The sequence below is a fragment of the Puma concolor genome, chromosome C2 (assembly GCF_028749965.1).
Source record: "Puma concolor isolate L17-30 chromosome C2, mPumCon1.1.hap2, whole genome shotgun sequence".
Classification (NCBI taxonomy): domain Eukaryota; kingdom Metazoa; phylum Chordata; class Mammalia; order Carnivora; family Felidae; genus Puma; species Puma concolor.
In genome coordinates, this window is record NC_141675.1 from 70,600,767 (window position 1) to 70,889,124 (window position 288,358).

At 36.9% G+C, this 288,358-nt stretch overlaps 1 protein-coding gene, 2 long non-coding RNA genes and 1 pseudogene across 3 annotated transcripts; 3 read left to right on the forward strand and 1 right to left on the reverse strand.

Moving 5' to 3' along the window:
• Window positions 1-20,305: 20,305 nt before the first annotated feature.
• LOC147577310 (uncharacterized) lies at window positions 20,306-159,708 on the forward strand. The gene is made up of 7 exons (XR_015255799.1): window positions 20,306-20,553; window positions 28,921-29,069; window positions 65,266-65,412; window positions 67,579-67,710; window positions 88,548-88,706; window positions 155,137-155,276; window positions 159,459-159,708. It is a non-coding gene; the product is annotated as an uncharacterized LOC147577310 (long non-coding RNA).
• On the forward strand, window positions 68,023-69,248 carry LOC112849940 (ras-GEF domain-containing family member 1A pseudogene; annotated as a pseudogene).
• A 28,883-nt stretch (window positions 159,709-188,591) lies between the features above and the next one.
• On the forward strand, window positions 188,592-227,605 carry LOC147577311 (uncharacterized). The gene is made up of 7 exons (XR_015240140.1): window positions 188,592-188,972; window positions 197,185-197,306; window positions 199,703-199,781; window positions 206,179-206,378; window positions 209,398-209,475; window positions 213,010-213,201; window positions 227,207-227,605. It is a non-coding gene; the product is annotated as an uncharacterized LOC147577311 (long non-coding RNA).
• A 6,232-nt stretch (window positions 227,606-233,837) lies between these two features.
• On the reverse strand, window positions 233,838-234,338 carry LOC147577312 (ferritin light chain-like). The gene has a single exon (XM_086676336.1). The coding sequence runs from the start codon at window positions 234,336-234,338 to the stop codon at window positions 233,838-233,840; it is 501 nt and encodes a 166-aa protein (XP_086532462.1).
• Between the last annotated feature and the right edge of the window lie 54,020 nt (window positions 234,339-288,358).

A 288,358-nucleotide genomic window follows, 5' to 3' on the forward strand; every position in this document is an offset into this window, starting at 1 on the left:
TATCAAAGCTGTTCTTAAGGCCGTGTTGGCTTTCTGTTGGTGGTGTCCAGCCTTGTCTACCAAACAGTGTGCCTATTACCTTCATTTATTCAGTCAGAACTAAGTAAAACTAAAATCACATAGGACATTTGTGATTTACAGGAGTAATAATTTGCAAAGGGTTTCAATATCAGTAATCAATAAGTTTGATATTATTGCCCCCATTTATTGATGAGAAATTAAACCTCAGTTTATGGTTTGTCACATAAATACAGATCAACAGAAATATGTAATTTCAGAGCTGAGTCTCTAGGCCTTGTCTTGGTTTTAAAGGTTGCCCATTCTACCACCTAGTGTGGTTCTCTTTTGGAGAGATTCAGGGTCATTAATCCTGTATAGGTTGAGGGAAAAATTGCTAACCAATCTTTAAATATTTCCTCTGATTATAAATGAGTGTATCAACAAATTACAAGTGGGGACACATCAGAAATGTAGCTAGAAGGGATCAAGGAAAGAATAGTCTCTAAAAATGGTACGTTTCAACAATTAAAAATAGAAATAGGTTAACATTAGCAGTTGTCAAAATTATGATGAGATCTCAGAGTCTGCACTGGCAACAACACCAGAGGCATTAAGAGAAGGCAGGGGCCATGTAAGGCCTTTTTTATCATCTTCAGATCCTGCATACCCTACTCTCCAGCTTGTTCCTTTCCAGTCACTCCTTGGCTAGATCTGGACCACCTAGCTATACCTCTTAGGTAAGTGGCTGTAAAAGTAGGACTTGAATTACTCTAGTATGGTAAATCAGAGCAATGTAGTAAGTACAGAATAGTGAGAGGAACTAGTGTGCAGAAAAAATTGCTATGGCTGAGAGGTAGGAGGATTCTCTGAGCTTCAGTTCCCTTATATCTCTAATATTCTATGACTGTTGCAGTAAAATGTTTCCTAGTGATTATAAAGGTACAATAGAAATCTATCCTTAGATTAAACTTAAGACCCAGCCACCCTGCTGAATATGTTCCACGTGTGACATCGGATCTAGGCTCTACCTCCCCATTCACTTAGCCAGGAATTAGGAGTGAAACAGCTCCTCCCATAAGATATGTTACTTACAAAAACCAAATATATAGAGTGAATGTTCTGCTCTTTTACATGTTCCTTCTCAAGGAAGAGCCTTGGAATGCAGTGTGGACTTGAGAGTCCAGAAAGGTATGGATAGAGCAACAGAAAGTTAACTGGGAAATGTTAGTAGAATAAACAATGAGCAAATGACAACAGCTTTGTTGAGTGGTTAAGATGTGGAATGTGTCTTATACACATCACTCCTAGTTTTCATAACAGCTCTGAAAGGAAGACAATATTATCTCCAAGTGACAGACATGGAGGCTGAGGTTCAGGCAGATTAAGAAATGTACTTAATGACCCTCAGTAATAATCAGGATGTTCTTTTTTCCATTAGAAGCAGACAAGGATGGGTAGAGGGGGTGTCTTGGCTAGAGAATGGTGCAGATGACATCTATGCCCCTCCTACCTTTCTGGCAGGCCTTAGTAGAAGCAAGGAAAAGATTTTGAAACCGAACATTTTGAAGGGGTTGAAAATCTTGTGGCTTTTGGGAATCCGTGGCCTCTTGGCATTTTGATCATGGAAGCTGCGAGGCTTCTGGGAGTGTGAGCTTCTTGAGCATCTTTCGGCAGAGTGATTTCTTGGGATCTAGGGAGACTTCTGACAAGGCAGTCCTACTTGGTACTTCAGACCAGAAAAGATCCAAAAGCACTGTAAGATGGAGCATCTGTTTGGGGCACTTTCTGTTCAAGGCAAAGAGAGAGAGGGTGCTGCTTCGTTCACCAGGTAGGAAATCTGGGACTCAGGACAGATGCTTGGTCTAGGAATACAGTGTTTGCTTTAGATGCATTTATTGAGTATTTGCTTTTTTATGCCTATAAAAACTGAGATGTGACATGGGTCACATGGAATGAGGAATCCCAGCAATAGCTGCATTTATTTGGAAGTGTATATTTAAAAAAGTAAAGATGTACAGAGGCTATTCAGTTACATAGATTCAGGCCATATTGATTCATGTGCATTCTCTATGGTATAACAGATATAATAAAGACATGTACACAGCCATCAGTTAAAATAATTTAATATTCATGTGGCATATGTCATATCATATATATTTTAAGACATGGAATATTTATTCAATTATGAAAATAATCTCAGGAGAATGAGAAGACATGCTACCGACTGGGAGAATATATTTTCAGTGGACCTATCTAATAAAGGTCTGTTATCCAAAATACAAGAATTCTTGAAACTCAAAAATAAGAAAATGAAAAAATTGACTAAAAACTGGGCAAAAGACGTAATAAGACATTTCACCAAAGGTATACAGGTGGCTAATAAGTACGTAAAAAGATATTCCACATCATAAGTCCTCAGGGAAATACAAATTAAAACAACAATGAGATACCACTACCACCTATTAGAATGACTCAAATCCAAACCACTGACAACACCAAACGTTAGTGAGGATGTGGAGCATCAGGACCTTTCTTCTTATTTTTTAATTTTTTTTTTGAGGTTTATTCATTTTTCAGAGACAGAGAGAGACAAACGTGAGTGGGGGAGGGCAGAGAGAGAGGGAGACACAGAACCTGAAACAGTCTCCAGGCTAGAGCTGACAGAACAGAATCCAATGCGGGGCTCAAACTCACAAACTGTGAGATCATGACCTGAGCTGAAGTTGGACACTTAACCGACTGAGCCACCCAGGCGCCTCAGGAACTTTCATTTATTGTTGGCATAAATGCAAAATGGTACAACTACTTTGGAAGACACTATGGAGGTTTCTTACAAAACTAAATGTACTATTACCACAGATCTAGCAATTATGCTCCTTTGTATTTAGCCAAATGAGCTGAAAACTGATGTTCACACAAAAAACCTACACATGTTTATAGTATCTTTATTTATAAATGCCAAGATGTCCTTCAGCAGGTGAATGGATAAATTGTGGTTCATTGAGATAATGGAATATTATTTAGTGCTAAAGAGATATGAGCTATCAAGGCATGAAAAGACTTGAAGGAATCTTTATGTATGTATGTATGTATGTATTTTATTTTTGAGAGAGACAGAGGGAGAGAGAGAGCAAGAGCGAGTGAGCTTGAGTGAGGCAGAGGGACAGAGAGAGGGAGACATGGTATCTGAAGTAGGCTCCAAGCTCTGAGCTCTCAGCACAGAGCCTGACATGGGGCTTGAACTCATGAACCACAAGATCATGACCTGAGCTGAAGCCAGCCACTAAACAGACTGAGCCACCCAAGTGCCCCAGACTTAGAAGAACCTTAAATATGTGTGACTAAGTGAGAGAAACCAATATCAAAAGAGTATATACTTTATGATTCCAATAATAGGATATTCTTTGAGAGGCAAAACTATGGAGTTAATAAAAAGATCAGTGGTTACCAGGGGTTAGTAGGGAAGGAGGGATGAATTGGTTGAGCACAGAGGATTTTTAGGGCAAAAAAACTATTCTGTCTGATACTATAATGATGGATACATTAATTCATTAGTTAATGGCTATTATATGTTAGTCCAAACTCCTCGAATGTACAACACCAAGAGTGAACCACATTGTAAACTATAGACTTGGGATGATAATATGGTGTAATATAGATTCATTGATTATTTTAAAATGTGCTACTCTGATGAAGAATATTGATAGTAGGGCAGACTGTGAGTATGTGGGGGCAGAGTGTATACGAGAACTCTGTGTACTTTCTGCTCAATTTTGCTACTACCTTAAAACTGCTCTAGGGGTGCCTGGGAGGCTCAGCTGGTTAAGTATCTGACTCTTGATTTTTGTTCAGGTTACAATCTCACAGTTGGTGGGATCAAGCCCTGTGTAGGGCTCTGCGCTGTCAGGGTAGAGCCTGCTTGAGATCCTCTCTCTCCCTCTCTCTCCCTCTCTCTCAAAATAAATACATAAACCTTAAAAAAAACTTCTAAAAATCATCTATTAAAAAATAATGTATGCACAAAAGAAGAAACAAAAACCATCTAGATTCTACCATCCAGCAGTTACCACTGCTCACTTTAGCATACATCGTTATATCATTTATTCAGTGATTATCAGGGAGAACCTAACATTTATCAGGTATCATTCCAGGCATTGTGGCTACAGCAATTATTCCAACAGACAAAAGTCTTTATCCAGTGGAGCTTCTATTCCGCCTGGGATGGAAGAAGACTCAGAAAATAAAGGAAGTGAATAAGTAAATGATATAGTATCTTAGATGTTAATAAATGCTTTGAAGGAATACAAGCGAGGAAAGGGGATGGTGAAGAGAAAGGAATAGGAGAGGTGTTCCTATTTTAAATAGAGCACTTCAGGAAGTGCCCATTTTTGACATTTGAGGAAAAACCTGAAGGAGGCGTGAAAATGAGTCATGTGGATATTTCAGGTAGGGCATTTGGGGCAGAAGGAACAGCAAATGATGGTTATGAGGTTTCAGAAACAAGAACAACACAGAGGCAAGTGTAGCTGCAGGAGAGTGAGTAAGGGAAAGCTTTGTGGAAGGTGGTCATAATGATAAGGGTTCGCCACATCAGGTAGGACCCTGCAGGCCATGGGGATAGTTGGGTTTTTGTGTCTTTGTTTTTGTTTCTTTTTGGAGTAGGAAGTCATAGGAGATAATTTTGTATAGAAGAGTTATGTGTTCTGACTTAGATTTTAATATGATCACTCTGGTTGCTCTTTAGAGAATAGATAGTGAGTGGAAAATGGTTAAAACAGGGAGTACAGGCAATATGGGAAGAAAGTTAAAACTGGTTATTTTAATAACCCAGATGAGCCACAGGGTTGGCTTGGATCAGGGTGATAGCAGTGGAGGTGCAAAGAAGTGGTCAGATGTTGGGCAGATTGTGAAAGTGGCCTGCCAGTGTTTGCCAGTGGATAGAATGTGGGATATGAAAACTAACGTGGAGACAGGAGGCCTTCAGGGTTTTGTGGGCATTTCTAAGTCTGGAGTTGGCATTAGTTAAGATGAGGTAGACTTTGAAAGAAGTAGATTTTATGGGGACCAAGACCGCAGGAGTCTGGTACTGGACACGTTCAGTTTGAGACTTTTCCCATGTCAGTGGAGATTTAGATGTATGTGTTTGGAGCATAGGAAGAGATGTGGACTGGGGTATTCGTTTGGTAGTTGTTTACTTAAACGTGGTGTTTAAAGCCAGGAGTGTGGTCGAGATCATATTGAACTGGTACAGAAGGAATGTTAATGTATTGAGTCCTTGATCCCTCCAACAGAGAGAAAAGGTGCGAGAGGAATTTCTTTATCTATATGTATTTTAATGTAATAATCTTCTCACATGGTGCTTTAGCTTGTTTTGTTTTACTTAGCAATTATATCATGAACATTTTCCCATTTTATGGAAATGGGACAATATGACCTTTTAAAAAACAAATTGGAAGTTTATTTTCCTAACAAAGAGTTGATACAATACCACTTTTAGTGGCTATCTTATGAATGTATTATAAGACATGCAACCAACCCCCTATTGTCTAGTTTATGAGTTGCTTATAAATATATAATATATATAATATATAACATATAAATATATAATATATATATAATATATAACATATTCAATGAATACTCCTATGTACATTTATAAAATATGTCTTCATTTCTGTAGGATAAATTTCTAGAGTGGAATTGTTGAATTGTTTGTTGAATTTTTTCAAATTTCTTTCTCCAGAAAAGCTGTAACAAGAAATTATTAGAAAAAAAATGTTATTTCTTTATACCTTCCCCAAACCATTTTATAACAAGCTCTATAATCTCTGCCAATCTGATAGGTGAGAATGGTGAAAAAACAGTTTTATTATATCACTTTGGTATTTTTTTATGATTAATAATGTAGTTGAGTATCTTTTCATGTTTATTAGCCACTTGTAGACAATGATTTCTTTTGCTTCTTAGCTATGGCCCAGTTGTTGTATGAAGAACAACCACAGACCACTTTCTGCCCTCCTCTCCCCTATCAGCGCAGCCCAGCTTGGGTCTGACTTTCATTGGTATAAATACCAGAATCAGATTCATTGTCTTTACTGGTGTATCTCCAGTGAATGTGGTTGGCTTTGGGTGGGCCTCTCTTCGGAAATTTGCTGTTTATTCAACCCACCATCTAAACTATGTGTAAAAGAGATGAATTCTCTGGTAATGTTCTGCCCCACATCTGAGTTCAGAAGTTCAAGAAGACAGGACCTTCAAGTTAGGCGCAGCCAACCATTAGTCTGCAGCAACATATTGCAATTCTTATACTTCTTTTTTTCCATTTAACAATTTGTTGTAATTGTCCTATAGTTAACAGCTGGAGTTCATTTCAGGAAAAGTTAATACCATAATTTTTACATACTGAAGAAACACACTGTATTTGGGTTTTGGAAAATAATTTCAACTTTTATTTTTTTTCCTAAATGTTTCAGGTTTGGGTAAAGCCAAAGGTATTCTGTGTCAAGCCTCTCCACCTTCATTTTCAAAGTCCTAAGTATTTAAAAAGAAATCCAATCTACTTTTTCTGATTCCTTTACCCTTAAGTCATCAAATGTACTTTATTAAGACATGCTTGATGTTCAAAAGAATTCAGGGCTTTTTATTTTTTACACAACCAGGAAATATCATTTTGTTGGCTGTAAGTAGAACTTGAACCTCAAGAGGATAAAATTCAACCTGAAAATTTCAAACACATGAGCAAAGAGAAGAGCTGTTTTGCGTATTTCCTTTCTTCTGGTTATTATTTTCATCTGATTTTTAATTTTTATTTAAAAAAATAAAGTTCTCTAGGAAACATATTGATCAACAAAGATCAACTCACAATTTTCTGATTAAATTCTAGTTTTCCAAGAGGCTTTTCAGAGAACTAAAGTAGTATTACATTTTTCCAAGCATTTTCAAGGGGACTGTTCGAAAACACTCACTGACATTTTCTTTTACTGCATAGTGACCATCTTCAAGTGATTCAGACTTTGTGACAGGTCTCCAGATAGGCATGATGAAGAAGCAAGTTTTCTTAAGTTGCATTGTTTCAAGTTATCAGCAAGCCTTTTATACAATTAGATTTCTTAAAAGTTTTAAATTTTAAATGTAATTCTTATTTGGCTACTTGACTATGGTATTACTATTCCTTAATAAACTTATGTTTGAAGAGTCAATTCTTAAGTGAGATATCTTCACTTATTTACCAAAAGAGGAGGAAGGGAAATTCTTAGCACCAAGAAAATCATACCACCAGAACAATATTAAAAAACAAAACCCAGAGCCAGGGAGTGGTACTACCTTTGTCATATATTCTGACCTAGATGACTTATGCATCAATTAATTTAGTTTTCCATCTTTACTTTTTGTTTTTGAAAATCTTATTTTATTGTGGTAAGGATACTTAATATGAGATCTACCCTTTTAACAATTTCTGAAGTGCATAGTATAGTATTGTTAAAATAAGTATAATGTTGTAGAACAGATGCTTATAACTTATTTATCTTACATAGTTGAAATTTTATGCCCATTGACTAGCAATTTCCCATTTCCCATTCTGCCCAGCCCCTGATAGCCACCATTCCAGTGTGTGTGTGTGTGTGTGTGTGTGTGTGTGTGTGTGTGTGTGTGTGATTTTATTTTCCATTCATCCACTGATGGAGATTCAGGGCTAAAGACTTATGTAGACAGTTCTCCAAAGAAGACATACAAATAGCCAGCAGGTATATGAACAGATGAACAATAGGCATATGATATTTAGTGTTACTAATCATCAGGGAAATGTAAATCAAAACCACAGTGAGATATTACCTCACACCTGTTAGGATGGCCATTGTCAAAAGAACACACGACAAGTGTTGGTGAGGATGTGGAGAAATTGGAACCCTTGTATACTGTTGGTGGGAATGTAAAATGGTGCAGCTGCTATGGAAAATAGTGTAAAGGTTCCTCAAAATACTAAAAATAGAACTACCATATGATCCAGCAATAATCCCACTCCTAGGTATTTACCCAAAAAAATGGAAATCAGGGTCTTGAGGAAATATTAGCACCCCAATGTTCATTACACCACTGTTTTTGTTTACTTAGCATAATAATAATAATAATAACTATACTGAAATGATAGTTTTAAAGTAATACTTAAACATTGGCTTTTGTTTACTTTTTCTGTTTTAAGATGGCAGACTAAGTACAATTGGTGATCTGCCTCTTCCTATTTTTAGAAAAATAGGAAAGATTTTTGTTAGTGGTTAAATATATACCATGTACTCAAATCAACTTTTGGTGTGTCACAAAATGGGAAATAACCCAGGAGAAGGGAGACATAATCTCTTTGCCAAACAAAGAGGAAGCAGAACAAAGATGTTCCATAGATGAGTTTATGGAGGGAACAGGTGGGAGGCAATCCACAGCAATGACAGTCTACCTCCAGGTGAAAGCAAGAAGTATAGGACTTTGGATGTTAATGATAGGGCATTACTCCTCATGACTGGTGAGAACTTGGAAGGGAAAGGAACCTTCATTCTAAAATACAAATCATAGAGGAATGGAGCCCAGGGGAATGGTTTCCCCCATAACCTGCACTAACACATATGGAAGACACATGTACATAAGCCTGAAGCAACTCCAACCTCTCCCTGTAGAAGATCTGGGTGAAAAGATGTAAAAGATAATTTAAAAGACAGGCAACTTCAAAATACAATCAGTTTATATATATCCGGAGAAATATAAAGGATTACATTTCAAATATAAAACAAGAACAAACCATTACGAAACAGAACTAGAAATCTTGGAAGTCAAAATTGTAATTCTACCATGCAGATATTCCTGCTGTTAATGCTTAAGCATGTATCATTCCCATCATTTTCTCTGCACATCTTTTTCAAAATTCTTATCATATTCAATATACTATTTCTACTTGCTTTTTCCCCCCAGAACAGTTTAGGAAAAAGCCTATTAAACATGCTACTAGATATCTTTTCCACTAATTAATATATTTTTATCCATTGATTTTCATACATAGTACTTTTTGAAACTTTTTATTATAGAGGCTTTCATTAATAAGTCCAAACTTAGGGCTTGCGCTTGGCTCTTTAACAACTTGGTGGCTTCTTCATTGTCTTCTTTTTCACATTAAGTTTGGCAAAGATGGGAGCACACACTTTCCCTTTAAATGCAGAGTGTTACTTTCATGCTTAATATTTATGACTCTTATAATTACTCTTATAAAAGATCCACTATTAGTAGAAACTTCAGCTCGTGGGTTAATAATCCTGCATTTTAATGAGCTCTAGGTAATCATGCTTTGAAGTCCAAGACTTCTTTTCAAAAATTGTAAATTGAAGTTCTTCTTTTTATAACCATGTAATTTTAATTTCATGTTGAAAAGCAATGAAAATTTGCACATTATAGCACAACTGTAATTTTAGAGGGAAAAATCAGTAATAGACTAGGTAATTTTAATTCAGGTCACTTCTATACAAGGGTAGTGAAAATAAACTGAGAAAAATTTTCTTCACAAGCTAGAGAATTAATCTATTACTCACCTTGAAAAAAGAGCATATAAATAGGAAGACTCATGGAACAAGCTGGTTTCTGCTTTATGAAAATGGTTTTGTCAAAGTCAAGTGTCACTAACATCAAATAGAAAATAAAGATTTTAATTGCTAGCTTTCCTCTAACCAGGTCATATAGCCACACTGACACTACTAGGACTGTAGGAATTTGAGTTGTAAAGTGGACTCATTCAGCTATCTTTCTCATGTTAAGCTAATTCCCTGCTGCCAGTTGACCTCCTCTGTGGCAAAGGTCTCTTCCACTTTCCTCCAAAACCTCACAATATTCTCCTGCATACTCAAGACTCAGTATCAGGCAGTTTCTAGGTGTGTAAAACTGTGATCACGGTCCCGGCAAATTTAACGTTTCAATATGGCCTATTATGAGGGTGAGGCAGTTGAGTGCCTCCATGTTTCCTTTCCCCAAGTGTTCAAGCACCTGGCTTTGGAATGGGTGAGGGAGCCTTGGGACAAACTCAACACACCTGGTATGGTTCTGTCTTAGATTGTTATCTCCTTCTACTAGAAATGACATTATAAACAACTTGAGGCAGGAACTCAGGCTTAGAGATTTTTTGTCTTTCTCTTAGCTTTGATCACAATGCCTTGCACATAATATGGTGGATAAGAGCAAGCTTGTGGGTACAAGTTCCATGGGTAAGTCTTGTGTCTCTTAAACTTGATTGTGTGATCTTAGGTAAATTAACTTCTGCAAGCCTCATTTTTTATCTCTGTAAAATTGGGATACGAATCCCCCCCATGTAATCATGATTGGACAAGTAATATAATCTACATAAAGATAGTGGCTTTAAAGACTTGGTTGTTATTATTAAGTAATAATGGTATTGACTTGGCTTCAAAATACTTGTTGATGTATTGGAAAATTATTCTTTCTTCAAAGGATTTCTGCTCCTTAAGGGTGAATGTGAGTCAGAAATAGCAGTTATCTTTTGTTTAGACACTGTTGTTAGCATACTTTCCATATGTAAGTATTGGGAAGATTACTTATCCCAAGAAATATTTGGGGAAGTCCATTTTTAACCATCCAGGCAACTGACAACATTCTCATCAATGCCTATAGTGCAGGATAGGATGAAAGATCAGGTTCACAGTAAACAGGCCTTTTCCTATATGAAGCAGCTGAAATCTTTAGACAGTTTGCTAAATAAACATTTTTTTGAGGTCAAATTCTAAAGGACACACATATTGTGTCACCTTCTACTGAAAATATATGCTTCGTTTCCTTGAGCAGCTTCACTATCGGTTCACACATTATTTACCTTTTGGTGGGGGGTAGAGATTTATGGAGAAATTAAAGCAAAATATTTCTACTTCAGGAGTACTAGATTTATAAATTGGCTTTTTGGTGAAAACTAACCTCTTGTCCCTAGTTGTTATGTTTATGATACTTAATATAGGGTGATTATAGCTTTGTGGCTTTCTTAAACATCAACAAACTAAACAAAACAAAAAATATATATAAAAAAACGAAGCTTACTGTATTCCTAAATCTCTCTGATGAGTTTGTGGTATGAATGAGACTGGATAAGGCTGTCACACATATATTGGAGATGGTAGCCCCTTGAATTAACACTCTCAAGAGGAGTGTTTTTAAGGTTTTAATTAATAATGAATAATTTACTAATGCAGGGTCTCCTATTTCTAATTGTTTCTATGTTAATTAAGTCCATTTAAAAAATAACTATTCTCATAGGATACAAGGGAAAGCACAAACATGAACGTTTATGCAAACTTTAATTAGACATATGGAAAAACACGTCAGCATTTTAAAAAGGGAAATGTACTTAAGGAACAATTTCTTAAAAGCTTACTCATGTTGACCCACTAAGCAATGTCAAGAGAAAGTCAAAACTCAAACCACTAGAAAATTGGGTCTGTGCCACTAGAAAATTGGTGCAATTCAAAGTGTCAAGCAAGCAGCTATGAGCAAAATCTGTGCTTCAAATGCAATTACACCACAATAATAATAATAATTACTTGTTTTTATTATAATGTAACCTGAATTTCTCCAGACCTCACCAGCCTATGGATATAAATGAGGTCACCTTATTAGTCATTATTCAAATTACTCTGGCTCATTGCCTTCACCTGTATAATAGAGTTCTCTGAAAAGTCTTCCTCACTTATTTCTGCAAGTCCCTAGATGTGCTCACCTACAAACTTGCCCTTGCTATATCCTGCTGCTACTTTGCTGTTAATGATTCTCCAAGGACTATAGTCTCTTTCACCATCCTTGTCTGCTGCTGTTCTCCTGGGCACTGTGGGTGACTCCACTTTTCTACCAAGTTGCATTGTAGAGGCATTGAGCCAGTGCTGTACTCAAGGTCTTTGCTATTCAATGACAAAGTGTAGGGAGAAGAATGGCTCTTTTCCCATTGGATCATTTTCTGTAAGTGTGGGATCCATGGTGGCCTTGACAGGGAACAGCTCTTCTGTGGGACTTTGCTGCTCCATGTGGAATACAGATAGGAGTCTGATGGGGGCAGGGCCAGGACATAAACCTAAGTAACAGATCTCTTCAACATTATGGATTTCTTCTAAGTGATGTTCTCATGCACGTTGGCCCTCAAATATATTGAACTTTAAACATACCCACTATACCATCTTGTCCAGCCATCGTCATAATCATCATAACAGATAACACACTGAGCATTTATGGGGTGTCAAGGACTGCTGTATAGCTCACCTACTTCTTACAACTTCATGAGTAGGGAATTATTATTATCCTCCCTTTTTCACATGAGAAAACTGAGGCCTAGAAAATGTAACACACCCAGGGTCATGGAGCTAGAAGCTGGTGGAACAGCAGATTAGGGAAATATGAATCTTAAATTTGACTCAAGATGGGGAGCACATTAGAATAATAATGGTAGCTACTATTATTATTTCCCCCTTATGTACCAAGTGCTTTACAGGTACTATCTTATTTAATCATCATGAACTCACGAAGAGGTATTAATCTTATGAAATTGTAGACATAATCGGATAACATAGAATAAGTCATTTTCCCAAAGTCCCCCACCTAGAAAATAGGAGATCTGTAATTTGAATTTATGTATGTCCAATTCTAAACATCTTTGCTATATGAAAAGTTCTTCCAGAAATTACTTTTACTGCCTTTATGTATGCTTAGGGATTGGATTTTATCTTCTTCAAATGTTTGAATTTCTGAGTTCAACTCTTAATGTAGCAATTCACTGCTCTGTATTCTTGAACAAGTTACTCAAGTGTTCCAAACTTCAGTTTCTTCATCTGTGAAATGGGGATGATTATAACAGAACCCACCTCCTAGGGACGTTGTGAAGATTCAATGAGATAATTCTTATAGAGATCATAGTTTCTGGTACATAGAAAGTGCTCAGTGTATCTTAGCTGATATTGGTATTATTAACAAAATAAGACACTGGGTAGAATGGTGCTAAAGCAGTCAAATTTTAAATATCACTTAGAAAGATCACAGCCATCCTGTGAATCTTGTAAGAAATTTCAGATCTTCAATACCAAACAAATAGTCATCTTTAAAGTTAGTTTCCATACAAAGAAAGCAATTCTATACTGCTGAACAATGGGAATCCTCTTCACAGGTTAGGATTGAGAAGGCAGGTTTGTGACCCTGCCTCCAGCAGAGAGAGGGCTCAATAAGAGTTGTAAATAGATGGTGATCCTTGTGGATGAGGAGGTCATGAGCTAAAAGAAAGACTTTGTAGATAATATTTTAGCTAAATGAGGAGAGGCAAGATATCTCTTGTGATCTCAGAAAGGGAATTTCAGCGACTCTAGTCTTTTTGATATTTGAGGAGCTTAGAGACATTCTTTACATTACTATGAAAACCAACCAGACCTGAATAGAGAAAAGTAAAGGTTAAATTCACCTTTTCCCTTTTCGCCTTCTCTTTTCAACTTCTTCAATCATCTCTGTAAATATGATTGGCAGGGACTTCAGTGTTCATGAAGCTATAAACACAGAAAGGGATGATTCTATAATATAAGCATGTGTATCAAAAAAAAGTGTGTATAATTATGTAGTTACAAGTGAATGTAAAACAAAATCTCTGACTAAAATATTATAATAAACTATAATCTAAAAAACCCTGCTAAGATAGTACTATTTCTTTTTTGTCTTTCCCTCCCTCCTTCTCTTCCTTCCTCTCTTCCTTCTTCCTTCTTTCTTTTTTTCTTTTTTGCCCAAATCATATTATCCTCTTTAAACTGACCTCACACAAGTTATTCAACTTTGTCTCTAGTATATCCACACAAAATCTTGCCTCTCTAGTCTGGCTCTCATCTGCTTCCCACCATATTCTGTTCCCTTTACCTGGGATATGATTCTGCTCCCTCTAACCTGTTCACAAACTCAAAGACCACCAATTCTTCAAAGCCCAGTTCAAGTCTCCATTTCTCTAAGAAACCTGCTTGACTACTTTAAATGTTGTGGTTAGTAGGAAAAATATAGTCTGCGAAGTAAAACTTTTCTTGGTTCAAATCTTGGCTTTGTCATTTACCAGCTGACCTCAATGAATCTCTCTGTCTCAGATTTCTTATTTTTGGAATGACAATGTTTCATATAATTTTGTCAGTATTAAACATAATACTAGTAACTATGTTTCTTAAAGACCTCTTATGGCTCTAAGTTCTTATCTCACCTTTAGTCACAACTATATAGTTTATTTTTTTTTTTAATTATTTTTTTTTACGTTTATTTATTTTTGAGACAGAGAGAGAGCATGAACAGGGGAGGGTCAGAGAGAGAGGGAGACACAGAATCTGAAACAGGCTCCAGGCTCTAAGCTGTCAGCACAGAGCCCGATGCGGGGCTTGAACTCACGGACTGCGAGATCATGACCTGAGCCGAAGTCGGATGCCCAACTGACTGAGCCACCCAGGTGCCCCAACAACTATATAGTTTAGATCCAGGCTTCCAGTTCTAGCAATAATAGACTAATATGTATCATACTTACCCTCCAATGATTATTACATTAAAAAAAACTATATGAAACAAATATTTTCATATACATGGACAACATATAGTGCAGAACTGTGATCACTGGCAGAAGAGGTACACATGTGGTAAGTTCCATATTTCCCCAGATTTTTCCATGGAGATACTTTCAAAATTACAGCCTCAGGTTATAGAGGCCAAAGAGAGAACATTGGTCTTATGAGATGTGGAAAACAGAGACCATAACATGGGGTTGCTGAGACAGAATTTGTGGAGCAGGGCTGTGAAGAAAAGGAATATTCTAGAGAAAGAGCTCCAGAATTCTGCACTGGGTGTTCTTTTGAGTCTTTGGCTGAATACTAAGATGTATACATGTAAGGCTTGACTCTATGAGGTCTTGGAAAGAATGGTTATTACTGTGTTTGAGATGAACAGTGTGATTCTAAAGATTTCCCTGTGTTAGGAGAACTTGGAGTCCGAGTAACCAGGTTGAAACTTGGGAAGTCACCTGAGATCCAGAAGGGCCTTGCCTTAGGAAGAGTAAGAACCACTCTAGACCCAACCTAATAAAGTATAAGTGTAGGTTTCAACACGATCAAGATAATCTACCAGTATATTAATTTGCTAGCAATACAAGACTTAGAAGTCTTTAAAGAAGACAGTAAAAATGCAGAATCTCAACAAGATTGCTAGACATGTGAAGAATTAGGAAAATATGACCCATAACCAAGAAAAAAAAAAAAACAATCTACCTACGCAATTCATAGTCAAATCCATGAAAACCAAACATAAGGAGAAAATCTTAGGTGAATATGGGAAATAAAAACAGATTATTTTTAGAGAGTAAAGGTAAAAATGAACATGAGCTTCTTATCTAAAAGGAAGCAAGTCAGAAGATGGGAGTACCCCTTCCTTCCTTTGTTAAGCATAGAAAGATGATGAAGCAACATCGCTAATGTATTGAAAGAATTCCATCCATCTAGAATACTACTTGGAATAAAACAGTTTTTGAAATTAAAGGTAAAAAAACCAAAAAAAACAAAACCCCAAAAAACCCTCACAGAATTTATCACAAGCAGGTCTTACAATAAAAAATATTAAAGTTTTTCAGACTGAAAGGTAAAGAATTCAGATCATACAAAAAAAGAGTACTTGAAGTGATAAATATCTAGAAAATAAAAATACATTAATTTTCATTTATTTAAATGACAATTACTATTTAAAACAGACAAGAAAACCAAAATATAAGGTAACATGGGTTGTATAACATCTGTAGGGATGAAATATATGACAACAGCTACTGCAAAGAATGGAAGGGAGTAAATGGAGGCTGTCATGTTGTAAGGCTCTCATAAAATATGTGAAGAGGTATTAAATTCAAGATAGATTAAGTTGAGGATGCACGCTGTAACCCATACAGAAACTATTAAAATCCTGATTAAATTAGAAGCGATAAATGGGGCTACATAATATTTAATGTGTCCAACAGAAGGCTGGAAAGAAAACTAAGTAATAAAGAAGTAGAAAACTCAAAAGGTAGAATACTAAGAAAATAAGTAGTAAGAAAAAAGACACAAAAGCATATTCATATTTATATTAAATGTAATTGGAGTAAACTATAACTAAATGGCAAAATTTGTCAGACTGGTTAAAAGAGCATGACTCAACTTTATGCAGTATAAAGACATAGATAGGTTAAGAGTGAAGTAACATAGCATGAAAAAACTATTAGAAACCTGGAGTGACTACATTGATATTAGACAAAATACATTTCAGGACAAAGAATATGACCAGAAATAAAGAGAGACACTTAAAAGATCAAATCACCAAGAAGGTATAATTAGACATAACAATCTTAAACCTTTATGCATCCAGTAACAGAACTTCAAAATATATGAGGCAAAAATGGACAGAATTAAATGGAAAATAGGGGTGCCTGGGTGGCTCAGTTGGTTAGGCGTCCGACTTCAGGTCATGATGTCACCGCTCATGAGTTTGAGCCCCGCACTGCGCTCTGTGCTGACAGCTCAGAGCCTGGAGCCTTCTTTAGATTCTGTGTCTCCCTCTCTCTCTGCCCCTCTCCCACTCACGCTCTGTCTCTTTCTCTCAAAAATAAATAAACGCTAAAAAAAATTAAAAGGAAAATAGATAAATCCACAATTTGACTTCAAAATTTTAATAGTCTTTTTTTTAGCAACTGTTAGAACAACTAAACAAAAATAATCAGTGATGATATAGAAGATTTAAATAATATTAATTGAATTAACACAACTGATATTTATAAGAAATTGCAACCAACTCCTGTAGAATACATATTATTTTCCAGAGAGCATAGAGCATTCACCAAGATAAAACATGTACTGAGTCATAAAGCAAGCCATAAATTTAAAAGTATCTTTTCTCACTACAGTGAAATTGAATTAGAAATCGATAGAAAAAACATTTCCAAGCATTTAGAAAGGAAGAAACATCTAAATGCCTCATGAAAGAAATCAAAATTAATATTTGAAATATTTTAAATTAAATTAGGATATAAGCACAATATATTAAAATTTGTGGGTACCACAAAAATAGTGCTTATTGGAAAATTTATAGCTTTAAATGCTTAGATTAGAAAATAGCAATGATTTATAATCAATGCTCTAAGCTTCTCCTTTGAGAAGCTAGAAAAAGAAGAGCAAATTAAATATAAAATAAGTAGAAGGAAGGAAATAATAAAGATAAGAGTAGAAATCAATGAAGCGGTAAACAACAAACAATAGGGAAAATCAATGAAACAAAACACTGATTCCTGGAAAAGATCAATAAAATTGATACACCACTAGCTAGACTGTTTAAAAGAAAAAAGAAAACACAAATTGCAAATGTCCATAATTAAATAGGGGACATGTCTCCCATCCTATTGACATTAAGAGAATAACAAATATTACAAATAATTTTTTATAATACTACAATTTAGATGACATGGAAAAATTACTATAAGATGTAAACTACCAACACCGGTATGAAAATAATTAGAAAATATGAATAGATCAGGGTGTCTGGGTGACTCAGTCAGTTAAGCCTCTGACTCTTGATTTTGGCTTAGGTCATGATCTTAGGGTTGTGAGATCAAGCCCAGGACCAGCTCTGTGCTGAACATGGAGCCTGCTTAAGATCCTGTCTCTCCCTCTCTCTCTGCCATTTCCCCACTTGCTCTCACTCTCTCTAAATAAATCTTAAAGAAAAAAAGAAAATCTGAATAGATCTATATATACCAAAGAGAATGAATCTGTATTTAATAACACCCCATGGCATGGAATCCACAGTGTAAGTTTTGGTCTGAGTCCAAAGATCTGAGAATCAGGAGCCCTGATATCCAATAGCAGGAAAAGACGGATGTCCCAGCTCAAGAAGAGAGAACAAATTCACTCTTTTTCCTTTTTGTTCTATTAAGGCCCTCAATGAATTGGATAATGCTTACCCACATTATTGAGTGTGATCTTTACATGGGCTATCAACTAAAATGCAAATTTGTCCCAGGAACTACCTCACAGACACCCCCAGAGTGTTTTACCAGCTATCTGGGTACCCTGTAGCCCAGTCGTGTTGATACATAAAATTAACCATCACACCCTATGAAAATATAAAAGCTACAACATATAAAGCCTCTAAAAGAAATCATAGGAGAAAACACTCATGACCTTAGAGTAGATACACATTTCTTAGATGGTTACGGAAAGCATTACCTATAGAAGAAAAAGCTGGTAAATTACACTTCATCAAAACTGAAAACTCTTCTCAAAAGGCATGTTTTTGAAAATTAATAGATAAACTACAGATGAGAAAATATTTGCAATCCTATAGCTATCAAAAGACATCTATGAAGAATTTCAACAGCTCAATTAATGGACAACAACAAAAACAAAGCCCAAAATGGGCAAAATGCATGAACCAACACTCCAAAAAAGAAATATGTACAAATGGCCTGTAAGCATGTGAACAAGTGTTCAACATAATTTTTTTTCAAGGAAGACTAAAATGAAAATATTGACAAATCAAATTTTGCCAAGGATAGGGAGTAAACAGAATTCTTAAACATTGCCCATAGAAGTTCACCACTCCTTGGCAGTTGCTTATAAAGTAAACATATACCTACATTGTAACTCAAGGATTTTCCTCTTAGGATTTTATTCAAGAGAAGTAAAATATACACACAAAAAGATTTTCATAGGATACTTATGACTTCTTCATTCATAATAGCTCATAATAAGAAATGACCCATATACCACCAACAGAATAACAGACAAATAAATTGTCATATATGCATACAGTGGAATATTATTCAACAGTGAAAAAGAACTGCTGATACAGGCAGAAACATGGATAAATTTCAAAGCCACAATATTGAGCAAAGAAACTGACACAAAAGAGTACATAGTATATGATTCTATTTATATGATTTTCTAGAACAGATTAATCTAATACAGAGTAAGAGAAATTAGAACAGTCTTTGCCTCTGAAGAGAGTAAGGATAGGAATTGATTGAGATATGGCAGGAGGGAACTTTCTGGGGTGATAGGTCTCCAACTTGTTAGGAATGTGGCATTTCTGCAGGTCTATGCATTTGTCAAATTTATCAAACTTTATACTCCATGTAAATTATATCTCAATAAAAAGTCCATTTTAATTTAAATAAATAGATATCACATTGTATTTTAGTATGTTTAAAAGTAAATATTGCCTTGCTTTTCGGTACATAATTTAAAAATCATATAGGTTAGCACCTACATGTTTTGTAGAAATACCAGGCACATATAAACTGTGCCTCTATGTTTTAACACAGCCAGGCTCATAGAATTGTAGTTGCAAAATGAATACTCATTGATTGATAAAGAATTTTTAAAAAATTGTATTTTGCATTATGGATAATTCTATTATATATGTGGATTAGTGAGAGAGGAGAGGTCAATAGCAGTTTTAAATAGCCTAACAATTGAGTCCTTTACACATTTGGAGAAATAAAAGTAGAGAAGGTAAGTGTAGGGTCATTTTATTAGGTGGCAAGCATAGTATTTTTGGAATAGGTGCATGTCTTACTCATGGTGGGGTTTTTCTGTGTCTAATATTGCCTGGCACATTGAAGTTTAGTGTATATTTGGGGAATTGAAATAACCAGCTTTCTATTGCAAACACTGTTTAACAAGACCAAAATTTATACTGCAATTATTTTTGCCAAATTTCTGGTTTTGTGTTCCAGAGTAAGTTATTTAAAAAATAAACTGACTCCCCAAAAGCAGACCCAGTTTTGAAGCAGGGAGATTTAAACTACACAGTGATAAGAAATAATCTTTTGGTAATTTTTTGGTTTCTCAACTCAAGGAGTGTGCTTCTACCTAATTCTTGTACATCATAAAGGAGTTAAGGGCAATTGGCCTGATGCTTTCCCCTTTCTTAGTTATTGAGTATGGTATGTGAAAAGGAAGAGGAAAAGACCTAATGCACAGATACATAAGTTCATGTTGAGTATGATTGGAAATGACATTGGTTAGCATAGTTTGAAGTTATTTCCAATTCTTTCTCTCCTTTATTGGGAAGTGAGCTATAAATAAGACAATATGCTCAGTGGTAGGGTCATAAAAAATGAGCAAAAGAAATTTCCGTGCTCTAAGAGATCACAGAGCAGTGGGGCGGAAGAGGGAAACAAGATGAATAACTGAACAGATGATTATTCATAGTCAAGTCTATTATTTTTTATAAGTTAATTTCTGTGTTAATAACTATTACCATATGTAAGGCATCTCTCTGCAACTTCACAGGTATTATATCCTTAGGGCAAATATTACTCTTAGAACAGTGGAAATGAAGACTTGGAGAGCACGTGTCAGACTTGGGGGGATGGAATCAAGACTCGGACCGATTCTGCATGACTTCCTAGCTTATGATCCTTCAACCAGAATCCATTACCCAAGATGGACTTCAGCCAAGCTTCTCAGCCTACAGCACTAATGTGTAACTTCATAAACCATGCCCAAGGTAAAAACAACAACAATAACAACAACAACCACCAAAAAAAAAAAAAAAAAAACCCAAAACAGAAAACCTTCAAAGGAGCTTGTAGCTCATTTTCCCTTCCTTGGTAATTTTTTATTTTACACTTTCTTAAACTCCAATACATAAATAATCACCAGACACACAGAGGGAAAAAGTCAGGTTCATTTTGTGCTAGCCATATGTTTCCATTTAGAATTTCCGTGTGAGGAGACGATGGTGGTTTAGAACAGCACACATGTGGTGATTTTGCGCATAATGTCACATGCCGAGTTCGTGTTCCGCTGGCGAGCCTCAGCTGCTCATGAAGCAGTGCTTGCTGCTCAGTGGAGGCATGCAAAGGCTTTCTTTATCCCACCTCCAACTCCATGACAATTAGAGTAGGGGGTTGGCTTAGGCACTAAGAGTCTTGGGTGCTATTCAGTGTTACAAACATGCTGGCTCTCTACTCTGTTCAGAGGCTGGGCTGAGTGGTTCTGGGCCCTTGGCTGTCCTGTAGCTTGCTTTCTGGTGCAGGGAGACCCTCTGATGACTCTGGGCATAGCTATGGCTGAGAAGTCAGAGTGCAGTGCTATTAAGAAAGTGACCTACAATAACTCCGAGGAACAGAGTTTGCAAGGAGGTGGGGAGTTGACTTCCTGGTAGAAAAATGAAGAGGCTGAACTTACTGATTCTGCTATCCAGGTTTCATTTACCTAGGCAATATTGTTTATTCCTCAACACAACAATGTGATGGATATGTATTTGATATATATAATATAATAGTAATATGTATTATAATATTAATACATATTCTATAATATATAGAATATTCATAATATTATATAATGTTTATATATATATGTGTGTGTGTATATATATATATACATATATATATATATATATATATATAGTTTATGTATTTATTTTGTGAGAGAGAATTAGAACACAGCAGGGGAGGGGCAGAAACAGGGAGAGAGAGAATCCCAAGCAGGCTCTCCACTGTCAGCACAGCGTCCTATGCAGGGCTTGAACCCGTGAACCATGAGATCATGACCTGAGCTGAAATCAAGAGTCAGACACTTAACTGACTGAGCCACCCAGAAGCCCCATATATATTTTTAATTTAAAAAATAATGCAAGGGTAATTAACAGTTAAAATCCTGTTGGAACATATACATCTCACCTCACACTGTCAGCTTCCATCCCCAAGAGAAACCAGAGTAAGTGGTTTATTCTATAGTGTTTTCTGTTAATTTTCCAATTAAATGTGTGTACACTTCTTTGTGAATGCATCGTTTATTTTTATACAAATGGGAACACACTAAATACCCTGTACTGGACCTGATAGTTTTTACTTAACATATCCCAAGATAATTTCCATGACAGTAGGTACATAGGGCTTTACCTCTTTTTGTTTTTATTTTTTATTTTAAAGAGAGAGCCTGTGAGCAGTGGAGAGAGGTAGAAGGAGAGAGAGAGAGAATCTCAAGCACGCTCCACACTCAGCATGGAGGCTTACACGGGGCTTGATCCAACGATCCTGGGATCATGACCTGAGCCAAAATCCAGAGTTGGTCACTCACAGAGTTACCCAGGCTCCCCCTTTTAAAATACAATATAGCTTTCAGTATATACGTTGGAGTTTTGAGAGGATCCAATAAATAGCACTCCCCTTCCCCTGTTCCTGAGGTTCTGAACAATTTGAGAAGGAAACAAATAGAGGCCACAGATAAAATTTTACTGCAGATAGAACCTGGGATTTATGTGACTAGTCAAGCAGGCTCGTTCATACCGAGCTTATGTATGTGGAACCCATTTATGTAGCTGAGCTCAGTTCCCAAAATGAAAAGGATAAAGCCAAGCCATGATCTACCATGCAGATAAGTTATGCTTCCTTCCCCAGGGGGTAGAATGACTCAAAGGCAGGAGGGAGGCCACAGGGATGCTTAAAAATTCCTTTTCCACAGAAACCAGAAGTGGAACCAGTGCTGTTCTCTGACAGTATGGACAAAGCATCCTTAATTTAGCTAGTCCCCTGCTGATGGATGTTTATGTTACTTCTGTCCCTGCTACTGGGCATGCATGTTTGTATTCTCTTTTAACACAAATGGAAAGAGGCTCCAGGAGGTTACATGTTCAAAGTGAGACCTAGTGAGAGGCAGAGCCAGAGATGTGACTCACATCTGACTTAAAGTCCAGGACTCTTCATTTTCCGCAGCCTGTAATTGTTCACCCGATTCCTAACATCTGTATGGAAAATTAGTAATAGTCTATGAGTCAATTTTAGGTAAATCCTCTTACTACTTCCTTACAATTCTCATGTGGGGAGGTTGAGGCAGGAAATATTCTCTCCATTTTATAGCAAAGTAAATGAAGTTTCAGAAAGGTTATTACATCTTTACCTAGCATCACTAATTAATGGCAAGGTTTAAGACTCAACCTCTGTTTTTCTCCTTCTCCTCTATCTCAGAGAGCCCCAGGCAGTGACCCATGGAGTGCAGACCAAGAGGAGGGGGCAGAGTTAACAGATATATTGATGGGCAAATACAGGATTTGCTCCAGGAATGCCAAAGTATCCTCTTTCAATGATATGCAGATTATGTCCTTCCTAGGCATGCCTGTGTGTGATCTGTGCATAGCAGTGGCTGGGAAATGTTTAAAATAGATTCTTATGTTCCACTTAGACCTACTAAGAGAATGGAATCAGGAACCCACATTTTAACATGATACCTGGGGTATTCTGATGAAACATAGACTATGAATTATGGATCAGAGAAACCCTGCTTTGGGGAATTTTCTAAAATTTAAAACTTTTGGGGATGCAGTGAATGACTCATAATCAGAAGAATTGCTTCTTGAGCCTATGTGTTATTGTGGAAAGAACATGGGCTTTGGAACTAGCTAAGGCTAAATTGATTTTTCATTCCACCATTCCATTGGGTGGGTCTACTGGAGAAAGTTATGAGCCCACTGAATCTGAGCCAGCTTATGTACAGTACAATCTGTTATGAAGATTAAATGAGATGATATATGCAAAACCCTGCCCTTTAGATCTTCCATAAATGTTACTTGCTCTCCATTTCTTCTAACATTTTTTTCAACAACCCTTCTCCTCTCCTCCACCTGTGACTTCTCTGAAGCGCATCTTCTTGGTCTCATTTATCTTCCCATTGCTATAGCTTAAAATCCCTGCTACAGAAAACAGCACAGATGCCCAATAGTGCAAGGCTTGCATTAATCAGGCTGCTACACTGATGGGCCTTATTGCTTGTTCTAGAAGATCCATGGAATGAAATGAGTAAAGCACAATTACCATGTCCCTTCTCAGAGGACATGTGCGCTGACTCATTAACAAAATGTTAAATTGAAAAGTTTGTGTTGAAATGGGATTTTGCTTATATTCCCTAAATGTCTTGAAATGACCTGGGACTGTTATAGGCAAACTTTGGAAGTAGGCCTTTTCAGTTTTCTTCTGATGCCTCTGTTTTCTTTGTTTTCAGTCTACTCTGTAGCTATCGACCCCAACTGAGCAGCTCTCCAGGGGGAGACCTTTCCTCCTTCTTGCCTTGGCTTCAACATGGTACCTCCTGTGTCTCCTAACCTCAGAATGCTTCTCTAAGAATAGGATGAGATTAAAAATAGCCCCCAAAGGGTTTTCATACTAGTAACAGCTGGGTATGCTAATTACACTCGTCTTTTGAAATGAAGCTTTTCAAGTCCTAGAATAAAATGAAAAGGAAAAGTAGAAATTTTTCATATCTTAGTAGTCTTAGGATGATATCAGGGGAGAGACTGAGGTTCAACTACTACCTGAGGGATTACATAACTTGGTGATGGAGGAGATGTCTTACAACTGTAGTCACCACTTTAACAGGCAGAAAAGCAAGCAACATGAATATAAACAGACAAACATTCTTTGGGAAACAAAGAAACAGTGGAAAGAAATACTTAAAATCACAAGTACTAGATATATGGTCCTAGAACTTACTGATGTGAAATTATACTTTCAATTTTGCCCACCTCAATGTCTAATTGACCCAAACTTTTATCTTACCCAAAAAATTCATTCACCATGATCATTTTAAAAGAACAACAGAGAAAGTACATTTATAAAAATTACTTTTTTCTAATAACAAAAGTAATATATATTTGTAATTGAATATTTAGAAAATATTTTATTATTTTTTTTTAATTGAAAATTTTTTAAATGTTTATTTCTAAGATAAAGAGAGGCAGAGCACCACTGGGGGAGGGGCAGAGAAAGAGACACAGAATCCAAAGCAGGCTCCAGGCTCTGAGCCTGGAGCACAGACCTGGACGTGGGGCTCAAAACCACAGTGAGATCATGACCTGAGCTGTAGTCAGAGGCTTAACTGACTGAGCCACCCAGGTGGCCCTGGAAACCGTTTTTAAAAGAGAAAGTAAAAAGCAGAGTCCCCAGAGATAATCACTGTACACTTTGATGCATATATATTCACTCTTTTTTCCAATCATCAAGTCAAAGTTTGGGGAGTGAAAAGGGGAATTTTAATGTATATATTTTTATTTTGCTTAAAAATATGGAATATACAGGTGCTTTTCAAGATTTTATGCATATAGGAATCACCTGAGGACTTTGTTTAAATGTAGATTCTGCTTCAGCAAGTCTGGGCTGGGGTCTGAGAATCTACATGTCCTCATGCAGTGTACGTGGCACAATGTGAAAAGTAGCAGGTGTGTACAGCATTCTGTGCATTACTGATTTCCTACCAACATATTTTTAGTCACTACAAATATTCCATTTACAATGTGTGTAACTCAACAATGTTATACCAGTGGCTGTTCCGTTTATTCGTTTATTTTTATCATATTATAGAAGGTACTATGATGAGTTAAAAAAATTTTTTTTTACATTTATTTATTTTTGAGAAACAGGGAGACAAAGCGTGAGTGGGGGAGGGGCAGAGAGCGAAGGAGGCACAGAATCCGAAGCAGGCTCCAGGCTCTGAGCAAGCGGTCAGCACAGAGCCTGATGCGGGCCCGAACCCACCAACAGAGCCTGATGCGGGGCCCGAACCCATCAACTGTGAGATCATGACCTGAGCCCAAGTCCGACGCTCAACCGACTGAGCCACCCAGGCGCCCCTATGATGAACTTTTACACGGAGAAAACTTAACACACACTCACTAAGATTTCTTTGAAATAATTTCCTTGAAACAAGAATCATCAAAATTACTCCAAATTTTAAGGCATTTAATACATATTGCCACTACCTGATGGGGGGAAACGCAGTTTTGAAAAGTAATGTTAACTAACTAGATGTATTATGCTGACCTGATTTTTTTTGTTTGTCTCTGTATCTTTTCCCTAGGGAGAAGGCGTTCCTGTCTCCATGGTAACCTCACTGCCTTCTCTTGTATCTTTCTCCGTATTCTGCTACTGGTGTTTGCTGCCAAGGGTGTCTGCTCCTCACTGGCCAGTGTGTTAGCCTCAATGCTGAGCACTCAAGAAATGATACCGCAAGTGGTGAAATGAAAGGATAAGTCTTTCAATATATAAATACTTGCTACAGCATTAGAGTAGGGGCAGTATCAACTTCTTTTCTAATACATGAGATACTGTGTCCGCTAATTAAAACCTGAACATGAAAAATTGTTTGCTGCTTCTTAGAGAAAATCACTCACAACAGGCTTTGGTGTTAAAATATTTCGTTTTATAAAGCAGCCCATGTTTGTGCCTAGCTGGTTATGGTTTCAGAACGATGTGCACCAAAACCTGCGGGCTGGGGGCGCCTGGGTGGCTCAGTCGGTTGAGCGTCAGACGCTTGATCTCAGCTCACGTCATGATCCCAGGGCCATGAGACTGAGCCCTGTGTTGGGCTCCACACTAAGAGTAGAGCCTGCTTAAGATTCTCTCTCTCTCTCTCCCCTTCTGTCCCTCTCCCCCAATGGAGCTCTCTCTCACTCTTTAAAATTAAAAAAAAAAGAAAAACCCAAAAAGCAAAAAGCAAAATTCATTCTAAAAAAACCCCCAAAGCCTACCGGCTGTCATTATCATACTGGGCCCTTTATTAACAGCATAATGTAGTAACACTTATATAATAGTTTGTTATGATACTGCTAATGATATAATAATGCTAATATGTTTTACAAGTCCCATGTGGATTGTGTTCTTATAATTATTCATAATGGATTTTTGCACTGTTTTTTATATTTGAAAATATTATATTAAATATTATTATCTTGATCATCAAGGATTTTTGACTCCCTTAAATTTCTCACCTGAAGTGGGAGCCTCACTTGCCTCATCATGGTTCTGGACCTAGAAGTTAACTGTAAATTCTTAAGATTTTTGAGCAGGCAAGTGAAATTTATAACTTGAATTTTACACATTTTCAAGTGATATCACTTAACCAGGTAATATTTGCTTGACTTATCATTTGTGTATTCAATTACTTTTCTCCTTGGTGTTCATATCTAATCAGGTACCTATTTAAATTGCTGTACCTGTGGGTCTCTCAGGAATTGGTGCTTGCTTTCTGCAGGCAACAAACCGGAATATTTTTGAGACAGAACTATTCACACGAATACCTACTTTCTCAATTGAAAGTTATTCCTTTTGTTCAATTCCTGGCTCGAAATAGTTTTTTGACTCCTGTTGTGTGACAGGAACTGTGATAGGCAAGTGCTATGTAGGAAAAAATGAGTAAAACATGATATGTGCTTTCAAGTTGGTCCCCTTTGATAGTGGAGGCAGTCAATACACTAAGATATAATTAAATCCAGGTTTTAAATGGGAGCAGAGAGGAAAGACAGGGACACTTGTAACGCAGGGACGGTGTGTTGGTCATGCGTAAATTGTCTCTTCCAGGAGTGGGTTTTATGCATCTGTTATATTCACAACACCCTCCCTCTCTCCCTCACTACCTCTTCTACCTCCTCCTATCTTTCCCTCAGTCTGTAGCCATTATCCTGGGAGGACTTAGATGCTTTGGCCAATGCTCATTTAATCTAAGTTAAGATTTACAAAACAAAACCTGGAGTGTATTTGTATGAGCAGGAAGTAATTCTATATTGAAGCCCATATGGTGTCACGTGTAGATTGAGAATCACCATGTCTGCTGAATTATGTTATCACTGACTTCGAAGTTATCATTGTGAAGCAGCAGCTATTGCCAGGAATAGTAAATCATATCTCATGCTTTATAAGAACTGGTATTATGGATTTTCCAAAGAACGTGTTTTTAATAGAAGGCACAAGTCGTCGCCCATACCATATACAGGCAAAGTATGGATTTATTTGTATTATTTACTTTTGGCCATTTTAATTTGATTTCAAAATATTTATTGAACGCTCACGACATGAAAATGAATAAGCCCAATCCCTATCTTAAATAGCTTGAAATTTATTGGGGAAAAAGCCGTGTCCACAAGTATCTGAAGTCTGAAGCCAAGTGTCCCGTGTGTTAGCATGGATACGAGTCATTTGGAGGCAGTGAGGGGAAGGAACAATTAAGTTCAGACTGGTAATGGGGAAGAAAAGAGGACTTACCAGAGGAAGGGGCATTTGACCTAGTTTTTGACAACTGTGCAGGTTTGGTTTTGTTTTGTTTTGGGAAGTAAATAAGCAAAGACATTTGATACCAGGAAAGTCATAAAAATAAATGCCAGTTTGGGGAATTGGGAAGTAATTAGGTGTTGTTGTTGATCAGTGCTTCTTAATCCTGGCCGCACATTGGAATCACATGGGGAGCTTTAAAAATACTGGTGCCTGAGTTTCACCCCCACAGATCCTTCGGTATGGCTTATACATTGGGAGTTTTACAAGGTCCCCAAATTATTCTAATGTGCGGCCAAGGTTGAGAACCTCTGCTGTAGAGAGTACTATACTTCATATGGTACTATGAAGCAGGAAAAAAAAAAAAAAAGGAAATGAAACCTATTTTTCTTGGGCTGAATTATCCTTGTATAATTATCCCTGAATTATCCCTGAAAAAAAATGAGATCCTCATTTGCGATTACAGAAACATGACCAGTGTCCAGGACTCACTGTGAGAAAGGACAGGGTTGGAGGTGAAGGGGAGGGAGTTAGAGTCAAGAAGCAAGGGAATATTTAAGAAAAGAGAAGTCGGTACTTCATTTTTCCTAATGGCTGTATTCAACCTGGATTCTGAAAGTATGGAAACTTGACCTAAAACTACTCCTTTTCCCCCTTTCTTCCCACCAACTATCAAATGTGTACGTGAGATAGGGTACACACATGGGAAAGCGAATCCACTGAAGGGGGGCAGGGTTCTTCCAGGGTAGATGGAGGGAGAGGACAGGCACTGACATCATCCCTCACCCCTTCGATCGCCCAAGCTCAAGGCTTCCTGTCATCTTCCTCCCCAGGCACGTCCTATCAAGTCTGCCTGACAATAGCTCCCACGTTCTGTCAGATGATGGCCTTCTTCAGGAAACCTCTCCATCCAAATGAAACCTCTCCATCCAAAAGTTGGGTGAATAAAAGTGCCTGTGAAAGGATCTTCTTCTCTTAACAGGTAAATACTTGCAAGCCAGTGTTTCCTACCTTTTTGATGATTCTAGCACAACATGCTTCCAATCCATGCTTTCATACCCTGTTCTCCCTATTTCCCTCCATCTTTACCAAGTATCATGCTCGACGATGATCTATGTAAGGGTCTGGATGGCCATCCTTGTTTTATTCTCACCAGCATCTAGCACAGAGATGGATATAGATTTGTTAAATGTTGATTGAGTAATTATCCTACATGCTTTCTAGCACATAGTTCCTATTTTCTTTGCCTGTCCGTATGCCTTTTTAACCTGTGACCCCTGGATAACTCTTTGACATCAAAACCCTGGGATTTTGTCTCAATAGATCTGTAGAATCTAATTAAAGGTCAATCCTTTTGAATGCTTAGTTTTCATTAATGTTCTATCTCTCCACATTCCATAATATCCTCCCACCTCATTCTGTTTCCTAAAAAAGAAAGACTTACTGTGTGTGTGTGTGTACATTTATATATAGTGTATATATATATATATATATGTATGTGTAAATGTGTGTACATATATATGTAGTAAATACATGAGCACTAATGAGTAAGCGGGCCCTTGCAGGAAATGTATCAACATCAACGAATTGATCCACCTCTGAAATATTCCACGATGAACCATCACTCATGGGAACCATCTTATTTCTACACATAGAGAAGTACTTTGCCAACCACAAGAAAATTATGCACTCACCATGATAAAGAATGAGTATGCATTTAGCTTCTTTTTTCTAATCTCACTATTTCTCTTCAGGCCCTACGCAATGTCTCCTTTCTTAATGAGATAATGTTCTAATTTCCCTGCTTCCTAACTTATCATGTCTTCCCTCCCCATCTCTTTAAAATATATAAGTGCCAGATAAATTTTTCTTAAATATGGTTGTGGTAATCATTTCCCTACTCAAAACTTCTCATTGGCTCTCTCTTTCTAACTCAAATATGTCCATCTGCCTTGGGTGTTCACAGGGACCTCACACCCTGGCCCAACTTTTCCTACCCAACTCTTCTCCTGCTCATTTCTGTTACATCATGCTCAGCCAAATGTGCCTATGTGGTTGCACTCTCCCTCTAGCACACCCTTTGCTCTCACCTTGGCTTTGTCTTTGCTACTTCCTCCTTATGAACTGTCTGTATTCCCACTAAGAACACTTACCCATCCTCCAGGTTCGAAATCTCTTTTGTGAAACATTCCCCAATTCCTACAAATGAACATAATTTCTGCATTTTTTCCAATCTCTTCATTCAACTGTCTTTGTATTTCCCCAGATCCCTCAGTCTGGTTTGCTTTATAAATATCTATAATCATCCAACACTGTCTTCCTGGCTGATTCCTCTAGCACCATGAACTGAACTCAGTAGATGTATCACAGGTATTTGAGAAACATTTTGTGAAAATGCAGTGAAGGATTAGGGATGAGAATAATGGTGTACATTTTCTTGCGTCCACAGTATCAAAAAGGAGGCCTGATGGGGAGGCATAACAATTAGCTACCTAATATTTAGAGAGCTTTAATCCCTATAATTTTTATCTCTAAACTTTTTATATCTTTCCCTTGTACTAGCCATCGCCTTCCCACACCCATATACATATTCACATAACCACATGGGTATAGGTGGGACTTCTGTTCAACATGAAAGATAAGCAGGACTAAATTCACTTTGATCATTCTGAGGTGGGCAAAAAAATCTAACATCATTTAGATGCAAATAGTCTTTAGTAACGGAGAAAAAATCATTAACATTTCTGCGTAGCAAACAAGTTATAATCTACTTAATATGCTACACAATTTTATGCAGAGGAAATAAAAAATATATATGATTATATATTTAAGAACAAAAAAAATGTGTTCCAGCTATACCTGGTGGAATATTAAACAAAAAGTAATCTGGGAATACTGAGAGAGAGAGAGAGAGAGCGCACTCCTGAACAGCTTCTGTTCTGTACACAGCAACACTATGAACATTTGAACATTTAGTGACATCTGGAGAAAAAAAGAGTAAGCCGGAAAAACAATCTGTCTTTTGTGACACATTTTTGAGTTGGATCCAAGGAGCAACTTTTAGGCACAAAATAGCAAATAACTGTTTTATGTTGGAGAGATTATTTTGTTCTTCCGTTTCCAGGCTGCTCCTCTGTAACTACACCCCCTGTAACTGCCTGTGTTTGATTCAGAAACACTCCATGGGTTGAGTGGCATGGCTCATCTGGAAGCTTCCCCTTGACAACCAACATTGCCATGGCCAGTTTTGCTACTTTTAATGATAGTCCTAGTAAACATTAGGTATTTTTGATGTGTAAATGTTAACTACTATCTTCTGTATTAATAATGAAAGAGCCAAGGGAGCTCCTTTATGTTATCCCGAGTAAGTCAAAGACTCTCCTTTCCAGCTTTTGGTTATCGATTTCATTGTGATAAAAACAGAGTACTGAATCACCATAAAAACTAAAAGTTCCTCATGCATACACCACCTTTTAGGCTGCCAAATGAGACCAGGAGAGAATGAAGCATTCTCCCTATACCACGACTGAATTTATAAAGTGATTTCACTTTTTAAATCACCAGTACATTAGCTGAAGACTTTTATACTATATTCCCTCTTCCTCACTGGCGTTCCTCTGATTGCCTTGATTCAAGCACTTGAACGGTGACAGTGACTACCACAGCCTCTGATGCATCCCTGCCTTCCCCCCTCGCCCTCCTCGATCCACCCTCCTCCACCCTGCTGCCGTGGATGCCTCTGAAAGTAATTTGAATCATATAATCTGTTGAAATCATTCTGAACTTTCTCCTTAGCTGGCCATATGAAGCCGGTGAAGATCTGACACTACTTAGCTCTTACCATTTTCCCTTTCGCTGCCCTTGCATCGGTGCATTGTTGTGCTCTGCCCTTAATCTGTGGTGCTCCCTTCAGAGTTTATGTCCTCTCCCAAATGTTCCTTTCTCCCCTTGCTCCAGGCTTTTCCCACTCAACCATCCAGTCTATCCATCACCTCTTCAGAGATGGCTCCTTGCCTCCCCCACAACATGTATCCATATCCTCTGTGGTTCCTCCCTCAGCTCTCACCCCACCACACTGTCATGGCACACTTCATGTCTCCCCAGCTAGACAGTGATCACTGAGAGGGCTATTTGCCGTACCTTTTTTAATCTTTCTATCAACATTCCCTCATACAGGACCATTTACTACGGAGGTGTTGATTATGTGTTTGTTGAAATAAGATCCATTCTAATTGCCTAAAAGTAACTCACATATTTTACACAACACCCCCCTCCCTGCCATTTCTCTTTTGAACTACCCCTTTTCTGCCAAATTAAAATAAATCAGTGTGTGTGTGTGTGTGTGTGTGTGTGTGTGTGTGTGTGTGTGTAAACAAAACCATCCAGGGAGAATATATTCAACATGTTTATATACAGGGTACAAGATCACAAACAACTCACTGTTTAGGTGATTTTTCTCATTTTCTCTTATATGACAGATATTGCTGAGATCCTTAGAAGAACCATTCTGATCAGTTAATTTCAGTTGTTACTTTCAATTAAATTGATCAGCACAGACCATGCTTCATGGAGGGGTGATCAGGAAAATTGGTGCTTGTGGGTCTCTGACGCAAAACAGACTAACCTCTTCAGTATGTGATCTGGAGGTACCTTAAAAATGTTTTGGAAACATTCTGTAGCTGAGTTTGCAGTCACAGTCCACAGACTGGTGAGGAAATCACATACTTGGAGACTGTGCTCCAAGAAGTATTATTGATGGTGATGAAAATGTACTCAGAGAGAGCAATAAATCAGGGGCTATTTGACCCATTTCATGAGCTGCACTCCATGTTAGGTTTCTACAGTAAATTCCTCAATGCGTTCACCATCTTTCCCTTTCTCCAGGATACATATGCACATGATACACACACACACACACACACACACACACACACACACACACACACACACTTCAGCAAGATTTTGGTCAGAAATAATCCATCCAGGTGATATGGATACAGTCAGAACAGAGATTTTATTTTTTTAACAAAAGTCCTACAATTTGCAGTCAGAACTGATGCAAATTGGGGAAAGAATTGTTGCTCTTTGATTGGGCAAGTCTACCACCAAATTAATAAGAAAAGCACTGTTGGTATTTTGAACACGGGGTATTATTATAATTAGAACAGTTGCCTCATTTGTAAAGGAAATAAAACTGTAATTCTTAGCAGTGAGTTATGGTTGACGGGTGAAGGAAGATACGTTTTCACATTCCATTATGAAAAAGATAACTAAGGACTCACATTTGTTATTATATATGTCCTCTCTCTTGGTAAGCTCTTCCCTTTAGGCACTAGGCTCCTTGAAGGCAGACATGAAAGTGTCTATAGCTACTGTACTGACACTGGTCAAAATTCTGTGCCCCATGCAAGTGGCTTTGTCTAGACTGGTACATTTGTTATCTTAAAAAAAAAGTGTGAAGCTGGCTCAAATATTGTTTTATTTGAAGCACAATCTCCTTTGGAGTGGATCTATTTCAGAAAGGTTTTACTGAAGTATTGAAAAGGATCCTTTAAGGCTGTCTGATCTTCCCTTGACATGGCAGAATTATGGGGAGCCTTTGATGAACTGAACACCTGGCTAAGTCAGGCAACTGGGGGAATAGAAAAGAATGAAGGGTCGGGTGGGGCACAGAGACTGGAGTATGTGAAGCAGCCAGAAGCTAAAGGTGCAGGTACCTCCTGTGTTCCAAGCACCAAGAGAGAGGAGCTGTCTCATGCTTTATTTCATTTCATTTAATCCTCCACCAGAAGCTTGCAATGGAAATTATTCTGTCCCTTTTATATTTGAAGAAACATTCCCCTGGAGATTGAGAGATTTGTTTGTGTAGGCCATGCATGACAGAAGCAGGATTCAAATCCACCTACTTTGAAGTCAGTGCTTTTCCTAACATCCCACAACATGTGGCATTACCCACAGTGACTTGAGAGTCACTGTGCTTGGGTTTCTCTCACTTAGTGTGTGGCAATGGACAAGTCACTTCACTTCTCAGGGTTTGGTTTCTCAGCCCTCAGCACAAGTAACAATGCTTATCTGTGTTCATCGTAGGGGTGTTGTAATGACCCCACAAAATAGCACATGTTAGAAATCATTTTGTAAATTACAAAGCACCAAATGTTATAAAGGGTTACAGCCCTTGACCCACACCTCTTTATTAAGAAAGAGTAAGGCAATTTGGGAGACACTGGTTTTGTGGTCTATGAACTTGCATTCACAATTACGTAAAGATCTCTGCTGCTAGGGTCGATTAATTATAGCTGCCATTTTGTAGTGCACGGCTTATCTTGCATACAATTAATTATTCCATAAATCAAATAAGCAAGATGTTGGCAAATGACATCTGCAGTCTTTGATCTGACAGAAAAATATATTATGCACCATAAATATCACAAGCCAACTTCTATTTTTCAGACATTTTGATGCTGGTACGCAGGAGCAGGTTGTTACTGTGAATGCTGCTGGTGATGGTTGAATGTGCCTAGATCTCTCAACAGCTCAGGGGACAGCTCTTTAAGTTCTGACCTCAGGTTAGCAGGCTCATTTAACAATTCAAGATGAAAGTGGGATAATTGAGACTTCATTGAAATAATTGCATCAGGACAGCTAACACCCTTTGTTCTGAGAACTCTGGTCTCTGAATACTACTTTACTTATCTTATGTGACCTTGATTCCTTCTTCATTTTTCTTTTATTTAAAACTTTTAAAAACAATTTCATTGAGGAGTAGTTGACATATAACATTAGTTTAAGACACACAACACAATGATTTGATATTTGTATATATTGCAAAATGATTACCACAGTAAGTTACTGACCATCACTACACATAGTTACAAATGTTTTCTTATGATGAAAATTTTTCAGATTTACTCTTTTAGCAACTTTCAAATATGTGACACAGTATAATTAACTATAGTCACCATGCTTTACATTACATCCCTAGGACTTATAACTGGAAGTTGGTGCCTTTTGATCTCCTTTCTCCTTCTGTTAAGAGTACCTGGAATAGTCCCTGGCACATAGTGGGTACTCAACAAATATCTATCTCAGACTCCAATCTTAGGCCATTTACCTTCTGTTTCCTTAGCACTACTGACTGGTTGCCTCTCCCCTTGCAATTTCACTTGACCCTCAGGGTCTTACACCACATACAGGCCCTGCTGTATCCATCTGGATTCAACCTTAGCCTAGGATCCTGGTTATCTCATAGGCTTCCAGTAGGCTCACACTCTAAGAAGTTACAGTTCTGTACATATTCCTGTATCTTCACTGCTCTCTACCCTCACCTGGGAGCACTCTAGCCAGGAAGAAGAATGACCCTTTCTGTAGCAGTTGGACTTGGTTGAGGTTGACAGAATACAATCTGGATGGTTTGGTTTAGTGTATTTTAATGACACTCACAAAATACCTTTTTCCATTTCCCAATAAGGTCAGAACTTCTTAATAGGTAAATTTATAGTTTTATCTGTTGTTGACCTAGAGATGCATAAATAGTTTTCATTTCTTTAATTTGGTAAATTATCCATGGATTGGTGAGTTATAAATGATCTCTTCCAGTCTTTTACCATTCTATTATCCTTTGGTTGTTTTCTTTTATGGTTTATTTATTTTGAGAGAAGAGTGGGGAGGGACAGAGAGAGAGAGAGAGAGAGGGAGAGATAGAGAGAGAGAATGAGAATCCAAAGCAGGTTCCAGGCTGTCAGCACAGAGCCCAACCTGGGGCTTCATCTCACGAACTGCAAGATCATGACCTAAGCCGAAATCAACAGTCAGACACTCAATTCATTGGGCCACTCAGGTGTTTCAGTTTTTTTCTCTTTACACATTAGCTTGTCACTTAAAATGGAAATTTAATTTATTTGAATCTTTCAATATTTCTCCAGAAACAGTAAACTTCTCTGTACAGCCAAGCATACCACCATGAAAAGGTCATACCATTACAATCTATCATGACATGTATACTGTATTTCATTGATTTCATTGGTTCTAACCTGCACATCTTTTTACCAGATAATATCTCTAAAATTGGCCGCATTTTACAACTGCAAGCCTCTTGTACCATTTCATGATCTAATGGACAGTATTTTTTTAGTTTTTTTTTTAACGTTTATTTATTTTTGAGAGAGAGAGAGAGGTGGGGGAGGGGCAAGAGAGAAGGAGACAGAATCTGAAGCAGGCGCCAGCCTCTGAGCTTTCAGCACAGAGCCCGATGCGGGGTCTGAACCCACAAACTGTGAGATCGTGGGCTGAGCTGAAGTTGGGCACAACCAACTGAGCCACCCAGGCGCCCCTATTTTTTCTTTTTTATAACTATATGAAATAATGGTATATCATGCAACCAGTGGTGCCTTAGAATTGATGGAAAGTAACTTAAAGCTAATCATAGCTACAACTTTTAATTCACAATTGTTAGACACTGTATAGTATCTGATTCAATCTCATTCCATCCACCTTTTGCTGTGCTTCTCTGCACTGCATAAGCTGAAATGTTTAAAAGTTTCCCAGGCTTCAATACAGCCAGAGTTTGGCCTGAGAATGGGGTTTGCTAAATAAATGAGCACACAAAACTTGGAAGATGAAAATAAGACAAAGGGTGTCTTCTTGATCCCTTTGAACGTGTATTTCTGGCAAACAGGGTCTTGAGGACAACATATTACCCTGCAAGAACATTCCAGTGGACTTCTCAGATGCATCCTGGTTTCCAGAGGCAGCTGTGAAGCAGCAGCAGAAGCTTCAGTGGGTTTCTGATTATAGTTTGTTGGTCTCTAAATCACTCTTCTGCAGTGTGCTCTCTGACTCAATAGCTATAGTGGTGGGATCAGAGATCCCCTGGTAGGTAAGTGTTGTGTTGTTCTGAAGGTAATTTCTGGAGGCCCAGCCTGTAATTTATTCTTCTATCCCCTCCAGTAATTTTATAAATACCCAATTCCCTGTATTGGATAACTTCCTGTTTAAAATACCTGGAGTAGTTTTTGTTTCCTTTATGAGGGTGACTAACAGTTATACCAGATTATTAAATACACTCTAAAACAAAGAAAGTTGTCAAAGACATTTTCTTTCGATCAATTATAGCTATTTTTTAGACCTGAGAAACAGGCGTCAGGGTTTGTCATCATGGTTGAAGTAAACAATGCAATGCAAATGATTTCCTTGAGAGAAATGACAGCACTTAGTATTTTTATAACCTCATTAAATGACTGTAGAAGAAGAACTATTGTTGCAATAACATCCTCAATTTCTTTATTGAAGGCAGAGGAGCGTAAGCAAACAAGTAGGTGGACACATAAATAAATCATTGTTAAATTATGAGCAAAGAACTACACAAAATACTTTCACATTTATCTCTTCATTTGTCACTTGAAGAAATAGAGTTTAAAGGAAAAAAACTCTGCTATATAGGATATCAACATAAACATCAGTCTGACCTTAAATAAGTCATTTCATTTTGTTCTGACTCAGGTCTTCTTCCTATAAAATATGGAGAATAAGACCAGTCACTTGCCTGGATTTCAAGGATATTGTCAAGAAGAAGAATATTAGATAATGTTTTTGCATCTATTTGGAAAAGCCCTTGTAAGTTTGGGGTGTTATTAAACATGGATTAGTTACCCTAAGTGTTATTCTCATTGCTAAGACTTCATAAAGACTCATCAAAATTTGAAATTAAAAATATATAGGAGATTGGTCTAATTAAATAGAGCACATCTCTTTTAAAATTGTAGTTTCAGTCTGCACTGTGAAAGAGCTCTGTCCATAGACGCAATAATGAAATATATCCCAAGGTTAAACCAGGACTGTTCTGAAAGCCATTAGGGATCAGTTCAAAGCTAAATATAATTCACTAATAAATGTTCCTCATTTCAAGTTCCCTCCTCAGAAATGATTAAAAGATACATCTTAGAAGCCAATAATTTTCAGGTTAACTGTCACTTTTTATCTGGGATTTGTTTTCCATTTTTAGTTTGTAGATCTGTGATTTTTAAGCCACATATTAATGTGCTCAGTGAAAACTTTCCTCTAGGATGTATCTATAAGGCTGAACAAAGAGAGGAAAACTAGCAACATGTCTTTTGCTTAAAATGTTTTCATTTCTATGAAATCTATTATAGAATCAAACCGGTGCCTCCTGCTAGTACCTCCTGTGCGATTTTTTCATTAGTTGAACCAGGGCTGAATGTCAAAGGAGTTGATTTAAATATAAGGAGAAAAATAATGTAAACTTGAGTGTTTTTTGTTTTTTTCTTTTTCCAAGGTGAAAACAAATGTATTCCTTTCAATCTGCAGTTATGCAAAAGACTTATATACTTGAGTTATTATATCCATTTTTAAGTAACAAGAATAGAAATTCCCAAAAGACTGCATTTCTATTGCTAATGCTTGCAAGGTAGTTTAATGTGATGGTTAGATGCACAAACTCTGGAGAGCTCAAATTCTGCCACACCAATTTATTAGTTGGGTGACTTTGGACAAATTACTTAACTTTTCTGTATTACTTAGTTTGGAAAAGGAGAAAATAATAGTATCTATTTTTAGGGTCTTGGTGTTAAATGAATTAATACCTTTAAGAAGGGTCTTAAAATATAACCTGCTTCATGCAGGTGCTCAAGAAGCTATGATCACTTCTGTAATGGTATCACTTCCTACAATTTACAATACTGTCATACTTCCTTGTTCATAGAGCCAATCCTATGATCCTTGATCATGTGAGAAATGATCAAGGCCAAACAGAAATTCTTTTTTCTTCTTTAAACTCAACAGGTTATATTAAATAACAGAAATCAAAACAATATGAAAGAATTACGAATCACTAAGCTTAAGGATTGAGCTTGTCCTTAATGTTTTTACAAATATACTCCTATGACTTGATATGTAATTAACATATATGAAAAGGCAGTCATAGAAATCTAGACATCTCTAACACTGCAATGAGACGGATTTGTAAACATTCAACCACCTGACTATATTCCTCAGCTTTTATGCAGTGGGTTGCTAAATTGAGCAGACGTGGATACAGCATTTTCCCCAAAAATTGTGTCCAAGAAAAAACGTATGTCCACCCCTTTTTAAAAAAATATTTTTAAAGTTTTATTTTTTGAGAGACAGAGAGAGACAGAGCATAAGCAGGGGAGGGAGAGAGAGAGGGAGACACAGAATCCAAAGCAGCCTCCAGGCTCTGAGCTGTCAGCACAGAGCCAGATGCAGAGCTCGAACCCACGAAGGCGAGATCATGACCTGAGGTGAAGTTATGTTCAACCAAGTGAGCCACCTAGGTGCCCCAGGTATGTCCATCTCTTAAGATGGCCCATAGGGGAAAAAGAATGGTAGAAGGGGTTCCACAGTCAAATAATTTAATTGAGGAAAGTTGCATAATGTTCTTTCTTACAAATTCACATTAGTGATGGTATATTAAGGTCTTAAAATAAAAAGACATATTTAATTATGTTTAACCATTTCTCCCAAATATTTGATCATAAGATTTTCACCCTTATTACTTTATTGAGAGTTATCAAAATATTGTTTTATTGGGTTTTCAAAATTCATGGACTATTTGCTTGCTAGATTAAGGCCCTTGTCTTGTTCCCTCCAAGGCTGATAATTCCTACTTCTGGCAATGAGATGTTTTATTTTTTGTTTCTTTTATTTTGTTTTTTATTGAGTGATTGACTAATATTTTAAACTGCTTTCTAATTTCCCTTAGGAAATTAGATACCAGGAAGAAAGAAACTAATCATAAGGTATTAGAGGAAGAAAGATGACAGGGAATGTCCATACTTGGGAATCAAACCCTTTCAAATACTTTCTCTTTAGGACAATCTTGCCTATGATTTGGGACTTGAAGCCTAAGTCCTTTGGGCTTTGTTTCTTCGTGTTTTTTCTTCAATTCTCTCTTCCTCACAGATGCTTTAGGATGAAATGAGGTGATAAATGTTAAATTCCTTTATTAGTAAAAAATTGATAAAAATATTTAGACTAGAGTTGCCATTCTTTTTGTTGGGATTTCAAGGACAGTGGTGAACAAGGCTGTGTCATTTGGGAAGTGACAGTAATTGCTTTATAGGGAAGTATTTCCCAGCATGGCTACAGTAGAATCAACCATTAAAGGGATGTTCAAATCATCCCAGGTGTGAATATAAAACCTTTCACTTTGCCTTTTTAAAATGAAAAATATTAATATGTTGCATTTCTCTAGATGGCTTTAGGTATGTGTAATGATTTTCTAAAATTAAATGTATCATCTCCTTTTCTCTTAGTTCTCATGGTTGAGTGGTTTGCTGCTCAGTGGTTCAATTTCATTTATATGGGAGTGGTGTTTCTCATATTCCTTTAGAGTATTTTTTTCTCCCTCCCATTCAGAGGCTGTCCATCTCATTATGGGGACTTCAACACCTGAGATGTCCAGAAAACCCTGGATATCGTGTCAGAAATATTAAATACAGGGCTTCTGTCTGTGGCTTGCCCAGGTTCATGTATTTTGATAGAATGTAATGAAAGAGCACAATGAATTTCAAAGTGCCATAGATATTTAAAGTTTTAAAAACCTTCAATATTATATTCTAGATCCTGCCTATATTAACTACTTCTGAGTAGAAATCAGACAGTTTGGAACATTCACTAAGTCTTTTGGCGTGCCATTTAGAGCCCAGTCTTAAACTATAGTACATATTCAAAATAGTATTCATGGTAGGCCTGATATAATCTATTCAGTATTTAAAACATATAGAAAGAAAAATGAAAATGGACTGCCCCATGGTTACACATTGGAAAAAGAAAGAGTTCTAGTTGCCAGGCATGTATCTTTGGTGAATATCCTCTATGTGCTGAGCTAGTCCAGGTATTGAGGACATAAAGAAGTATAAGACTTGTCCTTGTGTTTTGAAAAAGTAGGTCATTAACAAGCATAGAAGGGGAAAGGAGGAGAGAGCCCCAGATGTGGATAGAAGTAGAGAGGTGGAGGGGCGCCTGGGTGGCTCAGTCGGTTAAGCAGCCGACTTCAGCTCAGCTCATGATCTCACAATCCGTGCGTTCGAGCCCTGCATCGGGCTCTGTGCTGATGGCTCGGAGCCTGGAGCCTGCTTCGGATTCTGTGTCTCCCTCTCTCTCTCTCTGCCCCTCCCCTGCTCATGCTCTGTCTCTCTCTGTCTCAAAAATAAATAAATAAATAAATAAACAAAAACATTAAAAATGAAATTAAAAAAAAAGTAGAGAGGTGGAAATACCTATGCACCACTCAGACTACATGGAATAAGGTAGTAGGTTAGAGAGGAATGGGAACTAAGTCAGTGAGTATTGTTCTAGGAGATGATGAAGGGTTTTAAAAGCTCTTACATTAATATGACGGATACTTGTCTGTGACAGTGCTTTAGGTAAAATTTAAAGTATAAGTAGCCTAGCTATTAAAATTTGGTTGACAAGTAATTTAGCTGAATTTAGAGGATTCTGAAAAAAATTTCTTTTTAACAGTGGTCTAGCAAATTCAGAGTAAATCTTCCAGTGCTTTTCAAGAGAATTCGGATATTATTGGAAACAAATATTTCTGCACATTAAAATAAAGCCAGTTTTTTTTGCAACATCCTTTCTAAATTTATAAACTTATGAAATCTTCATATTGCAGAGGAGTTTGAGGGCAAACTTTGTTGTTTTTACGTACTCACCCAGAATGTACACATCCACAAAATTCCTTAAGTTTCTGACAGCAGAAAAGAAAATGAATAATTAAATGCAGAGAATCATAATTGGAACATATTCAAGAAGTGGAGAATCTGTTTAAAACCGACAACTCATCAGATGTAGTCTACTCAATGGTTATATTTTTGTGTAAGCCTGAAAGCCAAACAGGCATGTCTGAAATCCCATGGGTAAAACACTACGGTTTAAAAAATGTTTTTTGGTTTGGCAAAAGCTCCTTTCTGGATTGACTGCATCCCCCAATAGAAGAACTGACTCCTAAGGAAATTCAAAATACATCCATGAAAATGGAAAATTATAAGGTGCCAAGCATGAGGCAACTGACAGCGACAACACATGCCTCCAGAGACCTTACAGCCAGAGGGGAGGAAATTCCAGCCAATGCTTCTTTTTCTTTACAGCCATTTAAATTCCAGTCTTGACCAGCAAATGATCCAGGGCTTTGTGAAGTGGAGAGAACACCCCTCTCAATTAAAAAAAAAAAAAAAAAAAAAAAAAAGTGTTGACAGTAGAAAGATTCTTCTTTACAGGCAAACATAATTTTTAGGTGTTCCTTTCCACTGAATAAAAATTCCCAACTTTACTAATAAAAATGCTTTGATTTGTAGATGAATCCAGACATTTTCATGTTCTGTAGACCTGACATACACCTAACAGAAGCCTCATGGGGTCAGGAAGTGGTGTTATCTGCCCCTGGTGGCCAAATGCCGGAGGTGGAAAAGGAATTTCTCCCCTGCTCCTGCTTGTTTAGGTCTGAGGGAAAGGCAATGCTACAATTTGTGGTGGGCTTACTACAAGGCATTTAAGTCAGAGCCCATACGTTTAGGTTTTTTTTTTTTTTTCCCCCCTTAGGATTTATTTGTAATAAATGCCTTACACTCATTTTGTTGTTTATTTGGGGAGAGGCGATTTTTTCCCCCAAACCTCTTGAGCATCATAACAATAGTAAAAGATTCATGAGGTACTCATAAACATGGTTCAGAAGCAGAAATTTTTTAAGCACCTGCAACGTAACTTCAATTGACAATAGCAAGGGGCGGCGTTCCATCCCAGCATTTCTGCAGAAATAGGAGTCATGGGCAGGAGAGCTCTAATTAAGGAGGAGCAGTGCATTGGGATGAGATCCAAGTTTTATATTAAGAATAGCATTCTGTTTCATCCTAATTAGTGTAACGTCTTCATTCCACAAACATGTATCAAACATCTTCTGAAAATAAGGCTCTCCTTACCTTCACTAAGATCTCCCCACATAAAAGAAAAATCCCAATACTAGTTAGAGCAAAACTTATATTGAATTAACATATATCAAGAAAGGGTGAGAAAACAAAGCAGAACTCTTGGTTGGAATGGGCATAGGCTACAGCAAGTCCTTGAAGGCTCATATTGGAGGTTTCCCTATAGACTATTTTACTCCAGTGGCCTCACTTTAAAGACAAGAACGTGGAGCCCAGAGAAGTGAGGCCGCTTCTTGAAACTGATATGTTCTAGTGGCAGAATCAGGAACAGACTCATTTTGCTGGATGTCTACCCAATTATATATTTTTAGTAACAAGCAAAAATCCAGCTGCTTAATACATGTCTACCCAAGGCAAATCTTCAGATCTTACTGTGTGCAGGGAGGCGAAGGGGTCTGGGAAGCAGGGAAAGATGGCGGAGGCCTGATATTTCTGTACATGTTGAGCGCTGGGTGAGGAACTTCCGTTCTTGATCTCTTAAAACCCTTGTAACAGCTCTGTGAAGTCAGTTCTGTTGCCTCCATTCTTCAAATGATGAATGTGAGGCCCAGAGTAACTACAAAATTTACCCAGACACACACATTTTTGTGAGTCACGGACTTAGGATCTGAACTTCTTTCTGCCTCCAAATTCTTTGCTCTTTTCACTTTTCACTGGACCTTAATTATTGCCTGTTAGAGGATGTTGTGCATTTCTTCACAAATGAGTCCAATTTTTGCCAGCCACCTGGTTTTCATGACTGTCCAGATTGATTGTTTCTTTTAAATTTATGTTTCGCAACTGCGGGCTTTTTTCCTTTCCATTTATCTCTCTTCTCAGTCATGAGGTTGGAAAAAATGAGAACTATGCTGGCTTTGTTTGGACTGAGAACATTCCAAAATATTTGGCTGTGCCTCAAAACCCTGTTAAAATAATATTATTTATAACTTTCTGCTTGGTCAACTTTATTTTAGGTTTGGCTATTTCCCACAGGAGGCTGTTCTTTCTCCTTGAGGGTAGGTTTGCTGCTTGAAAGCCTTGGTCACACAACATTTTCCAAGTTCAGCTCGGATCCTTGCCTTCCTGATGAATGGAAACTTGTTAGACAATTGTCCCAACCACTCTGAAGCAGCTAATCACAGGATCTCACTGTCAGGAGCTGTGGGGTAGAGAACTGGTGGGGAGAATGCCATCTGTTTACACATGAGCCATCAACGCTAGTCACAAAGCATGGCCTGTCCAACCCCACGGTGGGTTCACATTTTAGAGCTGGACTTTGGTGTGGCATGCTGTTTCCCAGAATGCCTTCTGAGGAATATAGTTAATTTCTTCTACATTTCTCCTCAGTCTGGCTATTATTGTTAAGCAGATTCGTTTAGCTGCCTTAGCAGCTTGGGACCTTTCATTGACTTTGAGCAGATGATTTGATTTTCAGGCAGAGATGAGGGAAAAGGCAGCTAGCTGAATCATTACAATGGAACACCCACCACAAATAGCGGGGAGGCAGTCTTTTGACAGAGCGGATCTGAAAAGGGAGACCTGTCTTTTCCTCAATGTGTAATTGAAAGATGGCAAAGCGATGTGAATCACAGAGGCCAAGGATCTGTTATTTAGATATTTAAACAAATACGGTTTTTCTGAAAGACCATTCCCTTTCAGACAAAAACTATGGCCAATGAAGTGACGGTACCTTGCTCCCTGGAGCAGCTCACCTAAGGGAAACATAGGTAAAAGAGAGAGACTGAATAGTTAACCCCAAAATATGGTTGCATAACTGCTTAAATTCCACAACTTGCAGACTTGTGGCCTCATTTCAGTCTTTACAGACATTCCTATCCCTGCAGTTTCTAGTGGCCACCCTTTTATATTTCTCCATCTCCCTGGATCCCTGGTAGCTAAATACCTATTGATTTTCCCAGAACCCCAAGCTCTCTCCATAATAGGAAGATTTGGTGGACATCCTGTCAAATGCCAAGGAAAGCCTCTACCAGACTGAGCATTAGAACATGGTGTTTTAATAGAAATGTGAAATATCAATGCAATTATAAATCAATGAAAACCCAGAGGGAAAGAGAATCTCATTTGAGAGAAGATCTTTAATTTTTTTTCTCCCTCCTTTTTTTTTTTTTCTTGTAAAGAAAAATGCAATCAGGGAAACAAATGTATGAGGTAAAAAAAAAAAAAAAAAAATCAACAAAGTATTCCTAGCTATTGCTGGAGCTGAGAAAAAGAGAGCCGAGTCATCATTCAGTGTGAATGTGTGAAATGACATGTTTTGATATACTAGCTGGGGGGTCAAAATTACCTCCCCTCTTTCACTGATATATTTGGACGTTGGCCAAAATTGTTATTGTTTTAATTCTTTTGCTCGTGCTTTTCTCTTATGTCTCTTTTCAAATTCCATATTTTCTCCTACTTTTGCCTTCTGTATCCTAGATATTTGGGAACTGCAGGGTACCTTTTGAGGTCTGAAAAGCTCACGCTAGTTCGCTTAACATAAATGCCATAATTCATGATGCAGAACCACATGGAGAACTGTTGTAACAAGGTTGCAGTGCCTCCACTAAGGCACATTGCCAAGTTGAGGACTAAGTCAGAGAGCATCACTAATGGGGGTAATGTGGTAGGGCATAAAAAGTTGCACAGAGATCAGAGGCAGCAAGTACATTTATCACTTACCACAGCCTGGATCCATTCCTCATCCTGGTGGGGTCATTTCTTTTCTTTCTTTTTTTTTTTTTTTTTTAATTTTTTAACCTTTATTTATTGAGAGACAGAGAGACACAGAGTGTGAGCAGGGGAGGGGGCAGAGAGAGGGGGAGACACAGAATCTGAAGCACGCTCCAGGCTCTGTCAGCTGTCAGTACAGAGCCCAACACGGGGCTTGAATTCACAAACTGCGAGATCATGACCTGAGCTGATGTCGGCCACCTAACCAACTGAGCCACCCAGGTGCCCCATGGGGGGGTCATTTCTTAACGCTGGACATAGCTAATCTTTGCCGACCTTTTACAGAAATTCTGAACTTGCTTAGTGAACGTGCAGAAGCATGAGAGAAGGAAGGGCAGACGTTTGGGAGAAAAATGGACAATGGATTGAGACTTTTGAGTGAGAGAAAAATATGTTGGTTTTGACATCATTTTCCAAGAATCATAGTTTTTGAGATAAAATGTTCACAGCCAATTACCCAACATTATGATGCAAATTAGGAGATGGTTATCCAAGTGATGCAAAGATAGGAATGTATGAATATAAACAATCACATTGGTGGAGGTGGTAAGGGGACAGGGTCAGTGCCTCATCATCAGATGCTTTGTGCCAGTATGCTCATAGCTTTTCTTGATTCTTTTTCTGTGTCAGTATGTGTTTTACAATAATTGCTCAAGACCAATAGTGATAAAGTTTCACAATTTATTTATCTGATTTCATTTACTCTTGAAATTTCTCTTATGTATCCAACTACAACTTACTTTGGACTTCTAGAAAGTTCAAAGGAAAGGAGAGTCGATGTGCTGACCTGTCACTGACTCCCACAACCTCACCCCTACCACCATACCTGCCTCTGTACATCACTTGCTTTTGGTTAATTAGCTTCGTGGAAGATGGAAGATGGTAGGTTCAGTTCTGGAATCTTCCTTGGAAATTCAGCCTTCCTGAGAAAATAAAAAGATATTTCTCAAATCAGGAGTTTGGTAATGTGAAGAAGTAGTACTTTTATTCTTCTTTTGACTTTTGCTCAGTTAGGATTTTTATATATTATTTTCTTTTACTAGAATTGTACTATAAAAACTGTACTAAGTGATTGTAAGCTATGGACTGTGAAGGGAAAAAGAGAGCACTGGTTTGATGTAAGAGAGATCCTCAGGGATCTAAGAAATGGAATATTTATAAAAATTATAATGTGTACTCATCCCTAAAAACAGCATTAGTGAAAGAATTAAACATTTTTAATATCGTATACGGACTTGGTTTTAGAGATTTGTTCTAAACTGCCGATAGAAGCAGGATGTTCCTTCAGCATAACATGGATATAATCCTGAGCCAGGATGTTCCTACAACCTGAAGTGGACATAATCCTGAGTCTACACTAAAATTTGAAGTAAATAGAGCCATCCTTAGGGTGGAGGCAAATGGAACATAAGGATTGCTTTATATTTGTAATTTCAAATGGAAACATCACTTAATGAATACAAGCTTTGCCAAAGGACCACTTAATGATGTTTACTTGGCTTAAGAAAATAGTGTAAGAGACCCATTTGCCTTGGAAGGCTGGGAAGGAATTAAAATAGAGAAGCATTTGCCCTTCCAAAGGAGGTTTTCCACTTGTCTAGATCTGGAATTTTTAGAAGATGATGCTGTATTCTCTGAAGTGACTGAATCATGCAGATCAAAATTCCCCATGGAAAATACATTTAGACATGTCCTAAATTATTTATAAAGAGGCTCAATATCTTTATTACTAAAGAGAACATACAAGGGTCCTTACATAATCAATACAGATTGCAATAGTAAGGTGTCCACCAAAAAGTTAGAAATAGCATCACTTTCAATGAGTTAATCTGAAAAAATCTACACATAACATTTGATTTGCACTCTCTATGGCTAAACCAAGAGACACCTGCAAATGTAGGACTGGAAGGTCTTGATAGCTCCTAAAACTCCAATCAAGGAGACCCATTAGAGAAGCAGAACCAGAGTATGATTGTGATATTTTAACCAGTTTTATGATAAACTTTTATAGAAAGACAGTATTAAAAGAAGAGAGATGGTTAACCTGGAATAATTACAAAGAACTGTCAAGAAGTAATATTTGTCAGAATATCTTCAGTACTCCCAAGAGGGAAAGAATGTTCTTACTATTCCTGAAGATTTGGCAGGCAAATTCTAGAGCGTGGAGAAATGCATCTGGCCTTTGTAGTTTAATGATACACATCAAGAACATCTATCTGAAGCAAGTTACTGATCATAATTTAGCTTCCCCTGCATATGTCTTATAGGAGAAGAATGTCTGACTGATGTAAACTTTCTTGTTTCCTTGGTAGATCTTTTTCTCTGTAGATTGGTAATTGACTTGCTGGATTTTAATGAATTAATTAGTGAGAGTTGGTTCCCCTGAGTCAGAACATTTCTAAATACAATAACAACGGTGAATTTTAAAGTTAATGTGTTGGTGATCCCACCACACTCTCTGGTCTTCCCTAGGTGGCCTCCCTGATGTTTGTGTGATTTCATCTTGCCCTGTGCACTGAGTATTCTCAAACTCAGCAAAGTAGTTTCCAAGTGAAGAGAATAGAGATAGAGAAAGACTGGGGTAGCATAAAATACTGTTTGAGAAAAAAATCAAATGTGAAGGGGAAAGACACTGTGATATAAAAAAAAAAAAATGTTGGAGAAAATAAAAGAAGAAAAGGATTTTTATTACATACTTTATACTTTAATATTATATTTTTATAATTTCTAGGCTGCATATAATGAAAATTCATTGCAGTTGGAATATCAAAATAGAATACAATCAGAATATAAAAATAAAAAGATAAATGCTTGATTCCTTCCAGTTCTCTGTCATCCTAACCTTAAATTTACATGAACAATCACTTTGATTCAGATATGAACATTTAATCGGTATCTAGCATGCACAGGTACTGTGACAGATATTTTATGCACTGTATTTCATGGAATTTGACCAAAAAAAAAAAAATCTGGTTACTTCAGTCAAAACAGTATTTAGAAGGACTAGTTTCCTTTAATCTTGAGACTTTTATTTTTTTAATATTTATTTATTTGTGAGAAAGAGAGAAAGTGTGAGCAGGTAAGAGGCAAAGAGAGAGTCCCAAGCAGTCTCCACAGTGTCAGCACAGAGCCTGACATGGGGCTCGAACTCATGAACTGTGAGGTTACCACCTAAGCCAAAATCAAGAGTCGATGTTTAACCAACTGAGCCACCCAGGTGCCCCTGAGATTATCTTTTAATTGACTTCAAAAAGACTACTTTAGTTCCCCTTCCCTCCCAACCCCCACAAATGGAATATCAATTAATTACTTATTTTATTTTTAATTTTTTTTTGTAATGAAAAAAGTAAAAGGTTTCACTGGATTCTTCACTTTACAGGAGAGTGACTGGTTTAGGGCCTCAATGGACTTGGCCCTAAAGAGATTAAATACTTACCAAATAGCCCAAGACAATATCTCAAGAGCCTCAGGCAAGGAATAGTTTTTTTTCCCTAATAAAGAAGCAACATTTTTCCTTTACCCTTCCTTTGTGTCAAATATTTAAAATTTTTTTTTAACGTTTATTCATTTTTTGATAGAGACAGAGTGTGAGTAGAGGAGGAGACAGAGTGTGAGAAAGAGAGGGAGACACAGACTCGGAAGGAGGCTCCAGGCTCTGAACTGACAGCACAGAGCCCTACGCGGAGCTTGAACTCACGGACCCTGAGATCATGACATGAGCCGAAGTTGGAGGCTTAACCAACTGAGCCACCCAGGCGCCTCTCAAATATTTTTTTTTTTTTTTCTTCAACGTTTTTATTTTATTTTTGGGACAGAGAGAGACAGAGCATGAACGGGGGAGGGGTAGAGAGAGAGGGAGACACAGAATCGGAAACAGGCTCCAGGCTCCGTGCGATCAGCCCAGAGCCTGACGCGGGGCTCGAACTCATGGACCGCGAGATCGTGACCTGGCTGAAGTCGGACGCTTAACCGACTGCGCCACCCAGGCGCCCCTCAAATATTTTAAATTAATGTTTGTTTTTGTTTTTGTTTTGTTCTGTTTTTTTTTTTTTTATTATTAAAAAAAATTTTTTTTTCAACATTTATTTATTTTTGGGACAGAGAGAGACAGAGCATGAACGGGGGAGGGGCAGAGAGAGAGGGAGACACAGAATGGGAAGCAGGCTCCAGGCTCTGAGCCATCAGCCCAGAGCCCGACACGGGGCTCGAACTCACGGACCGCGAGATCGTGACCTGGCTGAAGTCGGACGCTTAACCGACTGCGCCACCCAGGCGCCCCATGTTCTGTTCTGTTTTAATATCTCTTGCAAGTTTTGTCAGTGCCTTCCTTCCCCCTGTTTAGCTAACTTGATTCCTCCATGGGTATTGTCTTTAGTTTCCTAGCAGAAAATCCCCCTGCCAGACCCAGTGCCTGGGGTCCGTCTCTGCCCTAGAGCTTTATGGTTCTTTTTGAACCATGCTGGTTTCTTTCTCCTAGTGCTACTACTTGTAGGTAGACATATCATATTTTAGGTACTGATTGCTTTCTTGGTGATTTTGTAAGTTTTATGTTTTCATTATTTTATATCACAGGATTCTTTTAGGCCAAATTATAGTTGTTGGGTAATGAGACCAATAATAAGATATTATTAATTTACTTTAACCAACCGTATTGTTTTAACAAATATAGCCTTAATTATGGCAATTTCAAAAAAACCACATAGCTTTTGAATTGAAGTTATTTTGCAAAAAAATAAGGCTACTTATTATGGGGGGAGAAGCAAGGAATGATTTCATTCTCACTTTGAAACATAGTCAAATTTAAATTGCATTGGTAAAATAGAAATAGTGTGGTTTGTGAGTCAGATATCTGGGTTCCAATTCTGGCTTTGCTCCTAAGTAATATTAAGGAGATCACTTGAACTCTGGTTCTTAATGTCCTCCTCTAAAAAGGAATTGAACTAAATGGGATTGAGCTAAATGATTTTGGGGGTATCTAGAAGTTCTAAGACTCTAAGTCACTGTGTAATATATCAAAGTCCTTTTAGACACATAAAATTATTCTGAAATTATAGTTTTATATTTCAGAGGCAACAATATGGGTCTAGTATCAAATAAATTGGTGTGGAGAAACATTACTATCTTGAACTCATGTACTGTAGGTCCAAATACATGCTAAAGTGAGCTTCAAATAATATCAATAAACCTGTCTGAGAAGACACACCTGTTCAATCTTCTGTTGAGAACAATGCTACCTAATAGAAATATAATGTAATACACACACACACATATATATATATATACATATATATATACGTATATATACGTATACGTATATATATATATATATATATATATATAACGTATATATATAACGTATACGTATATATATATATATATAAATTTTCTGGTAATCATATTAAAAAAGTAGAGAGTGAGATTAACTTTACTAATTATGTTATTTAGCCTATATATTCAAAATATTACTGCTTCAACATGTAATCTACATAAAATATTTTAATGAAATACTTTGTATTCTTTTTAAAAAATTGACTCTTAGAAGTCTGGGAATACTTAAATTTCTAGCACACCTCCATTTGAATTAACCACATTTCAAGTGTCAATAGCCATATGTGGCTAGCAGCTACCATATATTGGTCAGTACAACTTTCTAGACAAATTATTTTATTCTAATCATAACTTTAAAAAACATTTATTAAAAATGTATGAAAAAAATGTATGAAAACACCTCTCCACATCTTTGTATTTAACTAAATCTCAATTCGAGAAGATCGTGTTTGTCCAGGTTTTGACAATGTGGCCAGTTTCACACAGCACAAACGGCAGGGATGTCAATCATCTTTTAGAGAATGTAGGTTGTGCAACGAATCCCAATTATCCAGCCTCCATGACAGGGGCTGTGATGGCTTTGCCTGGAATTTCAAAAATGGACTCAACTTGAAAGTGACATATTTCATCGTGTTCATTGCAAAACTGATGCCTTATCAGAAAACCTATTTTTCTACTGCCTCTAGAATACTGACCACTGACTGCACACAGATTTATGCAGGCTTCATATATCCTGCAGACAGTTCTTTCTGCAAGCCTCAAAGCAGAGAAAGTTAATCCAGATTTATGCTTTATTGCAAATATTTTGCGTGATGTGGAATGAGAGCTTGAATAGAGATGTTACATAATAATTAGCTTTTTGAGCAAAAACATTTAAACACACTTCTTTCCTTTTTCTTCCTTTTTTTTTTTTTGTCTCATTTCTATCTGAAAATAGAAATGGGAGACAGTTTGTAAAGTTCTCAGTAGAGAAGGGTTATAATTAGGTTTGAATCAGATTCGAAGCTTCCATCCGTGAGGTCCCAGTCAATTAAACAGAGCTTGTCTCTGTGAAATATCTTTTAAGAGGAGGCATTTCAAAAGGAAACATGTTTTCCTCACCAACTTTCCAAATGTATCTGAGTCATAACTTAGATTCATATAAAGTTCTTTGTAGAGACCTTAGAGACCTTCTGAAGGAATTAGTCTTCACTTCATAGCCATGAACACTTACAAGGAAATGCAAATGTCATGCATCCAGGGAGTGAAAGACTTCAGGATTCCCACCCTTGAATCTTGATCTGGTGCTAATTTTAAGACCTCAAATTCCTCAGGTACTTAATCTCTGGTGAGGTTATAGTTTCAAGATGCTTAAACATCAAAAGAGTTAAGCAGACACAAACTTTTAGAGTTGTCAGACTTGTAGATTTCTTCTGGTCCACAAATTCCTAGCTTTGATGAACTGTCCTGGAATCGTCTCTAGTGCTGATCTTAAATATGGATTTCTGGATCCTTTCCTCATCCTCACCTTTGGATCTCTCAGAGTAGGTCTTGGGATTGTAGTTATCAAAGCCCTCAGGTGATCTCTACTAGGTCAGGTTGGAGAACCTCCATCGTTGCATCCTGCAACTGAGAAAATGGAAAATGAAAGATTTTCAAGTATTTGCCTTGTATCCCATGGCTAGCAGATATCACACCTAGGATTCAGAGCCCATTTGTGCTTTCCCCTAAATGAGCCAGTATCTCTAAATCATATTCCATACCATACACTGAACTGATAAAAGGAAGGGGGAAAATCGGGCTTATTTTATACATATTGCAACAGTGAGGATTTTTTTTAAAAATGGATTTACTTGAATTAAGCAGATTCCCTTTCCTCAATTATTTAATCAAGCTCTTCCTATCAAACTTTGTTATAGTGTTCTTCAGAGAAACTTACAAGCAAGTTCTCCTAAGCCCTTCTCTTGTTTTTAAGGTATATGAGGTTTAAGATAATGTAAGAAGATGCCCACATATTTTTTTGTGGCAGCTGGAATCATTTAGGTAGGTTTATGTAAATTTTATGCAAATTTAACACAGTTTATGCCCCTAAACTTATGGCGATCATAACTATTTTATTCACCAAAAGTTGGCCTTCAGCAAGATCCTACTGAAGACTGATGATCTATGCGGCCTCCTTCTGCCTGGCTTTCTGTGACATTTATCATCATCATCCTACTTGGATACCCAAAGACTTGCGGTATGAATATAAGGGCTGAATATAAGACCTGATTTTCTTCCAACCCAGGCCAAACTATCTATAGTAGGCATTTAGAGGCTATTCCTCGGAGCTGCCTTTCCAACTCCCCAGTACGACTCATCTTGATTCATTTATGCCACTGTTTAGATTACAATTTCACCGAGTAAAAAGACACACCCTAATATGTATGGAAAATATTACTAAATTGTATTAGATTTAAGAGTGACTGTTTGCCAGCAGCTAAATGTAGAAAGAATAAGTTCCTGACAATGCAACTGTAGAGAAAATTTTAAGGGGTGATGATTTCATTAATTTTCAGAGCTTTACAGCCAGCTGGCAGAGGTTTGTCTATACCATTGTGGCTGACTGCCTTTGAAATTACTTTCTTTTCTTAAATTAACCTGTGTTAAAATGATACAATAGCAATAATAGTGAAATAAAATTAGCCTCTTTATATAATCTTAAAGCATCTTAACTAATTTAAATAATAGTACCCTGAGTTTATAACTGCTGCAATGTACCCTATAAAAAGAGATTGGTATTAGGAACATTTATAGATCCTCATATTTTATCAATAGATAAATAACATTTAGAAAATTGAATCATATACATGAAGTACAAAGAAGCCTCTAGCCTAAAGAAAGAATTCCTCATTTAAATCCTATGTCCTGTATAGTATCCTGTATATCTCTGTATTAAATCCAATACCTACTTGTCTCACTTGTGGTGGAAAGAGCACCAAGCCTGGAGCCACCTAGTTCAGGTGATGGTTCTGTCATTTTATGTATGTGATCTTAGACCAGTAACAGAACTTCATTGGGCCTCAGTTTGCTTATGTACAAAATGGGGCTACTAACTTTAATGTTGCCTTCTTTACATGGTATTATAAAAATAAAATAATAAATGCCACTGACAAGGGAGGAAAAACTTGACTCCCCTGAATTCTAAGGAGTTTGTCTCATGTAGAGAAAAAAAAAGTCAGAGTAAGAGGTTATGCCGCAGTTTCTACACTTTTTATAGTGCCTGAAGAGGAAGGTCCTAGATTAGGACAATTGTGTCTGAGAGGTAGGAGAGAAGGGAGAACACAGGGGGAAAGGGGTGTCAGGGCATCATGAGCATAGCATTCCTCAAAAAAAAGGTGACAGAGAACATTCATGTGAAATGGATGGACGGATGAACAGAGGGATGATAGATGGACAGACAGACAGACAGGTGGACTGAGTAGGCAAGTCCCTGCACCACTTTTTTAAGACAACCATCAGTCAAGATCTACTTTGGGGTACCTGCTCAGTAAGTCATGAGGGTGGCCCAGAATTCTTTCAACGTTTATCATGTAAATTTTTTTTTTTTTTAATTTTTTTTCAACATTTTTTATTTATTTTTGGGACAGAGAGAGACAGAGCATGAATGGGGGAGGGGCAGAGAGAGAGGGAGACACAGAATCGGAAACAGGCTCCAGGCTCCGTGCCATCAGCCCAGGGCCTGACGCGGGGCTCGAACTCACGGACCGCAAGATCGTGACCTGGCTGAAGTCGGACGCTTAACCGACTGCGCCACCCAGGCGCCCCTATCATGTAAATTTTTATCATTATTAAGCTTTTGTACAAATGCCAAGTATTCCTGTTTCTTTTCTTAATGGCACTTTTTTAGCGTATATTTATTTTTGAGAAAGAGAGACAGAAAGAGATCACGAGAGGGGAGGGGCAGAGATAGAAGGAGACAGAGAATCCCAAGAAGGCTTTGTGCTGTCAGCACAGAGCCCCACACGGGCTCAACCTCACAGATGGTGAGATCATGACCTGAGCCAAAATCAAGAGTTGGAGGCTTAACTGACTGAGCCACCCAGGTGTCCCCAAGTATTTCTGTCTTTTAAATATGGTCACTGGTGGGCAACCTGGCCACTTCAGGAGGAGCCCCATTCCACTACTGGTAAGAGTGACCTTCTTTAACTTGCACTGAAATCTTTTCATTCTGGTGACTGTTACGTTGGATCCTGACTCTAGCTTCAGACTCACAGAATACTTTTTCTCCCCTTTTTTTTTTTAACGTTTATTTATTTTTGAGACAGGCAGAGACAGAGCATGAACGGGGGAGGGTCAGAGAGAGGGAGACACAGAATCTGAAACATACTCCAGGCTCTGAGCTGTCAGCACAGAGCCCCACGCAGAGCTTGAATTCACAAACCACAAGATCATGACCTGAGCCAAAGTTGGTTGCTTACCTGACTGAGCCACCCAGGCACCCTTCAAATTCTTTATCATAAGAGGAAATAGATCCTGGAGACATATAAGGCAAGGCAAGATCTCTTCAGTGTTTTGGTGTAATTCCAGATCATCTCATCTTGTTAGTGGAAGGCATCACGCGACTGGGGACTGCCTATTCACTGTAGAATTTTGTTTTATTGTATTCTGATGCCATTTATAGTAGCTTGCTTTTTATTTTCTGTTATAGACCTCTAATCTCATAGGATAATAATTGACTCTTTCAATTGCTCATTAGTTGAGTCTGGCCCTCTCCATATGAAGAAAAAAGATTTTTTTAAATCCCTATTCTCATAACACTTTCTGGAGGACATTTTTAATTTTCCAGACTAGCTGTTCACTAATCAGTAGCCCAAGAGTTTATGTGTTCTAAATGGTACCTTACTAATTTTGAAAAACTAGGATGGCTTGCAGAATTTCCAAAGTCAGGTCTCACAAAAAATCCAGCAAAGACACTAGTAAAAATGAGGTAACATTCTATGCCTAAATTTAGTGACAGACATTTAGCCAAGTTTATTTTTCACCAGATACTTAAGTTCACAGATTTTTCTAACAAAGAGTGGTTAAGATCTAAATTGCCATACGACCAGGAATTTAAAGGAAGAGATTAAATAAAGTGACCTTTCAGTCTAACCCCTATTATATCTATTTGAGCATCAAATTGGGCAAATCCTTTTTACAAAGTCCCCATTTCCCCCCCCCCCCCCTTTAGGGCACATATTAGTTTCAGCATATCCGCTAAGGTGCTAGACCAAAGGGAATTCCAGTCTTTTGATTCTTGGCCTAATTTTGTCCTTATATTGCTGGTATGGACATAGGGGTCCCTTGTACACATTGAACAGAACTTAATAAAGATTTAAACAAGGAAAAATAACAAGGAAACAAGGAAAGAAATTTGAAAAAAACAAACAAACAATGCAGTATTTTCTCCTTTGGGGAGCTCTGGATATAAATCAGGGTGTGGTTAAAAAGTGAGTCATTATACCGCTACCTACGCCTTTTGTGCCTAAGATGATGATACCATGGAAATAATGCTACCCGAAAGGCATTTATGTAACTATTAGCCTCTGAAACAATAGACAGGAGCAGTGTATTGTTCTGGAAAATGTTCAAGGAGGAGGAATCATTTTGTCCTCTTTAAAATTTAATATCTATTTTCTTTCTGTATCATTTGGAGGAAGCTCCTTTTTTTCTTTTCTTAAGCAAAATAAGTGTTTTGCACTAGTAGGTAGTGAGTGAATTCTTCTTGCCAGCAGGAAGAAAAGCAATTTTTGAATGCCAAATATAGCTCCTTTGTGTGAAAATATCACATAGCCAGAGACATTTTAGAGAAGAAAGGAAAGATACATGTTCTGAATTAATATTTTTAAAATGTACAGGCAGAGGAATGTTAGCAATGGAACAGGAAGAAATTGACATAAATAGACTGAGAAGAAACAAATAATCTTATCTACAGTCACAGCAGCCCCAAAGTCTGAATGTTTGTCCTATCTGCAATGCTCTTGGCATTTTCTGTGATCTCAGAATGATAATTTATCTTCCTAGTCCGTGTCTATAGGAGATAGGTGTTTCTAATCATCCTGTTTAGTTCAAGACATCTCTTCCTTACCTTACCTTCCTCTTCTTGTTTCTATGTAAGATTGCCAACTAGGTAAAGCATGAGGCACCCTGGACATAAAAGATGTCCCTAGCACTGGGGACAGAAGTAGAACGATTTCCTACGTGGCTGTCTTTAGGTCTAAATCACATTGACACCTTTGGAATTCCATGCACCATGAGGAGTCTCTTGACTCATTATTTTCATATAGCAGGCAATCAGCCAGTTACAAAGAGTTTTGATAGAGATGGTGAGCATCTATTACTTTTATCCACCCAATATCCTTTCCTGCTTCATTTGGCAATGACATATGTTTTTCCTTTGACAAACTAACCACCCTGTCTCACGTGATCTTGGTGACACTGTCAGTCCAGTTTTCCTGCCTTTTTGTGAGTGGACCTGTGACCCAAACTTGAAGAGTAAGACACTGTTGCAAGAATTTGAGTCTTGAGCAGAAGATTTTGACACAAAAATGGACCATGGCTAGTGATTCAGTTTGCTGGTGGCACCCTGAAAAGAGTTCTCGCTGATCCATTAATCCTCTTAAGTAGACCGTGTGAATTGTCCTGATTTCTTCTTCCCTTAGGCCTGGCTAATCAGTTTCTTTGATTTCATCAGTGACTTCACATCACTGCAATGAATTTGATTTTGAAGTTGGCCAAGATAGTTGCAGCCAAAAAAATCCTAACTGCAACAAGCAGAAATATTTCCTCAGTATGACTCATCTGTTAGTAAGATATGTAGGTGAAAAGCTTGTGGGGAAATAGTGTTCTTCCTTTCAGAAACTCATCCATTGGCTTATGTCTTCCTATTATGTTTGTTTCCATTTTATTCATTCATTCGTTCCATTGTATTGTCTTTGATACATTCATTTGTTGACTATCTACCATTTTCTAGGCAGTAAGGGTATTCCCTTTAGATACCTGCATGGTGTACTTCTTCATCTCCCTAACTCTTTGCATGAATGCCACCTTCTCAATGAGACCCCTGACCTCCTTTCTTAGCCTACAGTCCCAATCCCCTTATCCTGATTTTTATAGCATTTTCTGCCTTTTCAGGTAGCATGTAATTTTACTTATTTATTCTATGTTTTATTTATTGTCCATCCTCCTGAAGTAAAGAACAAACTCCAAGAAAACTGGATTTTTTTCTTTGTTCATTCTTGTGTTCCCAGCACCTCACTTAGTGCCTGACATTTATTGAATTGTACATTTATTGTACATTATCTCAATTGTACAATAATGTCAATTGTACAATAATGTCAATACATTTATTGACATTTATTGAAATATACACAATTTTCTTAAAAGTGTGAGATACATACATTACTAAAGGAGTGTACTGTGGCTTTTTAATATATCCACTTGGCTAGGCTGAACTACATTCCTTAAAATTCCCTTCGCTGTTATGTTTTCCATAAAGATGGGACACAAGGGAAGTTCTTGTGGGGAATTTGGAGGGTAGAAATGAAGCAATTGCCATGTCACAGCTAGTCCATGTGTTGCTCATGTTCTGGCTCACCTCATTGATGTGACGCAGCAGCCAGGCCTGCCACAGCTCCACCTTGTATGGCTTTTCCTTTAGCTTTACTTGACTCCTGGACCAGGTGTGTGTTTTATCTGTATGACCAAGAGCCCTCACTTCATCAGTGTATTCACACCACCAAAGTCAGAGGCAATAAGAACACACACATTTTGTAGTTTCATGGGCTCAAATCATGTTTGTGATTCCAGCTTGTCTTTGACCGACTTTAAATCAATCTTCCCTTTCCAACTGGTTGCCTTAGACTTCAAGTTTCAGTGTCAGATTAAAGACAATAGCCTTGTGGAGGCTGATTCACCATCTCTTAGGATTGTATAAGGTCTAATCCTTTTTATTTTCCTTTTTTGAAATCTGTCTACCTGCCTACCTACCTACCCACCCATTTTAATGTCTATATACTGAATGAATTCTAACCCCTGTCTGACACAGACTTTGGTACCTGGAAATGGGCTAAGGTGCTGCCATAGCAAAACCTAAAATGTGGGAGTGGCAGTGGAATGAGGCAGTATGCAGAAGTTGGAAACACTGTCACATTTTTGAGGGGAATATCACTAAAAGTTTTAAGTGCCTTGAATACGCTCTTTGTAGAATTTTGAATTACGTGGTGGCTGGCAGTGAGAACTTAAAAGGAGTAGGAGGAGAATCTTACTGGAAACTGGCGTAAAGTACAGAAATGGTCCAAGCTAAGGAGATTTCCAAAGTGTTTCCTTACCACCTGATTTCTTCTTGTTTGAAGTAAAATGTGAGATGCAGGAGAGAGAAACTCAGGTAAGGGGTTTACATAAACAAACAGAAAAGCTGGGAATTGAGGGTTTGAAAGCTCTAAGATGCTTCAGGGGGTCCAGGATGATGCTAAAATTAAAAAAAAAAAAAAAAAAAAAGGAAGGAAGGAGAAAAGGAAAAAGGTCTGAGCAAGGATTTAATCCAGGGCGATGCCAGAAAAACACTGTGTTAAAGAAGATAAAGTGCAAAGTACGGCCATAGAATATCTTATTCAAATCTCAAAAAGGTCTAAAGTGGTGCCTCAGATGAACTTCAGTCAGATTGAAGGCCCTCTAAAGAGATTAAAGTGTACCACAGAGGGTCTCTCCATCAAACTACTTCTAGGAACTTTCAGGGCCTTGTCTTTCAGGCATCTCAGCAGCAGCCCAAGATAGAGAGGGGTTTATCCAGAAGAGGTTATGGGTGTGGCTTTTGTCTATTGGGTTTGACCCCAAGACGTCATAAGGGACTCACAAAGTTCTCAAAGGAGGAATCTGCACAAACATCACCAGCTTGGGCTGAGAGGGACAGAAACAGTACAGAATGAGGAGAGTTGGCCTTTGAATCCTCAGAATTTTAGCACCTTCTACTTTTTGTGAAAATGTTAAGATAGCTAAGAGGGTGGAACCAGGAGCCCAGAGGGCAGAGTGGGAAAACATGAAGAATTACTTCGGATTGGAGAACTAACCAAAGACTTTCAACATCAATTTGCTTAGCTGAATTTCAGAATTGCATGGGACCAGTAATTCCCCTGTGTTTCCTACCTTGGTCTTTGAACATGACTGTCTATAATGGCTATCCCATGCCAGGCCTACCATTGCATGTTGCAGGGGTTGGGGGGCAGATAATTTGTCTCTTTTGCTTCCCAGGTCTGCAGATGGCAAGGAAATATACTTGACAAGTTATGTTTGAGGAATTATACTTGAGGGACCTCATCCATACTTGGACCTGATACAGATGATGAGATTCTGGGGTTTGAGTAGATATTGAGAATTTTGAACTCTTTGGGAGCAGGACGAACATTTTACATTGAGAACCATAGAATGGACTATGGGTGCCTCCCAGTGATCCCTGCCTCCTGGGATTCACACTCTGGTGTAGTGTCTTCCTGCTGAGTAGTGTTTGGGTTTATTGACTCACTTCTAACAAGCAGAATACAGCAGAAGTGATAGGATGTCAGTTCTGAGCTGAGGTTATAAAAAGTTGTGGTTTCCGTTTGGGAGACTCTCTCCACTATCTGTTCAATGTCTCAATCTGGGAAAATCCAGCTGCCATGTCATGAGGCAGCCTGTGGCAAGTTCCATGGGAGTGAACTTGAAAGTGGACCTTCCGAGGTTTGCCAACTGCCATGTGAATAAGGTTGGAAGCAGGTCCTCCCCAGTCAATCCTTGAGATCACTGCATCCCCAGCCAAAACCTTGATTATAGCTCATAAGAGATGCTGAGCTAAAACTAGCCAGGAAGCTGGTCCTGGATTCCTGATCCACAAAAACTATTGGATAACAAATGTTTCATAATTTTCAGCCTCTATGTGTTGGGATAATTTGCTATACAGAAATGGGTAAAAAATACACTTCTATTCCAGAGGATAGTCTTCACTCTAAAATTCTAATTGCTATTATATAATCTTTTGTGAAGGGGCAATTCCAATCTTTAACAGGATGATCTTGTCAATGAACATTTATGTACCATTTGAAGAAGGCTAACCCCAAGTTTCTGTCTCCTATCTTTCCACTGTCTTACTTGATCTTTTGATTAATTGATTCCTTTAATTATAAAATGATAGCTAAAACTGTCATTAGAGTGTGATGTTCCGTTGTGTCCTTACACTTCTCCCGGGTTAGAATGCTCAAAGATAAATGGGCTGCATCAATACCTAACAATAGCTCACTTGTTGGCTTGTTTTTTCTGTACCAGGAACTGTGAAAATTGCTTTTTATATAATCCTTTTAGATAATTCTTTTTTTTAAATTTTTTATTAAAAAAATTTTTTTTAACGTCTATTTATTTTTGAGACAGAGAGAGACAGAGCATGAACGGGGGAGGGTCAGAGAGAGAGGGAGACACAGAATCTGAAGCAGGCTCCAGGCTCTGAGTTGTCAGCACACAGTCCGACTCGGGGGTCGAACCCACAAACCATGAGATCATGACCTGAGCTGAAGTCGGATGCTTAACTGACTGAGCCACCCAGGCACCCCTAGATAATTCTTACATCAAGGTATTGGTATCATTATTCCTACATTAAAGAGACTTGCCCAATGTCATTATTATTATTTGAAGTAAGGATCATTACTATTCCTACTTTAAAGAGACTTGCCCAGTATGACACATTGGTAAGAGGTGGATCTAAACTTTGAACTCAGGCCTGCCTTTCTGAGGTTTTTTTTTTTTTTTTTTTTTTTAATGTTTATTCATGTTTGAGAGAGAGAGAGCGTGAGCAGGGGAGGGGCAGGGAGAGAGGGAGACACAGAATCCGAAGAAGGCTCCAGGCTCTGAGCTGTCAGCGCAGAGCCCGACGTGGGGCTTGAACCCACAAACCATGAGATCATGACTTGGGCCAAAGTCAGATGCTTAACTGACTGAGCCACCCAGGTGCCCCTGCAAGGCCTGAGCTCTTAATAACCCCAGGCAAAGATGATCTCCTGTACCTCTTATAAACAAGTTAATATGCTGTAATGAGTAGATTCTCCATGGCACAATACTTATGGAACAGAACTATGGCAAGCCCTTTCCATGTCTTCATGGATGTAGCTGGAGAGGGGTTTGGAATCTAAACAGACTACTTTGTCAAAGCTGAGCTCATGATGTTTTTGAAGAGAGGGGTGAATGCCCAAGATGAAATAAACTTTGTCACCAGGTTATAGCCTCTGCCCCTCAGAAAACTTTAGCATCTGAAATGTTTAGAACGTGGGAGATATTTGAACTGGCAAGTTATACTGATTTTCAGAATCAGGAGTACATGATCCTGAGGGATCAGTCTCAGGGTTCACAGAGATATTTGGCTGAATGGAACAAAAACTCCCTGCCTTTGCCTGAAACTAAGACTGCCACCTCTTTGTTCCTCACTAAGGAAAAGGGAGCTTGACATACAGTAAACTGTCATGTGCCAGAACACATGTCTTAAGTTATGCACCTAGGGTCATTCTGACAAATACCATTGACTCATTTCTTCATTATTTTCAAAAGATAATTGAAGTATAAAATATAATGGATTCCTTGATATTAACAGGTGTCTTTGCTCTATTTGAAAAAAAAAAGTCTCTTTCGTTAAGGTTTTGGCGTTAGTACAATTTTTAAAAATGGAATTTTAAGTTAAGGTTCTTAACTAAATATTTGTTTCTATTTGCTTTTCCTCTCACTAATTTTCCCACAGACTTTTTTTTTTTTCAAGACCAAATTCCTTCTATTTCTCACTTTTAAGTTTCAGTATAATTAAAAAAAATAATTGTTGGAAATACAGTCCATGGTTTGTCTCTTTTTTGGCTTTTGGTTTTTTTGTTTGTTTTTTCAGTCAATTTTCTCATTCTCAGACTATGCATTAAGTCACAGGGTGATGGTCAGGCCAAAGTTTATCTTATCACACCAGAGTTTTTAGGTCATTTCCAGTTTTCTTATTTTTTCTTTTCAGACTTTCACTTGAAAAGAAAATTAATTGGGAAACACCAGTAAAGCTTTTTTCCTTCCTCTTTCAGCTACTCACCTGCCAACTGCCAATTCTTTCTGAATTCTTTATCTGATGTGCACAAGAGACAAGGAAATTGTGGCTGTTCCTGGAGCTGGCAATAGTTAAATGGAATTCTAGAGAGTGACTCAAACCCACATGTATTTTGTAGAGTCTTTTGATTACACACAGCTTTCTTGGAGACATAAAAACCTCTTGAAGGATTAGCTTGCTAGAGAGAATTACCATTTTGGAAGATTTGTGTCACATTTCAATGACAAAATTATTCAAAAAATGCTCTCTGTAAATAATCTCTAACTTCTCACAAACATCTGAGCTCTTGGGGGCCAGAATCAGGGCATGATTTGCATAGATTAAATACACACACGTACATACACACTCACATTTACTAATCCAAAGGTCTCACAATCCAAAGGTTGTGTTATGATACTCTCTGGAAACTTTCGTCGGGATAACTGTACCAACTCTTTAAAGGAGCCTGTGATACAGACCATGAAAACACTTTTGTAGAAACCTTATTATAATCACTGGTGTATTTGAGTTATATTAAGGCCACAGCTGAATTAACTTGGTTAAAATCCAAGTATGTTATATCTATCTTCTCCCCAACAGACTAATATGAAATATAAAGTTTATTTTTTCATTTAACACTTTAAGGGACATAAATCATATATTATAAACGCTTATCTTATGATGACTCTTCTGTTAGATTTAAATCTCATTTTTTTCAAAACACAATCCTTGACATTGCTATTATCTGAGTTAGCTACATCAAGTTCCCTGAGATTAATTATTTTTACCAGAATACTGGATGTGTTGGTGGAATATTTTGTTTATTATGTTCTGTCTTATTAGACTTTCATCAAGTATTCAAGAAAATATAAAATATTAATGCTGGACAATAACTTAAAATTTTTTGCAGTTGGTTAAATTCTCATCAGAAATAGTACACAGAGGTTGAGTAATTTTGCACATTTGATTGATGACTGACCACTGTCAGTGGCCAAGAAACAAAATGCCACTCAAAATGCCAACCTTCTCTGTGAAGATGGAGTCCATGTCAAGTGAAAATGTAACTCACTTTACAAATCAGCCCAACAGTTGTCTTGGCTTTCGGGCTCCAGTCAAATATTTCATGGAAGAAAGGTAGTAGAGTGACTCTGTGCCCTTCCTCCTTATTTAAGACTTCCCTAGGTCAGGCTCCCACATTCTAACTTTCCCATCCCAAAGTAAATTGCAGTGAGAAGTTTTGGAGAAGTTATCTCTGAGTATGAAATGTTCTCTAACAGGAAAATTTCAGAGAATGTGCTCATGCTTGTATGAATATAAGCAAGTGTTTCTATGGCTGGGATGGGGGTGGGCAAGATGGAGAGGTAGATGAGGGGTGGGGGGAGAGAGCTGTGATATTCCTGGAAATAATTTGCTCTCATGTCATCCTGGTAAAAGGCATCTCCCTTAAATCAGGCAGGCATAATAAATGGTGTGATACCTGGTAGCCTGCACAGTTATAAATACATGGCCTTTCATCCTAGAGATGGCCCATTACCACTCGCTGAAACAGTCTGTCACAGTGGTGCTCTGGGGCCATTCATTTTTTATGACCCCCTTGGCGACGTGACTGGGATTTCCTGAAACCAAGCTCAGGTCCCTGCCCAGTAAGTGCTCCACATTAATACCCTCTGATTCCTTTCTTCCAAAGGTTATCATGTCTTGGTTTTATTTGTGTGTGTGTGTGTGTGCGTGCGCATGTGTTTTCCAAAGACAAACACACACATAGAGCAACAAGCAAGCTTGGCTTTGCTGGAAACACAGCTTATTCACAGAGTGAAGCTTGGCTAAAATTCAATCTTATAATATTCGGAAAGTTCAAAGTTTCCAGTTTAATGCATAGGAAGTAAGAAATTTTGAAAAGCATTTGAAAAATTATCTCTCCATTCTGAAGGCTCAGATTTCACATTGTGAAAGGCAAAACTTTCGCATCGCAATTGCAGCAAAACAGAGCCTTCTGATTTGCTGGCCGCTTCAAATAACAGTTGTCCCTTTGATAGTATTGACACCTATCTCCTTTCACAATCTAGTGCTTCTCCTGCACTTTGTAACATATCCCATCTGTTTTTTAGGGCCCCTGTCATAAGGAAACCTGGGAGAGCGAAGAAAGGCCTGATTGATCACAAGGTCCTATCAAATGTCAAAGCTGGCCCTGGCTGACCTCCCATCTATTCAGAGCTGCTTTGATTTAATCTCCAAACTGGCTGCTTCTCTAGGCTGTGAGTTCTGTCTGCAACCCATGTGTCAGCATTGAGATATGACCTGCTTCACGCTCCATTCATCTCATTTGAAGGACGGAAATTAAACTGGAGGGTCGAAGAGGGGAACTGCTCAAAATACACACACATTAACTGAAGGCTTTTGTGTGGGTGCATTATGAGTTTGAACAACCATTAAAAATTATATTAAAATGAAATTGATCTTTACTCCACTGAAATGGTTTAGAACTTTGCCCCCGTCCCACTACCCTCTCATCTATTCTTTCTTATAGTAATCATGTGATCCTGATCTCATTAAGGTTCAAAGTAAAGGAGAGAGAAATTTACAAATTTTCAGTTTGTTTTAAAAGGTGTCCTTTAGAAAATTAACTTATTGCCTGTGATTTGCACAGTAAATATTTGAAAAAAAAATAGAGATCCTAAAAGCTGATAACCAGACTAACAGAAATGTAGACTGCTATGTTTAACACTATTGATTAAAGTAAGTTTTACTTTCCAAGGTTTTTTTTTTTTTTTAAACTCATTTAAAATTCAAACTTTGGGAATAGTCCTCTAACTATCCTGACACATAGCTGTAGTATAAATCTATGTATCCTTGGTTCCATTATTTCTTTCTCAACTTGCCTTGCTCTTTTTATTGGCCCTTTTACACTATTAAGCAAGGTTAGTAACTACTGAAAGCTTGATTTCTTACAGATTTGTTTGTTATAATCTCAAAAGTAAACTCTATTTCATCTACTAGTGGTGTTCCAAAATTATGACTTAGGATAATAATATTCCAAATGTGTTTGGAAAGGGAGTTATATTTATTTCTACATGTATTCATTAGCTCATACATTCGTGCACTTGTTATTTGAACTTTCTACTATAACAATATCCAGGTAGGGAAAATGCCTTCTATTCTTTATTTATAAAGTGTATTGCACGTTTCCTGTTATAATAGTAGTGTATATCCACTATCAATAAACAATCAACAAAGACAGATGAGGAGAGAGAATGAGACAGAGACAGAGAGACAGAGACAGAGAAGGACAGACAGTATACTAACACTTTTTATTTTCCTTTGTGGAATCACATTGTTCCTTTTTGGGAGAAGACTACACTTTCAGTTGTTTTGGTCACCCCCCTTTATGTATATATAATATCATTTTGTATGGAAGTGATGATTTTATTTTGTTAATATTTTCCTGAAGACCATTTAAGTTTAAAAAAAATTTTTGCCACTATAAATGTTATTATATAAAAATATTTTTATGCTTCCATGATTTTCTCCAAAATTCTCTAATATGAAAATAGGCTGTGCCCAATTTACTATTTTCAGTCAAAAGTGTTATCTTTTCTTTTACAGTTCTTCATTTGAATATTCACTTGGAAATAACTTTCCTTCCTAAATAATCATATGTGTTTTCTTTAGTATATATTATTTACTTGTTTTATATTTAATATGTGTAAGAGAATGAATACTATAGTGAATATTCGTGTTATTTCTACATAAACCATTTCACAGGACATATGGAAAAGATTTCAAATCTAGTTATATGGAGGAAAAGATTCTGAGCATCTGAGGCATTCAAAGAATGCCACTTAAGCATTTAGTTTGCAAGCAGGAAAGCAGAAGAACACAATATGATTGTATCTCTCTTGTACTGCTTCTCAGTAAAATCTCTCTTCCCGCATATCCTTATGTAAATATCTTATTACTCAAGGCAGAATGTATTAAAAAATGCATTTTGCAATTTAATTCATTCCTTACAGTGCCAGGTGGGAAGCTGATTCTTTGTTTTAATGTGATACTTTGCAATAGAGCTTTTTGCAATGATGGAAATGTTCTATATTTGCACTGTTCAATATGGTGGCCACTGGCTACATGTGGCTACTGAACATGTGAAATGTAGTTACCGCAACTGAGGAAGTGGATAATTGTATGTAATTTAAATTGTGGCCAATGGCTCTCTTATTGAACAATACAGCTTTGGTAGTTTTGCCATTATTTAAAGTATGACAATAGTTTGTTAAACATTGTAGATGTTTACCCAGTTATTCAAGTTCATTTCATTAAAGAATAAGTATTAGATGGTGAGAAACTAATAGTCTTGGAATAAAATAATAAGAAGAAAGATAAAGCCTACTTGTGCACTGAAAGACATTTTTTGCGTTTTCTTTCAGAGAAGAAGATTGAAAGTTTCAATAAAGAAAGGTGATGATAATGTCTTCCTGGAACCCTTGGCTAAGATGGATTGGCAAAGAATAAAATGATCTAGGTTCTAAAATTTGGCTTTGATACTAACCACCTATTGAGTAAGTGACTTTTGGTGTCTTAGTTACTTGATATTCATGACAAAGGGTTTGGAATAAATAATTTTATTTGTTCTTACTGTGGATAAATTGTATGAATTTATTCTGTTTTATATTTGGAATCAAATACTACATTTTCCCTCATATCTCAGTAATGTGTTTAAGTACCCAGTGCCAGATGCCTTGTTAGTGCTCAATAAGTATTGGTTGAATGAATGGCCATACTTAGCTGTCTACTTGAATCAATAGCTGCTTTCACCATCCATCCTTGTAGCTTGCTATTTTCTACACTCAGACTGGGCAAGATTTTTAAACATGGATGGTTTCGATGCAGGAGAAATCCTTTGCTACAGAGTGGTAGAGGATCATTGGCATACCTCTTTGGCCAAGCTGAAGTCCTTCTCAGCCAAGATTGTGCAGCTGTTAAAGGAGTAGACAGAGGCCTTCTTCTGTGACTTCCAGGATGAGAAGGCCATGGTTGAACCGAAGACCATTACCCACCGGGTCACACAGTGTGACGAGGAGAATGGCACAGTGAAGAAGGCTATTTCCCAAATGACACAGAGCCTGCTGCTGTAGCTGGCTGCCCAGAGCCAGCTTCAGGAGCTGTGGGAAAAGCTTCACTCACCAGCCATGGACAAAGGGTCTTTCCTCAAGGCTAAGCCGCCAGCCACTCAGAAGGACATCCTGGGTGTGTGCTTTGACCCCCTGGTGCTGGCCCAGCAGCTGACTCATATTGAGCTGGAGAGGATCAATAGCATTCACCCTGAGGATCTGATGCAGATCGTCAGCCACATGAACTCTCGGGACAAGCACCGGTGCCAAGGGGACCTGACCAAGACCTATAGCCTGGAGGCGTGTGACAATGGTTCAACTGCCTTAGCATGCTAGTGGCCACTGAGGTGTGCCAGGTGGTGAGGAAGAAGCACTGGACCCACATGCTAGAGTTCTTTCTTGCTGTGGCCCAGAAGCACTTTAATATCGGGAATTTCAACTCCATGATGGCCATCATCTCTGGCATGAACCTCAGTCCTGTGGCAAAGCTTAAGAAAACATGGTCCAAAGTCAAGATGGCCAAGTTTGACATCTTGGAGCACCACATGGACCCATCCAGCAACTTCTGCAACTACTGCACGGCCCTGCAGGGGGCCACACAAAGGCCCCAGATGGCCAAAAACAGCAGAGAGAAGATTGTTATCCCTGTATTCAACCTTTTCGTTAAGGACATTTACTTCCTGCACAAAATCCATACCAATCACTTGCCCAATGGGCATGTTAACTTCAAGGAATTTAGGGAAATCTCCAGACAAATCCATGAGTTCATGACATGGACTCAGGTAGATTGTCCCTTCGAGAAGGACAAGAAGGTTCAGAACTACCTGCTCACGGCACCCATCTGGAGCGAGGAAGCTCTCTTCATCATCTCCTTTGAAAGTGAAGGTCCTGAAAACCACATCAAGAAGGATAGCTGGAAGACTCTTAGGATGACTCTCCTTAACAGAGCCTGAAGGCATGGATGCAGCCTGCAGATGCTGGATGAAGTACACACATGCACTGAGTTTTAATCTTGATTAAAGAGGTTGAGATGAGGAGGACTTACTGGTTGGGGTCCATTCTGTATATGACTTTTATGGAAAAAAAAGGTAATTATTTCATGCATTAAAAAAAACAGTTTCTACGAAACCTTCGCTAAAAGCTTCTACTTCCAGAGATAGACAAGGAAGTGTGAGGTTCCAGAACTTGACTGACCTTCATAAAGGAAACTCCTCAGGATACTCCTAAAGGCCTGAATAAAGTACACTGAGGTGATGATGGGAAGGCTGGAGAAGGGCCAGAATGCAATGAAGGCTTAACTTCCTGATACTTATCATATATAACTTCTCTGAAAAGGAGTTTCCATACCTCAGCCATACTGACTACTCTGATTACTCAAGTCCAGAATAATTAAACTCTCCTTCTTTTATATTTTGATATATCATATATTTTACTTGTTAGATATTTAATGTTACCTTCTTTGGGACATAGTTTTTAATGTGATGATGTATTTTTAATGCAATGAGACTGTTAACTTCAGTAAGGACAAAGGCACAAATCTTATCCCTGGCACACGATTTTCTGTATCTCACAAACCTCATTCCAGTGTAATCTATTCTTCCCCACCCGAGATCAAACATATGGGAAGAAACTGTCTAAACAGGAAAGCATTGTACAGGCATTATTAGTTGTTATTATGGTAGGAACTGATATTGTAGGTAGTTTAATATTTACTGTTTTTTCTGTTACCTACTCTCATCTGGAAACTTGGTTAACATTTTTCAGAGCTCACTATAGATACCCTGAAATCTTCCCAGAATTTCTAGGATTTCAATCCTATAAGAATGTCTAAGGAAAATTCATTATGCTCTTCCCTGAGAAGAGATAATATTAAAAATTAATGACCATTTCAGTCCTCTCGGATGTAATATAATTCAGGGTAGGGGAGGAGGTCTGTCACTATCCTTTTCAAGGGCAATTCACAACAACAATTTGAGTGATAAATCCCTGAAGCTTGATGTTCTTCCCATTGTAGAATGTGAGTGTTGACAGTGTCTCCTTTTAAAAGTAGCAATATTTCATTTTAAATTAGTGCACCTGGTTGAGAAAAAAAAGGGTCAGTGTAGTAAGAGCTATATAGATACTCATATCTTTTATTCCCATGAATTTCACAACTAAAACCATATCTTAAAGAAATAGCTCAATAGAAATCAAAATCTAAGGGAATGAATACCTTACTTATGCCTAATCAATGATGAAAAGAATTTGGAAACCGTTTAAATTAAATTAAAGAAATTAACGTATACTACCAAGAAAAAGCATTACAAAGATGTTAACTTTTAACATTTTAGAGCCTATATGCATAAATGTTCATGCCATAATGTCAAGTGGAAAAACAATAGAGTGAATATTTTTACTTAAGTATATGAGATGTTTATATAGGTATGGGCACTAACATTCCACAAATAGAGTTGTTTCTTTGGGTAGAAGTTTTCTATTATGTAAAAAACACAACTTTGGGATTAGAGCTAGGTTTGAAAAACTCTGCTGCAAACTGACAGTGGCAAATTATGAAACTTTCCAAATATTAGTTATTTTTTCCTTATTAATGTGTGTGTGTGTGTGTGTGTGTGTGTGTGTGAAAACTAAATAAGAAAATCCACTTAAAGAGCACAGGACATAGTAGGAGCTCAATACCATTATTTCTCTTTACTAAATACCTGAGACTTCCTTAGGATGACAAATTTACTCAAATTGGTTTTTGTAGAAATTTCAATATTCTTGTTTTTGACTCAAATAAGAATTTTTAGAAGGCAATTAGAAATTAAGGATTAACATGGTAGCTCTTCTATAATTGGTAATCTTTATATTTCAATGGATTTCAGAAGGATATTAAATATCCTGAGTTGGAGGTCAATTTTTATATGCAATTGAAAATATAAAGCTCAGAATGGTATATTAATTTGTGATAACTAGTTTTATGTGTCAACTTGACTGGCCACAGGGTGCCCAGATTAAACATTATATCTGGCTGTGTCTGTGAGGGCATATCCAGATGAGATTAGTATTTGAATCAATGGACTTAGCAAAGTGAATTGCCCTTCTCAACATAGGTGGGCATCATCCAATCCCTGGAGGGCCTGGATAGAGAAAACGCTTGAGGAAGGAGGAATTCTTCCCCTTTTCATACCTTTTTCCTGCCTTACTCTTTGAAGTGGAATATCTCATCTCATCTCATCTCATCTCCTCTCAATTCATCTTCTCTGGCCCTTAGACTAGGATTTACAACATATGCTCTCCTGGTTCTCAGGTAGTTGGACTCAGACCATCAGGTTTCTTGGATCTCCAGTTTGCAGATGGCAGATCATAGGACTTCTCAGCCTTGAAAATTACATGAGCCAATTCCTCATAATAAATCTCTCTCTCTTTTGATAGATGATAAAATTTTATAGATAGATATAATAGATAGATAGTTTATTATTAGATAAATAGATGGGTAGATATAGCCTATGACTTTTGTTTCTTTGAAGAACATAGACTAATACAATTTTGGTACCAAGAGTATGGAATTGTTTCTCTAATCTAATTAGGTTTAAAGATGCTAATGACTCTCTTTCCAGTATGGAGAGAGCACTTATAATCCACAGTGTAAACTGTTTATAGAGATATGCAAAACATCTGCATAAATCACTTATTTATAAGAAACAAGGAGCTAGGTGACATAGTATATGGAACTTCTGAACATTTTTGAAAAATTAATGAATATAATGACATTGACTGATTGCTCCTAATATTATTGATAGAGTAGCAAAATAAAAGGAGGAGTTCAGAGATTTAAATTCCCAGCTCAAGCTCTTCACAAATGACCTAAGAGCTACTATGCATTCCTGGAAAGACCCTTATCACCTGTAGCTACAGAGCTGAAGCTGCTAAAAACCAAATGTAGAACCTCATCCTGTGACTTGTTAAATTACAATGCAACTTGAACTCCCAGCCTCACAGGGTGTCTACTATTAAAGTGAGGACATTGAATGGGCAAGAATGGGATCATAAGCTGGGATGAGGTTGTGTGAAGATTCTGCTGAAGCTGAGGACATTGAGTCTCTAAATTCTGGTAATTCTTCCTTACCAGTGGAGGAAGTCTCCCCATCTCCAGCAGAGTGGGCCTCCTCACCCCCTCACTCCTCACAGTGGCATTCCCACCTCTAGTGGTACTGGCCTTGTCATCCACAGTGGTGTTGGTCTTTCCACCCCTGACTGACCAGATTAACCCTACATTCCCTGGGAAAACTGTAATGGCTTCCCTTAAGGTATTTGACATGCATGACAATGCTGAATCTCCTCAGAATCCATCCAACCACCCCTCTTTGCTTCTAGACCTATAACTAGATTCAAGTACCAGCAGGTCCCAAAGATGAGGTATTCTGTGTGACCAATGAGAAGGTGTATTACATCTGGCTAACTTTTCTAATTTATGTAGACAGAAATCTAGGGGACTTGTGGGAATAGATACTAAAGATGTAGGACAATGGTGGAAGGAACAGAAAGTGGGATCAAGCTATATTTATTGACACAGGTTCATAAAGCAGATTATGCATTTAATGTTGTAATTCAGGGAGTTTAGAAAGGACTCTAATAGTTTCTTTGGTTGGTTGGCTGAAACACGGATCAAGAGATGACCCCGTGAGTGAGTGGAAATACCAGACATGCTTTGTAGAGGAAGGGATCCAAAGGCTTAGGGACATTACAGTGTTAGAGAGTAGACTTACCATTTAAGAGTGACTTACCGAAATTAGGAGGGTCCAGAAGACATACATTTCAGCAGGACTGTGAGGAATAAATTTGTAAGGGGAGCCTTGGTGTCCTTGAAAATCTCTGTGATTAGTCTTCTCTGTACACCAGACCTCACAGTGGGCACTGCAGTCACTGAATTGGGAAACCTCAATGCAAGGTCATTAACTAGATCCCAGGGTGGAAAGGGCCAAGTGGTGGTACTCAACCATCACAGGCAAGGTAGGTGTGGTTACTATAATGGACACCAGAGTCAAAGCAGCAATCAGAATATTCTGACTCACACAGACCTATGGTACTGGCTAATTGATCATGATGTCTCTAGAAATGAAATAGCTAGAAAGCCTGCTAAATTCTTACTTGATCTGTACAAGTGGAAAAGTTCTAGGTCAAGTAAACAAGTCTAACCTGAATCATAAGAACAGAAAGCCGTGTCCCTTCAATCAATTCCCGGACATGAGCCAGTTTCCACACCCAGAAAAATTTGAATGAAGGGGAAGCTGGATCCCCTTGAGGTATGACTTCAGTACACTACTGAAAAGGTATACTACTAATATTTCTCTCAGCCATCCCCAAAAGGAACTATGGCCTTTTACCAGGGTAACCCTCTGGTAACCCTCTGAAAGGAAATAATCAGACATTTGGGGATTATTGGACAAAGGCTCTGAACTAACACTAATTCCAGGAGACTCTAAGCCATTATTGTGGCCCCACCAGTCAGAGATGGAGCTTTTGGATATCAGATGATCAGTGGAATTTTAGCACAGGTCTATCTTACAGTAGTGGATCCCTGAATCTATCTTGTGATATTTCCCCAGTTCTAGAATGCATAGTTGGAACAGACATACTGAAAAGCTGGCAGAAACCCCACATTGGTTCCCTGACCTATAGAATAAAGACTATCATGGTGAAAAAGGACAAGGGGAAGCCACTAGAACTGTCCTTCCCTAGCAAAATAGTAAATTAAAAGCAATACCATGTTCCTGGAGGGATTGCAAAAGGTTAGTGCCACCATTAAGGATTTGAAGGATGCAGGGCTGGTGTTTCCCACCACATCTCCCTTCAACTCTCCCATTTTGCAGAAGACATGCACAAGACAGGCGGATTGTGGAGAATGACCAGTGGGTTATTGAAATTTAACCAATTGGTGGCTCTGATTGCAGCTGCTTTAGCCAGATGTAGTTTTATTGCTTAAAGAAATTAACACATTCCCTGATACCTAATAGATAGCGATTAATCTGGCAAATGTCTTTTTCTCCATCTCTGTCCATAATGTCTGCCAAAAGCAGTTTTTTTTTTTTTTTCAGTTGGTAAATCCAGCAATACGCTGTACTATCTCAGGGGTACATCAACTCTTCACTCTCCTGGTGTCATAATTTAGTTTGCAGGGATCTTGATCTATTTTCCCTTCCGAAAGATATCACCCCCAGTCCATTACATGGATGATAGCATACTGATTGGGCCTAGTGAGCAAGAGGTAGCAAGTACTGTAACCTTGTTGTAAGACATTTTTTGTCAGAGGGTATGAAATAAATCTAACTAAAATTCATGGGCCTTTAATATCAGTGAAACTTCTAAGGTCCAGTGGTGTGGGGCATGTAGAGATATTCCTTCCAAGGTGAAAGGTAAGTTTTTGCATCAGACCCTTTCACCACCCCAAAACAGGCATGTAACCTATAGTGCCTCTCTGGATTTTGGAGGGAATTAACAGGTTGGCTCAGCTGACTGATTCTGACTACCAAAAAGAGATTGGACTGCTATTCCACAACAGTGATAAGGAAGAGTATGTCCGGGCTATACGGCATCCCTTAAGGCATCTCTTAATATTGCCAGTCCCAGATTAAGACCAATGAAAAATTACCACCACCCAATCCAGGCAGGACTGCTGATGACTCAGACTGCAGGAACAAAGATTAGGGTCACCCTACCGGGTAAAGAACCATGACCAGTTGAGGTGCTTGAAGGCAAAAGGAATACAGAACGAGTAGTGGAAGACAATAGTTCTAAATAGCAGCTATGACCATATGACCCATTACAGAAATGAAGACTGTGATTTTCATGAGTATTTACTCTTTATTTTTCTATGAATACACTTATGTGGTGTGTGTGTGTATGTTCTTTGAATCTGTGTGTGTGTATGTGTGTGTGCGTATACACACACACACATACATATATGTATATAATTTTTTCCTTTGTTCTTTTATTTACTTATATAAAATAAGATATATTAACTTTATATCATAGCATTTAAGTATTGCTAATCTTAAATCATAGTATTTAAGTTATAGGATGTCAAGGAGAATAGAAAACATGAATCAAGGACTTTACCTTCTCTTCTCGGGCAGGAATTTGTGAGTTTTTGGTTGTGCACAGGACAGTTATATAATGTTAGGTGGAATTATGACCTTGTTATTGTCTTTATTTGAAGATTAAATATGGTTTAAGAAGATGCACATGGGTGTCAAGTTGACGAGACGTGGACTTATGATTGTTAATTTTGTGTGTAAATTTGGCCATGAGGTGCACAGATTAAACATTATTTCTGGGTGTGTCTGTAGGAGTCTTTCAGGTGAGGTTAGCATTTGAACCAGTGGACTCAGTAGAGTGGAATATCCTCACCAGTGTGGGTGGGCATCATCCAATCTTTTGCTTCTGTTCCTCTGAAGAACCCTGACTAATCCACGCTGATCTTGACTATAAACTAGAGAAGTGTGCATTTGTTTTCCCCATACTGTTGACGTTAAATTCTGGAACACTTATATATACTTTCCATTAGCCTTCTGGGAGCTCCTTTCTGTTGATTCAAGGATGGAATGTCCCCCAACTATAAGGCAATTTCGGAATACCTAGAAACTCACTATGTAGTATATTTGAATATTTAAAGGAAATTGGTCTTATAAATGAAAGAAGATGGGCAATGACGGAAAAAGTGACCTTTGCCGCTTTGTAGTAGAGGCCAGAGAGGACAAGGGAAGATCAAACAAGGGGATTAAAGTTCTTTGTCAAGTGAAACTATTCCTTGTACCCATGCTTAATTACAAAAGGAAATTAGGAACAAGTGCATGTGTATTACTGCATGTATTAATGTAGAGTTTAATTGGTTTGGAGTAAATTAATGGGTGCTTGCAATATTTCTGGCAATTTGTTATAAGCTGTGTAATTTTAAATTGGTTTCTTGAAAATGCTGGGTAAAACATTTTGATTCACACATTGCTTTAGGAATTGATTGGGGGATAATAAAATATAATGAAATGTTTTACCTCAGATGGATGTAAGTTCTATTTGCTCTGCAATTTTTTTTTTAAACTTGAACGCAAATAATGAGTACACTGCTAGGATCTTTCGAAGAGCTGTAACTGTTTGTAAGTTACTTGTCCCTTCTCCATTGGGCAAACTATAGCTATTTTAAAATTCTATTTTCTTGAAGCAGTAGAGAACAAGGAGAATCCTCTAGGGCTTTCCTCTTTTATCCAAGAAAAATTATATGTGAAATTGAAAAGCAAGGAGGTATAAAAATCTGGCAACTCAGCAAGGAAATTATTATAAGAGACTAGAAATTGGGACACTTGCATGTGGGCCACTAAAGAGAAGTTCCATGAATTCTTAGCTGGTTTGTGGTAGCAATAGGATTCCATATGACCAACTGTGAAATGGAGGTGATGTCAGTGGGTTTTACCTGATGTGAAAATTAAGTGCAAGTCATCTGAGAAAAATGACAGTTATTCTTATAAGATAGTCAACCAAAAAGAAAGCAGTGGTGTTTATTAGCATACAGTTTTTTGATTTTTGAAGATTATTTTCCTGCTGTGACCATAAGTACCTGGGAAAATTTCAGGCAAAAGGAGATCTGGGCATTTGAACCCCCTTAATGAACATAGGGCCCCTCCGTGTTATGGAAATTGGGCTCCTCTCCCTTCCTTGCTAGCCAGGCATTCACTTCCTGTTGGATTTCTTCATTTCAACTAAAATTTTCAGCTTTCAGAAATACAGTTACCCACAATTTGCCCGCTCTCCTTTTGAAAACTTTTTTTGCCATTATTTTCTTTTGTGGCTGAGCAGGCAGTGATAGAACCTAGAAAAGAACTCTGGAATAGCTTATAACCTAAATATTCCAGAATTTATCCTCAAGTTACCAGTGATATTACTACTGACAAAGCAATGTCTCCCCCCACCCCCGCCCAAATGCTCTGTTTTCCCTTTCTGTTACTGTCCTACATTTTATGGATTCTTTTCTGAAATATCTAATTTCCTCATGCCAGTTCCTTTCTTTCTCTTACCTTCAACTTGAAAGTCTATTCTAAGAAAAGCTTTCCCCAGCTCTGCCTCTCTTCTGCTTGTCTTTCTGAAGGTTGTACTTCTATTATAGAGTTGATCATATTACATATTGTAACTTTTTACATATGAATTTGATTCTCCCATTGGGCTTGTTAGCTCCTTGAAAGCAAGAACTGTATTGTATTCTTCTTTGTAGCTCTTTGTAGCTTAATTGTGTTCATGTGCACAGTAGGCACCCAACAACACATACTAACTTATTTAAACTAAGTTGTAAATGACTAATAAAGGTTATTTCTTACATTGGCAATGCATTTTAACAAGTGGGTATAGATTTCATCTTGGAGACTTGGGGAATTAGTAAGTAAGAAGACAAGGTCTCCTTTTCTTATTTTGGTTTTAATCAGAGGAGACACTTTGGCACATCTGAAGTAACATCACAAGAGCTCTTCCTTTTCTGTCTACCTCTGTAGCCATTTGTGGATTCCCAGTTTTGTTTGTTTGTTTGTTTGTTTTTTGTTTGTTTCCATTCTTATTTGCTAGCAGTTTTAGTCTTGGCTGTTAGCTGGAAACGTAGAGACCTTTTTGGAGGAGGGGCTCTTCTTCTTTCTTCATTTATTTGTATTTGTTTCTCATTTTGGCAAAAAGCTTTCCCCAGTGTTATTTGGCTTCCTCACTGCACCCTTTTAAGGTGGGAGGAAAGATAATATAATCTTATTTAAAGAAATCGAAGTTCAGAGAGTCGGGCTGCTTGAACTCATTATGACTGAAAAACTAGAATTTTTATCCTTACTCTTCATTACCCCAATTCAGTACTCTTTCATTCTAAAATAACTTTACATAGCATATATTCATCTTAGGATATTTTCTCAGTAAACTTAGAGATCAAGTACATAATATTAGACCTATGAAATGATCTGGTTTAACAACACTTTATCACAATGATTCTTCTTCACTTAAAGTCTAAGAGATGTTTTTGTCCATCAACAGACAATATCCATTTATTTAAGTTTAGATATCTTATTAACTTCATTGATTTGTTACTACAGCTGATCACCTTAGGTATTCTCAGCACATCAACATAGTGGTTAAAATAACAATAATCTCTAGGAATGAAGATTAAATACATGTTGATATTAAACTTCTCCATAATCCACAGAACTATTTTGGTCTTCTTAGTACCAGATAAATTTATACGACAAGATTAAATTGGACCATCTGTGACACATACCTTCAGAGACATGTGTTATCGATGACCACTTTGAATCTTCCAGGTCCATCCCTAGAAGGCTGCTAATAACTCCTATGCTTTCATTATCCTCCTATCACCATGTTCAAAAATAGACGCAACTCAATATTAACGAATACATATGATACCACCAAGTATCTTTTTTATGTGTATATAAAAAAAAGAGATAGATAAACCAAAAGATATCAGCCATAGCAAAGATTAGCATATAAACCCCATATGGGAGTTTCTTCTTTCTATTTTACTGGTATCAAGAGCTTCTAAAAACTGAACATAGCACATTTTCCTCTGCTCCAGTCAGAAGTTGTGTGTGGATTTTTAGATGTGGATGCTGAACCTTGCTTACCTCAATCAACTGTATCTATCTGAAGCCTTTCAAATCTGGCCAACCCTTTGGTAACAAAACTTCTTAGTGTTGATTCCCCATAAGTGGCTTCACCCTGATTATTCCTTTTTACTTTCCAGTAATAATTTTACTTGACATTTGATGTCAGTCCTACTCAGCCTACTTTGTTTAGGAGTGCAATTCTCTGGTAATTTCAGAGTCCCATCTCTTTCCTGGGCATTTGACTTTGGTCTCTTTGGCCCATCCTTTGGCATTTCTCCTCGACTTTGTTTAGAGATCTCTTGATTGCAATAATGAAAGGCTAATAGAGACTAGCATGAAGTAGAATAGCATGTCCAAACCTGAAGAATAATTCGTATAGGGATGTATATTGCCACTGACATTTTTTTTGACATTTTGTCTTTGCTTCTCTTTTCACATCCACATCTTTCTTTTCTCATATCACAGCCTTCATTTCTCTGTTTTCTAGTTGTGATGAGAAGTGGTTTCTGTATTCATTTCTCAGGAATTCACCACTTCTTTTCAAGCAAGCAGCTAAAATGAGCAAGAATCCCAAAGACACATTCCAAATACTCAGAATGATTTACTCAGCTTGGGTCAGATGCCCACCCTTGGACCAATCACATGTAATCAGGGGGCAGGGTAATATTATATCATCAGAGAAAGCCTGTAGTAACTATGTGGATATAGATGGGTTTAGCAGGTTGAGGGAAGGGAGTAATTAGCAGTTGCAAAAAAAAAAAAAAAAAAGACAATTTCAGGGGAAATTCTGTTCTCAATAGAACCCTTTTCTCTCAACTGCTGCATCATTTTTCCAAGAATAACATGACTTTACAGTCTAGGCCAAAAGTAACCAAAAATCAAGTGGTTTGATGCCCTTTTGCTTCAGATCTCTGCTCAGTGAGCTTTTAATATCTGTCTGGCCCTTTGAAAATGAAATATTATTTATTGTGTCTTCGGCTCTTATAATTAGCTCAAGAACACAGCTACCTTGGCCACAGCATTTCTTTCTTTCAGACAGAAAAACAAAAGTCTGTTTCCTGGCTGTCTCCCTCTCCCTCTGCTTTACCATCGCCTCTTAACTAAGGAAAAATTCTAAAGAAAGCCAGTGGTCAGTACTGGTGTCAACCTTGCCACTATCTTCTCACTCCATGTCACTCATTTCCCCCCTCCTAATGAAGGCTTCATTATCCTACAGGGAATATACCATGTGAAGTCTATACTTTACAATTTGGCATTTTGCTAAAGATCACACTTTCACTGGGCCTTGGGGCTGCCAGGGGTTCTTTCCTTGGATCTTGTGTTTTTCTGTAGACCTTGTCTGTTCCCTTTCTGGAAACTATTGTCTGATGATAAAATTTTAGTCACACTGTAGTTGTCCTCTCAGATCATTGGGTGAGACAGAAATAGCAACACACTCACAGAATACTAATTTAGAGATTGTTGATGGACTCTAGTTAAAATAATTCAACTTGAATTATGACTGAGCTCACGAAAACACTAACATTTCAAACACTCATGGAACATTGCACAGTTGGCTGTAGTAATTAATAAGCATAGAATTAATTATTAGAATCTGCAAGCTATAACTTCTTCATCAAATAAAGACAGAATTAAGGCATATGTTAACTTTCTGATGTGTTTTGGTACAGTGGTTCCCAGCTCTGGATGCATATAAGAACTAACTGGGACGCTATTTAAAAACACATATTCTTAATCTCTACCTAAAATTTACTAAAATGAGAATCTCTTGGGGAGAAATTTTAATGCATCTTGGGTCTTGATGGTCAGCTAAACTGGAAATCACTGATTTCTAATGCAGCTATACTCCTTCCTTTAAGTGAATTCCAGGAAGTCATTTTACTCAGAGATGTGACATTTGGCAGAGCAGAAGTCAACTTTACTGGTAATTCCAGAGAGTTATCTTGTATGTCCCCATAATCCTAGCCCCAGGTAGTTCTACCCTCTGCATCCTTTGTTTCCACTTGACATCTTTTCAGATAATCTTCCTGTATCAGAGCTTATCCCATCAAGTTTAAGAAGAGAGACAATGGCTCCACAGAAGACATCCAGATGGCCAATGGACACATGAAAAAATGTTCAACATCACTCATCATCAGGGAAATACAAATCAAAACCACAATGAGATAACACCTCACACCTGTCAGAATGGACAACATTAACAACTCAGCCAACAACTGATGTTGGCGAGGATGCGGAGAAAGAGGATCTCTTTTCCATTGCTGGTGGTAATGCAGACTTGTGTAGTCATTCTGGAAAGCAGTATGGAGGTTCCTCAAAAAATTAAAAATAGAACTACCCTACGACCCAGCAATTGCACTACTAGGTATTTATCCAAGGGATACAGTTATGCTGTTTTGAAGGGGCACATGCACCCCAATGTTTATAGCAGCACTATCAACAATAGCCAAAGTATGGAAAGAGCCCAGATGTCCATTGATGGATGAATGGATAAAGAAGATGTGGTATATTTATATACAATAGAGTATTACTCAGCAATGGAAAAGAATGAAATCTTGCCATTTGCAACTACGTGGATGGAACTGGAGGGTATTATGCTAAGTGAAATTAGTCAGAGAAAGACAAAAATCAAATGATTTCACTCATATGAGGACTTTAAGAGACAAAAAAGATGAACATAAGGGAAGGGAAACAAAAATAATATAAAAACAAGGAGGTGGACAAAACAAAAGAGATTCTTAAATATGGAGAACAAACAGAGGGTTATTGGACGGGTTGCAGGACGGGGGATGAGCTAAATGGGTAAGGGGCATTAAGGAATCTACTCCTGAAATCATTGTTGCACTACATGCTAACTTAGATGTAAATTAAAAAAATAATAAAAAAAAAAAAAAAGAGAGAGAGAGAGACAATGGTTCTTCTCCACACCCAAAGTCTTGGCTGATTTGAGAGGGGAGAGCCATATTCCATTTGGCTGCAGAGTATCCAGGAGATGGAAGTGAGAGAAGCACCACGTGACAGAAACTGCCTGTGTTCTAGCCTCTTGGGCTTTTTTTTCCTGTCTTCAACCAGGACCACTTGCATTCATGCCTATAGCTTCAGCCCCACCCTACTCATTAAGACCAATTTGATCTTGGATGTGAACAAAAATTGAGCTTTAACCCAACCTTGAGGGCATCTCTTCCAGCCTAGCCCTGATGTTGTGATCTGCCTCTGATAACCAGTTTTCAGCCTCCCTCTACATGTTAGAGTCTCTATCTTGGCAACCTGCCTGATACTTCAGTCTTTCCAGGTCACGTTTTTCATAGAGTGGTATGAGAAATCCTTCGCTGGGATCTTGTGAGGTACCTCTCAAAAATGCAGGGGGATGGACTAAATGGGTGATGGGTATTAAGGATGGCACTTGTGATAAGCACTGGTGTTTTATATAAGTGATGAATCCCTAAATTCTATTCCTGAAACTAATATTGTATTATACTATATGTTAACTAACTAGAATTTAAATAAAACTTGAAGCAAACAGACAAAAAAATGCAGTTTAGGAGCCATTATGTCAGAATTTCTAGGACTGGAGTCCAACATGTGCATTTAAAACTAAGTGGGTAGTCAGGACTTTATCTGGAGAGTCTTACTTATTCTTTAATACAGAAATCCTGGAATTCCATACATGTCTCTGTAGCTTATGTTTCTAGTTATTTTCACTATCACTCTGACTTTTGGATGAAAATGTAGTATAACACAATATTTGTGTGTTTCTCTTTTAGCAGAAACAGCCATAAGATATCATCCCAAAATATGGCTGGGAGTGAATTGTCCATACACAGTGTTTGGTTGCAGGACATTTTGATGTGCTGATCAAAAAATATGTTTTGTATTGCATTTTTGGAGAAAGTAATTGTGTTTCCAACCATACCTATCCAGAAATATTACAAAATGCAACTCACTCTATGAAGGGCAATTAATTTTTATTGTAATTATTTATAATCCTCATTAAGAGCAATTAATATGATATATTACTTCTAGTAATTTAAATGACTATAATAATAGTAGCAACATCTGGAATTTTCAAGGTACCTTTTATTTAAAAGGCCCAAATATTATGAAAAAGAATGAGTTAGTTTTGTAAAACATTTACTAGGTGTTCTTCTAGTTACTTATTTACAAGAAATATATATTCACCTACATGCTACCTATGTGGTGAAGAAATTGTTCTCTCAAAGCCAAAAATAAATTAGGATAAGGGCTTTATTTTATATCAGATCAAATAGCTGTAACATATCTTGACAAGCACTACTAAGAACTAATGAAATTATATTATTACAAAAACAATCAGATCTGACTCCAGCAAACCCCACTTACAGCAATATTTAACTTATGTAGCAAAGCTAACATTTCTGCAAAACATCCTTGCACCAAGGCTGACGTGAGTTAGAATTGGTAAATCACAACAGGAATTCAGCTATAAGGCACAAATTAGAGGTGATTTATTTAGAGGCTTTAAATCTGAGAAGGAGTTTTAAAGTTGACTCTATGTAAAGGATGTTCCTGTTTTTATGAATGCTAATTACCAAAAATTATAACATAATTCATCTGCATAGTCACTGAACTGCCTAGGGGTAACTCATAAGTTTTCTCCCTTAAATGAGTGTGTTAGTGTAGCATGCAACAATTCCAAAAGTGAATGAGGCCTTTTTTTTTTCAAATAATGGTATTGGATTATAAAGAGAGATGGTGAGATTCTTCCAAATATGTTTGATGAATTTTTTAATAATTATAGTAATAATCATAATCATAATATTGCAAGTATCCCACAAAATAATTTCTTTGTAGCTGTGTTGCATTATATCCACTTATATACATATTATGTATATATAATATATATGACTAGATATAATAGTAGATAGGCAGTTTTTTTTTGATAGAGTGGAAACGGTTCTCTAGAAGAATTGAGAGAATCATATATAATTTTTGTAATCTTTTAAAAGCACCATTGTTTTGTCCTTGAGATATGTTTTTTAATACTTAGGATCTTCTGCAATAGGATTTTCTTCAATCATATAAGTCAGAGACCCCCACTTGCAATGACTATATTACTCAGGAAGATCTGTATTATGATATTCAATGCTTTATTTAAAGAGGAAGGATCTGAAAAAGAATAGTTCCAGAAAACCTGATGTATGTTTAAAGACCAGCAGGTACACTGTACAAATGTATCAAGTCTGAAAGAACATGATCATTGCCTCTGAAATGTCAAATGAGCAGTCCCTGATGGTGGCATTGGTGGAGACCTCCCCATTTGTTTATCTGTTTGTTCCTCAAGTATTTATTGACATTGACCATGTGCAAGGTACTGTGCTGGGTGTAAGGGCTACAAAGGCAAGCAAGCAGTTTTCCCTTCAAGGAGTCCATAGACTAGAGAGAGAGAGAGAGAGACATATTAATTGATACTTCAGCACCAGATGGGACATGTGATACAGGATTGTGACTGAGTACAGACCTGAGAGCCACATCACCAGTGTTTGAATCTTCCTCTGTCATTAATTAATTGTATGAGGTCAGGGAAGTTATTTAGTCTCTTTCTTTAGTTTCACCCTCTGTAAAATGGGGATTTCCTCCCAATGGTTTTTTGTGAAAATTAAATGAATTAATATATAGGACATATTCATGTAGTTAAACCATATTATTAGGTTGAACCACACAAAATTGCTGTTTTGTGGTCAAATACTGTTGAATAAACAACATACATTAAGTTCTAAGTGTGAAACATTAATAAATTGGAGTTCATCAAATGTAAACACTTCGACTCATCAAAATATAGTATTCGAGTGTGAAAGGCAACGCACAGATGGAGAAAGAGTGTCAACAGTGGTGAGGCACCACTGATGGCCTTGAAAGAGATTCAAAAGTTTTATGCAGTCAGTCTACCAAAAGCAGGCAGGGATACTATTCCATGTAATGTCACCTCCATCAACCCAAGGCAAACAGGTCAGTTTTGGAAAGAGTCCCAAGTCAGGAATCCAGCGACAGCTTCTGCATTAGAGATGTAGAGTCCTTTGGTTTGTGCGCAGTCTCTTTCCATGCCCAGTGTGTTGATGGTCAGGTTGTAGTGATCAGGGTGGTATAGGCTTGGCCAACAGCTTGATCCTAGGCAATCTCATCAGAGAGCAGACTTTTACAGGGGTCACCTACCTGAGGGACCTACACATTTTGACTAGCAGCCATGATTTGTCTCCATAGTCCTCAGTTCCAAAGAGGGGTATCTTTAACCTGCTAGCCTTATTGTCCAGGTGGCAGATGAAATAAGTAATTGGCAATAAAACAAGAGTCAGTAAAAATATAACAAGGTTCATCAAGGAGAATAGTGTCTAGAGTTCTGAAAATGGCTTGGGTTCTGCCCACCACTTCCAATTTTCTTCTGCATAGCTGATGCTGACCTTGAATAGTCGGAGTAGGCCAGTGGGCACCATCATGTTTTAGCTTAGCTGAACTACAGTGAACTAGGCCCACGTTTTTAGAAAAAAAAATTCTTCCCCTGGAGATAGCTACCACCTTTCCATGTAAAGCCAAGATGCCACAGGTATCATTTCCATTTGGCCAGGAAGATTTATGGGCCCTTCCCACTTTGTTATTGAGTCTGAGTTCACCCACCCTAAAATGTGAATTTCATGTAAGAGTCATAAGGCCTTTATTTGTGGGATGTTCAGATGTCAGGTGTCCAGAAAAACCCAGAAACAAATTAATAGCTGCTTTTCAAAAGGAGTAACTGGTGGCCATGTCAGGGGGATAGCCCCAGGGGAACCTCCAGATAGAGGCTGCCTCCCTTTGCCTGTGAATCCAACAGGTAAAATCATTCTCTTATACCTCAGAATATGACCTTATTTGTAGATAGTGCTGTTACAGGGGTAATCAAGTTCAAGATAGGCTTTAATCCAATACGACTGGTGTCCTTAAAAAAGGTGAAATTTGGACACAGAGGCACACATATAGGGAAAATGATAAGAAGAGACATGGAGAGAATACAGCCATCTACAAGCCAAGGAGAAAAGCCTGGAATAGATTCTTGCCCCATAGTCCCCAGAGAAACAGCCCTGCTAATACTTTGCTTTTGGACTTCTTCCAGCCCCCACAACCATGAGAGAATAAATTTCTGTTGCTTATGCCACCCAGATTGTGGTATTTTGTTACAATAGTCCTCACAGATGAATAGATCCTGGAAATTTGACTTTCTTCAGAAAATCTCTCCAAGAAGGCCAAACTTCCCATATCGTAGCTGCTATCCATTGCAAAACAACTCTGGAGGTCTTTCACTTTAATTGCAAATGAATCTAAGGTTGGCATAATAGACTGTAGGAAGGAATTGAGCCTTAAGATATTTTCCCTTAATCAGCATTACACATCCCAGTCCTCTTGTCTCCCAAGGGAAGTCACTGAATTTTTTTACAGGTCAGCTGCTATCTGTCTCAGACGGTCACAAATTCCCCTCCTTTCATGCTCAGTATGGGCATATATCTCTAGCTATTATTGGAAAGGGGTAGAATCTTCTTACAGTGGTGTGTGTCACACGTAAGTACCACATTAACAGAGAAACGCACCTCCTGGAGGAGGGGTAACAACATCTGGGAGAGCTGTCATTGAACTTACTTCCTGGTACTGCTTCTGTACCCACTTCCCCATTTCTGTTTCATTCACAGGCAATAAAGTGGAGGGCCATTCACTGCCCACTGGAGCGTACATTTTTTTAATGTCTTTTGCCAATTTCCATGGGCTTTTCTCATGTCCTATGAATAGACCCTCACGGCCTTCATCCTTCCATTTCAGAAAGCTGGATCTTTGTCAGTATCCCACTCTTGGGCCTTGCTCCTACTTCAGGCTCCTGTTTTACAGGATTGTTTGGTGGCCTTCTCATCACTTCCTGCAACTATCTCCTGTCACTGTTCCATATTTTAATCATCTGGCATTCATTTAATTTTGATTTGATTGATATTCACAAGCATACATTTTGCCTTGAACATGACTTCGATGGGATGTTGGACATATAAGCACAGTATCCTTGTAGATAATTTGGCTTATGATTATTATTTGTAACTCCCTATGTATCATGGCCTTACTTGGTCTCTTGATTATAGTTATGATGATTATCTCTTTCTAATTAAAATCTTTGGTTGAATATGTTAATCTCATCATCAATGATTCCTTTTAAAGTAAATGTATAACAAATAATCACTTTGATACTATTAGTCACTTCTATATATTATTGTTCTTCTTAAGTTTTCTTCCACAACAGATGCTGTGACATGATTTGTGGGTAATTTCCTTAATATTTCTTCTCCTTGTCCTATGAAGACCTATGACTATAAGCAATATTTTATAGTGTGTGTATGTGTGTATATGTTTTAAGCACATAGTTATCGTTTGGTCTAGAAATGTGTGTTATAGCAAGGAGCAGAATTTATTTGTCAGTGAGTGACTTTGGATAGATGATCAAGTTTACTAAAAGATTCTATGGGCTATTTATTGATAGCTTTGAACACATCTCTTAGATTCTAAGTGTAATACTATAATTTTATATTCATTACTTTTTAAATTTTGATGTAATTATAGATTCATATACAATTGTGTACCCTTTGCCCAGTTTTCCCCAGTGGTAACCTTTCTCATTGATAAAGTACAGTATCACAGCTAGGATCTTGATACTGCTACAGTCAAGATACAGAACAATATCATCACCACAGGAATCTTTTATGTTGCCTTTTCTGTCCATACCCACCTCTTTCCTGCCCCGCTTCCACACCCTGATCCCTGGGAACCACTCATCTGTCTTTTTCATAATTTTGTCACTTCAAGAATGTTATATCAATGGAATTATAAAGTATGTAACTTTTGGGATTGGCTTTTTTCACTCAGCATAAATTCTCTGGAAATCCATCCAAGTTGTTGTATTTATTGATAGTTCATTCCTTTTTATTCTGAGAAATATTTCATGGTATGGGTCTAGTACAGTTCGTTTAACCATTTACTCTTTGAAGGATATCTGGGTGTATTTCCAGTTTGGGGTTATCATGTATAGATTTGCATTAAAACCTACCTGGGGTTTTGTTTCATTCAAGTATGATGAGGCCAACAGATCAGGAGACATTGCCATTGAAAAGACTCCTTGTTACTCACAGTTCCCGTGAGGACAGGAGCACACCATGCCTGCAGGGTCACATAAGAGAACACTAAGGTCAGCTGCAGGCAGAGAGAAAGAGCTGGGAAACCACAGAAAGGCCTTTACTGTAGTTTTTGTGGGAAGGAATGAGCAAGGTAATTTAAGCAATGAACCCAGTTAAGACTGGCTCATTTGAATAATTTTAGTGGGCTCCAGGCTGCAGAGTCGGCTTGATGCCTGGCCCCACCGGAGAATAGAGTCTCAGAAGTGTTAAGAGCAGCACTTATGGCCGGTCAGAGATTTGGGCTTTGGATTGGTTTGTTTGCACAATAAAAGGCAGGCTTCTGGGAAAGTGCTCTGCTACCTCTAGGAATCTACAAACCTAACCACCCATGGGAGGGGCAGTCCTTCCCCAGGCAGCAAAGCTCCAGATGTCAGAACATCAGATACAGAAACTAGAAAGTATAGTTAACACAGCAGTCCTCCCTTATGCGTGGTTTTGCTTTTCCTGGTTTCAGTTACCTAAGGTCAAGCACGGTCTGGAAGCAGATGATCCTCCTTCTAAAGTACAGCCATAAGGTCAATGGTAGTCCAACGCTCATCATAGTGTCTGTGTCATTCACCTCATTTCATCCTGCCATGTAGGCATCTAATCATCTCCCAGCATCACAAGAAGGGTGAGTACAGTGCAATAAAATATTTTGAGAAACCACATTCACGTAACTTTTGTCGTAGCATGCTGTTATAATCATTCTATTTTATTATTAGTTATTGTTGTTAATCTAACTATACCTAATTTATAGATTAAACTTTATCACAGGCATGAAGTATAGGAAAAGCATCCTACATATATAGTTTTTTATACTATTTTTGATACTATGATCTTGAACATAACCCTTGTGGATGAGGGGGACTACTATACGAAGTTTTGGTGTAAATTTAAGTTTTCATTTCTTGGGCTTAAATACCCAGGACTATAAATGTTGGATCATATGGTAGTTGCCTGTTCAGGTTTATAAGAAACTGCCCAACTATTTTCCAGAGAGGGTGAACCATCTTACATTACCACCAGAAATGTAGGAGTGATTCAATTTCTCCAAACCTATAGACTTTGGGAACGATATTGTTATTTGGGTTACTGACATTTCAGGCTTTATTTAACGTGTTTTTTATTGGGTGAATGTAATCTGCAGTACACTGAGCTGGGAACAATGAAAGATCCAAAGGTGAACAGGAAGCTGACTTTGCTCCAGGAGCCTTTATCCCCCAGTGGAAGTAAAGCTGTAAACAATAAACAAGAAAGAATAAAAATAGGTGGCACCTGGAGGTTCAACCAACATACAGTGTAGGTGTGGTGAAAGGGGCCATTAAATCTGAGGGTGTCAGTGGGAGGCCTGATGTAGGTGGCAATTTCTGAGCAACTATTGAAGAGTAAGTGTAATTGGAAAGGTAAAAAGAAAAAAAAATGTAGGAAAGCCACCCAGCATTGAAAATATTTGTGTGCTGGTAGTACTAGGAGTGCTCTGACTCGGGCATGGTGGGAGGGATCCAGCAGTTCAAGAGAGAAACAGCCTTGAAGGAAGATCAGGAGTAAATCCAAATGACATGAGCTGGACCTCATTTGGTATCTAATGAGAAGTTGCTGAAGTTGGAGAGGATGGATACTACCTGGTCTGCATTGTAAGATATTGATGATGTCATATTGAAAACTTATGAGATGGAGACATGTGAGAAGCTACCATGGTAGTTGAGGTGAGAGACGCTGAGAGCATGAGCTCATTGTGTCTTTGTGGTACTTTCTTTCATTGTTTTGAAGTCTGCAAATAATGCACGTTCCTTACAAGAGTCAGACAATAATGGAAAGGAATGAACAAAAGTCACCCAGAGTGTCCTTACTCGGAAATGACCATAGTAAACATTTTGTAATATTTTTTTAAGATTTGGTTGCAATCTGTATCTGCACGTATGTATGCATGTATATGTCGTTCTGAGCAGATATTGGTCATGCTATGTGTAATGTTTATTTTCCCATCTACAGTATATTATGTCATCCTTTTAGATTTATAAATGTATTTACTCAGGATCACTTGACATTCTTTCTATTGTATGGAGATACCACAACTTAATCAACCTCTCCCTACTAAAGGATATTTAGGTGTTTTTGTTTTGTTTTGTTTTTCTATTTCTAGCAGTGTTCTTTTAATTCAAACACTTTACAGATTTGGAATCAAATATAAAATTCAGTATCTGTGGTTTTCCTCTCTTGTTTGTGCCCATGGAAAAAGGAGTGGGGCCTCCAGATAAAACATGCTGAGATGCTCAACACCACTTTGTACTGGCATCACACATCAAGTAGCCTTGCTGCATCTCTCAAACTCTGAAAATAGCATGGCTTAGATTGAATTAGAGGCCAAAAAAGCTGGTGCTTTTCTGGTTGCTACAAGGTCTACTCAAGGTCTTTTGACCTAGATTGAATTTCCAAAGCTGAAATGTGCATTAAGTTATCCAGGGATCTTTTTACAAATGAAGGTGCTAAGGACCAACTACAAAAGATTGTGATTTACTAGTTCTGAAGTAGAGTCAGGAGACTATATATTTTTTTATTTTTCCCCAGGTATTCTGATATACAGCCAAGGTAAAAACCATGGTTCTGGACCTGTCTTTCCACTCTGGCACGGCTCCCTCCACTGGCTATGAGTTTACTAAAGTAGTGCTAGAATATTTCATGCTGGGGGGATGGCTGAGTGATGGTGGTGTGAGCTGCTTCTTTATTGGGAGGTTTGGTGTCTTCAGCTGAAAGGGAGCCAGACTCCTGCTGACCACCAGCAGGTTGAGGGCAGAGATACTTTTGAGATGGCAAGTTTTTATAAAAACCTTTAAATCTGGGACTGGGTTTTAAATAATATCCTACCAGGTGTTGAACTGCTGTTTTCCCAAATTATTTACTGATCCGTCTAATTGGGTGGTGAAGGCAACAACATCCCTGTCAGTAGACAGTAAAAATGGATATCTGGGTGGACAGGACTATCCCTTCTCTGAGCCCATGTTTTACATTGGTGGGGTTAGTACTGTGATCCTGAAGGAAGACAAGATAGAAGGATCTCAGAGTAGGGGCAAAAAGGCACAGATGAGAAGGCTCAGGTTGCTGAGGGCAGACTTTGCCTACTGGATTCTTCTCCTGGGAAGGCTGTGCAAAGGACATTGACCCAAGTATCACATAAGAAGGTCTGTAGATGTGTGGTCTCTACACCATCAACAGAAACTGTGCCATCACTGGACACTGCACAGAGTTCCAGGGTATGTGCCTTCTGCCCCATGCCTGCCTCCTTTAGTCATCGCTGCCAGCTCAGAGTAGAGATGCATATTCCTTACTCCTAACTCTTGCCCATGTTTCTGTTAGGATGAAGGTATTCTATAGATATCTCTGTAATCAATCTTTGCCCTATACCTCAAGTTCTGCCTACTTTCTTGGGTCTCTATGAAAATCTAACCCACATTTGCTCCTTGATAATGGCTTCTCTTGGCTAAAGAAGCATCTCCTTCTCTACAGCCCAGAACCAGCCCCAGTCTTTTCCCATTTCCATCACAAGGGCTGACATTTTCTTCTATGTGCAAAGAGAGGGATAGAGCTTTCACTTCCAACTACATACTTCTCCATAAACCTCAAGCAAATTGCTCAGCACAGGTTAATTTTCCCAGTCTCTAAAGAAAAATGTTAGGATCTTACCAACACTTACTGACACATTGAAAGCATCAGATTAAAATCAAATGGTCAGTTATGCTTTAAAAAATGGAGAGGATCCGCAGCATCAATATTCATCTCACAAAATCTGTGTGTCAATAATGTGGCATAAAAAGCAAAGTTATTGCAAAAAAGGATGTTGTTACAAGAGAGGATCGATATATCTTGTTTGGGAAATCAACACTGTGACTTCACCTCATCATTTATAATGTATTAGCTAAAAGGTCTAAACTGTCTCAATCAGGAGACACGCCTTGAATTCTCTGCATGAGGATTTGATGTAAGTAATGATAGCACTCATTTATTATGTACTATATCTAGGTATTTTGCTTAAGTCACTCTCATTTAATTCCACAACATCCTTGGAAGGGAAATCCTAACATCCATTTTAGAGAGGAGGAGATCTCAGAGAACCTCTGGTCAGAATCAACACCAATCAAAAGAAGTTTCCTGGGGCCCTCTATTTGCCCAGCACCCTCTCCGAGGTTCACTCATTTACACAGCTCCAGACTTCTCAGAGCTTTCACTCAGTGTGGCTGCTCCTGTATTACTTTTCTCTTATTCTTCTCTTTCTCTTTACTTAGCTGGCAATGTCTAAGGCAGGTCAATCGGTTACCGTAGACCTGGTCATCATGGCTGTTGTAGTGGTTGGTGGAGAGGTGGATGCAGGGTTTAAAATATAAACACATCCCTCCCCCCATACACGCTCAAAATAGGTAATGAGGGACAAAGGTTGATTTGACAAATCTAAATGCCCAAAAAGAGATGTGTATTTATAGGCTAATACTGAGTACCAGGATAGTTCCATTCTCACACTTAGCCTGTTATATTTTAGAAGGTTAGACACTCTTTTCAATTGAATCAAGCATACAGAGAAGCATCTCAATAGCATTTTAAAGATATATAAAAACAAACGAAAAAAATTGAATTTATTTTCCATTCCTTCCATCCACTCTTAATGTTGTGGCATATATTTTATTTTTTAAAAATATTTATTTATTTGTTGTGAGAGAGATGGCATGCACAAGCAGGGGAGGGGCAGAGGAAGGTGGACAGAGAGGGAGAGAGAGAGAGAATGCCAAGCAGTCTCCAGTGCTGTCAGTGAAGAGCCTAATAGAAAAAAAATGCTAATAAATTGCTAATGCTAATGAATCATGAATCATGAAGTCATGACCTGAGCCGAAATCAAGAGCTGGATGCTCAACTGACTGAGCCACCACCCAGGGGCCTCTTGACATATATTCTAAAGAGGGACAGAGACAGAGACAGGGAGGGAGAGACAGACAGGAGTAGAAAAACAGATGTAAAAATTTCATAAAATAGAGATCATAGATTATACATATTTGTCTTTTTTTTCAGTTATGAATATTTTCCCATGTCATCACCCTTTGAAAATATTTTTTTTAATTTACTTATTTTGAGAGACAGAGAATGTACACGCAAGTGCAGGGAAGGGGCAGAGAGAGAAGGGGAGAGAAAATCCCAAGTAGGATCCATGCTCAGCACAGAGCCCTGTGTGGGGCTTGATCTCACAACTGCAAGATCATGGCTTGAGCTGATATCAAGAGTTGGACACTTAACTGATGGAACCACCCAGATACCTAAAAACATGTTTTCAATGACCTACTAATATTCCATTATATGAGTAAGCAATTTAATGTTTGCCCGATTTGGAATTATTTACATTATTTCAAACCTTTAAAAATTTTTTCTATTATAAATAATACTTCAATGGACATTCTTAAATATGTATTCTCATCCACATTTTGAACTTTTCCTGTGTAATAGAATCCTAGCCATATAATTATGGCTTTTTGGCTTATTTTAGATGCAAAATTTCATAAAATAGAGATCATAGATTATACATATTTGTCTATTTTTTTTCAGTTATGAACACTTTCCCATGTCATCATCCTTGATAAATGTTATCCAATTGTTTTTCAAGAATTTGGTGCTAATAAATACTTCTATAACCAATGTTTAAGAATGACTTACATATATTATTTTAAAACATTGACAAGGATGAACAATATTATGTAATAATTTTACATTTTATTTCTTTAATTACTGAGGTTGAAGACTGCCTACAAATTTATTAGCAATTATGTATTTATTGTAAATTATCTGCTCATGTCTCAAGTCACTTTTCTAACAGATTTTCTTTCCTTTGGTTCTTTGGCCATCAACATTGTTGCAGGGTTTTTTTTTTTTTTTTTGCCAATTTATAATTTGTCTTTTAATTCTATTTAATAATAATGTTAAGGTAAACTAAAAAGTTAAATGTAAAATAAGTGAAATCAAGAAAACCCTAGGTAAATTTTGAACTGCTATTAGTGGAGAATTTAAGTGAAAAAGTAATAAAAGAAATAATGAAGAGGAAGATCAAATGTAGACCATTTGCTTTTCAAAACAATTTCAAAAAATAATATGTGATAAGCAATTATAAAACTGAACATAAAATATAATTACCATTTTTGAGAAACAAATATGTCATATCAAATGATTTTTCAAATTAGTTACATCAGTTTGTATTCCCACACTGGGAAACAATTGTAATAGTGAATCAGTTACATATTCAAGAGTGTTCATAGCAGTGTGAACTGCAATAGTCAAAAACTGAAAAAAAAATCACATATCCATTAAACAGGGGAATGGGAAAATATACATTTTCATATGCGTGGACACTATAGAGTAGTGAAAATGAATTAGCTAGAGCCATACACATTTACCATGTGTGAATCTCATAAATATAATGTAAAACAAAAGAAAACAAGATATACAGAACACATACAGTGTGATTCCATTTATATAAAGTTCATGCACAACTAAACAGTAAATTGCTGGGGACACATATATATGTCATAAAACTATAAAGAAAAGCCAAAAAAATGATAAACACAAAATGCTATTGTTTAGATTACTGCTTCTCAACCCTGGCTGCACTTTAGAAGCAACTCGGGAGCTTTTAAAAAAAATATTGATGCCCAGAACCCAGCCCAGAACAATTAAATTAGAATCACTTTATTCAGTGGCTTAGCTAAGACTTACAGTAAACAAATACTTAGTGCATCATTGAGAAAATTAGGGTCATCCTTTCTCAGTACCTCAAGGTCTTTGCTTCTGCAATTATTTCCTCTCTCTCCTGCAGCATTAATTTTTTCCTCACTGTTGGGTTTCTCTCTTTGGCATCTGCACATGCCTTAATATTAGCCATCTTAAAAGAAACAATAAAACAAAGAAATAAAAAAAACAGTCCCTTGACATTGTGTTTTCCGCCTTCCATCTACTAACCTATTTTTTTTTTCTCTGCTTTCATAGCTATTGTCCTGGAAACAGTTGTCTACGCCTCCTTTTTCTACTTCCTTACTTCCCCGTCTTCTCAGCACACGTTACCAGGTGCATTTCTCCAGAACTGCTCTCCTATATTTTTCATAAAGATCAGCTGCAATGACCTCTGTGCTACCAGACCTTTATCCATTTTTGATTTCATCATGTTCAACCTCTCAGTGGCCTTTGACAAAGTTTGTCACATCCTCTTGCTTTTCCTCCTAACTAACTATTGCTTCTTGTGCTTGGTTTCTCTTTCTCATGACCTCAAAGTGTTGGTTTAGGCCACAGTTTAGTCCCTGGCTCTGTTCTTAACTATCTTGTTCTTCATCCTGAGACCCTGAGAGATATTTCACTAGATGTAATTCTGGGCTCAGTCAAAACCTTTATTTCCTTAGATGAGCTCGTCTCATTCTGTGCCTTTAAATATAATTTACAGGTTGTTGGCTTCCAATTGTTTATCTTGGTGGCTTTTCTGAAGTTGGACTTCCTTAGATAAGCTCGTCTCATTCTGTGCCTTTAAATATAATTTACAGGTTGTTGGCTTCCAATTGTTACTCTGATGGCTTTTCTGAACTTGGACTAGAATATCCAATTGCCTATTCCACATATATACCCTAGTACCCAAACTAGTACTTGATTTCAACCCTAAATTAATTTCTACCATTCACTCGGTTTCTTAGGACAACAACAGGGACATCCAATTTTTCAGGAAGTTTTTGTAGATGGGCCTTCAAGTCAGAAAATGAGCCAATCACTTTCGCCATGTTTACTGCTACTGTCTTAATGTAAGACATGTCTCAGATAATGCAAAAGTCTCATGAGTGTTCTTTCTGCTTTCATGATTCACCCTTTTCTAGTCTTCCTAAAGCAGCTTGGTCCTTTTAAAATATAATTCGGATTATGTGTCTCTCATTTAAAAACCTCCAGTAGTGTCTCATAGCTATGCTCACCATAGCCTAGGACCAGGAGATACAAGATCTGGTCATTGTCCACACCTCTGATGTCATTTCTTACCCCTTACTTTGGTTGTGAGGCTTCAGACCCACTCCCCTTCCTACATCCCTCGGAAATGCATGGCCCCTTTAGTCTCATTGTCTGAGTGACAGTTCTTTCCTCTTAAACTCTGTGTTGGCTGGCTCCTCCCAGTAATTTTATTCTCAGCTCAGATGCTATCTTCTCCTCAAGGGGACTTCCTTAATCATTCCAACTCAAGCGTGTTTGCCCCAATCCACATTCATACTCACTCTTTATCACATTAGCTTGTTTTCTGTCTTTATTAAAGTATCACTAAGTGTATTTATTTGTGTATCTATATAGTCTATTCTCTGCTTCATTAGAATATCAGGTCCCCAAAGGTGGGGACTTTGTGTTAGCCTCTGCTATAAACTTAATATTTAGTTCAATGCCTGACAAGTGGTAGGGTCACAATAAATATTTGGAATGGAAAAATAAATAATAACTCAAATTTTCTACTTTTTATGTATGAGTGTCTATGTTTTATGCTTAGTTGGATACATTTTTTTCAATTTTATTTGCAAACTTTCTTGACCATTACATAAAATGTTAGGAGTCACAGTTCATTTCCTGAATATGAAATATTTGATTTGCTCCTCTATTCTTTCTTCATAGAAAAAAACACGACTGAGGAAATGTTCTTAAAACTATTTTTCCTGTCTCTGAGGCCACACCTTTCACCTATAAATACACCTGCCTATGCATTTCCCTGCTTCTAGCTTTTGCCGCTAACTCCAACCTGTGTATTGCCTAGTGCGCTAGACTCCCAGATGTTTGTCATTTACTCGTCACCCTTGCTACACTTTTCTTCTTACCCCAAACGTTACCTTTCTCTTCATCATCCTTCATGACTTTTGTATGCTCTGTACAAACATGTATTCTGTTAGCATCTCTCTAAGGTTTGAAAATAATGGCACATCATCAGAAACATCAGAAGCAGCTCTCCTATCTGACTTCCCCAGCCTTTGCCAGCATGAACCCATTTTTTGAAAGAAAGCTTAGGAGATTCATGCTGACAATTGGAACCAGATGGCCTGCAGACACCATGAGATATTTCACTGGATGTAATTCTGGGCTTAATCAAGATCTTAATTAACAGCATTGTTCTTATTTATTATACAATCGTCATTATGTGCTATCACGCTGATTGTGCATTATACACGGGCAGTTCTTTGGGTGAACAGTTCACTTGAGTATAACTTGCGCAAAATACAAAATGTTATTTTAAAATATAAGTGTACCTAATTTAAATGTTCCTGAAGTGAATTAAATGGCGATTTTGTGCTGTTCTTAAAAGAAAGGATTTACACCTACACTGTAAATTATAAAGCAAGCTGCAGTGTTCTTAGCATCCACTTCACACTGTTTCTGTTAAGAATTCCCAGAAGGACTGCTTAGAATATACTAGCTATTAAGTGAGTTACAGAACATTCTAAAGGATTTTATGATACCACAGAGAAATAAAAATAAAACACAAAATATATGTTTAAATTATAAAAAAATGTTATTTCAAAAATTAAAATTAGGATTTATCTGATGGTTCATTCTTCATACTAATGTAGGATTTCTGCCTCTATTCCCTGGTGAGTGCTTCAAAAGGCAACGTTGCATGGTACAAAGTGTCTTTTTCTGGGTGGCTGAGTCCAAAATGTCAAAAGACCAAATGTCACCCTGGACTCAAGTATTTGTGATATTTGGAAGGAAAAAACCCTGTCATTAAGCTAAAATAGTATCACATTACCATGAAAATAAAAATAGTACTGCAACAAATCACAAAAGAAGAGATATATTATTCTTGCTTTTTTTGTATTTTAAATAAAGTAGGCATGAATTAGAGTAATGCTTCCTGGTTTCTTATAGAATGATGGGAAAAGAGTCATTCCTCTGAAATCATTCTCTACCTCTCCTGACCTGCAGGCCTTTGTCCCAATGTTAAAGTCTTGCTCTGATTTCAAGGCCGTGAGTAATGACACTTCAGGCCCCTTGGCCACTGCAACTGATGACTTCTCAGATTTATCCTTTGGAAATCTTCTTCCTCTTTGTCCCTCCTCCTTACCTTTATTTGTGAACAATAATTTTATTTCCCTTTCTTGGCATTTACTACAGTGTGTCCATATTATTCATTATCTGATGGGACCCTTCAGGGCAGGCACTATAGTCATTTGTTTTGGTATTAAATTTGCCATGATAGGATTTGCTTCTTGTAGGTGCTCCCTGAAAATTTGAATTGAATTACATGCATTTCATTATGATTTGCTTCCAACAAACTCTCACCACATTCAAGGAATTCTATAACTCTTGACTTAGAGCTTTAGCAATGAATTAAACAATAATAATTACTGAGTGAGTTTTAAGTTCAAAATACTAACACCTGTGGAAAAGGAAAGACGTCAAATAAATTATGAAGTCTGTAGCCATGATGGGAAAAACGTGAAGGTATAATGAACTTTATACAAAACAATAAATAGCAAAACACATTTTTGTTTTCCAAAGTGGTAGGATTAAGAAAAAAGGAATGGGCTCTTTCATTCTACTCAGGACTTACAACTGGCATAGAAATATTAAGTAAAAATCCTCTAAAAAAGCCACACAACCATAATATATTTATAGAAGATACAGATCATTTGAAATATATGCTGTATGAAGGTAGCAATGTTTTAATTTTTTTAATGTAGATAATTTCAAGCATACAAGTAGAGTGAGTATGTATATACAAAAAGTTTTCTATTCTTTTCCTTTACTATCAAAATTTAGGGCACTTCACTTCTGGTCACCAAATTGGTTTCTTTCCCCCATACTGAAAAATTACAGAACACCAGCTGAATGTCTAGCAATTTAATTAAACTCTGACACCATTTACCTGAAATTAGCATCAGCTCCTGCAAGTTGAGGGCTCAGCCCCACAAAGTAGCCCCCACTTCAGGCACCAGTCACTAGTCCCATGCTGTCACCTATACCTCCATGACCCCCTCATTGGGTTTAATAATTTGCAAGAATGTCTCAAGGACTCAGGGAATTGCTTACATATGTTTACCAGTTTTTTTATAGAAGAATATGACAGAGGATATAAATGAATGGCCATATAGAAGAGATGTGTAGGACACAGTGTGGGGGATGTAGGATGGAGCTTCTAGGCCCTCTCCAAGTTCATCACCCTCCCAAGAGCCTTCACATGTTCAGCAATCCAGAAGCTTTCCAAACCCCATATTTGGGATTTTTATGGAGGCTACATTATGCAGGTATGATCAGTTATTAACTCCATTTCTAGTCCTTCTTCTTTTCCTGGAGGATAGGGGGGTGGTGTGAGGCTAAAAGTTCTAAGCTTCTATTCATGGCTTGGTCTTTTTGGTGATTAGTCCCCATCCTGAAGGTATTCGGGAGCCCACCAAAGGTCACCTCATTAGAATAAAAGACGCTCCTATCGTCCAGGAAATTGCAAAGGGCTTAGGAACTCTGTGCCATAAATATATATTTGTATTATTTCACAATATGTATCTATTATCCAATTCAGCTTAAAGAATTATCACTCAGGGGTACCTGGGTGGCTGTTTGTTAAGCATCCAACTCTTGATTTTGGCTCAGGTCATGATCTTATGGTTCGAGAGATCGAATGTGCTGACAGCTCCGAGCCAGTTTGGTATTCTCTCTCTACACCCTCTCTCTGTCCCTCCCTCACTCGTGATCTCTCTCTTTCTCAAAATAAATAAATAAACTTTTGGGGCACCTGGGTGGCTTGGTCCATTAAGTGTTCAACTCTTGATTTCAGCTCAGGTCATGATCTCATGAGTTCTTGGAGGCATTGTTTTAGAGCCCCTGTACTCACCACCCTCAGAAGGATTTTGAGCTCTTTTCTGTTCTTTTGTAAGAGCAGGACTTGGCGCTAATCTTTTGAAGAAAATGTCCCTGAAATGTACGAATGAACACATTCCTTCTAATATTACTCTGTGTACCAGCTACATAACAATGATGGTGTTTCAATACTCTCAATCCCGTTAAGAGCTATTAGTGATGATTAGTAGAGGAGATACTGCTCCTGTAGTAGCTGTTTTCAGCCTATAGAAATAGGTAGGGTTTAGGCAGTAGTTTTACAGTAATGAAATGAGATATGAATACTCTTAAATCTTTTATGATTACCAGCGTAACTTTATTGAGATTCAAAATCTAAATGTGCTTTCGGCAAAAGAGCCAATTAAGTAGCAGAGAGAAAATGAAATTACTTTTTTATTCTAGATAACCAAATAGATGCTTTTTGCTTTTATTTTTGAAGGAATTCCTTTAAAAAAGACTTTTAGATCTGGAAGTCTTGAAAGGGTCACTGGTTTGGCCTCTTGGCTCTACACATGTCTATGTCCAAACATCTATTTTTAAAGATCCTAGAAATGGAGCATTCAGAACATCCCTAGTATATTGTTTTCAACTTCAATTTCCTATATAGTGCTCTGTCTTTAGGAAATTCATAGCCTTGTGAAGAAGACAAATATGTACACTAATAATTAAACACAGCGAGACACATGTTAATGCAAGGATGCACCAATTGCTACGGGAGCACAGGATCAGACAAAATTTCACAGGGGGGTCTTGGAAAAACATGGAGAGCTTTGTGAATTTGCAAATGCTCCATGAACAGGGCTGTGTAAATCTTCCAATTTTAGCACATGTGCTGTAACACCTGTTCTTTCTATGTTGTTAAGATTGATCCTGAGGTGGGAAGAGATCCTAATTTCCTCTCATCAACTCCTCTTTCTACCATTCCTTATGCATATAGATGTACATATACCCAGGCACCTTACAGAGAAAGAATAATTATAATGAATTTCTGTGCTGGAGAGGAAAAGAAAGGGACTCATTTTCATCAATAGGCAAAGTTTGACATGTTTCAAGTTTGACAGCTCAGCAGATTATCAATGTAACCAGGCCCGGTTTCACAAGAGTTGATTAAATATATTCTGCCATCTGAAAGATCTGTTTTGTTTTTCTTCCTTTCCTTTCCTTTCCTTTCCTTTCCTTTCCTTTCCTTTCCTTTCCTTCCTTCCCTTTTATTTTATTTTAATTTTATTTTATTATTTTTTGTCAAGATTAGAGGCACACATGTTTGATTCCCAAAGCACTGTGACAGTGATTTCTATCTTTAAAAGTCTGGGGTCTGCAGTATTGATTTACTGATGACATGGCTATGTATAGGGCCATAAATTACTTCTGAAAACACCCTAAAGACCAGGAAACCATTTCTCCAACTGAGTCTTTATGCTGTATTTGAGTGTCCTAACTAAGTGGGTGTTTTCTTGCGGTATAAATGGAACCATTTATACTACTGGTAGGATACCAGTAGGAACCATTTATAGCTACTGGTAGGATATTGCTCTGTGGTGCCCAAATAATTAGACCAATAGGGAGGTTAACAGAAAATATACTTAAGTAGTTGAGTAAACGGCTCCCTTCTGATCCTTTTCATCTAGTTGTCCAATATATTTCTCTATGAGAAATAATGCATCATCTCTTTCTAGGCTTCCTAGATTTCTCTATTAATTTTTTACTGAGCTCTAGTTCTCATTTTCCCAGCTATCAGTTTTTGTGCCAGATACTGCTGCCAGCCAACCCCAAATCTGTCCTTCCTTTTGAATACAACTCCAATTTCGTTCATGGCATCAACGTATGCAGCTAGCATCTGCATCAATCCTCCAGATTCCCTTACCATAAAGAGTGCTCATGCAGCATTGTTGTAACGAGTAAGTGGAAATCACCAGGTGACACTGCTGGGACAGCTATTATTTTCTTGATAACACAGGATAGATTCAGCTAGCATGAGCCTTTTGCTGTCACCTCTCACCCCTTCTTCTTGTCCGCAGTGAGGGACTGATGACCAGTAGGGGACAGTCACAGCTGCAATCGTGGGAACTGAGGCCACATTCTAAAAGAGTGGATCAAAAGTTATTTGAAACCTCATTCCCTAGTGACTTCTTTGAGCAGCCATGCTAGTGCTGGCCTGCTCAACCCTGGACTTGGTCTATGTAAACAAGTCACAACTGGTTGAGTCACTGTAGATCTGTTTCTGTTAACTTTAACCGAAGGCACTGCTGACTGACTACTCTTCCCTTTTATTTGGACAGGCCATTTAATATTACAGAATGAGAACTTGTGGAGTTAGACAAGTCCAAGATCATTAGTTGAATGATCTTGGACAAGTTATTTTACTGATGAATTAGTTTGTCCTATATTAAAAGGAATAGTAATACCTTGCTTTTAAAATTATTATAAAATTAGAAGAGTAGATAGCAAGACATTTTAAGATAATATATTCAACAAATGTCATTCCTGGTACCATCTCACTAAAATGTTATTACTATCATCATCCACAAATATTTGTTAATTCTGGACTACAAAAGGCTCTTTGCTTGGAAACTTATTTAGGATAAGTTCCTAGAATTCCACCTCACTGCACAATGTAAAACACAAAAACTAAACTGTGAATAAATGAGCCATCACCTTCTCATAAACAAAAGCCATAAAAAAGGGAGTATAGATCTTAAAAATTCTATTTGTCGAAGCAGAGCTAGTTGATTTATATTCTATCCTTAATCTCTATTTCCTTGAAATTGATGTCAGAAAAATGTCCGTGGGAAAAGAAATGGGTATCAGCTACAACAAACCACCACATAATAGATTTCTTTTAAACAAAATGAAATAATTCCTTTTAGAATAGGGTAAAATTTCCTTCACCATAGGAGGCAGGAATCCAGGAAGAGATGTAGGGAGTTTAGATTCTAGGACTCTTGGGTTCTCAACTCAGTCCCATCATTTAATACCTGTGTGATCTTGTCCAGGTTCTAGGTCAGTTTGCCACAATTTCTCTTCAATGGGGCTATATGAATATTTTAAAATTTCACACATGTTAAGTGTCTGATATAGTTCTTTAGCACAAGACAGTTATTTCAAAATCTATTACTTTAAGTAAATGCATTAGGAAGAACAGATATTTATACCATCGTGTGCTGTGAGCCATTCTGAAGCAACTGCCCTGCTGGCCGGGAAAACCTCCTGTTATAGTGGATTGTGGAACAAATAGTTCTCCGAATGATTTTATTACACTGTGTTAATCTAACAATCCAGAAAACCCATGCTTGTCTTTGAGGCCACTATAAGCTCCTGGCCCATAGCCTTTAAACATCTCAAATAACTTCTAAATCCTTAGCCATTAAGAAATATTCATTCCATGGAAACCCCTGGGGATGTTCTTCCCCTCCTGCAGATTGATAATAAATCAGAAAATGGCTTTCAGTAATCTTCAACATAATATAAGTTATACTTCCTTAGATATTTCTTTTTTGTTAAAAGGGAAGAAAGGAAGAGGGAAGGAAGAGAGGAAAGGGAGGAGGGGAAAGAGGAAGGGAGGGAGGAAGAGAGGAAAGAAGAAAAACACTTTACTAAGATGATATTTGAGGGGCAAAGCGTCTATTGTGGAAGCGTTCGAGAACATCCTCCTGCCTGCTCGGTGGCTGGGGTTCTTCCTGTCACAGGGAAATAGTTCTGTTTAGCGCTCACCTTTGCGGGTTTCCTGAAGGTGATCACAGGTGGAAAGAGCGACAGCACCCTATACCACTGAGTCTGTTTCCATCCACTGCTACAAATGGCATGCAATCAAACAGAGTGTTTGTGCACAATTGTTATCCATAACTTGTAAGCAACAATTTTATAGAACTTATTGAGCCGGAACTGTGCCATCAATACCAAATTATGATATCATGCCACCAAAATGAAAACAATCATTCATGGGTCTGCTGACCCATTACCACTATCCAGAACCTGTGCCTATAAAAGATGCGATTGATAGTCCTTATTTCGTATAGGGAAAGCATCTGTCAGTGTGCTATGACAGGATGCGGTTTGATCAGGCATAGCGCTCTTTAATGATCTAAACAGAATATAGAACATTGTCATGCAGCTAGTATTTGTAGAGTAACTATTGATGAATCAGATTCCAGGATACTGGATAGGCACCCAAAAGAAAACTGCAGTGAGGAGAATTTATTTTGGAGCCCCAGTAACAATAATGAAAATATTTCAGGCCTACTCATTACTTTTCTTAGAGGTTTTTACTCTCCTGAATTGCAACGGAAATTATTACAATTCTAGACAGTATTCATTTTTGGAATTATTACATTTCTTACCACTTACAGAGTTTATTTAATTTGGTCTTTGATTAAATAAGCATCCCTGATGACACCATACATTGTCCTTGTACCTGTAATGGAAGGGTGAACTGAGTGCTGTTCTAAAGAGAGGGACAAGCTAAAAGGGCTTCAGAAGAGATGGTATTTGAAGCAGGTCTCCACGATGAGTTGGAATTTACTACCCAGAGAGTGTGGAAAGGAGAAATACAAGCAGAAATAATGACATGTGCAGAGTCACAGAGTTAGAGTGTGATACAGAAAATGGTGAGAATCTGTGACTAGTGTACAGACCACAGACAGGGAAGGGGAGAGACTCAGGAGAGAGGGTGGAAAGGTAGACCTAAGAAGATAAATTGGAGATAGATTATGTTACCGCAACTAATCTTAACAGCATCAATGACAACTACTGTGTATTTAGCATTTATTCTCTGTGTGATAAACACCATAAACAATTTAATATTCTCAAGAGCTCTGTGAGGACATTACTAATGCCTTCATTTTATGGCTGAGGAAACTGAGGCATAGAAAAATTACTTTTCCAAGATCGCACAGCTTATAAGTGCTAGAGTACTAATGCAGCCCGGCTCTGAGGGATTTCAAAGCCTGTTTCTGTAACTGCTTTCCACAGCACTCCCCAGTATGCTACAGAGATCCTTCTGGTATGTACCAAGCTATTTGCACACTATCCTGGAGGCAAGGAGAAGTCAGTGGAGAGCTCCGAGCAGAGGAGTGATGTGGTATGGAGGACGGTGTGGCAGGCGAAGGGGCGAGGCAGGAGACTATTTTCCCTAAATATGTTATACATAAAATATATACATATATATAGGATGATAACTGCTTAATCATGAGATAATTCTGATCTAAAGCAACCATGTAGTGTCACTAATCCATTGTAGATTTATAATAAGTGCTACTGCCATGTATGTATCTTTACCAACAAATTCAACAAGAAGCATTTGTTTAAAGCCTTCTATGTACTGGACGCCATGCTAAGTGCTTGGGATATAAAAGTAAAGTAACGCATGGTCTTTCTGCCCTGGGAGAATTAAACAAATAAACAATCTTCATTTCTCACCAGCTTTCATTTTCTTTCATAATTTTGTAACCCAAAGGGGATTTTTCTTCTGTGTCTCTCATGTGACAATCCTGCCAGGGAAGGGCTTGAGGTGTTTTAACTAAATTAATCCCTAGATATATATAATCTTCCCACCATCTCTACATCATTGCAGTTATGGCCCCTTCTTGGATCCCCCCACCCAATCTCAAGCCCAAGACACCCCTAAAGGGAAATTAGAGATTATAACAAGGTATAATAAGACCACATTGGAAAAGCTTGATGAAATACAATTGTAAAAGAAAAATATTGATGCCAATAAAAACCAAAATCAGGCCAAGTAGCTAAATTTGTGTAAGCGACCAAGAAGCAGCAGGATCATATAAGGCAAAACTAGGCAATCAAGATCTAGTGCGGCATAGTAAACCAGACATACAGGTGAAGGAGACAGGGTCTGTAATCACCTAATAGAGACTGAGGGTGGAGACTGTGGACAGGGAAGACTGAAAAGGTCCCGATGCTTTCTCTGTAGTGTAATGCAAATATTTGGCTTCAATAAGATATAGAAATTGGTGAGGAAAGCTAGAACACCAAATTAGAAAGAGAGAATCCCCTGAAAAATATTCTGCAAAACCAGATATTTCAAATAAGAATGACCAAATGACAAAAAGCCCCAGGTGCCTCTCAATGCAAAGCAATTTTTGGCTAAGTTCTTTGCCTTTGATTAACTCTCTGGAGGGATAAATTGTTTTGAAAGTTTGGGTGATAACATAAAATTAAACTTTTTCTATTATGGAAATAGGGATAGAACCCATAGGAGAGTGCCTTGGAAAGACAGGTTTTATCTCCAAAAAATTATAATAATAATCTTACTATGATAGCTACATTTATTAATTAAAAATATTGATTGAGTACCTACCATAGTGAAGATCCTATTCGAAGTGTTAGGGCTACAGCAATTGCTTATATGATAAGCAAACCTGTCTGTCTCATAGAGTTTACATTCTAGTGGGGCAAAGCAGAAAATAAACATAATGAATATGAAATTGCTAGGGTGTTTTGAAGGCTGAATAAATGAGATGACAAAAGCAAAGCAAGCTAAGGAGGATGGCGAGTGCTGAGGGCAAGAGGTGATTGCAATTAGAATAGCCACGAGAGAGTTTTGATTCCTAAAAAAAGACATTCCTAATGGAGAAGGCTGGAGACAGAAGTATGCCTGGTGTGCTTGATGATGATTTAGGGGATCAGAGTGTCTGGAAGACAGGGGGGGGGGTAGTAGGGGAGAAAATTGGGAAATGGGAGGAGGAGGAGAGGAGGAGAGAAGGCAGACTGTGGGGTTGTGTGTTTCCAAGAAATGTAAAATGAGATGGAGAAACATTGGAGAGTTTCAAGCAGAGGAATAGTGTGATCCAGCTTCTCTCTTAACACACTGGCTGTGAAAATAGATTGTGGGAGGCAAGGATGGCAGCAGGAAGGACAGGTGATAGTCCCTGAGTGTGTTTTGTTAAACACCTGCCCAGTGCGGTGAGTTTAGCATAGGATTCCATCTTAAGACTTTAAGGAACATGATTCCATTTTACTGATGAAGAACCTGAGGCTCATAGAAGTAACAGCCCCTGGTCCACAACTGGTAATTACTATAGAATTCTAAAATCTATGCATTTGAGTGTTTTCCACACTCTGAATTTACAGGGCATTTACTGAATCTATAGAGGTACAGTAGTAAACAAAACAGCCATGGTCCATGCAGAGCCTATGGAGGAGGTCATCATTTAGAACTCTATTAAACTAAAAATACATAATTATAAATTATGAGTAATGCTCCAGAGGGAATACAAGGTGTTATGAAAATTCATAAAACTTAATTTAGGTGGGAAGGACAGGAAAGGAAAGGCCTTGCAACAAAAGTGACAATCAAGCTAAAACCTGGAGTTTTAGCAAAAAAAAAGGAGTGAGGCAGAGGTAATGGAAGATAATTTCAGGCAGACACATGAAAGTACAACAAAGAGATTAAACTTTGCAGAAACTGAGGAAAGGCCAGTGATGTGCAGAGGAGGAAAGAGTGATGAGAGATGAGTGGGAACAGGAGGCAGAGGCCAGATTATGCAGGGTCTGGCTGGCCATAGTGTGGAGTTTGGATACTATCCTAAATATGAGAAGCTGTATTTATAAGTGGGCTTTAAACAGGAGTTGGCAGGATTTGATTTGGATTTTTCTAGATTATTTGTGATTTGTCAAAGGAGGGTTTTTTTAATCTCTTAATATCATTCTTTCCTTCGTACAATGTTTTGAGGCCTGGCAGACACAAACAAAATCATGGTGAGGAAGAGGCCGAGATACTTTTAGGAACAGGAAGGGAAAGCCCAATTTGACAACAGAGGAAGTCATCTAATTGATGTTCATCTGCTCCACCCTCCATCCCCCAGGCGTGTCTAGATAAATGGGACCCCAAAGGAACCAGCTGAGGATCCCCCATAGCAGGAAATGAGGAGAAGAGATGGGAGAGGTTGGAAGGACAGAGGTTAAAGGGAAGATGAATTAGAAAGATATGCCACTGGAACCAAATAAAAAACATACAACAAGACTGAAATATACTGAGGAGCCATAGAGGAGGATGAGTTTAAAGAGTGGAGGAACCATTCTGGCCTCCACCCTACTGTAGACCCCACTTGGGCTGGAACTTGTAGGAGACAATTAAATTAAACTGCAAGCATCTCAGGGAAATAACAACCACCACAACAAAAATAGCACTTATTGATAGTTACCATGTGTCCAAAGCAATTTTCCTGTATTGACACATTAATCCCCACAGCAACACTCTGAGGTAGGAATATCATGGCTCCCACTTTACAGAGGACTTAATGAAGGTACAGTGAGAGTAGGGAATTTTCCCTAGGTCATTAAATTAGCAAGTGGTGTTTATGTAAATATGTTTTTGATTCTCTTGGTACCACATCCACTGCATTTCTCCCCCTCCTTTTAATTTCAGGATTAATGTCCATTAATGGGCTGATTTTTCAAAGTGCCACAACTTCATTCACAACAGAATCTGGATACAGTCAAACAATGTAAAATTGTGGAAACTGTGTCCTTCACAGCCCTCTTTCTGATTCGCCTCCCCTGCACTTCAATCAGCTGTGAGAGCACTCTGGGAGAATTCCTCAGGGCTAATGACAAATTACTAATGTAATTGATCCTTCCTTTCAGTGACCAGTAATAGTTCTAGTGCCAGGCACATGATACAACTCTTACAGATGATTGTTTTAGTTTTGATTAATGTTTCATCCTATTTTTCAAAGTTTTCAAGAAACGTATTTTAGTTCTTATATTTCCAAGGAATTGTACTACTACTCAAGATCAACTGATGGAATCATAGAAAACAGCTGCCATGAAGACAGTCATTACTGCTGCTGGAAAATGTAGGGCATGGGTCTGAAATGAAGATTAAGTTCTTCTCTCCCTATTGAAGCATGATTTTCTGCATTAGTTGAATGCTTCCCTGAGTCACTGCAAAATTGAGCCACTTAATCAGTGATACAGAAATATTGGGAATGTTAAAAAAGGACACATATTACAAGAGGCATCAGCACTTAGAAAAATGCATGTCTTTAATTTCTACAATTACAATTTTTATAATTACAGTTTCTTTGTGATGATTTCTAATATATTTGAACTCACAGCCACCTATCTTTTTCTTGTTATGAATCTGCATACTTACCTGGGTATTATAGTGTTTACCATGGTCTAATCAATATCATTCTACCAACAAAGACAGTCTCTACTGTGCAATACAAACTATGTTTGGCATGAGGAAAATGGAGATACAGTGCAACACATTTAAAGATGGGGTCCGGGAGGACAGGCATACCAAGAAGCAGAATTCAAAACAAATGAAGTAATTATTTCAAAATAGGTTGAAAGAAAGATCTGAGGGGCTACCAATGAGAAAGGATCAAGAGATAGGATGCCTTGGAGGAGATGCTATTGAATAAAATCTTCAATAATTGTCTGGCTTCAAGTATATAATATTTGGCAAATATTAAGTCCTCAAGAAATACTGAATATATGGACAAGGTTAAAAATCTAATAAGTGGTAAAATGTGGCCACTTTGTAAGATACTTTGTTGGTTTCTTACAAAACTAAATATACTCTTGCACTATGATCCTACAATTGTGCTCCTTGGATTTACCCAAAATTGATCATTTATATCCACACAAAAACCTGCACATGGATATTTATAGCAGCTTTATTCATAATTACCAAACCTTAGAAGGGTCCAAGATGTGCTATAATAGGTGAATGAATAAAAAAATGATGGTACACAAAGAAAATGGAATCTTATTCAGTACTAAAAGGAAATGAGCTATTAAGCCATAAAAAGAAATGGGAGAACTTTAGATGCATATTACTAAGTGAAAGAAGCCAATCTAAAAAAGCTACATACTGTATGATTCCAAGTTTATGGCATCCTGAAAGGACAAAAACCATGGAGATAGTAAAAAGATCAAGTGGTTGCCAGGGGTGAGGAGAGGGATGACTAGGTGGAGCACAGAGAGTTTTTAGGGTGGTAAAACTTCTCTGTATGATAGTATACTAATGGATACCTGTCATCACATACTTGTCCAAACCCATAGAATGTACAACACTAAGAGCTAACCCTAATGTAAACTATGGACTGTGGGTACTAATGGTTTGTTGAGGTAGGTTCATAAGTTGTACAAATATACCACTCTTGTGGAGAATGGTGATAATGGGAGAAGCTGTGTAAATGTAGGGGCAAAAGGTATATGGTAAATCTCTGTACTTTCTTTTCAGTTTTACTGTGCATCAAAAAACTACTCTAAAAAATATTTTTTTTCTTAATAAGAAAAATTCAGTGGGGAAGTCGTCAGGGTTCAGGAAGAACAAATGGGAACAGTATTTCAGACTGAGAGAGATCATTCCCTGCCTCCTTCAAGTAAAAGCATAGACCTACAGTGAGGCTTAAGGCATAATGAAAATACACATAAAAATAGTGAAGAAACGATTGGCTATGTTTTGACACATTTAAGAAGGGCGGTGTTAAGAAGGGTTTGCAAGGATAATTTAGAAGATGTGATTATTTCTTGTATGTCTCTGTCCCAGGGGATGGCTTTATCATCCATTCAGCTGTGCAAGTCAGATTCTTAGAAGCTGTCCTTGACATATCCTTCTCTTTGACCCCTCCATGAGTTCTGTTGATAGTACATCCTAAACTAATAACAGTCCACCTCTCCCATCTCCACCATCTCCACTGCAGTTTTTGATCATAAAGGATTTTTTTAAATGTTTATTTACTTATTTTTGAGAGAGAGATAGGGAAGGAGGGGAAGAGAGAGAGAGGGAGAGAGAGAATCCCAAGCAGGGTCTGCATTGTCAGTGCAGAGCCCGATGTGGGGTATGATCTTATGACCACGAGATCATATGCCGAGCTGAAATCAAGTTGGACAGTCAACTGACTTAGCCACCCAAATGCCTCCATAGTGGATTCTTAAAATTTCTTCTGCATGCACATCCACCCATCCTCTTTTCAATTTTATTCTCCGGGTTGCAACCAAAGTGATATTTTATTTATTTTTTCCCAAGTTTTTATTTAAATTCTATTTGGTTAATATATAGTGTAATAATTGGTTTCAGGAGTAGAATTTAGTGATTCATCACTTACATGTAACACCCAGTGCTCATCCCAACAAGTGCCCTCCCTAATACCCCTCACCCATTCAACTCATCCCGCCATCCACCTTCCTTCATCAACCCTCAGTTTGTTCTTTATAGTTAAGAGTCTCTAATGGTTTGCCTCCCTCTTTTTTTCCCCTTCTCCTATGTTCATCTGTTTTGTTTCTTAAATTGCACATGAGTGAAATCATATGGTATTTGTCTTTCTCTGACCTATTTAGCTTAGCATAATACACTCTTGCTCCATCCATGTCATTGCAAATGCCAAGATTCCATTCTTTTTGATGGCTGAATAACATCCCATTGTGTATCTATAAACCACTTCTTCTTTATACATTCATCAGTTGATGGACATTTGGGCTCTTTCCATACTTTGACTATGGTTGACAATGCTGCTATAAACATAAGGGTGTGTGTGCCCCTTCAAATCAGTACTTTTGTATCCTTTTGGTAAACAAAGTGATGTTTTAAAAGAGCTAATTTCTTTTTTGCTACAATTCTTAAGTGGCTCCTGTGTAACATGGTACAAAAAGTCTTCATGATTTGTTCTCTGCCTACATATCTGGTCTTATTTAATACCATTCTCATATATCAGTATAAGTTTTCTTTTATAGGACTGATTATCATTTACATTTGCCTATTTTTGTGTAATTAATTTGTCTCTTTCTTATCCTAGGAATCCATATGCTATATGGACACCGTCTCTGACTTTGCATCCCAGTTGTGTGATTGTGAGAAGTTATTTAACCCTTAGCCATCTCAGTTTTCTCATCTCTAAAGAAAAAAACAAGATTAATAATAAAAATATTTCATTTAGAGGTTATGCAGATTAAATGGAATGATAGTCATAAGAGTTTTAAGAACAGTGCCCGGCACCGTGTGCATGCGCAGTGGATGAGAAGTGCTAGCTATAGAATGTACATCCCATCACATCATACCAAAATCTGTTTGGTATATCAGTACTTTGCATGATTCCTGACATAATTGCATAATTGTATAATTTCTCAATAAGTATTTGTTGAATAACCACAGAATAAATAATACAAAAGCAAAAGTGAACACAATTATACCATGGAATACCATTTCATACTTACAAAATTAAGAGGGTACTGTAAATTCCTGTTGACAAGGAATCCAAATGATTTCCATCATCTTTTGAAATGGTCATCTAGATGTAAATCCTTAGACTTGCAGGCTAAGAGACACAAATGTTGTCAGTATTCTGAGTAAGCTCATTTGGTGATATTGGTTTTTCACAAATAGACTCAAAACACATGGTTATAAAAGCAAGACTACTGGGGCACCTTGATGGCTCAGTCCGTTGAGCGTCTGACTCTTGATTTATGCTGGGATCATGATCTCACAGTTTGTGAGTTCAAGCCCCACATCAGGCTCTGCACTGGTTGCATGGAGCCTGCCTGGGATTCTCTCTCTCCCCTTCTTTCCCTTCCCCTCCCCTGCTCATGTTTTCTCTCTCTCCCTCCCTCTCTTCCTCCCTCTCACAAAAATAAATAAATCAACTTAAAAAAATCAATTTAGAATGAGATATTTAACTACACAATGTACAAGAAAATGTATGTCTTGGTTAGCACATCGCCTATTTTCTAGGAAAGTATATATTAAAGTCAAATTATTATAGGAAATGTATTTGTTAGGCATGGAATCAGAGCAAAGGGACTAGTTATATAATATTTGTAAGTGGTGCCATCAGGCTATGAAACTGTGATGTAGTCATCTTCCCTCTGGATACCATGACCTATAGACAGACGGTCTCCCTTGGATTGTTCTGACCTAGTCTTCCTCTTGGTGAAAGTGTATCTTTTGCTAGACAATCTATGAGCTACTTGCTTGTGTTTATATTTTTCTTCTTTTTCAGATCATTGCTTAGATTGAATTGCTATGGCTATATTCTAGTCTTAAGGGAACAATTTGATCTTCCTTTTATTAGATGTAGGCATTTCTTAAATCTCTTCAGTGATAGCTCCATAGTTCTACTGATTTATGTTAGGGTATTTTTGTTGTCATTTGTTGCTTTTTTTTTTCTTTTTTCTTTTTTTTTTTCTTTTTTTTGTCTTTTAACCAAGAGTCAGTCTTATTCTTTGTGTTGAGATTTCACAAGATGTCACTGCTTTCATTCTGGAGCCAACTACTGATATCTACAATATGCCAAATAACTGATATTTTAAAAATGCCTTTTATTTTGATATTTAAAATGCCTTTTAATAAGAAGGACAACTTAACTATTGTATAGTTGTTCTTTTAATATTTACTTATTATGATAATCAAAAAGCAACCAGCTAAAATTCAATTCAGGGAGTCTTGTAGCATAACTGAGAGAAGAAAGGAACACTGTGTAGACTTGGTGAAAGAATTTTGGACACACCAAAAACAGAGATTTCCTTTTACTAGGAGGTAAGCAAGGATGCTGCTTTCTTCAGTTGACAAGCAGTCATAGAACTGACTTTTATTTAAAATGACATAAACATTCCCTCTTGATGAGTAACTCTTCCTAAATTAGTATCGAACCTTTAAATTTTTCTTATTATTGGATTATATAAAGAAATGTCATTTTATAGTTTTAAGAAGCATTTGTGTGAGAGATGACTTTAAGACTACTTTTAGGTACAGTAAATTTCCATTTACTTGGACTAATCAGGGAGGAGAAGCTAGTGTGAATTTCATGAAAAGTCTGAAGTGATTTTTATTATTTTCAAAAATAGTGATAAATAAAACAGGCTAACTCCAGCCTTTATTAATGAGACATGGCAAAGAATTTGTAGTTAGCATACTGGTTGCTTTAAAATATAATAAATATCCAAACCAGATCTGAGAAAAAATCTTACAAATACTTAAGAGAACAAACAGGATTCCTACTCCTAAATTTTCAAACCTATTTTCCAAATAATAAAAAATTGTATTCTAAGAGCCATTTCAAATTATCACAAGTTTCAAGTTTGTAAAGCACAACTAAGGAATTTGAACCACATTTCAAACTTTGTAGGTGGAAAGTTGAAGCAGTTATTGTTTAAATAGTAGCTTCATGTGTTTTATGATCTTTTGAGATTTAATGCCTGCACATTCTTAATTATGATTACAATTACTGGCTCAGTTAAAGTTGAATGCATGATTACATGGGAGTATTTCAGGTAATAAGTTAGATATTTTAACTCAGTAATTGCCAGTGATTAATTCTGTTTTTCCAGATTATTTTTGTTTGAATTTGAAAAGTTGCCTTATTATTTCCTTGAACTGTAATTGCCTCTAAATTATGCACAAGGCTCTAAGTTCTGAGTTAATTATATCCTAGTGAGCTCTCTTAAATCAAACTCAGAAATTTCAAGGTGCACACATCATGAGAACCTATTAAATCCTTTAACATGTATCTAGGAAAAGAACCACCATGCATGATTGATGACAGAGGTTTTTGAACTCCTTTCAATTCTGTGATGCCAATCATTAAAGGCATTGAAATTCATCTCTATTGAAGAATTTATAGGAATTCACAAAATTAAGATTATGCTGCTGAATTTTGGCCAATGCCTTTTATTCCAGCTTCTTTAGGAAATACAAGCTCCTGCTCTGAATTATGAGAAAAATGTAGGCAAAGAAAGTGTCAGGTTACTGGCACAAAAATAGACAAATAGACCAATGGAATAGAATAGAAACCCCAGAACTAGACCCACAAATGTATGGCCAACTAATCTTTGACAAAGCAGGAAAGAATATCCAATGGAAAAAAGACAGTCTCTTTAACAAATGGTGCTGGGAGAACTGGACAGCAACATGCAGAAGATTGAAACTAGACCACTTTCTCACACCATTCACAAAAATAAACTCAAAATGGATAAAGGACCTGAACATGAGACAGGAAACCATCAAAACCCTAGAGGAGAAAGCAGGAAAAGAACTCTCTGACCTCAGCCACAGCAATTTCTTACTTGACACATCCCCAAAAGCAAGGGAATTAAAAGCAAAAATGAACTACTGGGACCTTATGAAGATAAAAAGCTTCTGCACAGCAAAGGAAACAACCAACAAAACTAAAAGGCAACCAATGGAATGGGAAAAGATATTTGCAAATGACATATCAAAGGGCTAGTATCCAAAATCTATAAAGAGCTCACCAAACTCCACACCCGAAAAACAAATAACCCAGTGAAGAAATGGGCAGAAGACATGAATAGACACTTCTCTAAAGAAGACATCCAGATGGCCAACAGGCACATGAAAAGATGCTCAACATCGCTCCTCATCAGGGAAATACAAATCAAAACCACACTCAGATATCACCTCATGCCAGTCAGAGTGGCCAAAATGAACAAATGAGGAGACTATAGATGCTGGAGAGGATGTGGAGAAATGGGAACCCTCTTGCACTGTTGGTGGGAATGCAAACTGGTGCAGCCACTCTGGAAAACAGTGTGGAGGTTCCTCAAAAAATTAAAAATAGACCTATCCTATGACCCAGCAATAACACTGCTAGGAATTTACCCAAGGGATACAGGAGTACTGATGCATAGGGGCACTTGTACCCCAATGTTTATAGCAGCACTCTCAACAATAGCCAAATTATTGAAAGAGCCTAAATGTCCATCAACTGATGAATGGATAAAGAAATTGTGGTTTATATACACAATGGAATACTACGTGGCAATGAGAAAAAATGAAATATGGCCTTTTGTAGCAACGTGGATGGAACTGGAGAGTGTGATGCTAAGTGAAATAAGCCATACAGAGAAAGACAGATACCATATGGTTTCACTCTTATGTGGATCCTGAGAAACTTAACAGAAACCCATGGGGGAGGGGAAGGAAAAAAAAAAAGAGGTTAGAGTGGGAGAGAGCCAAAGCATAAGAGACTGTTAAAAACTGAGAACAAACTGAGGGTTGATGGGGGGGTGGGAGGGAGGGGAGGGTGGGTGATGGGTATTGAGGAGGGCACCTTTTGGGATGAGCGCTGGGTGTTGTATGGAAACGAATTTGACAATAAACTTCATATATTGAAAAAAAATAAAATAAAGTGTCAGGTTACAACCATTTTATTTAACCTATATTTATTATATACCCAAAAATGAAAAACAAAGTAGAAAAATAAACAGTAGAGTGAGAAATCTGGAAGGCAATGTTTGGCTGTGTCTTGATGATGTTACAATTGATTCTTAAATAAGTGGCTGTGATGAAATAGTCCTTCAGTTACCTGCTCATTTGTTTATTTTAAAAGTGACATGGAGTTCTGACTCAAGAGAGTAAATGTAGAAACTCATTCATTTTTCATTTCTCTAATACTGTATAGAAATAAAACCTTTTTTTTTCTTAAGTATATGCCCTAAACAATGAAATGATCCATGAGATAGGGTTAAGGGGCAAAAACGGAGAAAGATAAATACATTTCTGGAAGACTGAAAGCAGTTGGAAACAGTTGATGTGTTGAAAGTTATTCTAAAGTAAAGAGAGCCATATTTCATAATATGTACAACAAAACTTCAGTGTTGTCAGGGGTCTAACTTCCTGTGTAAAGGGAAGAGAGACTAAGGGCTGGAAAACATGGCCCTAATTAATTATATCTTTTTGGACAGCTACTCCAGGTGTCCCCCATGCATATCCTGAATTCATCTATAAATGAAACAGAACAAAGAAACAAACTGGTATAATACTTACAGCTAACAGCACTGGAGGTAGAAAAATAAAACCTTTCATGAAGAAAACATTTTTAAAGACTTTTTTTTGAGGTTCAGCTGAATTATTGATCAAGGGTGAGAGCAAGAGTTATTTTTAGGCATGTAAAATTCATAAACTTTTCATTCACTCTCTCTGAGAAAGGTATTTGAGGATGTACATCAGAAAAATGGGATAAACCAAGTAAAAGAGAAAAGAACTAGCCTTGTAATGGAATGATCATGATGCTAGAAGAGATTTGAAATAGATGTGGAAAAAAATTGAAAATTAAAAGAAAATGTGATGGAAAGAAATGAAGTGGTAAGGAATTTGGGCAGATAAGCAGAAATTATTTTTAAAAATCAAGGGGAGGGGGCACCTGGGTGGCTCAGTTGATTAAGCATCTGACTCTATATCAGCTCAGGCCATGATCTCATCATGGTCATGGGATCAAGCCCTGCAATTGACTCCACACTGAGCATGGAGCCTGCTTGGGAATCCTCTCTCTCCCACTCTCTCTGCCCATGCTTCACTGTTGTGCTCTCCCTATCTCTGTCTCTCTCAAAATAAATAAGTAAACTTTTTTAAAAAGTCAAGGGGAAATTCTAAATTGGGAAAAATCACTGAAATTAATAATGAAATGGATGTGTTTAGCAGAATGGAAATAACAAAGGAGAGAATTAGTGATAGAGTTAGTAATCCTGCATATATCAGAAGAAAATGTCCAGACTAAAGCAGAGAAATCAAAGGATAGGGCATAAGACTCTGTATAATTAAAAAAAAAAAAATTAATGTTTACTTTTGAGAGAGAGAGAGAGAGAGAAGTCAGAGAGAGAGAGAGAGACAGAGTATGAGCTGGGGAGGGGGAGAGAGAGAGGGAGACGGAATCCAAAGCAGGCTCCAGGCTCTAAGCTATCAGCACAGAGCCCAATGCAGGGCTTGAACCCACAAACTGTGAGTTCAGTTCAGAACTGTCAGTTCAAGACCTGAGCCAAAGTTGGACGCTTAAGTGACTAAGCCACCCAGGCACACCGTGATTTTTTTTTAAACCTAACATATGTGTAAATAGGGTCAAAGAAGTAGAAGGGAAAGAAAATAGTGTAAAAACAATATTTGAAAGATAATGCTGGGAATTTTCCAAAAACTTTTCAAAGACAATTAAATCATAGATTCAAGAAATTCTGTAACACTAAGTAAAATTTCAAAAAGAAAAAGAAAACAGAACAAAACACCTAAGCTGAAGAAATCATAGTAGTGAAAAACAAATGCATAAAGAAAACTGGAAATTAGCCAGAGGAAAATGACATATTACATTCAAAGAAACAATAAGAATGAGAGGTGACCTTGAGCACAAATGATGAAGTCAAAGGAGAATGGAATGAGACCTTCAATGTATTGGGGGGAAAGAATGATTAGAATCCCTCTGGCTGGAAATTCTGTAATCATTGAAAATATTGTTCAAAAATGAGAGAAAATAAAGATTTAGATCATAAAAAAAAGGAAATACTGATATCATTCAGCAGCAACAGCAGAACTATATTAAAGAAAATACTGAGAATTCTTCATACGGAGATGAAGAATGAATTCTTCATTATGGAGATTCTGGAAGTAAACAAGAATAATAGGAAAAGTCAATATGTGTGTAAATATATATGGTGATTTATAAAATCAACAATAATATTTATGGGGATATTTATTATATATGATATGTTATGCTATATGTAATATTTGATATGTATAATATCAAAGATTAAAGCACAAAAATTAGGATGTAAAAGCAGTCATAACACTCTAAGATCTTTGAAAATTGTGACAGTACTAATTTTTTTTTTAACATTTATTTATTTTTGGGACAGAGAGAGACAGAGCATGAACGGGGGAGGGGCAGAGAGAGAGGGAGACACGGAATGGGAAACAGGCTCCAGGCTCTGAGCCATCAGCCCAGAGCCCGACGCGGGGCTCGAACTCACGGACCGCGAGATCGTGACCTGGCTGAAGTCGGACGCTTAACCGACTGCGCCACCCAGGCGCCCCGACAGTACTAATTTTTATATAGACTTTAATAAGTTAGGGATATATGTGGACATTTCCAGGAACACAATAATAGAATACAAAAGCTACATAATTAGCAATCTAATATGTACAGGAGATAGGAACAGAAAGAATTTAAAGTTGATTTTGGGATGTGGAACAGCAGTAGAGGAGAGATGTTATGGGATACTGCTAGCTCTTTTGACCTATTTAATTTTTAATATATTAATATTTTTATTAAAATTATTTTAAAATTATCTATCTTGGTGGAGCTGAAAGTGGCATGGCTTTGATCAGGTAGCTCTGAGTCCAAATCCTGCTTTACCACTAATTAATTGGTGACATTTGCTGTGTTACTTAAACTTCTGAACAGAATATTGTGTTTAGAAAGGCTATTTATAATAAATATTCAGAATCTGTGAATATTTCTCACATATATCTCATATTTTTTCACGAACAATATAATTTTTAAGTTTTTTTAATGTTTATTTTTGGGAGAGAGACAGAGGATGAGTGGGGGAGGGGCAGAGAGAGAAGGAGACATTGAATCTGAAGCAGCCTCCAGGCTCTGAGCAGTCGGCACAGAGCCCGACACGGGTCTCAAACCCACGAACCAAACCACGAGATCACGACCTGAGCTGAAGTTGGACACCCAACCAACTGAGCCACCCGAGCTCCCTTCATGAACAATATTTTATATCTGACTTATTTGTCAATAAAACCACCTTTGTAATATTGTTTTAAATGTCAAAAGAGGGGTCCCTCGGTGACTCAGTGGGTTAAGCATCTGACTCTTGTTTTCAGCTCAGGTCATCACCTCACAGTTCGTGAAATTGAGCCCCTGTCAGGCTCTGCACTGACAGTGTGGAGCCTGTCTGGGATTCTCTCTCTCCCTCTCTCTGATCCCCCCCCCCCCCACTTGCATTGTCTCTGTCTCTCTCAAAAATAAATAAATAAACTTAAATGTCAAAAGAATATCCCATTATGTACAAGTCACAGTTTGTTCTTTCAATGTCCTAATTTTAGAGACATATTTAGTTTTCACATTTTTTTGCAATTATAAGCAATGCCATGATAAGCATTCTGAAAACTAAATTTTGGTGAATCTCAAAAGAATATTACTTTAGGATTAAGCACTAGAGATGGAATCCCAAGGTCACATAACATGTGCATCAGTAAGGAGTTTACTTCATATTGCCAAATTGCCCCCAAGAAATTTTGTAAAACTTTTCCCTTCACTGCTTATGTATAAAACAGAAGTGCCTATATTTCTACAATCTGAACACACTATTATATTTCTTTATATATTTTGCCAATTCACGTGTTGAAAAATATTTTCTCCTATCTTCAGTTTATGTTTGTATATTTGTGCATTTCTGCACTTTGTTACCTTTTAACTTATTTTATATTTTAATACACAGTCTTCATTTATGAAGAAATTTATGAAGAAAGAAATCTTCTCTTTCATGATATTCATGACTATTCTCAATAATACACACAAAAATAATATTAAATGTGCCTGGCTTTCATTAATTTATTCACTTACTCCGTTAGCCATGTGGTCTGACAGGAAGATGTAGTTAGTGATGGTGTGGGGTGGTTGTGGTATTTTCTGAAAATGAATTACATTTCTCTAATTATTGCATGAGTGCATAGTGAAAGGTTAAGCAGCCTAAATAATAAAAATCTAATATGAAATATATACTTGGATTATACTTTTCTAGATCTTGTCCATTAGAAAATGTGTTTCTGTTATTTTACACTCGAAAGATTTATTGTGTGTAAAACTCTTGGGATCGCAAACATTTTCACTCAGTCCTCATGGTGATGATCCATTGCCTTCTGGCATTTAGTACAGTGTTAGTTTATATCCTATGAAAAGCGGATGACGAGACAGAATGAAGAGAACAAGGGCTTTACTGTGGAACAGGCTCTGAAGATAAAAGGAAAGAAGCAGTGGTAGGCGGGGAATGTATAGACCAGGATATGGGTCAGAAGCCTGTGAAAGGAAAGAAGGAGGGAAACCTAGCTGAGGAGAGAGAGCCTCTCTTGTGAGGCATCTGTTGAAGTCTTGGCCAACTCAGAAGGAAGCTATAGAACAAACAATTCCCCTTACGGAGTCCCAAGCTGAGTAGAAATGGTCTTTTCTTTTCTCATTCTGTGACTTGTCTTCTCATTGTCTTAACAGGGTCTTTGGCACAGCAATACTTTTTATTTTGATAAAGATTTTTATGGTGTTATATCCATTAGCTAATGTCAAGCTAATGGCTATATGTTTTCTTATAGAACTTGGATTTATTTATCCTTTCTTTCACATTTAGGTCTCTGATCCCTTTTTAGTTAATTTTTACGTGAGGTGTGCAATATGCTGAGGTTCGTTTTTGTTGTTTCTTTTTGGCACATGGACGTTCAGTTGTTCTAGCAATCACCCAACTTTTCCCCAACTGTCCTATACCAAATTCCTAGAGGCGTAGGTCTGTTTCTAAATGCTTCTCTCAATTTCATCATCCTATTTGTCTAACTTTATGCCAGTAAAACACCATTTTAATTATTATAACTTTATAATGTTTTGATATGGTAGGCTGAGACACCTACCTCATATTTTTTTCTTCAAAAACAATTTTTTAAGTTCTTTTAGAACCTTTACTTTTCTCTTTGAATTTTAGAACCATTTTGTTACATTCCATAAAGATGTCCTCTAGAAATTTTTGTTAGTCTTGACCCAAAGATGTCACTGTTTCTAATTATTTGTCACCACATAATTGGTGTTCATGGGGAAATTTTCCTGAAATGGAACAGAACTTCTTGGATGTCTTTTCCATGTAACTTAAGCATAGCATTATAAAGTAATAGTTGGAAAAAATAGATGAATTATAATTCAATTAGTAGAATTGAATTAATAGATAATGTGAAGCAATTGATATCACTATGATAATGAGTTTTCCCATTCATAAATTTTATGTATTTTCCATTTATTCAGATCTGTTTTATGACCTTCAAAAGTTTAAGAATACTTTCCTAAAAGGTCTTAACACCTTTTGTTAGATTTATTTCTAGATACCTTATAGTTCTAGTTGCTTTTATAAGTCAAATAAATTTTTTAATTATTATTTTAGAGACAGAGAGAGAATGCACACATGAGCAGGGGAGAGGGGCAGAGAGAGAAAGAATCCCAAGTACACCTGTGTGTGGAGCCTGTTGTGGGGCTGGATCCCACATGCCTGGGATCATGACCTGAGCCTAAGTTAAGAGGCCGATGCTCAACTGACTGAGCTATCCAGGCACCCTGAGTCAAATCGTTTTTAAAGTGTCGTTTTCTTTTTTTTTTTTTTTTAATTTTTTTTTTTCAACGTTTATTTATTTTTGGGACAGAGAGAGACAGAGCATGAACGGGGGAGGGTCAGAGAGAGAGGGAGACACAGAATCGGAAACAGGCTCCAGGCTCTGAGCCATCAGCCCAGAGCCCGACGCCGGGCTCGAACTCACGGACCGCGAGATCGTGACCTGGCTGAAGTCGGACGCTTAACCGACTGCACCACCCAGGCGCCCCTTAAAGTGTCGTTTTCTAAATGATCATTGCTAGTGTATATAAATTTAATTTTTTTTATCTTGTATTCAACAATACTGGAAAATATTCTGATTCTAATTATGTACTCCAGGTTTCTTTTGATTTTCTTAGTTGATAATCTTTTTTTCATGAACATCCATACTTTCTCTTTCTCTCCTTTTATCTCTTATTTTTCTTATCTTTCTCCTGTTCCTCCTCCTGTTCTTCCTTCTCCTGTTGTCAAATATTCCAGTGAGATGTTACATAATAGTGACAGTTTGTCCTTGACATTAGTGGGAAAGTTTTCTAAAGTTTCAAAATAAGGTATTTTCTTTACTCTGTATTTGATTGATGCCCTTTAATAGGTTAAGAAAATTCTTATCTGTTAAGATAAGAGTTTGTTGCTTTATTATAAAAAATGTGAAATGTTAAAATGGGATATTTCTAAATCATATGCAAAACATGATTTAATCATATTTAAATTTAAGTGCAACATTTAATCATTTATTGTGATTACTGATAGACTTACTTCTGTACTGTGTTTTTCCATTTTCTTTTTAACAAGATTTTTTTCTTTGTCAGTGATAATTCCAGACCTCATCCTGGACCTACTGTATTAATAACTGTTTAAAGGGTAAGGGATGGAGCAGGAGTCTGCATCAAGGAAGAAAACCTTTCCAGGTCAAGTTGATGATAAGATAGTTTTCAAAACTACATCTGCAGAATAAAGTGCAAGCTCCTTGCTCCTTAAGAAAGAAAACAATCCCGTCATAAAGACTTTTCCTTATTTCTCTAAGCCATATCTCTTGACTTTGCCTCTCATGTTTTGTGTCCCTGTGATGCTGAACTTCCTTGGGTTATGTCGTACTCTGAATCTATATGCTTTTCCTTTTTTGGTGTTCTGCAGATACAGCTGATATCTACTCATTTAACTGTCACTCAGTTGTGTTAGCTTGGGTTAGGCTGAAGATACAATTCGTCATGTGTCTCTCTGTCACATCACAGGGCATTAAAAATCTCTGTTCGGGGACTCTGTCAGTTCTTTGAGGTTGGGACTTGTGTCTTACTCACCAGAAAGTTCCCAGTGCCTAGAGCAGTGCAGACGCATGGTCACTTCACAACAAAAGCTTCCAAAATGGAACTAATCTTTTAATACAGAATGCTCAAAATTGAAATAATTTTTTCCCCTTGAACCCTCATCTATAATACCTGGGGTATGTTTCAAACTCTGACTATGACATTGGGTCTTTTCCAGTGCTCTTCAATAATGCCCAATATTCTTTGATGTTCCGGCACCAGCACCAGTGCCTACCTCAGAGAGAGTTTAAAGCACATCTCTCAAGTCAGTTAACTATTTCATTACAACAAAGCCTCTGAGTGGAAACACATTCACAAGTCAACACATAGCTTCTTCACAGATGAGGAAATGCCAGAATGTATGTCTGTGTTTCTATAGAGAGAGGCACTGGACAACTGTGGGGTTTTAATTTTCCTGTTACATCCTACCAACATCCATTGACAAGCATTTTGAAAATTAGCCATATCTGAAAGAAGTGACTTTTGAAAAGTAGGAAAAGGACAAGTTTGAGGGAAGGATTTTAAAATGTATTAAAAATTATCAATATTTTGTGACAGATACCCAATTTCTATTAGGAAAAAAAATACAACAGCGTCCTTATTATTTTCTGGATCTTAGTCTCAGTTACTGAGCCTTCTGGCTCCATTCCTACCACAGTCTGAGGTTCTGATAAGCAAGTCATATAATTCTTTTTGTCCCAGGGAATAAGCTTTTTTTAGACCCTCACCTACAACATTATATGAACATGGTCATGATTAGTCTTATTTGATTAGTTCATTAAGTCCTAGCAAGTCACTAATATAGCACATCTGCTCTTTGAAAGCATTCCTATTATCTGGTCAAGCACTTTTAAGAAGCACACAGGTCTAAAGTGGTTAAATAAATAGCTATTCTAAGTTATAAAAAGACTTTCCAGAACAGAAGTAAGAAAGATTCTCTCATACTCACTGTTAGCCCTGCTCTCTGGAGCAGCTTTGACCTCTGCCTGCTCTTACCCAATGATAAAAATTCCTTGAAGTTATACAGACCTTTGCAATTTACAGATTGTTCTAACATACATTTTCTTGGATAATCCACTGGACAACTCTTTGATGGAGGAGGTTTTCATCATTTCCATTTTGTGCAGGTATAACTAAGGCCCCAAGAAGATAACTTGGCTCACTTTACTGAAAAGCTTTCATGCTAAGATGCAAACTCAGACCAAGTGCCCCAGGCACCACTGAAAATAGCAAGTCATGCTGTGGTAGTGATAGCAAACTCTAAGGAGCATTTACATTCTAGATACTGTAATATAATATACTAGAAATCATTGGTGGGGGGTGGAATCATGTATCTTGCAAATCTTTCTTGCCTGGCGATTCATCATGGAATTTTCAGTCTGTCAATGGTGTAACAGTTGGAGGCACACAACACATTTCTATCAAACTTATTTCACAAGAAGGAGAACCATATGATACTAAGGGCCTTTCCCCTTAATGGAGACCCTGTGACCAGGATGAGAGGCTTCTGTTACTCTGTACCTTAACAGGAAAAATAGATTTACTTGGAGTTTCTGATCTTACCTAAAAACAAAAACAAAAACAAAACAAAACAAAACTTGTATTTCCCCTAAAGACAACATTCCTTTCTGTGCACCAGCTCTATCTCACATTTATTTTATTGGCAATGCATGCAACTTCTGATGGGAATATTTATTTCTAGAATTAGTTTGACCAAATTGTAAGTGCCTCCAATGGAACAGCTTGTATTAATAAATAGATCTCTCTCTCACTTCAAAACCTACTACTACAAGATTTTAAAAGAGCATTTATCAGAAACCTCTAGACAATCTTCCGGCTTCAATTGAACCAATTAATTTTATGCAATGAAAAATCTAAAGGAAGTCTCTTGACTGCCTCCCTGACACATTATATCCTGCGATACTTCATTTTTAGCAAGAAGTGATTGAGAGCAATAGACATGACTGTTTTTTTTAAATGGTATGTGGGACTCCAATCTACATTTTTAAAACAAAAAATTGTTAGCAGTACTCTTCTGCCTAACACCCACTTGCACTTTGAAGCCTTACCTCATTGTGTCATAACAATGAAGTGTTAGTTCTTAATTTGGAAGATCTGATAATGAAATCAGGTTATCTGGAGAGAGGAATTCGAAATATATATTACAAAGCAGTGTCTTTGGACGTTTTATTAACATGCCTTAGCCATAACCATCTTATTTGATTGGGTAGGCAGGTTTTAAAACGTAGGATAAAATGTAGATTCCCTTGTTGTTTGTTTGTTTGCTTGTTTGTTTTGTTTTTACCTTATGATATTGACCCACAAAGCACATAAGACCATTTTTTTCAAGATTTTTTTTTCTAACTACAAAAATGCGTTTCTTCAAGTGAAACATTTTATTCCTGGTTATGGTAAGTGCCAGATGATGTGAAGGGTACTTACTCATCCCCCTTAGATTTTTGCCCCCTAAGAATGGAATGCCTGTTATTATTTCTATTATTATGTTATTATACAATTGTTACTCAGCAAGTTTTCCATTTTGCTTCCAGCTCTTTCGAACTTATAGTATAAAATCTATAGAACATTTAAAATCAAAACCTTGAGGGCAACAGGATACTGTCTAAATATTCAACCCTATAAAAATATTTAGCCAGACTTGCCAACACAGAAAAGGCAAAAGTGAGAAAAGAAGGAAAAAAGAATCAGTATCAGGAATAAAGAAGGGGACATCACTACATTTCTTATAGAAATTAATAGGATTATAAAGGAATATTATGAATTTTATACCAGTAAATTTGATAGCTAAGATAAAATAGGCAAATTCCTTGAAAAACATAAATTACCAAAAATTTCTCAAGAAGAAAATGTAGCCTAAGTAGCTCTATATCTATTTAAAAAATTGAATTCAGAATTAAACCTTTCCAATCAGAAACCTTCAGTCCTAGATGGCTCCAATGGAAAATTCTACCAAACATTTAAGGAAGCAATATCACAAAGAGGCTATATAATTTATATTAAATATATAATTTTATAATATATAGTATTTTAATAAACAATGTATAATATATAACTATATTAAATAATTTATTATAGATAGCATACAATTGGAAAGAAATATTTTTGTATTCAACTTGATAATACCTGCTTTTTCATTGTGGTTTCCAGGATTTTTTTTAAGTTTTTTTTTCATTCCAGTTAGTTAACATACAGTGTTAAATTAGTTTCAGGTGTATAATATAGTAATTCAACACTTCCATATATCACCCTGTGTTTATCACAAGTGCACTCCTTAATCCCCATCACCTATTGAACCCATCGCCCCACTCGCCACCCCTGTGATAACCATCAATTTGTTCTTATAGATAACAGTCTGTTTCTTTATTTCTCTATTTTTTACTCTTTGCTTGTTTTGTTTCATAAATCCCACATATGAGTAAAATCATATGGCATTTGTCTTTCTCTGACTGACTTATTTTGCTTAGCATTATACTCTAGCTCCATCCATGTCATTGCAAATGGCAAGATTTTATTCTTTTTATGGCAGAATAATATTCCATTGTGTATATATGCACAACCTCTTCTTTATCCATTTATCAATTGATGGACACTTGGGCAGTTTCCATATCTTGGCTATGGTGAATAAACATTGGAGTACATGTATCCCTTTGAATCTGTATTTTTGTATCCTTTGGGTAAATACCCAGTATTGTGATTGCTGCATCATAAGTTAGTTCTATTTTGAACTTTTTGAGGAACCTCCATACTGTTTTCCACAGTGGTTGCACCAGTTTGCATTCCCCCAGAAGTGCATGAGTGTTCCTTATTCTACACATCCTCTCCAACACCTGTTATTTATTGTGTTATTGATTTTAGCCATTCTGACAGGTGTGAGGTGATATCTAATTGTAGCTTTGATTTGCATTTTCCTGATAATGAGTGATGTTGAGCATCTTTTCATGTGTCTGTTAGCCATCTGATGGCTTCATTGGAGAAGTATCTGTTCACATCTTCTGCCCATTTTTTAATTGGATTTTTTATTTTTGGATGTTGAGTTGTATAAGTTCTTTATATATTTTAGACACTAACCAGAAGTTTTTATTTACTGTAATCACGTGTTATTGGATTTAAATCTACCACCTTGATAATTGTTTTCTGTTGTTTCATCTGTTCTTTGTTTTTTCTCTTTTTCTGTTTTGTTTTGGCTTTAGTTTTTTTTTAATTCCATTTTGCCTTCACTTATAACAAGGCTGATAAACTATATATACATATATATGTATTATATATAATATATATTATATAAATATATAGATACATATAAAATAAATACATTTTATAAAATATATATAATATATAATTATATATTTATATAATTTATATATGATTATATATTTATATAAATATTTATATATAATTATATATATTAAATAAATAAATAAATAAATAAATATTTATGATTGCTCCAAGGTTTATAATATACATCTTTATCTTATCATTCTCTACATTTAAATAATACTGTATACTTCATGTAAGTATAAAAACCTTAAAGTAGTATAATTCTATTTTCTTCTGTCTTACATGTTACAATTGATATACTTTTACCTCTTAAAATGTTTAAAAAAAACTATAATGTTTCTGTTTTTGCTTTAGGAAATCAATGATCTTCTGAAGTGAATAAGGAAAATACTTTATGCTCATTTTAATCATTTTTAGCAATCCTCCTTACCTTGTGTAACTCTAGTTTTTCATCTAGCACCAAACCTTCTGCCTGAAGAACTTCCTTTAGTTTTTCTGGCACAGATCTTCTGCCAAAGAATTCTCTCTGCAATTGTTGGTATGAAAAAAAAAATTATTGTTTTGTCTTCATTTTTGAAAAATATTTTTGTTGGGGATACAATTCTGGGTTGACAATTTCTATGTCTTTAAACACTTTAAAAAGATGGTATTTCATTGCTTTCCTGCTTGCTGTATCCTTATTCTTGTTCCTTTGCATGTAATGTTTCTCTTTTCTGTTTGCCTTCAAGGTAAAGTCTTTTTTGTCTTTTTTTTTCTTTCTCTCTCTCTCTCTCTTTTTTTTTTTTTTTTTTTGGTTTTAAGTGGTGTGACTAAGATATATATAGGTGTAGGTGTGTGTGTCCTCTGAGATTTTTAGACCTGTGGCTGGTTTTCTTCATTTAATTTTGAAAAATTCTCAAAACTTACCTCTTTAAATATGCCTTCTGCCTCATTTTGTTTATATTCTCCTTTTGAGACCCCAATTACATTTATATTAGGCCACTTAACATTGTCCCATGGCTCATGGATATATTGTTCTCTTCTTTCCTTCTTTTCTATTGTGTTTTATTTTGGATAATTTTTATTTACTCATCTTCTAATTCACTGGTTATTTCTTCAGTAGTATCTCATCTGCTGATAAGCATTCAGTGAAGGCACTCTTCATCTTTGATAGTATTTTCTTTTTTTACTAACACATATTTGACTTTTAAAAAATAGTTTCGTTCTCTCTACCATAATTCTCATTTGTTCCTATATGTAATTCACATTTTCCACTAGATACTTTAGCATGTTAATCATTGCTATTTTATATATTTTTTTTAATTTAATTTATTTATTTTGAGAGAGAGTGTGTGTCTGTGTGAGAGGGGGATGGGCATAGAGAGAGGGAGAGAGAGAATCTCAAGCAGGCCTTGCACTGTCAGCTCAGAGCTGGACGTGGGGCTCAATCTCACAAAGCATGAAATCATGACCTTAGCTGAAATCAAGAGTCAGAAGCTTAATTGACTGAGCGACCCATGTGCCCCTAATCATTGTTATTAAACAAACAAACAAACAATCCTGATTGTTCTAACATCTGGGTCATTTCTCTGGTTTTGTTAATCTACTATTGTCAGTGGACCTTCTTCCTCCCCGCCCCTGCCCCCCTCCCCACTTGCTTTGTTATATATCTTGTAGTTTTTAACTCAATGACATTGTGTGGAAAAGAAGTAAAGAATCTGATGTGTGTAGCGTTTATGGTAGTAAGTGGTAAAGCCCCCACCTCTTTATTTACCTCCTCTTCAGTAAAGCCCTTAGTGTGAGGAGTAGATTTTATTATGTCAATAGTTGAGCTGGCGTTGGCTTTTTCTTGGTATGGGCGTTTTTGGTGTAGCACAGGCTTTAGGTCTTCCAGTGTTTGGCTTCCATCTTCTTGTGCTTACTGTGGTGTCTGAAGAGTTGGAGGAATTTTTTTCAGGGGTCAAATTCTACTCTCAGATTTTGGTAGTACCTGCAGAGCTGTGCCACAGCGATTGTTTCCCTCCTAGCTCTTGGCCAATGGTACATTGTTTGCACTTGTCACTTAGTACCAAATTTGTCATGGGTATAGAGCAGATTTGGAGTTTGGGGGTCAGTTTTAGGCAGAATTTGTGTGCCTGGGCTTCAGGGGTGGGTTTTTTTCTCCATTCTGGATTCTCTTTCCTGTGGCAGCCAAACTCTGGGTGGTCATAGGGAGAGAGATTCCTTGCCTTTTCTCTAAGAATAGCAGATCTCTTTTTGTCAAGAGGGCAGGATACTAGGTTCAAGTAAAAGGAGTTTTGCTTCTACCTCTAGACCAACAAGAATGGATCTCTGGCTGTGTCCTCAGAATAAGAGGCTGCCCTTCCCCTTCCAGACTCAGATGGGTTTTACTTCTACTCGTATAGCAGGAGCAAGGCACCTTTACCCATGCTTTGGCGATGAGAGTGTTATTTCCCTTTCCCGTGACATTAAGACTTCTGTTTTATAAAAGGGAACAGTTTAGAAAAGTAGCACAGATTTAACTTGGTCCCTAGGAGCTGCCAAATCACCTCCTTTGTGCCTGTGCTGCTGAATGGAGTTCTACCTTGTCACTTGTCCTGTGTCCAGTTTCTCTAGGCACTGATGGAAGTCCGTTGAAAAGATGTGACTGAGTGTGAACTCCTCTTGTGTCTGGCTCCTCCAGTTACTCTGAACTAAGATACCACGCTTGGTGTTTAAAAATTTGTTAGACTTTAGCTCATTTCTTTTTATTCTCTTTGTTTTATGTTCTATGCTCTGGCAAAGATGACTAAGTTTGTTTATCCTGGTTCATTTTAGCTGAGGTTTGTCCTTGTTTGGAATTCAGTTTACTTGATTGCATTGTGACCTCAGCTCTCAGATGGGCTTAAGAAAATGATCATTTTGTATATTATATGGCTTTTATCCAAATTAGGGAAGGACCTCTGCTTTGCATCTTTCAACATTTTGAAGAAAAGTAACCTTTTGGCTAACGCCACGACAGTGGGAAGTATGTAACAAGCTTTTGAAACCATGTTTTCACCACTATTTCCCTTGACCCCTCAAGCCCCTCTCATCAAGCTTGTTTTCCCCTTCTATTTTAATACCTTGCCAGAAGCTATGGTACAACTTCTAGGTGGTGTATGGTAAATGTAGAAGAAGCCTCTGTGCCCTTGCACAGGCTATGCGCCCCAAAAGACACTGGGTTTGTACTCACTTAAATCTTTCTATTAAAAATTTAAAAGTATCATGTTTCTTTCTCTTTTTAACAATATGATAAATAGCCAGAGTACCAATCAAATGATAAATTAGGCAAGTGTGAAAAAAGAACATATGGAAGAAAGTAAGAAAGATTGAGGCTGACTCAGACTCACTTAGATGAGGAAGAAAAATTTGGGAAGTGAAATTTCATCAGATTAGGCAACTTCCTCTTTCTGTCATCAGCTTGGAGAGTATCAGAGAAAGAGTTGGTTTGGTAGGATTTGTCTCCAGCCACAAAATATAACATTCTTGAAGAATAGGATGTCTGATATCCAAGTCCACCAACGTGGTGATAAATAAGGGTGATATTTAGCCCTCTTAATAACATAAATAATAGTCACAAACATGGAGCCAGATTTTCTGCCACAAAAATATAAGTTTGGGTTTTACATGGACTTGTTAATTCTTTCCAACTAGACACAGAGAGCACTTGGTCTTTCCAAGCAATATGTTAAAAATGAGAATCTTATGTCTACCAAACCTGTTTGAATTAGGTACCTGATTTCCCTGCTAGACCATTTGGCATCTCCCCCACAGTTTTTTAATCTTACAATGAGAGATTCAGGTAAATGTTAAGCTTAGCCTGCAAGCAGAAATTTTGAATTGCAGGGGCCCCTGGGTGGCTCAGTCAGGTAAGTGTCTGACTCTTCGTTTGGGCTCAGATCATGATCTCATGGTTTGTGGATTCAAACCCTGCATTGGGCTTTGCCAATGTGGAGCCTGCTTGGGATTCCCTCTCTCCCTCTCTCTCTCTTTGTCTCTCTCAATAAGTTAATTAAAACTAATTAAAAAAAATAAAAATATTTTGAATTTCAGCAATAAGCCTAAAGGGGCCATGTAGAGGGGAAAAAGGGCAGTGCTAACATGTCAAAACTTCAGGTCACTCTTCATGCTGGCTGGTGCAACCCCTCAATTTTTCTGCTGCCATGCTCTATTACTGCCCCATCAGATGGACTATCCACCTACAACCTCTTCCATTTGAAATATCGAGCCTTTGTTGTCATCACATATTCTATATTCTCACTTAATATATGCCTGTGTTATAGCAAAATTACTTGCATACAAGAATCGTCAATCCAAGGTATGAGCAAATTTTTTCTTAGCAAAGTATTTTCTAATCATCAAAATGTTCCAGATAAGTGGTTCCTTTTCTTTTTTTTCTTTGTTTTTTTTTTAATTTTTTTTTTTAACGTTTATTTATTTTTGAGACAGAGAGAGGCAGAGCATGAACGGGGGAGGGTCAGAGAGAGAGGGAGACACAGAATCGGAAGCAGGCTCCAGGCTCTGGGCCATCATCAGCCCAGAGCCTGACGCGGGGCTCGAACTCACGGACCGTGAGATCGTGACCTGAGCTGAAGTCGGACACTTAACCGACTGAGCCACCCAGGCGCCCCAAGTGGTTTCTTTTCTAGGAATGTTCTGACTGTAAGCTTATATGAAGAGTTCTGTGTTTTAAAGTAGGAGGGACTTATTGACCACCTAGTGAATCCACTGGCTGAGCATCTTTAGGAAGGCTTATTCAAGTTTTATTTTGCTATCTCTTCTTATAAACTTACCTAAACCAATTTACATATACAAATATTCAGGCTCCTTTGAGTAGAAATAAATAGACAATAGTTATACATATTAGAGGGTTAGATGCTGCTGTTATAACACCTTCCTAAGTGAAGAAAACAAATTTCCTAGGTAATTAAAAATAAAATTCTTTTGGGGAACCTAGCTGGCTCAGTCAGAAGAGCATGCGACTCTTGATCTTGGGAGCATGAGTTCGAGCCCCACGTTGGGTGTAGAGATTACTCAAAGAAAATAAATAAACTTAAAAAAATAAAATTTATCTGCAAATATAGACATTTATTAGCAAGCATACACAAAATAGTACTATAAGTTCTACCAATCGTTGGCTTTATTTTTCTTAGTATACTAACACTATATCTGGGATGCAAGATTGACTGAAGACAAATACAACAAATGTTGTATTATAGGAGTAGTACTCAGATGACGCCCAGTCAGATTTGGATAACCGACACTCCACTAATCTGGTGCCGAGACAGAGGTTTCTGTAGGAATCAAATCTAGGGTGTTATTCTTAAAGGTGAATGTTAGATCCTTAAACTATAGTATTGTGACAGAGTAAATGTTTCTAAAGTATTTTAGCTTCTATTTTAAAAATCATTAATTTCAACAGTAATAATTTCTACTATTATTTTGCTAATATGTAAATGCTATGGTGTTGAGCAGCCAATGAAGACACCCAAAGCACTCCTAGCAGCCATTTCTGGTATGTGCCCCTTTTATTATGCCTTAAACTTAACTCGTCTTCATTTCAAGTTATTTATCCCTCGGTTTCAACAAATGTCTGTCAGTGACAAAACAAAAGGTGATGGATGGTGCATAAAGGGAAGGTTGATGGATATCAGTCTGGGCAAAGGGGGATGAAGGCCAATGTTCAGAGTAGGGATTTCACTGATTTTCTGTGAGAAATTTGCACCTTTAATATTTTCCCCAATGTATTAGTGATTTTCCAAACAGCCCATAGAAATCATAAATACATATTTTCCTTGATATGAGGGAACATTCTATATAAGCATAAAATATGTTAATAGTTCTTTAGCCTAAAATTCTACTTGAAGGTGGAAGGATATAAAATATTGTTCAATTGTATAATCTTCTACAGACGAAGATCCTTGAATCAATCTCAAAGAAACAAAACAAAACAAAACAAAACAACCAGACCTGGGGATGTTTTGGTTTTATTTTAAAGAAAGAGACCACATAAGATCCTATTATAGAGTTGGTGAAAAGAGCCACATTTAATTTTTTTCCTGTCCTCCATAAAAATTTAAATCAATTTCCTATATGATCTACATCTGTAAGGATATACAGAAGTTGAATAAAAAGCACTCAAAGAAAGATTTAATTGTGTTCATTACACTAAACTTATATGAACCAGAATGTGGCTCAATCTATTTTGAAAGGATTTTTAGCATTAAAGGTTAAAACAAAAAGAAGACTCTAGTTAACCTTCAATTAGCCATAGCTGCCTGGCACTTTCTTATTAATCAAGATTTTACTCCTTCTTGCGTTATATTTATGACATTCAATTTTATTTGGTTTCTTCAATATATTTCTCAGAGGTGAAATAGCTCTATTTTATGGATGAAAATCAAATCAAAACGTGGAAGGCTTTCCGTGTGACCTTCATAAAGTCATCTCCCTGAGGTTCTTTTCTTATTTTTAAAGAGACAATAATGAGGTCAACTCTACTGTGTTGCAGAAGGATAGAATGAAATTGTGCAGAGAAGCAGGTAGTGTTGAAAAGACTAACGGTTTTGGAGCTAAGCAGACATAGTGTCTATCAACTATGAGCTGTGTGACATTGGGCAAGGTATTAACATCTCTGAGCCTTTATTTCCCTATCAATAAAATAAAACTGCCAATCCTAATTGGGGCATTGCAGTGTTAGATGAGTTAATGTATCTAATGGGCTTGTTAAACAAAAGGCAAAAAAACAAAATAGATAATTCCTATTGACTGAACAGTGCATTCCCCCAAATGCATATGTTCAATCTCAACCCTCATTGTGATAGTATCTGAAGGTGGGAGGCTATTAGGTCATGAGGGCAGGGCCCTCATGAATGAGATCAGTGCCTTTATAAGAAATTCTGGAGAGCTCCCTTACCCCTTCCACCATGTGAGATCAGGGAGAAAAGATTTGGTTTTGGGATCTGACTCTCACCAAACACTGGATCCTCCAGCACCATGATTTTGGACTCCCAGTCTCCAGAACTGTGAGAAGTAAATTTCTGTTGTTTACAAACCACCTGGTTTTTGGTATTTTGTTATAACAGCCCTAGAAGACTAGATAGTAGCTTTTTTTTTCCAAATAAGAGAAGACCTGGAATATGACTAAAAGAAGTAGGAAAATCAGTGTTAGACCTTGTATGTTTTACTTCCATTTTGTGTCTCTTCTGGAAAAGTGTCTTTCTCTGTACTCAATGTCCATATCTATAAACATGTACCCTAAAGACTAGTTTTCCATTTGAAAAATTCTTCATCATTTTAATTCTATTAAGAGTAAAGTTTGACTTCTGCAAGATCTCACCCCATATGGGAGGTGTGTTGCTGTGGAGGGTGGTATGTGCTCTATATCAGGACATTAAATATCTTTTTTAAAGTTCTCAAAGTGTGTGAAAGCCACCTGTCCAAAAACCAGAATACAGAATATGATTGCATGATAAGTAAATTAACATGATGTTCTCAACTTGAAATGTGCTGTAGAATTATAGTAGTCATCATTTTGCTTTGAAAATATTTAAGAGAATGAAAAGAAAAATAAAAGATTGAGACTGCCTTCTGTGAATTGATTTGGACCCCACACTTTATCATGGAGGGCTGAATGTTGCTTATTAATAAATCATTTCATAATACTGCATCAGGAATTATATATGAATTTGGCATCTCACTGACAAACTAAGCTTTTATAGACTCCAAAAGTAGATAAAGAATTGCTAATGACGATAATGAAGAGGTGTAAATTCCACCAGCAATTCAGGATTCTATTTCAGCTAAGGAGACAAACCATCAAAATCAAAATTAATTTTCCCCCTTTGGCATTTTTCTCAACCATATGTGATTTTAAAATTATTATGGTGACTTCTATCACTTAATTGAAAATATACAGGATGTATTTATCTAAGATAAATATGATTTTACTTGTATGTTTTCTGAAATAATAGCACACAATATGCATCAGAAAATAAGGCATTTATATAATAATATAACTGTTTATGAATTGTATTTGGTTCTGCCAGGATTTATGAAAGATATATGTTTAACAGATGTAAATGTTTATATTAGATCATATGGAACATAATTATTCATCTGTCTTTCAAAGAAGCGTGGAACTCCTGTTCATCCTCAGGAGAGTTATTTCCATATTGCCTTAGGTGTTTAGTATAGACTCCACTTTGAATCCTCTGTCAGTCACTGGCATTAATAAAAGCAATGGTATTCCCAAGTAACCTAAGTTTGTTTTAATTTACAGGGAAGATGATGGGATGGTTAGGTGGATGGATGGAAAAGGTGATGGATGAATGGATGGATGGATGGATGGATGGATGGATAGATGGATGATAGATAGATAGGTACAAATATATGTGAATATGTAAAAACGGTGTAGTCTAAATATTGAATTAAACTTTTAAAAATTGTAATGAATTGGGATACAACTAGGCTTTAAATACAGAATGATCATTAAGTTCAGAACAACAATACTTACTAGGTTATAAATACACTTTATATGTGTATCTTCACTGATTCTTGGTGCTATGTGAAAAAGACCAAACTATACATTTTACAGAAGGGAAACCACATGCTGTCTTTAACAGCCCTGCTGACTCACAAACCATGGAGGTATCAGAATCAGGAATCCATATCTGTGGACTGGCTTCAAGTCCAGGCAACACCCCACTACACTAGCAGAATTCTTCACTGATGTTTAGTTTGTCCTTAAAATCCCCCAATTCCAGGATGAGATACTTTTGGCCATAGTTAAGCCTTGATTATGAAATGATTGATAATTCCACAAACTTCTAAATAAAAACCACAGAGCAAAAATAATTTTATTCTTTTCCTATTTTACATACACACATACTGTCAGCAAATGTTCCCAAACTTCGGTGGTGTTCAGAGTCAGCTATGGGTGTTTGGAAGATAGAGATTTCTGGACAGTACTCAGACCTATGTGTTGCCCAGAAATCTCTATTTTGTTAAAGATCCACAGCTGATGTGATGCTCAGCTAAGTTTGGGAACTGCTTCTTTAGAAAAATGCTTTAGGGTAGTTTTGGTGGAAAACCTATTAGAAAAATCAAATAAGAGACCATACATGTTTTATTTTTATTTTTTTTATTTTTTATTTTTGGGACAGAGAGAGACAGAGCATGAACGGGGGAGGGGCAGAGAGAGAGGGAGACACAGAATTGGAAACAGGCTCCAGGCTCTGAGCCATCAGCCCAGAGCCTGACGCGGGGCTCGAACTCCCGGACCGCGATATCGTGACCTGGCTGAAGTCGGACGCTTAACCGACTGCGCCACCCAGGCGCCCCCATACATGTTTTATTAACAAGTCATAGTCCACATGTCTGAAAAAAATCTGGGTTTTGTGTAACCAGAGTTAATATAAATTCAGGGACCATTTTTTTTCAAGAAAAGAAAGCATATTTATGAATAAAAAATAAGTTTTAAAAATAATATTTAGGAAAAATTTTAAAAGTAATCACAAAAAAATATACATTTTTAAAAAGCTTTAATCTCTGACAAACTTCATTATTAATTAACTGCCTGACACAATGCCGTGTTTAACAATGTCCTGAAAATTAACCCACATTAGTTCATAAACATCTCCCTTGCCCTTTTTAAATCAGAATATGTAATATGTGGATGTACCATACTGTGTTCAACAACTATCTTATGAATGGGTATTTAGGTTGTTTCCAGTATTTTTCAATGACAATTGATGATCTTGTGTATATTTATTTTCATATTATTGGAGGTCTATCTTCGGGAAAAATTCTGGGCAGCAGGAGCACTGGGTCAAAATGTAAACACATGTAGTTACCTTAGACATTGCTAACTTTCATCCCATAATAGTTGTGCCAATATTCTTTCCCACCAGCAATATGTAAAAGTGCCTATGTCTCTGTAGCCTTGCAAAAGAATATTGCTCTGCTTTTTAGTTTTGACCAATTTGACAAGTGAGACATGGCATTTCAGTGTAGTCTTAATTTGCATTCCTCACTTCTCAGGAGTAGAACTGAACATTTATTTAAATGTTCAAAGGGTATTTTTATAGATTTACTGTGAATTGATATCTATTTTTAAGGTTTATTTATTTATTTTGAGAGAGGGAGAGAGAGAGAGAGAGAGAGAGGCAAAGAAAGAGGGGGAGAGGGAATCCCAAGCAGGTTCCGTGCCATGAGCACAGTGTCCCACACGGGGCTCGATCTCACAAACCGTGAGATCATGGCCTGAGCCAAAATCAAGAGTTGGACACTTAACCAACTACGCCACCCAGGCACCCTGATATCTTCTTAAATAGAGAACTAAAATATTCTGGTTTTTTTTCCCTTCAGGTATGCTAAATACACCAAGAAGTCTTATATACTGATTTCTAACTCCATAAAATACATTTTATAGTTATAATAGTGTAATTATGTAATTAAACTATGAATAATGGCTTGTTATTTTCTTACTGAATGATATATCTTAAAGGTATATATCTTAACTTTCATAATTCACAAAGCCAGTCCTAGGAAAGAAAAAAACAATTCCATTAATAGCCATTGTCAATTCTTAATTAAGAGTATTTGCCAAATAGTCAGTCCTAAGTAGTTACATTTATTTCACTATTTAAAAAAATGTTTTACCTGTTTGCCCATTCTAGTATCACCACTTAAAATAAATTATACAAAATCTAGAAATGTTCCACTGTTTTATGCAATATTGTGATAATAGGGCCACAAAATAAATGTGCCACTAAACATCATTCCAGTGTTCTGTATTATCACTTACTTGTCTTTATTTAAAACTATTTACTATTCATCATTTATTCAAATAGTTTCAGCTCTAATAATTGCATGTTTACTTTTGTGATTGCAAATGTTTTATGTTTACTGGTGTGTGTGTGTGTGTATGTGTGTGTGTGTTTATGTGTGCATGTGCATTAACAAAATGTTTCAGTGGCAAACACATTGGTCAAAATTGATCTCTGAAGATTGGCTGTGAAATACTGTGTCTTTAAAATTAAAATAGAGCAATTTTTTTTTTAATTTTTTAACGTTTATTTATTTTTGAGACAGAGAGAGACAGAGCATGAACAGGGGAGGGGCAGAGAGAGAGGGAGACACAGAATCCGAAACAGGCTCCAGGCTCTGAGCTGTCAGCACAGAGCCCGACGCGGGGCTCGAACTCACAGACCGTGAGATCATGACCTGAGCCGAAGTCGGACGCTCAACCGACCGAGCCACCCAGGCGCCCCTAGAGCAATTTTTATAGTCTCTTTGTCTATTTGAATGAACCATGAAGTCAAACAAACTTTTCTGCAAGACTTATCCAACAGAAAATTATAATGAATGATTTGAATCAAATTGTGTTTTTCTAGAAAATGTTGCCCTATTAGAAGGACACGATGGTAATTTTCTAAGATAATTTTTTAACAAACATAGTAAAGTTTCCAAATTTTATATTTTTATTTAATTTCCTGATTTTATGAATATAATTTTTTTATTGGGCAAGCCAGTCGCATTTGTTGCTTCTGAGTTGAGAATTTTATATGAGTAATCCATTTTTTTTATTCTCACTATTTTGATCATCAGTTAAAATCTTCATTTATTGAAGAAATTGATCCATTCAAATATCCTTGCTTATTGTCATTGTTTTGATCCATAATTTTTTAAATAAAAAATAAAGATTTTATGATGTCCTGTTCAAATATGTTATGTAGTTCATGTTTATAAGAGATACTTTAATTTTTACTGTTTCTATTCTTAAGAAGTTAAACAGATCATTTCTTTAGGATTCTAAATTTTTCCTTTACAGGATTTTTCTTTCCTCAACTCCACGGTATTTTCTATTTCAACCATGATTGGATGTATTATTCAAATTGGCCTGAAGGATTAGAAAGTAATAATACAGTTTCATTTCAAGTGTACAGAATACTAATAAATTTTCTTCAAAATGTAAATTAAAGCAAATGCAAGAAATTTAAAATCTGAAAGGATTTTAATGTACTCAAAACAATTCTTTTCAATAAAATATTTAAAATATCTATTAAAGTTAGAGTCAAAATATAAATCATATTTAATATATATTATTAGAATTTTAAGTCAAACCTGTTTTAACACTTGAATTTTAAAATTGAATAAATTATAAAATTTAATATTTTAAAACACTTTTATAAAGTTACAACTATTAGTAATCCTACTTGCCATAGTAAAGAATCAGTATCTCCATTTACATATGCACACATATACAAATTTAGAATAACAAAGTTTCTAATATTCCCAAATTAGTGGCTTTTAAGCCACTCTGTGCACCTGTTGCAAATATCATGGTGATTTATCAGTAGTTTCAGAAACATGATTTGGAACATAAAGAGGCTGAAAAATTGACATTTGTCACTAACTGGAAATTGACCTCTTCATCACAGGAGAACCTCTTGCATGCATGCCTCTGAGAAGAGGGATGGGTTTGTCTTGCCTTCTACCTGAGTGCTGCCACCAGGGACTCTTCCTGGTGCTCTGGAGTAGGATCTGTCCCCTGCTCCCCTGTGTCTGCAGCACAGTAATTATTCATGGAATTCAGGCCTGATGGCTTTTGGTTTTGACACCATGGGGAAGAGATATAGAGAAGCACTTCCCCGGAGCCTGAGCAGCCTTAGTGCCAGGAGGGGTTAGACGCTGGTATCTGTCTGTTGTGCTTTGTGATCCCAGGGCTCCCTCAGGTGTGGGCTTCAGAGTAGAGCCTCTCTCACCTGGACCTAAGCCCAGTAATGGAGAACAAAGGGAAGAGAACATTAACAAAACTATTTTGACTCTGTATACTTGTCAACTGCATACACTTGTCACAGGAAGTCTGGAATAATCATTCCTCCGTCTCCGTGGAAGCTGCCTTTAAAAGCAGAGTAAGATTGTCCCTTTGTCCACCTTCTCTTACTAAGCTATGTTCTTTTGGCAGATACGTGTACCTTTATTTTGAATATATGGGAGGAAGATTCACATCCAATAATCAATGTTTCTTTTTATAGATAATTAACATTGTAGTTTGGAAACACTTATTTTATAATATATTTTTAGTTCCGCCAAGCTCTTTATATGACCTTGATCTAAAAAGTTTATTAATTAGGCAATTTGTTTTACTTAGGGATTAAAAACAAAGAATACAATGATGTCTTATGTCTTTCAAAAGGTTCCCTGGCCCTTTAAATAAAAGCTAAACTACTTTATTATTTTAAAATCCCTAAAAAGAGAAAACCTAAAAAAAATTAAAAACCTTCTCTGTTTAAAGTACATTGAGGTATCAACAACCTGAAAAAGAAAGATTAAAGCCAGTTAATTTTCTGTTAGGTGCTTTGCACAGTGAGTTCATTGGTTTGGGTTCAAAATCCTGGCTGGAGCTCATCTCTTTCAAATTTTTCTCTCCTTTCTAGAACTTCAAACTCCTCATTAAACAGTTTTCACTTTTGGTTATATTTACAAATGAGTCGGTGCTTAAGAGAATCGACTGATCTTAATTGGGAATCAGATCTCCACGAGATCTGTCATTTCTACATTCTTACATACTGCCGACTCACTGGGTGGCTCAGTCACCAATACATATAATTACTTAAAATTTCTAATAATGTTCCTAATTTGAAAAAGTGAAGAATTACTCAGAATCCATATGCGTGCTGAACATCAGTCTTCACATGCCCAGGCTCCCGCTGACACAGTGAGGGCAGGGGGTTGAGACAGAAACGGAAACTGAAGTTAATATTGCTGTCAAGCCAGTAGACAGAGATCAGGCAGAAGTAGTTTTCCCAACTGAAGCAGAGGCGGGTCATCACTATTTTCTCTGCCACGGCAGAGGCTAGCAGACTGATCCTAAGCTGCACCGAATCTCTGTGGGATCCTGTGGTCCCCAAAGTTCAGGGCAATTCTCTTTATTCTAAGAGATTGAAGGGATCATTTCATGGTATTATGCCTGTCATTGACTTGAGCTGTCACAAAGGTAAGAGTCTGTGACCTATTACTGCTATAGCAATAGTCTGCAGAAAACCCACTGACTTCCCTCCAATGTCAATTCCCAGGAATGCGAGCCAAGGAGGGGCTAAGCAGGCGACCAATGTTCCAAAGTTACTTTTTTAAGAAGCAGCGTGAAAGTGAAGGGTAGCAGAATATGCCCAAATATGCCCCGAAATATGCTACGTTGGGTGTAAGGATTATGATGAGGTGAAAGTAATTGAAAAGAAGCAGATGTAAGAAAAGCTCTTGGCCCTACCCCTTCTATTTGCCTCAAAAGAAGGACACACATTTGTAAAAGTGTCTCCATTTCCCTCTCTACCAGAAAGGACAGAAGTTAATCAGTGAAGACAACTCTGAGGTCCTTATTAGCCCAGAGAAATCTACATAATGAACCTTACTAAAAGTAGCCTTTATCTGCCATTAGTTTTCCAGTCTATTTATTCTGCCACAATTTGCCACCCCTGGAAGCTCCAACTCCTTTTTCTTGGTCTTCCCACTTCCCTGAAAATGTGTTACTTTGTTAAGATGCCATATAAGCCCATGTTCTAAACACCCATATAAGCTACTTCTCACTAAGTGCCCCCATGCATATGTGAGATGCACATGTTAGTAAACTTGTTTGTTTTTCTTTTATCAATCTGTCTTTTGTCAGTCTAATCCACAGAGTCATCACTGAACAACCTAACATGATAGAGGAAAAAGATTTTTTTTCCCCAAAAGAATCAAAAGGGTACTGAATTTGGATTTAGAAGACTTAAATCCAGGAACGTGGATCCAGTTCCTGGCTCTGCCTTCATTATGTGGTCATAAGTCAGCCATCATGAGCCTCAGTTTTCCTCGTCTATAAGAAAAAAAGCAATAGCTTTTGACCTACTTGACAGGACTATTATGAAAGGTGAGATCATGCACATAATACTTTATAAACTTGAAGTGATAAGATTAAGTATTTTTGCCCCCTGTCTGGAAGTTCCTTGAGGGCAGAGGTTGTGGTTTATTCGATGTAAAGTTAAGTTTATTGTTATGAGTAACTTTATCTTTGGCAATTCTTAATCATACTCTCTGGGACCATTGTACCTCTTTCCACTCACCTTTGTGCTGGCTCTTCCTATCTTTCAAAACCTGCTTTGAGAAATCTACAACTCCAGCCTCTTGTATCTTGATCAGAATAGAGGCATACTCAGGCTTGAGACAACTGGAGTTTCAAAGCACAGGCCACTAGGGAAGGAAAGATCTGGCTGACCCTTGTCCAAGGAAAGCTACAGAGTTTTAAATGGTAGATAAGAATTAGAATGAGTGTCCAGTGATTCAAAGGGGCTAACAAATTAGCCTTACTTCAAATTAATATGCATTGGAGAAGGTTCTAGGTAATAGAGTGTCCAAAGGATAGTATGACAATAATAACATGTTTCCAGGCAATCCATCAACCAGAAATGGTAACCAGGTAACAAAGAATCAAAAATTTTTCACGAGCCATAAAATTGGGCCAGAGTTTAATTTGTGGTGTACAAAGTTAACTGCACTTTGTTTTACTTTATTTTTAACTTAATATGTGGTACAATTGTTTCTTGTCAACATGTTCTTCAGTTTCTAAATTATAAAGTTAGCTATTTTATCTACTTTTTTTTTTTTTTTTTTCAACGTTTATTTATTTTTGGGACAGAGAGAGACAGAGCATGAACGGGCGAGGGGCAGAGAGAGAGGGAGACACAGAATCGGAAACAGGCTCCAGGCTCTGAGCCATCAGCCCAGAGCCCGACGCGGGGCTCGAACTCACGGACCGCGAGATCGTGACCTGGCTGAAGTCGGATGCTTAACCGACTGCGCCACCCAGGCGCCCCTATTTTATCTACTTTTAAAGTATTAATGATTATTTCTTTTTATCAATAACTGTTTTCAAATTTAAGGATACTTTTTGCCTTGAATTGTATGTTTTATAAATTAGTATCTCCCCCCATTTTCTTCTTGTCTGTGTTTTGTCGATAAATATCTTATCCTTTCTTCGCTTTTTGTCCCATTAACTCTTATACGTTGTTTTGTTAAGAGGCAGATATTTTGCTTCTACTTTTGCCCACGATGAAGAGTTCTGTCTTTTGGGGGTGGCTCTACCTACTCACAATTACTATTTTGTTTAAATGTTGTCAATTTCCTTTATTGTTTTCTTTTTATATATGAACTATTTATGTATGAACATTGTTTGCTTTTACTTTCTACTGTGATTTTGAATACAAGCTCTATGTTTTGTAATTCTGATAGAAGTCACCTCTGGGTATTACAAATATTCCACATATGTTTTTTAAAGTTTAATTATTTTGAGAGAGAGAGAGCGAGAGATAGAGAGAGTCAGCATGAGCAGGGGAGGGGCAGAGAAAGAGGGAGAGAGAGAATCCTAAGCCAGCTCCTTGATGTCAGTGCAGAGCCCATTGTGGGGCTCAATCCCATGAATTGTGAGATCATGACCTGAGCTGAAATCAAGAGTCAGATGCTTGAACAACTGAGCCACCCAGGCATCCCACAAATATTCTATATTTTTATAATAATCAAACTCAAGGATAAAATGGTAGATTAAAATATTACATAATTAAAATGGGGAGTTTATTCCACTTTAATTTCTTCTTACTCTCTCTCATTTCTCTACCATGTTTCCCTTGTTTCACTTTTTCATGTGTATTATACAACTGAACTCAGGTAATTATTGGTAAACCATGAGTCTTACATTAGCTATCTTTTATTGTAAGCGATCCCTTGATATGTATCATTATATATTAAAGCTTTAATTAGACTTAGTTCTGTCTTTAACATGTTTGAATGCTCATCACTATCTTTTTAAACATACTCATACTCTTAGATTTTTATGTTGGTCATCTTTTAGTAAGTTGGAATACACACCGTCAAAGAATTTTTCTTTCAACAAAGGTTGGTAAGTGATCCATTTCTGAGTCTTTCTATATTTGAATGTGTCTCTTTTGCCTTCATCAATGAAGAAAAACTTAGCTTCATATGAAATTCTTTGCCAAAAGATGTTTTCTCCCTCGAATGTGAGTACACATAATTCTATGTTCTTCTACATTTATTTTGCTGAAGATAAATGCAAAGTTTTCTTCCTTTTTAATGATAAACAGTTATGAAATGTATTTTTATTTTTCTATCCATTTATTCAACAAAGCTTTATTGAGCAACTAGTATGGGTCAGGCTTTTATCTTGTCACCAGGCTTTTATTTTGACATGGTGGGGAATAAAGTAGACAAACATTTCTGTCCTCATAGGATTACATTTTTTCTTTTAAATGCTTTTGTGATTTTAAATTTTATGATTATATTTAAGTTTTTGTTCTTAGATGTATTTTGTTTGATCCTTTCATAAATTCTGCCTGACCTGAAGCTAAGGTAGCTTTCTTAAAACAGTAAAAGCAAATGTATTTTCAACTCCAGACTGTTCTTTCTACTTATGCCTCAATTTTTCAATATTTTTGCGCCCTGGGGAAACCTATGATTCTCAGCTGCATCTTTATTCTCCATCATGAATGTCATCTTTCCTCTAAAAATTTGTATAAACTTTTAATTTGCTTTTACATTCTGAGAGCTGTGCACAATTAGTTACTTTACACAACTTATTAGCTTTCTGAGTGTCAGTTTTGCTAGTCAGTATTTCATTTCTGGGTGTGATTTTTGCTGTTATTGGGTTTGGTTCTTTATTCCCACCCTGAGCCTTCTTTCATGTATTCTATTGCCTTTCTTCCCTGCTGGTTCATTTAAATGTCCCTTTAAATTCTGTTATTGCACTAAAATATATGTATAGAACAGTAAATGTATCAAAAAATACACCTTGATGGATTTTTACTATGTACAAACAACTGTGTAACCAGCTCCAAGTTCAAGGTTCAGAAAGAACATCACCAGCTCCAGAAATAACCTTCATGCTCCTTTCCAGTTACTATTGCCCTCAGAAGTCACTCTATGGTCTTTTCTTTCATATTTTCCCCTTATTTCTTCTTCTTCTTCTTCTTTTTTTTTTTTTTTTAATTTTTTTAATGTTTATTTATTTTTGAGACAGAGAGAGACAGAGCATGAACGGGGAGGAGCAGAGAGAGAGGGAGACACAGAATCGGAACCAGGCTCCAGGCTCTGGGCCATCAGCCCAGAGCCCGATGCAGGGCTCGAACTCACAGACCATGAGATCGTGACCTGACCTGAAGTCGGATGCTTAACCTACTGAGCCACCCAGGCGCCCTAATTCTTCTTCTTTTTTAAATAGATGTCATGTCTACTTGAATCTCAGGGAGATTGTAAAATATTATTCTAAAATTTTCTCCAGGTTCCTGTAGTAGATTATCTTCAGAGACATGTTCTTTTACTAAATTTTTGTGATGCTTCCTTTTTCCTTTTGTTAGTGTTTTGTCATACCCCCACCACCTTTTTTTCCCCCTCCTAAAGTGAGGAAACATCTACTCAAACCCACAGTTGGCTAAAACCACTTATCTAGATTTCCTGTTGGCGCTTCATATTTGTAAGCTGCCTGCCGATTGAATCCATTTCTCAGGTCTTCAGCTGATTATCAACAGAACTTAGATTGTCATCAATTGCTGCACTATAAGGGTGAGATCTTCCATTATCCCCACTGCCTCATTCTGTGGTGTTATGAACAAGGTAAGGACTGAGACACTAAAATCTCCACTTTCACCCTGCCAAAGTTCAGTTTTCAAAACTCCTACCTGCTGTGGTCTCCTTGTTGGGTTCAAACCCATCAGAGTGTATTCTGCCCCCTCTGCCTTCACTTTCTGTATAACCACGTCTATGTCACCAAACTGCAGTCTTGACATTATATAGAACAGTTTGGGTACTGACATAATAGTACTCTGAACACTTGTAAATGTGACAGCCACAAAGTATTGGGAAGACCGGTGAATTTAGAATCATCCAGGGCCTTCCTTCTCCCAAGGTAGTCTCCTGACCAGGAGCATTAGCATTCACCGGGGATTTCTTTGAACTCAGGTCTCACCCAGACCTACTAATCAGAATCTGCAATTTTACAAGTTGCCTTAGATTCCTGTGCACATTAAAGTTTGATTAGCACTGATTTAGAAACTTGAAAAATATTGGTACCTAGTCTTACCCCCCAGATACTGATTGTTTTTAGAGCGAAGCCATGTACCAGTATTATATTGCTGCTGTAACAGATTACTGCAAACTTACTGGCTTACAACAACATTCATTTATTATTTTATAGTTCTGTAGATCAGAGGTCTAATGAGCTCACCTGGTTACTCCACTTCATGTTCTCAAGGCCCATATGAAGTTACAGGCAGGGTTGTGTTCCTTTCTGGAGGCTGTAGGGGACAGAGCTTCTGAGTTCATTCAGGTTGTTGGCAGAATTCCTTTCTTTGCCACAGAGGAACTGGGATCCCTGTTTCTTTGCCATGGAGGAACTGGAGTCCATATTTCTTTGCCATGGAGGAATGGGGTCCCTGTTTCTTTGCTGGCTGTGGCTGGGGATCATACCCAACTTGTAGGGGCCTCCTGCATCCCTTGACTCCTGGCTTCTTTGACTTCAAAGTGAGTAGCCATGGGGTTTGAGTTCTTCCAGTGCTTGGGATCTCTGTGATCTCTGCTTCTGCCCCATCTCTCCTGCTTTTCTTTCTGCAGTGTTATCTCTGATTCTTCTGCCTTCCTTATCTGCTTCTAGGGCCCATGTAATTTCACTGGCACACCTAGGTCACCCTGGATCATCTTCCTATTTTAAAATTAGTTGACTAGGGGCACCTGGGTGGCGCAGTCGGTTAAGCGTCCGACTTCAGCCAGGTCACGATCTCGCGGTCCGTGAGTTCGAGCCCCGCGTCAGGCTCTGGGCTGATGGCTCAGAGCCTGGAGCCTGCTTCCGATTCTGTGTCTCCCTCTCTCTCTGCCCCTCCCCCGTTCATGCTCTGTCTCTCTCTGTCCCAAAAATAAATAAACGTTGAAAAAAAAATTAGTTGACTAGTGCTAGCCTTAATTCCATCTACAGAAACTTTCACAGCCACACTTAGATTAGTGTTTGATCAGATAACCAGGGCCTGGGAATATTGAAGAGGGGTGGGTGGCATCTTTAGAATTCTACCTACTTCAGGCCATCTCCAGGGCCTTTTAATGTGTGGCCAGGGTTGAGAATCACTGATAACAATCCTCTGATCTAGGGAGAGAGCAAAAAGTATTTTCCCACCTTCTTCTAGGTATGCAAGAGTGCTGTGCTTTATGAAGTAAAAAAAAAAAATTCTATTGTTCAGTTGATTGATAGCTATATCAGCCTACTCATTTTTTCTCTGCAATTGACACTGGCCTTATTTTTGGAAGGAATAACTCTAGTGGTTATCTATAGGTGTCTGCATTTGGACACTGTCATGGACTATCTATGTGTGGGTGTGTGCCTAGAGAGAATTGGAGAGAGGCAGTTACCAGGCTAGCGTGATACCAAAGTAGGCCAGAAATCTCCACTAATTGAAACTGAGATTTTACTACTTTAGTTTTTATTTTCCCTCTTTCAAGCAGGAAAATCAGGACTTAAAGAGACTAAAGGTTTTTGCAAAGGCACATGTCTATCATGAAAGGAGTTACCTGGGCTGCTGAAACATCAACCCTTAACATTCACCTTCTGGGGTATTGAGCTTTACTTTGTGCAATCTACTTTTATTTCTTTTGAATCTCTACTACATGATTTTAACTTGAAGGGGGGGAATATGTGATCAAGAATAAAATATGCGATTTTGACAGAGCTGGTTAAATTTCTGTGAGGAAAAGGGGTGTTTGGGGGTGGTGAAGCCCTATGTGCACTTTATCAAGTAGTTATTAGCAAAGAGGGAAAGGTTAGGTTTGAATCTAGTGCAAAAGTTCAGGGTAGATGAGATTTGAGATTTCATAACCTAGGGTCAATATTGAGCTATTCTAAGTCCTAGAGACAGAACTTTGAGAGAACTATGTGTATTTTTACTTTCAAAGACCCTTGATAGAAAAATTAAGCCATCTTTTATGGTTCCCTTCTCCACCGGTAAGCCCTGTTTAAATAATGGATGTCTTTGTTTTTGCTGAACTATAAACTGGCATATTTAATTAGCACTAATTCTTAATTATCAGGGTAATAGGAAAAGAGGAAAATTAAAGCATTTAGAATCCCTTGATAATCATTTTAGCCACAGGAAAAAAAAATCAAACTGTTCCCTCCATTCCTGGTTCTTAAAGCTAGGCTTATTCACATGCACAGCCTGCTTATAACTTACAAATGCTGGATCTTGACTTTGGAATAACTCAGAAACCTCTGATTCTTTACTTATGATTTCTTGCTTTCTTTTCATTCACTCTTGTCTCTATGACCATGAAATTTGACTTCATAATTTACTCTTAGATTCCAACCTCTGGTCTCACAAAGTTAAATGATCTTTCTGACCCTCTCTCTCGCCACCTAGGACCTTGGCACTATTGCACAGTTTTTACTTGTTTCTTTCTAAGCCTTTATTGTATTGTTTAATTATTTATATTTTATTTTATCTTAGTTACTTTATTTATTATTTATTATTTCTAAAGATTATTTGTTTCTAAGGCTTTTATTCTCTTGGTGAGGACTTTAGACTCCACTTCTGATTACAACAAACAATCCCAGAATGGTAGCCTGGCTTGGCCAATTTCAGCTACTCTTTAAAAGGAAAAGGTGAGGGGCGCCTGGGTGGCGCAGTCGGTTAAGCGTCCGACTTCAGCCAGGTCACGATCTCGCGGTCCGTGAGTTTGAGCCCCGCGTCGGGCTCTGGGCTGATGGCTCAGAGCCTGGAGCCTGTTTCTGATTCTGTGTCTCCCTCTCTCTCTGCCCCTCCCCTGTTCATGCTCTGTCTCTCTCTGTCCCAAAAAAATAAATAAACGTTAAAAAAAAAAATTTTTAAAAGGAAAAGGTGAGAACGTGCTTGGTCATTACTAGGTCACTAAGATCACTAGAATTAAAAAAAGAGATCTAGGTTTTGTCACTTTTCTCTATTGTTGTATACTCCTTCATTATTTCACTCATAATGATCAAAATGAGTTCGGTTTAGAAAACAACAGTATAGATAGTAGCCACATTGTATAATTGGCTATATTGTTTTTCATATTTATAGAGATATAACCTAGGTTAACATGAGTACCAAAGCCTAAAATCACAATTTTAGGACTAAAAGGGATTTTAGTGATTCAGTAATGTAGACTAGTATTTGTTGCCTGAGAGTTTCTTGAGGATTCACCCCCTGAGAAGCTAACACAGGAAGTTAGGCAGAGGAAAGACAGATGGGTAAATGAGGGCGGTGCTAGCCTCTCCATTTCAATACTAGCATCTCATTTTGCCTAAGTGCCAACCAAGATTTGTGTTTGAACAAAGGCTAATGTGAATTAAAAATATTAACAACTACGGATCTGGTTCGTTCATTCTCCATTTAAGGAAATAGAGGCCCCAAGAAGTCAAGGGAATGAAATCGTAAGAATGCCAGAGACTCTCAGCTCCTATGCCAGCACTCTTCCCACTGACCCACAAACTGTATTCTGTTGAGTGGTTTCCCCAAGCAATTAAATGTCAGTCATCATCCTCATGCTTCCTTAGATAGCCTAGTAAATTATATGTGGATTTCATACTTACAAATTGTTAAATAAATTTTCTAATTTTATGTTTATATAGGAAGCCTGGTGTATTTTTTGTTCTCAGAAATTGATAGACCTTTCACTGTTTTTCATTCCATAAAAATTCAGGTGCAGGGTGAAGAGAATACTGAGATAAATAAAATATGTTCCTAGACCTTTAGAAGTTCATTGTTTAATGATAGAACCTATTTTGGGAGGTAAAAATTATGGAACTCTGGCATCATAGACACTCAAGATTGAAGGCAGTTTAATATAATTTGTTTTAATAGAGTTTAATCAATTTAATATAATGTGAACAACAGATATTGTTGCATGAATGAATGAATAATGTTAACACGCAGTGTTTCCATTTAATTATCTTAGAATTGATGACAATTTTTATGCTTGTCTACGGCAGCCATAGACATGAAATTATAAATATATTAGGAGGTAGATGCCAGGATTTTATCTATTTCCATTATTGGAAACTATATCATATTTTCTTTTCTCTATTTCCTTCATAGATTTATGAAAAATAGCCTTTGGTTACCTCTAAATTGCATCTGCAACTTCCAAATATATAAAGGCCAAAACTTGAGTTAATTACTATCGTTAATCTATGTAGTTAATTCCTAAGTATAGTGAATTCACTTTGTAAAAATTTTGTATGTGTTCACATATATTCTTGTAGATATTGCTATTTCACAAATTCATTCACTAATTGAACAAAGAATTTTTGCTATTTCCCAGAGACTGTGCTAGGAATTAGTTTCTCTACCCTCAAGGAACTTGCAGCAAGCAGCAGTTTCTTTTGTCTTATGTTTTCTTCTACAGATAGAAACAGTGAATTGTGCATTGGAAAAAGATGGTGTCAACAAATTATAAATGTATAAATACATAATGAAAGGAAACTTTCATTATAAAGCAAACATATCATTCCAGAATAAAATACACAATGGATGTCTTTTGAATTAGAAAAGAAAATATGTTCTTTTGCAGTACAAACATAGGGCTAAACCCTACAAATGAATATGAGAGCTATAAAGATCTATTAAGAAGCAACTGTTTTATAAAATGAAATCATACGTTGGATACATTTACCAGCCACCAAGCTAAAGGTAGGAGCAATAGAATCTCTATAACTCAAAATAAAATCAACACGTTTCCCCTCTAAGTGAAGGTGGCAAAGGGAGCAGTATGGACTCGTTTGCAAACTTATACATAGTAATTTCTGGTTTGATATTTGCTCTTTCTTACCTCCCTAATGTAGCATCATCTAGATTGCCTCAAGGTAATCGTGCACGGGAGACCACTTTTGGGGGAGTTATTGGGTCTCCAGTGAAGGGAATCAAAACTGATCAAAGGAAAAGAAGGGATACCTTGAATTGTTTTGTAATGACATTCATTTCTCAATGACCTTCCACCACATCATCCAATTTTTAAAAAAAGAATAAAATTCAGCACAATGTGCAACTCTCTCAGTGAATGCGGGGGTTGGGGGGAGGTTAGAAATTAGGCGTTATCAAGCAGGCTTTCAACATTTTGTCGCCCAACCAAAGATTTAGGACATGACAGTTGAAATAACTTTGAGCCTTGGTGCCCTACACAGCTATTAAACACTAGTTAGTGTGTAGATATGTCCTCAGCTGGCAGATGAAAAGGTCTAAAGTTCAGATTGTTTCAAGAAGTCATAATGAAGCCAGGAGAGCCATGTTCTTTGTGAGAGAAATGTCAGCGCTTGAAAAGTCTCTTAAACTGTAAAGGACACTTCATTACATAGAAGAACTGACTTAATATACTTTGCAAATGACTTCATAACATTCAATTTTGAGAATCATTTCCATTCTTTTATTCACAGTACATGGGGAAATTAGCTGAAATATTTATCTTTGCTTCTCTCTAAGTTTTATAGCACTAGTCAAAAACTAATTAGACTCTGGCAATTAGATCCTGCATATATGCTTCCCCCCCCCACCCCCACTCCTCCAGGAGTTTTCCTTGTTATGCAGTTATGCAACTTCCTCTGTTGCAGAGAGTGGTCTATTTAGCTTAAAGGGTTTTAGTTTAGATTTTGTTTGTTTTTTTAAACATCAAGCTTATTTATTCTTTTCATGTATATCCGACAGGTGGTTAGGAAAAGAAGAAATGAAGGGAGCCAATCACCAAAAGCAGTAAGCATCTAATGAAACATGATCCATAAAGGAGAAAGAAAGATTTCTCATCATATTTGATCACTAGACAGGCAGGAGTCTCCCAGAGATGTCTCCCAAACAAGGCAAGGACTGTTATAGAACAAGTTCAAGTATAGTATTAATCTTTAAATTCAGGAAAGTGGTTTTCTCCCCCTCCCCTGCAGAGTTTCAAAATGTGTATATCTGCAAGACCTGCTCTCCTAGGAGTTCTCCCTATTGGAATGACTGGCTCTGGTGGTTGGCTTCCTCTTTTGTATGACAGATGGGTTCGAAAATTGGGGAACTTTCTGGAATAGGAAGCTCAGTAGTGCATGCGTTAGCTGAATATTGCTCCTAGCCCAAGAGAAAGATACTTTCTTTCCTTTGAAGCTTTTTTGCCCCCTAGGATTCCCTCTGGCCATCTGAGAGGCAAGATCATAAGGGTCAAGATTAGGATACAAATCTGTCATAAATCTAACAAAGGGCTGTGTTTTTTTTGTTGGTGGTTTTTCATTTGTTTTTGGTTTTCTTTCGGTTTTAGACTGAGGGCCAAATATTTTCGCTGTAGCTTGCAAGTGATTTGGTCCATCTCACCAGAGCTGGGGGTTCCACAGGAGAGTTTGTGGCCACAGCCACAGGAAGACTGATATTTTGCAGTAGTAGGTCTTCTATGCAAATTTTCCTTGAGAATCTGGCAGTAGGAGAATAACTGCTAACCATCGGACATCAGGAATGCCAAACATCTCTAACCTTTTCCTCAGAAACTTGAACAGTACTGATTTTCCCCACCTCAAAATAAATGGAAATAATGAAAAAACGTATTACCATAAACCACAGTAGGCACATGCTTGATTACTCTTAGTCAGTCTATATCAATGAGATAAGGGCACTTGATTTTAAACACATGTAAATGCATGTAAGAATTAGAGCTACAATTTATGATGAAATGTATTAGGGAAGACAGAAAAGACATTGACCCTGTTCTTTACACATTTACAACCTAGTGACAGACATAACTGAATGTAAGACTAGAGGAAGTCTGAGAAGTCAGAGCTGGAAACATCCTCAAGTTTAGACATTGGCAAATTTTAATTTATGCATTTAATCGTTAATCAAATAATTCAGTGCCTTCTATTTCAAGGCACTGCATTGATCCTATGGATGATGTAAAGATATATCACACCTGATTCAAGGATACTTATCTATGAAGGGGATAAAATATTTATAAAATAAATACAAATAAAATAACTAGTAATACGAATAATAATATGAATAATAAATACGAATAAAAGAACATGACTACATAGGGGAAATACAGATCAAAAACTATGGAAATAAGAAAGCATTTGAAGTAAACCTTGAAAGCAGGGTCAGATAGAAAAAGGGCATTTAGTTAAAAAGAATATGTATAGAACTTATTTGTAAATGAATAACATTAGAGAGTGTCGGCAAATTTTGATATTTAGCAAGTTCTGTTTGGTTCTGTGTGGTAGGCAGAATTCTAAGATGACCACCAAAATTCCTGCTCCCTGGGTTCATGTTCTATTTTATCCTTCCCCTTTAGCATGGGTGGAGTCTGTAAATATTATAGGTTGTATCCTGTGAATAGGTTATATTAGGTCATTAGGTCATATGAAAAAGATGAAGGGATTTTTGCAGATGTAATTAAGGTCCCTAATTAGTTCATTTTGAGTCAAAAGTCAAAAGGGAGCTTATGCTGGGTGGGTCCGACCTAATCAGAGAGCCCTTTGAAGAAGGTCCAGTAGTCAAAAACTCAAAGCAGTACAGAAGCTTTCCTGCTGACCCTGAAGAAGCACACCATCATGAGCTCTACAACTGCAGGGAAATAAATTCTGTAGCTGCCCAGGGAGCTTGGAGAAGGATCCTGAGACTCAATTGAGCTGCACCTCTGGCTGCTGCCTCAACTGCAATCTGTGAGACCCTGGGGAGAGGGCCTAGTGAAGCCCTTCCCAGACTTCTGACCCACAGAAACTGTGAGATCATAAATGAATGATATTGCAATCTGCTAATTTGTATTAAATTGTAACACAGCACAAAAAAACCTCAATACTCTCCAATACAGGTTATATCATGACCTTCAAACTGAAGTACATGTGCTCCTAGGGGAGACAAAAGCTTTCTGGGGGTTCAGAGGCACAGACAGTTTCAATGGAATCAAGCCCCAGACCTCCCCCGCTCTCCCTTCCCTACTTTTACATGTCTTTCTCCAAACTGATCTGTGTGAAAATGTTCTGGTTTTCCTTTCTCACTCCATCTTTAACAATCACCTTTCTTCTGTTTTGGCAAAGAAAGGTCAGCTCTCACCCATCTTGGATCTTACTCTGGTATATTGCCCCTGGCTGAGAATACTGTGAGGTGGCAAACAGAAAACAAAACAAATGCTTGAAATAGTGGGGTCTGCAAAGCCTCCTGCTGTGAAGCCATTGTCTGTGGTAGGGCTCCATATCTTTCTCTGTCTTACATTTATTAAGGTTATGGCAGAGCTAGGCATTAGAAATAGGATATTATGGCCTGGAGTCAAGATGATAGGAATTCATAAATATTGTAGGATTGGCTAGAGTTGATGATGCACATTATGTTTAATGAGCTACCTTCTTCCATCCCCTAAATGTTGTCAAGTACTGCATTTCTCCTGAAGATCAGTCCTGGTGGGTAAGAAGTGGTGAAGATTGTGCCATCTTTTTTCATTCAGGCAACAAACTCATGACAATGCTCAGTATATCTGTCTACCTTGGAATTAGAATAATCAAGATTTATAAAAGGCATGCTGGTGAATGTCAATCTCTTCAGAGTGCCCTCAGCATGGACACCAATCTCAGTCTTGAGAGCTTGGTGAGTAGTTACATGTCCCTCCTTGTCTGCTGCTCCTCAGGGGAATATTTTTGGATGATTTCAAGGAAAGGGAGAAAATGAAATGTCACTTCCAACAGATTATTACATATTTGAGGAAAAGGAATGCATATGGCAGGCAAATTAGTATTTTGTATTTCATTGAAACATTATTCAGATTCATAGAAGGGTGGTGCCATCTACTTTTGCCAAAAATATTAGACTATTGTAACTTTAATATTTAATGCTTAGTCCCTTATGGTCACAGAAAAAACTACATATCTAGATAGATGGATAGTTGTTGCAGAGATATATAATGAGATGATCAGTAAAAGACTTTCAAGCATAAAACTACATTAGAATAAAATTCTGAGGAAGAAGTATGGAAATACGAGTTTAAGCACAAAAGTGAGTGACATAAAAATACTGACTGTTGGGGCACAGAGCCTGCTTTGGATCCTCTGTCTCCCTCTCTCTTTGACCCTCCCCCGCTCATGCGCACACGCACACGCTCTCTCTCTTTCTCTCTCTCAAAAATAAATAAAACATTTAAAAAATCTGTTAAAGAAGATCATATTTAAGAGCATTTTAAATAGTTTTTGGTGGTTGTCAAGTTACTATATTATTTAGATTTCACTGGATACATATAAAGTAATATAATAATTATACTCTATAATATAATAAATGTTATTATAATGTTTATTAAAGACATAAATACTTAGAATTATGTTTTTATAACTACTTAAACTTATAATAACATTTTTTTCAATACCAACTTAAAAGTCTATGAGAAGATACATGGTTTTACAACATTCTTTTAGATCTGTGAACAAAGAGTTTCAAGACCAAATGTGAGAGGACAATGTCGGAAAGGTATTCTAGTGCTTAATTGAATCCACTGGGATAAAGCAAATAAATTTATTTGGTAAGAAATAGGGAGCCAGTAACATGGGAAACAATGATATTTTTTATTTAGGATGTCCTGGGTCTCTCAGAGGTGCCATATACTCTGCAAGACTCTGTGATCAGAGCTGTGCTTTAGAATAGTCTGGGTGGCATGCAAACCAAACTTCAGAATCTAACCAAAGGTTTCACCATTCAATTTTGGGGAGATAATAAATTTATGAATTATTTTCTATCAAGTATATGTTTTATAAAACCTATGAGTGGGTCCAACCCTTCTGAGCACTACTGAAGGCAATTTAAGGTCTAGCACCATTTCAGGCCAACTTACCAAGGAAGCCAGAGGAGGTAGTGAGCACCTGTTTACCCCAGCTGTGAATTCCTGGACACCCGAGCAGATAAGTAATATAGGCCAGACATGTACATAAGCAGCTGATATTTCTGCTATACTGCCTTGATTGTAGTCAAAGTAATTTTTTTTTTAACATTTATTTATTTTTGAGACAGAGAGAGACAGAGCACGAAGGGGGGAGGGTCAGAGAGAGAGGGAGAAACAGAATCCGAAACAGGCTCCAGACTCTGAGCTGTCAGCACAGAGCCCGATGCGGGGCTTGAACTCACAGACTGCGAGATCATGACCTGAGCTGAAGTCAGACGCTTAACCGACTGAGCCACCCAGGCGCCCCGATCATAGTCAGTTAAAAAAACAAAAACAATAACAATAACACCAAAACCCAAGAGATCAGTAGTACTTAGAACTGAATACTTATATTAACCTTTTTAAACAGACATCAAATTCTGACCCTTCATGATGTCATTCTTTGTGGCACAAACTCCTACTACACTTTTCCCAAGATCTCTCATCAGGAGTTTACTAGGCCAAGTATTTCGCTGTCTTGTATTGCTTGTTTATTCTATTTGCATATGTTTTTTCTCATTATAATATCACAAATATATGGGCATCATAATGGATAAAGACCCCCATGTTATATCTCAGGAGGATAACAAGAGCAGGTCACCCTCAGTTGAACTTGCTGCTTCATTAGTAAAATCTGTGTTTAACTCACCCCATGTTGGTTATTTCAAACATTCTGTGGGGTAGCCTTCCTTATTCTGACCATCTCTCCTATAGGTCTTATTAATTTTCCACATAACCTAGAATTCACTCTTTACGAAGTTTCTATTGGCTAAAACCCTCCCTCCTCTATCCATCAGTAAATTCATCCTCTGATGTCTGATAAATGATTTATTAGAATGTGATCTACTCATCTTATCACTTTAAGGAGAGCTGGTCCAGGAGGCAGAGGGGATTTGGAAAGGCCTGTCAGTGAAGGCAAGGAGAAGAATTTGAGTTTTTTCCATCAAAATGAGATAAATGAGTACAGTTCCCTTAGGTAACATTAGGGTATGTTGCTACTCCCTGAGGACCTAGAACCGAAGCATGCATCTAGAGATTGCAAAAATAACCTGAGATCTTCTGAGGAAAAAAAAAATGCTATTTTAATATGCAGTGGTATCCTCCTCCCCAAATTCTATTTATGCTTTCATATTATAAAAGGGTAAAACACGACTTCAAATTTGGGCAAAAGAGCTTTTACTTATGTAGGGCAGGGCTCTTTCCTACATTGGGCACTTTATCATCTGACAGACTGGTTGTTCTCTGGCAGGCCCTCATTTGTTTCCTAATTTAACATGAGTCTAATCAAATATTGGTGTGTATCTATAAAAAGATCTCATCAAAGGTTTGTAACTTGGTCACATTCAGCTTAATAAAACAGAATTCTGTTAACATAATTGGTTTGTTTCCTCACAATTAGATAGTCTTCCAGAAATTTTCAATGTCATTTGTTGTTCATCTTTCTATTTAAAGATGCATCGATTGTCTTGTTTGGAGCTGTTTGCCTAGATATCTAGAAAACAAAGTGAAAGAATCAGGCTATTATCATCACAATTGATGAACCACTATTTATTGTTGTTGGTACTGTTTTCTGACATCAAGATCCTAAAAGGGCCACCACACATAATATAGTTATAAGATATAACTATACTGCATATATATGGGTGCCTTAGAAGAGGTATGCTATTTTTCACACAAAGGCAGTCAAAAATAACACATGAAGTAAATGTAACTTTTAGCAGAATGATTTTTATATACACCCATATTTATATAACCTTTATTTTTCCTTGATACTAAATAAGAGATTGCATACTATATTTTAATACATCTTTAAGGAGATACATTTTTTTCCCTCTAGCAAGGGAGTTCGATACAAGGACGTTTTATTCTTTTTTTAAATATAATTTATTGTCAAATTGGGTTCCATACAACACCCAGTGGTCATCCCAACAAGTGCCCTCCTCAATGCCCATCACCCACTTTCCCCTCTCCCCCAACCCCCATCCACCCTCAGTTTATTCTCTGTATTTAAGTGTCTCTTATGGTTTGCATTAAGGAGGTAAATTTGAATTATTCTCGTACTAGTTCACTAAAATCTTACAGCATAATCTTTATTAGAAAAGATAGTTACACTTGGTATACTTTGTCACACCAAAATTCTATTTGCTCTCATAAAATGGATTTGTATTCCTGTTTCATATTTAATTTTGTGCATATTGTAAACCAAAGTTGTGCATTTTAATTGACTTCATAATAGCTGATTGACTAAATAAATTTCCCCCTAAAATCCATCCCACTAATTACTTACTTTCCTGTTCATATAACAAGCGTACACATTTATGCTGCTGTAAGGTGAATACAAAAAGATTTATTTATTTTCTACTCACCTGATAAAAATTTGCTACAAATATAATTGGGTGGAGATTACAGTAAATTATGTTTTATTTTCTAAATTCTAAAATTTAAATTGTCATTTGAAGAAACTTTTGAGTGGAAATGCTTGGAATAGATTTACTTATAGACTTTACTATGGGAAATAACCCAGGACTTTTTTGAAATGTTGAATAATAAATTAAATCTTTAAAATTGATCAGTAACAATTAATTAATTGATAATGACTTAAGAAAAAATTTTTTTAGACTATACAAGAAATTTTATAAATGGAAGAAAAAATTGTCAAATTCCAAGATAATGTACTATAAAGAAACAAAATATATTAGAATGAAATTTTATTATAGTGCATGTACAGTTGAAATTATATCCATAATTCTTGGATATATGAGTTGAAATTGGGTGTATCCAATGCAAAGAAAATCTCGAACTCAAAGACAGTATGATAGGAAACATAACAGTTTTGGTACTGCTGTTATCATTCTTTTCACTAGGTCTTAGAAGTTTCTGCAGGGCTTTATCAGGATGGAAGAGGAAAAGAGTAATTGCTACTTGTCACAGGAAATAAAAGATTACTTAACCCTTTCTTAAAAAAAGAAGAAGAAGAGCATGCTGCTCTTAGAGAAGATCCTCTCTAAGAAGATATAAAACAACACTTTCCCACTGAGGTCAGAAGTATATTTTGTTTATGTGCCTATGTTCACTATGTATTTATTCTCTCAAACTAGTAAATTATAAGAGCACTCAGACTACATAAGATAAAGTTAGAAGAAGATATGCTTTGTATTTTACCTCCTTCTGTACTATTTGAAAATTTAACAACAAACAAATATTATCTTGAAAACCAGTAGAAACAAATATAGTAACATTTGTAAAAAAGAAAAAAAAAAGTAATTGCTGCTTGATGGAAAAATGGAAGATCTTTAAGCACAGGCTAGCTGAACTTTCCTCCCTCCTTCTGTGCTACGTTGAAATAGGATAGCATTTAGGATTTTCCCTAGAGATACCAAATGGTTCCTACACAGAGAGTAAACACTCCTTTTGCAGTAGTATTCATTGTAAACAAGGGCAGAAAGTACACACACATATTACAAATCACACATGGGTAGTGTTTCGTTTTACAGAACGACGTAAAGGAATTGACCTTTATTAATTTGTTTTTAAATTAAGCAGAAAATATCACTGATGAATGCTCTGTTTTGTAATGATTAGCACCACTGTGCAGATAAGCACAAACCTAAGTACATTATTTTGATCTTTGTTGGGGGTAAAAAAATATCACTGATGAATACATGTTCTAAATTATAAAATAGCAATCTCCTTCTTTCTCTGTGGATTGGCATCTACGAGTTATTGTCAACTGAAGATGTAACAGTGATTTTTGTATTTTCCTCTGCAATTATTTGAATGAATGGTATTTGTAGTTGGGTTAGCTTGTGGAAAGATTAAACATGAATATTGTAAAAGAGCTACTTTTCTTATGTATAGTGTATTTTAATATTTCTTAATCTGTTTTTGTCATGTACCTGTTATGTGAATTGTCAACACTCTTGGTGTATGAATGCTTGATTTTAAGGGCTTATGTTCTGGATATAGATTCTAATTTTTTGGAAATAGGCAGATAATTAAATATGCCATGTCATTTTTATAAAGTTCCTTTTGGGGCGCCTGGGTGGCTCAGTTGGTTGAGCATTCTACTTCAGCTCAGGTCATGATCCCACTGCTCCTGAGTTCAAGCCCCGCCTCAGGCTCTGTGCTGATAGCTCCCAGCCTGGAGCCTGCTTCGGATTCTGTGTCTCCCTCTCTCTGCCCCTCCCTCACTTGCACATTTTCTGTCTCTCTCTCTCTCTCTCTCTCTCTCTCTGTCTCAAAAAGAAATATTTAAAAAATTAAAAAATAAATTAAAGTTTCTTTTAAGGAAGATGGATCCTTAAATACAATCCGAAGGTCATAGCTGAGTGAGCTGCTAATAGAGCTCCTTCATGTGAACACTTGGATCATCTTTAGATATTCAGAAGTATTCCTGGGTTGAGTTCAAAAGATGCAGCCAAAGAAAGAGGAGTATTAAAGTGGGGAGAATTTGGCATTAGAAGCAGTCTGGGAGTGATGGAATGGGCCAGAGGGACAAAATGAGGGGGCTGGAGGAGGGGAACAACCACCCCACAGAAGCCTGTGTGCTCCCTGGGCTCAGGGAGCCAATGAAAACGTCCCAGTTATAGGCCAAATGGAAAGGGTTCTGGAGCAGGAAAATCTAGTGTTCGATTTTCAGTTCTTGGCCTTGTATACATTATGAAGTAATGACCAACATCCAGCACCATATTTTTGTTGAAACAGTGAAGAAAAGCATTACACACTGGAGACAGCCATACTCCTCTCAAAGTGATTCTACAAAAGGAAGTGGCAAGGTCAGAGACGTCCATGGAAAACGTGCTCCCTAGAAACATGCAGACACCTTTGGAGGGACATTCATCTTCCCTCAAGGCACCAATAAGAAAAGGGCTCGAGGCAATCATCCTTCCTTCTGAAAAGTCTGGGTAGCTGTAGCTGGCACTGTGTTTCGTAAATATTTAAAATCACAAGAAATCATGACATAGGCCGGTTTATGAAGTTTAAATTCTGCTCTCCATCGTGGCTTCAAAAATCGGTCATATAAGACTTCCAAAACCAATATCTTGGCATCTCATGCTAGCACTTTTATTAGACTATGCCTTTCTTCATCTGTTTGCTAAAGAACTATTATGTACTTTGTGTATACCAGCCTACGCTGCATTAGGCCCTAGAAATGCAAACACAAATAAGATTGTCGCTATCCTCATAAAGTTCATAGCCAATTTGGGAAAAAAAAAAAAAAAAAAACAAGTGCATAATTACAATGCAATGTGAGAGGATAAGAATAAAGTTATATAAAAACTGTGGTAGGATTCTAAAGGGAATAGAAGGTAATTATTGCTGGGACCATTGGCAAAATCCTCAGAATAAAGATAAAATTTAATGGAGACTTCAAGTTCAAGGTGAGGGACTGAGCACATACTCTAATCTCTTCTAAATCTCATTGAAGTGACATAAGGAAACATAGTAATCCCGAAGAACTGGGAAGGATGCCATCAATAGGTCAGAAACTGAAAAAAATTAGAAAAGAAAAACAGATCTGTCAGGATTGACACTGGGAAGAGCTATAGTGGTTGAAAGACCACTACAAATTGAATGTCATTTTCCCTAAAAGAACACTAAGAGACTAATAATAGAGTAAGGAAAGCCTGATGTTAAGCATAGGAAAACTGGCAAGTAAATCACTGAAAGATTTCCAGTCATCCACTCACATTTTCCGGAATGCCTAGATTAGTTTCTGCCTCCAGATTACAGCTAGCAAATATAGATCTCCAAACAGAGTTTGCAAAAATGGATTTCCAGCCAGGGCATTAGGGCTGGAGAAATAAACAGGACCAGTAACTCTTGCCTTCTAGAATTCATGTCAAGAAAGCATCACGGGCATGAAAGGAAGCTCGTCTGTCTGTATGTTCCATCTCCCTCCCACCATATGGCTCATGCAATTTTGAGTCACATTTACTGAAAGAAGAGTGGTTTTTCACAAGTGCTGAGGAAACATAAGCTATCAAACTGATTAATTCCAGACGTTCATAAGTAAAATGAAGAGATAACCAAGAATCACTGGAAGGAAAAGAAGGCAGTAATGGGAACAAACAGAAGATCTAATCTCTGAAGCAACAGTTACTGCAGGAAGAAAAATAAATTTTTCAAATAAATCTATTTGATATTCTTAGAGTGTTTTTTATGGAGATACCACATCCATAGAGCAATAGTAGGTTGTTGGAAAAAGAAAGAGGGAATTGAAGAATAAACAAACTTTGGGGAAATTAAAAGCATATTAGCATTTAAAGAAGTCAATGGAAAAGTTGAATTGCAAAAGAGACATGACTGACAGCTAAGCCATTAATCTGGAAGCTAATGTATTGAGTACAAACGCAATAACAAAAATGATTAAATTATGAGAAAAGAGAGGACAGATCCAAAATATCTGATACCACTTTAACAGAAGTTTGAGAAGAAAATGCAATTTTAAAAGTTTATTAGAATAAGCTTCTGTTAAACTGAAGAAATTCAGGTCTTTCTTCAGACTAAAGAGCCTTTCAAACATTTTCAGGTAATATTGTGAATGAGGAGAAAAGAGACACAATTTTAATAAATCTTAGTAAACCTTGTGGATTCCCAAATGCAAAAAAAAATCTAAGAGAAAGATCCTTACAAGTTAATTATTAGTTAAGCTGGGTTGCTAAATGATTATGGAGCAGTGTATACAAGTTAATAAAAGGATTTGATTATATAATACTATACCAAAATATAACTATACAATAAAACCAATATGCCACTTAGGTGCATGCTAGAAAAAATTATTTAAGGTAATGCTGAAGCAAAATTAAAAAAAAAAAATGAATTCAAGGGGAAAGACCTTAAACATAGGAAGCCATGGGGAGAGACGTATTCAGTAAAACTTCTAATTGAGTGTAGGCAATTGCTGATAATATGGCTATGAAATTTAAAATGATTGTTAAAGAGCTCCTGAAATATGCTAGAGAGAGTAGACAGTAAAATTACAATCAGTGGGGAGTTAGAATTCTACATGAATTTAACAAAATGTGGGAGAATGGGGAAAATGAGCTTGTTGGAGTTCCTGTTATAGAAGATGGTAAGAGGCTATGCATATGATTGGTTTTGCGATTAAGTGAAAACATTTTAAATATATTGTTATAAATTTAAGATACAATATATAATTCTATAAAAATAAGGTAGAACTGCCCTATCCCTGAATAAAACCAAAAAGGTAAAAAAAAACTTGATCATAACAGGAAAAGTTCAGAGGAAAAAGAGTAGCCATACGTTGATAATAAAACAAAGCAGAAAAAATTCAGAGTAACCTTACCTATGATTGTAGAGGGAAAATTTTAAATAAAATGTTAAAAACATATATGAGGAATGAATTAAAATTAATAATACAATATAATAAACCATGATTTTTTATTTCAGGAATACAAAGTCGACTCAACAGTAGGGAAATGTATTAATATAATCTCTCCCCTAATAGAATAAAGGAGTATAGAATCATTTATGTTACCTTCTTTGATCACAGAGACTTTTATGTTTGTACTCCTGCAAAGAAACCACTAGAAATTTACACTAAAAATACCTTTCACAATAGCATCAAAACTATAACTCTAAGCGCAAGAAATATTTATGACCTATAGGAACAAAATTGTAAAACTCTACAAAAAGATGTTACAGAAAGACCTTAATTAAAGCCAAATATGCTATTTTTTAAAAGAAAGATTTAATATTGTAAAGATATTATTTTCCCCAAATTACCATATAAACTCAATGCCATTTCAGTCAAAATTACAATGGGACCTTTTCTGAACTTTACAAATTGATCCTAAAGTTTTTTTTCTGGAAGTGTAAATATTTATAATGACGAAGACAAACTTGGAATTCATCAATCTGTTTATTTTAAAAATGTATATAATAGCAACCTCCCCCAAAGATTGATGAGCAAATTATGAAATATGTGGGAAAAGAGTATTAATCATTTATTGAGACATGTTTTGAATCCTATAAGATAATGGAAAATGGTGATGATTTTAGTGTCTGCATTTGATGATGACAAACATAAAAGTATGAATACATGAGGACAAAAATTGTCTGATGACATGAAAAATAGTGTGTTAGAGATGAAGAGAACACGTCTTACTCTTAAAATGTCTAATAGAGTTGATTTATCATCTTTCGATAAAACAGCAAGTGGGGCCCTAAATAATGTATAAACTCAGGAAACATTAATCAAGCGTTTATTTTTCTTTTAAAGTCATATAGTTGAGAATGCTTTATTTTCAGTTAGGAGAAATAAAGTGATAAAAACAACCGTGAGCTCATTCTCCCTTGCAGCCATCCCACGTCCTTAGCCATGAATCATGGAGGCCTCCCCTGCTTCCTTGGGGGTAATCTACAGAGCTAAGGCTCTGTCACTCTTCTATTGTGGATGGAAATCAGTGAGGCTGGAGTTCTCAAAGAAATGCTGCAGGTATTTATGATTTAATATTTTACCTAATGCCTCTGCTTGAAGATTTACTTTTAAGTCTGATTCGTGAGGCTGACCAATCCTTTCGGGATGGTTCTAATTACAATTCTTTTTCCATGTAACGAACCAAATCTTCGCCTCTGTAATTTCTGCCTGTTGGAACTGGTTTTATCCTTTTGAAACACAGAGAAGTATTATTTCATGTGGCAGACCTTCAGATGTTTGGAGCTACTTTGATACTGTCCTTTGTCTTCTTATCTCCAGTCCCAACATTCTTAACCCCTCCAACCCTTTCTCATGTAATGCAGCTGATCTCAGCATTTTCTTTACCTCCCTTGATAGAACCTTAGTTTAGCCAAGGCAAATCAAATATGCTCTCCAGATGTAGAGCAGCCACGATAGAGGCCAGTAAGAATGTTGGGAGTTCTACATGTAATTTAAAACTGTATTTCTTTTTTTAGAGCAGTTTTTGGTTCATGTTGAGCTGGCTGTTTGTAAACACATGTTGATTTACTCACATGGACTACTTAAATTATACTTCATCTATTCTTCAATTAAGTAAATTATTATTTAAGTTTCAAGGGTCAATCTTCAATACATCTTTAATTTAACCTTATTAATTTTTAGTCTGTTGAAACAATTGTAAATATTGATTGCCACTCAACATGTTACCTAGTTAACTCGTTTTTAATCATCTGCCAATTTAAATAGCATGTAACTTATATCTTCTTTCAATTTGGTAACCAAACTATTGAGACAATCAGGATCTCATTGCCATATCCCTAGAGAGGACCAGGTTGACATGGTAGTCATGGCTGTTTAGCTAGCTATGACCTGGTTGACTATACTCTTGTTCAATTCACACTTTATTTTCATAGTCTCAGGAATGTCATGAGAGACTTTATTAAATTTCTCCTGCAGGAAAAATGCTTCATCAATAGGAAGGTTTTCTGATCGCTAGGTTTTGTTTGTTTTTTTTTTTTTTTTGAAAGAAACATAATTCTTTTTTAAAATTACAATCTTATGTGGAAAAATAATTTATAGAACATAAAAATGTGTAGCTGCTGTAGTTGAAATATGCATGAAAAATGGGACATTTATACTCATCAACCCCCATTCCTGTCACACTCTTCCTCAGCCATGGCTGCCCACACACCTCAGGGCTCCAAGGAAGACATTTGAGGACACAGATGACATCCTACCATGACTACTAGGAAAGCCAGCTTCACCACGAAGGAAATGAGACTAATTCAGTATGGTGTAAACAAGAACAATGCATGTTCATGCTTTGGGGTTCACCCTTCTATTTGAAGTACTCTTTAGAATCTATTTAATATTTTTATTTGATGATATGTCTAAGAGAAATACTTCCAAGCTTACTGGTCTATATATTCTCCTTTTATAATAGAGGAATTAGAGTCAATGCAGAGGCCAGATCCTGGTGTTTGTTATACCCTCTTACAACTCTCACCTAAATACGTATGTGAGAGATTTTGATAAAGATCTATTAAGAGACCAAAACTGCAATAGCACAGGAAACCAAAAATAAGAAAAGGCCATATGTTGTTGTGTGAAGGGGATTTTCAATGACTTGGAATACACATTCTAGTGTAGATATAGTCCATTTACTGCACCAGCACTGCATAAACAGCTGCATCCCGTGTCTGCTCCTAACTTTGCGACTGAAGGATTATGTTAACCAGAAAATCTGAGAGCCAGCTAAACCCTGATTCCCAACAACTTTAGTAAAGATTATCTATCTATCTACCTACCTACCTATCTACTTACCTACCTACCTACCTACCTATCTATTTCCATCTATCCACCCGTATTATTAATAATAATACAGGAACACATTGCTGCATGTCTAGGTCTAAAAACAAGAATTCACCAGTACTCCATAGGCAAAGTATCTGGATAGGAGTAGTACATGCACTCTGTAAGTCTGTAAAATAAAGCATCACTATAGAAGTATCAAGGATGAGGAAACAGGGTAGTATTGAATAGCATGACATAGGGTTTATGGAAAATTTTTCAATATAAACTCAAAGAAGAATTAGCCTGGAGATTCAGAGAAAGAACAAACTTCCAAAATATTATTCTATAAGAATACGTGGGAAGCAATTGAGAATATTTGCCTTACTCTCCTCATAAAAGTCTAATATCCTAATAAAAGTCTAATGATATGACTATCATGAAATAGTAGAAATAAGAAGCTAGAACTAATTAGTATGTCTTTGGCTGCAAGTAACGGTTCTGATGTTGGATGGCTTAAATAAGAAACATTATTTTCTCACATGATTTGAGTATGAGGGCCAAGTAGATTCTCATGCAGGTTCATTGCAGAGGTCAAGTGGTCATCAGGGCCTCTGTGTTCCTCCGACCCAATTTGTTTTTGTTTTGTTTTCAGGCTGGTTTACCTCAAAGTCTAAAGACGTCTGCAGCACTTCCATGTGTCACATCTGTGCTAACGTGCACATGATAAAAAGGGATGAATCTTCCTAAGTCTCTTTCTTAGGAGGAAAACTATTATGCGGAAGCTCCCAGTCAGCTTCTCTTCACATTGACTCGAATTGAATTATATGAATGTTCCTCAGGCAATTACTGAAATGTGAAATAAAACAACTCTGACTGGCTTAGACAAATTTTCTGGGGAGATTATCACAACCATTATAGGGCTATATAGAGAGAAAAACATAGGATGAGTAGTAGGTTATAGAAGGGAACGAGCTGAAGAGAAAAATTAGAATCCACACTGGAAAAAGTAAAGAGCGGGAATGAAATTGGGAACATTGGATTGGCAATAATAAGTTACAGAAGCTCTCCCCTGTGTGCTGAATAAAAGGACCCAGACATTTTAGACAGTTAAAAAAGACATGGAAGGAAGAGAATAGAGACTAAAAAGTATGCTTATTATGATAAATGAAGGAAAAAAATGGATAAAAGACTATCAAAGACTTCAGGAAGAACATTTTCATGGGTGAAAACTGACTTGAGCCTACAGATGAAATATGATCCCATATGTTGCAGGTGAAATGAATAGTAAGAGACCACACTTTTACATTGTTAAATCCTACAAGTATATAGTCAGGGAAATAAAAAAATTACATAAAAAGGGACAAAAATTGTGCTAGTCTCAGACTTTTATTTTGTGGTACTAAATTGTAAATGACAATGCCTGTAGAATTTTTAGACAAAAAATGTAATTTAAGAACTTGATGTATAGTACTCTAGCCAATCTAGTTTCAAAACAAAAGAATAGCTGTATTCAAGAACTCTGAAAATATATTCCTTATCTTCATTTCTTTGCAATTGATAATATACTTAGGTGGACAACTCAAGTTAGAGAAAAGTGTGGTATCAAATTTTTTTTGAAGTTAAGCAGTAGCAACTCAAGATTCAAATACTCATCTAAGAGGTCATTCGAATGTAAACATGACAGAAAAATTTTCTTAGGTATTAAAAGCCCCACGAAGCCCACAAGACGTATGTAATCTTTCAGAAAGAGACATTCCCCCGTCACTTAACCTAAGAATAGTACTGTGGTAATATGGAAGGACCGGTTGTTAGATAGTAAGAAACATAAGTGGATGAAGCATAAACAGCTGTGGTAGTATGACTATTCAACTAAATGCAAAATACAAAACTTTTGAACGTGGTGTTTTATATAGTAGAAGAGTATGTACTAATAAGTCAGTTTCACAACTCCCATTCAGAAAAATAAAAATCAACAAAAGTAAGAGTGGGTAGGTCGTAATTTCTATGTGTCCTTGAGAAATAGAGAAATACAAGTTTAAAAATATTTTAGAGGTGTTATCACTGGTAAAACTAAGAACAAAAAAATAACTTCGCAAAACTACTATGAAATAAAACAAAAAATAGACTTTTGCAAAAATAAAAACCAACTGACGTATATGGCAGCACACAAAAATAGATGGTATAAAACAAGTTAAGAGATAGAGTATCATTTCATAACAGTTATAAAGGTTAAAAGGTTAAAGGTTCTCTGTGTTACTTACAACAGATGTCTGTAAGAAGACAAACCAGATATATACCAGAATATCAGGAATAAAAAGAAGAGATTCAGCTATTGACATCAGACAAAATATCCAAATAAAAAAGTTAATGAAGATTAGATGCTTTTTACATTAATAACCTTTTTTACCCTAAATAAGAATAAAAATTTCTAGTATCATATACAGACATCAAAAAATGGTGATTAATACAAAGAGATAATAATTAATGGTAGGGGAAATATAAATGGCTAATAAAAATATCAAAACTCTTCTTCCTCACTGAGATTCAAAGGAATGCAAACCAAAATAACAAGATATTGTTTTTACCCTTAGTTTGCAAAATCTTATGTAATCGTGATACTCAATATTTTGAGGATTCCATGGAAAGGTATTCTGATATATGTACATTGAATCAAACTCTGGAAAGCAGTTAAATAATACACACAGAGACATTTTATATAGTCATTTTACTCCCAATTATAATGAATGAATGAATGCTAAAGCAAAAATCTAAAAAAAGTAACATATTTATATGTAATGATGTTCATCACACTTCACAAGTCTAAAATTGGAAACAAGTACCACTGAAGAAGAAAAACACTAAATATATTACATATAATTTAGTAACTACATATTATAAAAGTTAATATAATTTAATAGCAATATAATATCACATATATATGATATCATGATTTATATATGATGTGATATAATATAGTTATTAAGAGATGTTTTTGAAGCATTGTTGCATTGAAAAATATTTGTGATTTAATGCTGAGGTTCATAAAGAAAATATGCCTAAAAGGTATAATTACAAGTAAAATTATAGGTTGTTTCTGCTTTCTATGACCTTTATGTATGTTATCAATTTCCTATTTCCAACATGTATTATGTTAATAAAGAGAAAGCAAGATGTCAATAATTGAAAGAAAAAAATTGCTTTTCTTCCACTTACAATTTCTTCCATTTTTAGGTGTTCTTGAGCATTGTGGTGGTTTTATAATCAAATCTCTAGCTCTTTCACTCCCTGAGATGTAAGTTTTCTGAGACTGGAGGATTAAAATGGCTCTATATTTTCACACTACCTCCTTGCCTATCTTGGTTTTCAATTTCCTCCTAACTACGTTTGCTCTCCTCTTGCCACTTTGGAGATCATTTCCTGGTTGAAGAAGATGAAAACTAAATAGGAGCTGGTTGATTAGTCTTGTTTGCTTTTTGTCGTCTGTTAGCGTTGTGTGTGCCATCTGTTACCAGCAGATTGCCTTCCTTCATCTCCTTCTTGCACAGAACTTAGCAAAAAGGAAAACAGTCCACCATTTTGTCTTCAGAAAGTTTTTCCAAAGTTGAACTCACTTTGCTTATTCAACCTCCTTAGAGATCTAAACTGTTCTTCCGATTTAATATTTAGTTTTATGTCCCTTCCTTCTCTTTAGAAATTCTTATTTTGCTTTAAAATGTGACCTCATCAAAGAGTATCCTTTGCAACTGCAGAAGCTTTATATCTGTGGCCCTTGAAACCAGGTCAGTCCACTTGCTAACTGCTTTTCTCTTTTTGGATACCTTCTCCTTCTTTGCCAACAGCTTCGGGTGTTACACTCTTTTCCTTGACTCAGCGTTGACCATGGTTCACAAACTCAAAACCTGCAGTGACCAGCTGGTAAAAGGTGAAGAATTGGAGAGCCCAGGGGCCCACCTACAAAGAGGGCAGCAATTACTCATCTATCTTCAACTGATCTCCACAATGGACTGATGACTCACTGTGGTAAAATCCTCTGATTTTTAAAAAGATGTTGAAAATGTAAGTGTGTGCGTGTGTGTTTGTGTGTGTGTGAGAGAGAAAAAGAACTAGAGTGAGAGAGAGATCTCCAGAATTTTTATTGTAAGACATTAATAAAATTTTTATTCAGGTCAATACCCCAATGCAAATCACAAATAACAAAACTTGGTGAGATGAATTCAGTCTGAGACCTCTAGTTTTCATTCTTTTTTCTATATCCACTTTCATTTCTCAAGCTTCTCCAAAGAAGCAGAACCAGTAGTATGTCTAGAAAAAAAACAAGGAATTGGCCCACATAATTATGGAAGCTGAGAGGTCCACCGATCTGCCATCTGCAAACTGGCGACCCAGAAAAGAAAGCGGTAGTAATTCAGTGCAAGTACAAATCCCTGAGAACCAGAGGATTCACTGGTGAAAATTCCAATATGAGGAGAACTGGAGGAGATCAGATGAGATGTCCCAGCTAAGCAGTGAGACAAGAAAGAGAGTGAATTCCTCCATTCTCCGCCTTGCCTTTTGTTTCATTCAAGCCCTGAGTCGATTGGATGGTGCTCACCCACATGGGAGAGGACGATCTACTTTGCAGACTCAACCAATAATCTAATCCAGAGATTCAAACAATAATCTGTTCAAATAATGGCTGAGGACACAATTTGATTGTGTTCAAACAATAATCTCATCCAGAATTACTCTCCATAGATATACCCAGAAACAATGTTTAATCTGGGTGCCTCAGAGCCAGTCAAATTGACACACAAAAGTAACCATCACACCTATAATTAGTTTATTTTTCCATTTCATCCCCTCTCAGGTTTGGCATTTGGATTTCAACTTTCTTAATAAGTATCTTCCATAGCTCTAAATCCTGCTGTCACCAACTTTATAAGGTAGATGTGTGTATGAGTGTGTCTTGTGTGTCTATGTGTGTGTCTGTGTTTGTGTGTGGTTACAGATGTGTGTGAAATAAAAGAATATTTTGCCTTTTGCTTGTTTCCCAGCAGAGTCCTCCACTGTCTCCTGGGATCTTTGTGTTTGTGTGTGTGTGTGTTTGTTTGAAGTTTATTTATTTATTTTGAGAGAGACAGAGACAGAGCAAAGTTGGAGAGGGCAGATAGAGGGAGAGAGAGAATCCCAAGCAGGCTTCATGTTGCCAGCACAGAGAGCGCTATGAGGCTCAATCCCGGGAAGCTGTGAGATCATGACCTGAGCCGAAACCAAGAGTCCAAGAATCGGACACATAGCTGACTGAACCACCCAGGTGCCACAGTCTTGGGATCTTGGTGATCACATAGTAAGAATTTAATTTTATTGAATTTTAAAATCCCCGTGATCGTCAGTCACACCATATGGCTGAGGACACAAAACAGGCTTTGAAAACATGAGGTCCCAGGTGTTCAGTCATCATGCGCCCTTTAGCTTCATCCCACTCTTTATATATATATATATATATATATATATATATATATACACATATATATGTGTATATATATATATATATATATATACACACACACACACACACACTTTTATTTATTTTTGAGAGACATAGAGAGAGCACCAGTAGGGGAGGGGCAGAGAGACAGGGAGACACAGAATCCGAAGCAGGCTCCAGGCTCTGAGCTGCCAGCACAGAACCCACAAACCGTGAGATCGACACCTGAGTGGAAGTCAGACGGTCAACCGACTGAGCCACCCAGGCGCCCCTAGCTTCTTCCTACTCTTGTTACCTCCTCTGCTCCAGAGTCTTCATCTTTTAGCTTTATCCCATGCCTCTACCCTAACCTTGCACCCGAGACTTGTTGACTGAATTTGATTCCCTTATTTTGACATTTGGTCTCTCTCGAATAAGTGACTTTAAATAACCTTCTGATGCTTCCTTCTCTTGACTACTGCAGGTTACTATACTCACCCTGCTTCCAGGGGTGGGTGACCTGGATGGTGTCAGAAGTGAGTATCCTCTGACACTCAGTGACATGGGATTACCCCCTGACAACTTCATTACCCATCCTCTGTGCATTAGAGAATGCACCTTCTCTACAGATTTTTCAAAAGTAACTTTGGGGTGCTTGGGTGGCTCAGTTGGTTAAGCGTCTGACTTCGGCTCAGGTCATGATCTCGCAGTTTGTGAGTTTGAGCCCCGTGCGTCGGGCTCTGTGCTGACAGCTCCTGGAGCCTGCTTCGGATTCTGTGTCTCCATCCCTTTCTGTCCCTCCCCCACTTACACTCTGTCTCCCTCTCTCTCTCTGTCAAAAATAAATAAACATTAAAAAAATTAAAAGTAACTTCCCTGAAATTCAAGCTACATATCAGTTAATATCATTACAATTACTATATACATTTATTACATATTTTTATTGTGCACTTTCCTGAATACTTTGCAAGTAGTAGTCATTCATTCAGTTGTCTCAACAACCCCACGAAATCAACTACTTTGATCATTCCTATTTGCAAAAGAGGAAACTGAGCCATAGAGTGATTAAGCACATGCTTAAATCTATCCAGCTAGTGTTAGAGGTAGAATTTAAACCCAGCAAGTTGAGCTTTAGAGGTATACCCTTAATAACTGCACAGTATTATTTTTCTTTAACATTGTTATGAACTTAAAGATGACATAATCATTTTTCTCCCCAGGTTCCCACAAGTTCTCATTTTTGATCAGAATTAGGTGCCAATAGCAAGTCCTCTCATTCTGCCTTTATTCCTTTGCCTTTGAGCCACGAAGCTATCAGCAGGGCATGTCGAGAACTTTTTGATACTCTACCTCTAACAAAATAAGGCTTCCAGCAGCTGTATTGATAGTTGAAGCTACTTTATCTTCCTCAGCACCAGTTTTGTGATTTATTGATCACTTACTTTTTATGTCTAAGCTCTGAAGTGTGCTTCTAAAATAGCATCGATACCTTCCCCCCCCCCCCCATTTTTAGCCAGATCATACACTTTCACTTCATAAATTGTAAATTTCTATCTAGGTTAATACTGTGTTTACACATAATGCTATTTCCCTTACCCTGTACTTCTAAGTGTCTCTGACTGACCTCATATGCTCACTTGGGACTTAAATGAACATTTCTTTCTCTGTGATCTGGAAACCTTCATCTCTGGGTCCACCGTGAATCCTAAGCTGCAAATAAACATGCGCAAGTGGCTCCTAGCCATCTCCACCCTTGGGCACCTCAATTATGACATGTTCATGCCTGAACTCATAGTGTCTCCTCATTACTACTGCTTCTTTTATCCAAGTTTACTATCTACCCAATTGTCCCAACTAGAAATATAGGCCCCACTTCTCTGGTCACCTTCACAAGAAAACACATTACAATGGTTGTTGGTAATCATCACACCCATTTCACTTGTCACACTCTGTTCTTTGCTCAGATGGGCTTCTGGCCCCACCACTGAAACTGATACTACACCAGCGAGTGTCACCCACCACTGGCTGGAGAATCCAATGGTCGTTTTCCTGCCCTCACTGCGCTGTGCCTCCTGGGTACATTTGGTGCAGTCATTCACTTCTTCTCTTCTTGGTTTTCATGAGGCCACCCTCTTCTGGATTTCTAATTCTCTTACTGGTCCCATGTTCTCAGGCTTTTCTCTGTCCTTTTTGTGTGAGCCTCTAAATACTGAAAGTTCCTGGGGTGCCCAGGTGGCTCAGTCTTTTAAGTGTCCGACTCGATTTTGGCTCAGGTCATGATCTCACAGTTCATGATTCCGGCCCCACAGTGGGCTCTGTGGTGACAATGTGGAGTCTGCTTGGGATGCTCTTGCTCCCTCTCTTTCTCTGCCCCTCCTTGGTAGGCATTCTCTCTCTCTCTCTCTCTCAAAATAAATAAATATTTTTTACAATGTTTCTGAAACTGAGCCCTTCCCTATATTTAGTGTTTAATTGTTGCTGTACAAAACTACCACAAATTTAGTGACTTAAGATAGCAAACTTTATTATGTTACTACTCGGAAGTCTGACAGTTCTTCTTGGACTAAACTCAAGGTGCTGTCAGGGTTACATTCCTTTCTGAATGCTGTTGCAGAAAACCATTTTCCTGTATTTTCCACTTTCTAGAGCTGCCTGCATTCTGGCTCACTGATGTCTTCCCCTATCTTTACAGCAGGCAATGTTAATCTATCACCAAACCTGCTTACAGAGTCACATCTCCTACCGACTACACCCAAGAAAAGTTCTCCACCTGGAAGGCCTCTTGTAATTATGTTGGATTTACCTAGGTAATCAAGGAATATCTCTCCATCTCAAGGTCTTTAATTTACTCACATCTGCAAAGTTCCCTCGTGTCATGTAAGGTAACACATTCTCAGTTTCTGTGGATTAGGACTTGCAAATGTTTCGGGGCCTGTTTTTCTGCCTATGACATTAGCCTCCTTCACTTTCCTCTATGGAGGAGATCTTTTGAATCCCACAGTTTCAAATGCCATCTGTGTGAGGATGACACCCACCTAAATCTCCAGTCCTGATGTTACCAAAATTTCAACATACATGTCTAAATACTTACTTAATTTACACTCTTCACAATCTTTCTTCCCCAAATCTTCATTATTTCCACAAATGGCACCATCACACCCCCAGAAGATGAAGAACTAAATTTAGTGGCCATGTCTAGATTCTTTCTCTCTTTTATCCCCAAATGTAAGTGTCAGAAGCCCTCTAATACATACCCTAACTTATCTAATTCACCATCTCTTCTTCTGCTACCCTCGACCAAGCCACAGTGTCCATAGCCTCCTAAGTCCACGTGCTACTTCTCTCTTGATCCCCTTACATTCATCTAACATTAAAAAAAAACCTCAAAAGAACCACAGGAAAAAAAAAAAAAAATCCCTCAAAAGAACCACAGTAAAAAAAAAAAAAAAAAAAAAAACCCACAGTGATATTTTAAAATAGTCAATTGGGTTATGTTATTTCCCTGTTTAACACCCTCCAGGGGCTTCTTTTTACATTTAGAAGAGGTATGCTCTCCAGCTCCTCATGAACTACCACTTTGACTTCATCTTCTACCATTCTTTTTCCCTTTCACTAAGTTTCAGCCTGACCACTAGCCTTCAGTCTGTTCCGGGAACATGCCAAACGTGTTTGCAGCCTCAAGACCTCTCTCTGTTGTCTGGAGCCCTCATGCTCGGATCCACAGATTGTTGGTTGACTGTCATCATCAGGAGTTGGCCCCAGGCCTTTTCCGGCCACATCATCCAATGTCAATTTCTCCACTTCTACTCCCCTTCTCTATCCCCTGACTCTCTTCTGATTCCTTCCTAGTACTAATCACTATCTAAAATTATCTTGTTTATTTATGTTAACGTCACCAGAATGAAATTTACATAGAATGAAATGCACATATTCTTTGTACACAGTGTGATAAGCCTTTTCATCACCCCAGAGAGCTCACAAATGCTCCTTGGCAGTCAAGTTCCCCTGCTCACCCTAGGTAGCCTCTGATCTGATCTCCTATAGCCACCAATCTCATCAGTTTTCCTATTCCAGAGCATCTCCGTCAAGTAGATATGTAATCACTTAGGTAATTTAAAAATTTCTAGAAGCTTGTATAGCTTTGTCTTAGAACTCCGTACAACTTTACATAATTCTACAATGTCTGTCTCCTTTTGCTCAGTATGATGTGTTGGAATTTCATCCTGGTTGTATCAGTAGTTCATTTCTCTTCCATTGGTGAGTAGTATTTGATTTTATGAAAATACCGTTTTTTTTAAATCCATTCTTCCATGGTTGTGGCATTATTTCCAGATTTTAGCTGTTTTGAGAAAAGCTATGAACCTTCCTGCACAAGTCTTTTTAGACGTATGTTTTTATTTCTTTTAGGTGATGCAGTAAGTTAGTATTTAACTTTGCCAGAAACTGCCCAGTTGCTTCCCAAAGTGTTTGCACCATTATATCCTATCTTTATATAAGAGTTCTACTTGCTCCACATCCTCACTAATACTTGGTATTTTGGTCTTTTTTATTTTAGCCATCCTGGTTGTATCTTATAGGGCAGGGGTTTTTATTTGTGTTTTACGGATGCCTAATAATGTTGAATATTTTTTCAAGTGCTACTGGTCATCTGTATATCTTCCTTTGTGGCAGAATCTTCCCTTTTAAAACATTGAGTTGTTTTTTTTTTTTTAAATTATGGAATTGTAAGGCTTTCTTACATATTATGTAAAGGAGTCTTTGTCATACAGACATGTTGCAAATATTTTCTCCCTTACTGTTGCTTGGTTAATTTTCTTAATAATGTCCTTTGAAGAACAGAAGATTTTGATTGTGGTGAAGTTTAGTTTACATTTTTTTTCTTTTATACTTACTGTTTTTTGTGTCCTCTCTACAAAATGTGTGCCTACTCACGGTATCAAAGAGTTTCTCCAATGTTTTCTTCTAGTAATTTTATAATTGTAGCTTTTATGTTTATAGTAGCTTCTTAAAGCACTCTGGTAATCTTTTTTTTTTTTTCCTCTCTCTCTTATTCTCCTCTCTTCTTTTAGTCCATTCTTTGCTGTCATTACTCTCTCATCTATTCACATAAAAGTTAGAGCAGTCTGTCCAATCTCAGTTTCTGACCTTATTTCTCTTCTTCTCTAAAGCCAGTGAACAAAATAAAGGTTAGTAGTGACAAACCCTGAAAATGATATTTCCCCTATTGAAAAGCAGAAGACGGAATGGCAGGAGGGAAGGGTTATATATGCTTCTGTTTTTTTTTTTTTCTTTTACCTCTTTCATACAAGATATTACAAGTCCATTTCAGAAAGAGTAGTGGTTAGACTGCAGCAGGCACAGAAAGGTGTGAGCAGATGGTGAAAAGCTTGTTGATGAAAGAAGGGGATATAGACCAGAGCAGAAGAGACATTTACCCCAGCTTATGACCAATAACCCCAAGAAAGAAGGAGAGAAGTTCTCTTCAGAAACATATTCTATATTATTTGTAGCTTGTTTTTATATACAATTCCTTTTGCCCATGGCCAAGGCAGACCAACCTGATGAGCTAAAAAAAAAAAAAAAAAAGGAAAAAAAAAAAGAAAAAAAGAAAAGAAAAGCAATATCATAATGACGGTATGGGTCTCTTTTGTTCTATCTTCCTTTTTTTAAGGTTTATTTATTTATTTTGAGGGGGTAGGGAAGGGGCAGGGAGAGAGAGAATTTTAATCAGGCTCCATGTTGTCAGAGCAGAGCCTGACGTGGGGCTCAAGGTAGGGCTTGATCCCATGAACTGTGAGATCATGACCTGAACTGAAATCAAGATTCAGGCGCTTAACCCACTGAGTCACCCAGGTGCCCCTGTTTTACCTTCTTGTTTGACAGGATCTCCATCTACCCTCCAACCCTCTCCATTTATCTTGTAGGACCCCTAGAAGTCACTTCATTCCTTGGGTTCACAGGCCCAGTTCTCAGGAACATACTGTTTTCCTCTTCTGCTATGCTAGCTCTGCCTTTGTTACGTGATGTCTGTTGCCTTTGGATCCCTTTGAAACTGCTACCATTATTATTCACACCACTTTCCACTGTGACTTGCCAAAACAATGCTGTGCCAACACCATGTTGTTCAGAAGCTGTTCCACTCTGCCAAAAAAATATTGCTGTGCAACTGATGCATCAGTTCTCCTGATGTAGCAAGATCAGCCAGCATTTTCTGTTAGACAAGGAAGAACTCCACTTCCTAGCCTGGGTGTCACATTTCTGTATATGGGTTCTAAAACAACTCATCCTATACTGCCTGTGAAGGAAACAGTTTTTTTCCATTGGACTTGCAGATTTTACTCCCAAGACAGAACTCCTTCACTCAGAATTTGTAGATCATCATTTTTTGTTGTTGTTGGTTTTGTTTTGTTTTGTTTTTATTCCTGATATTCCAGGTTGGGAGAATAAGCTGAGGGACAGATGATGTCCTGTATTCATAATTATTCTTCCAGAATATGGCACTGTGAATGAACCACATGCATGTGTCTCAGTCTGTCTTTCTTTACAAAGAGTTCTTTAACAGAAAGCAAAGGGCTCATACTCCTACCCCTTTCCATTCATAGCTAGTCTAGCTCATATCTAAACTGTTTAAAAAGCTGCATGCAATTCTCATTCTACCATGTGGGATCAGTTGCTATCACTTAATTAATCCCTTTTATTTTCTTGTAAAGTACTGAGTAAGCAGATGATTTATGGTACTGTTTTGAGTAGATACTTGGATCAGATGAACTCTACGTGACAACTGTAGACAATATTCTGTTTTTACTAGGAAAATGGTACCTACTAAAGAATAATGCTATCAGCTTTTTCTTTCCTTTCTTCTTACATTTTTTTTTTCTTTTCTGAATAAGTTGTTTGTGGAATGCAGCAGAATTCCACATTAGCCTTGTCAGCCATATGAATGGTTAACATGGTTGCCCTCAATATGGAGTCATCTACCACCCTGTGAGTTGCATTTTCCTTGGTTGGTGATGGATAACACCCATATGCTCCAATCTGTGGGTCATCACTATTGTCTTTGGTGATGCTGAAGGAAGTCAGTGTTTCTTTTGAGGTTGAACACCACCCCCTATGTTATGTTTCTTAATCTCTTTTTTTGTTATCAATTTTCCCTTCCTGCACCACTGCCCCACCCCACCAGGAGCCTTTTTAGGATTTTTTTCCTAACCACTTCCTTCATCCCCTGTGATATTTTAATACCTTTCATCTATTTATGCACCATGGCCCTCCAACCATTGTGATAACTAAGGTTTTTTTCAGCTCATCCTAAGATTCAATCTTTACTGTTGTGGCAATCAGTATCAATCCCTATGTAGAATGCATGTTCTGGGGAAATAAAGTATGGCATGGTTGCTGGACAACTCTGATAGTGCTATCTTTTTCTTTTCCTTCTCTTCTCTTCTTCTCTTCTCCTCTTCTCTTCTCTTCTCTTCTCTTCTCTTCTCTTCTCTCTTCTCTTCTTTCTCTTCTCTCCTCCCTTCCCCACCCCTCCTCTCCTCCCCTCCCCACCCCTCCTCTCCTCTCCTCTCCTCTCCTCTCCTCTCCTCTCCTCTCCTCCCTTCTCCTCTCCTCTCTCTTCCTTTCCTTTCCTTTCCTTTCCTTTCCTTTCCTTTCCTTTCCTTTCCTTTCCTGGAGGGAGGCAGTTTGGTAGAATAGAAGGATTAGAGACTTGGGAGTCAGAGAAGTGGAGTCCTGGTTCTTCCATGACCAGCTACCCGGTATGATCTTAGGAAAACATCCCTGAACCTTATTTCATAAACAGTAAAGTATACTTTGTTCATAAGACTGTTTGGGGATTAAATTTTTAAATTTCTTCATGCAATGCCTCTCATATAAGCTTAATTCTCTGGTTATTATTTTAGTTTATATTGGTCAACTCATCAATTTATTGATTCCAATTACCTTCTATCTTCTTCTCTCCTCTCATATTCTTCCTGAATTATTTCATGCACTCTCTCTTATATTTATCTCCATTAAATGCTGCAACTTTTGCAGACATTTTTGAAATGTGTTAATTTTCCCTTCTGGATGGAAAAAACAGTTTATATTTATGACTCTCCCAACCCAGATCACACCTGATAGGAAACAAACAGAACATAGGTAAGTTAAGGAAACAGTTCCAAAGGTGTTCATATTTCCTGGGCCTCAAATTGAAAAATCCCTTTTTGGGTTTCCATTAGAAATTTTGGAGCCTGCTCAGTAAACTATATAGTTATAGTATATTTTTTCAATATACTATTTTTCAACATAGTATATTTTTCAATATACTACTTCAAATAACTATTTGAAGTAACTATTCACCAGAGGTTCATGGGAACTTTCTTTTAAACCTTAAGCCTTCTTAATCCTTGCTACTCAGACTGTGATTCCCAGACCGTCAGCTCCAATATCCCCTGGGAATTTGGTAGAAATGTAGAGTCTCAAGTCATACCCAAGAACTACTGAATCAGGATCTTCATTTCAATAAGATCCCTAGCTGATCGGTATGCACAGTGAAGTTTGAGAAATGTTTTGCATAATCACTTTTCTTCCTCCAACTGCATCCAATGACTGTTAATCTTTCAATAACACATAATTAACACTATTTGCAAATATTTTATTACCTGTTCATACCTATTAACACTATTAACTAAGTACTAAGCCCAGCCTTCTTCAGTAAACATAGTATTACTCGATGACCACACCCATGGCATAATCCTAAACTTTAGTATGTTTATGACTCACATGGAAAGTCTGCCAAAAATGCAGGAGACTACTCATGGAGACTAGGATTCATTAGTTCTGAGATGATATCCAAGAATCTGCATTTTCTGCAATCACTGGTTTTCCTTATGTAAGTGGTCCATGGTCCATAGTTTATGAAAATTGGTATTACACTATAACATTAAAAAACTCATACTTTATTATCCCTTTAATCACATCACTTCATAAGAATGTCTTGTCACCAAGGACTATACATTAAGTATGCAGAGAGTCCAGACAACATACACAAAACCAGCCTTTGTGGAACATCTACTGGTCTCTGACGTTCTTCTCATCCTCTGTGTTTGATGTTCTAAATCTGCTCTGGAAAAGAACAAGTGAGAATGGCTGTTGCAAAAAATGTATTGCAGTGTATTATGGTAATGAAGGGGGACAATTTCCATTTTTCATTCCCTCTTTAGTCAATGAGCGCTGCAAGGATCACTAACATTTATTATGTATTTGTAACTCTTTTTACAGGCGTGAGGAAAAGAAGGGGGGAAAGGTTTTAAAAAAATTTTTTTTTAACATTTATTTATTTTTGAGAGACAGAGAGAGGCAGAGCATGAGCAGGGGAGGGGGAGAGAGACACACACACACACACACAGAATCCGAAGGAGGCTCCAGGCTCTAAGCTGTTTGTTAACACAGAGCCCATTGTGGGGCCCGAACTCATGAACCACAAGACTATGACCTGAGCCGAAGTCTGACGCTTAACCGAGTGAGCCAACTAGGTTCCCCAGGGGGGAAAGGTTTTTTGAAAAAGCAGGTGCATCACAATGTTTTGAGAAGAATTTTAAAGTAATTACCAACCTAGCAATATATAATATTTTGCATATGTTGGGCACTAAATAGTTAATTCACAGCCATAGCATCCTGCTTATTCTTTCCACTAGAATTAAGGTAATAGGTAAAATGCATCAGAATTCTTTCAGAAGTTGATGTACAAAGAAAACACATTAATAGAAGCACGATTCATAATTTTAAAGATAGCAGATAATCTTTCCCATTTTGCTTGAGAAATGGATGCTGAATAATCATCACCTTACGCAAGTCTCCTTCTGAAAGACTAAATGTAATTAACAGTGGCTGTTACTTGGAGATAGAAATAGAAATATAACAGCAAAGGTTTGAAGCATGTATTATATGGAAGGATTAAATGATCCTTTATATATTCAATACTACATAAAAGACTTTTATGTTGAATAGGTGAGCCCATCAGGTAAGAGATCTTAGTCGATGGGGATATTTGACATTGAACCGTTATTGGAATTACCTCTTGGGGTCAGATATTGCAAAATTTGACTTAAGATTTAGAGCTACCTTTGGGGATTCTTACATAACATCTTCTTTAGTACTAGACTTATTCCAAAATTATGGAAATAAGATTGACTTTTGAGTATCAATCTAACTATCTACCTGCCTATCTCCCTGGAGGAAATGAGTGTACTTAAAGGTCCCTTACCCATTTAAATCCAATTTGATTCACAAAATTCTATGGAGTCATTTCTGGAAGCTATTTTGAAGGTAATGTGGTAGCAAATAATGAAGATATTATGAAACCACAGGAAATAGAATAAGACAGAGTAAAAGAGCTGGGGGTCAGGAGGAAGCAGATGGGCTATTTAAGGACAAATCTAGGAAGAAGACTATAAGCCCTGAGAAGGTATTTGTTCCATCATTAGTTGTTAATCAAAAGCATGTTAAAAATATCTTCTTAATCATCCCTTTCCTATGACCTATTCTCTTCAGGAAAACTTGCTTACTTTTTCTACAAAGGGATGGTTATAAAAAGTAAGTTTATTGGCAATACATCCAAGCCACTACAACTGGTTTTCCTTAATCCTTGAAATGTGATTGGTAAAAGTCAAGTAGACTTGAGGAAATGATTAGATTGACCATTTCCTTAGGTACAACTTTATTATAAATTTTGGATCAGCTTTAAAGGGATTAGATTTATTTTGGCTAAGCAGCAAGACAGTGTTTTTTGTTTGTTTGCTTGTTTGTTTTATTTTTTTCTTTCCCCAGTGTACATGTTTTTCCTTGTCCACATCTTTCCCACACAGAACAATTACTCATATCAGCCTTTTGGATTCTCAAGAAATTCTGATGTATACCTTCCAAGAAACTCCTTAAGGCCTAACAGTGGGGAATGTAACATTGAGTTTCTTCACTGCCTCCCAGCTGCCCTTGTACCCCAGGTATCACAGATTCCTAATGGACCCAAGTAGACTGTGCTGACCCAGCTTCATTCAAACTGTGGGGATGAGGGGCGCCTGGGTGGCGCAGTCGGTTAAGCGTCCGACTTCAGCCAGGTCACGATCTCGCGGTCTGTGAGTTCCAGCCCCGCGTCGGGCTCTGGGCTGATGGCTCAGAGCCTGGAGCCTGTTTCCGATTCTGTGTCTCCCTCTCTCTCTGCCCCTCCCCCGTTCATGCTGTGTCTCTCTCTGTCCCAAAAATAAATAAACGTTGAAAAAAGAAATTAAAAAAAAAAAAAAAAAAAACTGTGGGGATGAGAAATCTCCATGATCACCCCATGATCAATCCAATTACAGATATGAACATCAGCTGGATCAATGCAGATGCTAAAGCAAACTTTTTTTTTTTGAAACATATAGGTTAGGCGTGGATTTAAGGAAGCCTGGATATGAGAATTTAAAGTTGGGTTTTTAGTTAGATCAGGTTTGTTTAGAAGGTTCTTAGAATTAGAGTGATCTACTGAATGAATTTAAAAATAAAAGTAGGATAAGATTGGATACTATACAAAAAGAAACAGAGCAGTGAGACTGAGATTCAGAGAAACTAGAACACTTTGTTGTCACACGGGAAGCAACTTTGCAAAAATAGTTTCTCCTACAGTTACTGGCATTTTTTCAAAATCAGAGGCAAAGTGTTCTTTGGATTTTAAGACAAAGGATTGTTTAGGGTTAAGGTTGCAGTGAGTCCTTTGGGAAATAGGAAAACTTACCTTTACAAATGAGAAAAGATGGCTCTGTGATATCTAGATATCCATCTGTAGTTAGGTATTGGTTTGCTATAGGGAATACTTTAAGACAGAGACATTTTGAAATGAGCAGTGGTTCAATCTAAGGTATGGGACCTACAGGTGAAGGTGAAATAACAATTTGGAAGAGATAAAAGAGAAGCCATACTAAGATCAGTAAAAGCAACTGAAGCTGTAGAAGAGCCCATGGGTTATAAAGAAATTAAAAATGAGAAACCTATTACAAGTTAAGTGCATTGCTAAGCTATACAGCTCTATTAGGTATACGAATGCTATTAAATGCATGGGGAAATTTTATGTAATATGGAAATATTGCATGCTATGATTTAAATCTAATATTACCCCCCATATTCAATTGGTAGTTTTCTGCAGGAAAGATCAGCAGTAAATGGTTAACCCCTTAGTCCTCAGCAAGCTGGAGCCATTGACAAAACATAGGTGGGTACCTTTCATGAAAATTAAGGAACTAGGAACCCCAGAATAACAAACATAAGCCTCATCAATAACGACCCCTCTAATAAGATAGGAAGCATACTCTATTCATTTTTACTATGTTTGGTGCCTAGTGCAATGCATGGCACATAGTTTTGTTTTGTTTTGTTTCAGTTTGGCAATGTTTTTTGTGTGTGTATGCCCTTGGATGGATCAGAATGTTTTTTTTATTTGTTAATGCTAAACTAAAATCTTAGCACAATATCCTTTCAAACATTCTTTGTGTTCTTCCTCTTCCCCCCAGCCCCCCCCAAATCTAAAATGGGAAAAACATAAATAAAAGAAAAAGAAAAAAAATTACAGTAACAAATAAAAAGATGAGAGAAACCCCAAATAAGAATAAGTGCCTGAAAAGGAAAAAAAAGCCATTGGAATAATAGCAGGAACATTACATACCTAATTAAACATATTTAAAATTGGAGCAATGGGTTAAATTGGAACATTGATGTTCGGCAAAAGGAATTCATTTGCATGCAGAGATTGGAGTTGTCATCAATGGCTGTTGTGGTTTTAGTAAGTCTTTAAATTTCCATCTTTTCCCTTTGTACTTTTCCATTACGCACAGCACATCATAACCAGATCAGTGGGGCAGCCAAGAGAGCAGAATTTATATTTCAAAATGAAAGTTGATAGTTAATAGTCTAGCAGCATAATGAGCCACATTTCTGGTCGAGAGTCCAAGCTTATACAGATTGTTCAAGTCTAAACAGGGACCCTCCCAAGCCTGATGATTTCCTTAGTAATCCCAGATGGTCGATGTGAGGCCCTGTAAAGCAATCCTAGCTATCACTGCTGCTGGGAACAAGAGGAGGCAGCCATGTAGGGTTGCCTCTGGGGGTAGTGAGGGAGGCACTGTAACCCCAATTTAATTTTCAACATGATTCCACTCATGGAGGAGTTGGGTACATTTAAATCACCTTTTCCTCTTATTAACAGTGGTAAGCCAAATCCATGTTTTAAAACTAAATATTTTGCCTTAGCAGTTTGTGTGTTCTTGAGCAATGCATGATCTAGAGAAGAGAAATATAGTAGTTGAGGGGTGAAATTCCTTGTAATGACAATAGCTTATGTTTATTAGGTGCTTTCTGTGAGCAAGGCATTAGGTAAAGCCCCTTTCATGTATTATGCCACTTAATCCTAACAAAATCCTAATGAGTTAAATACCATTCTAATCCTCATATTAATGATAAAGAAACTGAGGTTTATAAAGGTTAAATAACTTGCTCAAGTGGCACAGCAGAGATCTGAACCCAAATCTTGTCTGATGCCAAATCCCATGCTTTTTACCATAGTGTATGGGCTTTTCTCTGAAATTTAAAGGAGCAAGAGAGACCTAAAAGTTGTCACTAGGATCTCCTTAGGCAATACTTTAATGCCTTGGGTTAATATACCATGATTCTTATAGAACTCAGTGAAGCTAAGACTCATTTTGTAGAATCCCTTCTGTTACCATATGGGAAGGAAGAGATCCAGAATGAGTGCTCTTCAATGGTAATGATTGTCCTGGCCTTTCAGCACTTCACCCACATTGTCAGGCTCAAGTCAGATGTCATTTTCTTTGAGGAAACTTCCAGAAACACCGTCACCTGTAGTCAGTTGTAAGCACTCTTTCTTTCCCACACAGCCCCACCACACCTTGTGCATATCATCTCTTCTTTACTATCTCTACAGATTTCTAGAGGGCAACATCTACATCCCATTTTGCAGCTTAATTTCCAGAGCACAGTGCCAGTCTCAGGAGAGATTGTCCAATTGAGCTAAATCTATTGAAGACATTCTGCTTCTATTTTCACATATTTAGATGTTTTTATTTTCAATTTTAAAATGCCTAAGAAATGAGAGGAAAGAGCAAAGGCCAAGGTAATGGATCAATTTGTATAAAATACCTTGAGCCCTGACCAGGTCCCTTACCCAGGTAAGCCATTCGTCACGTGGTTCCCAGGTGCGAGTACTCCAAAGATTATGTTCAAATTCACAGTATGGTGGAGGAATATCAGAGGCATAAGGTTTGCTGCAGCTGATGGGCCTGCACCTCATCTATCATATTAATTCATTTAATTAATTAATTAAATTAACTCAAGCAGTCATTTAAGATACATCATGTGTATATTGAACAACATACAGGATAGAGATCAGAAGACTGAGGTGGTTTTTAGAGACAGGAATTACAAAGATAAATATGATGGCAATATCTCTGTTTTCAAAGTCTTGATTTTCTATTAGAGAAAACATGCAGGATTCTGCTCTAAGAGTTTATTTTGTTCCATCACAAAAGCAATTTTTATTTATATAACACTTGACAGTTTACAAAATACTATCACACTCATTTATTGTTTCATTTTGTTTTAAAGCTAGGTCCCCAACCAGCATCCTGCTGATGGTGAAAACCAAACATACTTTGTTATTTTTTGCATCTAGTTCATGGAATTAGAGGCATCCAATGGAAAATCGTGGTAATTTAAGATCATGCTGATGGCATAGAAAAGAGGCTGATCTTTTGTTATAGACATTAAAGGTGCACTTCCTAGACTAGACTTCTATGCTGTGTTAAATTAGTCCCTGGGTCCATTTTTAGCTCTTAGCCTTAGGGAAAAAATAAAAATAAGCCCTACCTTAAAAAACACCAGCATTGAAACTACACCAACTCTTTCATGCTAGATCACAGCTTCTTATTGTGATGCTATCTTTCCATTAACCTGCTGTATTTCAGCCCATTCCTGCACTATTGTAGCCAACTGCCATCAATAAAGTTAAGAAAATAAGGCAGAAGATTTGTATTGTTTGTTGTTTTTAAGAAAAGAAAAGCAGAAGACAAATAGCTTTGACAACCAGAAAAAAAGCTTTTACAGATAAATGGCATTTTTTAATTTTTATTTTTATGCATTATTTTTATTTTATTTATGTTAGAGAAAGAGAGAGAGAGGGAGAGAGAGAAGACAGGAGTGGGGTAGAGGGGCAGAGGAAAAAGAGAGAGTCTTAAGCAGGCTCCACGCTCAGCGTGGAGATGGATGTGAGCCTTGATCCCATGACCCTATGATTATGACCTAAGCTGAAATCAAAAGTCAGATGCTCAACCTACTGAGCCACCCAGGTGTCCTACATGCATTATTTTTTTGCATCGTAAAAGGTGCCAGATAAGTTTCCCTCTAACTGATAAAAGTCAATTGTATTTGAGGGAATGACACAAGGCTTCAAAGATCAGTTGAGTAAATTTTATTAAGGCCCAAAGGGGTAATAGGAGAATCACGTTTACCATCTTGGGACTAGCTACAACAGCCTCTCCCCAAGAAGAAAGCATGATGTAATTCATTGAACAGAGACAATAAAGGTAAGTTCCTCAACCAGTTGGACCCTGACAGGCTCACACCCCAGTGATAGCCCTGTCAGTGCAATCATATCCCACCTAATGATAATGCAGTCTTAAATTTAAGGATGGCTCCAGGCCCAGTCATTTCTCTTTTGAAATGACAATTTACTCATCAATCTTGGGGAAAAAAAAGAAAGGTTTTAGAAGAAAACTAGAAAGTCAAGGCATATGCTTGCTCAACAGTGAGTATTCTCCTCCATAGTAGAAATGTCCTGTCAATACAGTTTGCACCAAAATATTCCCCACTACCCAAGTCCTAGTAAAGAAGGAGAAATACTGACAAAAAAAAAAGTGTTTCATTACCTTTCATTAAAACAGGGAAAGTTAAAAGTGAGGACCCAGGTTTTTGATCGGTTTGTTTTCTCTTTCCCAGACTAAGGAAATGAAAGAAACTGAAATGCTGTTATTTGAACAGATGAGTGGGCCTGTGTTTTCATCTTCTTAACATGGTCTTTTGCAGCTCAGTGTTTTAAATTGTGTTCAGATTCAAATTATCAATTTTTCTTAGTATGGTTCAAGCCTATGAACTCTTTATCTAGCCTTAGATCCTGAAGATTTTATCTTATTTTTTTTCCTAAAAGTTTTACAGTTTAAGACTTTACATTTAAGTCCATGATTCATTGTGAGTTAATTTTTATACAAGGTTTGAGGCATTAGTGGGTTCTTTTGTTTTTGTTTTTGTTTTTTTGCATATAGATGTTCAATTTTTGTAATGTCATTTATTGAAAAGACCATGTTTCCTCCATTGACTTTGGAACTTTGTAAGGCCATAACTTTTAACATCAAGAATACATACATACATTGAGCTAAACTTCCTTATGCCTAAGCAGAGAAATAGTTCAAGCTTAGAGAGTACTAATTCTGTGCCTAGGCATTGTTCTCAGCTCTTTACTTATCTTTACTCACTTCACTGTCTCAACTCACAACTCACTTAATTGCCTTAAGAATTCTTTGAGGTAGATGTTACTATTGCTCCTATTTTACAGATCAGGAAAACTGAAACTTTGCCAGGTTAAATTATTTGCTCAAAATCATGAAGCTGGTAAAGTGGGAAGCCAGGATATGAATCCAGGTAATGAACCTCTGGAGATTGTGCTGTTAACCTTTGTGAGAACTGCATTATTGACAGTGTATCAGATGTTTAGGAAAATATTGAACATTTTGCCATTTTTCTCACTGTTATCCCAAGGTATTTCAACTAATATAGGAAGGAAAGACTCTCCTCACTTTCCTCTTTTTAGGTTTCATGTGTTTGATGTTTTATTCATATCAAAACTAGCATGTCCATGAAAATACATCTTAAGAGTCAAAAAGGATCACATTATTTTCTAAATTTGGAGCCTGTTTCACAAGCTGAAGCTCTTAGTATTGACACCTTGACCTTTCTCTTACCTACCTGCCAACCAACCCTTCCCTATAGGATCTAAAAAAATAAATAAATACAAATAAATACAGGAATCTCCTGGGGAATCCCAGTGTTATTGCCCTTAGTAACAGAGCTTAGGTTGTTGACTAGAATCGACTCTTTTTCTTTTCTTTTCTCTTCTTTTCTCGTTCTTTCTTTCTTTCTTTCTTTCTTTCTCTTTCTTTTTTTTAACATTTGTCCTTTTAAGTTTGCTTCCTGGCTCCTTAGGATAAACACAGCAAGTATTTATTTAAAAGAAGTCAATGCTAGCAATCCTGTCAGAGAAAAATGATAGAAAAATGGTAATTCAATATTCCCAAATGGTAAATATTTTGTTTCAAATAGAGGAAGGAGATGGAATTTTAAAATATAAACAACAGTGGATTATGCAAAAATTTATATCCTCAGTAAAAAAACAAGGTATTTTGTTTTTTACTGTAAGGACATTTTAGAATCTTTATTTCAAAAAGCATTTCTGAAGTTGTGTAATCTTACACAGTGAAAGAGCCAGAAGTTCCTTCTCAAATGTAAAATCAAACTGAGTTGGGTTATAGGAAAGCTGTTAAACTGAGTTTGAAGAATTTCTCATTATTCTGTTTACCTATTCATGAAGTAACTTCTCATGTTTTTGTCTTAAGTGAGAAGCCCTGTCCTACAATAGGGTCTTGTGGTATTTTGCTTTATTAAGAACAAGAAATGGGATAAAATCCGTGTGGAATGATTTTGAAGTCCCAATATTAAAACTAGTTGGTGTAATCTTGAAGTCACAAGATGTTTTAAAGTTGTCATCCTGACTTTCAAATATGTTTCAAACTAGATTGCCAAGCCTTCTGAGATGTTTCTGTCACTAAAATTGGAGAGATTTGGCATGTTGTATATCTGAGAAGATTGTTGAGAAATTGCAGGGTACTATGTCTACAATTGGCGAAGCTGAAGGAGTTTGTGGATTATAAACCACATAATTAGGTTATTCTGAACTCTTGAATAAGTGATATAAAATATAGCACTTGGGGATCTTGAGCCTGCTTCCTGCTTGCTCCCCCTTTTCCCATCCCTACTCTCTGCAGCACTGTTAGTCCTTTTTTTCTTCTTTGTTCCTTTTCCCGCTTTACATATGTGTAAAAATTGTACCATATGTTAAAATAATGCTAATATTTAAAAAATAAAATAATGGTAATATTTAATTAAATTCTAGACTTATTTATATTTATACACAAGGAAAATTCTGAATTACAAGTCCATGTAATGTAAGGGTTCTTGGTGAAGCAGAAAGGTGGGATAAACATTGTATTTTATACATTAAAGGACTCCCAGACCTGTAAAGAAAGCAAAGTCAACATTGTTCTTGTTGGCTTAGACTATAGGAAATTTAGGGCATTAGGAAAAGGCTAGCTTTTTGAAAAAAAATTTAGTTTCTCTCTGTTTTCCTTCTCTTCAGATAGAGAAGCTCGGTATTACAGCAAGACATTTAACAGTGTAGGTCATTTGTGTTTTGAATTTCATTATGAAAATCAAAAAGGGCAAAAGTAAAATAGAGTGTAGTAAGTACATGGAATCATCAGTGTCTGAGATAGTGGTGAGACAACTTCAAGATAAAGAGTAAATCAGACAATTTCCCTTTTTTCTATAACCACATACAATTATGACCTTCCAAATGGCTTACTTACTTTGGTAAAGTCTATTCTTTACAAGATCCCCTGAGTGATCCTTTTGAAATGTAAACCAGATCATGTCAACCCAAAACCCTCCAATGACTTTTCATCTCAGAATAAAATCCAGAGTTCTGTCAATGACCTTACAAGGTCCTATGCAATTTGTATCTCCTGTTCCACTGACCTCCTTTCTCTTAGCATCTTCAAATTTGCTCATCCTGCTGCCTAAACTGCTTTCCCCCTAAGATGTTCCAATGGTTTCTTCTCTCATCTCCTTTGGGTCTTTGGTTAGCGACTCCTTTCTCAGGATATCTTCCTTGGCCACTTTACCCAGCCACTCTCCACCCTGACTCCTACTATTTCTTATTTCCATTGGCTTTATTTTTATCCTTAGCACTTTTAAAAATCTAACACTAGATACGTTACATGTTTATCTTGTCTTCCATTTGTTTGTTTTGTCTTTCTAGTTCCTACTAAAATTCAAAACTAAGTGTAGGAATCTCTATCTGATTAGTGAAGTAATGCATTTCAAACACACAAAACAAAATCTGACACATAGTATGGTCTTAGTAGATATTTGTTGATAAATACTTACTGGATGAATAAGTCATCTGTAAACAGAAGCTGAAAGAAATCTGCCATTTTCCCCTTGATATTTATAAAGAACCATAGTCTGAGGAAAGCAGAACAAGCAAAGTCACTGGTTGGATACCTGAAATTTTTTTTTCAATTTATTTATGTAGTTTCCTGCTTTGGTATATACTTATAGGAAAGGCCTGGTGAGACTTCCACAAGATGATGGTGTAGGAAATCCTGAATCACCTTCTTCTACAGGCATACCAAATCTATAATTGTTGATAGTTTTGGGTTTTTTTGAGAGCAAGAGAGTGTGTGTGTGAGTGGGGCCAAAGGCAGAGGGAGAGGGAGAGAGATAATCTTAAGCAGGCTCCACACTCAGTGCAGAGCCTGATGCGGGGCTTGATCCCACCACCCTGGAATCAGGACCTGAGCCAAAATCAAGAGTCAGACACTCAACCGAGCCACCCAGGAACCCTGACATACCAGATCTGTAGCTAAGTATGGATTATTTCTCTATGGTAAAGATCTGAAATCTAGATGACTTCTCCACACAAAGGATATAAAAACCACATAGGGATGGCTGGGAGAGTCAGAGACATTCTCACCAAAAACCCTATGTCTGGTGCAGCAATACATAATAGTGAGGGATCTCACTAGTATTCACTTCTGGAAGAGAAAAGCATTGGTGCCCCACATCAGGCTCCTCAACCTTGGGGATTTGTACTGGAGAGAGAACCCCCCAAAAGTCTGGCTTAGAAAATCAATTGGGCTGGTGTCTAAAGGATCCAAAATGCTATAGGAAACAGATTCTCTTTTTAGAGAGCTCATGTAGAATCTCATTTGCTCTGAGATTTGGTGAAAAAAATAGTAGTTTAAAAAGCACCTAGACTGTATGTGAAAGAGATTTATTTGCTTATGTAAAAGCATCTGCTGGAGGGGTAGGAAACACTTGAAACTCTCCCTGGAGATGGAGGTGCTGGCAGAAGCCAATTTTGCACTCTCCACCTACACTGCTAGGACCCGTGGGTGAACTTGGATGTGAAATCCCCTCCCCCAACTGCCTTACTAAGACAGAAGAGGCAAGGAGATACAGCTCTATATGTCTGCCTTGCTGAAGCTGGGGAGCACTGTGGTTGCAGTACTCCACACTCCTTGACTGAGGTAGGTTGGGGTAGGCAAGTGTGAACAACCATTTTCTTGCTCCCAGCTAAAGCCAGTATGTGCACACAGACAAGGCAGTCTCCCACTGCATTTCTGAAGTTCATGGGCATGGGCAATAAAGACATTTTCCTGCTGCTTTTCTGATGCTGGTGAGTATGCTCTCTCCCCTACAGTCTCCAACTGACTAGCTAAAGCTAACAGGCATGGACAGTCCACAAAGTGGATGCTCCTTGATTACCTGGTTCTGGTGGCCAAAAGGGGCTGGTGTTCCACAGGAATACAATAGTCAGAAAGATAGTTCTTGTCAGGCTACTACCACCGGGGCACTGCACAAATAAAAGACTGAAACCCAGTATTCCTGTGAAAAAGGCCTATTATCTTGGGGCTTTAACCTGAGGGACAAGCTTTAGACTCTCATGTCTCTATAGGCCAATAAGGCACTTCCAGGGAAAGGAAGGAGGGAGACATCATCCTTGTGCACCGCTTTGGCTTTAATATAGCCAATGAGACCTCCCAAAAAGGAGCTTATGCACTCATGTGGAGCCCCAATACTTCCAAATATAACTCAGGGAACATCTCTAGATCCCCTGGTCTGGAGGCCAGGAGGGATTACAATTGTAGCCCCACAGTACTGTATATATCACATACTTTAAAAGCTGCTTCCTGAGGGTCTGGCTTACAATAAGCCCAGAACTACATGTTAAATGAGATTTCTCTCTTTGGAACCTTGACAGATCTTGGCATGCCTTCAACAACTGGGACATATCAAGAATAAAACAGGCAGTTTCAACAATCACAAAGGTTTGAGAGATAACTAAGAGGGCAAGATTGAATGAAAAGTATCATTACCTACTCAAGGCCACTCCTTCAAGACTAAAAAAAGTAGCTGTTTGGCCTAACACACACAAACAAATACAAAGAGTCAAGCAAAATGAAGAAACAGAGAAATATGTTCCAAGTGAAAGAATAAAACAAACCTCAGAAAAGAAAAAAGATAAGTAATCTATCTTAGAATTCTAATAAAGATTTCAAAGTCATTGTCATAAAGATGGTCACTGAACTCAGGAAAAGAATGGATGAGCACAGTGAAAACTTCAATGGAGAGATAAATTATTAGAAAGTACCAAACAAAAGTCACAGAGCCAAAGAATACAATACAATAAGTCAACTGAAAAATACACTAAAGGGGTTTAACAGCAAACTGGGTGAAACAGAAGTATAGATCAGCAAGCTGGAAGACTAAGCAGTGGAACTCATCCAGAGAAACAGAAAGAAAAAGAAATAAGAAAAATCTAAGGAACTTCTAGTCTAGTACTAACATTTGCACTTTAGGGGTCCCAGAAGGAGAAGAGTGAGAGATAGGGGCAGGGACCTTATTTGAAGAAAGAATGGCTGAAAACTTCCCTAACCCATGGAAGGAAACAGAAATATCCAGGTTCAGGAAGTGCAGAGAATTCCAATTAAGATGAGCCCAAAGAGATCCACACCAGGACACATTATAATTAAAATGTCAAAAGTTAGATAAAGAGAGAATTTTAAAAGCAGCAAGAGAAAACAAATTGCTGAATACAAAGGAAACTCCAGAAAGCAATCAGAAGATTTCTCAGTAGAAAATTTGCAGGCAAGGAGGAAGTAGTATGGCATATTAAAAATGTTGAAAAGAAAGCATTCAGCTAAGAATACCTGACCTGGCAAGATTATCATTTAGAATTGAAGGAAAGATAAAGAGTTTTCCAGGCAAACAAAAGCTAAAGGAGTTCATCACTATTAAAGTAGCCTTACAAGAAATGTTAAAGAGACTTCTTTATGCTGAAAAGAAATAGCACCAATTAATGATAAGGAAACATGCAAAAGTAAAAATGTCACTCAAAAGGTAAATATATACTTAAGATAATGGTTTAATCACTTATAAAGCTACTAGGAAGTTTCAAAGACAAAAGTGGTAAAATGAACGAAAACTACAATAATTAGTTAAGGGATACATAAAATAAAAAGATGTAAAATGTGACTTCAAGAACCTAAAATGTAGTGGGAGATTAGTAAAATTGTAGAGTTTTGGAATGTGTTCAAATTTAAGTTGCTATAAACTTAAAATAGACTGTTCTATACATAGAAGGTGTTATATGTGAACCTCACAGTAACCACTAAGCAAAAACTTATAGTAAATACTCAGAAGAAAATGAGAAAGGAATTTAAATATAACAGTGAAAAAGGGCATCAAACCACAAGGGAACGGATAGAGAGAAGTAGAAAAGAACAGAGAAGAACTACACAATTGGCCAGGAAACAAGTAACAAATATCAGTAAGTGCATACCTATCAATAATTACTTTAAATATAAATGGACTAAATTCTCCAATCAAAAGAAATAAGATAGCTGAAGGGACTAAAATAAAAATAAAAAACTCCAAGATACATCTATATACTGCCTACAAGAGACTCACTTCAGAAGTAAGAACACACACAAAATAAAAGTAAAGGGATGAAAAGAGTTATTCTATGAAAATGAAAATGAAAAGAAAGCTGGTGTAGCTATACTCATATCAGACAAAACAGACTTTAAGACAAAGACTGTAATAAAAGACAGTGAGGATGTTACATAATGATAAACGGGTCAGTCTGGCAAGAAGATATAACATTTATAAATATATATGCATCCAACATAGAAGAACCAAAAATGATAATAATAAGAGACTTAACGCCCCACTTCCATCAATGGATATTGATGTAGATCATCCGACAGAAAATCAATAAGGAAGCATTAGCCTGAAATGACACATTAGACCAGATGAACTTGATAGAGATGTACAGAACATTCCATCCAAAAGCAGAATAAATATTCTTCTCAAGTGCACATGGAACATTCTCTAAGACATATCACATGTTAGGCCACAAAACAAGTCTCAATAAATTTCAAAAAGCTTGAAATCATATCAAGCATCTTTTCTGACCACAATGGTATGGAACTAAAAATCAATTACAAGAATAAAACTGGAAAAACTACAAATACATGGAAATTAAACAACATGTTACTGAATAACTACTGGTTCAGAGAAGAAATCAAAGTAATTTAAGAATGCCTGGAGATGAATGAAAACAGAAATGCAACATACCAAAATCTATGGGATACAGCAAAAGTGGTTCTAAGAGGGAAGTTTATAGCAATATAGGCCTACTGGTAAGTAGAAACAAGAGAAATATCAAGTAAATAATTTAACCTAAAGGAACTAAAAAAAGGAGAAACTGAAAGTAAACAAGTAGGGCTACATCAAACTAAAAAGGTTCTGCACAGCAAAGGAAACCATGAACAAAATGAAAAAACAACCTAGTGAATGGGAGAAGATATTTACAAATAATATATCCAATAAGGGGCTAATATCCAAAATATATAAAGAACTCACACAACTCAGTAACAAAAAAACCAAACACTCTACTTAAAAAATGACCAAAGGATCTGAATAGACATTCTGCAAAGAAGACATACAGATGGGCAACAGACACATGAAAAACTGCTCAAAATTACTAATCATCACTAATCATCAGGGAAATGCAAATAAAAACCATAATGAGGTATCACCTCACATCTGTCAGAATGACTATTCTCAAAAAGACAAGAAATAACAAATATTGTAAAGGATGTGTAGAAAAGGAGAACCTTGTGCATTTTTGTTGGGAATGTAAACTAGTGCAGACTTTATGAAAAATAGTAAGGAGGTTCCTCAAAAAATTAAATATAGAACTATCATGTGATCCAGAACTTCTACTACTGAATAACTATCCAAAGAAAATGAAAACACTAATTCAAAAAAAACAAGTATTTTCATGTTCATTGAAGAATTATTTATAATAGTCAAGATATGGAAACAACCTCAGTGTCCATGGATAGATGAATGGATATCCGATCATATATATGTGTGTGTATACACACACACACACACACACACACACACACACACACACAATGGAATTATTCAGCCATTAAAAAGAGTGCAATCTTGCCATATCTGGCAATGTGGATGGGCCCTGAGGATATTATGCTAAGTGAAGTAAGGTAGATGGAGAAAGACAAATACCCGATTTAACTTATATGTGGATTTTAAAAAACAAAAACAAGCAAGCAAACAAAACTTGTATCTCTTAGATACAAGAACTGATTGGTTGTTACCAGAGGGGAAGTGATAGGGAGAGTGAAATGGGTGAAGAGGATCAAGAAGTACAGACTTCCGGTTATAAAATAAGTCATGAGAATGTGTAACATTGAGAATATAATCAATAACATTGTATTAATTTTGTATGGTGACAGATACTAGACTTTTTATGGTGACCATTTTGCAATGCACACAAGTGTAGAATCAGTATGTTGTGCTCTTGAAACTAATATAGTATTGTATGTGAATTAAATCCCAATAAAAACAAAATTGTGAGAGAAGCCTAGAGGTTTACCTAAATTATTAACTAATTTAAATCTCTATTTCTATTTTGCTGCAGGAGGAAATCTACTTGTAGTGTCTCAGCCCATGGACCAATGTCATATTGACTGAATAAAACAATTTGGCTTGGAGGGAGTTTGATACATGCTGGATGAGAAAAAGTGTCTAAGCAGCTTTGAGGTTGGTCAAACTTGGATTTGAGTCCCAACTCCAGCAATGATTTTTAATGTACACTTGGTGAAGTTGCCGACCCTTTCTTGAATTTGATTTTCTCTTCCTTTATAAATGGGGTTCTATGGGGTATTGTATTAGTTTCTTCTGGCTTTTTTAACAAATTAGTACAAACTCCATGCCTTAGTAAACCCAGAAATTTATTCTCTCAGAGTTCTGGAAGCCAGAAGTCCAAAGTCAGTATTACTGGGCTAAAACCAAGGTGTGGGCAGGATGATGCACCCCATGGAGACTCTCAGGTAGAATTTTCTTTTGCATCTTCCAGTTTCTTGTGGCTTTTGGCATCTCCATTGCTTGTGACCACATCACTCTAATCTTTGCTTTCTCTTCTTTTGTCCATATGATCTCTTTGGCATCTTTCTTATAAAGACACTTGTGATTGCTTTTAGTACTAACCCAGATTTTCAAAATAATTTCAGGGCCCCTGGCTGGCTCAGTTGGAAGGGCATATAACTCTTGATCTAAGGGTTGTAAGTTTGAGCCCCATGTTGGGTGTAGAGATTACTTTTTTAAAAATCTTAAAAAAAAATAATCTCACCATCTGAAGATCCTTAATTTAGTCATATCTGCAAAGACCCTATTTCCTAATCAGGTAACATTTACACTTTCCATAGATTAGGATGTGTATATGTTTGGATGGGGAACATTTTTCAGCCCACTAAAGGTATCCTCTTTGGGTTGATATTACAATGTCTGGCATATTTTATGAATTCAGTAACCTTCCCTTTCCCATTACTTTTCCCTCTCTTCCTCCAAATTTCCATAATTATCCTCTGCAGTACCACCTTCCACCTCTAAGCAAGATAAAAGTATAAAACAGGCTATGCCTGCCCTTGACATCCCTATGCCTTTCAGTCTTTCCTTTCATAATTAGTCAAAAACATTTCTTTAGGAATCACTAAATGCAATGCCTTAGACTTTAGGTGGCATAGAAGAAGCAGAAGCAGAAGCAGAAGCATTCCCTATCCACAATAACTTATACTCTGGGGTGGGAGATAGGTAATTAAACAAGCACTTGTAAAGTAAGGAGGAAGAATTTATGGCTTACACAGAAGTATCTGCAATGCACAGTAAGTTAATAAAGGAAACAATGATTGCTACTGAGAGGTAGAGGCCAGAGAAAGTATCTTGGAGCCAATGAAATTTGAACTGGGCCATGAAGATAAGAAGGATGCCAATGGGTTAACAATGTTGAAAGAGTTTTCCAGACAGGGGAAAGACACACAGGAGAAAGAGCTCTCTCTTATTTCTCTGGAAAATCACTATCTTCTCACTTCCCTCTGGCTGCCTTAAACATTCCCCCTGGGTCAACCTATCAAAACCTGCTTTCTCCTCAGTTCACAATGTGGGAAAATATCCTCTCCTCTAAATCTCCCTCCAATTAGCTGCTTCAATCTAGGTGTTGAAAGGAAAATAATAAGATTAATCTAATTCTCTATATGGTGTGTGTGGCTGATAGCTTCTAAAATCCCCTAGAACAAAAAGAAGAGTTTCTTAACACCAATAAATTTCTTTTGGGATTTTATGCCATGTGTAAAATTATATCCAGGAAGAGTGTGTTCCTAAATCACTTCTATTAAGGAAGATTACTCTAAATGAAGAAAACGATAAGCATAGGAAATATTCCAAATGGTAAAAGTGCCTAATTAAGCAGCAAAGATTTTGAACTATCGAAGACCACTTCATTATTTTTTATTCTCCATCATGCCAATGTTGTCAGAAGAATTCTGCCTCCCAATTTCATCCCTACCCTACTCTCCAAAAAGAGGAAAGAAAAAAATCATTTTTAATTTTCTCTTTGCATGTTTTAAGAGGCAACTTGGGAAGCAATGGACAGAAACAAATCAGGCAACCCCCCCCTTTTTTTTTTCTCCAGCTAATTCAGAATGAATTGGATTTACACAAGCAACCGTGCTTAAGCAAAACCGTTCCTATGGTTACACAGAAGGCTTTCTAAATGTGGCACAAGATGCAGGCAGCCAAAATGACTTGACTGTTTATGTTAAATATGAAGTCTATTCCCTATTGAAATTTAATGATCTACTAGCTGCATTTTAGCAGCTTGCACCCTGATAAAATTAACATTTCGAATACATTTGGAGAGATAAATTGCTTTAGCAATTGGCGAGTATTCACTCATTTTTATTTGATCACATCAGTGATTCAGTTGAAAGCATTTCCCCCTGCACTATTAGAAATTGGGTCTACAAATTATCCTCATCTCTGGGCCTGCAAGTCCCCAAACACATTTTATTATCTTTTTGCAGGTTTGTTGGTGCCAGATGTTAAACCTAACACTTGGTAAGAGAGCTCGGAAAAAAATATGTATTTTTTTTCTTTTACAGGAACCAGGCAGAGTAGGATCAACACTGTTTTCTTGTGGCACCTCTTGAGCCATTCAGTGGTTCTCAAATATCCAACAAGGTGAGTGAGCAGTTCAGACAGGGTGAAGTCTGTTCCTCACCTCCCCCTGCTTCTCCTGAATGAAAAAGACAATCTGTCTGTTTTGAAAAGCTGACAGGAAATTGGAGCCTGGAAAGATATATTCACTGCATATTTTAGCTGACACCATTCAAATTTGCTACATAAGGGCGTTCCTTGATGTCTGTTAGTAGGAACCTCCCATTCAGAAAAAAACAGAAAATGAAAACAGCCTACAGGATGCCAGCCTCATGTATTTACATATTTAGTTTAATTCAACTAATATTTATTAATCATCTTGTATAGACTAGGCACCATGTAAAAGACTGTGGTTATAGCAATAAAACACATAATCCCTGAGCACAAATAGCTCTTGGTCAAGTAGAGAGATAGGCAATAAATTATGTTATGCCGTGTCTTTCTTCTCAGTAGCAGACTATGTGTTTCTCTAAATCATCTTCACTATCTCACACCAAACATAAGAATTTTACAAAAGATTTGAGTTATCAGAGAAGGATTATTATACACATATCACTTGGAGTACCTCGCTAATTCATTCCCCCTAAATCACTTCTCAGTATAGTCACCCACTGGGAAATCCCTTCTTCCGTCCCTCTTTCCTACAGGCCCCCAATTCATTGGTATCTTTCTCTCTCTTGTGGGACCTCACTGTCAAAACACATTCAGGCTCAGAAACGCTGTCAGCTTTTCTATCCAGAACCCAAATCTTCATTTTCCAGAGCCTAGGACTGTGAATGTCGAGACCTTAATAGATGAATTATATGAAATTCAGCTGCAATGCACTTAAATCCCTGAAACAGAAATTTATCAAAACTTCTCTAGCCTTTCCTCATTAGAGGCAAAATATTTCATTCTAAATAGCACACTAGACAAGCTGGACATTTAATAGTAGTTTAATTATAATTTATCTCTTGAGATGAATGTACTTAACAAATTTGACACTTGAGAATTTTAATCTGTTTGAGGAAATTTATTTTGAATTGGCAAGTAGAAATACATTCATCACATATTGATTCCCTTGTCATGGTAATTCCCAAATTTAAGTTACCTCTTAGAGCTCTAATTGGTCATTCTAGAAGTGATTAATTACTATGATCATTGTTATTAATATATTTTTTGAAACTTTTAGTAAATTTTCCCTGTAGAACATTCATTGAATAAATAAAAGATGTAAATTTGCCCTTTTATTCTTGAAAAAATGGCTTTAATATCTATTCTTTCAGAATAAGTTGCAAGGGACTGGTATCCAAATATAAGAGACTTATTGAAATATGTGTCTGTAGGCTTGACAGATAATGTCCCAAAGTCTGACAGTGAAATGAGTTTTGAAAGTGATCCATACCTTTTGAGAGAGTAAATCCTAACAAGTCAGTATAGTTCAGAGGAATTTTACTCTGCATTTTATACCTTGCTTTCCCCAAATCTCAATCCTCTAAGAATATAGGGGTTCCTGGAAAAGAATTGATAGTTTGTTAAAAGTAAAGTACTGAGAAGTCTCCCAAAAATCCAGCTTCCACACAATGAATTATTCACCAAAATTCTACTTTCTTTTTTACTGTTTATAACCAGTCCACAAATCCACTAGAATATTGTTTAGATAAAGATAAGAACTGAGCTAAATATAAGTTTCTTTTTCCTGAGAAAATGGATCTTCATACAGAGCTCTGGTATCGTAGAACTTTGATAAAAAAACTGCAGAGTTGGATCTTTGTTATGTAGGAACGACATATGTGGGGGATAAAGACTGAGAATAGTTTAGTAGAGGAGTGAAATGATCAAACTTGATTTTGGACAGATGAGGAGAATATTACTTAGCATCTCACTCCTTGACAACATGGGGTTATGAGCACGAATGTTATGGCAAGTCAGAGAGTTTCATGGCTTTAGCTGCAGGAGACAGGTAGGTAACCAGATGCCAAGAAGAGCATACGTCTACAAAAAATTGTTTTTTCAAGAAATGATGAATCATTTTCCAGTCCGAAATTCATGATTTCAGATTCAAACAGGAATGTTTATTATGCAGTATCTTGGAAGACATATATTTGCTCTTTCCATCCTTGTTCTCTGCCCTTTTTATTTAAAAAAAGTGGGGTGGGGGGAAGAAAAATGAATGCCAGATGAATTTTAAAATGATGACTCTAAAATATTGATGCCTCAAGTGCAAATATGAGGAACTTTAATAATTGTTTCCACTATGCAATGAAGGAGATTTAAATAATGTCTTCAAGGGGTAGAAACAGTTAATTTTCCAGGGCTGATTTCCAGAATTCAGGTCAACAATCCATGCATAACATAATGTAAGATGTATTTAAATACCCAAAAGTAATTTCATTAGGCAGTGAACCACAGTGTTGTTCCCGTTTGTTCTTACTCAGAACACACTCACCAGTTCACTCTGCATCCATCACTTTTATTTTGTATCAGATACTCATTGTCTGAAGTAATAATGGATAAGTGATCCAAAGAACAGAGTATTGCTTTGAACTGCTGACACACTGAAGAATGCAGCATTATGCAGGATTGTACTGCTAGCCAAAATACCCATGTTTAGCTCTTGCTCTTTCCAGAAAGCATGCCCTTGTTCCCCCATTTCTGTATATTATGCATTCTTTTTTTAAAAAAATTTCTTAATGTTTTATTTATTTTTGAGAGAAGGCAGGGGAGAGGTAGAGAGACAGGGGAGACACAGAATCTGAAGCAGGCTCCAGACTGAGCTGTCAGCACAGAGCCCAACGCAAGGCTCAAACTCATGGACTGGGAGATTATGACCTGAGCCAAAGTCAGATGCTTAACTGACTGAGCCAACCAGGCGCCCCTCTGTATAATAGGTATTCTACAGTGAGTGATTAAAAATGGAAGTTTTTCTCATTTTGTTCAATAGAATGGGAAATGGTATATGATATATTTAATTTTAATCATACTACTCCGTAGACACATTTTTAATGAACTGTGTTTGAAAGGCTGCTTTTTATTTGTTTAGTGTAAAATATCTTGAAATAGTAACTAATATGAGACAAAAATGAGACAGTGCTTTTGTATTTTTATGTGAATTGTTTGGGATGCAAACTTACATTATGTAAAATTAAAGTCCTCGGGGGCAGGGGGATCTATCTCACCCAAACACCACTGACTTATCAACTAAAAATAGAATCAAAGAAGACCCTTCTACTTTGCAAGATCTGGATTTGTGGTTATTTTCTAATGACCCACATTCAGCACAACGGCACAAACCCAGGGGAAATCTGTATATGACATGAGACCAGTTGCATGAATGTTGTGGCAAAATGGACATAGTTTACTACAGAAAACGGAGAAGACATTTTTTCCTTGTTGCCACAGAGGTAAAAATGTGTGTGTGTGTGTGTGTGTGTGTGTGTGTGTGTGTGTGTGTATCTGTGAGTGTATGTCTGTGTCAGTATCTGTGCATATGCGTGTGTGTGTGTGTGTGTGTGTGTGTGTGTGTGTAGATAGATACAGATATGTGTAGGCATCATTTTTAAGAGATGCAGATTGTAGATGTAGTCTTGAGTTCAGGGAGGAGATAGTGAAGACCATGACTAGTATGGAGTTGTGTGAGCTCTTCCCTTGGCACACGGTAAGACACACATTTTGGTTTTTGCTGCCACTTGTTTGCATACAATATAGGGACTATGTCTGTGTCTTTGATGATTTGGGAACTTGAATTTTGGACAATAATATGGTACCCCATAGCCTAGATCCAAGTTTTAGTTTGCAAGCTAAACAGAAGACCCTGAATGTGAGAGGAATGGGGAAAAGGCCAAATTACAACTGTTGCGTCAAGTGGGTGGAATGAAAAAGGATGTGCAGCATTGTAAAATTGCATGTGTAGCTGAAAACTACTGGCCTCTAGCCTTAAAGTTGTGGAAGATTACATAAAATGCATTGTTAACTTCATGGAATTATGCCTGACTTACTAAATATGAGTATTATAATTTGTCTTTCCAATCCTAAAAGTTCAATGTGTCCATTATTCCATTGTGGTTTCTTGAAAGTTCTTTCTAGTTGAGTTATAGACAATGGCTGCTGTTCTATATTTATACTTATGAAAAGTCAGAAACATTCCCCATCAATGCTTTGAAATTCCCTGGCTATCTTCTAGAAAAATACCATCATTTGCAATAACAAAAGTCACTAGGTTTCAATCATAAAAACTTATCTCTTGACTTCTGACATCAGTTATAATTTCAGTTGGATGTTTTGCTGCATGATAAGATGAAATGAATATAATTAATTTTAGTGTTGATAATGTTGAAATATTTGGAGGCATTTTCCTGTGAAACTAACTTCCTTTCAGCACCCAATATCTACTATTTTCCATTATGGTAAAGAAAGTTCTGTTGGCCTTTATAATTAGGAGAAAATGACACTACTGCCTTCCCATCACAGGAGGATTCTTACTTGTTTCTCCATTAGTGTGAATAGATTTTCATTGATCCATTTGCACTCTGTTACTTTGTCTCTCTTGTGGTTGCAGGCACTGTTTCTGAAACTTTCACCAGGGTAGAAGGAGAAGTGTAGATAGCTGAGTACTACCACATGCTCTGCTGGAAAGTGACCTGGCTCTGACATTTTCCAGTTATCTGGATAAGTCACTTAACCGGTCAGGCCTCAGCTTTCTCCTCTCAACTGAGTTACTTGGAATAGATTATTCTATGTCCATATAGAATTTTTTAAAAATGTATGTGAGCCATATTTTTGCCTCTCCCTTGCCCCAATTTTATTAAGAAAACCTTCATACATAAAGAGAGATAAAAGAATAATAAAATGATCAGTTATACATCCCTTACCTATATTTAAAAATTGTTAATAATTTCCCATTTGTTTCTATTTTCATGAAACATTTAAAAGTAATTTGCAGACATCATGACACTTTACTCTTAAGTATTTCAGCATGAATCTCCTAAGTGTACCATTCTCCAACATCACTGTAATACCTTTATCACAACTAAAAAAAAAAATTAGTAACAATAATTACCTAATAGCTTTTCTTATGTAAATCAAATTCAAATGTCCCATCTGTCTCAAAATTGAATTTTCTATTCCCTTTTTGCCCCACCTCCACTTAGGATCCAGTTTTTTTTTTTTTTTCTTACATTACTCATAGTTGTTATTCATGACAACTTACAGTGTCATAGATTGCATGGGCTTTCACATGATGGTAGTTTTTCATTCAGTAGCAGTTGATTGAAAAAATACATAAATGAGAAAAATGAATGAATGAATAAATGAATGAATGAATGAATGAATAAGGATACCTAGTATCTGGTAGTTCTTTAATATTTCCTTGCTGAATACATGAATTTATTAATATTTTTAGGTGACATTGCATTTTACTAAACACAACTGCAGCTGAATATAGTTGCAAAAAAACAAGACAATTCTGGATAAAAGGCATTTTTAAGTTCAGTCCACAGACTCTAGTAATCGCTAATGTGATTTTGATCACTTACTATGTACCTGGTGTGGAGCCAAGCACTGAGTATTAGCTCATTTAATCTTCATAACAAGCCCACAGGGTACCATTTTATAGATGGAGAAACTGGGCATGTTAAGTATTTTGTTAATGATTTCAGAGTCCATAAGAGAAATAATCTATATATAAACCTGAGCTTATCACAAATACTATAGTGCTTTGCAAGACAAGCTTGCTGCAGTTCACCCTCAGCCCCATCTAGCAGATAGCTTGGTATCTGTCTGTCCACTCAACTGCCCCAGAAGAACCACTATCAAACACTTAGCTTAATTATTGCTGTGGCTTTAAGGCAACTCATATCTCTGTGAGGAAGCCCTTTGAAATACAAAGGATCAGTGCACAGTTTTTTTGTTCAGAAAGATCTTTGAGCAAGGTCATGTCTGTTTCCTGAATGAACGGGGTTAGGATAGGAAAACTGGAGAGTTTCCCAGCTCAAAGAGAGCCAAGTTTTCACTGTGTCATTTCATTCTTCCCTTTGAAGTAAATTCCCAGAAAATCAGACACACCCATATCCAAACTTAAGTACAAAACACATCCTACAGCCAACTGGCCATGATTCAGGGAGTATGCCACCATTTTGGATTGCCTGTACTTTTCTTCCCTTTCATTAGTGAGGATAATCGCATGTTTCCTGTAACTTCAAAAAAAGTGCAGATTAATCCAGTACAGGCATATCACTGTAAAGGATCCTAAATTGTAAAGAGGATAAATCAGAAAAAGGAAGAGATCAACTTTACTAAACATCTGATCCCTTCACAGCTGCAATTCAGTTTGGTCTGTTCTTTCAACCTGCCATTATAGACTCTCTTATTTTTGTGGCTTCATTTCCCATGAAGTAAATTTTTATTTAAAATTTTTTTTTTAATGTTCATTTTTTTTTGAGAGAGACACAGAGCATGAGTGGGGGAGAGGCCAAGAGAAGAGGGAGACACAGAATCCAAAGCAGGCTCTAGGCTCTGAGCTGTCAGCACAGAGCTGAATGCAAGTCTCAAACTCACGAACCACGAGAGCATGACCTGAGCCAAAGCTGGGTGCTTAACTGACTGAGCCACCCAGGTGCTCCATGAATTCTTATTATTGATTTTGTAAGTTAGTGGTCTGCTCACTTAAAATAGATATATTTATACTCTTAAGGAGAAAGTCCTTTCTAAAAATCCAAGTAGATGGATTGAAAAAAGAAAAAATAGCCCCCAGGAAAATGTCTGGCCAGCAGTTGGCCTTCTTTGTGGAATTAACTTCAAACCTCCTAACACATTTTATAAAAACATGAATGAACTAAATTAAATGTCAACAAAAGTCAAAATTAATCATAATAGTGATCAATACTATGTATGAGAAAGACTTGTTCATATGGATATAAAAGCAGTCTGTGAGACACATATTTTTAGATGCCTTATAAACTAAACTTATAGAGAAGAAATCACACAAGGTTTGACCACAGATGAAATGTGGATCAGTCCCACAACTTTCTAGTCACCTAATTTGTAAGTGCCCTCAATGCCTCCCATTCTGGGCACTCAATAAATACTAAACAGGGCAGCAATTTCCTTTCCTGTCTAGTCAGGGTATCATTATTTCTGTACAGTCTCTGAGCTAGTGAGCACATAGAAAAACACAGTTCACCACAGCTTGAAATATGTCTTTCGCTCTCCCACCTCCTCTTTTCTGTGTGCCTTCAGTTGCTGTAAAACCTCCTGGAAATCTAAGAATGTTAGCTCTCAGTTACCACTTATTAAACCTTAACCTTTCCTCTCCCAAATGCCAAGTCCTAGCAGATATAATCAGCGTATTTTATTCTGCCCTTTCAATCAGCCGTTTGGTGATGTTGATTTGCTGCTAAAGGAAGTTTATAAAAAAAAGAAACCCACTAGCTTTTGAACATGTCTCTGCTCCTTAAGGAGAATGTCATTTTACGTAACTGTGTGTCAGGATGTTGTCAACAGTTGCTTTCTCCATTTTGGAGGTCCTGGGGGAGAGCTCACTTGTAACTTTCACATCTCTTGTATTTATTAAAGCACAAAATACAAATCATTAACATCCAAATATACTTATTACTTTGGCACTGAGCCTCCTTTCATGCTGCTGAACAGCCATCTCTGTCACTATGCACCATGATGCGAGTCCTATGCTCGAACATTCCTTTGGTTTCTAGGATGCCACACCCACTTTCTTTCCTTTTCAGCCTCCTTCATTGACCCCTCCTCTCTCCTCTAAACGTTTAGAGGACACTGAGTCCTCTAACACTAAGTGTTTTCGTGTTCAATTCTCCAGCTTCTCCTCTCTAGGGACATTTGCTCCTTGGGACTCCTCATCTCTCCAGAACTACATATCCAAAACATCTCATTTTTTTCTTTCCATTTTGGAGTTCTGAGCTCCAGATTATTATACTCCTTATTCAACATCTTGACTGAAAATCTGTAAGGTTTTATAGACTTACTACAACAAAAAGAGAACTTTTTATGATTTCTCCAAAAGTACACTTCCTCTTGGGGTGCCAGGGTGGCTCAGTCAGTTAAGTGTCCAACTCTTGAGTTTTGCTCAGGTTATGATCTTGGGGTCATGGGATGGAGCCCTGTGTCGGGCTCCACACTGGGTGTGGACCCTGCTTGGGTTTCTCTCTCCTCTCTCTCTCAAAATAAATAAACTTTTTTTTTTTTTTAAAGTACATTTCCTCCAGGCTTCCCATTTCAATAAAATCTGCTACCATTCAACCAGTTGGTCAAGCCAATATCATAGGGGCATCCTTGGTTTCTTTATTTCCTTCCTTTTCCATATATAGTACAAGTGCTACCATCACTTTCTCTGAAATATATCCTGAAGTTGCTCCCTTCTGTCTCCAGTGATAGGACTCTCACCCAAACTACCATCATCTCTTGCCATTAACTACTGAAGAAACCTCAGGCTGGTTTCTAGCTTCAGTCTTTCCCCTCTACAGTCTGTACACCTGAGTGATTTAAAGCATAGATGCATATAGGATGACATAACTTCCTGGTCAAAACTCTAAAATAGCTTCCCATTAGAAGTCGAAGAAAACACAAACTTCCTGACCATGGCCTACAAAGTCCGCATGGCCTCCCACCTCCCATCCGTTGCCACTTTCCCTTCACTCACTGGGCTGCAGCCACCCTAGCCCACTTGCTTCCCTCCAAACACATAAAGGCCAACCCTGCCTCATGGCCTGGTACTTGCTTCTTTCTCTGCCTGGAACACTCTTTCCTCTGATTTCCACATGGCTCCTCCTTTACATCATCCCGGTCCTTACTGAAGTATCATCTCAGAGAAGTTTCCCCCTTTGAAACTGCCTCTCCCCCCACGTCTCCAGTTAATCTCAAACTCCACATGCTATTTTACTTTTCTTCATGGCACCATTACTGCTTGGACATATTTCATTATTTTTTAAGCAGTCCATTGCTTGCCTCCTCTACTAGAATGGAAGCTCAGTGAGGACAGTGACTTTGCCTATCTCGTTTAGACAAAACGTCCTGTGTCCCCAACATTTGGAATGGTGACTGACATATGATAGTCACTTAATAATATCTGATGAATAAATGAGTAACCGGTCAGAAGTCCTCGGTAAATAAGATAATCTAATCCATCATGTGACTTGTTTTATTGTTCTTTATGAATTGTGCTATTTGTATATTTGTTTGTTTTTATATTAGTGGTCCACTAATTTCAAAAAGGATATACCCATATTCTTACAGAGAAACCCTTCCTAAAAGTCTGGGTGGATGTGATTTAACAATAGCAAAAAAACAAACTAAAACAAAAACTGTTAGTATTGCTAAAAATTTGGATTTATATTGTCACTCAGTCACCTGAAAAGGCCTATTTTTTTGTCCAAATCTCTAAATGATCATGGCCATGAGGCTTAAACGTTAATGTTCATAGTAATCAGCTAGGGAAACTGGCTGGTAAATCTGGTATTCGGTTCTAAATCTTGATTTGTTGACAAGCCCCCAGGTGATGTTGATGTAATTGCTCCTTAAACAGTTTTCAGAAATACCGGATTGTGGGTTTTGTGATTCCTTTCATAATTTTGAGAAAAATAGATACGTACCTATGTGATTTACCTCAAATTGAGAACCAAATTTTGTCACTTAGGTGCCGGTGCTGGGTTCCCAAAGAGCACATCTTAGTCATGTGAGGCATCTGTCAACTATAGGGGAGCCCAGGTGAGAGGTAAGTTGAAAACAAAAACCTTTTGGAATTCTGTTGCAAGATTGCATGGGGAGTATAGGTAAAGAAGCAGAGACAGAGCCAAATAAACCGGAAGACCAAGAAGACAAGAACAGGAGGACAAAAGAAGGCTAGGAGGGGAGCAGAGATTTTCCTAAATGAGACTAGAGTTCTTCAGAAACCGCCTGGGGCAGGTGTGATTTGCACTGGGGACACCCATGCCTTTAAGACTGATTTGTGGGCAAGAGGAATGGGAGAGGAATGAGGTCTTAGTTATGATTTACAGTTCACTAGTCCCAGCAAATAGGCCAGTGTCACTCCCAGTTTTCAGGCCAACAAGGATAAGGACCTGGAACATGAAAGGATTTAACAATCAAGTTAAAGGTGAGTTCAGATTTCTAGATAAGACACACTTCAAACAGTGTTTATGCTATTTGGATATCATGCTCAGGAAACCAAGTTAGAAAGAAACGGGTTTCCTTCCATTGCCTGGCTAAATAGATAGGACACAAAAGGAAATCCTGATATAGAACTATTCCTGTCACAGGGAGGCATAGAATCCTGAGTGGAAAATGGAACAGACTTTCCATTTTTTATCCCCTCTCGCCTTTTATCCTTTAGCAGAATTTATTGCAGTGATTTGTTTAATTGTCGGTCCTCCCTGTGATGGTGTGATCCCTGGGAGGGCCACCGGGTCTCCTCTTCTCACCATTGTATCCGGTGTTGGTTACAAAGAATGTGCTCAATCCCTGACAGTTACTGGAAGCAATGCCCAAGTGAATGTTTAAAAGAACACAAGACCCTCATATTAGCAAATAAACTATATTGAAGGAAAGATAGGTCCTGACTCACTTCACAGATACTAGATGAGATGCCCTTAAGTCTTGTTAAGGCCACCTACGCAATCATTTTAAAAGTCAAGATTATAATGATAAGCATTAGAATTGCGCTCTTCATATGCACAGTGCACTTTGCAAATGACAACTGCAAAATATCTTGCTACAGTCCTTAAAGCCCAGAAATAGTTATATTTGACGTCTATGCCAACAGAATGGATATATTTAATACACTGGTGGCTAAAAGCCATGTAAAAATTCTCTTTTTATTCCCCACCCCTCACCCTTCTCTCTACCCATGTAAGGGTAGACCTACCTAGGCACCGTGGTGCAAAACTCTACCATAACATCACTCCTGGAATTACCTGGCTTTGGTACATTTGTACATAACTGTTCTGATGTAACAGCGAGAATTTTTCCCCTCCTGTTTATTTCTCTGAAGCTGTAATAAGCAATCCTGTGTGACATTGCCTGTGGAGCGGTTGCCAGGCAGCAGAAAGAGATCTACAGCAGGAGGCGGGAGAGCTGGGGGAAGAGGGGAGAGCAGCAGCGAGAGGGGGAGGGAGAGAGGAGGAAGGGAGGAAGGCTGAGCCAGTGGGGGCTGGGTTCCCAAAGTGCTGAGCCAGAATTCCATGTCCTCGTCATCCTTCATGTTCCCTGAGCATAATGAGCCAATAAGCTGAAACTTAGAGGGGGAAATAAAGATGGAAAAGAAGCAGTTGAAAGTTTTCATTAAATAGGGTGTCAGCAATGTTTCTTATCTGGCGAAGAAAGGGTTTCTGATCGTTTTTTTTTTTTTTTTTTTTTTTTTTTCTGTTGAACTTTGCTTCTTGGGAAATGCAGCTCTACAAATATCATAAAAGGGCTGGCTTCTCAGTGGGCCTGCTTTGCTGTAAAGCAACAAACAATTAGCACATAATATCTTCCAGCGCTGTGCATAGGGAACATACACATTATAACTTGAAAGGTTTCAACTTCTCTTGTGGCGTGGAAAGGTAAAACACAGAGAAATGGTACTCAGCCCTTTACAGAATATGCAGTATTGGGAGGCATCTTGGTGACCGTGAGCCACGAGGTTATTCAAGGCATTTCAAGAAGCTGGCTCTGTCAGTGTGAGGCTTTGTGCAATTGGTGAAATTGGGAGCCACGGCTGAATCCCATCTCTTGGCTTTATAAGAATCTTGCTCTAATGAGATTAAAATGATTGGACTGGGCTCTGAGCAGAAGGGGTGGGGGCAGATGGCACGCAGGTCCCTCCACGCTGGCCTGGATGTCCCCCAGCACAACGCGTCTTGCCTTTTGCCAGCCTTCCAAGCTGTCTGTGACTCGTTGGATACTCTCCAGTGGTAACAGACAATGATTTTTATTTAGATGTTTGATTATTCTTGTTAATCAAATAGAACCAGAACAGAAGGTTTGTTCAAAACAAACAATGTATTTACAGATAGCTCTATTTGGTGGATGCACAACTTTAAGGCGCTGAAGTTACTAGTCATTCTTCTCAGAAGATGCACACCCACCATCTGGGAGAGAAAATAGGACAAAACATGTTAAAGTGGCAAGATTATTGGAATGAACTTGAAATTAATGTAATGATGACCAAGTTTGTCTTTTCACTTTAGCAGTGGGAGCTCAGGATGGGAGGGGAAATGTAAAATGAGGACGATCGACTGAAAATTGTGAGGAGTAACAGATGGGCCCTCTCCCCCATCTCCTGTAGCATATTCAAGCTTCTTTCTCCTGTCCAGTGGCCTGGCTTTTTAGTCCCAACTAAGGTCACGAATGAATCAATCAAGATAGTCAGTGATTTTCTGCTCATTTTAGGAAAAAGATAAAGTGTCAGAAGAAAAATACTCCTTAGCCTAAACCACACAGAGATAAAAAGGAGTTACAGACATGGGACGCATCAAAGAGACGGCCTGCCTAAAAGAAGGCACACAAACCAAATCCACCAAGAACCAGGGCTAGATGCAGGGACAATCCTACTCTGCTGTTTCAGAAGGCTAACACTTTTTCCTAAGGAACTGCAAAATATTTACAGACACTTGACAGTTCTCTAGGTAGCACAGTTGGAGTATGGACACTCAAGCTCTCTGGAATGTCTTATGATTGAGGTTTTGTCTATACTGCACAGCAGGAGAAACTAATCAGGGAAGCTGCTGGTTCGCCTGACCACACTGGTTAATGACCGTCTCCAGAGAGCCTCCCTGGAAACGGGAGATGAAATATCACACTATTTCATGTGAAATTGCACTTTTAATCAAAGCAAAAGGGAAAAATACTCTAGAGTCAGTCTCATAGTTGGGCCACAATGGAAATTTCTACCAGAGTCTACAATCACTGTTTTTTACTCTTTATAGATTTTATCTCTTAAAGTTTAGTTTTTATTTTATTAAAGTTATGCATGACCTACAAAACGTTAATGGAACTTTTCCTAATCTCTCATAGTCAATAGCAAGGGATGAAAAAAATCCACACATTCTAATGAGCGATGGACCTTCTATGCAGGACTTGCCAAGAAGCAGTCCAAACACAATATTGTGACCTTGAAACCACATGCACCTGCAGCGTAGACATGAGAGATTTCTCAGATAATGAAAGGCCATTTCTGTAATAGAGCTGACTGTCCTGTGTGAATGTTCTAGCGTTGCCCCTTAATTTCCTTATTCTTCTCTATCCCAAACCATCTCAAACCACGCAGGGAGATTCCATGGGACTTGTGTCACCATGGGAATGGAACATGAGAGGATTCGTAGGGGAAATGGAGTTGTGTCTCCTGATGTTTGGGAAACCATGGGTTTCAAGAACAGCACCATTTGGCATCATATTTGTCCAAAGTGAACAAAGGCATCATCCTGGACCATGAAGGAGGTAGCACAAGAAGATGGAAAATGTAAGTGGTTAAATTTTTATTACTAAGACAAAGGTGTTGGTCCAGTTAAAATTCAAAGTGAAGTACTTTTGTTGGATTTAACTCAGTTGGAACCGATTAGACAGATTCCATTTTCTACGTGCCGATAATAATGCTTAGGGAAGGACTAAGGTATGGAAGAGATCAAACACAAGGCCTCCTTATAAACACACCTGTGCACAGCACTTATAATGTACACATAATAGTCAGCATATCTTTCCTCGTGAGGTTTAGATTGTCGAAAAGGTGTTAACACAATTTACAATGGGGTGTGTTTTTTGTTTGCAGTGCAAATAGGAAAGGACTTTTGATCCAAAACCTTCCCAATGCAGAAGCAAGACATAATTTTCAGGATAGGAAAGATAAAGAAAAATAGAATCTGCATCTCCTTTTGAAGAATCCAGCTCTAGCTGCCAAGAATAACAGCACAAATAGATTCCTGTGAGGGGATAAGCACCTTTTCAATCCTGGGAGCTTTGTCATTTTTCAAAACTAGTGCATTTTTCATAGTTTGCCACAGTGATCTTCAAGTGGATAAATGGATATGGTCAAAAGCAGGTTAATTCCCATCTCATCCCTTTTTTAAGGATAACAGATATCCCCAAAGAGAAGTGGCAAAAGGCAATGGCAGATGAAGAAAATAGAGGCGCAGCCAGAAAATGAGCGGATTCAGAAACCAATTAAAATAAAGCACAGCTTTAAAAGATTCCTTAAGCCATTCACATGTTGCACTACTGGAAAGACAACGGTTGCTTTCAGCCATTCCTTCTTAAATGTTTTGTTTTTGTTTCCAGAAATAACAGGTTTAATTAAATGTGCAGGATACACTCAAGTGATCCAGACTAATGCACCCAGGGATTTTAAAGTCACTTAGAAGATTTTAGAAAGGATTTTGATTTGCCAGGCTCAGATACTAATGAAGAAAGCTGGTCTTCAGGGAAGGAGCATGAATGCCGTGTATGGCTCTGTTACTGCTGTCAAAGCCAGTTATTACATTATTGGGAAAGAATGGTTTTGAAAGTAGCAAACATTAAGTAAACTGGAAAGGAAATTAGCTTTATTAAACTCCTTATATGTGCCAAGGTACTTTCACATGCATTATTTCAATTAAATCTTAAAACAACCCTGAGGAAATGGATATTATTGCCCCATTTTTAAGATACAGAAGCCAAGGGTTTGAGAGAGCCAGGAATAGTAGGGCATGCAAACCCAGGGCATCTCCTGGCAAATCTACTTCCTTTGCCGTTACACTGGCTTGTCCTCCATGCTAATGAGGATGCATGGTCACTAAATGCTGCCCCCCCCCCACCCCGAGCGAGAGATCAAGGTGCCTAGTAATACACCAAACACATGCTACACTTTTCATTCAAAACAACGATATCCCTGAACAGCCCAGGTAGAACACAATTGTATGTTAAGGATTATAATGCAACATCAAGCCTTCCACAGAATTTAACAGGAACGGTCACAAAATGTTGACAATGAGATTTACTGAACTTGAATACAAATGCTAGTTGCAGGAATACACGTACTGTGACCTTAAGAATTATTTTTGTATGAGAAGGGAAAAGAGAGAGAGAGCTGCAAGTCACTCAAGACCACCAAAATGTTGCTATTTATCTGTGATTAGAAATTTGAAAACAAACTGTATAAAAGTCTTAAGTTTTAAAAGGTATAAATGCATTAGGCATGCCACAATAATACTGTCTTTTTCTATAAGCCACAAAGATAATGAATGAAGCTTAGCACATACGATAAGTAGGTTGAACTACCTTATGTTTTATTACTATACAGAATAACACCCTGGCAAGTCACATGGGTGTTTAGCACTGGACTTTAAGTCATGCAACTTGGGCTCCAGTCCTTTTAACTATGAACATGAGAATTTTCGAGCGAATTGGTCTTTCTTGGCTCCAGTTTCCCAGATGTGATATAGAAATACCCTTTAACGTGTATCAGCATTTATGAGGGTGCAGTAGGTGCATTCACAATATGTGTTTTTAAATGAATTTATAAAACAAGGAGTTGGGTTTGATTTTTTTTCTGAGGTCCCATAATATTCTAACTTTTTATTAACTGGGATTTATTGAACATATCCAAATCCCAGATACTTCCAGAAGAAGCTATTCAAAACAAACTACAAGAATAAACGAGCTTTTCTCAGAGTTCTCTGCCAAGGACACAAAGCATGTCCAACTTTTTCAGCTAAACAAATGTGACTGGAAATAGGATATGAAATGTGAAGAGAAAGGAGGATAGATTTACAAATAAGTTAAAGCATTTACATAAGACTTCCCATTAATAATGTGTTATGTTGTAGAAAGGGTACTGAGACAGGAGCCAGCACATAGATGGGATTCATTTCTGGTTCTAGAACTAGATAGCACCATGCCTTTGACTGTCATTCATTTCCTCTGGTTCATAGTTTCCTGAGCTATAAAATTAATTGCAGCATCATACCATAGAGGTAAAATGAGGGATGGCCAAAATGTCATATAGCCAAGAAAAAGCAGACCTTTGAGGAAAATCCACATTGTGGAAACAAAGCACCATATTCAACCAAACAGAAAAATTGATGCTCACGTCATCATATCAGTGTAGTGAGTAGAGGGAAATTTCCTTTATTACTATTATTATTAGTATTTCCCAATAACTGTATGTTTATCCACGACACAAAGATACACTAGAATGAAAAATATCAGACTTCTTTGAAATTAGCAGTATCATATTCCAAATACTCTTTTCAGCCTGTTTACTTATATAAAAAGTCAGGGTCCAGAATAATTAGGTTGCAGGAAGCTGGGTAAAAAGAAAGCAGAATGAGATGGCAGATACAAATTTAAATATAATCCGACTACTACAAAAAGGAGTGGGTCTGAATGTAGTGGTGTCATAACACATAAAAAACAACCTAAACACAAAACATAGGTATGTTTTTAAAATATGAAATATAAATGAAAATATTTCATATACATATGTATATATGTATTTCATATACATATGTATATATGTACACACACACATATACATATGTATATATATGTATATGTGTGTATTACATATATATATATATATATATATATATATATATATATATGTGTGTGTGTGTGTATGTAAATGTATTTAAAAATTCTGAAAACTGGTCTCTACTGGGGAAGTTACCAGGACTGGAAATTGGGTGAAAGAAGTGATGTGAAAACGATGTCCACATTGACTACATATACCTGGCAGTGTATAGATCGTGCCTGTGAGAATATATGTATGCATTACACTGTCATCTAAAAATCATTTTAGAGACACTAATAAAAAGAGAAACAAAAAGAGCACGGGCTACAGAGTCAGACAGCACTGGGATTTATCCTAACCCTATTCCTTATTAGCTCTTTATATTTGAATAAGTTAATTAACTTTTCTCACTGACATTTTTCTTATCATAGAACAGAGATAAAAATACCTTACAGTGTTGTGATAAGGATTAAAGAGAATGTATGTAAAGCACCTGGAACATATTCAAAATTTAATAAATTGTAATCGTTATTATATGAAGAAGATAGATGATACAATCTTGGTTTTATTTTATGGATCAATGAAATAGATTCTCATTAGAACCCTTTATTGCCCGATACAAACGCCCCCTCCTCCTGCCCGTTTGGTTAAAAAGGCATTGGAGGCTTGGAAAGAACAGAATAGATGTTCCGTTCTTCCAGCAGCCACACAGCCCCCTCTGGCAGGTCATGGGATCTGCAGGTTGTAGCGGAAGCATGAGCATCGTGTGGGTCTTTGGTCCTGAGAAACCTGCATCCTTGGAGCGCAGCACAGAGAAGGAGTGACAGCAGGAGGAGTATAGACTTTAGGACGCTTTCTACAGCAGAATTCAGTATCTTGTTGCACACTTCACTCTCCTCGTGGCTTTTTTCCTCCTTTCCTCGCTCCTCTTGGAGATGACGTCGGCGGGAAAGAAGAGAGGCTGTGATCTGAGGCAGCTGGTCGTCCCACCAACGAGTCTCGAGTCTCGGCTACACCACCAAGATCAAACCGTGTAAAATGCCTTTCAATCCGGGAGACTATCCTGGCAGGAAAAAGCAAAGCACCACAACTGGCACAAAGTGGTGGGGGCTACCTGACCTCCTGCAAACTGTTGGAATGATGACTCAGAAGAAAGGGTGGAAAGGAAGGAAAAATGTTTGGAATATCAAGGCCTGTATAATACATCAGGGGACAATAGGTATTTTTGCTTTTGGTTTTTAAAAACCAACTGATGAAAATGGCCCAAACACCCTGTACTTAAGGAAAGCAGATGATGGAGGAGATGATGAGTGCCCTCTGGAACTCTACTCCTCCCTATTTAGGAATGGGGTCACAGATGTACATTATAATTTCTTATAATTCCTGTGTATTCAGGGTCACCCTTAGCTCATATAGTATGTAAAGAAAAATGCACTTCTTCCTCTGGGCAGATGAACCTATGCCAGGGAGGATGCCTGTGAAAGCAGAATATGGGTTGGATTTCAGCTCCTCTTGTCCCTTTGGTCAGGCACTCTTGTGCAGTGAACAACCTGCATAACACTATGCAGCAGCCCTAATCTCATATACCCAAAGTGCCAATCACTTGCCCCTCTGTTCTGGCACCTTTGTGCAGTGAACAACCAGCACAACACTATGCAATATCCTTTCTCTTATATACACAAAGTGCCAATCAACCTGGGACAAATGCTGTGTTTTCCTCATCCTCTTGCCTTTGTTTATCTGTTTTCCTTCCTCTGAGCTCAAAACTGGCCAGAACTATGGTGAATGTTTAGAAATTAATCCTCTCAACAATCCTATTAATTAGGTATTATTATCATGTATTTCTTCCAGATGAGAAAAACCAAGCTTCAAGAATCAAATCAGTCACCCAAGTTTGCACAGCTCATTACTAACATGGCTAAGTTTGAACTCAGCTTTCGATAGCTCAGGAGCCCATTTTTTTAAAGTTTATTTTTTATTTTGAGAGAGAGAGAGAGAGAGAGAGGGAGGGAGAGAGAGGATCCCAAGCAGGCTTCACACCAAGTGCAGAGCCTGACATGGGGCTCAAACCCACAAACCATGAGATCATGACCTGAGCTGAAACCAAGAATCAGACGCTTAACCGACTGAGCTACCCAGGTGCCCCTCATGAGTCCATTTTTAACACCTTTGTCCCTTCCTAACCTCAAGGTTAAATTAACATTCAAGTTCTTTAAAGTGAAATAATTAAAATTTCAGCCATGTATTTGATTTAAATAGAAGGAAGCAACCTCTCTCTAAATATTAATTAAGAATTCCTTTGAGGGGCTACTGGGTGGCTTAGCTGGATGAGCATCTGACTCTTGATTTCGGCTTAGGTCACCATCCAGGATTGTGGGATTGAGCCCCATGTAGGTTCCACGCTAAGCATGGAACCTGCTTAAGATTCTCTGAGCCTCTCCTTCTGCTTCTCCCCTGCTCCTAACACATAGGTATTTTGTAGCTATTAAAAGGAATCTGTATAGCCTCCCTCAGTGATAGTTATGACAATGCGTACTGATTCAGAATTCAAATAATCCTCCCTGCCATCATCTGAGACTCTGAGTTGAACTGACCTCTAGTCCCCTTGTTACGTATTTTTGCACATCAACATGTTGACCCCGTATTGGTGAAGATAGAAATAACCCTCCATGTGAGCTGTTTCTTAACTCCAGGTCCAGGAAGGACAATACACTGTACAGTAAGCTGTTGTAGTTGGAGAAAAATCTCTTCCACACCTTAACTATTCGTCAAAACTTACTCTGACACTGAATTATTAAATAAACTATTGGGATATGAAAAGCCTTAAGGGGAAAAAAAGTCTAATTTCCAACTCAAGATCAAAGAGGCTCACTCAGCCAGAAAACAGTCAGATTGCTAGGAAGATGCTTTAAAGCAATTCTCCATCTGGTCTGCTTTTGAAAGATTAGCAAATTAATCACATGGAAGTATGAGCAAACAGAAAGTGTAAAGCCATCCACAACAAACACAAACAAACAAACAAACACACAAAAGACATTTGCAACATGAAATAAAAAGCAAAATGAAGGGAATTGTAGGCCAAACTCTATAACCTAACATACTTTTTTTAACATAAAATGGAAATTTTTAGAAAATACAGGTTAATTTATGACACTAAAGAAAGCATTAGGAGAGAGATGGCGGTCACTAGTGCTGTTTGCCAAATATTTTTAGTTCTCCACGTTTCTATGTATGTGATAGGACTGTTTGCAGACCCTTGTAGTCAGGGGGAGTTACAGAACTAGTGTGGACCAATGAATTCAGCTCAGAAGTGATATGTTATTTTAGGGCTAGAGCATTTAACTGACATACCTTGCAAAGCTCACATTTTCCTTTAGCACAAGACTGTCAATGTTTGCTGATTCATCACTCTGAGTCTCCCCTGGGGCTGCTAGGAACAGGACCCCACTATCAACCCAGGACGGTCATGGAAAGTGGGCAAGGAATACATTTTGTCATTTTAAGCAACTGGAATTTTGGTATTTGCTACTGTGGCATCCTAAGTAATCAAACATTAAGATCAAACAATAATGAAAACAGCAACTGAAATGACTGAGATCATTGTTGAATGTAGTAGTTATTAGAAATATGATATAGGGGTACCTGGGTGGCTCAGTCAGTTAAGCCTCCAACTTTGGCTCAGGTCATGATCTCACAGCTTGTGGGTTCAAATTCTTCATTGGGCTCTGTGCTGACAGCTCAGAGCCTGGAGCCTGCTTCGAATTCTGTGTCTCCCTCTTTCTCTGTCCTCTGCTCGCACTCTGTCTCTGTCTCTCTTCCTCTCACAAATAAATAAACATTAAAAAATTAAAAAAAAAGAAATATCATGTAAAAAAAAAACCAAAACTCAATAGAGCACATTAAAACGCAAGACCAAAGAGCAAATATGGAAGATGGCACTTGGAAACATAATTTGTGAAAAATAAGAATTACTGGTAAAGACAAAAATATGGAGGGGCGCCTGGTTGACTGAGTCGGTTGAGCATCTGACTTCAGCTCAGGTCATGATCTCCTGGTTCCTGAGTTCCAGCCGCCACGTCTGGCTCTGTGCTGACAGCATAGAGCCTGGAGCCTGTTTTGAATTCTGTTTCCCTCTCTCTCTGCTTCTCCCCCACTTATGCTCTGTCTCTCTCTCTCTCTCTTTCAAAAATAAATTAAAAAAAAAAGACATAAATGTGGAAAATAATAGATTTACTTGATCTTATTAAATATAAGAAATGAATACTTTGGATAAGAAAAAGCTCATCACATATGAAGGGGAATTATTAAATGTGAAAAGCAACAATATAGCTTACTAGAGTAACACATTAACAAACCAAAAAAAAAAAAGAAAAGTTGGGGGTAAAGCTAAAACTCTGAGATTGGGCAAAAGTTTATCAATAAAACAGAAATACATGTTAACATTAAAACAATCTAAGTGTTTCAAAAAGGGGAATGATTAAATTATGGGGCTTCTCCTTTATGCAGTATTATGGATCCATTAAAATTATTTTAAAGATTAAGTAAAAACAGGGTAAAATATGTATCATATAATGTAAAACTTAAAAAATTGAATCCCTAGATTTTTATTTCGCTGTAAATGTAACTTTTACAAATTTTGCGTTTCAAATGGGCAGGAAAAGGAAATTTTAAAACTTGTTGCGCCAGGGTAGTGGAATTAGAGATTATTATCATAATATTTATTATAACAATAAACTATCATAAGCATTTAAGTTAATGCATCAATAGTCAAGAGCATAAAGGCCTCTTGATTTCTTGAAGACTTTATTTATTTATTTATTTATTTATTTATTTATTTTTTTGCTTTTTTTTTTTTAATGAAATTTATTGTCAAATTGGTTTCCATACAACACCCAGTGCTCATCCCAACAGGTGCCCTCCTCAATGCCCATCACCTGCCCTCCCCTCCCTCCCTCCCACCCCCCATCAACCCTGTTTATTCTCAGTTTTTTTTTTTTTTTTAATTTTTTTTTTTCAACGTTTATTTATTTTTGGGACAGAGAGAGACAGAGCATGAACGGGCGAGGGGCAGAGAGAGAGGGAGACACAGAATCGGAAACAGGCTCCAGGCTCTGAGCCATCAGCCCAGAGCCCGACGTGGGGCTCGAACTCACGGACCACAAGATCGTGACCTGGCTGAAGTCGGACGCTTAACCGACTGCGCCACCCAGGCGCCCCTATTCTCAGTTTTTAAGAATCTCTTATGGTTCGGCTCCCTCCCTCTCTAACTTTTTTTTTTCCTTCCCCTCCCCCATGGTATTCTGTTAAGTTTCTCAGGATCCACATAAGAGTGAAAACATATGGTATCTGTCTTTCTTTGTATGACTTATTTCACTTAGCATAACACTCTCTAGTTCCATCCACGTTGTGACAAAAGGCCATATATCATTCTTTCTCATTGCCAAGTAGTATCCCATTGTATATACAAACCACAACTTCTTTATCCATTCATCAGTTGATGGACATTTAGGCTCTTTCCATAATTTGGCTATTGTTGAAAGTGCTGCTATAAACATTGAGCATCTTTTCATGTGCCTGTTGGCCATCTGGATGTCTTCTTTAGAGAAGTGTCTATTCATGTCTCCTGCCCATTTCTTCACTGGATTATTTGTTTTTTGGGTGTGGAGTTTGGTGAGTTCTTTATAGATTTTGGATACTAGCCCTTTGTCTGATATGTCATTTGCAAATATCTTTTCTCATTTTGTTGGTTGCCTTTTAGTTTTGTTGATTGTTTCCTTTGCAGTGCAGACACTTTTTATCTTTATGAGGTCCCAATAGTTCATTTTTGCTTTTAATTCCCTTGCCTTTGGGGATGTATCAAGTAAGAAATTGCTGCAGCTGAGGTCAGAGAGGTTTTTTTCCTGCTTTCTCTTCTAGGGTTTTGATGGTTTTCTGTCTCACATTCAGGTCCTTTATCCATTTTGAGTTTATTTTTGTGAGTGGTGTAAGAAAGTGGTCTAGTTTCATTCTTCTGCATGTTGCTGTCCAGTTCTCCCAGCACCATTTGTTAAAGAGACTGTCTTTTTTCCTTTGGATGCTGTTTCCTGCTTTGTCAAAGATTTGTTGGCCATACTCTTGTGGGTCCAATTCTGGAATCTCTATTCCATTGGCCTATGTGTCTATTGTTGTGCCAATGCCATGCTGTCTTCATGATTACAGCTTTGTAGTTGAGGCTAAAGTCTGGGATTGTGATGCCTCCTGCTTTGGTCTTCTTCAAAATTACTTTGGCTATTCGGGGCCTTTTGTGGTTCCATACAAATTTTAGGATTGCTTGTTCTAGCTTTAAGAAGAATGCTGGTGCAATTTTGATTGGGATTGCATTGAATGTGTAGATAGCTTTGGGTAGTATTGACATTTTAACAATATTTATTCTACCAATCTATGAGCACGGAATGTTTTTCTATTTCTTTATATCTTCTTCAATTTCCTTGAAGATTTGATTTAAATAAGACAAATTTTATGCCTGAGTACTCATCCTTAAGCAACTTCGTAAAGCCTAAAATTTCATAAGAAATTATCTCCAACTTTTCTCCCTCTAAGAGATATATGATCTTTGACTATTATCATTTATTCTGAATTAAAGAAAATATGAATGTGGAAGGATTCAGTAAAATAAAATTAATCACCTTTAAAGAAAAATACTTAATGCAGATAGACACTATTCTAATCAGTTTTGTAGTATTTCTATCATCATAATTAATCTAATATATTTTTTTCATTACACAGTGGGTTATTTCTTTTTTAACAAGATTATTAGTTTCTGTGTGTGTTGGTGGGGCCATGTTCCACTCTTGTGTTTGACCTATGTCAAAATTCTTTCTTATTGAAGAGTAAAGTTTATTGTTCATTGATGGAATCTGAAAAAAAGACATCAGAAGCTAGATGAAGATGTACTTGTTGAACCTTTAGGTAGTGAAGTCATCTACAATTTCTGTATTTGCATTAGGAATTTAGGTAGAGTTATATATGTAAGGATGCTATATATATGCTACGATCACTGTTACTGATAGTATCTTTAATGAGTACTGAGCACACAAATCCAGCACTGGCCAGATAGAAAAATAAATATGCCTTGGTCTAGTAGCCATAATAGATTGCCAAGGCTGCTGGATTTACATCAAGATAGATCACTGACTTCAAAAGCAAGGCTAAATGGCTCCTATGTTCCCAACATAATGTGATGTACATTCAATATCATTTCACTCTTATTGAAAAAATTGTTATGAATAAATACATTACATGATGGAAGGAAATACACTAAAATTTAAATATGGATATTACTGGGAAGTGACTTCTACTTTATTCATTTATTTTACCAGATTTCTATAATATCTATAAAAGCATGAATTACTTTTATGATAAAAAAATTAAATTTAGGCTACCCAGAAAGTCAACCTAAAAAATGAAAGCTAGCTGTTCTATTTTTTCAATTTATTTTTTATAATTGTATTTAAGTATATATATGGTATAATTATCATTCCAGAATATGGGACTGGTCTTTGTAAATTTGTATACATCAAATACCTTTTTAGTATCTGCACCCCCACCCCACACTCCACCGAAGTCTGGCTGCGTGCAGTGTTTGGTGTTTCATTATAACAAAAGAATCCCGGTGAACAAAACCACGTAGGTAGAATCCTTCACTATGTTCTGTCTTAGCAAGTCTTATTTTGTTCAGGTATGCTGCACAAATATACTCACGTTGGGTCTCTACCTCCTGTAGTCACCTTCAAGGACTTAGTAACTATGACCTCTTCCCCGGTGAATATGGAAAATTCATTTCAGATCACACTCTGTCATTTTCAGTGATTTTAATGAATTATGAAAGTCTGATCTTATAAGATTCCTCCACCCACATCCTCCCCCAGTTCCCCACACTTTGCATTTCCCATTGCCTCTAGGCCTGAAGTTTCATTCATTTGAAAACTATTCTTGGAAAGATCTCCCCTCCTCCAGCTGTTAATCTGTCATTAATGGACCATAAGTCATTCAGATATACTGCGCTCTTATGCAACCTCAACAGAGTGGAAAAAATCATTTGCTTTACTGTCAATGTAAAAACTTTTATCTTTTTTGACAGTTTTATTCAGAAAACCTCAGCTTTATTTTAATTTGATTCTAATGATGGTTTTCAGAAAATGATTTGAGTAAGTAAAAAGTTTAGTGCAGTAATAGCAGTCATGATTTCTATGGTGGTTTCTTTCTGGGGTATTTATTGAAAAGATGGATTCCAGATACAGTGCGTCATTTTTGGCACAGTGGATGGAAGTTAATTATTCAGAGCTGGTAATGTGGTAGTATTTACTCAGGAATTTAAATGAGGAAGGCCCATTTGTTTTATCTCCTCTCTCTTTCCTAGCTGGAACTTCCCTGAGCAAAACTTAGATTCACAGATATTCCCACAGCTCTGAACTGATAGTAATTGTTAATTGTAAGGATGAGGTTAAATGACCTTCACATTTTCTATTCATAAAAATAATGACCTGAAATGCATTCAGCATGCAGTGAAAATGAAATGGCTTTTTGCTCCTTTTAAAAAAAATATTTATTTATTTATTTTATTTTTTAAGACTGTGAACTGCCATGTTGAAATCAAGGGTAGAGATATATGTAACAATCTGAGGTTGTTTTATTTTGGACATTTATGAACTGAATTAAGCATAATTAGGGCTCTACCTATATTTTCAAACTCATTTTCATGTAGTAGAGAAATATTAATCACATCTGAGTTTACAAGTCTGTAATGAATTTATGCTTGGTTGTTAGTAGTTAAAAGACAGAAACTAAAGCCTGTATTCTAAAAATAGTTTTATTTGGAAATATTTACATCAGCTTTTCACAAAGTAATATGACCAGCTAAAGTCTACATTAGCCTAAATAATGGAGTTATCTAATGGCAGTTCATTTGGTTATCAGTAATTTTGCTGTGGAATATCATCCTTCATGGAAATTATGGCAGTGATAGCTAAGGAAACAAGGCTATGCACATTTTCAGTCAAGAGATCTATGTATGAGCAATCTGAAAAATCCATCACTGTGCAACTGCTAAATTAATAACACTTTAAATGATTTTAAGACTCCATTGTGATTTCAAAGGGGCAGCTAGCTAAGGTTAGCTCACGAAATCAAATATGAAATTGAAAGTGGACGTTTTCTCTCAAAGCTTATTTTATCCAGAATTGCAAAGATGTAAAACAGGTAACAAAATACAAAATATATGTCAAAGAAGAATAGTCCTTTTGTTTGTTTTATTTATTTCTTTACCTGGATGGAGGCAAAGGTGGGTGGATAGCTGCCATGGAACAGGTGTAGAAAAGCCTCAAAGAGGAGTATCTTCAAATATTCCACAGCTGTGTTTCAAATACTTACTTGCATAGTGTCTCTGGGGAAATTGACATATTCCAGTAAAAGATAACACTAACCATCATGTTCTATATTTTGCAATTTTGTTATTAGGTATTAAGTGAAAAGGAACAGAATTTTTTTCATCTTTCTTTCTTTTTTTCCCAGATTGCATCTTTATGCGACATTCCTCAGACTTCTCTGAGGAAAAAACATGTTAGAGGATTATGTTCCCATTCCACCCTAATTATTTGAAACAGAAAAGTTCAAATCAAACAATGAAGCTTTTCTAAATCTGAAAATGTTTCCAATCTAAAGATCTAAAGGCCCTAATAGTTTATAAGCTCTGCCTGCATAATTTAGGCAGGATGGTAAACACAGCTTCAAGAAATTTTAAGCCTTGCTTTCTAGACAGCATTAACTTTTATCCTCACTAGATGAAATTTTATAATACCTTACTGAATTGTTCCATTGTATTTAAACAACAACAACAACAAACCGTACAGATTTAGCAAATGTTAAAAAGGACATTAATTTCACTGTAGTTAACAAAAGACAATTCACTACTTAACAGAAAGCTATATGTGGGACAACCATGTAATTCTTGTAGATATATATTTTGTTAATTAACACAAAGTGCAAGTTTGCTTTGCAAACACCTAATGGGTGGGGTGGTGTTCCTATCAGAGTAATTGGGAAAGAAGGTACTGATGTCTGCTATAATTTGTATGCTTCATTTTGTTCAACTGCTTACATTTAATCTCTTTTTGTCTATTTAGCTTGGGTATAGGCCATTCATCATTTCACCAAATGTCCCCCCTCTACAGGAGGGATGGGCTTTGCAAAGTCTGTCCTCTGGACTTCATTAGCAGATGTCAGATAGATTGAGAGGGAGGAGGGAGAATCATTCTTTCTCATGCACAGGCATGGTGATGTTGCCCAGCTGTAGTCCACTCAGACATCAGAGCAGACACACCAGTTCCCAGCTGAGTGTTTCCAGGGTCAGAGCCAGCAGACATATAAAAGAGAAATACTTATTACCCATCCAGTCCTTTGGGACTGATTCCATATTTACATGCACAACAATTTCAAGCAATCATATTGTTTTGATTCATTCTCAGGGTACTTTTTAATGTTACTGAGGGGTCCTGAGAGCCTATTTGAATACTTACAGATTTTTTGGTTCCATTTGCCTTCATGATTTTTCAGAATTTGTTTTCAATTAGTTTGGAGAGTGAAAATCTGGATTGGAATTTATGCAAGTTTGAAGAGACCACTCGGCTATTTACTGTCTGTACATATATTGTTTAAAACCACAAGATAAAAGTGCTTATTAGAAGATAAATAAACAGATTATTTTCAATATATGAATAAAAATACTTGGATAAATGTCTTTGAGGTAATGCAGTGTTAATTCTAGTCTTAATAATTCTCTGTTCCACCCTAAAGGACATTCTCTTTTTTTTCTTTTTGCTGTTAGACCAACAGAAGATACATGATAAAAAATTGTTACAATTTATTTAATAGGCACTATATATACATTATTTAATTTGATTCTAATAACAAGAATATTACACTGCTTTTTATCCCTATTTCACAGGTCAAGAAACTGAGTCTCAAATATTTGATGGCAGTCTACCTGTGTCTAAAGCTTGGGCTTCTAACCAAGCCACAACATAGTGTTTGAATCTAAGGAAATATCCTGCCATCGGATGGAGCCACTCCATCTCTTCCTCTGTGAGTTCTCTTCATGCCTGGTGAAAGGTGTGGCACTTTTGTTTTCTTTTTCATTTTGCTCCTTAAATCGGTGACAACACTGCATAGCAATTAAGGCCCTGATGGTTGGAGTTTGGCTGAACTTGGGTTTGAGTTCTAGCAATGATTTCATGGATATGAAACCAGAAACACAGGCAACAAAAGTAAAAAATAGACCCATGGTTCCACATTAAATTAAAAAATTTCTGCACAGCAAAGAAAATGATCAACAGAGTGAAAAGGCAACCTATAAAATCGGAGAAAATATTTGCAAACCATATATCTAAAAAGGAGTAATATCCAAAATATACAAGGAACTCCTACAGCTCAATAGCAAAAAACCTAACAACCTGATTTATAAAATGAGCTAAGAACTTGAATAGACATTTCTCTAAAGGAAACATACATATAGTCAGTAGGAATAGGAAAAAATTAATTACTCAATGTCACTAATCAAATTAAAACTATGCAAATTAAATCTATGATGAGATTTCACTTCAGACCTGTCAGGATGGCTATTATCAAAAAAAAAAAAAAAAGACAACAAGTGTTGGTAAGAATGTGGAGAAATTGAAATGCTTGTCCACTTTCGGTGAATGCAAAATGATGCAACAGCTATGGAAAAGAGTACAGAGGTGCCTCAAAAAACTAAAAATAGAACTACCATATACTATAGTATTCCCACTTCTGGGTATTTATCCAGAAGAATTGAAATCAGGATCTTGAAGAGATATTCGCATCCCATATTCATTGCAGCACTATTCACAAAATTCAAGGGGTGGAACCAACCTAAATGTCCATCACTGATGAATGGATAAAGTGTGGTATATACATACAATGGAATATTTTTTCAGCCCTAATAAAGATGGGAATTCACCATATTCAACAACACAGATGGCCCTAAAGACGTTATGCTAAGTAAAATAAGCCAGTGACAGAAATACAAATACTACATGATTCCACTTATATGAGGTATCTTAAAAAGTCATATTCATAGAATTGAAGAGTGGAGAGGTGCCAAGCTGGCTTAGTTGGTGAAGCACGCAACTCTTGATCTCAGGATCATGTGTTCATGCCCCACATTGGATGTAGAGTTTACTTAAAAAAAAGTAAAATAAAAAAAAAAAAAAGGATTGAAGAGTGGAATGGTGGTTCCTAGGGCCTGGGGGAGGGGAAAATGGGGAGCGACTGATCCATAGGTATAAAGTTTCAGTTAAGCAAGATGAATAAGTGCTTGAGATCAAGTACTTATAGTACAATATAATACTGTACCTATAGTCAACAATACTGTATTATATACTTATGAGTTAAGAGGGTAGATCTCATGTTATATGTTCATGGTAAGTGTTCTTACATTAAGATGAAATTTTTTTTTAGGTCTTATTGTAGAGGGCACCTAGCTGGTTCAGTTGGAAGAGCATAAGACTCTCGATCTCAGGGTTGTGGGTTCGAGCCCTATGTTGTAAATAGAGATTACATGAACAAATAAATAAATAAAAGTCTTATTGGAATTTTCATTGAGGAAGCATTAAATTTAATGGTTAACTTAAGGAAATTGATCATGTCAAAACTTTTGATTCAAGAAGGTACACCTTTCTATTTGTTCAAATATCTTGTGTCCTCAGTAGTATTTTAGAATGATTTCTTCAAACAAATCTTACACATTTTCTTGTTCAGATGATTCTTATCTTTTTTTTAATTTTTAAAATGTTTTATTTATTTTTGAGAGAGAGAGAGAGCGAGAGCGTGAGCATGAATTGGGGATGGGCAGAGAGAGAGGGAGACAAAGAATCTGAAGCAGGCTCCAGGCTCAGAGCTGTCAGCACAGAGCCAGACACAGGGCTTGAACTCACAAATCTCAAGATCATGACCTGAGTTAGAGGCTTAGTTGACTGAGCCACCAGGTGCCCATATTCTTATATATTTTTATTGCAGTTTTGGTATTTAAATAAGATCTTTCCTTCCATTATATCCTCTGTTTTTAAAATATGCAGACTATTGATTTCTACATATTCATATGTGTCTAGCAGCTTAAATTTTTTTTAAGTTTCTTTTTTGAGTTTTTCAAACTCAAGGTTTTAATTGCATGCTCAAGAATCAAAAAGCTTGGTGATTGTTGGTCTGTATGATGAAGTCTAAACTCTATAGCGTGAAGGCCTTTTGTTGATACTTCCTGAATTCTCATGTGCCACTATGCCACCACAAACATACTGAATGCTTATCATTCAAAAATGCTTCAAAAAATTGTTGAATGCAAACAATTCTTGGATACTTTTGCCTTTGCTATAGTATCACTCTGCCTATAGTCTGCTCTTTCACTTCTACTGGTGCATTTGTAGGGAGAACACTTCATCTTTGTTTGGACTCAGTTTATGTGTCTCCTTTTCTGAGAACCCATTTAGATCCCTCAGACACAGTTAGGTTCTCTCTTCTTTCTGTTTTCATAGTGCTCAGTATAAGACTGATTTACTTCAGTCATCTTCTTACATTACCTCAGAATGTCAAAGAAATTTTGGAATTTATTTGTTTTCCCACCAAAATTAGATCCAAACCTCAATCTCTTCCATACTTCCATGTGAATTTCTCTCAAATCTTTTTCTGACCTAAACATTAGATTAATCTAATCTAATCTAATTTAATCTAAATCTCTGAATTCCTGAGATTGGTGGTATTGGTGGATTGGTGGTATTCCTTTTTTGTGACTCAAGGTACTTACAAAACCCTTCTACCTATATTATTTGGGATGGAATCTTCTACCCTTTCTAACCAAGCCTCCACTTCTCTTCCTACCTCTCCCATCAATGTGGTCAGAGCTTAGGGCATTGTTGGACCCCAGTTACTACGAGTGTGGTTATTATGTCCTAAAGATGAACAATTTATGTGAGGTACTCTCTTTTGTACTTACTTCTCCTGTGTGATATATCATACATAAGCAGGACATGGATTCTTGAGGTAAGCCCGAGGATCTCTTTTTCTATGCTAGCTTTTCCACACTAACAACTGAATGGTGAGTTAAGCTTAGAGGCAGACACAGCCCCTCAGATAGAAGAGGAAATCAGTAATCCTGCTTTAAGCTATATATAACAGTTCATTTTTAAAAATTTCTTTATTTATTTTGAGAGAGGGCAGGAGGGGCAGAGAGAGGGAGAGACAAAATCCCAAGCAGGCTGCACGCTGTCAGCAGAGCCCAACATGGGGCTCAAACTCACAAACCGTGAGATCATGACCTAAAACAAGATTGAGAGTTGAAGGCTTAACTGAATGAGTCATCCAGGCACCCCTATAACAGCTCATTTTAATAAAGACTCAGCGTTTAGAATTTAGGGTACTGATTTTGGTGTGATAGACATAATTTTCCAAATTTAATGAATAATTGTAATGGATCCAAGAAGCTAAACAAATCAAATTTGAGATAACACCAAGTAAAGCACAGCAAGGTAATTCATAATCAACTTTCTGAAGTACAATGACATGAAACAAAATCTTAAAAAATACACAGAGGAAAAAAAGACATATTACATATATGGGGAGAATGATTCAAATGAGGGCTGAAATTTTATATAAAAACCATGGAGGCCAGGAGACTGTGGAATGACATCTTAAAGTGTTGAATGAAAAGAAAATGTGTCAATATTGAATTCTATATCCAGTGAAAATATCCCTCAAGTTTAAAAGCAAAGTAAATCATTTTCAGACAAACAAAAGCAGAGAGAATCTTAATAGCAGGTAAATATTGAAAGAAATGTTAACAGAAAATTTTCAGACAGAATAAAAGAGTAAATGGAAACTTGGATTTATAAATAGAAATGTGGAGTTCTGGAAATAATAAATATGTGATTAAACATAATATAGTTATTTTTTTTTCATTTTGAAAAGGATAATTAACTTTTTACAGCAAAAATAATATATTGTGGCTTTAAATACACATAGAAGCCAAAATATGTGCAACAAATGCACCAAAAACACAAGGCACAGAATAGAAATATATTGTTTTAAGGTTTATATATTATATATGAATATTTATATATTATATTTGAAGACAACATGTGATGAAGATATGTGTTGTAATCCTAGAGAAAACACACACACACACACACACACACACACACACACAAGGCAAGGCAAAACAAAGAAGTATAATGAAATACAAATTAGGAAGTAAATGGGAATATTAAAATATATTCAACTAATGCAAAATACAGCTATTAAAGAAGGAAATAGCAAAGAACAGATGCACAAATAGAAAACAAATAACAAAATGGCAGGCTTACACCAATCATAGGAAAATTGTATCAAATGTAAATAGACTAGGGGTTCTTCTGGAATGGCTGAGTAGTTCCTAAACAATGGTACCCTTTCATAGATAACCAATATTAGCTCTAGACAAAATACTATATAAACAAACAAACAAACAAACAAACAAACCAAAAACAGTGCTTGAAGGCAATGAAGAGCTAACAACAAAAGCAGCCAGATTCTGGAGGCAAAGTACACATTTGAAAAAGGCAACAGCACAGGGTAACTTACTGGGTTTCACATCTTTTATCTGGAAAGCAGGTGAGATTTGGCACTACATGGGGTGACTGAGTTTTTAATTAAAAAGTGCATAGACTTTCTAGACTGAAGAACCAGAGGACAGAACCTGGAGAAATACTAGCTGCTTAAAAGAAATTATGTTTTCTATGATATTTAAAGTCAGAGACTGGGAGCCCTACCTTCTTTGTATAAGCTCTGCCCAAATCTCTGATTTATCTCTGAATATGCACGTGTGGGACAGACTCTAGTGAAGCCAGGGGTGGGGGGTAAGGGGGATGAACTAAGGTTTGAGATGCTATCAAGAGTTTGGAGTATAAAACCAACTTGGAATTTCCAGAACCCATTTTCCCACAATATAGAATTCAAAGGGTCCAAAACACAATCCAGTTTTACCCATTTTATAAGAATGCTTCTGCTTCTGCCAACCCATTGTAAGATAGAATAGCAATCAAAGGAGACAGACCCTGACAGGGTGCAGCTCTTGGTATTAACATACATGGATTTCAAAGCACTACTATAATTAACCTCAGGAGGTTTAAAAAAAATGCTCAAGGGGCGCCTGGGTGGCTCAGACGGTTATGAGTGTCCGACTTTGGCTCAGGTCATGATCTCACGGTTCGTGAGTTCGAGCCCCACGTTGGGCTCTGTGTTGACAGCTCTGAGCCTGGAGCCTGCTTCGGATTCTGTGTCTCCCTCTCTCTTTGCCCTCCCTGGCTTGCACTCTGTCTCTGTGCCTCTCAAAAATAAATAAACATTAAAAATTTTTTTTAAAAAATGCTCAAGAGCATGGAAAGGGGACATCTCAGCAGAAAAAAAAAAGTATATAAAAAAGATCCAACTGAAAAGTTGTAGAATTGAAAAATACAATATGCTAAAAAAATGTTCACTGGATGGGATGATCCACAAAAAGGAGATGACAGCGTAAAAAGACACTGAACTTGAAACAGAAATAGAAATTACATATTTTGAAGCCTAGAGAAAAAAACATGTAAAGAACAGACCTTCGTGGACCTCTGGAACGTTATCAAAGGACTAACATTTGGGACTGGAATTCCAGAAGCAGGGGGCAGTGAGAAGAGGACAGAAGAAATATTTGATGAAATAATGGCTGAAAATACCCCAATTTTGTAAAAGAGATAATTTATAAATTCAAGAAAACTAGCAGACCCTAACCAGGACAAACACACACACACAAGCATGACTAGAAACTTCACAGTCAAACTTCTAAAAACCCAAGATAAAGAAACAATTTTGTAGCAGCCAAAGAAAAATGACATATTATAGAGGACGCAATAATTAGACAAATAAAGACCAGAACACAGTGGGGAAACATCTTTAAAGTTCTAAAAGAGGAAAAACCAAAACCAAACAAAACCAGTCCTCTCCAAATTCTATATCCAACAAAATACCTACCAAGAAAGAGAGAAAAAAGACATTTTCAAAGAGGGGCGAACTTTTAAACATTATCCTCAGTAGATGTACACTACAAACAATTGTAAAGGAATTTCTTCATTATGAAATAAAATACAGTTGACCCTTGAACGACATGGATTTGAACTGCGTGGGTCTACTTCAACACAGATTTTTTCTTCTTATTCTTTTCTTTCCCTCCCTCCTCCTCAGCCCTGCAAAAAGCTTTCGTATTTCCATTTGATTTGGGCTCCAGGGTGGTTAAAAAGCTGCTCAGTTGCTTCAGGGAGAGGCGAGGACAGAAGCCCTGACGCCAGGGGGATGCCAGAGGGACCCCTTAAAGGCAGCCGGGCCCTGGCGGCTTCCAGCCATGCTTGAGGGTGAGCCTTCCCAAGAGATATTCATCCAGCCCAGCCCAGCCCAGCCCAGCCCAGCCAGCCTGAAGCGGTTACTCAGGTGGTCGCCCCTCTTCTTTGTGAGTTTCACCTGCTCATCCAGGAAGTGGTTCTCCGGGAAGTCACTGAGTCTGCTCAGGCAGAACCCAGGGCGCGCAGGTAAAAAAGGGCCTGGCTCTGGTTCGTCTCCAGGACTGGGGTAGTTTTTATGGAGCCCAAGGTTTTCTCCCATTTATCTTGGGTCAGCTTCTGCGCGTCCTGGAAGAAGGCGAGAGTGCTGCTCTGGTTTTGCGTCTTCAGTCGCTCGGAGCTCTCCTGCTTCTCTTTGGCCAACTCCCAGAAGTGGCCCAGCCCTCCAGAGCCACGTGTCCGTGAAAACAGACGCCAGGAGAGAGGTAAGTGTAAGTCCTGCAGATGCCCGTTGACCAGGTGGTTGATGGCCGTCTCCATCTCGGTGGAATAATTCTGACACATCTTGGAGCTCATGGTAGATTGGCAGTAAAGAGCTAAGATTAGAAAAATGGTGTTGATTGGTTTTGGAAGCAGAGGATGGTTGAGAAAATGGTTTCTAAGGTTGCGGCTGGAAAAAATGTTGGAGGGCCGTGGAGGCTGGAAGAAGGCGGTGGAGGCTGGCATCTCTGGTTCTGTTTTGTCTGAACATGGTTAAAAAAATTTTTTTTTAATCTTTATTTTTGAGAGAGAGAGAGGGAGGGGTAGAGAGAGAGGGAGACACAGAATCTGAAACAGGCTCCAGGTTCTAAGCGGTCAACACAGAGCCCTAAGCAGCGCTCAGACTCACAGACGTGAGATCTTGACCTGAGCTGAAGTCTGTCAGTTAACTGACTGGGCCATCCAGGTGCCCCTGTTCTGTGTGAACATTGTTGAAGCAAAAGGCAAATCCAGGGACCACTGGGAGCAGTGCTTACATGTAGATTTTTTACAGTACTGTAAATATATTTTCTCTTTCTAATGATTTTCTTAATAACATTTTCTTTATTTTTTTTTAATTTTTTTTTTCAACGTTTATTTATTTTTGGGACAGAGAGAGACAGAGCATGAACGGGGAGGGGCAGAGAGAGAGGGAGACACAGAATCGGAAACAGGCTCCAGGCTCTGAGCTGTCAGCCCAGAGCCTGACGCGGGGCTCGAACTCACGGACCGCGAGATCGTGACCTGGCTGAAGTCGGACGCTTAACCGACTGCGCCACCCAGGCGCCCCAACATTTTCTTTATTTTAAGAATATGGTATACATATACAAAATGTGTACATAAAGTAAAATATGTGTAATGGATTGTTTATGTTATTGATGACTTTCAATCAACAGTCAACTATTAGTAGTTAAGCTATTAGGAGTCAAAAGTTATACATAATTTTCCATTGCTCCAGGGGTGTTGGTGCCCCTGACTCCCATGTTGTTTACAGGTCAACTGTAATACCAAAGGAAAACTCAGATCTTCAGGAAGGGATTGAGATAGTCAGAAGTGGTAAATATCTGGAAAAATGTAAAAGCCTATTGCTTTTTATGATAATTTCTAAAAATACTTAGTTCTGATTAAAGCAAAAGTATAACATGCAGGGTGTATAGTGGTGTAGTGGTAATGCCTATGACACTATAGTATAAGTGAATGTGAAGAGGAAAACGGATCTATGATGTTAGAAGGTTTATATATTTTCAAGAACTATTATTATATTTATTCTAAGTAGACTGTGAAAAGTCAGGTATACATATTATGATTCCTAGAATGCTCACCAAAATTAATGTAGAAAGGTATAACTAGTCAATAGATAAAATTACTTTCCAAACATGTGAGTAAGCCAAATACTCCCAATTATAGGACAGAGATTATCAGGTAGAATAAAGAAGCTAATTTTTTAAGTACCATGCACATATTAATTTTAAGAAAGGTAGAATAGGTATATTAATATATCAGAAAATAAAGTTCAGGAAAAAGGAAACATTCTATAATGATAAAAAGAACAGTTCTTCAAGACGTCCTAACAATACTAAATGTGTATGTACCTAATAGAATTTCAAAATGATTGGGGGAAAATATTAACAGAACATGAAGGAAAAACCGATGTATCTACAGTTACAGTAGGAGATTCAAAACTCCTCTCTCAGTAAATGATAGAACTAATTGAGAGAAAAATCAGTAAGAACATAAACAACTTGAAAAATTTTATTAACCAACCTGATGGTATTGACATTTATAGAGCACTGCATCTAACAACCTGCAGCATACTAATTGCTTTCAAACAAACGCACACAGAGCATTCACCAAGATGGGACATATTCTGAGCCATTTAAAAAGTTTCAATTTCAAAGGTTGAAACTATATCGTGTATATTTTCTTACCACTGAGGAATTAAAGTAGAAATCAATAAAAAATGACATCTAGAAAAGCCTCAAATATTTAGAAATTAAGCAATCCAGGTCTAAGAAGCCTATGAGTGATAGAAGAAATAACAAAATACAGAATATTCTAAGATGAATGATAATGTCCAAAAATTATGATTTGTGGAAGGCAGTTAAAACAGTGCTTAGAGGGAAATTTATAGCTCTATGTGTTTAGTTTGGGGGGAAAAAAAAGCAAGGTTTAAAAGCCAGTCATCTATCCTTCCAGCATGAGAAGTTAAAAAAAGAAGCAAGTTCAAATCGACATTAAGTAGAATAATGAAAATAATAAGAGGAGAATAAATTAATGAAATAGATACACAGTAAAGCAATAAATGAAATTAACTGTGGTTCTCTCAAAAGATTGTTAAAATTGATAATCTCCCTATCTACATCCACCAAGGAAAAAAAGAGTACACAATGCCCAATGCCAGTAATGAAATAAGGATGCTACTATAGATCTTATACATATTAAAACGATAAAAAGACATTTTAAAAACACTTGAGCCAATAAGCTCAACAATTTTGATGAAACAGAGAAATTTCTTGGCAGGATCTGGGGGTGTGTGTGGACAAACTGTTTTTAAAAAAAAGATTTTGAATAGCCCAGGATCTATTAATGAAATATATTAGTAATTAAAAATAATTCTCCAAAGAAAGTACCAGGCCCACAATGCTTCATTTGTGAATTCTGTCAGAATTTAAACAGGATTGCCTGGTGCTTCAGTTGTTTAAGCATCAGACTCTTGATTTCGGCTCAGGTCATGATCTCACAGTCATGGGATTGAGCCTGTGTTGGGCTCTGCGCTGACATCATAGAGCCTGCCTGGGATTCTCTGTCTCTCCCTCTCTCTCTCTGTCCCTACCCTGCTAGCACACATGCACACATACTCTCTGTCTCTCAAAAATAAATAAACATTTAAAAAAAACATTTAAGCAGCAAAAATACATATCCTATGTAAACTCATTTACAAAATAGAAAGAAACACTTTACAACTCATTTAATAAGGTCAGCATTACCCCAATATCTAACACAGAAAAAATCGTTACAATAAAATAGATCTACAGGCTGAAATCCCTCATAAGCAAAATTCTTTAACAAAACAGTAGTAATACACACGCACACATGCATGAACACCCCAGTGGGGTCTATCCCATTTCTACAGTTCATTCAAAAGTCAGTGTAATTTACAATCTTAATAGAACATTTCAGAACAATCTGGAAAATCTGTAAACACCAAAATATATGCATAGGAAACATTTGACAAAACCCAAAACTCATTTAGATCAAAACTCTCTCTAAACTAGGAAGAGAAAAAGACTTCATTTTGATGAAGAGCATCTAAGAAAAACCTATAGTTAGCATCATACCTAATAACGAATGACTGAACACTTTTCCCTGGAGAATGAGAATAAGGCCAGCATATCTGCTTCACCACTTCTATTCTACTTTGTAATTTAAGTTGTAACCAGTGAAATAAACTAAGGAAAAAAAAGATGAAAGTCATGTAGATTGGAAGGAAAAATAAAGCTGTCTTTATTTACAGATAATAGAAATTTTAAGTAGTTCAAGCAGTCTTGATTAAGTGAATTAGGCAAAATTATATGATACAAGGTCAATTTATTTCTGTATGGTAGCATTGAATGAATGGAAATGATTAACAAATACAGTTTACATTAGCATTAGAAAGCAAACTACTTAAGATGAACTTAATATTAAAGTACAGGGGCGCCTGGGTGGCGCAGTCGGTTAAGCGTCCGACTTCAGCCAGGTCACGATCTCGCGGTCTGTGAGTTCGAGCCCCGCGTCGGGCTCTGGGCGGATGGCTCAGAGCCTGGAGCCTGTTTCCGATTCTGTGTCTCCCTCTCTCTCTGCCCCTCCCCCGTTCATGCTCTGTCTCTCTCTGTCGCAAAAATAAATAAATGTTGAAAAAAAAAATTTAATATTAAAGTACAAAGCTTGTATACCGAAAACTGGCAGACTATGAGAGAAATTAAAGAAGACTTAAATAGAGATATATCATACTTATGTGTTTTGGAAAATTCACAATTAATGAGATGTCAGTTCTTCTCAAATTAAACTATAGTTTCAATGTAGTCTTAACCAAAATTTCATCCATTTTTTAAGATGTAAACCAACAAGTTACTTCTAAAATTTATGTGGAAATGAGAGTGCTTAGAATTTTAAAATAATCTTGAAAAAGGAAACAACAATGAAGTTTGAGTTCTTACAAATGATTTGAAGACTTATAAAAAAGCTAAAAAGAGAGTATGCTTTTGACATAAGAATATATCGATGGAGTAGGTTAGAGTCCAAAAAATATTTATACTTTCATTGTGAAGTTTCAACGAAGACTCCAGATTATTCCAATGGGGAAAAAATGTCTTTTCAATAAATGGTGCTGGGATAACAGGATCATGATATGGGGGGAGAAAACCTTGTCTCATGCTTCACTTCATATATAAAATTTAACTTGAGATGGATCTCAGAACCAACCATAAAATCTAATACTATAAAGTTACCAGAAGAAAACATTGAATAATATTTTCAGTACCTTGAGATACACACATATTTTTTAGGACATAAAAAATCAGGACATAATTTTAAAAAACTATTAAAGTTTACACTATCAAAATTGAACAGTTCTTTTTTTTTTTTTTAATGTTTATTTATTTTGAGAGAGAGAGAAAGAGGCAGAAAGAGGGGGAGATAATCCCAGCAGGCTCCACGCTGTCAGCATAGAGCCTGACGTGGGGTTTGATCTCATGAACCAAGAGTCCCATGCTTAACTGACTGAGCCACCCAGGTGCCCCTTGAACACCTCTTTTCAAATGACACAATTTAGTAAGTGTAGAGATAAGCCATAGAATGGCAGAAAATGTTTGCAAGGCATGTATCTGACAACTTCTATCCAGACTATACTGCAAACTCCTACAATTCAATAAAAATAAAGGCAACCAGTCTGATCAAAACATAAACAAAATATTCGTGGTTGTCAACGTAAGAGGATGGAGAATATATTGATTGAAAGACGTACAAGGATTTTTCTGGGATGTTAAAAAAAACACCTTGATCTAGATGTGGATTACAGGGTGCTGTTTTCAGAACTCTTCAAATGATATACTTAAGATCTATGACCCTCTCTTTTTGTAAATGGTACCTGAATAGAAAAAAAAAAAAATATGGTGTTACTTTAATTTCCAAATTTGCTACAACACCAATCTGGTAATGATTTCCTCTTTTGTATCAGGTAAGTTAAAAAATCACAGGTCCAGTAATTTATTTTAATAAAAATGCAGAACATTTAAAAAGACCATCAGTATTACAATATGTGTTCAAATCTAGAAAGCCTATTTGCTGGAGGATGTATGGGAAACGAAACTATCATCTGAGCTCAGGTTATGGTAAATAACTGTTTTGCTGCGATTAATAGAAGTGTTTACTTCTCATTTAAAAAGTAAAAAAAAATATACACCCATTAATTTTTCACTTGCTAATGTAATACTCAGGTATGATTTTAAGACAAGGAAAACCAATTCTTCAGTCAACATGATGTAGCAAAAATAACAAGGACCAAAGTCAGGAAGTCTAAACTAGATTCTTGGCACTGACACTTTGGAATTGTGTATTGAACCCCAGAGAAGTCTCTAGTTCTCTGGTCTTCCCTTCTCTCATTTACAAAATGAAGTGATTGAACTGAATGACCTCCAAGTTCCTTCCTCCCTCTAACATTCTGTGATCTATGATCCATTCCTTGAACTCTGATCATAGGTGTTCTCTGTTTTGACATTTTAATATGTCATGGCACTTATGCTTATATTCATTCATTATATTGCTGTTTAAAGTTCAAATTCAGGAAGCTGTTTTAGGAATATCAGAAATATAAATTAATTTTAGTTGATATTTATGATCCTGTTAGCACATTATTTGTTGTTAAGGTCACATAAAGAACTAATCATTCCCACTTTGATTCCAGAGGCATAGTGTATATTACAATAACATAAATCATATTCATGTGAATGTGAGATGAATTTCAAAAAGAGACAAATTCCATGCTTTGCTTAGTATTTCCATATTGCATGTTATGAATTTATTTCTTATTCATGGTACTAACATTAATTACAATAAATTTGTTTTATATTCATGTAGACGTCACACACTTCTGGAATTTAGCATTTATAATACATGAATAAATGGCCACTAGCCTTTTATGCTCCTATTTCAGATGTAGTTACTCAAATGAATAGTCACAAAATTAACAAGCTATGAAACTAGGAAAAAACAATCTGGTGATTGCATTTTGTTGATTTTGTCACAATATCAAAATATATAATTGCTTACCTCTGGCATCTATTTAGTAATTTCATGTTAATTATTTATCAATAGCCAATGGCCTAAGTGGAAATTACTTTGATTTGGGTTTAGTACTTAAAGAAGCTGGTTTAAGACGGCTGGATATTCAGTGAAACCAGCATTCCTATTAAAGCATAGACCTGGATTCATGTTTATGTTCCTTCACATCTCTTTGTTTTGATGAGAGACAATGTGATACAATGCAAAGGATTAAAATCAAGACACCAGAAAATGGGTTGAAGTTTCAGTTGTACCACTTAAAATGGGCTTATTTCAGGCCAGTTTCTCAATTTCTCTAGATGTGCAGTATGTAGGTAACATAGCAATGTAATTCACCATTTGTGAATATACCTGGAACTATATAGGCAATCAATATTAATTGGATATAGATTTGCATCCAATGTCTTCAGTCTAACTCTACCTTCTGTTTTCTTAATCCTTTCATTTTACAATTACTCTGTTAGATGAAAAACCCTTCCTCTGTTCTCTCACTCTGTGTTCTCATTAATTCCCTATCCAGACTACTATATGCATCCCTGCTGTGTCATCGAGGATCCCAGCTCCTTAACAGTGGGTTTGTTGGCTCCCATCTTTGGAGACAAATCATTCTACCTCCCCACCCCCCCAGCCTCTTCCTGAAGCACTTCTGCTACCTTTTTTGAATGACACTTTCAAAATGTCACTCTTCCTTAATGATATTGGAACCAAAAAGAGAAAAAAAATACTACTACTGAAGAAAATTCTTCCTTCTCCAGTTCTTAATATTGCTTCATTGGACACCGAACTGTAGCTTTCTCACTGGCATCCTTATTATTCTGTAGTCCCATCATTTGTTCAGCCATTTGATTCATTTTTTCATGTTTAGTTTGTGAGAGAGAGAGAGAGAGAGAGAGAGAGAGAGAGAGAGAGGCAGGCAGAAGATCTGAAACAGGCTTTGTGCTGACAGCAGAGAGCCTGATACAGGGCTTAAACCCACGAGCTGTGAGATCATGACCTGAGCTGAAGTAGGATGCCTAACCGACTGAGCCACCCAAGGTGCTCCTGATTCATTTCTGAATCACTCCTGATATCATTCCCTGGCTCAGATCTTTATTGACTTCTTATGGCTAACATGATAAATTCTAAGTAAATCACATGATTTTAAGGGCCTCTGTTAATCTGGCTCAAACATTCCTTTTAAATCCTAATCTCTACATCTTCTTGCAAGACTAATTTTGGTTACACTGAACTGTTGCTTGTATCTCTTCCTTCTTTCTGTCTTCATAGTTGTGTTCATATTCTCTCTACCCAAAAAGTATATTTCCCTCCTAACCCCACATTTTAAATGATGCTCATTTGTCACCTGCAGACTCCAATTCCATCTCTTCCTGAAATTTCCTTGAGTTACTAAGAAATAATCTTTTTCTATAGTATGTTGGTCCTGTCCCTTATAACTTGCTACGTGTACTCATATACTGAGATACATGTTTCATCTCCCCATGTGTACCTTGATTACGGAACACATATGTGATTTGGCTGTGACTGTCTAAAGAGGTAGCACATGGTTTATAGAAAACAGCTTGAGTAAATGAAAGAAAATATCTCTGTTATTAAAATGAAACAATTTCCCATAAGCTTTTCAAAAACTACAGAATGCAGAAAATTATCGTATCTATAAAAGAACCCCAATGGAACTAAATTTGGCAAAAAGAGTGAATTTATTATGATGGTATAAGAATATCTCAAGTACCATAAGGGCTGTGAATTGGCAGGACTTGGGAATGGACTACAACCAAACACTGGCCCACTGTAGGGAGACTGAGAAATCATTTCTCTCCATTTCTCATCTATGATTCTTTCTGAATGTCTGACATTGTTTGATCTCTGTCTCCAAAAATGGATTTTTTTTTTGCCTCTCATCCCATATTACAGACCTCAGCTGTGACAGCTTTGAATTTTCACTTCTTCTGTTAAAGAATATCTGTGCTACAACAATTCAGATCACTTAGTTATCAATTTCATTGCCAGGGAAGGACTCTAATATACCTGGCATTATCAAGTGCCCATCTTTAGTTGTGTCATCTTTGATTAGAGAGCAGAGTCATATTATCAGAGTTTTCTGGAGAAACTGCCCTTTCCCCAAAATACATATGATTATAGTAGGTACCAAGGCCCTCTTTTACATCCAAGGATGTCTGTAACCATTTGCATCTTTGGGAAAGAGAAGATTTTTGAGAAAAGTGTGCAGGTGGTGCAGGCGACCCATTAGGTTACAGAGCAGTCTGTAAATTATAAAAATTTATAACTCACCATTCTGTAATTTTGCCTGGCTGCTAATTCTTCAAAAATACTTTCTGAAGTACTATTCCTTTACATTTTGTTCCAGATGCATTAATTCAATCATTGAAGCCATTACTATTGAAAGGTTCACGTCAGAGTTATAGCTTTTGATGAAAACTTGTGAAATCATTTTGACTGCTTGAGGCTGTTTATCTTTGAAATTGGCAAAAGATCACTTTTGTCACCAAACAAGTTCCTGAAATAGCCCCTCATCTTAGAATGAAGATAGAGTCATCCAGCAAGGTGTAAAGAATCATTATTCTTCCATAGGCTAGAGGGCAACTGACCTCCAACATAGGATTTCGTGAGTTTGAAAAAGAAGATAAATCAGTCTACTCTAAATACAAGTTATTCTGGCCATTAAATGTTCGTTTTTTTTGGCAGCCAGTTTCAGGCATGATTAGAAAGACTATTTTTTTTTTTTTATCCATAAATGTATCTCATGCCCTTCTCTGGCCAGAGTTCAAGTGGGATGAAGTGATCCAAGGACTCCTGTGTTAGGGGCAGATGCTCTCACATGAGGTTGAGATGTGAGGTAAGGAACTGAGGGCAAGTTCAGGAAATTGTTTCCTGGACCTGGGAGAAGTCAAAGGAAGGAGAATAAGTCTCAACAGCGACTAAGTGAAGGACTAGAATCTAAGTGGGGATTGAATATTGATAATTGAGTGGGCTGGGGGTAAGGGGGAGGTAGGTAATGAGGAATCTGAGAATGAGGGTTGTGGAGCAAGCAGATGGGTAATGGCCTATAGAAAAATCAAGAGTACTGACACAGTTATTTACTCAGTTCACACATTCCTGCTTTGTTTGGGTAGGGACTTTTTCTAATGGTCTGGGACTGTGTATATAAAAGCTTATCCTCACATGGCTCTTCTGATGTTAGGTGCTGCTATTTGAGAGGTGGCGGGACGGACATAAGGGGTAAGGGAAGAGTTAAATAAGGACATGGCAAATTGAACATTAGGCCACTGATCTCTCCCCTCTGTTTTTCTGGGAGTGAGAGAAGACATATATTCAAAACCCTACTTTTAGTCCTTTCTATTATGATAGGCCACAAATGATAGCTGTCAATTAATTTATCTGGTGGGAAAGTTGTTAATTTAATAAAATTGTACCATTGACATTTCTGTTTGGCCCCTTATGTCAGTAAGTAATATATTCAGTTGCAACAACCAAAACTTTCAAATAGCAGTGGATTTATCCCTGTGGACAAAAATTATGGTGGAAACAAACCAGGGCTAGTGACAGTTCTGTGACACGTCTTTCCTCTCTACCATCCTTAGAGCAGAGGCCTTTGATTTGTGATAGTCACATCTTGGTTGAAGAAAAGCTTCTGTACCTTTGGAAGCTTTGTGTCTGCATTCCAAGCAGAAAAAATGAGAGATACTGAAGGGCTGGGTTTCTGATTGTCCTAAATAGAATTGAGAAGTTATTAATTATTAAGAAGGGAATAAAATTTGAGGAGGCAAGCAGTGGTATTTGCCTTACCTTCCCTTGATCAATTCATATCTTTTCATTTTTTTCTTTTATTTTTTCTTCATTAAGAGATCAAGTTGAACTATGAAATGAGGTTAGTGTATGGCTTCTCGCCTGTCCTAGGAACTGGGGATTGACAGTGCCTTGGTTGAGCAGACCTAGTCTCTACTTAATTTTTCAAAGGCAGGTAAGGTCTCTTGCATTGCTGATGGTCCGTACAATGTCTGTGAGTTCTTTCGCTTGACCCTCTGCACATTTGTTGTGAAGGAGGAAAGGGACAGAAGGTGGATAGGATGTACAAGTGTTTGGGAGAGAAATGGCCCTGTTGCATGGTGTGACCATGTGTAAAGCTGTGGTTCAGTGACAAAGCAGGAAGCCGGGGTGCTGGGGAAAGGTGAATTGGGAAAGGATGATGTCTGTGGTGTGAAGTGGTTGGAGTTTTTCTTACCATAACAGAACTTGTGAGGGATTTAAGCAGGAGAATATGTGAAAAGCCAGAAGAATCGTCAAGAGATGAGTGAGATGGCAACAGAGAACACTCATGTTATTGTCTTTTGTTTTTGTTTTTGTTTTTGTTTTTGCATCCATGTACTAGCTCTGAACATTGGAACTTAGAAAACATAAAACATGGGGTGCCTGGGTGGCTCAGTCGGTTAAGCGTCCGACTTCAGCTAAGGTCATGATCTCGCGGTCTATGAGTTTGAGCCCCACATCGGGCTCTGTGCTGACAGCTCAGAGCCTGGACCCTGTTTCAGATTCTGTGTCTCCCTCTGCCCCTCCCCTGCTCATGCTCTATCTCCCTCTGTCTCAAAAATAAAATAAACGTTAAGAAAAAGAAAGAAAACATAAAACATGTAATTCCCTTATTCTTCAAGTTACCACATTAGACTTCATAGAAGGTAATATATCAAAGTAGTTTTTCTTTACTCCCTTACCTGAATTTAAGGTATTCTTTTTCTTCTCTGTTTAAAGAATTGCAGATTTATACTTATTAATATTTAATATAAAGTAATTCAGCTGGGTCCAGGATTGTAAGACAAGTTGGGAGAAAAATCTGAAAGATACGTGCTCCACCAGCAGCTTGAATTTACACAAGCTCTGTAACTACATGGGATCTGAGGCCCACTGTTCATATTAAGGAATGTGCTGCTTTCTGTTCCAGACAAGCGGATAAACTACCAACCGTACTGGGAACCAGATGACCTCCTCCGTGTGAAATACCCAAGCAGCAGATGTAGACAAAACAAAGACAACCTTCCTTTATCCCAAAGGAAGAAGAGACCCAGATCTTTACACCAAGCCAAAATCCATAAAAAGGATCAAATAAAGGCTTTAATCAATTTAGGTTTCTTTTCCAAAGAGAGAAATTGAGCACATTACTGTTTCCTGAATTTAAAATTTAAGAAAAGAGTACATAAAATTTTATTTAGTTTCTTTTGTTTAACTCTGGCATTTGAAAAGGTGTATATTTCTCTGGGTGGCTGACAGCTACCTGGAAAAAAAAAATAAGACCTAGATATCTAATCTGCCATTTTACAGTCAAGCTGTTTTAACTCAGGAACTCAAAAATTCTTTGGGATTCTGAGTTTTACCTATGAAGTGGGATTTTTTTTTTACTCCATTCAAAAATGTCTTTGTCTATTTCAAGGAAGATTCTATTTAATCTTTAAGCTGCTCAGCCAAAGTGTGAGCAAAGAAAGCATTTCCCTATATAATGTCCTATAAAAAATAGATTGGATTCCTCTGGATATGAATATATAGTCAGTTGAAATACATAACTTCAATAATTGTAGGTCCATTCAAATTCCAACAAACATAGTAAGTTTTATGTGACATGGAGGGTGGTGCTGAAAGCAAACAGGCTTCATGTTCAAGAAGAATTTTAATGCTTTTTGTTGTAATTTAATTCTTTTGGATCAATTAATTACCAATTAACACCTTAGTCCAGATTTACCGACAACCACGTAGATGTAATACAACTTGAGAAGGTGAGAAACTAGATATCAAAGTGGTTTTGATGAGGTTTGTGAGTGAATAGGAAATAAGCTTCCTATTGTCACCTTTTGACTCTAAGACTTAAGTGTTTTGCTTTAAATTTTCTCAAGTCCAAAGTAACAATGACATTTCTCCAAATATTGTCCTGTATTTAAAAACCTTTCAACACAATGCTGTTCTCGCCAAGGTGATAGTTCTCATTGGCTCATAGGAATTTTTGTGAAATTTGTTTAAGCTATAGGAAACCAATAGCAAAAAGGATTTTACCAGAATTGATAGCTGCATTCATGTTTGTTTGCCATAGCAATAGTTCTCCTAAAAGAGGGCTAGAAAACAAAATGATGATTCCCCATTCTCTCATGCGGAAAGAGAAGAAAAGGTGTTTGAATTGCCTTTTTAAGTGTAAAAAGAAACTTTGGAAATAACCTAAATGTAAAATGTTTTAGAATGCTTAGTTCTTAGATTGAGAATTATGTTACCTCCATAAAATATTACTGTATCTAAAAAGATAATATTATTTAACCAGGCTTCTACATCAACAATAGAATTTTTCAACATTCTAGTATTGTGCTGACACTGCTTTGTGAATATCGAGATGCTAAGAAAACATGGCCAGAGATGTGTGTGTGTGTGTGTGTGTGTGTGTGTGTGTGTGTGTGTGAGAGAGAGAGAGAGAGAGAGAGAGAGAGAGAGAGAGAAAGAGAGAGAGAGATTGAGACACACACACACACACACGAGAGAGGTGGACTCTTGATGGCATGCTCAATCTTATCAAATAACAGCAAAATATTGTATATAAAGTAGTAATGGATAGACACTGAGATATGCATATCTCTTAAAGTGGTGGCTTTAAGTCTGTGTGTGTGTGTTCATTCTAATTTGAGGGAAACCAGGAAGCCAGCTGTAGAGTTAAGCAAGATACTTTTTCAACTCAAAAGCTGTGTGAGTACAGGAGAGACATGATACATTTCTATGTGTTTGGCCATCTGTTTGCTTTCCCCCATCTATGCTTCTGAACAGAGACTTTTTAAGGTCAAGAAGACAGTGAATGGAGCCCAGGAAGATCCTCACCACCTATCTGTTGGCAAACATCATTTTTGCATTAAACTTTCTCTTTTTAGAACAGGAGCAGAAAGATAGAACAAATGAGATTTATGAGAAAATAATGCAAATGAAGGAGAAATAATTCTGAAGCATCAGAGAGAATAGCAGATCTCTGCAGTTGATCAACTAAAAGAGCCAGAAGAAAACCTTCTGGGTGTTCACAATAGGATGAGCAGAGTTGTGAATGGGATAGGATGAGACAGTTACTAGAAGAGAGGAGATTGAGAAAAAAACAGAAGAAGTGCAAAGCAAATAAACTGAGATTAAAATAATAATAAAAAATAGGAAAACCAAAATTCAGTAGAAGAATAAAATTGTGCATAGAAAATACTATCTAGTCAGTATAGCAGAAAAAAGAGAGAAGGAAGGACAGGTTAAAATCTAACTTGCACATTCTCCAAAAATAATAGACAAGAAGAAAGGAATACAAATAATAACATAATACTAAAGAGAAAAAGAAGATTTAATATGCAAAAATTGTAGGTGTTCTGCAGGTGTAAACCAAGTACAATAAGGCAAAAGTCAAGAATAAAAATATAAATTAAAAAAAATTGGCAACTATAATTAATAGTTTGAGAAAGAATCTGGTGGTGCAGATGAAATGAATCATATTCTTTCAAGCAGTTGTGATGACAAGAGAACCACATATGGATACTTTTTGCATAATTAAGTTCAAGATAAAATTCTATAAATATCTAGACAGAACAAACCCAGAAACAGTTACTACCACCACAGTAATAAAAAAGTTGACCTAAATGATGTTTATTCCTTTGCTACTAGCTGTCTAAATGCTGCTGTTGAGAACTATTCTGGAAAATCAGAATTTGAAAGATGAAGTCACAACTCAAGCATTTATCCTAAACAGACTTGATCTTTGTGGTCAAGGCAATATATCGTTTCATTCTAAACTTAAAAAAATAAGCATGTTATTTAACTATTGTTTTCTTTAAACTTAGAGTTAACAAATGGATTAATAATGAAATATTATGTCATTTTATGATTTTTTATTGGAGTATAATTAATGTTTAGTATTATATTAGTTTCAGGTGCACATCATGGTGATTCAACAATTCTATACATTACTCAGTCCTCCTCACAGTATGTGTACTCCTAATTACCTTCACTTGCTTCACCCACCCCCCCCCCCCCACCTACCTCCCCTCTGGCAATCACCATTTGTTCACTGTATTTAAGAATCTTTGTCTCTTAAATTCCACATGTGAGTGAAATCATTTGGTATTTTTCTTTCTGAGTTTCTGATTTCACTTAGCAATATACCCGTAGGTTCATCCATGTTGTTGCAGATGGCAAAAATCTCATTCTTTTTTATGGCTCAGTAATATTCCCGTGTGTGTGCATGTGTGTGTGTACATATATACCATTCTTCTTTTTCCATTCATCTATCAATGGACGCTTGGGTTGTTTCCATAATTTGGCTATGTAAATAATGCTGCAACAAACATAGGGGTGCATATATCTTTTTGAATTTGTGTTTTTGTTTTCTTTGGGTAAATACCTAGTAGCAGAATTACTGAATCATACTGTAGTTCTACTTCTAATTTTTTGAGGAATCTCCATAGTGTTTTCCACATTGGCTCTACCATTTTGCATCCCCATCAACAGTGCATGGAAATTCCTTTTTCTCCACATCCTCACTGACACTCATTATTTCTTGTCATTTTGATTCTAGCCATTGTGACAGGTGTTAGCTGATACCTCATTGTGATTTTGGTATGCATTTCCCTGATAAGTAATGTTGAGCATCTTTTCATGTGTCTGTTGGCTATGTGAATGGCTTTGGAAAAATGTCCATTCAGGCCTTCTGCCCATTTTTTAATTGGATTAATTGGTTTTTGGTTTTGAGTTATGTAAGTTGTATAAGTTCTTTGTATATTTTGGATATTAACTCCTAATCAGATATATCATTTGCAAATATCTTCTCCCATTCAGTAGGCTGTCTTGTTTTTTGGATGGCTTCTTTTACTATGCAAAAGGTTTTTATTTTGACGTAGTCCCAATAATTTAATGTTGTTTTTGTTTCTCTTGCCTCAGAAAACCTACTTAGAAAAAGCTTCTATGGCTGATGTTGAAGACATTACTGACTATATTTTCTCTAGGAGCTTTATGGTTTCAGTTCTCACATTTAGGTCGTTAATTCATTTTGAGTTTTATTTTTGTGTATGGTGTAAGAAAGTGGTCCAGTTTCATTCTTTTGCACATAGCTATACAGTTTGCCCAGCACTGTTTGTTGAAGGGATTGTCTTTTCCTCATAGTATATTCTTGCATCCTTTGTCATAGAATAATTGACCATATAATAACGAGTTTATTTCTGACCTCTCTATTGTGTCCTTTGATCTGTGTGTCTATTTTTGTGTCAGCACCATACTGTTTGATAGCTACAGTTTTGTAGTGTATCTTGAAATCTGGGACTTGATACCTCCAGCTTTCTTCTCATTTCTTAAGATAGCTGTTTTGCCATTTTAAACTTAAATTTTCCTCTACTGGGTATTTTGGTGACGTTTTTTCTATTATAACTCATGCTAAAGTGAAAGAACCTGTGTCCTAGAAGTCTTACAATTTCCTTATAATTAATTATAAAAATTGCACAGAAATTAAAGTTTAAATTTTGTAGAATATTCAATGCATAAACAATTTTATGATGTGATGTTAAGAATAGAACAAGAAAACAAGAGAGACCACGTAAGTCATAGCCTGTAAAACTGTGCTCATAAACACACACATACACAGAAGGAGGGGCATCACTAAAAACCTAAAAAGTGGCTATTTGTTGATCATGAGATTGGGAGTGATTTTTATTTCACTCTTTAATATTTTCAGATTTTTCTTCACTTACTATTTTTATTACAGTTAAAATGAGTGATCAAATTGATGAAAATTTGATTTGATAAAAATGAATATATTTACAGAATTTTAAATTCAAGAAATAATATATTTCTGCTGTTTTGTTACTATATTATATAAAAATAACTGGATTGATATTCTTCACTTTTGGAGTATATTGTTGGAATGAAAATTTACTGAACATGTTAAATATATGTTACATAGTTCATGTCATCATCATTAAAGATTTTCATTCAAATAATCCCTAAAAGAATTACAGAAAACTATTTAGCCACTCATACATTTTAAAAAATATATAAATGTTTTACCATAAGTGGTTAGTTTTAAGAAATAGAATTTCTAGTGTTTTGGAAATACTGGCATTTTAAATTAAAACTGTTCTATCCCTTTTCAAATTGTACCCAATAGAATCTAAATAGAATAGGATAAATAGAATAGAAACGGCTTAGTAACAAGGCCCATGGTGGGGCTTTATCTCAGGAACTGTGAGATGATGACCTGAGCCAATATCAATTGAGCCACCCAGGCGCCCCAGGAGAGAAAGAAACTAAAGCAGACTCCAAACCCAGCACAGTGCCTGACATGGGGCTTGATCTCCTGATTATGAGATCATAACCTGAGCCAAAAACAAGAGTTGGAGGCTTTACTGACTGAGCCAACCAGGTGCCCCCACATTGCGTATTTTAGACGAACATTACTGTTGAATGTGCTTATTTTTGAAATAAGACTGCTTTAAGCCTCAATTTGAATCCTATATTGAATTTCTTTACAAATGCAAATCCTAAAAAACCTGTTCATCTTATAAATAGGTAAATAAGTAGATGGGGTGGAAAGGAATTTTTTATGCGATGTTATTCATTTATTTGAACTTATTCCCAATTATGTCAAAGAAACAGAGGCCCTATCACTGAAATTATATTTAATCTGTAAGTGGATAAATAAATTATGTCTCCCTTAAATTTTGTTGGAAATAAAACCATCTAACTTGTAAAGATATTTGTTACCCCATCAGTAGAGTTCCCACTCCCCTAGAATGTGGGAATTAAACCAAATACCTTTTATAGACTTAGCAACTGTTTCACTTAGAGGCACCTTATTTAGCCTAACATACAAAAAAAAGGCATTTAAAAGAAATCACATGTTGAAAATGTCAACATCTTTGCTGATGTATAACTTTAAACAGTAAAATCAGTAACCAGAATTATGATAGAGTGTATTTCTGTTAACCCTATGAAATTGCCATGATCTATCCACAGTCAATCCTCTCTCTTCCAGCCCCATCTGCTTTCTGTCACTAAATTTCAGCCTTTTTCTAAAAGTGTACGTATATAGAATAATACAGTATTAGTCTTTTGTGTCTGAGTCCTTATAAAAATGTATTGAAATTCATTCTTGTGTTTTTCAAGTTATCTATAATTCTTTTATGTTGCTGAATAATACTATGAATGTACCATACTATGTCTACCTTTCACCAGCTGATGGATATTTGGGCTGTTTCTAGTTAGAACCCATGGCAAATTTTCTATAAATATTCAAGTCTCTGTTTTCATTTCTCCTATGTAAATACCTGGGAGTGGGATTGCTAAATTGTGGGATTTGGGACAGATTTGGAAATGCGCCTTCATTTCTTCCATTTAAAATGGGGAGTATAAGCTTTTACCATCTCAATATTTGCAGTTCAACACATTGTTTTAAAAAAGGACTGGATTCAAATAACAAAAGGGATACCTGTACCAGCACCAAATCATAAATGTCAAGAACTAATACTTCCAAATGACAGGTGACAATTGTTGATAGAGTGCTACTCACTTGGACAGCCATATGCAGCAGCTAATCATTATGTAGCAGAAAAAAAAATTTAAAGAGAGTTTATAATAGTACTTAGAAACATGGGGAGTGTAGTTAATAAAATAGAAATAGCATATATTCTATTCAAAAAACTCTTACTCAAGCTTTCATGACTGTTCAGAGAAAATGCTTGCAATGTATTAAAGGTTATAAAATTGTATAGTAGTTATGATTTAAATTTCTATTAAAAATGTTAATATATATACACATAAAGCACATTTATAATATCTTAGAGAAGAAATTTTGCCTGATTTTTTATTTCCTAATTTGTACCTTTTTACCCTATCCGTTTTTTTTCTGTGATGAGAATCTATATTTTTATAATGGAAAACCAAAAACAAATCTTATCCTTTTATTTGATCTTCACATGAGCAAGGTTTTCAGAGAATAACTCATAAAGAAAAAAATTGATAAATGTAACTTCTGAAAAATTTAGCCTTTTATAATGGCATATATACCATAAATAACTTCAAAGGTAAATTACACACATACTGGGAGAATATTAGTAACACATATGTGTATGTATATATGTGTGTGTGTGTGTGTATTTAAAGTTTTTTTTTTTTTTTCATTTTTGACAGAATGAGCAGGGGAGGGGCAGACAGACAAGGAGAGAGAGAATCCTAAGCAGGCTCCACGCTGGTAGTGCAGAGCCAGACACAGGGCTCAGTGCCATAAACTATGAAGTAATGACTTGAGCTGAAAAGTCAGATGCTTAATTTACTGAGCCACTAAGGTGCCCCAGAATATTAGTGATATATTTAATTTGTAGGGAATTTGTAATAATATGTAAGATAGGACCCCAAGAGTAAAATACTCCTATAGAAATATAGGGAAAGACCAGTTTACTAAAAAAACACAAGTAGACAATAACAGAGAAAAACATGACTGCCTATGTGAAGATAATTAAATTTTTTTTTAATGTTTATCTATTTTTGAGACAGGGAGAGACAGCATGAATGGGGGAGAGTCAGAGAGAGAGGGAGACACAGAATCCGAAACAGGCTCCAGGCTCTGAGCTGCCAGTACAGAGCCTGACGCGGGGCTCGAACTCACGGACTGAAAGATCATGACCTGAGCCGAAGTCAGATGCTCAACCGACTGAGCCACCCAGGCGCCCCGCAGATAATTAAAATTAAAACAAGACCGTGCAATTCAACTATTATAGTAGCAAAAACTAAAGTAATAATGACTCAAAGGACCATACTCCACCTTTGGGATGAGCTGGGGAGAGAAAGGAAACCAGATATGGATGTAAAGCCTGAGTGATTTAGAGCTAGTAGAGGCAGGAGACCAGAACAAGAGATCATGAAGGAGCTTTGGATACAGTGAAGGTGAAAACTTCTATCCCACATGGTTTTCCAATGCATAGGAGATGGGGTGCAAGCCATTTTAATTAAAAAGTTAAATAATGACCCCATAAATTCCTAGGGAAAATCCAGAATCTAACCTCTAGTTTGATAATCATTTACATGTATAAATTTGCTCCATCATTTTTCATCATTTACTCATTTGCATTAGTTTTGTTTTTAACCATACTTTCATATGTTGTACTTTTTACCCAACTCAGTATTTCCACGAGTCAAGAACTATATAATTGATGTCTTGCTTATGCACTCCTCTAACCAAGGCACAAGAAAACACATGCAAATCACTACAGTTTAGCTCTGGTCCCAATCTTGCATACTCTATTCAACAAATATGACTCCTGAAGTTATTCAGCATTCTCTTTTAGAAGACCATTATGTAATCATTTTTTTCTACTAAAACATTTTAATATACATCCTTTGAAGAATCTTCTTACCACAGATGTGTCCTCTTAAGGGTAATATTCAGCTGGTATACATCACTGTAGCAAAGTCCTTGTTTATCAGCGCCCATTGTGATTGCTCTATGCCTAATTCTGATTGGTTGGTGTTCTTGATGTGTGTTGTTAAATATTTTGATTATTGCTGCATTATTATAGTATCCCTTCAAAACATACACAGTTTCTGGAACAACACCCCCTATATTTTGCTCTACATCGTGTTATCTCTATCACTGTTTGAGAGGACTTGCTAGGTTGGCCTCCTGCACCACTTCCCATTCATTCGATCTTTCTCCTGACCACGCCCGATAATGTTTGATTTCTCTTCTCAGTAGGTCATGCCAGAGCTCTTTCAATAAATGGCATAAAAGTAGAAACTGGCTCCAGTGGTTCAGGACATTTTCTTGAGTGTAGACCTGGAGTTAATTCCTAGCAGTGGCATCCCTTGAGGGTTCTGAAACTAACACCATGACAGACAGGAGCAGAGAGTTTAGAGACCGGTTTCCAGGTCCAGGTGGAACATGATAAAAATGAATGAATAAAACTGAGAACACAAAGTAATGCCTGAGAAGGTGTGATACAGAAGGATAGATGGGGCAGTTTCAGTCATGAGGGTCAAGCAGCTGCAACTTACCTGGCTTCTGTGGCATTCCTTGAAATTTAAAATTAGTTGTGGTTGATGGGAAATAAATGCTTGGCAGATGGTAAGAACTTAAAAATGTTTCTGTTAAGTAGATATGGGACGAGGTAGGAGTGTGCATATTCTATTTTCTCTCTTTGATCTCAAGGAATGAATTCTCATTGGATATTGTGATATTTTTTTAGCTGTAAGAAAGCAAAAACTAATAGTAACATAATTATTTGTTGAGTGTTTACTAAATAACAGATATGCTTAAAGTGCATTACTTAAAAATATACCTAATGTTACTGACAAATTACTCTATGCCAGACAATAATCTAAATATTTGTACATTAAGTCATTTAATACCATAAAAATCACGACATAGTTTCAGTTATTACCCCTATTTTACATTTGAGAATACTGAATTTCAGAGAGGTTAATTAAGCCTTATCATGTTACATAGCTAATAAATGACAGAACTAGTGCACATACACTCGTTTATACACAATTATTTAAATACATTTTTGTTAAAACATATATTGTTATCCTTAATATTCCTATTAAGGATAATAGAGATGAGCATCTCTATTTTATATTGTTCTGTTATATAAAATGCTTATTATACATAGAGAGTTTGAATCACACAGGTTATAGATTGTGAATCAGGATTCAAACTCAGGCCCATCTGACTGAATTCTGCCCTTTCCCCACCATGACAAGGCTGCAATCTATAGGAAAGAAGTAGGACTTTTATGAGTTACTCTAGAAGTCATTGTAAAATGGAACCTAGGTCAGGTGCCTGATAGTCATCTATTGTAGAATATAAATGTAAAAGTAACAATAAGATTCCTTTAATCCTATCCTTTATTTGCTTACCTTACATTTATTTTCTATTCTTAACAGTGAAATAAAGTCTGGTAGTGGTATTATCCATCTTGCAGAGATGAAGGGACAATTGTTTAGAGATAGAGAGTACTTTCCCCAAGGTTACTAGGCTAACTAAATGGTGGAGGAAGGTTCCTGGCTCTGGGCCTGGGGTTCCTCTTACTTTGTATCACCCAAGTATGGCTTCTTCTAATTATGTCTGTTTCCAGATGTATTTTCTATATCCCCATGCATTTTTCTGTTGAACTAGAATGAAAATCCAACCCATTCCACTTCTGGGAGCTTTACATTTGAAGCTCTTCTAGTTGGCTGCTGAAGAGGTCTCTCTGCTGAAGAAGCGTATAGGTCATTATTATGGCCTGGCTGCTGTGACTTTTCTCTAAAATGTTCCAAATTATTCTAAGTAACGGAAACAAACTCAAAGTGGAAGAAAAATGTATTGGAAGGATACAAATCGTTGGGGGAACACAAGGAACTAGACCAAGGAAATATCTGGGAACCACTAGAGACCACCAAATCAAGATCCAAACCAAACTCATGTCTCGGGCACTGTGTGGTTAGAATGCACTGCCAATGGCACTGCCATGGGAGTACTGGCTCCACCATTTTTCTCTGTTTCCGTCATTAGCACCATGGTCAACCTCTAAATCTCTCTAAATTCTTGCAGCTCTCCTTCAAGATTCTAAGTCCCAGGTGAAAGGAACCCCTGGTCTAAGTCATGTATTCTTTTTCTAGCTTCCGAAACAGCAGAGATGGAAATTTATCCTCTTTGGTTGCTGTGGTGTGATGGGGCTCCATTAAGAATCAGACGATAGATCTTTGAAACCTGAAGTAAAAAAGACAAAATGCTTATTACAGACACAAAGTGCAAATTTATATATCTGATAGAATCCTTCTTTGTAATGGAGTTAAGCACCTAGAACTCAAAATTCAAAAACTTAATATCCCCTATCTTCCAATATAGAGACACACACATATACTTACTTTTAAAAAGTATCATGTGGCCTTCAGGGAATAACCATAGCCCCAGCTTATGCACACCCTCAGTTAGAAAACAGGTACTTTGTTACTGGTCATTCCCTCCTTGGGAGGCTAAATGGATTTATGGCAACACAGACTCTATGGACCTAAAAAAGTCTCAACAGAAAAGTGCTCTAAGACAAATAAAAAAAGTCCTCATTTTATAGTTCTGAAGCAATTCTTCAATTTCTTTAGATTTCTCAACTTAAAACTATCTTTCTTGCAAGACTGATTAGAACTTGCTTGCTATAGTGAAAGAGGGTGAGGTAAACTCCAGAGGCTTGGAAGTACACGACAGACTTCATTCTAAACTAAAGAAAAGCCTTGGGGAAATCAGTACTGATGTGTCGCTGGGCTCATGTATACATGCTATAGATGGTAAGATCCCCTGTGGGTGGGGCTCCCTTGGGGCTACTTGGCAGCAGTGCTGTAGCCAAGCATTGTACTCATTGTGTTCGTGAATTCCAGTTCGAATAAGAATGACTGACTGTTGCACCCATATGCTGTTCTCTTAATTCATGCAAAAGCTGTTAATGAATGAAATGGATGGAAATATGTTTTCCAAATGAAAGACACCATGATTTTTCTAAACAAAATAAAAGTAATAAAATTCACATATATCTCTTGGAAAAATGGAGGAAATGAGAAAGAAAAAGGTTACAATGTCTTATAAAACAGTAATTTGACTATGGAACAGATTTATGATCACATAAAATTTTTAAATAGTGTAAGAGCTTAGTCTCCTGTACATGACAGTCTGAGGACATTTACAATTTGACTCTAAAAAATAAAAAGCTCTTCTTGAGCTACTGTGGTACCAAAGATGCCCTGAAACCGCCATAAAAATCTATTTTTACACTTTTACATGGGAAAGAAAAGATTGAAAAGAATATATAGAGCATGTAATACCAGAACCAACCTGCATATCTGAGTTGTAAATATCTTAAATAGGTGTTCCTGTAAAGGGCACAAATGGAATTGTCAGTTGCTGAAGCTGATTCAGGGAACACACTATTGAGCTTCAGTGGTAGGCATCATTCCTTCAAATGTGTGCTTATATTCTCCATGTCACATTACCACATGTTGCCTGTTGATGTTTCTTGTCCCAGGAGGGAGATGAAAGAGTCTTAATCAAAAACCTCTGTTCCTTTTTCTAACAGTTGACTTCTGAGCCAGATGAACCGTTTGCGAAGGGAACAACATTATGACAGAAACATCCCTTCTTATAAAAAGCATGTCGATTCAAAGTAAACTTCTTAGGACCAAAATAATTTGAACATAGTTTGTTTGAAGGTATGTTAATGCTTGTTGGTGAAGATATTAGACCTGGAGCCAGAACCTGTAGTCATTCCGTGGCCTGTTCCTGTGACAGACATGAAGAAATACAGAATCTTAGGGGTAGAAAAACCAAGTACGAGAACAAGTTCAAGGTAGATGTTTAAGAACCACCACCACTGAGGAGTTGATATAGGAACTCTACTAAAAGAAATTTCAGTGAGTCCCTGAGTTGAGTTATATGTAATTAAATTGTAAACAGTTGGTCTGCAAGACCCAAAGTTTGATCTGAATACACATATATAAAGAACTTTATTAAAAGAGCTTGTAGATTATTAACTATTATTGTGCCATTAAAAGAAAATAAAGAACTAGCAATTATTATAAAGCCTGATTTATGTAGAAATCTTTATTTAATAACATTGATATCTTAAGACTTTTTACATCAATCCATCAAAACATATTTAGGCAAGGTAACCTATGCCAAATATTTTTCCTCAAGGAAGCAAGACAAAATTATGCAAATACCTATAATGTAATCAGGTGGCTATATACTAGAATAACAGGAGATAGGTAACATTAATTCTCACTACAGGAATCAGGATGACTTCATTGAGTAGGCATTTGCTCTGGACTTTGAAAGATGGGCAGAATTTTCTTTTTTTTCATTAAAATTTTTAATGTTTATTTTTGAAAGAGAGAGAGAGAGAGAGAGAGAGAGAGAGACTGAGCATGAGTGGGGGAGGGGCAGAGAGAGAGGGAGACACAGAATCCAAAGCAGGCTCCAGGCTCTGAGCTGTCAGCAGAGTCTGACATGTGGCTCAAACTCATGAGCTGTAAAATCATGACTTGAGCCAAAGTTGAATGCTTCACCAACTGTGCCACCCCGGTGCCCCAGTGGGCAAAATTTTCATAGTTTGAGGATTATGTGAAAGAAATTCAGGGAGGGAGAAACAATATGATCAAAGACATATAGACAAAAAGTAACCATTTGCATGTTTGAACAAAAGCCATCAGTAGTTGAGCAGTATTATGTAGATGAATCAGAATAGACGGTGAGATGTGTAGTAAGAAATGCTGTTATATGAAGATAGGCTAAGGCCTGATAGTAATCTTTCCATCCTATGTTAATGAGTTTATCTGGGGAGAATAAACTCATTAACATGGTTTTGAAGTAGGAGGCCACTGTAGCGTTTAGAGTCGATGAACACGTACCGTTTCTGTAATTTGTATCGAATATACATGTCAAATGACTAAGCATCTTGTGCTAAATTAAAAAGAAAAAAAATAGCTGTATACTAGGTACAAGGCTTCAAGCAAAGTGGTTATTTCTAATCACCGCAACAACACCATTAGGGCAAGTGTTGTTAGTTATATTGTGCAGTGGGGGACTCAGAGGGTCAGAGAAGTCTGTGAGTTGGCAAGTAGCAGAGCCGCGACTCAAACTCAGACCTTGTCTCACTAAAAAGACAAGGCTGTACATCAGGAGACAGATTTGCCTCTAGAATAGTTGACAAAAAGCATGACAATGTCATGAGTGTCATTTGGGGGGCAGGATCTTAGTGCCCTGGTTGGTAGCACCTGAATGTGATCTCTAGTAGCCCACAAACTATAAATATAACTGAGGGAATTGGCTTTCCAACACTACTTGCATAGCTTCACATGGTGTAGGAAATTCAGGATCACTTGCTTGTGGGAAGTAGGAAGATATTCTCTTTTTTTCTATAGGAAAAAACAATTATGCACTCAAATAGTAGTGGAAATTCTAACAGATCTTGCCATATGCTGCATGAAGCCACTGGAATGATTGGACCTTATGAATGTTCCATTTTATTCCAAGGAAAACAAAATCCTTCTTGCTTCATATCATTTTGTAATCACTACAATAAAATAAAATAAGAAAACACAGCAAACTTTACATCTGCATTGTCATATATATCTATATATGTGTCTATATATATCTATATATAGATAAGATAAGGTGTAAGCTATTAAGTGCTCTAAGAGGCATAAATTGCAGTTAGTAATTCTTGGAAATCTTAGCCTTAGTTGTCTAAATATTTCATCATGAGGATAAATAGTTCTTACTTTTCTTTTTCCAATAGACAAGAAGAGTCAGAATATTAAATCAGGGAAAGGACATACACTGAGTTGGAAAGGTTAGGAAGTTGAAAAATATGTCAAGTAACAATTTTTAGTAGTTAGTAGCAGATGCATTTTTTGGTGTTTTAGCAACAATGAATTTTAAAACTGGTTCCTAGATATGTTTACACATATTCATCATAATAATGATACATGTGTGTGAGTATGGGGTGTGTGTGTGTGTGTGTGTGTGTGTGTGTGTGTGTGTGTGTAAAACAGTACCCAGTAGTACAGTTATTCCACTTCTCTTTTCAGGATGATTTTGACTCATTTTCTTCAATAGATTAATATTCCATTTCTCTCTGATTCAATTCATGGGAGCAACTTAGTCATTTGTCAGAGGTTGGATGATTAACATGACTCTGTAATTAAAACCTAGAGAGTGTATCTTTGTGTTTTACACTGAGTAAAACTGGAGAAAGAGAAATCTTTTGTTTCTGTCCTATTCCCCCATTTTATCACATGACCTAATAAATGCAATAATGGCTTCCTAGTACACGTAGAACATAAACTTCTTACCATGCCCTAAACAGCCCTACGTGGTCTGGTACTACTTATCTTTCTGACCTCCTCTCCTTTCTTTCTACTCCTTGCTGCCCTTGAACATGCCAAACATGTTTTCTTGAACCACTCCACCAGTTGGCATGTATTTAAACACCACCATTTTTACGTGGTGCTCTTAGCTCTTTATTGGTATCCTAGGATGTAAGAACCTCTCTGAGGATAACCTTACTGGGTACACCCTAGAATGACATTTATCCTGGTCAAGGTACCCGCTCCTGATAGTTCCAGAACAGTCAGTCCTTCAAGGGCCAAAAACAGTCTGTGTTCTGTGTAGAGATAGGGAAAATGACCTTCTCTCTTGGTTAAATCTGGGCTTCTGGAAGACCTCATCTTTTCTGTGTTCTGATGTCATTCAAAGTCTCAGGTGAAGAAAGCCTCCTCAGTCTCTACTTATATACCCCCTTTCTATCTATGGGATTTAAAAATTAAAACTTGGGGGTCACCTGGGTGGTGCAGTCGGTTAAGTGTCTGACCCTTGATTTTGGCTCAGGGCATGATCTCACGGTTTGTGAGTTTGAGCCCCACGTCTGGCTCAGTGCTGACAGTGTGGAGCCTAGAGCCTGCTTCGAGTTCTGCGTCTGCCTCTCTCTCTGCTACTACCCTGCTCATACTCGCTGTCAAAAATTAATCTACATTTAAAAAAATTAAAAAAAAAAACATTGATCTGCCTTTTACCAGCTGTGTAAATCTGGGTAAGTCACTTAGCCTGCCGACTATCAGTTTCTTCATCTGTAAATGGGGAATTTCAGTAGATTCATAGTATTTACAAATTTAATGTTCATGGTGTCAACACTGTGCAAGTGACCATGACGGACCGTGACATGTGGTGATTTGTAATTTTACTGAGGCATGAAATTGAGGCTTGTGTACCAAGGGGCTATTGTGTAGAAGTGAGACAGTTAGCTGGGGTATGAGCCTTGTTAACTGCTCAGCAGGCAACTAGTCACATGGTTGGTTGTTTTCTGCTTGACCCTGCAGAAACTCTCCTGAAGCAATTTTTAAAATGTGTGGCTTTGGGGGAGGGGGTGGGGACAACCAGCTGCTTGTTTTGGTGAACAGAGATGAGAAAAATACATGAAAGTATTCAATCTAATGATGTTTTACAGTGAAAAGCAGAAGTCTTCAATAATTTTTTCCCATCTATGGGAAAAGAACTTTGAAAACTTATGAACCCCTGACATATTTTAAGTCAACATCTAAAGTTTTCTGTCATAAGTTTAATTATTTGAAAATGATGTAATTTCTAGAATGCTACAAGTATTGTTAATTTTAAATATCACTATTATGTCATTCTTTTTTAATTTAAATTGTTTTTAATGTTTTATTTATTTTTTGAGAGTGAGAGACAGAGTGTGAGTGGGAGAGGGGCAGAGAGAGAGGGAGACACAGAACCCGAAGCAGGCTCCAGGCTCTGAGCTGTCAGCACAGAGCCCGATGCGGGGCTCAAACCCATGAACTGTGAGATCATGACCTGAGCGGAAGTCTAACGCTTAACTGACGAGCCACCCAGGCGTCCCTATTATGTCATTCTTAAATGTCATTCTTCAAAATGACTTGATAACTACTATCACCCATTACAAAAGCACATGAACACGCTCTTTTTAAGAGGAAGTTGTATCAATTTTGGCTTTGTAAACTTATATTTCCATTCTACTTAAACCACAAAATTTTATATACCAAAAAATAAGGTATATTTTATGTGTGAAAGTCTATTATTGATCACTCTATTATATTTCTTTGCAACAGAAATATATGCATTGAAGTTTTTGTAAATATGGGACCATAAAATTCTGTTTAAAAAACATTTTGAGGGGTGCCTGGGTGGCTCAGTCGGTTAAGCGTCCGACTTCGGCTCAGGTCATGATCTCACGGTTCGTGGGTTCAAGCCCCGCGTCGGGCTCTGGGCTAACAGCTCAGAGTCTGGGCCCCGCTTCGGATTCTGTGTCTCCCTCTGTCTGCCACTCCACTGCCTGCACTCTGTCTCTTGCATTGTCTCAAAAATAAACAAACATTAAAAAAAAAAAAAAAACATTTTGAGTTGAATTATCATTATAATTTATAGTAGTATGCAATAGATAGAAACAACATAACAATATAATAAATTTTGAGAAGTCATCAGCATAAAAGAAAAAATTATTGGAAATGTATCTCCTAAGATATATGAAGCTTGTATCTATGGATAAATATAACTTGCTACTAGACTGAGCCAAGGTTTTTGTTTTTATAGATGGAATTATGAAACAAGTGTCCACATAAAAATATAGATAAAAATGGAAGGAGTTTTACTATATTGATGCACAATTCTTTGAACACTTTCCAAGTTGTGTGCCCAAGTGATTTATCATTAAAAATTATTTTAATTATATATCAGCCAACAACTCAATCAAGCTCTCCTTCAATTCTGTTGAAAGACAACAATTCGAAAGTACTGGATTTGAAAAGGATTATTACCCATTAATTTAGATCATTTACTTTCCCAACACTGCAGCAGTATTTTGTTGTCCTACCATTAGTCACTCAGAGATGTTGCTATCCTATGATAATGCACCATGGTAGCATTAGGAATAAGTGAGAGGTATGATTTTCCTTTATAAAGTGAAAGAAGATGGAATGTAAAGAGGAAGTTGGAAGGAAGACTTGTTTGAGTTGTAAGTTCTCTGTTAAATCAGTTTTTAGGGAACAATATATATGGAAGTTTATGGCCTGGAAATTGTTTTCCTTAAACTAACCAAGTTCCCACATACCTCTTGGGAAGTCTCCATACTATAGTTTGAAGACCTCCAGTATTAGTTAAAAATTAATGACAGAGTATATTTTAATAACTTTATATGTGGCACTCAGTGTGTACTTACAGAGTTGCTATGAAAAAATAGTACTGCTTTGCATTTTATAGTTAAAACGTGCTATTTGAGGTTCGCAACTTTGAAATCCCCACATATCTTAAGAAGTATCCCTGTTGAATGTTCTAAGTATCGCCCTGCCACAGAGGGTTTGTCTGAAATTAGATGAAGTAGGTGGAAGTGTCGTATCAATGGCAAAACGTGCTGTGACATGGAGGAACAGGCCTCCTTGTGACAGAGGAGAAATCTGAGTGGCTGGGGAGGAGTGTGCAAAGTGGTGAGGTCCAAGAAGCTGATTAGCAGCCAACGGGTGCAAGCAAAGATATTGCTAAAGGACAATAGATACAGAGGCAGGACGTAAACATGCATTTGACAAACAAAGAAGAAAGAATTAGGAATTTTAAAACAGGGTTAGGGTTGTGTTTTCTGGACCTCCATCTGAGCGGCAGAGCCCATCTGTGACTAAAGGTTAGTTCTGAAGTAAGAGAGAGAATTTATGCTCTGGAAGCACATTTAGTTCCCATGTCTTTTTTTTTTTTTTCCATTTCCTTTGTTGTTTTGTGTTTCTCTTATGGTTTTCTTGTAAATGTCTAAATGTGCTTTCACTGAAGTGGGGACAAAATGGGTTTATATCCTCTGAAACCCGTATTACATCAGAGATCAGCCAGCTTGCCTCTTGAGAGCAGACACCAGTAATCTCCCTGGCTCTGCATTTCCTTTGCCATCTCCTTCCAATGCATTCTCCCCACAACTGCATGAATGAGCTTTTAAAAATGGAAATATAATATATTCTCTCCCTTCCTTAAAGTCACCTAATGGCTTTCCACACTGCACTTAGTATAAAGCTTAGTACATCACATAGCCTAAAGTGTGTGTTGGAACTAACTTGTGTAGACCCACGAGATTATTGTTAAATTATTGTTAAATTTTGCAAGCTGATTGTTCAGTACAATCATTATTAAAAGGTAAATTATTTAGGAGCGCCTGGGTGGCTCATTTGGTTGGGTGTCCGACTTCAGCTCAGTTCGTGGGTTCAAGCCCCACGTTGGGCTCTGTGCTGACAGCTCAGAGCCTGGAGCCTCCTTCCAATTCCGTGTCTCCCTCTCCCTCTGCCCCCTGCCCTGCTCACACTCTGTCTCTGTCTCTCAAAAAGTGAATAAACATTAAAAAAAATTAAATTATTTAGCCCTACCATTAAATAAGTAATATAAAAATAAAGGTAATGAATAGTGAAAATTCATCACTTTCTAATTGTTTTGCATTTTACTCTTACCTATGGTCTTAAAGTTACTTAGGTTTATTGTATTTGTGTGGTGAAATGCACATCTCTCCCCAACTTTGCATTCAGCGGTATCAGCTGGTAGCTTGAGATCAGTCATGTGGTTATATTTATAACAAGGGAACCTGCGACACTGTAAATTAGGTTAAATATTTACCAGCACAGCACTGAGAAGACATGATTTGAACCTGGTTTAAAGTATGGGAAGGCCAAGCTGATTTCTCCCTGAAGATTTTCTTTCATCTCCTTTTTGGTATTTCTTTTTCACAATCACTTCCCAAATAACAAATCATTTTAAATTGATGAAATGTGTTTGTTTTAATTCATTTAATCTTTGAAATGACATTCTTTGAACAGTCTTTGCCCATCATGTGTCATAAGACCTAGGATAAAATTCATATCCTTTAAGAACTTTACTTCTCTGCCCCAGATACTGTGAGACTTTGCTTCTCCAGTATTTAAGTGTATAGCCTGACAGTATTATCTATTCACAGTGTGCTTATTGTTCTTATCGATTGAGTCTTTTTAAATAACACAGTAAATTATTTGAAGACTGTATTTTGTTTAGTTACACAGTGGCACCGGGGAAATGAACTAACACCCAGGTATTTTAAGGTTAATTTTCTGAGTCCAATTGCTATAATATCTACAGGACTTTTCCTGAACTACATCAAAGGATCTGAAAATTAAATTATGTTCTATTCAGCACTGCCAGTAATAAGGATTTGACAATCATAATTTGTCAATTTGCTTGATAGAACATAAGGCAGAATAGCATCTGGTTTAGCTTTTCCATTTCAGTATTGACTTTAAGATCTTTGAGAAGAGACTGGTTTCACAAGCCCATCAGGAATAGAAATATCTACCATTTTATAGCTATTTTCTCCACAGACTTTCCTTATACCTTTAGGAATAAAATGTAAAAGACAAAGATTTTTGTGCACTTGTGAAATACTAAGCAGAGAATAAGGCTTTAAACCAAAGTGGTTTTTAAATATTCTTCCAAACAATGACAATCACCCCAAGAAATCCAACCAAACCAAACTAAAACACAAGATGCCTGTTAAATACAGCTCACTCCAAATAATAAGGGAATTTTAAATATTATTAATGCAGCCATGTTCATGTTCTGGGTCACAATGATGGTAACTAATGTGAACATGAGAAATTCATGAGCTAAAGAAAGTCTGTAAATGGTAAGTAGACCAGAAGATCCAAGAGGTTATCTACACAAGTCAATGTTAAGAAGATGGAAAGTTAAAGGATTGTCTTTTGGTTTACATGACAATTGCCTTTTAGCGGCATCAGGCAGATATTTGTTTAACATATCCAAATATTTGTGGTTCTCAGAAAGAGATAATGCCTTTGAATTTCATCAATATTCTATCTGGCTTCAAACAGAAGCATGGGTGGATCTAGGTTTTATGGAACCGAAAGTTTTACAGCTTGGGGGAATTGATTTTTTTTCTAACTCATACAGTTAGAAAAACAAAATTACATTTAATAATAAATATTTAGAATGAAAAAAGAAATCATAACAGTTATAACTATGTACATTTTCTGGCTGTATACTCTTTGATGACCTCTTCATAGGACAATGGGTTTGTAATATTTTCTATTTAGAGGAGATAAACCCAGTCTTTTCTCTGACAGAGTTGATCAGATTTTGTTGTTGTGTTTTTTTAGGTAATTCAGATAAATAAAACATGTGACTTCACATACAGATGTCCTCCCTGTTTGTGGGACAGCTACAGATTTGTGCCTCACAAACAAAAGGATTCTGATAAATTCTATCGTGCTTAATACTTTTCAAAAAAGAAAAAAAAAACAATTGTGTGTTGCATTTAGATTGTGTATATGTTGCACTGCCTATATAGTTCTGCTGGGAGGAAACTTACATTTTACCTAAGCATTGATAGGAATCTGTTTAACACATATAAAGATTGGGAGAATTTTCCACAGATTAACCTCTGTTTCCACACATTTTTTTTGCCTTGTTTTTCTACTTCTGTAGCATCTACTGCCAGGTGTTGGTAAAACTCTTCTATGTTAAAATGTACCTACTGGCCCTACAATTTCATGGCACGGTAGAGTGAGTAGCAATATTCACAGAAGGTATCTATATACCAGAACTCTTTATAGAAGTTACCACAAGCCATTATATCCCACTAAACCTAAATTAAGTATGTCCCAAACTCAACTTCCCCATCACTGAATGCATGGGCACCCTAAGGCCACCTGAAGGGAAATTTGAAGAAATTAGGAAGCAATCTTAACCAATATAATTGAATTACATCCTTTTTGTAAATGTTACAGAAACAGGAACATTTGAATATATTGCTAGGACTCATTTTTAGACCTTAGAAGGAGCCAGTGCATGTGAGCAGCTCTTAAAGGTTAAACTTCTTTAAATTTCTTGGGGAATCTGTCTCTGGATACTTTAGGATGCACTATAAAGAATTCTGGGAGTTTATCATGGGAGATTGAAGTTTGCTCCACACTAGCAAAATGGAAGACAAGTAGCATACATGAGATCTCAGTATGAATATGGATAATCCAAACCATGTTTCTCCCTCAGAATTTACATCTCAGGGAATGAATCCTGAGAAAGATTCTTTCTTTTCTTCACCATTTTCTTCACCAAGAAAGAAATGATCTCTCTTTTCTTCACCATTACCTTCTTTCCATCAGCAAGTTCTGTGCATTATACCTCTAAACTCTCTCATGAATCTTTCCATTTTTCTCCACCTTAATACTACTTACTTTGGTCACATCATCATCATCTGTTGCCTGGCATTAGCCAGGTTACCTGAAACCAGCATCATAAAGACTTCATGATTGCCCTAAAAACCACACCTACAATTTCATTCCCCACATAGAAGCCAGGGGTATTGTCTTAAAAATATTAGTCAGATGTGTTACTCTTCTGTCTAAAATCTTCTAACGTTTTTGCCTTCAGCCTAAAATAGCATCTCTGCTATAAATTTGGTTCCCACTTACCTTTCTACCTCAAATTATCCATTCTCCCCACTTCTCTGACTTATTTATAAGCCTCACTCTGCTTTTTTTTTTTTTTTTTTTTTTTTTTTTTTTTTTTTTTTTTTTTTTTTTGGATTTTCCAGTTTGTCAAGTTCATTCCTGCCTTGGACTCTTTGTACTAGCTAGTTCTACTTCCTAGATGCTGTAGCTCCTAATCTTTCCTTGGATGATTCTCACTGGCTGAAATGACAGGTCTTCTAATAGGCACCCTTAAGCCATCCTATAAAAATGTTCTCCCTTGGTATCAAAATACCTTATTTAATTTTTATACTACTTATTATACAAAACTATCTTATTTATTTTGTTTTCAAATCGTCTCTTCATGTAAAATGTGTTTTCTACAAGAACAAGAAATTTGTAGGTCTTAATCATTTCAGTCAGAATATACTGTCTAGAATTGTTCCTTGTAAGTGCTAAGTATTCAGATGTACTTGGTGAAAGTATTTTCAAAGAAAAGGAGAAAAAAAATGTTTAAATCTGATTCATGGAATATTAAGAGCTGGGAAGTATAGAACAATGATGACAAGGATGTCAGTTACAGAATTACGACATTTCTAAGAAATTGGGAATAGGACTCAGTACATTGATCAATATTACAATTTCTAGGACTTGCATCAGTGTCTTTTAAGATCCTGAGAAATCCCGGGGCGCCTGGGTGGCGCAGTCGGTTAAGCGTCCGACTTCAGCCAGGTCACGATCTCGCGGTCCGTGAGTTCGAGCCCCGCGTCAGGCTCTGGGCTGATGGCTCAGAGCCTGGAGCCTGTTTCCGATTCTGTGTCTCCCTCTCTCTCTGCCCCTCCCCCGTTCATGCTCTGTCTCTCTCTGTCCCAAAAATAAATAAAAAATGTTGAAAAAAATTTTTTAAAAAAAAAGATCCTGAGAAATCCCAAGTACCAACAAGACTGAACAGAAAGAAAACAGAGAGGTGACCTGCCATCCAGGGGGCATTTGAGAGGAAATTAGAAAACATCCCATGGACCAAAAAAGTACCCAATTTTGGCATTCTTGGGCACAGGGTTAGCACCTGTTGTTTCAGAGCATGGACTGTTATCCAGTGCCCACTGCCCATTATGGCTTCCTTCTAGTAGAGCAAAAGAGGCCTCTAGCTTAAAAATAGCTCTAGGCTTATTCTGAACATCTGTGATGAGGCACATACTGGTTACTGCACACCATGTGGCTCAAAATTGAGGCCATAGTTCTAGGTTCTGTAGTTGAAATATTTCTATTGAAATATTTGATTTGGCTTCAGTGATTTTAGTGCATTTCCTAATGCTTACAATGCTTTATAGAATATTAGGTCATTTTTTAGTCCTGAATGATCTAAAATGTGTGGTTGATTAATTGATTTTTAAATTTTTGCTCAGATATTTTGACCGGCCAAAAGAATGTTTTTCTCCAGTCAGTTCTCCAGTGAATTTATTGTGCTATTTGTAAGAAACAATTCTGACTATCTACGAAAACCAGATAATATTTCTTATTCCCTCCTTATTTCCCAGAACCCACCAAGCTGTTGCCTTAGGAATGCAGTAGAATCTTTTCCTAAATGTGTGAGACTGTATTTTTAAAGCCATGCATTGATTATTTCTATTTTTTCAACACTGTTGGATTTTATTATAACAAGAAGATCACATAAGTATTTTCAGCTCATCTAAGTAATGTCAGAATTTCATCTTTTTTCCAAAGCAACTGTTTGAGTTGGGTATAGTAGTCACATTAAAGTATGTATAGCGCCATCTTTTGATGGCAATCACTGCAAAGAAAAAAATTACCATCACTGACATCCATCACTTTAGCTTTTGCTAGCTTTTAAAAAATGGTGACAGTCTGCAACCCTCTCAGACACAGACTAGCATTTTCCCTCAGTCACATAGTCACTTCCTTTTTTGTTGTTTTTGTTGTTTTTAGATGAGCCCAGCTGCCTTGTGATCACTGAAATGTCAGGGAGAAAAAAAAAATTTCCATAAGAGAGAAAAAGAAGTAAATATTCTAAGAGGCAAAACACCCACAGAAATCTTTAAAAATCTCAAGAAATGATTCTCTGCTTATTGTATGCGGGTGACTCCCATTAGTGGTAATGACAGTTTGGGATGCACTAACAGACAAGGCTGCTCACTTAGTGTTCTTGTCTGTATTCTAGGTTTGTATTTATAGAACAAAGACACAGATAATGGCCATTGGTTTTCAAAGGAAAAATGTAAGGTGCAAAGAACTATTTTATGTAATGCAAGTATTTCACCTATGCGTGATCATAGATAAATGTGAGAACCTATCAGGGCATTATTTCTTTCAATTCCAAAGTTGAGAATAGAACTGGATAATTTTCTCAAACCTCCTTTCACTTAGAAGTTTCTGTGATCTGGTTTATTGTTATTGACTTATAACAATGTTTATCACCTTAACTATCAAATAGAAAAATCTACATAAGTGGATGGCCATTTATTATCATATCACCAGTTTGGTAAAAATTTTCCACTCCCAGGGGAAAGAGCCAGAGAGAGCAGGAAAGAAGGATAATACCTTTTCCTCAGTAAAGAAGTCAAGAATTTCTCTTTATAGTCCTATAATAAGTGTTTGGGGGAATTAAAGGGAAGGGATAAGTTTCTTGTGAGATAAATTTGAAAACCATTAAGATTTAAAACAATTTAAATATCTCTTTCTAGGTTCACATGCTTATTTTTCTATAAATATCTCTGTTGTTAATCATTATGTATTCATTATAAGAACCAATAGTGTTCTTATAATTTTATAAAAACACACACAAGGTTGTATTTTTATTCTAAGAATCTTAAAAAAGTAACAAAGATTTTAAATATAAATTTCAAGCTGAGAAATGGTATAGTTAAAGGTACATGAAGATAAAATGTGTGTGTATGCATGTGTATGTATGTATGTATATTTATATACTTTTCTCGTTAGTCTGTTTTCAATTGGGAAATTACCCTATAAATAACAAACTTCAGGAAAGCAATACAGTTTTTATTTTATTTTATTTTTTTTTTTTTTTAATTTTTTTTTTTTCAACGTTTATTTATTTTTGGGACAGTGAGAGACAGAGCATGAACGGGGGAGGGGCAGAGAGAGAGGGAGACACAGAATCGGAAACAGGCTCCAGGCTCTGAGCCATCAGCCCAGAGCCTGACGCGGGGCTCGAACTCCCGGACCGTGAGATCGTGACCTGGCTGAAGTCGGACGCTTAACCGACTGCGCCACCCAGGCGCCCCGCAATACAGTTTTTAAAAGAAGGAAAAATATTGCGTATTCAGGTAAAAAGAAGAAAAATATATCCTTAGGGGATAAAAATAATTATTCCTGCCCTAAGTTGTAAAATATTGAAATGGTACTATTAACAACAGATATTCAATAAATATTATTTCCTCAGAAATAATTATCAAGTATTTTTCATGCATTATATATGAGTTAAGGTCAGGATAAAATTCTAGTATCATCTAGGTACTCTGGAAGAAGAGCTGTATGATAGAAATCATAGGAACACAACTATGAAACTGAAAGAAGGAGGCAGAGGAAAAACAAATACATCAGTCATTCTATTTTTCTACCCTCTAATTTGCAGGTGCCTCTTATTGACTGAACTAGAAACCAGAAGTCAGTGCATTTCTGATGATAGGGCTATCGGGTAAACTCTCATAGGGCACAGATCAGGATACTGACATGTGGAGAATAGATAAGAGTTGGGGTTGGGGCAACCAAAAAGTACAAAGTATCGTAAGATTCTATTTTTTGCCATTTTTAATTGATTACTTAATTCATTTATTTGTTTTAAAAGTTACTCTAATAGTTTTCCCATACCAGGCACTATTGGGAGTTATAAAGAGAATTAAGAATACAGAAAACTCTAAGGACTCTACAAAAAAATGTTAAAACTAATAAATGAATTTAATAACCTTGCAGGCTATATAATCAATATGCAAAAATCTTATATTTCTGTATACTAATAATAAACTATCAGAAAGAAATTAAAGACAATCCCATTTACAATAAATAAAAAATAGTAAAATATCTAGGAAGTAATTTAGCCACGTAAGTGAAAAATTTTGCACACTGAAAACCGTAAGACACTGATGAAAAATTTGAAGACACAAATGAATGGAAAAATATTCCATGCTCATGGATTGGAAAAATATTATTAAAATGTTCATACGAGCCAAAGCAACCTGCAGATTCAGTTCAAACACGATCAAAGTACCAATGGCATTTTTCACAGTATTAGATAATCATACATTCTTTATGGAACCACAAAAGACTCTAAATAGCTAAAACAATCTTGAGAAAGAAGAACAAAGGTGGAGGTATCATGCTCTCTGATTTTAAACTATATTAGAAAGTCATAGTAATCAAAACAGTATAGTATTGGAGTAAAAACAAATAGATCAATTGAACAGAAAAGAGAGCCCTGAAATGAACCTATAAATATATGGTCAATTTATGACAGAGGAGTCAAGCATATACAATGGGGTAAAGGACAATATCTTCAATAAATGGTGTTGAGAAATTCTACAGTTACATGCAATAATGAAATTGTATCACTATCTTATCCATATGTAAAAATTGACTCAAAATGGATTAAAGACTTGAATATAAGGCCTGAAACCATAAAACTTAAGGAGAAAACCTAAGTGGTCTTAGAGATTGGTCTTAGAGATAATTTTTTAGATCAAACTAAAAAAGCTTCTGCACAGCCAAGGGACTCATCAACAAAGTAAAAAGGCAACCTAAAGAGTGGAAAAAATATTTGCAAAGCATATATCTGATAAGGGGTTGGTATATTTATATCCAAAATATAAAAAGAATTTAAATCAATAGAAAAACAAACCTAACAATATGCTTTTAAAAAATGGGCAGAGGATCTGAATAGACTTTTTTTTCTTTTTCTTTTCCTTTTTTTCTTTTTTTCTTTTTTTCTTTTTTTTTTTTTTTTTTTGAGAGAGAGAGAGAAAGAAAGTCTTAAGCAGGCTCTAACCTCAGCACAGAGTCCAATACAGGGCTTGATTCCACGTCTCTGGGATAGTGACCTGAGCTGAAATCAAGAGTCAGATGCTCAACAGACTGAACTACCCAGGCGCCTCAAATGGACATTTTTAAAAAGATGCTCAGCATCACTAATAATCAGGGAAATGCAAATCAAAACCACAATAAGATATCACTCATACCTTTTAGTGGCTATCATTAAAAAGACAAGAAATGTTGGCAAAGATGTGGAGAAAAGGGAACCCTTGTGTACTCTGGGTGGGAATGATTGGTATAGGCACTATGGAAAATAGTATGAAGGTTCCTCAAAAAATTCAAAATGGAACTACTAAATGATTCAGCAATTCTGTGTATTTATCCTCAAAACACTAATTTTAAAAGGTATATGCACCCCTTTGTTCATTGCAGCATTATTCACAATAGCTAGCATGTGCGAAAAAAAACTAAGTGCCTATCAATGGATGAATGGGCAAAAAAGATGTCATATACACAATGGAACGTTATTCAGCCATAAAAAAGTATGAAATCTTCCCATTTGCAACCACATGGATGGACCTTGAGGGTCTGCCCTAAGTGAAATAAGTCGGGCAGAAAAAGAAAAAAATAAATGATCTTACTTATATGTACAATCTAATAATAAAAAAAAAAAAAACAAGCTCATTGATACAGAAAACAGATTGGTGGTTGCCAAGGATGGAGAAGGGAGATGGGGTAAAATGGGTAAATGTAGTCAGGTACAAACTTCCAGTTATAAAATAAATAAGTAATGGAGATATAATGTACAGCATAGTGACTATAGTTAATAATACTGTATTACATATTTGAAGCTTGCTAAGAGAGTAGATCTTTTAGAAAAGGGAATTAAATGTAGTTCTTATGCTCAAAGAGCTTTGAGATATAGATATTTACAGAAATAATTATAACACTGAGTAGAATGGGGCACAGGAAGAGAAGTGAATAGCAAATGCTAGATGTAACCATCCTGATCAGTAACAGAAAACTTTTTTTCTTATTTTTTAAAATTTATTTATTTTGAGAGAGACAGAGAGAGACAGAGAGAAGGGGAGGGGCAGAGAGATAGGGAGACAGAGAATCCCAAGCAGGCTCCATGTCACCAGCACAGAGCCCTTTGTGGGGCTCAACCCCACAAACTGTAAGATCATGACTTGAGCTGACACCAAGAGTTGTTGGCTGCTTAACCCACTGAGCCATCCAGATGCCCCAGTAACAGAAATCTTGATGTTCCATGGCCACAGTATGTTTAGCAGGGAATATAGTCTGTTTCTCCAAATTCTTACTCTCTAGATATTACCATAAAGCCATGGTGTTATTTATATGTACAACCCCAATTCCCATTAAGATCCCCTTTTGATTGATTTATATAGTGCCATTTTTAGCTTTTTGTTTTCTTGAGAGATAAGAGAGGGTCACTGCACATGTAACAAGACTGCTTCCCATTGTGTGCCAGCCTTTGGGCTCTATTGCTTACCCTTCTATCAAGCTCTCTGTTCTGTTGGTCACCATTGCTGTGATATTCATAGAATGAAACATTTACTCTTGTTCAGTAACCCTATACAATCTCGCTGCCATCTACATATTAATTTTTGAGATCTTGATGAATTCTGGATTTACAATCACCTCATGGTCTATGATCCATTTCCTGGACACTAAAAAAAATCTTTACTGTTATTCCTATTGACATAAGGAAAGCAAATTTCCTTTCTCGCAAGCAAGCATCATTCTCTTCATATATGTGTGTGTGTGTGTGTATATATATATGTGTGTGTGTGTGTGTATATATATGTATGTGTATATATATATGTATATATATATGTGTGTGTATATATGTGTGTGTGTGTATGTATACACACACACACATATTATTTAAATTCAAGTCAGTTAAGATACTGTGTAGTATTGATTTCAGGAGTGGAACCTGGTGATTCATCACTTACATACAACACCCAGTGTTCATTCCAATAAATACCCTGCTTAATGCCCATCACTTATTTACCTATTTCCTCACTTACCTCCCCTCTAGCAACTCCCAGTTTGTTGTCTGTATTTAAGAGTCTCTTACGGTTTGCCTCCCTGATTTTATCTTATCTTTCCTTCCCTTCCCCTATGTTCATCTGTTGTGTTTCTTAAATTCTACGTATGAGTGAAATCACATGATATTTGTCTTTCTCTGCCTGACTTATCTCGCTTAGCATAATACGCTCTAGTTCCATACATCCTTGTTGGATGGAACTGGCAAATGGTGAAATCTTGTTCTTTTTGATCGCCAAGTAATATTCCATGCAAACACATGCAAAATATCTTCTTTATCCATTCATCCATCGATGGACGTTTGGGCTTTTCCCCTAATTTGGCTATTGTTGATAGCACTGCTATAAACATTGGGGTGCATGTGCCCCTTAGAATCAACATTTTTGTGTCCTTTAGGTAACTAAATACCTAGTAGTGCAATTGCTGGGTCTTTGGATAATTCTATTTTGAATTTTTTGAGGACCCTCCACAGTGTTTTCCACAGTGGCTGTACCAGTTGGCATTCCCACCAGCAGTGCAAAAGAGTTCCCCTTTCTTTGTATCCTCACCAACATCTGGTTGTTTCCTGAGTTATTCATGTTAGTCATTCTAACAGGTGTGAGGTGGTATCTCATTGTGGTTTTGATTTGCCCTGATGATAAATGATGTTGAGCATCTTTTCATGTGTCTGTTAGCCATCTGGATATCTTCTTTAGAAAAGTATCTATTCATGTCTTCTGCCCATTTCTTCACTGGATTATTTGTTTTTAGGGGTGTTGAGTTTGAGAAGGTCTTTATAGATTTTGGATACTAACCCTTTATCCAGTATGTCATTTGCAAATATCTTCTCCCATTCTGTAGGTTGCCTTTTAGTTTTGTTGATTGTTTCCTTCACTGTACAGAAGCTTTTTCTCTTCAGATATTTTTAAATGACATCTACAGTTTTTTTTCCATAATTTTAAAGAGTTTCAAAGTTACTTGTATATGGCAAATATCAGTATTGTATGTTAGCAACTATGTGCTATTAAGGGAGACACAATTGAAATGTAACACATAGTTTGAAAGTACAATGATAGAAAAAGTATATCTTGTAAATACTAACCAAAAGGTAGATGGAGTGGCTGTATTATTAGACAAGCATTTTTTGATACAATTACTAGAGATAAAGAGGCATGTTTAATAACAAATATAAAGTAAATTCAATAGAAAGATGTAACATTCCTTGGGAATGCAAGCTGGTGTAGCCACTCTGGAAAATAGTATGGAGGTTCCTCAAAAAACTAAAAATAGAACTACCCTACGACCTGGAAATTGCACTACTAGGCATTTATCCACAGGATATAGGTGTGCTGTTTCAAAGGGACACATGCACCCCCAGTTTATAGCAGCACTATAAACAATAGCCAAAGTATGGAAAGAGCCCAAATGTCCATTGATGGATGAATGGATAAAGAAGATGTGGTATGTATATATACAATGGAGTATTACTTGGCAATCAAAAAGAATGAAATCTTGCCATTTGCAACTACGTGGATGGAACTGGAGGGTATTATGCTAAGTGAAATTAGTCAGAGAAAGACAAAAATCATATGACTTCCCTCATATGAGGACTTTAAGAGACAAAACAGGTGAACATAAGGGAAGGGAAGCAAAATTAATACAAAAACAGGGAGGGGGACAAAACAGAAGAGGCTCATAAATATGGAGAACAAACTGAAGGTTGTTGGAGGGGCTGTAGAAGGGGGATGGCCTAAATGGGTAAGGGGCATTAAGGAATCTACTCCTGAAATCATTGTTGCACTATATGCTAACTAATTTGGATGTAAATTTTAAAAAATAAAAAATAAAATTAAAAAAAAAGAGAGAAATCAAACCAGACAGAAACCTCACTTCACAATTAAGTATGAAAACCAGAAATATACTACAGAGAAGACAATGAAGGAATAAGAATTAAATCTTATTATCCTAAAAAGTTTCATCCATATGTTCCAGTAATATGTGATGTATATACTACTACATAATTAAACAGTTTGATTCTGAGATTGAATCAGAGTACAATTAAAAATTAGGATTTCTGGGGCGCCTGGGTGGCGCAGTCGGTTAAGCGTCCGACTTCAGCCAGGTCACGATCTCGCGGTCTGTGAGTTCGAGCCCCGCGTCGGGCTCTGGGCTGATGGCTCAGAGCCTGGAGCCTGTTTCCGATTCTGTGTCTCCCTCTGTCTCTGCCCCTCCCCCGTTCATGCTCTGTCTCTCCCTGTCCCAAAAATAAATAAACGTTGAAAAAAAAAAAATTTAAAAAAAAAAATTAGGATTTCTGTTGGAGAATAAAAGAAAGATGTAACATTCCTGTATGTATATACACTAATAGTTTCAAAAGACATATAACAGTAAGTGACAGAACCAAAACATTTCCACAATCATATGGGAGATCTTAACACACTCTTCCCTGTAACTAATAAAATAGGTGGACAAAAAAATAATCAGAAAAATACAGAATATATGAACACAAAAGAATAACAAATATATCCAAGAATTGTGGGACAATTACAAAAGATATAAAATATGCATAATGGGAATAGTGGAAGTAGAAGAAAGAGAGTAAAGAGCAGAAGAGTTATTTGAATTAATAATGATGGGGAATTTTCTAAATTCTTTAATGATAGACACCAAACCACAGACCCAGGAAGCTCAGAGAACACTAAGCAGGATAAATAACCAAAAACAATAAGTAAACAAAAACAAAAAAATCTACACCTAGGTGTATCATATTTAAGCTGTAGAAAACCAAAGACTAAAAGAAAACCTTGAGGGGTGCCTGGGTGGCTCAGTCAGTTGAGTGTCTGACTTTGGCCCAGGTCATGATCTCGTGATTCATGAGTTTGAGCCTCATGTCAGGCTCTGTGCAGACAGCTCAGAGCCTGGAGCCTGCTTCAGATTCTATGTCTCCCTCCCTGTCTGCCACTCCCCGCTCATGCTCTGTCTCTCAGCAAATAAATAAATGTAAAAAAATAAAATAAAAGTAAATAAAAGCATTAAAAATTTTAAAGTAAATAAAAAGAGAACACCTTGAAAAAGGCAGGTGGGGGGATATCCCTTATCTATAGAAGAACAAGGATAGAATTATGTTGGACTTCTAGTCAGAAATCATGCACACAAGAAGAGAGTAGAGTGAAATATTTACAGAGTTGAAGGAAAAAACACCCCACTAATCTAGAACTCTGTCTAGCAGAGTTACAATTCAAAAGTGAAGGAGGAAGAAATACTTTATCAAACAAACAAAAAGCATTTTTGCCAGTAAACATTTACAAGAAATGTTAAAAGTTCTTCAGAGAGAAGGAAAATGATATGTCAGAAACTTGGGGTAAAGAAAGGAGAAGTATTAGAGAAGGAATAAATGAAGGTAAATACAATATTTTACTTTATTCTTAAAGTGAGAGATAACTGTGTGTTCATAGTAATAACAGCAATAATATATTGATTGGTTCCAGTATATGGAAAAGTGACAGGAATGACAGTCCTATAAAAGATGGAAGAAAAGAATTGGGAATACTCTGTTATAAGGTACCTGTACTGTCCATCAAGCAGCATACTGTTATATGAAAGTTAACACAGATTAGTTGTAATGTATATTGCAAACTCTAAGACAACCCATTAAAATTTTAAAAATGAAGTATAATTGATATGCTTCTCTTCTAGAGAGAAAATGGGATCATATAAAGCAATCAATTAAAAATCAGAATTAGAGTAGATTTTTAAAAGAAATACCAAGTGTAATGAATAGAACACAGTTAAAACATGGTAGATATTAATCCAACTGCATCAATAATCACTTTAAATGTGAATGGTCTAAATATACCAGTTTAAAGACAGAGATTGCCAGAGTGGATCAGAAACCAAGACCCAACTATAGATTGTCTGCAAAGAAACTCGCTTTAAATAGAAAGATAAAAATGCTTTAAAAATAAAGGGAAGAGACACCTTGATGGCTCAGTTGGTTAAGCATTGGACTCTTGATTTCAGTTTAGGTCATGATTTCACAGTTTGTCAGTTTGAGCCCCATGTCAGGCTCCCATGTTGATAGTACAGAACCCACTTAGGATTCTCTCCCTCTCTCTCTCTCTCTCTCTCTCTCTCTCTCTCTCTCTCCGTCTCTTCATCTCTTGTGTCTCACAAAATAATAAATGAATGAATGAATGAAGAAAGACATACCATGGTAGCACTAATCAAAAGAATGCTGGAGTAGCTCTGTTAATCTAGGATATGGCAGAATTCAGAATGTAGAAAATTATCAGGGATAAATAGGGGCATTGCATAAACAATGAGGGATCAATTCTCCAAGAAGGGATAATAATTTTAATGCATATGTGCCTAACAACAGACCATCAAAATAAGTGTGGCAAAAACTAACAACTGCAAAGAGAAAGACAAATCCATTCATAGCTGGAGACTTGAATACCCATTTATTAGTAATTGACTCATTCATGAAGCAGAAAATCAGTAATAATATTGCTGAACTGAATAGCATCATTAATCAATTGGATATAATTGACATTTATAGAATACTACATTTAACTACAGCAAAATGTATGTTCATATCAAACTCACAGGGAGTATCCCCATGATAGGCCACATATAGGGCCATAAAACACACCTTAACAAATTTATAAGAACAGAAATCATACAAAGTATGCTTTCAGATCATAATAAAAGTAGAAACTAATATGGAAAAATAGCTGGAAAATCCCAAAATAAAAATAGAGTAGAAACTAATGAAATTTTAACAAGAAATCAATAGAAAAATCAATGAAATCAAAAGCTGGTTCTTCGAAAAGACTTTTAAAATTGATAAATCTCTAGACAGGCTAATTAAAGAAACAAAAAAGACATAAATTACTAATATCAGAAATTAAGGGGTGCTTGGTTAGCTCAGTCAGGTAAGTGTCCGACTTTGGCTTAAGTCATGATCTCGCAGTTCCTGAGTTTGAGCCCCACATTGGGCTCTGTGCTGACAGCTCAGAGCCTGGAGCTTACTTTGGATTCTGTGTCTCCCCCTCTCTCTCTGCCCTCTCCCTCTTGGGCTGTGTTTCTTGCCCTCTCTCAAAAATATACATTAAAAAAAAGAAATTAAAAAGGAGCATTACTACTTATTCCCTAGATATTAAAAGGATAAGAAAATAAATTCTATGAACAACTCTATGCCCAGAGATTTGATAATATAGGTGAAGTGTACCAATTCCTTGAAAAAAACACACTATCAAAACTTAGATAAGAAGAAATAGAGAATCAGAATAAGCATATATATACTAGTGAAATTGAATGAATAATTGATAACTTTTGGAAAAAGTGCACAAGGCTAAGATGATTTTTTAACTGTACCTATTTTTTTTAAATGTTTTTTTATTTTGAGAGAGCATGTGGGTGCATGAGATAGAGGGGGAGGGGCAGAGAGACAGGAAGAGAGATAATTCCAAGCAGGTTCCAGGCTCAACACAAAGCCCTGTACAGAGCTCCATCCCACAACCACAAATCACAACCTGAGCCTCTATTAAAAGTCAGACACTTAACCTACTGAGCCACCCAGATGCCCCAAGATGGTTTTATGGATGAATTCTACCAAGCATTTAAAGAATTGATAGCAATTCTCTACAATCTCTTCCAGAAAATAGAAGCAAGGGAAACATTTTTTAACATTCTATGAGGCCAGCATAATACCAGCATAATACCAAAACCAGATAAAGATTTACAAGAAAGGAAAACTACAGACCAGTATCTCTCATGAACATAGAGGTAGTACTCTTCAAAAAATATATATAATAAAAGAATTATATACCATTACCAAGTGAGATTTATTCTAGTTATGAAAGGCTGGTTCAACTTTCAAAAATCAATTAATGCAGTTTATCTCTTTGACAGGTTAAATAAGAAAAAAATCATATGATCATCTGATTAAGAAGAAAAAAATATAAACAATATTTAAATAGTAAATAGATATCATTAGAGTTAGAAAAAGCATTGGCAAATCCATGATAAAAAGTCTCAGCAAATTAAGAATAGAGAAGAACTCCTCAACCTGATAAAGAGCATCTTTAAAAAGCCTACAACTACATCATATTAGTGACGGGAAAATAGATGCTTTCCCTCTATGATTGGGGACAAGGAAAGAATATCCCTTCTCACAACTTTCATTTAACATTGAAATAGCAGTCTAGTAAATTTAGTAAGACAAGAAAAATAAATAAAAACTATACAGAGTAAGGAAAGAAGAAATGACACTGTATGTCTTTGCAGATGATATGATTATAGAAAATAACAATCAACAACAACAACAAAACTCCTGCAGCTAATAAGTGATTATAGCAAGGCTGCAGAATACATGATCAAAATACAAAAAAAAAAAAAAATCAATTACTTTCCTATATATCAGCAATGAACAATTGGGAAATTAAAAACACAATACCATTTAAGTTCGCACCAAAGAAGGAGAAAGAAAAGAATACCTAGGTATGAGTCTAACAAAACATGTACAGAATTTCTATGAGGAAATTATAAAACTCTAATAAAATGAATCAAAGAAGATCTTAATAGGGATATATTCCATGATTATGGATCGAATATGAATTCTCCAGTGTGTCTATATTGTTATTAAGATGTTAATTCTTCCCCACTTTATAGATTCAGTGCAAACTCAGTAATAATCTCAACAAGTTATTTTGTAGATGTGGAAAAAATGATTCTGAAGTTTATGTGGAAAGACCAAAGACCCAGAATATGTAGCATGATACTGAAGAAGAATAGAATAGCAAGACTGACATTACCTGACTTCTAGACTTTCTGCCACGGTACAGTAATCAAGACAGCATGATACTGACATACAAAAGTCAAATAGGTCATAGGTCAGTGGAACAAAATAGAGAGCTCAGAATAGACCCACACAAATATAATCAAGTGATCTTTGACAAAAGAGTAGAGGCAATTCAATGGAAAAGGATGATCTTTTGAAAAAATGGTGCTAGAATAACTGGACATCCATTTGCCAACAACAACAACAACAACAAAATGTCACCAGAAAACCTACACTTTTCACAAAAATTAACTCAAAATGGATCATAGACCTAAAGGTAAATTGAAAAACCATAAAATGCCTAGACGATAACATTAGACAAATGATAGGGGCAGTGGATTTGGTGATAAGTTTTTAGATAGAACATCAAAAGCATGATCCATGAAAGAAAATTACGATAATTTGGACTTCACTAAAATGAAAAAACTTCTCAGAGAACTACAAGAATAAAAAGACAAACCACAGATTGAGGGAAAATATTTGCAAAACACGTATCTGATAAAGGCTGTTATGCAAAATATACAAAGAACTCTTTAAACTCAACAACAAGGCAAGGAACAACCCAGTTAAAAAATGAGCAAAAGGAAAAAAAAATGGGCAAAAGACCTAAACAGACACCTCACTAGAGAAGATAAACAGATGGCAAAGAAGCATATGAAAAGATGCTCTACATCATACATCATTAAAGAATTGCAAATTAAAACAACAAAGAGAGGGGTGCCTGGGTGGCTCAGTGGGTTAAGTGTCTGAGTTCGGCTCAGGTCATGAGTTCACAGTTCCTGAGTTCAAGCCCTGCATGGGGCTCTGTGCTGACAGCTCAGAGCCTGGAGCCTGCCTCAGATTCTGTCTCTCCCTGTCTCTCTGCCCCTCCCCCACTCATGTTCTCTCTCTCTCTCTCTCTCTGTCTCAAAAATGAATAAACATTAAAAAAATTAGAACAACAAAGAGATACCAATACACAACTATTAGTGCAGCCAAAATCTAGAACACTGAGAGCACCAAATGGTGGTGATGTGGAGCTATAGGCTCTCTCATTTATTACTGGTGGGAATGCAAAATGGTATAACCACTTTCAAAGATAGTTTGGCAGTTTCTCACAAAGCTAAACATAGGCTCATAGTATGACTAGGAATCACACTTAGTATGTACCCAGATGAGTTGAAAACTATACACAAAAACCTGCACGTGAATGTTTACAGCAGCTTTGTTCATAATTATCAAAACTTTGAAACAATCAAGATGTCTTTCAGTAGGTGAATGAATAAACAAACTATGATACATCATACAATTGAATATTATTCAGAGATAAAAAGGTATGAGCTAAGAAGCAACAAAAAGATAACAGAGAAATCTTAAATACTTTTTGCTAAATGTAAGAAGGCAGTATGAAAAGGTTACATACTGTATGATCTCAACTAGACAACATCATGGAAAGGGCAAAACTAAGTGATAATAGAAAGATCAGTAGTTTCTTTTTTTTTTTCTTCAATATATGAAGTTTATTGTCAAATTGGTTTCCATACAACACCCAGTGCTCATCCCAAAAGGTGCCCTCCTCAATACCCATCACCCACCCCCGATCCCTCCCACCCCCGATCAACCCTCAGTTTGTTCTCAGTTTTTAAGAATCTCTTATGCTTTGGCTCGCTCCCACTCTAACCTCCTTTTTTTTTCCTTCCCCTCCCCCATGGGTTTCTGTTAAGTTTCTCAGGATCCACATAAGAGTGAAAACATATGGTATCAAAAGATCAGTAGTTTCTAAGAGTCAATGGAGGAGGCAAAAGGGGAAGGAAATAAATAGGGGAAGTATAAGGGATTTTTAAGGTAGTTGTGGTAAAACTATTCTGTATAATTGTAATGGTGAGTAAAATTTTTCTGTAAATCTATAACTCTTCAATAAAGTGTACTAAAAAATTAGTAGGAAAACGTCATTCTATAAATGGAGAGAATTATACCAGAAGCAACATAGACATTAAAATTTTGATTTGGCAGATAATATGAAAGGGGAAATTTATCCCTGGAAAAAATGCTATATATTTTTTCAGTGTAGAAAGAATAATATAACCATCACTATAAAAATTTATCCAAATAAAATTTAAATTAAACATGCTATATATTTACGTTTTAGGATGGTTTATTTTTGGATCTCATTTATCACAGAAATAATAGCTGCTATGTTATCATGCATTGTTCATTTCCACTACTGAGCTAAACTATAAATGCACTGAGAATGAACATCCCTCCATATAAAACACAGTACTTGCTCAAAGCAAATGGTATTTGCTTTTACTCAGTATTAGCTAATAGTCTAATTTAATATGGTTTATGAAGGAGTGTAATATGGTTAGCAGATTTTTCTACCTACTCCAAAAGCCAGACTAAAGTTCCCAATAGAATTGAATTTGAGTATTAGACAACAGGAAATGTGGCTGCTGATAACTGAGTTACTTTAAACCCTGAAGCAGTCACTGGGACATTTTGTCCATTAAGTATACAGATGGCAAAGTAGATATGCCATTCACAGCTGCATGCATGAGGCTATGACATTTTTGTCTATATTAATCTCATGGATCACTAGACATGACTCATTCAACCCCTCTTTCTATTACATGAAAAGAAAGCTAACTAGCAAGACTTTTAATGGTTTTTAAAATAGATCCATACACTATCACTGTCTATTCTTAAAAGTTTTAGAGGGAAATAATACTCATTTCATTTTGCCAAGTAATTGGGCCAACAGAGGGTACATTTTGTAATCATAATCATAGTAAGGCAGTCAAAAATTAAGTCTAAAATAGTGCAAATAAGCCCAAAAAGAGTGTATTTAATGTACGTTTCTGACAAGAGTTTTTATCTTCAATGGCAGTAGAGACAAGATACTAAAACTTCAAATGGAAATTAGATTTCAGGAAAATGCATTGGCTACAATTATTCAGAATTTCTAGGAAAACAACAACTATATAAGAGCTTAATCATTTATTTCATCTGAACCCTGTAATGAGCCAACAACAAATCAGGAAATCTGTTCAACCATCTGTGTCTTACCTGTAAGTTTCACTTTTTCACAAATTTGTGTGCTGTGATGAACATCCAAAGTTCTAGGACAAAGTCATGATAGACATACTCAGTGAGGTAATATGATCTGCAGTCTACCAGCTCCAACCAAGATAAAAGACATCTAAACTGATATTTATCACTAGATAAAATAAAACACAAGAAGTGATGAATGGTATATATAAAATAGCAGAAGCATACAACTCAGCCCTTAAACGAAAGGAGAAGCAAGGGGCGCCTGGGTGGCTCAGTCGGTTAAGCATCTGACTTCGGCCCTGGTCATGATCTCACGTTCTGTGACTTCAAGCCCCACATCAGGTTCTGTGCTGACAGCTCAGAGCCTGAAGCCTGCTTCAGATTCTGGGTCTCCCTCTCTCTCTCACTCTGTCTCTCTCTCTCTCTCTCAAAAATAAAGATTAAACAACAACAACAAAAACGAGAAGAATTCTATGACCAAGAACTTAAAACAGCCATTTGAGAACCTGGAAGATCCTAGAAGACTTTAATCAACCTTGGAGCAAAATTTGAAAACTCCTAGTCTGATAATTGGGAGTTGAGTTCTTCATTTGAAGAGCCATGAATGAAAAAAAAAAAAAAATCTAAACCGTGTATAGATTTGAGCTGAGAGAAGAAAGTCTGAAGTTCTGTGTCATGCTAAAAGGCACCTTCTCTGTCTATGCAAATTAAGTTGCACTTTGAAGATGTTTAAGCCTCTTTAACAGAAACCACTTGATCCTTAAAAATACTTTTAGATGAAAAAAAGAATAGGATGCTGGGCAATTTAGCATAGCCCTACAAGCTCTCTATTTAAAAAAAAAAAAAATCATCTATTTACATTGTCTCTTTCTGAGGTCTGGTCCACAAACTCCCAAAACAGAAATCTTCTTTGACTTTCATCTTTAAAATTTGACATTTTGGAAGAGCAATCCAGGACAATATTTAAATATTCAATAGGAAGAGAGCTCACACTCTAATACGCAGAGGGAAATAAGTGGTGAAATAACACTTATAGGCTTATAAATGGCAAATGTGTCTGAAGTGGGTAGAACATGCTGCTTTCCTGCCCTGGGAAAGAAAGAAAAATGTGCCACCAAAAATAGCACTGAGAATGCCTGAAGCGTGGAAGCACTCTATCAATAAAAGCATTCTGCTGCCTATTAAGCCAGTACCAATTAGGTTCGTGGAATCTAAGAGCTGAAAGAGGGTATGAAGACTATCTCACCTGGCATTCTCAACCTCAACCATTCCAAAAATGAGCTCAACAATCCATTCCTCCTGCAATTCAAGCCTTGTGCAGTGTCCTCCCACAAACTGGGTGTGGAGTCTCCAGCCCCAGGTGCTTCTGCTGATCCATATGGATCAGGCGTACCACCAAATTGAGTCTTGAACCCTGATGCACAACATCATGAGCAAAATAAGGTGGTTGTTTTAAGCTAGTAGGTTTGGGGCGGGTTTGTTTTGTAGCAATAAATAACCAACCAGAACATAACTTTTCTAAGTTCAAAATAGACCTTGCAGGCCTACCTGATCATTGTATTTTTTTCCATGTGTCCATATAGAAGTATAATTAGTTAATTAATTACTGAAGTATAATTACACTGTTCTATTAGTCTTAGGTGTAAAATATAAGGATTCAACAATTCTGTCCAGTACTCAGTGCTTATCACTATAAGTATACTCAGTCTCCTTTATCTATTTCATCCATCCCCCCAACCCCCTCCCCTCTGACAACTAGCAGTTTGTTCTCTGTATTTAAGAATGTTTTTGGGACACCTGGGTGGCTCAGTCAGTTAAGCATCCAACTTCAGCTCAGGTCATGATATCATAGTTCGTGGGTTCGAGCCCCACGTCGGGCTCTGTGCTGACAGCTCAGAGCCTGGAGCCTGCTTCAGATTCTGTGTCTCCCACTCTGCCCCTCCCCTGCTCATGTTCTGTCTCTCTCTCTCTCTCTCTCTCTCTGTCTCAAAAATAAATAAATGTTAAAAAAAAAAGTTTAAAAAATGTTTTGTCTACTTTTTTTCTTCATTTTTTTAAATTCCACAGATGAGTGAAATCATATGGTATTTGTCTTTCTCTGGCTGACTTATTTGACTTAGCATTGTACCCTCTGGGTCCATTCATGTTACAAATGGCAAGGTCTCAAATATTTTTTTATGTCTGAGTAATAACCCACTAATCTTCTTTCTATTCATCTATGGCTGAACATTGGAGTTGCTTCCATATCATGGCTATGTAAAGAACACTGAAATAAACCTATGAGTGAGTGTACCTTTTTAGATTTGTGCTTTTATTTTCTTTGCATAAATACCTAGTAGTAGAATTAATAGTGTACCATAGGGAAATTCTATTTTAATTTTTTGAGGACCCTCCATACTGTTTTTCACAGTGCCAGAACCAGTTTGCATTCCCACCAGCAGTGCATGAAGGTTTTTCTTTCTCCACATCCTTGCCAACATTTGTTATTTCTTGTCTTTTTGATTTTAGCCATTTTGACAGGTATGAGGTAGTATCTCATTGTGGGTTTTATTTGCATTTCCCTGATGATTAGTGATGTTGAGCATCTTTTCTCATGTATCTGTTGGCCATCTGTATATCTTTAAAAAAATGTCTATTCAGGTCATCTGGCCATTTTTAAATCAGATTGTTTTGTTTTTGTTTGGGGGTATTGATTTGCGTAGGTTCTTTATATATTTTGGATATTAACTCTAATTGGATATATCATTTGTAAATATCTTTTCCCATTCAGTATGTTGCCTTTGTTTTGTTGATAGTTTTCTTCACTGGACAAAAGCTTTTTATTTCGGTGCAGTTCCAATAGTTTAATTTTGCTTTTATTTCCCTTGCCCGAGGAGACCTATCTAGGAAAATGTTTCCATTACCAATGTCAAAGAATTTACGGTCGGTGTTTTCTTCTAGGAGTTTTATGGGTTCTGTTTTCATACTCAGGTTGTTAATCCATTTTGAGTATATTTTTGTGTATGATGTAAGAAAGTAGTCCAATTTCATTCTTTTGCATGTAGCTGTATAGTCTGCCCAGCACCATTTGTTGAAGAAGCTGTCTTTTCCCATTGTATATTCTTGCGTCTTTTGTCATAGAATAATTGACCGTGTAACAGTGTATTTCTGGGCTGTCTATTCTCTTCCACTGATCTATGTGTTTATTTTTGTGTCAGTATTATGCTATTTTGATTATCACAGCTTTGTAATATAGCTTGAAATCTGGGATTGTGATACCTCCAGCTTTGTTCTTGCTAAAGATTGCTTTGCCTATTCAAGGTCCTTTCTGGTTGGTTGAATTTTATTATTATTTGTTTTAGCTCTGAAAAATGTCATCATTTTGGTAGGGATTGCATAAATCTGCAGATTCTTTGGGTAGTGTAGACATTTTAACAATATTGGTTCTTCCATTCCATGGGCATGAAATATCTTTCCATTTGTGTCATTTTCAGTTTCTTTCACCAATGTTTTATGATTTTCAAAATGTGGGTCTTTCACCAATTTGGTTAGGTTTATTCCTAGGTGTTTTATTATTTTTGGTGCAGTTGTCAATGGAATTACTTTCTTAATTTCTCTTCTACTTCATTATCAGTGTAAAAAAATGCAACAGATTTCAGTATATTAATTTTATGTCCATCATTGTATTTTTAATATTCATTCACTGAAAAAATACATAATGATAAGCTACTGTTAAATCAACAATGCTTTTTAAAAATTATGGTAATAATAATCATGACAATTATAAAGGCTAACTTTAATCTTTTTGCTCAGTGCTCTTCCAAGAGCATTTCTTAATTATGCTATTTAATAGTCCTAGCACACCTATGAAGAAGGTATTTCTATTAGCATCCTCATTTTATAGATGAGGAAACTAAGTCACAGACAGATTAAATAACTTTTCCCACTGTCACCGAGCTAGTAAGGA

What these genes read in the sequence shown, in the direction of transcription:
- LOC147577312 (XM_086676336.1), bottom strand. Translation starts at nt 234,338, where the DNA reads ATGCCAGCCTCCACCGCCTTCTTCCAGCCTCCACGGCCCTCCAACATT.